Below are 254,018 nucleotides of genomic sequence, written 5' to 3' on the forward strand. Positions count from 1 at the left end.
AATAAGTAGAGACAATCCAAAACCTACATCTCAGAAATATTAATCTTAAATTTATATAAATGAAAAGTAAGCTTCCATAAATAAAATTCAACAATGTTTCTTAAAATTGGTAAAAGGGGTATAGTTATACCCCAACATGTTGACCATAGATGGACAAACAATTCACTTGCATTCGATTCGCATTTGAACTATGTGTTTGTTAATGTAAACCGTTTCAAATGTGAATTAAACTAATAATTCAAATTAGTTAATGTCAATCCAATTCAAATTAGGTGTGAACTCAGTATGATTGTCAGGTAGTTTCAAACTAAAAGATACTTTTAAGGGAAGGGAAAGAAACGGATAAAACCATGTGTGTTACAAACACTGTTTATTCAAGTCAGAATCCTGGATCTCAATAATACTTTCATAATGTCAAATAAAAAACATGAATATGATAGTTACATACATGTATTTATTACGTATTTAATGACATTTATTTTAGTGATTGGTAATTAGGAAAAATCTGAAATTCAGGTGTAAATTGAGACAAACAATATCACTGAATGCAGTTTCTAGTCAAGTGACCAGCAAACATGGAAATCTACCTTTTGAATGAAAGGAGAACTCTTACATTGAAAATGAATGATGTAAATCTACATTCTAATAATAGCCGAAGGGAGCTCACATTCACAACAGTTAAAGCATTCTGAATTAGTGACCAAAGCATTTTTCTCATTAACTTGAAAATCCACCTATTAGAATGGAAAATACCCGAATTTTAAGACATAAATTATAAAATTCCTGATAAAAAGCGGTGCTGAGTATGCTTGAAACATATTTAAAGAATAAAGTTTTATAACTTCCTAATGTCATTTCCAAAATTTATCAAAACCGAAAGCGGAGTTATCTTACTGTGGATTCCTATATTTTTCGTGGATGTCAATTCTCATGGATTGTTGAATACTTGCATATTCATCGATATTTGATTTTGTGGTTTTAACAATCCAGACAAATAGCAATAAGGTGTTTAGGAAAACATGACCTAAAACCTCCTTCATATAAGACAAAAATACATGGGAACTCATACTGAATGGTCAAAAATTATTACACCAGGGTTTTCGATATCACAAACTGGTCAAAACATTTACTAAATTTTATCACCGGTATAAGGAAATAATTCGTAAATATAACTCAACATGCAGACATCTTATACGTTCAGGTATTTCACATCCAAAATTTTATGGAAATATTCTTTATAAAGCACAAAAATGTCAGTATTCTCCTCAGAAACTAACAAAACCTTTAAATAGACTTATTAAAAGGGGATATAGTTACGATACTGTTGTCAGGTCATTAAAGATTGCATATTTTGGCTTTAACATTGATTCACTGATAGGGTCTTTGCATCGGAACTAAACACATTTATTTCTAAAAAAACAGTTGTTGGCATGACACGGGTTATGTTCTTCTCATATATTTTATGATAGTATGATACTAAACCCCTAACGGGAGGGATTGTACCTGATATTCATATGATGAAGACATAATCTTTCAATCAGTTTAATTGAGGTCTGGAGCTGGCATGTCAGTTAACTGCTAGTAGTCTGATGTTATTTATGTATTATTGTCATTTTATTTATTTTCTTTTGTTACATCTTTTGACATCAGACTTGGACTTCTCTTGAACTGAATTTTAATGTGCGTATTGTTATTCTTTTACTTTTCTACATTGGCTAGAGGTATAGGGGGAGGGTTGAGATCTCATAAACATGTTTAACCCCGCCGCAATTTTGCGCCTGTCCCAAGTCAGGAGCCTCTGGCCTTTGTTAGTCTTGTATGATTTTAAATTTTAGTTTCTTGTGTATAATTCGGAGTTTAGTATGACGTCCATTATCACTGTACTATTATGCATATTTTAGGGGCCAGCTGAAGGACACCTACGGGTGCGGGAATTCTCGCTACATTGAAGACCCATTGGTTGCCTTCGGCTGTTGTTTGCTCTATGGTCGGGTGGTTGTCTCTTTGACATATTCACCATTTCCTTTCTCAATTTTATTATCAATATGAAAATTGCAGTTAAGACAAATCAGCCGTTACTGTAAATGGACTAAAAGTATGACTTTTAAGCAAATTTAAAGGGAAATGACAGGGAAGGGGCCAAATAGTGTTCAAGGGGAGCAAATGCCCTTTAATTTGGTATTCAAGTTTAAAAAATAGAGGGACAATTAGAGGGAAAGTTGAGTCATCTTTTTAGACTTCAGTTAAATAATGACTTAAATGAAGTTATGAAGAATTACCTTCTAATTCTAAAAAATACCAATTTACCCGTATACTTCACTAAGAATTACATTTGAGCGCAAGGAGATCTTTATTTGTGAATTGGTTTATTACTGAACCACGGTTGAACTCAGGATCGAAGTTCAACATGTTTATATTAACGGAATTTTTTGCGTTGCTTTTAAATCATTGAGACCATCTATTTTTATTACGGGTTTCCACATCTTTAAATCAGAATTATAGAAAAAATGGAATGTTGTTAGCAGAATCAAAACAGAAATGATGAACACTGTAACATTTTCATCAAAACATAAATAGAATGGAGGATCTGTGTATTCACATTATTTGTAAAACTGTCCTTATTCCTGTGAAGCGTGTGCTTTATATCGAGGCTTGCTATGCTTATCATCGACGTCACAGTACTTCAACCAATCAGAAAATGTTTATTTGGGGCATTCGACCTATTTTAACTCAGATTTTGGATTTTTTTAATCGAAATTATAGAAAAATGGAATGTTGTTAGTACATATAAAATAGAAAATGATGAATATTTTTAGCTAAAGAAAATTTGGAGGGCGTTCTGTGTATTTACATTATTTGCACAACTCTCCTTACTGATGCCATATTTTGGAATTTCCGTGACCTAAATGGTTCGCGAAAATTAATCTTTTTATATATAGTATAGTAATAACTAGACGTCAGCGTGTTCCCCCTCTACTATAGAGTGTGTTTATCTATTTTTTTATTACTTGATTATTGTTGTTAACTAAACGTCAAGTGACCAAAAAGCATCGTATAATTTGGACGTATTGTAGTAGTTTTAGCTAAGACAGGGCTATGAATCAATCAAATTAAGGTCATCACTCAAGAAATTTTACGATCAACATCATGAGCTGACTGGCCATTTTGACAAAAGTGTGTCAGAAATCATAACTTATATTCTTCCTCAGTCATAATAACCTTCCATCAATACCGGACTGAACAAAGAAATAACACGACGGGTGCCGTATACGCGGTGCAGGAAATGCTTACCCTTCCGGAGCACCTGATTTCACTCCCGGTTTATAGTGGAGTTCGTGTTGTTTCTTATTTATTATCTGTTAACTGTTGATGTAAATTTCTTTTGGTGTTATGAAAATCTTAGAACACTCATATGCATTTGTTGAAATCATATTATCTAAATAATTGTATGCAGTTTGACTTTGGTACTTATGCTTTAAAATGTGATTTGATCAGCTTCTCAGTTTATGTTATTGGAGATTTTACTTCTGAATACATATCTAAAGGGATTGAAACAATTGTGTCTTCTTTTTAATCAAAGATAAGAAAAGTCATCTGTCCATTAAATTATAAGAAACTTCGAATGAAAACTATGCTCTAAATATGGATACATAATTAATTATTATCCTTTAGATCAAATATTTGTATTTTTAGTAGTACTAGTGTTATTATGTTGAATTTTAGAAGTTATTAAAAAACGTCACACGTAAATAAATAACCATATTATAACAATCAAGACAGCTAACATATTATATATACACAATAGTCCAAATATAACGCATAAGGGAACGTGCCTTTGCTGTTTGTCCATTAAAGTGACGTAATTGTTTCGGTTGTTTCTCTAAAACGTAATCTGCTGCCGGAATTACTTCCGATGGAAACTGGATTGTCTTCGGTTTGAATTTTTGTTTTTTGATGAGATTTTTGTAGAACGCACGACTTAAAGTACCGACTGCACCACTTAATTTATCATTAACGGGTTCATCAAAATCTGATGCGGAATTCTCACGGCGTAATGTTCTCTTAAGATTATCACCTGTCGTTTGTTTTTCTATGCCTCTTACTTTGTGTTTGAGGTCTCGATCATTCTGAATTTCGTTTATAAAATCTTTGAAAATTGGTTTAGTTGATCCAAACTTTTTTGCTTGTTCCCAATCAGTCCTTGATCTTGATGGATTATTTTTTCGGTATCTCAATACGTTGCCCTTTTGAGGTGGTTTCGTCCCTTCGTCATATTTTCGCTTGGAAATAGCTATCATATTTCGTGCTGTCTGTCTAAAATTAGGGCTTGACAGAGTACTTCTTAAATTATTAGAAATACTATCCCTGCCTATGACCATTGTTTCTCTGAACGACATTCCTAGTCCAGTTGTTCGTGTTCCTCCGATGTTCCCCTTTACACCTCTGACAGCGTTGTTTCGAATTGTATTAGAGAGTTCTTGTTCTACTTTATCGTCTTCTTCTTCTTCATCCTCATCATCTTCATCACTCGAATAGTCTGGCATTGGTTCGCCAACTACTTCTGCACAAAACCGTACCAATGTTTTTGCATCAATCTTATCTGGACCTTCTTCTCCAATATTTTCATGACTTTGGTTTTTGCCACATTTGAATGGATTTGGTATCTCTGTGATGGCTATAAGATGCATTAGCGTTCCCCATCTATGAATAACCATTCCAATAAACTGGAGCAGGAGAATGAGAACAAAAAATATAATAAACATTAAACCAAGTGCGTCGATCTTTATCACATCGTCATCTACATTCTCTGCACCTGGCTGAAATTTAAAAAAAAGAAGTCAACTATCTTAAATGTTTTGGAAGTATTGCAATACTGTAGTGTATCCGTCTGTTTCGTCTTTTTTTAATAGATTTATTATTGGTGTACACCTTTACCAACTGTTATACTGTATACAAACATGGTTCATGAGGTACATGTCTTTGTCTTTCCTCTAGTTTTCCGGATCATTTGTTGTATCCGAAATTTTAAACAATGGCAAGATTGGTTCCGTCATTAGTTTATTAATTTATTAATATTTGAAAAAAATAAAACCTAACAATAGATATATAACGTTATGAATATAAGTTCTAATTGTTTCCGAATCCCTGTATGTCTATTGTATAATTGTAAATTGTGCACTTTTAAAATATAATATTGTTTAAACTAAACTTATTATCTTCATTCTCAAACCTAACACAATTGTTTTAGGGCTGATCAAAAAGAAACTAAAAATACAGCCAAAATAAATCGGTGGGGTTGGGTTTTTTTTGTTGTTGTTGTTGCTCGGTACTAATATAATAAGTTCACCAATTTTTACTGAGTTCTTCGATATGTTCTTTTGTGTGCTGTTTAATCCTAACTCGGGTTTAGGTAGTGTTGATTAATAAAAAAAAACATGTTTAACCCTGCAATATTTTATATGAGCATGTCAAAATTCACGAGAACAATATTCAGTGGTTACCGTTTATCCATGTCTGTCAATTTTATTTTTTGTAAACTGTACTGTTAGTGTTCTCGTTCGAATGGTTATACAAATTTAAAGCTGATTATACGGTATGTGGTTTTCTTATTACTGAGAATTGTGCGGTGATTGTTCAATTGTATTCTGGTGAGTAGTTTTCTAATTAGAAATAAGACAATAACTTCCTACTTTTACATATAAATTTATGAACAACTTGTACTGATCATAAAAAATTAGCACAATAAGTTGTTACACTTTTTATAAACAGAAGCTCACATGTATTTCGTATGTCTTACAAAATAGAGATAAGGAGATGTGGTTTAAATGTAAATTGAGAAACATATCCATCAGTACAAACTAAGTCGAAGTAAGCAAATGTGGTCAACCGTCTTTAACAATGATACAATTCCTTTTAACTAAGAAAGGAATATATTATAATCATATCTTAAAATACATACTGCTTTCGGAAATTCAATAATTGCAGGTTTTCTTAGTTGAAACATAAAGTTGATAGATATCCATATAAGGTTGATAAACGCAAAGCCTGCCACAACTTCATTACGTAATTGTGCAAGAGCCTTTTTCATTCTTTTTTGTTCCTTTTTGTCAGCATCTAAAGGTTGTAAATACCTGTAAAATGACGATTCAATTGTTGTCTTTATAAGCTTCATGTTCATCTTACTTACAATAATTAAAAGAATTGACAAACCAGGTGCATTTAAAACACTAACCTTAAACACGGATGACGTGCTTTGAGGATTGGGCAAGGCAAACGACAAACGTGATTAGAAAAAAAAAAACCACACTGCTATATGGGTCGATATCGCTACCTGAACTGTTAGTGATCATAAGCTCAGAGTCGGTGCCTTTTTATTACCATGATTTATGCAATACTTTTTAAAAATGTGAAAGATGAAGAAGCAAGGGGGAGGATCAATTATCAGAATCAAATCACAAATATGAATTTCAAAACGTAGTACTTTGACTAGTCTTGTAACATACAGCTTCAAAGACCTAAAGGTTGTCGAAAACCGTTCTGTTTCCTAAAAATATGCTATTGACGCGAAGAAAGAATCACAGATAACCTTGTTTTTGTGCTTTTAAAATGAAATTGACCATACCATTAGAACCCAACATATGAGTCAATATCCGTAATGCGCCTCAAAATGATGAACTCAAGTATAAATTAATAGATAAAGTGATGCCATCGCACTCAATTCTGAGGTAACTGCATTGTAACAAAGTCAATGTAGGAAATTAGTTTCTATATTATTTTGTCTTGGAGACAATAATGACGCCCTAACAAAATTGAGCTTTAACGTATATAGGTTATATTCACTTTATGATGAGTTATCCGGAGAATATCTGTGAATGTTTTTAATCTAACTCTGTACCATGAATATTTAACGATATCAATATACCGTACTGAAATGCATTGCGCATGTAGATCCGTTTACTCCCTCGACAATCATATATATATATAGAAAGATGTAGTGTGAGTGCCAATGAGACAAACTCTCCATCCAAATAACAATTGATAAAAGTAAACCATTATAAGTCAAATTACGGCCTTCAACACGGAGCCTTGGCTCACACCGAACAATAAGCTATAAAGGGCCCCACAATTACTAGTGTAAAACCATTGCAACGGGAAAACCAACGGTCTAATCTATGTCTATGTTATGTTTTTTTTTAATTTAACCTAAAAATGATGAAATATATTATTTCATAAATGTTCTTTTTACGTAACTACGCTACATTTTTTTACTGATGTTTCTGTGTAGCGTTTTGTGTGCTGTTGGTTTTTTTTTACCCCTTGATATCTTTTCCCAATTTATGTACTTTTACAACAACTGATAGATCGGTTATGATAAGAATACAATTATCAACTTTTATAAAAAGTATAATTATAAAAATCCTGAATTCCGAGGGAAATTCAAAACGGAAAGTCCTTAACCAAATGGCAAAATCAAAAGGAATGGATACAAACCGTTATATTCCTGACTTGGTACAGGAATTTTCTTATGTAGAAAATGGTGGATTGAACTTAATTTATAGCTAGCTAGACATCATTAAGCATTGATTGCATTGGGAGTATAATGCAAACTACTTACCTTTTGATAAATTCTTCCCAAAAAACTGTTTCCTCTGGTGTCATAGACATAACTTTGCCGTTTTTAAAGTCGTTATCTTCCGTCCATTTTGGCTTGTGTAGAAAATCAAAAGGTTTATCCGTCGTTGGTGTTATAATAGTTTTGTCGTGAATTGTTTCTTCTGGTGTTTTGTCAACCCAACTGACCATTTTCTTTTTATTCGTTTCGACAACAACTTCATTTAAATCTTCAGTTTGTATACCTCTGTTCTCTTTTGTTTTTGTTTCCTTTTTTGAGAGCTCTAATATACTTCTTAAATCTTTGAGCTGATTAACTGGCATTAAACGGCTGAACCAGCTTTTTGCATTTTTCCTTTCTTCCTTTTCGATTTTCTTTCTACCATCTTCATCCTTTTCTTTTTGTGTTTTTTTCTTAGCAACTTCACGTGTCCCCCAAGATACAGAGTTCATATTACACAGGGAATAAATTATCAATAATAAAAATCCACTAGGAATAGACACAAAGTACAGTATTCCGTAAAAAATGCAATGGAATTCCCATGGGTGAATAACGGCAGCAAAAACGAAAATAAAGACCATTGAGCCAAGGAAAATCACACTTGGGTGATAGGGACTCTGCTGAACGGCTGTAATGAGACACCCAACTAATACGACCATCATGATAAATGAATAAATGGCGCTGAATATTTCTGCAATCATAATCTGATATTTAGGCTTTACAGTAAAGCATATGATCATGTACAAAATAGCTGGCGCGAGAGCTATTGCATAAGATGTAAGAAGATTTAGTTGGAAAACCGTTAAATATGCTCCTGCTATCATCATGACTACTGTGGAAGGTCCAATCAAGGTCGACAACATCAAAGCTCCTACAAAAGACAGGTTGATCAATTATATATTATATTTATATATAAATATACTAAATAAATAAATGATTTGGAAAATACATTGAAGGTATAAAAAGTCATGAGAATTCCGAATGCAATTAGGTTATATCCGGGCACTCTGGTTCTAAACCTTGGTTCCGTCTGGGTTTTCTGGTTCTGAACCTTGGTTCTTTGGTTCGAAACTATGGTAACTGGTTCAACATCCGGGTTGTTTGGTTAAGGCAACCCAACTTCTTGGTTCTATCTGGGTTCTATTCTAGATCATACTTATGTTCCCGTTGAACATAACAGAAGATAACCGCAAGTCTCCGAATACAAAGGTAAAGTAGGTCAAAGACGCTAAAATTATTTTATAACATTACACATTTTAGCATCGACGGTAAAGGAAGCTATAAGGTATTTATCTTCTCATTTTAATTATTTTGATAAGGAAACTAGATAAAAATAAAGCATCGTATAGATTTTTAAAACAAACCGAAGTATACAGTACATCGAACATCTTTTCATTAAATTCAGTCATGCTGTTTTCTTTTTTTTCCTTTACTCATCCCTTATTTACGTAAATATGTCTAGACAGTGGCGGATCCAGAACTTTTCTTAATGGAGGCCCGCTCCAGTCATGCTTCAATGATTCCCTATATAATCAACCAAGATTTTCCCACGAAAGGGGCAAGGCAGCCCTCCCCCTGGTCCGCCTTTGCTAGAAGTTTTAAAACTTTGATTTGAAAGAAATACATGTGAAGTATATGTAACAAATCTTTTTGTTCAAAACAGAATGTTAAAAGACATATAAAGGAAAGTGATGATCAATAAGTTGGTTAAGCTTTAATTAGTTGGAAAAATAGTTATAAAATATAATAAAATGTATAATTATGTACAATAAATTTGTCAAATTTGATACTCATTCAGTCATTGTGAAGGGCATGCATATAATCATTCGGCCAAAAATAAAGAAATCAAAATTAAGATTAATTATTTTTATAATAAAATTATGTGTACATGTGTTAATGACAGTGCTAGTGGGATGTGTATCACCAGCACAATAGTCAGAACTTCTGTGTTGGCGCCATGATTTAGGGGCATACAGAGTTACACTAGTCCGTATGTCCCGAACGTCCCATAAAAACGGGTTCCGCTCTCCTAACTTTAGTTTGCCTCAACCAAATACTACAAAACTTATACACACTATATAAAAGAAGCTTGTGCATGAGTGCCAATGAGAACTCTCCACAAGAGACTAAATGGCACAGAAATTAACAATTATACAATGTAGCCTAGGTCACCACACGGTCTTCAACAATGAGCAAGGTTCATACCGCAAAGTCAGCTATTAAAGGCCCCGACATGACAATGTAAAACAATTCAAACGAAAAAACAAACGGTCTAATTTATGTACAAAAAATAAACGAAAAACAAATTAGGCACGTGCATTTAAAAAATGGCGGGGTTAAACATGTTAGCGGGATCCCAACCCTCCCCCTTATGTGGCATGAGTCCCAATGAGAATCTCCACAAAAGACCAGATGACACAAACACAACAACTATAGGTCATATACAGCTTTCAACAATGAGCAAAGTCAATACCGCATATAGTCAGCAATAAAAGGCACTGAAATGACATTGTAAAACAATATTAAAACGAGAAAATAAACGAACAAATTTATGTAAAAAAAATGAACGAAAAACAAGTATGTAACAAATAAATAACGACATTCATTGAATTACAGGCTCCTGACTTACCAGGCACATACATACCGAATAAGGCGGGGTTGAACATGTTAGCGGGATCCCCACATCAAAACAAAATCAAATTTTAAATTTTTATAAGTGTCACTTTTACCGTTCAAGAGTTATCATGTCCCTTTAAAAACATAAGAAGTGCTGACTCTTTCGAATCCTTTCTCTTAAATAAGTCTGACTCAATCAAATGTTAGGAACCTTATACGCGATTCACATTACCCCATAACACAGATCTATTAAGTTCGATATTGGGTCCCGATGGCGTCACTGTTCATGAGTTTTTAGATGTAAAAAGTTGTGGTACGAGTACCAATGATACAAATGTCAACCCGGAGCCTTGAGTTAGGAAAACTGCTAAATCTATTGTTTCCGTCCTTTAGCTTTAATTTGCCTCAACCAAATGTTTTGAAACTTATTCACAATGCTTATGATCACAAACGGTCAAAATTACGCGAATCCTGCATCTATATGTGGAAGTTTACTCATTTTTTTTTACAAGCAGGGGCATCTGTGGTTAATAGACATATTCTACATTTATTTCAGTAATCAACTTATTTACTTCCATTAGATTCTTCTTTAAATAGACTTAACTTGCACATTTTTTTTTCAGGATCTCGGTGCAGTTTGGTAACAGCAGGTGATATTTCAAGTTAAATGTGACCAACTTAACATTAGATTGAGCTCTCTGTCTAAGTGTACTTTATATGTTCTTAGCATTGAGTTCAGTTTATTGATATGCGTATACCTTCTGTGTGAATTTTTATGATGTAAAAGCAGACTATCCATACTTTCATGTCCATGAAATGAAATCTAAGGTAAAATGATTGAAACATTTTGCATTATGTATCACAACTGGCAGCACACGATGCTACTGAATCAGTAAATTTTCTTACTTGATATTCACGGAAATTAAAGGATTTCGTTTCATCTGAACCAAACATTCTTAAAAATTGAGAATGGAAATGTGGAATGTGTAAAAGAGACAGTAACCATGACAAAAGAGCAGAAAGCAGTCAAGGGCCACTAATGGGTCCTCATAGCTGACTATGCGGTATGGACTTTGCTCATTTTTGAAGGCCGTACGGTGACCTATAGTTGTCAATGTCTGTGTCATTTTGGTCTTTTGTGGATAGTTGTCTCATTGGCATTCATACCACATCTTCTTTTTTTTTATATCTTCAACAAAGCAAGAAAATCCCTCACCCAGAGGCGGGCTTCAGATGGCCCTTAACAAAATGTGTACCAGTTCAAACTCCAAATCATAAAATAAACTTACAATTAAAAACATACAAGACTAACAAAACCAGATACTCCTGACTTGACGTCAAGGTAATCATACCAAGAGGTCAAGAGTCAAAAAGTCATAGTTTGTTAAAAAAACACACAAAGTGGATTTTGAGAAAAGGGTAATTGTGGTACACAAAACTAACAATATATCTATAATATATCTAATATATCTAAGAAGATGTGGTACGAGTGCCAATCATACAGTTCTCCATTTAATTCAAACAAAAATACAAGTTTTACCTTAAGGGCAAAGGTCAAGCTCACATGACGTTTCTCGTGCCAATAGACTCATCATCTTATGACAATACATCTACATGCCACATATTCAGAAGCAAGGTCAATTGAAAATTATATTTTAAGGTGAAGGAAATATACTGAGGAACACACTGCAACATGATGACACACCCAACGTGCATACATGTAGGTCAGCAGTGAAAAAGTCAAAGTCTGATCAAATGTTCCATGTTAAAAAATACACACAGCAGTCTTGCACGAAAGCTCATCATGGTACACGTAACAATGTCTTATGTCATGATGCACTACACATGCAAAATATAGAAAACCTAGGGCTGAGACAGAAACACAAGACATATAACTAAACTCAATTGTTGCAGGTCACTACAATTGCCTTCAACAAATAATATATACTCTCTCAACAATGCAAAGTTAAACCCGTCTTTCACTAAAGTTTGAGCAGGATTCTTTGCAACGATTATCTTACCACATATAATTGAGAATCGAGTCGTGCGGTTATGTCAATAAATTAAAACGGTAATATTAGACATTAAAACATTACTATTAATTTTTAACCCAACCATATGATAGTACTATGGTAAACTTATGGAAACACATGATACAGTCATGAAATTGAATATTTGAAATAGTACGACCAGAACAATACTAGACAGAGTTGTAAACAAAAGAAAGTAATGATACATATCGAATTTTTAATCCCAATGCACAAATTAGGAACCGTAGTTTTCATTCAATTTATTTATCTAAAATGTACGCCTTGGTTAAACAATGGAAATTAACACTGCATATTTATATAAACAATCAATCTTGTAATTAATAAATAAATATTAATTTATAATCGTGTGTACTTTGAAACTTAAGTATCTCTTGTACGGAATCCAAAAATAACAGTTCTGAAATGTATTTGAACAATATAAACCTTGTTTAATAATCTAATATATGAAACTATATTCTTAATACGAAACGTCTAAACTTCATTGTCCCGTTTTCTATATGTTTTGTTTACTCTTAAACACTAAATTTAAGAAAGACAAAATTCGACAAATACATAAAAAAAAAATCATGAAAAACGAAACGTCAAACAACACAAAGTACTGATGACTGATGGTTTTACAAAATAGTGACTAATCTTCATATAAATGAAAAACATGCTTCCATACTTCTTTGAGTTTAATAAAATGTTGCATATTCATATCGCCGCAACTTTGCGAAAATCTGAATCAGGCCATAATAATGATGATGACTGGAATACGTCAAAGTGCAGTCATTAAAACAACGGTACAGGCAGACGATATTCATTAATGACCACCAAAGAACAGACCAACAAGTTGTTATTAAGCTACGTCAGAAAACTTCATTACACAACGACATTTGGGAACAAGTTATATAGCTGCAACGTCAGCTGCTAACCATGTCATCGTATGTCAAGCCATAATTGTTTCCCATATACTGGAATGCCAAAGAGTCGATTACATTGTAATGCCTACAGTTTAATATGCATAATTGCTAAACAAACACACTGTAATGAGTGAGCGAGAGACCAAATCAGAAGGGAAAACACACATGATTTGAACATGAAAGAAAAGGTAATCAATTCATCTTTAGATCTGCAAACGTTTTCTAGACAATGCTAAAGTGGATGCAAGTTGTGTTTACATATTTAGTTTTAATATATTCCATATTTGAAGATAAAAATTAAGAGAATAATCTATTTGGTATTTGCTCCAGTCTAAACTTTTGATCGTACTTGAAAAAACGGAATCTATATGAAAAAAAATACCTTGATAAATCATATATAGCCAACTTATATTGTTATTTATAGACACAGTGTTCCTTGCATCTGTTAATAAATCCATAACATTAGCAATTGTTGACGGCATCCAACGTCTTCTTTGATTAAAGAATTCTCCAAATCCTTCGGGTGCATAAGTATAGGCATCTGAGGCAGCAGCATAATCTACTCTATATCCTTGCTGAAGGAGTAATGTGCACAACCAGCGATCCTCACCTTTTCAAATCACAAAAATAAAATAAAAGCATCATTCAAATAATAGCGACAATCCATTATACAATAGTTATCAAAGGTACTAGGATTATAATTAAGTATGCCAGACGTATGTTTCGTCTACATAAGACTCATCAGTGACGCTCATATCAAAATATACTAATACAATTCATACTAGGAATTCATTAACTCCCATTATTTGATATTGTTTTTTTCACAATGCAATTCTTGAAAGCGAACTTTGCCGTCAGATATTTCTTAATATTACCTTGGTCATACATAAGATGATGTGAGGCTTCCGTGGGTTTGATGGTATACTTTCTCATGACATTGTCGTCCATTAAAGCTGACCCACGAAAAAGACTAAAACATCCCGGGCTGCATAATACACATCCAAGGACATGTTCTGTCGATTTCTGTAACCAGTGGGCCACGGCGTACTCAAATTTTTGATACCATACCATTGGACCTTTGAAAATTGAACACAATCTTTTTTTTTTTCGAAATCGAAAATTTTCAATCGAAATTTTAATGATGTTAGTACTAAGAAATAATACATTATGTAAGCCATATATGCCTCATTGAATATTGTATCGGTCATCGAGTTATGTAACTATTAGCAAGACAACCAGCTCTAAAATGCAATTCCTTGAAACATATATTAAATTGGATGCACATGTAGCATTTTTAGATGAATTTTACTATGACTGCCATTTAATGATGAGAGCATTTTTAAAATAAGTTGAGAAGTAAACCTGTCAAATTATTCATTTGCATAAGGTCGATTTTTATCCGACGCAGCTCACTTGTTAATCATTACTTCTCATATACATCATCTTGTAATTTTTTCATTTACTACATGAATGTTTAAAAAATGTTACGATTAAAATTAATAAATTGTTGGTTTTTTTTTCATTTTTAAAACATGTCCGATATGTAATATTGCAAAAAAAAAGTCAATAATAACAATACGTCTGTCTCATAAGTAACAATATTCATACAGCAGTAATAATGATTAAAAAACAAACTCTTTATAAGACATTTTAAATTTTGAAAAAAGCGCGAAAGGAATCAATAAAATAAGCAATCTCAAAGTCCATAACGACCATTAAGCAACTTTGAATCAATCAATCAATCAATTGACAACGACTAACATTGACATGACAAAAAACAAAATACTTGTCGTCGTAGCTTTTTACTAGAAGAGTACAGCTATATACTAGTATACACTGTTTGTTATGTGTACTATGTTTACTACCTTTTACGCATTCATTCATTAATTCATCCATTCATTCATTCATTGACGGACAGTTAGAAAGAGACTTTATGTTCTACTCTGCACGAATTTATAATTCATGCAACACCGCCACTTTTCTAGTGCTATGTATACGGTGTATTCTTACTAATGCGAGTTTCACACCTTAGCATGCACGAGCTACATAAGGGACATAATATCTTTTCCCCTATTTTCAGGTAAGCACATTTACTTGTTAGGCCTTATAATTCCGGAAAGGTAATGATATCCTGCTCCATATTTGGCACTCATCATGTTACTCATTGTAATACAAGCCCAGTGATTAGTCTTATTCGATATTTGAGGAAAAAATGGACGCAAGTGTGGAAAAATAGGGGCGAAAGATACTAGAGGAACAGTCAAAACATGGAAACATATCCGTCATCGCTAAAACAGCAATTCAATATAAGACGCAGACTTAACTGTATCTGCTTGGTGCGATACATGCGTTAACATGGTTACCGAACTGTTAATTATTTAATGAGAGGACATTATTCATACAGCGGAGTGTGAAGTAAAAAAAATAATCTAGCTTCTTTTTATTCTTTTCACTTGAACAAGTTCCTGTATGAAGTCTGTACCATATGAATAAAGTCGGCAATAAGGTGAATATATGGTTCCCATGAGAAAGCCGATTGTTTATTGAAAAACACGTCCTCCAAACATAAAAAAATAGGTTGTCAATCAAAATATCAAGAATCTTGATGATGTTAGTTTCAGAGAATTATTTTACAAAGAAAGAATTATCTGTCACTAGGATCTATGTTAACCAGTATTATTCTATGAAACAAAACAGGACCAATTCTTTTAATGTCTTTTAGTTTGAAATGTGAATACTTTCGTCAAAGGTTAGAGAAGTCAAATGTTTGTAATACTTATATCAGGGGACAGAGACGTCAATGTGTTCTTTGACAGCTTATGACGTTCTTTCACTAAACAATTCAAAATTTGGATATTATGTGGAACGCATCTATCCCATCGAATTGGAGATAAAGGATACTACAGATACAGTTAAGTCGGCTTCATATCTTGACTTACATCTAGAAATTGACAATGAGGGTCGGTTGAAAACAAAACTTTACGACAAAAGAGATGATTTCAGCTTTCCAATTGTGAACTTTCCATTTCTAAGTAGCAACATTCCAGCAGCACCTGCATACGGGGTATATATCTCCCAATTGATACGATATTTCCGTGCTTGCATTTCCTATCATGATTTTCTTGATAGAGGGTTACTGCTCACAAGGAAGCTATTAAACCAAGAGTTCCAAATGGTGAAGTTGAAATCATCCCTTCGTAAATTTTACGGACGCCATCACGAGTTGGTTGACCGTTATGGAATAACCGTTTCACAAATGATATCGGATATGTTCCTTACGTCGTAACTACAATCCCCTTCCCTTTCATGAATGTGACCTACCGAATTAGACTATTTACCGGATTTGTAATCACATAAGCAACACGACGGGTGCCACATGTGGAGCAGGATCTGCTTACCCTTCCGGAGCACCTGAGATCACCCCTAGTTTTTGGTGGGGTTCGTGTTGTTTATTCTTTAGTTTTCTATGTTGTGTCGTGTGTGCTATTGTTTTTCTGTTTGTCTTTTTCATTTTTAGTCATGGCGTTGTCAGTTTGTTTTAGATTTATGAGTTTGACTGTCCCTTTGGTATCTTTCGTCCCTCTTTTAACGATTGTAAGGTATCAATTGTAATCATTCACTAGTTACAAACTTAATAATAAATCAAAAGATACAGGATAAAATATATGTTTCTAAATCTCATTCAAAAGTGAATTAGGATATTTTGTAAAAAACAAACAATGTAACTAAAATTCAGTGTGCTTCATATATACCCACCTTTACCAATAGGATGTATACGTCCACATGCAGCACCTAACTCTTCATTCTTAACCATTCTATCAATAAGCAATCTAACAGCTTTCGGAGTAAAATCCACATCTCCATCTAAAGCTAATATGAACGTATTTTCAGCCTTCAAAATAAAAGTAGTTATTTCTATTTGAAGTTTTAAATACATTGTGATAACAATTTTTATATTTTTATACACAGAAAACCGTTTATTAGAGATATGAGATATATATATGTTGTATTCCAGACTACACACAATACAGACATTGTCATTGAAGGGAGAGTAGATATTTTTAAAGGCGTAGAATTGGTTAGAGTCATAAATCTTTCAAATGAATTATCAATTTATTGCAGAATAATAAGTGTACATAAAAATAAACAGAATGATAAAAGTTATTTCAAGAAATGTCCTTTCAAAGAACAAACTCGAACAGAAAATATTGTCTAATGAATAATTTTACTTTTTTCAGAAGCTTCATCTTACACCCTTTAGAATACTGCATGTATGAAGAACATGAAAAAACCGAGAATTTTATAATCTTTTACGTGTTATGTTATTTCCATAGGATAAGCTCACCCTATACAAGACTTCATCATCCAGAAAATTAAATATCTGGCTTTTTCCGAATTTTCCATCTTTCTTTTCAGTATCCCATGTGATGTGGTCATCAAATTTATCTTCTTTCAAGTAAAGCTTTATTCTTTCCTTACATTCATTTCCTAAGCGATAGCCAAGTAGGTAGTACATGTACATTACCTGAAGTATATCAAACATATGAAAATGCTTTATGCTTTCTTTCTATTCAGTAAATGTACGAAAACATATATTGTAGTAAATTGTTAACTACCTAATTTTAACAGGTGATTGTTTTAAATTAAGTGAGCACACTGCAAATACCGGTTGAGTTATATTTAATCCAATTACATTTAAAAAAAATGATATGAGACAGATGGATAAAATACTAATTTTCCACAAATGATAGTGGATACATTTTTACATGTTAAAATACCATATCATTATGTGTTTTTTGATTTGTGGAATCAGTTATAAACATCAACGGTAATTAAGGCGTGATTGACTTATAAATCTGCACAAATCATAAAAATTGCAGTAAATCATGCAAATTCAAATGAAGTTAAATTCTATTTGGTTTACAACTGTAGGGCAATATAACCATCTGGTGTAATAAAGATCATGTCATAACAGATGACCGAAAATAGTGATATAATCTATACATTATAGTTTACTGAAATTTGGAACATATCATACATAAGTAAAATGTCTTTGTAAAAAACTACAGATTATATTTTCCTGTTTGGACGACTCTTTTTTTCTGGGCAAACGAGAGATATATAATTAAGTTATGGTATGATTGCAAATGATAAAGCTCTCCACAATAAACCTGATGACATAGATTTTACAACTATATGTCACCATATGGCCTTCAACAATGACCAAAGCCCAAACCGCAAAGACAGCTATATTAGATACAGGTAACATTAGTTGCATACTGTTTAAAAGTCATGAATAAATTGAGCGACAAAGAATACAGGTCAATAAACTCAATCAAAGGAAACACACAAACTATAAGACGAAAATAACGAAACTACAGAAACACTGAGCTGCCACAAAGACAAACGCCAATAAACACAAATACGGACATGAAGACGGCAACTGCCATGATCATGACTTTGCCCATGATATTTCAAGAAAACAATGGTGGGTTGAATCTGGTTTTATGTTTTTGTTGCACTTCAATGTTCTGTTGTTTCCCTCGGTTTTAGTTTGTAATCTGATTTTGATTTTTGGCGTTCATTATAGTTTGTCTTTGATTACACTTCAGTATTCTGTTGTTTCGTTGTTTTCCTCTTATAGTTGATGTGTTTCTTAAGGTTTAAGTTTGTAACCCCAATTTGTTTTCTCTCGATTGATTATGACTTTTGAACAGCGGTGTACTACTGTTGCCCTTATTTATTAAGCCCGACAATGACATAATATGTAAACAATTCAAAGGAAAAAATAAAATTCCTCATTTATGAACAAAAAAATAAAAAAACAATTTTTGATATATAGCAACAAACGACTACTACTGTATTACTGACTTCTGACTTGGGACAGGCACATACATAATGTGGTGGGGTAAACTTATTTGAAAGCGCCAATCCTCCAGATACCTTGGACAGATTTGTGAAAATGCAACATAAAACTATAAAAAAAAATCATTGTAATTATAACATTAAAAGATATCCTTATAAACCTTTGTCCGATAACTACCCTTAACCTGCCGTATATCCTCAACTGATATGTTACTTTTTTAAGTGTTTGATTAATAATAATATTTGCTGTAATTATCATACCTGGGACCACCTTTTCCTGTGTCGTATTTTATTCTTGTCTTTTAAATGAACATACATTAGGTTGTTTCCAGGAAGAAGAAACACTAACTGTGCTCCATAGGGAGATGGAATTATTCTCGGCTTTCTGAGCTCTACGTTTTTCTTATGGATAGCACTACAGCATAAGTTTATAATATGTTATGGTAAATATAATTGCAAACTACTATGCATGTTGAGTATCTAAATATTTTCTTTTTTCAAATATCTTTAGTTGTCTTTCTTTTGTATTATTTGACAGAAGGTTATTTCTGTACTTGGATAAATAAAGATATAAACAAGATCTTCCCAATTTAGCTGTATTCTATTCATATTTACAAAAATGTTTAAAATTGCTGCCTTTGTAATTAGTATGTTTTGAAAATAGTCTTTTGAAAAATGCTTTTATCAAGACAGGAATATGACAGTTGTTATCTATTCGTTTGATGTGTTTGAGCTTTTGATTTTGCCATTTGATTAGGGACTTTCCTTTTTGATTTTTTCTCGGAGTTCAGTATTTTTGGATTTTACTTTTTAATACAAACTAATACAATCTAATATACAAATAAAAAGTTTGCAATTAATTTTTAACATACTTTGCAGCTTCCTGCATGACATCTGTAAACAGTCTCACAAATTTGTTAGGCACCATTTCTTCTTCATTATCGTCCAATTCATAAGCATCATCAAATAGGATGTGAGCTGTAAAACAGATATCACAGATCCAGTATATAGACAAATATACAAATTACAAATCTTTTTTTATTTTTAGAAAATCAAGTATAAATGTATAACTACTGTTTTGAGAAATATTTTAAAAAGTGCATTCCTATGGATATACATTGTTTCATTCCATAAAATAGGTTAACCATTTCTATTGGTTTGCTATTTTGGGGTCAGTTTTGTATATGAAAAGATGCCATGGTCAGTTTTGAACATGAAGAGAGGCTGAAGATATCAAAGTGATATTCAAACTCAAAAGTCAAAGACCAACTGACAGTGTCGAAAAACAACGCAAAGACACATAATGTCTACATTCGTTTCATGTGTTTCGATTTTTTTTTTAATTGGAATACCTCAATTAACAAGGAATTTTACTTCAGTAACAAGAAAATGGAAATGGAGAATATGTCAAAGAGACAACAACCCGACCACATTTCAACTAAAGTCGAGTAAAACGATTATGTTCAAAGAAATTGGAAGGTCTACATTGGTATAATCATAGAATATATTTATGATGAAAACAAATGGAATAAAGGCCAATATGTATATCTATATCTTGAAATAAATGCCAAGACTTGCACATACACATTAAATGATCTTATTACCTTCAAATTCATAGTACTCAAATTCTCCTGTTATCACTTCTGCACCTTCATTCTGTAAAATATATGTTTCCACAGCCTTCTGTCTTACAAACTGGTCTGTGTCAAGTCTGCAAAAATATATATTAATTGCATTTTTCTATTGTCTACATTTTATATTCATTGTAAATATCAAATATGCTTTACGTTTCTCTCTTAATAATCTTGGTCAGACTTAAAGAGGAAAGATACCAAAGTGATATTCAAACTCATAAGTTGAAGGCCAACGAGCTACGCCATGGCTAGAAAAAAGTAACGAAAAGACATGTACAAAACACAAAATAGGTGATCTCTGGTGCTAAAGAAGTTGTTTACAAATCCTGCTGTGTATTATGCACCAGTAAAAAATTCGGAGATAATCCTCTTTCGGTGAAATAACATTCGAGAAAAGGAAAAATCAATTATTATTAGTTCTTAATGTTTTATAGGTTCCTCGGAGTTCCATATTTTTTGTTAATTATTTTTTAGAACACGTCTATTGTTAACTGAATATCATATATACAATAACGGTAAATAAGGTTGTGATAGTCTCCATACACTTTTTCCAAGGGATGACTCTACTTAACCACTTGCTTCCATGTTAGCATCAACCCTCTATCAAAGAAATCGTGATAGGCAACGCAAGATCTGGATTATCGTTTCAACTGAAAGTTAAATACCCAGTCGCCTGCGATGCTGGGTTGTTGCTACATAGAAGTAGAAAGTTCCCAACTGGTTACCTAAAATCATCTTATGTCGGACAAAATGCTCTCATAGTCAATTTATAATTTTTTAAAGTCAAGATTTGAAGCAGACTAAACTGTATGTGTGATATTTTTTTTCAAACAGACAAATCGTGTAGATAACACATAGATATAGGAAGATGTGGTATGAGTGCTAATAAGACAAATCTTCTTCCAAGTCACAATTTATAAAAGTAAACCACTATAGGACAAGACAAGGTCTTCAACACGGAGCTTGGGCTCACACCGAACAGCAAGCTATAAAAGGACCCAACAAATTACTATTATAAAACCATTCAAAGCGAAAACCAACGGTCTAATCTATATGAAAAACGAGAAATGAGAAACACTTATGAACCACATCAACAAATCACTACTACTGAACATCAGATTTCTAAATTAGGACAGGTGCAAACAATTGCAGCGGGACTAAACGTTCAAATGGTACCAAACCTTCTCCCTTATCTGAAACAATAGTGTAACATCACAACATAGAATGACACACTATATAATATTCACTGGAATGGCTTAACTCATTCAAAATACGTAGTAACATAAATGAACATACACTGACGAATAAACTTGATCTATGATACAATGTAAATAAAAAGTTAATAAAAATAAGGGACGAATAATTAAAGTAAAAATATTCTGCCGCTGTGAAATGCTATACAATTTCAAAAAACATCAACTTATTAAAAATTTACGTCATCTTATACACAGGTAAAAGAAAGTAATTTTGTTGTTAAGTATATTTCTTCTTCTGTATAAGCTTTCGTTTTGGAATACCAAGAATGTTTTTGTATATGTTGGGTGAAACCCTGTTTAACACTGTTAGAAAATCGAACAGTCAATAGTCATTACGCGGCTTGATACGTTATGCTCGTGCATGTTCACTTACATACAGGAGTATGAGCCTTACGTAGAAGCTGCTTCCACAGAAAGATTCAAACTGACACTCAGTAAATTCTGAGGGATACCATTAAAAAGTGCTTGATTTCTGATATGTGTCTGTGTCTGAACTAACTGATGACATTTTTCCACATCTTAGATTTTGGTTTATTGAGTTTGTTAGCGCTGGTTGTCAATTACGTAATGTTGTCTTTTTTATTGATTTTTTTAACATTGTCATAAAGAAGGAGGTGGGGCTAGTCATAAAACCAGTTTCAACACGTATTTTTTCTTAAGATGACCTGTATCAAGTCAGGAGTATGGCAGTTGTTATCACATATTTTGTTCCTATTTATGTTGGCGTTTGGTTTTGTTATACTTCAGTGTTCCTGTTGTTCCTTGTCTCAATTTTAGTTTGTAACCTGGATTTGTTTTCTCTCAATCGATTTATGACTTTTGTACACCGGTATACTACTGTTGCCCTAATTATTCTGATACACGTGCAAGGTTGTCTTGAGTGAGCGAAGGATTATCAAGCATCCAACTAGAATAAACATATCATATATTTTCCATACACCTTAATGATCCTTATTGATTTCAAATTGTAACTTAGAATTTTAACACCTGTTAAATCTCCTGCGGTTTAAAATACAGTTGGTTTTTGTTTAATTTCTTTAAGGTGCTTATGCTATTTTACTGATAAAGTTTAAAAGAGGGTTTAAAATGGAAATCAAATAGTTGAAATGAGCCAAACAAACATGCCCCCGTCATAAAACAATAAAAATGACAGCGATTTTTTTTTATTGATTTCTAAATTCTTTTGGACAATTTTGTGGTCATGGTGAATATTTGAAAGTCTCTGTTCAGTGACTCAGAATTATACATATTTCTAAAAACTTGTCTACTATTAAAGACAGCATTGTGATCTTTAAATGTTTTTTGAATATAATTGGATGTTGACTTCTCATCTCCTTATACATTTGTGTACAAAAAACTGAACCGTAGTTGTAAAGAATGAACAAAAATGTGCTTACGCTCTTTTTTTACAGAGACCAATACTGTTGCCTACCTGTATAATGACTTTAATATCTGTACCATTTCCTGTCGATTTTCATGCCACATGGTTGCACAAGCATATATCATTGGAGGTATCTTTTTAAAAGATGTTTTATTATCATCAACAGCAATCCTAGAAATAAAATATAGTACATGTTATGTTCATCTCATTGTTGACGACAAGATATGTTTGTGTTTGAATAATGTTCAAATACTTATACAGCACAAATTATTTTAGATTTTTTATTAAATCAAAAAAGAACCTTACAACTCAAGTTTCAATTGTAAGAAGTTCTAATACAGAACCTGAATATAATGGTGTGATTTATGTGACGTACATTTGGTGATTGTTTCCAATATATCTTCAAGTGTAAACAAATAATCAGAAGAGGGAAGAATATCAAGATTGTCAAATTTTATACTCTAAACAAAAGTTATGTATTCAAAGAACAAGAAAGCTGTAATACATTTATGTAAATCTATAAGAATTATAACAAAGCGAGTGCGTTCTCTTGATATCAAATCATTCTAACCACTTCGTTCATAACACATGTTTGCTACAACAAAAATCACTTAAGAACATACTATGAATATAACACATTATCCGTATTTTCATGTCTTTACAAAGCATACTAGTTACAGGCTTGGTTATTGTCAGTTTGTTTTAGATTTATGAGTTTGACTGTCCCTTTGGTATCGTTCGTCCCTCTTTTATAAGGTTGGGGGCATAGAGTCCTCTAGCAGAGGTACCGACCTTTCAGTATCAAAATGTGAGTGACAATAGGTTACCGTACACCTATAATTTTTGTGTAAAACTTTTATTGTATAGTAGCTATGAAGATGTACTTTGTTATCAATGTCAACTAAACAAAAATATTTACAAACAATAGTGTATACTTCCTTTGATTTGTACTATTGTATCTTTTCAATTCTCCTGACGAAACTGTAATCCAAATTATTTGAGGGAAACTATGTTTCGTGTTTATTCATCTCCAGCATACTGATGACGATATATTTATGCATTTTGTTTTTATTGTTATGAAAAAAGTTAGACATAGACACAACTTGTCCATTCGTGATATTATTTTTGTGCAAAAGTCGAATAAATAATGCATTATGATACCTAGTTTGTTTACAATATTGATATAAGGACATCCTTTGTTTGTCTAACTAAGAAATAAGAAAATAATAACCTTACCTAAATACTTCAGCCCCGTTAACAAAATCTTTTCTGATCCGTTTGATTTGTCTTCGTCTGTTCATCAGTAAATGCTGTTCTGAGAGAATGCTACAGTATAAAGGACTCAAAAACAGTCTACAAAGAATAAAAGAAAAATTCAATAATTTAATATATATTAAAAAAGTTGCTGTCGAATTGACAACAATCGTGTAAAGATATGTAATGTTAATTTCAGTATATTTATAAACATTGAAATATTCTTATTACTAATCGACAAGAAGGGTATATGCATCAGTTTTTTTTCGGATTGGATGATTACATGGATTGCTATCAGATTGACCTTTACCACATATCTCAGTTAACTCAACAAGTAAGTGCAAAAATAAAATTATGGCATACTTTAATATCTAACTTACTTTTCCACCTTTGCTAGTCTCTCTTGATTTGGACTCCATATGTGCCTAGCAATCCAGTATATTGAAACGAACCATATAAAACCCCAAATAAAATACATGTACGAATCGATCGAACCTTCTTCCTGACAATTTAAACTGTCTTTACTGAATGTTGATAAAAAGTTGTATTCACAGTCAGTCATTGCAATTGCAACAGCAGCAGGCGTTGACAAGAAGCAAGCAAATGAAAAAGAAAACACTTGCAATTTCAACCTGCATGCAGTATATGCCATGTAGTAAGCAACAAATGAACTCGTTGTTATAAGAATTATTGGTGTGAATTTGAATATGTCATCTATCGTCAGACCCTCCCATGCAGTGACTAAATTGAGATCTGGTTCTGGTAACAGGACACCAATTGAAATTGTGACCCCAATTTTGAACAAAGACGATATTGCTGTAATGAATGGCCGACTTTCTTGTAAGTCGAATTTTATGCTTAAAATGAATTGCTCAACATTTTTGTTGTTTGCTGTGTTTTTCTTCGTCGTTCCGTCAGGTATAAAATTCTCCCACCATGACAAAGAACAAAGAAGAAAGCTACTTATAATATAAATGATTTCTTCTGTTGAGACATCCGTTTTATACATATCGAAGTAAATAACCAGAGGAATAACTGATATTTGCGCCAGGCATGCCAGTATGTCCATGCTAGTGTCAGTGAATCTCTTGCAACTCTTCCGACTTTTCTTTTCGAAATTGCCATCTGATGATTTTCTTGTAGTGAAAAGATGGAAAAAGCTAGGTACAAAACAAGTTGTATTTAATACCATAATACCATGTGCTACATGCAGGTCTCCCAAAACTTTGAAAACAAGGAATCCTAACCCAACGGAATGCATGCACTCAATGGTAAGTACCTGAAAATAAAAAGTTAAGGTTAAATAGAAAGCATATTCTTTGACATATTCTACGTTTATAATTTCGTAAAGTTCCAACTCAAGAAATGCCCCTTAAAATTAAAACAGTTTAGATTGTTAGTCACAAATAAAATTAAAATGCCTAACCAAGTCAGGTGCCTATAAATCAGTGAATGTCGTTTGTTGCTGTATATCATTTTTGTTTTTGTGTCCTTGGTTTGTACATAAATCAGTCCATTTGAATTGAACTACATATTTTAATGCTTATTTTGCGGTATGGGTTTTACTCATTGTTTAATGCAATACAGTGACCTTGAGTCGTTAATGTCTTTGTTTTTTTAAGTGGACTTAAGCAATTACCGGTAAATGTGCGTCCTTCGCTATAGAGAAAAGAATATCCGTAAAGTCGTTCAGACCCAGACATAAAAATGTGAAATAATGGTATTGAGAAAAGGTGACGGTCAATTTTATAACAAAAACGATTGACCAAAAACAAAAATGACAGAAAAGAGTCAAAGAGTCAAAGAGAAACGTAGTTCATTACTTGGAAGAAGCACATAAGGAATATGGCTTGGTTATACATGTGTGTCAGCGCTCAGTCCTCCAGTAACTTTCATGTAGGAAAGTGGTGTTACAGCATAACACAAGTATACACTTTGAATTCGGTTGCAAGTGGCTTAACTCCGACGATTGTCATGAGGCACAAAAACAATCGACATAACAGTATGCCGCAGCTAATGCAAGCTAGTTGAAAAAATAGGAAAGTTCTACCAGACTAAAATATAAATCATTACATATGCAACTGATTTACTGTAGTGCCAATAAACATGTATATACAATATAAGAAACGCGTGACCATGTGCAATGCCAACATGTAAGTAAACAGTATCGACATGATGTAGGACCACCAGTTCTCATAACAGTACAAATGTTCATATGATGCGATATATATTGAGTTATCATTTAATTTTTCTAACACAAAAAAAAGTTCTCTTCAAAAAGGTGTTAAAAAAAAGTAAAATAAGAAATAAACTGCACTCCGAGGAAAATTCAAAACAGAAATCTTTAATCAAATGGCAAAATCAAAAGCTCAAATACATCAACTAGCTAAACCTCTCATTATCTCACAGTCGCAACAAATTCCATTATATTGACTACGATATTGGAAACAAAACAAACAGACATGATATGTAAAAATATAAAAAATTAGGGAATAGCAGTCAATATTGTTTTAATCTTAATCCCTATAAAACAAACAAATATGTAACATAGAGACATAAAAAGGCATATAGACAAAGCACATTAGAACGAAAAAGACAAGAATACAAACTTATCAAAGGTACCAGGATTATAATTTAGCACGTCAGACGCGCGTTTCGTCTACATAAGACTCATCAGTGACGCTCAAATCAAAATATTTATAAAGCCAAACAAGTACAAAGTTGAAGAGCATTGAGGATCCAAAATTCCGAAACGTTGTGCCAAATACGGCTAAGGTAATCTATTCCTGGGATAAGAAAATCCTTAGTTTTTCGAAAAATTCAAAGTTTTGTAAACAGGAAATTTATAAAAATGACCACATTATTGATATTCATGTCAACATCGAAGTGTTGACTACTGGGCTGGTGATACCCTCGGGGACGAAACGTCCACCAGCAGTGGCATCAACCCAGTGGTGTAAAAAGTTATCAAAGGTACCAGGATTATAATTTAGTACGCCATACGCGCGTTTCGTCTACATAAGACTCATCAGTGACGCTCATTTATAAAGCCAAACAAAACTTACAATAGCACAATAACACAATGACGGGATGTATAAATACAGAGCCACGTTATTTGTATCAAAGAAACACAACAAGGCATATAGACAGAGCACATAAGCAAAAAAGAAAGATATAATATTTATCAACAAGGTATTGGTACCTTTCTATGAACTTTTTTAGAAATAAAAGATACGTTTCTTTGACATAAACCTGGTTCATCAACTTTCTGCCCCGACACTGGTGATGTTTTATAAAGTCTAAGTAGGAGTTGTAAGCTCTTGAATACCGAATAAGTTGGGAGATGTAAATCCTATGTGCAGTTGAAATTGGTATATTGCTACTTAATTGATCATTTCAAAATTAAAATCATCTCGTATGTCATCGATTCTGGTATAGAGATAATTGTGTATTTTGAATTCGAGGTATAAGTATAAGGCGGAAAAAAACGTGTCTGTTCTACAATTTCTAGTTCAGGGAGATATATTAATGGAAACCAATCGAAAAGTTCGTATTGTTAATAGAAATAACATTATTAATATATCTGAATGTAAAATTAAATAACCTGACTTCTTTGATCTTTCTTTTATTTGACACGTGTATGAAGGAACTCTGATTCATATGAAAATAAGAAGAGGTCGGTAATGAGAGCGCAAAGTTCGTTCCCATAAGAATGCCGACAATTTGTTGAAAACATTTACCTCCAACTACAACATAGTTATGTTAAACTATCTCCAACAGACGTCCTGTTTCCAAATGTTTTAATTTGAAAGCTACTGATGAGTCTTATGATTGGCGTTTCAATTCATAATCCTTGTTTCTTTAATGGGTTAACACAAACATTTTCGAATAGGACTTTCTATAGTTTTTTTTTAAATCATGACCATATTTATAAACTCACAAGGATTGAACAAAAAGTAAATAGCAGTTTCTTATGTCTAATGAGGTCTTGAATTGTTCGGATATACAACACTGAGATTCTTATTTAAACAAAACATATAATTGTATATATTAACAATATTGATGTTTGTTACGGGAATTTTTCAAACTACAAAAGATAGAATAAAATGCTGTTTGAAATTTAATATCTTCGGAATTCTTACGAAATTAATATTTTGTCCACTAAACATTTAGTTTTTTTCAATACCGAGGGAAAAAACGTTTGATAATATTTAATTCTCTCAGTTTAGACGACTTTCAAAACATGACTGTTTAATGATTGTGTTTCCATGTCTCTTGTACGCTGTGTTATTAAAATTTATTATAATCTTGGTACCGTTGATAATTATTATTTCCAAATAGTACTGAGATTCCAAAAAAGATTGCATTAGAACAATATTGTAGTAATAAAATATATATATATATACATTACCACAAGCATTGTTTTCTTGGTAGGGGACTTTATGTTTCCAAATAATACTCTAAGAAATCCAACAACCACTGTCAGTACATAAGGTATACATATTGCAACGACCAAAAGAAAATATCTAGCATGCAGGAAATCAGAGTCTTCCTCCTACAAAAGACACATCCCAAATCAAACCAGTTTTGAACAATCTTTAACAGATTCATTTGTAATTACATACTTAGACAATCATTTTTTTTTCTTCATTTTTTTTATATATATAGTTTAGACCGTTGTTTTTCCCGTTTGAATGGTTTTACACTTGTTATTTTTTGGGCCCTTTATAGCTTGTTGTTCGATGTGAGTCAAGGCTCCGTGTTGAAGACCGTACCTTGACCAATAATTATTTACTTTTATAAATTGTGACTTGGATGGAGAGTTCTCTTATTTGCATTCATGCCACATCTTTATTTATCTAATGAAAGATGTTATCAGGACAACACACTTTTTTAAATCAATCATTTATTATTTTATAGAGTTGCTACCATTTCGTCGTACATTTTTGTCTTTAGATGTCTAAAACACAATTCAGGAATTTGTAAGCTATAAGAATTTTCTCACAACACAATAGTAACACTAAAATTCAATAATGAAATGCCTGAAAACGGTAGTTATGCATTAATTATAAAAAATATCCCTTACCATTACAAAAATTCTTGACTAAACCAATCAAAACGTTAGAGCCTTGAACACAATATAATTTTCTAAGTTAAAAAACTTTGTACGAGATGATGAAATGACTTTCATTATCTTACTACAACTTGGATTTTAATATGGTTTTACCAAAAACCCTTCTTTTATGTGGAATAATGCAAAACAAATATTACATGCTTTAACGTAAATACCTTTTTGGTAACTGTTTCATTTAGAGAACTGTTGTTACTCTCTTCTTTCTCGTAGTTCACAAGCAGCATCAAACTTATCTTCTGGACCACAAGAGAACAAAACACAAGAAGAAACAAAAGTCCATAAATTACCAATTTTATGCCTCTGAGGCTACTTCTCTCATGAACATCTTTAGTCTTTTTCTCTCTCGGTATATTGTTGAATATATCCCAAAATCTAAAGAAATCATATCATAAAAATAAACTCTTTCTCTTTTTCTATCAACAGTATTCCACAAATTTTGAACAGATAATTGCATTATTGTAATTTTCTTCAATTAAGATATTTGTATCCCTTGAATTATTTGATACTTCTAATAAGTTTACATAGCTGCTAATCCTTCCGGAAAACCTAAGATCAACCCAATATTTTGCTCCGATAGCAGTCTTAAGTTTTCTGTTTGTCAAGTTTTTTCAAGTTTTTGTCTTTGCCTCGTTTTATGCATATAACAATGCCGTTGTAAATTTGTAATCGACTTATAAGGTGAGATATCCCTTTGGTAACTTACGTCTCTATTGAAAAATAAAAACTCACATAGTAAAATGCAACCGAATTTTTTTTTTTAATTGTTATTATTTTTTTATATGTTATTTCATTTCCCTTGTCTCCAAACACGTAATGATATATTATTCTTTTAATGAACCTGAGAAATGTATGTAAAGGTATACACATCACATTGTTATTTAATATTCATGATGTTACCAGAATAAGTATGATTTAAAGTCAAGTTATAGCAATTGGGCTAGTATGCATGTATCACAGAATTTCTTAAAATTTTGTATACAATGTTATTAAACAATTTTTGCTCGGTGACCCTAAGATTGTTTTATATCATTGAAACGACAATTTTTGTACCAACAACGTATAGAGTCTTAAATCTATGTATCAAAAAATGGATATTCGATGATTAAAAAAATATGGAAAGCATGCAATCAGTTACATTTCAGAGAATTAATTGGCATTATATTTTTTTTCGATTTCAAATATAAGTAAACGGGCCAAATTTGCATGCAAAATTTTACCAAAATAAGTGACATAGTCCATTTACTTTTCCTTGACCTTAAATGACGTTTTTAGTAATGGCAATGTAAAAGAATATAAAAGTATTGTCTGCGAATGAAAGAAGTCTTTTCATATTCATATTAAGACGTACGGTTTTTCTTTACTTCTAGATTCCTTTTTCCTCTGCTCATCTGTATTACCAGTATTAAGATCGTAATGGTGGTCAGGAATAGCGGATCCTGTACCAATGTCTTGTTGTTTAATTATGGAAGGGAGTTTCTTTTCTTCAGTTGTACGTTTGCGTAATTGTGGGGAGTCAGGTTTACTGTGACAGCTCATTTGATCAGACACAGAATTGTGCCACATTCCCTTTGCTGCCAATTCATTTTTATAAGTTAAGGTGTGAGAGGGTGTGTCTTCCAATCTTATCAGTGTTACCTAATCAATGTACAACAATGATTGTTACAAAATGAAAATACAGATAAATGTTTTTCAATGAAATCACGACTCTTAAATCTTTCTTTTTATGGGTTAAATCATAGTTAGTTATGTAATCTATTTGTTCAAAACAAAATCTTATGAACGTTGATGAGATCGAAGATATCATATAGCTAGTAATAGAGATTTACGGAAAGTCTCGGATCCGACTGTTGACTCCGATTCTGACAGCAAAAATTACAGGGGTCGTCTCAGAAGAAAAGATTTACAAAAAAGAGAAAACATATCCTGCTTTCTGGTGTAAACATTTTCCTGTTTCACAGATACAAAAATAAATGGAACCTTAAGGTTAGGGAGTAATCTTTAAGATAGATATCGATGTGTGTGTGTGTTGCTTTTTTTTTGGGGGGGGAGGGATCTACCAAGTTTTGTTCTTTGCATCAGATGTGGATAAATATTATCAAAATAACGGAAATGTTTTGCAAAATTTTTATCACCCCTTTTTTTTTAAGAGCACGTAGCATGGTCCGCCCTGAGTCACAATATTGTGTTCTGGATGGTTGACATGTTTTACTACGCAGCAGACAATTACCTTTTGAAATGTTAAGCTAAGAATCGTTGTGTTTTTCCGTCGCAAAAAAATGACGGAAAAAACTGCAGATGCCAAAGGACTCATTTACACAATATACTGGGAGACCCCACACACTATCACAGAAGAATCGGGTCATGTTGTACATTGTGTGGCTTCGGACGTATCCATCATACCATGTTTTTGCGTTGATTTTTCATGTAAGTGTTGCCACAGTTAAAGCAGAAATTCATGCGTGCTAGCCAATATTTCAAAGAGCCTTGGAGTCGTTTGTGCAGTGGCCGGCTTTGAACGAATGGAGAGGAAAACGAGGTTTTTGGCCTAAACTCCCTGCTGCCGTAGGTACAATCGACGGCTCTTCTATAAAGATATACAGGCCACAAATCGAGCCGCAAGAACTATATCATTCCGGTCATCGTCACTACAACTCCATACATACTCAAGTGATAGTTGACAACGAGGGAAGCATTTGCTATGTTGAAAGCGGATTTTTAGACCACCAAAATGATGCTCAGCAGTATATGATGATGAGACAAATTTGAGCCAATGCACCGCTAAATTTTCCAGAAGAATGTGTGCTGTTGGGAGATAAAATCTATACAAATCGACATCCCGTAATTACGCCATTTACGCGACAACAAATTACTAGAAAACCAGATCCCCAGAAACGCAAGAGTAGAAAATTTAACAGAGTTATTGCAGAATATTGAATTCTTGTTGAACATGCCATGGGTGACCTTAAAAATTATAAAGTGATGGGTACGTTGTGGATGCATCCAATACAAAAACTCAGACTGATTGTGGAGACTTGTGCAGGATTTGTTGACAGAAGACAACCCTTATTTCATTACTTTAATCTTTGTGTAAAATCTTGTTAAATTGTTACTTGCAAAATTTTTCTTGAAAAACTAATTATTTCGTATTTGTGTCTATTTTGAGATGACCCCCTTCAGTTTACCTGTCAGAGTCGGTGTCAACAGTCGGCTCCGAGACTTTCCGTAAATCTCTATTATTAATGATATGTTTAGGCGTCCACTCGGATAACAAATACTAGTTGTTTTATTCGCTGTATCTCGGTCTGGTCCTATTTTTCATAATTTAAACCTTCATTTTTTAAAGGACGCACAACAGGACAAACTAAAATACAGAGGCTCTGTTTACTGCTCATACCTATTTTCCTTATTTTATCTTCCTTTCGGCAATGAAAACCGCAATTTTTGAAACCGACGGAATGAATAATTATGAGCTCGAACATTGCATTAATTTGAATATTATCACGACATGTTTACCTTCAGCATGGCAGGATAATTGATATGTAAAATACACCCAAAGATATGGTCCGATATGGAAGTTAAAGTGAAATTAGCTGTCAAATTTGAGTTCACCGGTGTGACTCGATATTTGAATAATAACATATCAAAACTTTTATCCAAACTACAAAAAGTTCAATAGAAATTATTAACAATGCATGAACACGTTATACTATATCCTTTTTTTTGTTCGTACTTTAAATAAGACATCATCTAAAATTATCTCTAGATGAACACAGAAGACTGTAGATGGACATATAAACCGAAATAAACTCGTTCAATAATTTTCTCTGTATTAAATGAAAATAAAGATATCCACAATATTACAAAGTGACATTTCAGGCCAACCCTTTTGTTACCGAAATATAAAGTGAACTAGTTACTAAATAATCTGTTATGTCTTTTGATTTTTGGTAAATAAACATGTTGATACATGTTATAGCTATGCTATATATGTTTTTTCATTGCGATTGATTTCTTGTAGATAGTCATCGATTTGCTTATTCATCATTCAGCACATGATTACTGTTTCTATCCTTTTTAATTAGACTGCGCTAATTCATCTTATTTTTCATTTTTTGTACATTTTGCTTATCTGCATAATGGATAATAAATTATGTTGCCAATATTGCAGTTTGATCTGGTATTTGAAGCATATAATAATATTTGATTATCCTATACTTACCATGCCTTTCGTCTCGTCATTGCATTTTTTTCCTTCAACCTCAACTTTTCTTTTCATTTTTTGAGACTCTGCTTTGCTTTTCATTTCTTTAAATAATGTTCTTGCTTTCATACCTAACCACATTGTGTGAACAATCCTGGACAATCTTTCGCGATGGTATAACTGCTTTTCTAGAAATAAGTGAACTGTTTCTCTCATGAAAACCTGCAATATCATAATTATAGACAAAACTTGTGTGTTTAATGATGCATTTAGTTTCCACTTAGTTAATACAATTGCTTCAAAAGAAAAACTCTTCTGGGAAGATATATACTATTCTTTGTTAACATACTGGTTCCCAGAGATGATATCTGTTTTTCATTTCATAGAGACAATTGAGACTTGTAAGTTCTACCAGTATAAATACACACGGATAGCGGCGAAATGAAGTTTTTAGGAACTGAAGGAAGTGGTAGTACAGGATTCAGTATAAGTTAAAAGTCTTAGAAGTTTGAAGCATATAAATGTTGAAAATATATCGCACAGCCCTATATTTTGACCTTTGAAAAAAAATGTGCATAATTCTGAACTTTCTCTTCTGGGATATAAATTTCTTACGAAACTTCATAACGAGTGGTCACAGTTTTAGCTGTCAAAGGAATTTCTATGTGAAATTGCATTGTCTTCTAGTATATTTACAGAATTGCAACCTGAAGAAGGACTTAATAGTGGGTGGTCATTAATAGAATCAAAAAATAACTTTTGAAGTTTATAATGAAATATTCTTGGTCAAATGACTTACTTGATGTTTTCCAATTCTACACCACTTTTTCAGATCATCTGGTATAATTTTGTCTATTAACCGTTTGGTAACCTGGCCAGGATTTTGCTGTAATGCCTTAGAAAACTCCGAATGAAGGACAAAATATCTGAAATGTATACTTTATTCATAATGAATTCGTAGCAATACAAGCAGTTTACATCGTATCATTGATAGTTGAACTACTTTTTAATAAACTAAGAAGTAAATACGAGTACAGTGTATGTGTAATACAATCAATGGCAATCGTGCTGTACAGAATTTCTTTTAAAAACTTCCATAGCTCCCATTTGACATTATAATAAGAGTGTTATGACCACAATTCTACTCGACGACGGCGCATCAAAATTCATTTATTTTTCAAGGCTAAGTAACAAAACTACAAATCAAAACCAAATGATATAGGAAGTATGCACAATTTAACTTGTTTTGAAACAGAGGTGATGGATGCAACCTGGAGAAAGCGACAAATGACTATTTTCATCTGTTATATTTTATTTATAAGTACTGTTATTTTGATTCTGGTATCTCCTTAAACACACTGAAATTCAAAAAGTTAATTAACAACATTATCATAGTTTAAATTTTTGTAACAAAACAAAATAAATACTGAAAGATAGAATTTACCTCTCATAAAAGTCAGTGTGCCGTTTTCTGATCGGATAGCCATTTTTCCTAATTTTAGCTATTTCAGTTATACCATTATATAAGAGTTGTTCTTTTACATACTGGGCATTGAAATTATCCTTTTGCTTCTGTTTGTTTGGTTTGATACACCTATGAATTAAACGAGTAAATAGGTACACACGTATATCCAAAATTGGAATACATTGACACATTTCCTCGTAACAATATGACAAAATTCAAAATTGAACAATCGATCATAAAAATAACAAAATCAATTTCAAACGCTCGACTATGTTAACCACTTAAAATATTACTAGTAACATATTCGTGATTAAATCTAACAAAGACGCCTACAAGCGACAGTTATTGTCGGAATGCAAATCAGTTGCATTTTAAAAAAAATAGTCAATGGTCTTGTTATCGGACAACGTTCACTTCATAATTTAGATGTGTCCAATATTTCCTTCTGATGGGACCACAAACTACCTTTTTACCAATAGAAATTACAAAAACCTAAATAGCAATACGAAAATAATGTCATTATACTTTTTGGTGGAGTCATTATGTTTTTTTTAAGTACCTAACAAAATGCGCCTCTGCTCGTTTCATTTTCAGCAACAGTTTGTCCATTGATTCCTGTAAAAAAATAATACAAACAACTATTTTACAGTTATCAACATAAATGTTTTACGAATTGTGTAGTTTACTTGTGTTATACACCTTCACGTCTACACTGTATCTGTCTTCGATTAATACATTATAAATGCCTTTAGGTCATGTGACAGGCAATGAGCTATATTGAATAATTATAAGGTCATCATTAAAAGTGGTGTTTCACCTTTTATCGTTCAATTGTAAGTTACAATCCAACGTGCCGAAGTTGTATGTGCAATTTTTCCGATTGTGACAAAAGCCCATTTGCACTAACAAATTAAGACACATATATGAACAGCAAATACAATATGTACACGTGTTAGGATTTACGTCGTAGAAAATAAAGAAAATTAGACTATGAGAGGCACCAGAGGCTCTAGTAGGTATTCATATTCAGTTTCAATATACTTCATTCAACATGTTAACGGCTAAGAAGCCAAAGCTGTTCACTAGTCACGTAAAGGTACAAATTGAGCTTAAGGATGTACTTAGGTGAGGTTAGGTGAAAATTAATAAATTAAGAAGTTAAAATTGAGACTGTAAGCTGGTAGAGCATCAATTAAGGATAAAAATAAGCTAAAAATATTGATAGGTCATGGAACTCCTTTTCGAAATATTTGAGATTTAAAATATGGCGGGAAAAGGCTGACTCGGACTTTTACCTTATATTTACATTGGTATAATTAGGTCTCAAAACAAAAGAAAGAAAATTAAGAATCTTCTAAAATTTTGGTAAATGACCTTTCATGAGCTATTAAGAGTTATATGAAAAAATAAATGGGTGTTATGGGGCAAAATATTTTTATATAGTATTGTATGGAAAAACACCAAGGAGTCCGAACATTTGACACAAATTCCAAAACCTCACCTAAGAACATCCTTAAGGAACAAAAGTGAAATTTTCGTGATGTCACCTGACGTTCGTCATACTCTGTTAGAATGTAAACACGTTTTTAGGTGATACATTTATTGAACCGTTAATAGACCAATGTTTGTGTTTTATCTAGAAGGTTTCTATAAAAATCTGAAAATCTTTAAGCATGCAAAACATTCCTTTCGTATCTATGGATATAAGTATTTCAGGATATCAAGCAGACTCTAACGTACATTCGTGTACTCAATCATGTGTAGTTATTATATAATTGTATTGATTATCAAATTTGAGATAAAATAGAGAATAGAAATGGGGAATGTGCCAAAGAGAGTAAAAACAGCCGAAGGGCACCAATGACAATATGAAGTGATATACCGGCAAAGTATTATGAAGTGTTGGTTTCCTCATTGTGTCCAATAATTTTATAAAATTATTCACTATTCATCAGAATATTGCACATTGACCTACCCTAAAATATGAAATGACGGTTTTATGTTTATTTGCGTTGTATCTGCGTGTTTCTGGACCTCTTAGGTTAAATCTGAAATGAAAATAATTTTTAGCATTGATACCAAAAAAAAAGAAAGCAGGCCATAACTACTTATTAGGGAATGTTTTTGTGACAAAAAAAAGTATTCAGGTTTAATAATATCTGAGAACCCAAATATGTTCAGTTGAAAGCCATCATGATACTTATCTACACAAAACTGTTAGTTTAAACATCAGATTTCATGATATGTGCCAGCTCATACGATTGCGTATCATTCTTGATTGATTTCAACATTCATATATTTTTTCTATTCATAAAATTTAAGGAACATTATTTAGTTGAATAAAACCTTTGATGAATATTTCGAAATTTCAAACATACAATAAAACCTGTGAAGTGCACCAATAACAGGATGACATTTACTTACCAATGGATTAAAAACGATAAATAAGTTTTAAACCAGGTAAAAATATCTTCTGTATTACTATAAAAAGCCTTCTAACTTACTACATCTGTTATTTGGAATATTGCCGCTCGATACTAAAATAAGACGTACTAGTGAGAGGCCAGTATGATTTATAATCCATAAAATCATCGGACCTTCTATTATAACTGAGGTAGCGTGTCTATATGTCGCATGTAGTCCTTAGCGTGGACTGTTTTAACAGTTTAAACATACCAATTTTAAGTATTTTTTCTTAAGTCATAACAATAAGCAAGCTTTTAGACCGTACCTGATATCAAATATTATATTTAATGTACAGATGAGATGTTTAACCGACTGTTTAAAATGTATTCAAAAGTTAATTGTGTCTGTTACTCTGTAACAGTAGCTTTCATGCCAGCATATTCATATCTTATAAATCCCCAAACCATTTTTTGACATTGTATTGAAAATTGTATTTTTGACTGCATATATGTTTAAAAATTATGTCAAGTTGTTTTTATTGTCTTTTGTAGTTTTTACCTTTTGACATCAAATTCCGATGTGTTTGGGGAAATTTGTGCTTTTTTCACTGCATGTTGGATTCAACCGGTTGAACCAACTGTCACTCCCTGGACTGGACTAGTTTGATGTGTTTGAGCATTTGATTTTGCCATTTGATTAAGGACTTTTCTGTTTTTAGTATTATTGTGATTTTACTTTTAGTACCTGTTAACTACAAAAATAATGTTTACCTGAAACTACCTTTTTCTGGATAATAAGTGTTTTGTTTTAAAAACAAAAACAAGAACAAAAAACCCAACATCTTTCAGATTATTTTGTTTGCATTCTAGGAATAGATATTTTATGATATGTAGGCATAGCAGGAAGCACCATCACTTTATACTACCTGTCAGAAATGTCATATATTCACCATTACCTAGCATGACTGGTAGTTCAGATGCTGCTGAACATAAAGTTTGTTTGGTTATTTAAAAAAAAAGTGTAAACACAAAACATGTCATAAAGAGTCCTAAAGATGTAAATAATATTTACTTTTTCAAAGATTTTCCTAGTTCTGTTGACAGTTGCATAGCATTATTAGACCTGTGCTCTCTCTGAACTTTCTTTGACTGTCGTAAATGGAATTGTGTTCTAATACAAGAATAAAGAAAGTGATATAAGTGAAACATATTTCTCTCGCAGATAAATCATCAGTCAGCAAAATTGATGATAAAAAAAATCTCGGTTTGTTTGTTGTTCCTTAATATTACTATAATCTTGTATATATGAATGCAATAATAATCAAACAAATAGAAACAGACAATAGACAATCCCAAAAATCCTGGTATCCTGTTTTCAAAACGTGCATGTATGTATTTTGCCATTATTTTCTCTAGAAAAAAAAGGTAGTAAAATACCAAAAACAAAAAATGGGATACACGAAAAAATAAACAAGTTCACAAAACACTACAAAGAAACTTTATACTAAGCAAAGAATACCTCACCAAAACTGGGGACATGGTGAGGTCAATTGTTGAAGAATGATAAGTTAATCACTTCTACTGTTATTCGTCGTGTTGCTCATGGTAAGTGCTAATTCAGTGATGGGTTTATTCGGTGATGTCATAGTATAAACAAAGAACAGGATTGTAGTTTCGGCAATTGGAACATACCCATGGTAATCTGTGACACATATAGCACATATGAAATAATTATATGCAATAAACGTTTTTATATCCTACATTTTGTAATCATTCGTGTAGACAAAAAAAATATTTCTCAGAACATAACAGATATCCGATGTTTTACTTAATAATATTTACTCTGATATTGTGCCGGTTGGTCCCTTTTTGATAGTAAAAAGATCACGAATAAAGTCATTTGTACTGTCCTTCATACAGTCAAACAAATCGTCGTTCAGAGTGTCCTTGTTCTTATCCAGAAATCCATGGCAGTCGTACCATACCTAAAAAGTAACAGCTCGAATGTGTAGTTTTGATATATTTTGTTATTAAAAGATATAAGAAGGCCTATTTCTGACAACGTGAGACATCGAATTTAACTCTTATTTAATGCATGAATAGTTTAAACTATGAATATGACAGTTTTAATTATTTCAAACCATAGCAGTCGAGTTTGTTTACACTAGACATTATTTCGCTATAGAGTCAAATTAAGTGTTCATTCTTTCAAATTTGTGGTAAATAAATTTGCATAAATGATGTACCTTTCCGGCAAAATGGAATACTCCAAATTCTGGATCGTCACTTCGTTTTTTTACAATTATGTCTGATTTAGCATGGTTTGCTGTAACCTTTCTCACAAAACTTTCATCTGAGCCTTGCTTGAACTGAGTTTCTTCATTCAATAGATTAAGAATCCCAATTTGTTTCTAAATAAATAAATAAATAGTGGAGGAAAAGTCACACATTGTATTCTATTAAAACTCATACTTTCAAACATTCGTGCAATTAAAATATTTATATTGTAAAATTTCAAATTTTTAATGTCATTATCAATAGCTACATGTTTCCGAAGCAACAACAGGAGTTATATTGAAGAAAAGGAGAATAAAAAACTATGCAAAGCTAATAATGTGGGTTTTTTCCCTGATACCATATCGACATTGTATGAGCAATGCCTTGGAATAATTTATTTGAAACATAATTTAAGAAGGAGGATATCGAAAAGACTTTGCAACAGACACAGCCTCTTAATGTACAATACCTTAATGAATGTATCGATAATGCCTTCATTGTTTTTGAAATCTATATCGTCACATGGAATGCCTTCGTCTCGGAATAACGCTTTTTCTTTCGTAAACACATGGTCGTTCATAAAATTTTGAAGACGCTCATTAACGAAATTGATGCACAACTGTTCAAAACTGTTGACGTGAAGATTCTCAAACCCAGCAATATCGAGAATCCCTATAGATGCAGTAACCCTCTTCCTGTAAAATTGATATACAAAACTAATAAATGAATATTTGTAACAGTAGTATACCGCTGTCCAATATTCATACTACAGTTAAGCAAAAACAAATCCGGGTAACAAACTAAAATCGAGGGGAACACATCAACAATAAGAGAAAAACAAAGTAACAACAGGAAGACTGAAGTCCAACAAAAAACAAACGCCAACATACATAGAAACGGACTGTAGATAACAACTACCATTTAACTGGCTGGGTACAGAATAATTTAAGAAAAAAATGTAAGAAGATCTTGGTTTTATGGCTAGACAAATCTGTCGCTTATATGGCAATGTTAAAAATACCACTTAAAGTCTTAAAAAGAAGCAGACCTTACAGTATCTGTACTTTCTACATTTGAAAATGCCTGTACCGAGTCAGGAATATGACATTTCTTGTCCATTCGTTTTTGATGTGTTTTTTTATTTGAATTTGCCATGTGATTATGACTTTCCGAATTGATTTTCCTCTGGGTTCGGTATTTTTGTGATTTTACTTTTTATTTGAAAATAAATTAAATAGATCAACAGAAGTGTAATTATTCTGATAGTATGAACACATCATCTATTTAATTATATTAGAATACGGAATTTAACACACTTTTTCAACTAATCTAGAGGTGTTTACTGAAGGTAGCCAAAATTTAAAATACGAGGGAAACTGTGAAGTCTGTATACAGGACACAATACCTCAGTTTGTTTTACCTTTGTTTTGTGGGGTTCAAATCCTCATTGATCCGTCTAATCACCCATCCAAACATTCGCTCATAGATAGCTTTAGCCAAAGCATCACAACTATCTCGTGCCTGTTCAATATTTTTCAAACAGTAAATCTGCTCACCTGAAAAAGCAATAAATCAATACGCACCAATGCTTAACAAATGGTAAAACCAAACAACAAATAATAATCACAATCACGTGGTTTTCTTTATCTTTTTAAATTATTATTATGTATTACAAATCACTACAATGGTATACCGTTTGTGGAAAAATAATATTCGATGTCCCGTCACTGTCTTTTAATCATCTGGAGTAATGATTTAACTACAAAGCATTACAAGAAAAATTAAATATAGCATCATACCAAAGCCGATTTTGAACTGAACTTTTGCGTAAGCGTTAACAACTCATAGAGTTGATTGTGCTGGAAGAAATTAGCAATTTTTGTTAACTTTTCCAATGACTTTGCGTCAAGTAATACATATCTTATTGAAACAAATGCTTACCTCCTATACCTACAAAGTCAATCATTCAATGAAGTCAATATAAAATTACAAGAAGGTTAAGGTATAACAAAAAATAAAATCAAATGTAATTATAAAGACAAACATAAATACATCCACACTCAAGTGTATACTTAAAAGTATCTCAATTATTTCCTTAAAATAGCTTCGAAAGATTTGCATGGCTTATGCACATTTGCATTTGTTTTTAATCGAATGTTATGTTACATACCTGCAATAATATAATATACTATAAAAGAATATAAAACCGACTGCATATTCATGAAATTATTTGGAACCTATGCGAAATACTTTTGATATAAACTTATAAAGTTTTGTATTTGCATTAATGTAAAAGGTCTTATTTAAAAATAACTAGTTGGTGCGTTAACGGCCTTGTTCAATTCAATGACAACGTTAAATAATGTTCTAGGTCTGTCATCTTCGTCGCATGAGCGGATTGAAACTTTTGGACAGTGTAAAACAATGTGAGCGACATCTGATGCCACACGTTTTATTGACAATTAATTGCGCGCATCAACAATGTCTTTAAATTGTTTAGATTTTAGAGTTATTAGTGGTCTTATGTATAATCGTCTGGTCAAATTATCAACTGTTTATCTCTTGTCTTAACATTATATTTATGCTACCACTATAACATACCTCCATATTCTGTCTTGGATTTGATAAGTGCTAAACAAAGTTCTACTGGATCTACATTCAGTAGCTGTGCAGCTTTCATTATACAATAAATATAAGATAAATTCAGTTAATTCCCAATAATGTTGAAATATTTCGATAGTTTTCTGATAATGCAATCAATCCAATGTTAGAAAAGTAAGCAACGATATTTTTAATCAGATATAAATAAGTTATATCCAGGTCTTCAAGCTCTGATACAAAGTGCCTGGTCTAGGTTATATAGGCCTTCCTATGTTCTCATATCGGTAGTTCTATTTAAGAGAAGATCCCATACATCATTGGCGTAAGCATAGCAGAAAAACATGACCCTGTGCAATGCTTACAGTCAATTCATTGATATAGATATGAGTTTCAAGTACATGTATGTTGAAGCTTTTATCATAAAATAAATTATTCAAATTTACTAGTGTATTTTGGTCGGGAAAAGTGTTGTGTCACTAATAAATCAAATACGAAATAAGTGTATAGCGCTGTATTTTTTTATGTTGGAAATTTTTCTAAAGTGTCTTTATCGTTTAACAATACAATCCATATTTTCCTTGAAATTTTATGTAAAACAGGAACTACCTTGATCAACCTGGTCAGTGTTCACTATTTCTAGTGGCTCATTTACTTTTCTCGCCTCTCGAAACTTTACTTCAGTCAAATGGATAATCGCACCTAACATGGAATGCAAAATAATCATGTCCTGAAAATATATTATGATAAACATGTAACAGATTGTCTTCCATAATTAATAAATGTTTTATTATCTTATCCTCAGCAAATATTCCCTACAATGTACAATATACTTGATGTTGCATGGTTATCCATTCTTGAAACTTCCTAAATCTAATGGTAAATACAAACATACTTAGTGTTTTTGAAATGAAGTTTGGTTCCCTGAATATAGCACTTAATATTTTATCATTGCGTTCCTGGAGAATAACATATGTGCTTAATTTCAGAGATGAGTTTAAAAGTCGGTACACAAACCCAAAATTTAATTCTAGCAAGAAATGAATGACAGGAAATTTCTAGATTATTCATTCAGCACCTTTTCAATTGTATGGTTCTAAATTTTAAGATAAGATATATGAGTGAATGGATGGACGGATGGATCTTCAGACCAAACTTCTGATTCAGAACATTAAACATATTATGTCTTTTATAGAAAACAAGGTATTTGATATTCCTTCAGTATATGTACAGCAAAAAACACAAAAGCAAAGGAATTGCGCTTTTATTGCTTTTCTTCGACTTAATGTGACCATGCTTCTTACTAATTCAAAATTATATATATATAAAATTATTATTATGTCCCAGGAATAGATTACCTTAGCCGCATTTGGCACAACTTTTTGGAATTTTGGATCCTCTATGCTCTTCAACTTTGTATTGTTTGGCTTTATAACTATTTTGATATGAGCGTCACTGATGAGTCTTATGTAGACGAAACGCGCGTCCGGCGTACTAAATTATAATCCTGGTACTTTTGATAACCATTATTAATTTTACATCAATATAATTTGACAGAAAAGACATTTGCTTATTTAATTTTTATGTGTAAACATTCTTGGAATACAATTTGTCAAAGAAGCATTTTGATGTCGTGTTCTAAATTTAACCTTATATTTGCATTGGTATTATTTGGGTCTTAAATCGAGGGAAAAGAAATCTAAATGTTCAGATTTAGATAAATGACCTGTTTTGAGCTACTGTGATATGAAAAGAAAAAAAAGTGTTATAGGCCAATATATTTTGCCCTGTATCATTAAGGAAAACAACAAAGAGGCCAAACATTTGACAAAAATTCCAAATTTTAACCTAAGTAAAACCATTATTCATGGTTTTTGTAGCAATCATGTGGTCAACAATAAGTAGGTTAACTAATTACAAAGCCTCAACGGAATTATTTTAATAATATGACAAAAGTAAAACAACTAAGTGAATATTGTCATTCAAAATAAAGAAAATGTCATTAAATACAAACATCTTCATCAAAGCCTATCCTTTTCAATGCATCCATTTGTTGTGTGTATATTTCTCTGTATTTTGTCTTTCCATCTAACAAGTTAAGACACCCACTCTTCATGATCCTAAAAAACACATAATATTCCTATACTTTGAACATTTATTTTTAAAATCAAATGATTAGCATTGCAGTCAAAACAATGAATGCAAACTCTTTAAAGTAAAAAAAACACCTTTCAGTGTAAAACATGTTACTATATTTCCCGCTCTCAAAAACGTTTGTTATTATATGTAGATTTTGATTTATCTTACATAATAAAGTGCAATAACAAGTAACAGATAGTGGTTTTATTCCGTTACAACAGTTTTCAGTCGGACGAAATTACAACCCTTTACTGTAAATTATTTATGGTTCAGATTACTATTTTGGTTTTTTTTCCGTTGCCTTAAAATTCTTTATTTTTTCAAATACTCGTGTGTCTGGACAACTTTAAATAACTAAAAGGTTTGCTTGTTTTACAAGGTTTTTCATTATACGTTTATTCTTAACATGATATAAAAGGTTTAAAAAATTAAGAAATACATCCCTTTCTTGATTGCACTTACATATGATTTATAGATATAAAAGGTATGGTATGAGTGCCAATGCGACAACTCTACATCCAAGTAATAATTTATAAAAGTAAACCATTATAGGTCAATGTACGGCCATCAACACGGAGCATTGGTTCACAACGAACCGGTGCATTACCTTTGCGCGCATTACCATTACATTTGCGCGCAAAAATCATTACGTTTTCGCGCAGCTTTTGATTACAATTGCGCGCATTTTTTGACAGGTAAACTCAAGTAAAATACAGGTATTAATACTTATAGGTTTCATAACGAGTGAGAATTAGATATCGATTGATATTAACTCGAGTTATTTAATTTCAATAATAATAAACGAGCCTATGGCGAGTTTATTATTATTGAAATCAAATAACGAGAGTTGATATCAAGCGATATATAATTCTCACAAGTTGTTAAACCTATTTCTCTTATGGCAAAAAGTTGTATGTGCGTGGCCTATTTGTTGCGAGTTGTGTTGCTACGGCCGTTTTTCTTTGCAACGCGTACTGATCTTTCTTTTTATCAAATTTTATTACATTCTGAAGCGGCAGAGAAGCCAGAAAATGCCCGGTGTTTATGTATGACACCGGAAGCATACCTATGACGCCAGGTAGTGTAGGGACCAAAGAAGATAACATCTTTTCGCGGAATTTTCTTTAATGAAGATTTTACACTGAAATTGTGATTGAAATTTAATTATGAACTTGTTTTGCATTAGAATAGAGATCACTGTATTGTATTTGAAGCGTTGCGGACGTCTATCGGTAGTTTTACTGTCGCATACAGAGGGAAATTGAAATTGCGGGAAGTTGTGCCAGTTATAATGCCCTTTGCTCCGTTACATAACCGTACACAGGTTCCTTTCTTTATTTCTTCGTCCATGATAAGATTTATATTAGATAAATGCAGACGATAGAACAGACGAAAATCGCGAAAACCGGAAGTAAACAATCAGTTGTCAAAAAAAAAAGTAGTCCCGTCATGACCTTTTCCAGTGAATAATGACCTGATCAACGGCCAATGAAAATATTGGAAATTTACGAGATAAGCCAATAAAATTAACGTATTTTTGATATCACTTTTTCATATCACACTCCGTACGGTGTGATACGAAAAATATCTATTCACGTGGGAGTCAGATAACAGGCCCCAACCATAAGAGAATTATTTATTTATAACTTGTTCAATTATTTACAAGAATAAGTATTCATTCCGTTAGTCTTAGTCCCCTGCTCACCAACGATGAGGTGTTAGTGGGATTTCGAGCAAGATAAGTCCGCTGTATTATGCACAAGCACTAAATTCTAGAAATGTATACAGATGAAAATGTTAAAATATTAAAACATAGCTAATCTTTAATAAAGGTACAAGTATTGATAAATTCATTACTTTACACGTCGGTGCGTGCCGAAACACTATGTTTGTACCTTGGTGTAACTTTACAAACTAATTTAAATTATTTACTAATTTTAATAACGAACACTATTTTTTGAAACACTTTTCATCCTAAAATATTCACAATGAAGTTACATGTATGCCTTAAGCTATACTACGGAGTTTATAATGATCACTTTATAATTGGTTTTAGAATTCAATATGAACAATATATAATTTGAATTTAGAAATATTTTCAAAATTAATAATTGATAGTCATATTTATTATGAAAATAAAAATAATATATAGTCAATTACAAATTGATTTAATCTTTATTTATATTTTTACCTGTAAAATGAATGTGCGCAAATGTAATCGAAAGTTGCGCGCAAACGTAAAACATTTTAATCCCCAAATGCGCGCAAACGTAGTGCGCCCCAACGAACAGCAAGCTATAAAGGGCCCCACAAATTACTGGTGTGAAACCATTCAAACGGGAATACCTACGATCTAATCTATATAAAAACGAGAAACGAGAAACTTTTATGAACTACATAAGAAAGGACAACTACTGTTTGACTACGTTTAATGAGTAACAGTTTTATCAATTATGCTGTTATTAAGTATTGATTCGGTCGGGTAGGAATGTTATACCTACATATCGCCGCTTGTCTTCTAAAATTTCGTATATGACTTTTTTGGCTAAAAATACTTTTTGACACCAATGGTCTGGGCGGGAGGAAATCTTTGGTATTACAAAATAGCATACAGTTAGACCAATCAGAATGTGTGAAATAAGACATATTACAAAATTGCCAATGTCAGTTGTTTGTAAAGTATGCTTCCAAAATGTTGTATGAGAATTTGAAAATCGTTGTAGAATGGCTTTGGGGAAAGAATAATTGTACATTTCTTTTATTTCTGTGAAAAAATTTAAGTTCTTGGATAATCCAGAAATGTCAAAGTTTTTATTTCACTGCTATTTACAAAAATGTTCAAGTTCACATACGACATTTTGGAAGCATGCATTTTGCCAAAATTATCAAAGCCTGTTTGTGAGATATTTTTTTCTTGAAAAATTGGTAATTTACAACATTTTAGAAGCCCAGCGACGATATCTATTTCTTCTTATTTATGGGTTTTCTATTTACTGTTTTACTAGATCATGTGACTATACAGACCTATAATTTTTGCCTTCCGACAAATTAAGGTCGATCAGTTGTTGTTTACTGGTTCCCGCGAACAAGGAGTAGAAAATGTGAAAATTTCCCTCATCTTTATTGGAGGTAACAACTCTCGACTTTTCTAACATGTAGTCACGAATTGCAGCTGAAAACAAATATATAATATAAAGTTTTACAATAGTATTGTAACGAAAAGTGTAAGGTTTAGCAGTTATAAAAAAAAATTAAATGGTATTCAAGCTGAAAAGCGAGATATGATATAAAGTGTTATCAATGGGGGTGTAACAAAACCCCAATATATGATGCAAAGTTTATATAAAACGAAGGTATTGCATAATGCATTGTTAAAATGTGTATGGAAAATGTGTTGGGTTTTTTCTCATTATTTACCCCAAAAAAAATGGTTTTATCGTAAGGAGAATATATTTTGTATACTGTGGTTGTGATAAAAGAAAGGGTGAAAGATACCAAAGGAGCACCCAAACATTATTATAATGCCCGCGTTTTAGTAAATCTTAAAGATGTAAATAGCAACGTACAAAGTGATAACTTGAAGACGTATTAAAGACTTCTTTATCATTATTTTACTGTTTGACTTTTTTTTTATCTTTCTTTACATATCTCTGTTTCTTTGTGCAGCTTTTTTTATAATTTTGTTTCACATCCCTCATTTTTTAATTGATTTTAATTTCACCTTTCTTTAATTTCATACATGTTGTGTTCATCGCCTCGCGACACCCTTTTTTCTGATCGGGCGTTTATTTCAAACGATCAATAAATAGTATATTTGCTATTGTTACAGTGCCGTTTTATTCAAGCGAAATTTATATTACAAATCATGTTAAAATACAAGGGAAACAATGAGTAAATTTGCGGTGAATAGACATCACATAAAAACCAATAACATGCAACTGAATATTTGATAATTTATAACTATGTTGAAGATTTTTATTCTGCAAACCAGTTTTAAAAGTTCAGGGTTGTTAATCGTTAAAATTGCCAGGTTTGTTCCCCATTCATTCCGTTTATCGATATACAATGTAGTTTTATTTTATTTTATGGCCTTCCCCCTTTTTAGCCTAAAGGGCCAAGTGAGCTTTTTCCATCACTTTGCGTCCGTCGTCCGTCGTCCGTCGTCGTCTGTCGTCCGTCGTCGTTTACTTTTACAAAAATCTTCTCCTCTGAAACTACTGGGCCAAATTAAACCAAATTGGCAACAATTATCATTGGGGTATCTAGTTTAAAAGATGTGTCCGGCGACCTGGCCAACCAACCAAGATGGCCGCCATGGCTAAAAATAGAACATAGGGGTAAAATGCAGTTTTTGGCTTATAACTAAAAAACCAAAGCATTTAGAGCAAATCTGACATGGGTTAAATTGTTTACCAGGTCAAAATCTATCTGCCCTGAAATTTTCAGATGAATCGGACAACCTGTTGTTGGGTTGCTGCCCCTAAATTAGTAATTTTAAGGAAATTTTACTGTTTTGGGTTATTATCTTGAATACTATTATAGATAGAGATAAACTGTATACAGCAATAATGTTCAGCAAAGTAAGATGTACAAATAAGTCAACATGACTGAAATGGTCAGTTGATCCCTTTATCAGTTATTGCCCTTATAATAGTCAATTTTTTAACCATTTTTCGTAAATCTTAGTAATCTTTTACAAAAATCTTCTCCTCTGAAACTACTGGGCCACATTCATCCAAACTTGGCCACAATTATCTTTGTGGTATCTAGTTTGAAAAATATGTCCCGTGACCCAGCCATCTAACCAAGATGGCCGCCACGGCTAAAAATAGAACATAGGGGTAAAATGCAGTTTTTGGCTTATAACTTAAAAACCAAAGCATTTAGAGCAAATCTGACATGGGTAAAATTGTTTACCAGGTCAAAATCTATCTGCCCTGAAATTTTCAGATGAATCGGACAACCTGTTGTTGGGTTGCTGCCCCTAAATTAGTAATTTTAAGGAAATTTTACTGTTTTGGGTTATTATCTTGAATACTATTATAGATAGAGATAAACTGTATACAGCAATAATGTTCAGCAAAGTAAGATGTACAAATAAGTCAACATGACTGAAATGGTCAGTTGATCCCTTTAGCAGTTATTGCCCTTATAATAGTCAATTTTTAACCATTTTTCGTAAATCTTAGTAATCTTTTACAAAAATCTTCTCCTCTGAAACTACTGGGCCACATTCATCCAAACTTGGCCACAATTATCTTTGTGGTATCTAGTTTGAAAAATGTGTCCCGTGACCCAGCCATCTAACCAAGATGGCCGCCACGGCTAAAAATAGAACATAGGGGTAAAATGCAGTTTTTGGCTTATAACTTAAAAACCAAAGCATTTAGAACAAATCTGACATGGGTAAAATTGTTTATCAGGTCAACATCTATTTGCCCTGAAATTTTCAGATGAATCGGAAAACCCTTTGTTGGGTTGCTGCCCCTGAATTGGTAATTTTAAGGAAATTTTGCTGTTTTTGGTTATTATCTTGAATATTATTATAGATAAAGATAAACTGTAAACAGCAATAATGTTCAGCATAGTAAGATTTACAAATAAGTCAACATGAACGAAATGGTCAATCGACCACCTAAGGAGTTATTGTCCTTAATAGTCAATTTTTAACAATTTTTATAAAATTTGTAAATTTTTATTAAAATTTTCCACTGAAACTACTAGGCCAAGTTCATTGTAGATAGAGATAATTGTAAGCTGCAAGAATGTTCAGTAAAGTAAGATGTACAAACACATTACCATCATCAAAACACAGTTTTGTCATGAATTCTACTGTTTCCTTTGTTTAATATTCACATAGACCAAGGTGAGCGACACAGGCTCTTTAGAGCCTCTAGTTTAATATACCTTGGAGTTTGGTAAAAAAAATGTATAATCTTTACAATGCACATGTTGAGTGAAAAAATGAACTATGCACATTATATGAGAAGGGACACTCCTAAAGCTGAAACAATAAATGTCGATATTTTTTAATAATCATAAATCCTTTTCGCACTTTTTATTAATCCTGTTACCCATTGAAGTAGTTAACATGAATTGCTATAAATACCTCCGAGAACCTGTCCACTCTCGTCAAAGCTGAGTTCTAAAAATTTAGCGAATCGACTGGAATTATCGTTCATTATTGTCTGGGCATTTCCAAAGGCCTCTAAAAGAGGATTAACCTGAAACAAAAATATTCTTTACAAAAATGTCAAAATATCATACGAAAATGACAGAGAGCAATATACTAGTAGAAACTCTTAAGGACGCCAATAACTTGATAACTTTAAACCTTTTTTTAATGCAGCATTTTTCTTTAGAAATTATTCTCAACAAAAGGGATTCGGCATTACAAACATTTTACCTGTACAATTTTGTTGTGCAAGTCGTCGCTTCCATTAGGGCACATGTAAACCAAGTGCTTGACCATAAGTTTTGTACTTTCTGTTTTTCCGGCTCCGGATTCTCCACTGACAAGTATGACTTGATCAGTCTTTGCTTCTCGTATTCTTTGGTATGCACGAGCCGCAACATTGAACACATGCGGTGGTATCTTTGCTTCAAATCTTTTCCAATCGTATTTTCCATGATTCTTAAATATATAAATACAACATTTTATATTTTTTACAAATTGTGACTTTGATCAAATGTCTCAATGACACTCATACAACATCTTATATTTATATATTTTAACATCGTCAGATGGGTTTTAAACTTAAATCTTATAAAGTGTACTGCAGAACCAAAGTACAATCAACATTAAATATCAAATAGAACAAACTATTTCAATGAAAACAAAATCCTTCATTGGTATAAACTGTCTTATGTAAATGAACTTGATGAATATGTAGAGATAAAATTGAGAATGGAAATGGGGAATGTGTCAAAGAGACAACAACCCGATCAAATGAAAAACAACAGCAGAGGGTCACCAACAGGTCTTTACAAATATATTCCAAAATTCTTTATATATTGAGACACTTTTTAAAATTCACCAAATATTTCTCAAGAAAAACTGCATTCATCAGGCGTGCAGTTCTTTTTGGTTAACTTCGGGGGCAAATTAAAATGCGTAATATTTTTTTATCAAACAAGATTATTTTGGTGCTCATAATAGTATATGTTTCAAGATTTATTCTTAAGACTATAAGTGCAGTTTATTCAAAATAATGTTACAATTGTTTCCAAATTTTCCCTCTCTAGTTTAATTGTGGTTGTACAGCTTTCAAACTATTCAAGTACTTGTATTTCAGTGGCCTTTATTATTGTGAGTATTATCGTTTCAAATTGTCATTTTCATTTACTTATACATTTTGTGTATAAAAGAATTCAATGACTGACAATGAGACAACTATTTACAAGAAACCATTGGACGTCAATGTACGAGTTTCATAAATGACCAAAACCCATTCAACATTAAACTACAAAAAATCTTGCATGACAAAATGTGACAAAACTAGAAAACCAAGGGTCTGATTAAAGTTTAAACGAATGTGCGAAAATAAATATGACAGACTGCATCCAAAACAAATCACTGAGCTTCAGAATTTAAAACAGCTTAGTGTAAAATGTAACGGAGTAAAACATATACATCAAGTTAAATATGATTAATGAAATCAAATCTTGAATTTTTACATTTCAAATTTATGTTCTTCCCTCTACGACATTTCAATACAGGATGGTGAGACGACAAAGACAACACTTCCACCTAATTGCCAAACGGCTTAGATAAGTCAATCAACAAGTGTTATTGGAATAGCGAGTTATTAATCATCAAACGCTGGTGTCCATCGTCGTTTTAGAGAATGAAGATACCTGAATGTAATGTAATAATTTTTCTTTTATTGAATATATATGTGCTTATTCAATTTTAAGCTATTTTATATTAATATATAATGTACTTTATTTTGCTTGTATCTTTTTCATTTTTGTATTAATATTTTTTTGAGAATTCAGGGAAGATTTATATGATATTGTTAAATAAAGAATTTCATTTTTTTTCTTATATATGTCAGTTGAATTGAAATATATATGTGATGCAGTACATTTAGTAAAGTAGCTTTGATATTATATATCTATGCAGTTCAAAATCACAATTTAACACAAATGTGTTTGTCATCTACGTCATTATTGTATAATACTCACTTCATCATCAAATATTGGCAACGTCTTGTATGGGTTTACAGCCAACAAAATCTCACAACAATTTGTCTGAAATGTAAAAGGAATAAGATACTGGTATAAAATTCAGTCTTAGGTTTCATAGTTAGATTGTTTTAAATTATGTCAAACATCGACATGTCAGAAAGTTTACGATATAAAGTTATGTAAATCATTAGTCACTCAGAAATCGTTTTTGTTTTATAGTTAAGCTACTTACATACATGTTGTGCTTGCCTTTCGGTTTGATAAAAATTCATCAAAAAATAAAAAACTATTAATGTTGATAACTTATGGTCAAATTTTTAAAAAGTTATGTTGATGAGGTAATTGATAGGGATGTGTGAATACATTCATCAAAGAAACCAGGATTGAAAATTGGTATTTGCGCCAGACGCTCGTTTTGTCTACAAAACACTCATCAGTAACGCTTGAATTAAAAAAAAAGTTAAAAAGGCCAAGTTAAAGAGCACATTGAAGACCAGAAATTCCTAAATGATTTTTTCTTCAATAAGGTTTAAGAATATAAAGTTCGTTAACTAAGTATGACGGACTGATTTCTTCTCTATTGTTTTGCTGATAATGGGTTGATAAAATATATTTTTTATATTGGACAGTTGATGTAAATTTTTTTCTAATACAGAAAATTAAAACTAAATTCCACGTCACCTAAAAGTTCTCAACCGTCCATTCTCTCTCTTTTGAATGAATGCTCGAATCTGTAAACTATGAAGAAAATCAAGCTCTTTCTAATAAGATCATTCAAGCCTCTGTGGTAACGTTATATACTATTTCTACGTCATACATTTTAAATAATGCTACATAATTTTCTTGTTAGACAAAATAGTAAATACACAATAAACTCTTTAATATGTGCATGAATGAGGGATTGTACTAAAGTTAGAAAGGATTAGTATTGCATAGCCTGCTTTAAAAATGTTGTCTTACTTTAGTAATTATACATGATGTTTTTGAATCAGGCAAAATAGGAAGGTGTTAATGCGTTCCCATATATCATAGGATTCCCACACTTCATATTAGTTATAAACATAATCTATCCGTCTAAGTTGACCAGACCCCTTACTGAATAACACTAGATGGTAGCTAGGATCAACCAATCAGTCACATATTGCCATGTTATGGTCTTCCAATAGCCCATTTTCAACAACAACAAAAAAGAAGGAAAATCAAATAATTCCAACAAAACAAAATGTAAGACTCTAGACTGATCACACTCTACAAATATTGAGAGACAAAACAAGGCAGAAAAAAGACGAATATATAATTCAACTACATACAAGAAAATAAAGATTGAGAAACAAAACAAAACACCAAAAACCGAGGATTAATTTTCTTTACATCGATTAGTTTATACGGATAGATGGGTGAATTCCTGGTAATCATATATGAAAACTACAGGCAAAACTCTTGTAGTTGAGGTATTTTAAAGGTTTTGATACTTAGATATATCCCATATACAGCTACATTTGGAATTCGGATTGATTACATGTTTGCAAATAATGGGCCTTTTCTTTGTTTGATTTTAGTTGGGTTTTTTCTAGCAAAGTTTAAGCATTAATTGTGTTTAAACAACATCAATTGTGTTTGCTATAATCTATGGGTAGTCAAATAGTATCGTTATTATTTCAACTGTCACTGTCACTTTGTTCTGCTAAATTTCTGTCACCGCAATAGGTTTTCCCCTATTATCCTTTTTTTGCAACATGTCTTCAACCTGTTTTAATCGTTTTAATTTCATTCGTTTCGTTTGGATTTTTTTTTTACCACCTTTTGGTATACTTAAGAATAGGACCGAGGGATATATGTTCTCTCATCGTGATACTCTTAATTCTAAAAGCATTTTTTATTAATGAAGAATATATATTATAATAAGAAAGGGATAAGTTGCAAAAACCTGTTTCTTAATCCACTATAAATTAATATGTTTAGATTAAAACCTGACTATTAAAATTGCCAATGAAAATTCAGATGAGCAAGAAGTTTAAAGAATACTTTTATAATACTTCATATGTCAATGTACCCTATTCTGTTTGTGTGTTTGCATTATTAACCTATTTCCTTTCTTATATGCTCTACTTACCAATATTCTACTTGAATGCACATATACAGTAACACGATGAACGGAATGTGACATAGAACCTTACACAACGTATTAATGCATATATAAATTTCACGATTACTTTTTTATATTATTATAAACTTTAAAAAACGTGCAAATGTAATTTTAGTACAATCATTTAAGCATAAACAAATTCATTCATGTGAGAGCATCTTAACAATTTTGAAATTTGATGATGCATTGAACGAAGTTTAGATCGAATCAATGGCATTCATTGTTTACATGTAAATATTTTGCGTACCATTTATATTAATTGTCTATTATACTAAATATTTCATTAAATAAGATCCTTATCTCCAAACTTTCAATAACTCATCATTTCTTAATACAATCAATTCATTGTTTTTGGTAAGTTTTATGTTCCTTAGTCTTGAGTTTCAGTGAGTAGTTTTGTGGCTTGTTAGTGCTTTTTGTTCATTGTTGTATCTCTCTTTTTTCAACATATTGGTTTTCGCATCCTTGTTCCGAAAAATTCTAAAAGTAGCCTATGCAATAATACCTTTCTTTCAAAACTTCAATATAATTCCTTAGCAGCATAGACAGTTTTTATCTATTTTCCTACCCCCAAGAAATCCTTAATAATGTCTTTCATTATGTTTTATTATAACACAATTTCAAATGTAAATAACGTCACCGTAGGGGTTTTCATTCTTTGATTTTTGTATGATAATGTATTTGTTCTACGATATTAGTAATAATCTTATTTCTAATTTGCACCGTCTGAGATACAAATTTTTTATCAAAATGTGTTCTTCAAATCTTAAGAAATACATCTTACAACATACGAGGTTTTAAAAACAAATCGATACATTTGTAAAACTTGTAAAACGGGAATCGGGTGCGTTTCAAATTTCAAAAAACTATCCATCGAATGGAAAATAACGACTTTATGTCACTGTATGGACAATTAGTAAAACAAATTAGTGGCCTGATTTAAACTTGTTCATTCTCTTGTATTCTTTTTATTGTATATTTCTAGTTCTTTCCGTCGGGCTTTTTTGGCAATGGTGTTCCCTTGGATTTTTCTTTCTTTTTTTAATCATACTATTAAAACACTTTATTTGGAAATGCATTTAAGTGGCTAGAAATGAAAAAAACAAACAGACAAACAATAGTACACATAACCAACATAGAAAACCAAAGAATAAGCAACACGAAGTGTCTGATCATAAATTAAAAATTAAAAAAAAAATATGAGTTCAACTCCCTTAGCCCGAGTTTACCTTAAATGGGTTTGGCTAGTATATTTATATCTTTTTTGGTCATAAAGCTCTTCAAATGGTTCGATTTGGTTCGTTTACATCCTTGATTTTGAAGTATTCGACTTTAGGCGTTCCTGATAAAGTTAAATCCAGAACAGCGATTCGGACGCATAAAAATTTAAAGTGTTTCCCTTTTTTTTTTGTTACATAATACTGACAAATGTTCACTTGTTGGAAACATCCTGTAACATATATAGAAAACACCCTGTTACAAAAACTGTAAGCATTGATACTTATAACATATAAAATGATATAAGGGAAAAACCCATATTTTTTATTAAAATTTTTGTAATATAAACTTGCAACATAAACTGAAGAATATAAATATGAAAAAAAGTAAACAAACAACACCAGTAAGTATGATTGTCTATCACTGACCTCGTTTTGGGGGGTTTCATCATTCATATATATGAACGAGGCATGTATGTAAGAGTTAAAAACAATTTACTTTCTCAGACCTATGTTTCTGACCCATATATTCTGAATGCAAAAGTCTCACAGACACTTCTTTGGCAAGTACGTGTACCAAGTCAAAATATGGCATTTTTTTTTCTCATGTTCCATTTATTGATAGCCTCTGCCATTTGTTAGTCTTGAATGATTTTTTTTTATATATTTTTTGGAGTTTAGTATGACATCCATAATCAATGAACTAGTACACATTTTTGTTTAGGAGCCAGCTGAAGCGTGCCTCCGGGTTCAGGATTTTCTCGCTGTATTTAGGACTCAATGCAGCCTTAACTTCAGCGGTTTCCTGCTCTTTGGTCGGATTGTTGGCTCTTTGACACATTCCCTATTTTCATTCTCAATGTTATTTGTTTTTTTCAGTTTGTGTGTAATTCCTCTTTTTGAATCATACTTTGGAGTTCGGTATTATTTTACACTTGTTTATACTGCTAAAAAATAATAACGTTGGAAAAATGGGGAAAAGTACCAAATGAAACTTCAAACTCATTAGTCGAAAGTAAACTGACATCATCTTCAAGAATATACTCAATAAATTGAAAGAAACTAAAATGTCAAAACCCAGAACATGTTTTCAAGGTTACAGAGTTAACTATTTGGGAGATATTGTTTGTCATATTTATTTATCAATAAAATTATGAGAAAGATTTGGGTTTTGTTTTTAGTTGATTTTTTTTTTTGGGGGGGGGGGTGTGAAATCATCAAAATGATGATTTACATTAAGATTGCTTTTGTAAAAAACACTGTTTTTTGGAGTTTTGTTTGTTATCAGTTATTTTTATTTTCAATGGATTCGAAACTTTACAAAAAAGTTCCAATATTTTTTCAACACTGCCCTTAACGGTAATATAAATGCGTTAAATGTCATATTAGTTTTAAATATACATGGAATGTCATACAAGTGAGAGGTTTAGTTTGCTATATAACAATGCTTAATCCACAATTTTCTACATAATAAAATGCCTGTACCATGTCAGGAATATGACAGTTGTTGTCCATTCGTTTGATGTGTTTGAGTTTTTTATTTTGCCATTTGATAAGGAATTTTCCACGGAGTTTAGTATTTTGGGGATTTTATTTTTTGCTCCCTCACCATTCAAGTGTCTTTTACTTTTAAAAAAAAATCACAATATCTTTTTCGCGCATTTCGATCTCTAGAGTGAATTACATTTTGGATAAATCGGTCAAACCTCTTAATTATTTAAACAAAAAACAACGGCATTAAAAATTTTAAAAACTTTAAAAAGCATAACTGATAGAAAAGAAAACAATATAAGATTGTTCAAAATTGATAGAATCCACCTTTCATATACTGTCGGATTGATTATCTACAAGTTTTATAATGAATTTGTTTATTTTGTCATAGGTTTTCTTAATAACAATGAACGACAATAGTACTGTTAACAAACATTTTGACTCTGTCGTACAGAATTTTAAACCTGGTATATATGATGTTGTTTTTTTATAATGAGTATTTCGAATACAGTTTCAGTAAATTACTTAACTTTGCAAAACATTTTCTTGATACGATCATCAAATACTTACATAAATCTTATCTTTTGCATATCTTGATCTCAAAACTTCAAGAACAGAGTCTTCGTCGAAATTCTCAAGGCATGATAAATCGTCTCTTTTAACAGCCATATTAGCACACCTCTTCCAAATTAATTAAAATCTTATGTATCCATTATCAGTGAAATTAAGTCTACATTACATCATTTTTAAGATAGGACGTTTGACCGTTCTTGTGGAAGATGTAGAAGATATTTAAAAACTAATAATAGCATTCAGAATTAAATACTTTTAGATTCATTTCAAATCGCTGATCCATATATGACCCTGCATTTTGTTTTGTTACTTAATAACTCTTCATAGTCAAAAATAGGTGTTTTAAATTGCCGGTAAATTCCGATACAACACATTGTCGTTTTGTGATTGAAATTATGTCTATAAAAATCTTTACACCATCGGTTTCATTAACTCTAAGCATATAATTTTTACACGCGCTTGGTATATCATTTCTGTTACAAAATATTAGAAGTTATTATAAATTAAGGAATGTATCTCCCTCGTGCAAAGCTCTGATTCCTTTCACGTATTTAGCTATACTTTTTGGACCTTTTGGATTATAGCTCTTCATCTTTTATATACGCTTTGGATATCAAATGTTTTGGCCACGAGCATCACTGAAGAGACATGTATTGTCGAAATGCGCATATGGTGCAAGAAAATTGGTACCGTTAATTTTATTCATCCCTTTTGTGAAAACATTTTTCGTCCCGAATCAATCAAATAAACTCACAAGCACTTCTTCTATTGATGACTGATCTTTTGAAAAAATGTTCATACTTTTTGAATTTGATATCTGACAAGACAATTACTGGCTGAGGATAAGTTGATATTTTTCTTACTGTGTGACCCGATCAGCAATACATTTGTTTAATTTAAATAATAATAGTATTAAAACATTTGACTTTTCTACAATTTACACAAGTATTCCACACTTCAAACTAAAGGACAAATTGAAAGAATTGGTATTGCTTTGCTTCATTAAAAAGAATGTCCAACGTAGATGCAAGTATCTTGTCTTAGGGAGGGGTAAATCCTACTTAGTAAAGGATCACTCTGATTCAACCAAAACAATCTCTGAAACTGACATTATCAAGATGCTTGATTTTTTTTATTGACAACCTATTTATTACTTTCGGAGGACGTGTTTTACAACAAACTGTTAGCATTCCAATGGGAAACAATTATGTCCTTCTCCTTGCCGACTTTTTTCTTTAGGTGTAATACCACCATTGAATTTCCCCTATTAGTCTTTGTTAAATTTGCACTTTTCCAAAAAATCTGCAAAATGTATCTTTGTTTCAAATACAAGAGTACTTGGCATGAGTACAGTTTTATCCTGTCCAGTACTATAGAAAAAAAATCACATAACATTTCATTGCATATAAGAAAATAACCATCACTGGAAGTTAACCAATAAAATTTCTCCCCTTATTTTATCTGTGTACAAGGTTTAGTCACCATGTAACCTCAAGATTACAAAATATTCTATAGAAATTCCAAATAAAAAAACAATGGTGCTTTGAAATACCCAAGACATATGTTCATGACACAGAAATCTGTTACTGCAATAAAATGTAGGATTAATTACCTACAACTGTCAAATTCAAGGGAATATTTTTTTTCGACCTATTTGGTGGTATTACACCTTTATTATTATGAGGCTGAGTTCATACAGGAACTTCTTACCAAGAAAGATAAGAAGCTTGCAATATCCTTTAACTCTACCTTCCGGTATAAAGATGATGTTCTTTCACTAAATAATTCAAATTTGGTGACTATGTCGAACGCATCTTTCCAATCGACTTACATATCATGACTTCGTCTAGAAAGTGACAATGAGGGTCGGTTGACAAACAAAACTTTACGACAAAAGAGATGATTTCAGCTTTCCAATTTTGAACTTTTCATTTCTAAGTAGCAACATTCCAGCAGCACCTGCATACGGGCTATATATCTCCCAATTGATACGATATTCCCGTGTCTGCATTTCCTAGCATGATTTTCTTGATAGAGGGTTGCTGCTCACAAGGAAGCTATTAAACCAAGAGTTTCCAAATGGTTAAGTTGAAATCATCCCTCGTAAATTTAACGGACGCCATCACGAGTTGGTTGACCGTTATGGAATAACCGTTTCACAAATAATATCGGATATGTTCCTTACGTCGTAACTACAATCCCCTTCCCTTTCATGAATGTGACCTACCGAATTAGACTTTTTACCAGATTTGTTATCACATAAGCAACACGAAGGCTGCCACATGTGGAGAAGGATCTGCTTACCTTCCGGAGCCCCTAAGATCACCCCTAGGTTTTGGTGGGGTTCGTGTTGTTTATTCTTTAGTTTTCTATGTTGTGTCATGTGTACTATTGTTTGTCTTTCTCATTGTTAGCCAGGGTGTTGTCAGTTTATTTTAGATTTAAAAGTTTGACTGTCCCTTTGGTATCTTTCGTCCCTTTTTCAATGTAAAACCTTAATAACTAAATCTAGAAAAGGACGATATTGGCGTTCAAATTCAATTAATTTAAAGTAAGTTCCTTTGGGTAAATTTCGGCAGTATATTGAGAAAATTCTTGATTATTGAATGTACCAATTACATGCAGTTAAGACGGGTCTTTACTGAGTTTTGTCATAAACTGTGATTCATAACAGTATAAAAACAAGTCTGTTATTAAAGGGGCGCAATTAGTGCCCACAGGAATACCTATAACCTTTGTATGCGTTTGGTCTGTTGTAGAGGTATGTTTGTAAGTGTGATAATCCTTATTCTGAAGAACACGTTTCCTACATCACTGGCATAGGTGTCATATGTTTGTTTGATCTGATTCTTAAATGCTGTGGTTTCTGTTTCAAAAACAAGAAACCATAAAATTGAGAATGGAAATGGGGAATGTGCCAAAGAGACAACAACCCGACCTTAGAAAAAAACAACAGCAGAAGGTCACCAACAGGTCTTCAATGTAGCGAAAACCTTCTTGCAGCCGCATCATGATTAATTCCGTGTCCGTGAATAGAGTCGTCATCTCTTAACAGATCATTTATTTGATTTATTTCATAACTGGTTCTCTTTCTGTATATGTTTTGTTTTACCACTAAAGGCTTTTAACAAAGCAACAACCTACAGTTTAATCAAACAACCTGTCTATTTTATTTTTGACGACTGATGAGCAACAATCCGCTGGACAGTGTGTTCAGAGGAAGAAAATCTGCTTTTAAAAAAAATTCTTAATGTATAAAAAAGACCACGACAGGAAAACTTTAAGGCATTTTTTTTTAACCAAGCTACTCCACTTTGCAAACATTCACTTGTACCGTTAGCCTCCTATGATATAATATGTCTATTACATATTTGTTTAAGACATCAAGGAACGAAGAATGGTTAAAATTATGTCGGTCAATATAAAAAAAATCTCATGTGTATATAAAACACTTCGAGAGTTCATCTGAGCCTTTCTTCTACTAGAAAATTTCTTGCAAAAAATTCTGTTGGTGACCTTCTGCTGTTGTCTGTTCTATGGTCGGGTTGTTGTCTCTTTGACACATTCCCCATTTTCATTCTCAATTTTACTCTATATCAATTATGAATTCATTGAATTAAAAGATACATGATACATAGTGTAAATATTTCTTTTTTATTCACAAAAAAAAGGAGTATTCTTTATTTTTGAAATCTAGTATATTTTTTATCTTATTGTACTAAATAATTTGGGGGTTTTCCCCGATCCTCGCAAACTATTATTATAATGATTTATAATATAAGGTGTATACTTCCTCATTGTTTATGTATTTGTAAATACCTTCTTATTTTTAAATTAAAAAAGTATAAAACTGAACAATTCTTATATCTGTAATATAAGTAGAGTCAGTAAATCATGCATGTCATTTACTGAATTTCACGTCGGAAAGTGATATTAATAATGATAAAGGATTTTCTCATAATACTATACATTGCCTGAGTATAGGGGACAATTATCTAATGTCAAATGTTTCATTAAACATATATTTAGTTATAGAATAAAACAAAGCAACATAAATGAAAATGATATTTAAAAGTAAAATAATAAAACAAACTCTAAGGAAATTTCAAAACGGAAAATTCCTGATACAAATGATAAAATTTAAAGCCCAATTACAAAACTTCTACAGATGGTTCTCTTTTTGTACTGGATTTTTATTCTATTGTATTGATGGGCTACTGTCATATTGACAATTTTCCAAAATATGCTTTTTATTCAATCAAAATATTGATGTACTCGTGGAAAACAGTGAAATTTCTCATCAACAAATAAAAGATTATTTAAACTTAATCATGGCTGATCGCTGTATCATTGGAAATTATACTATAACCCCTTAATTTCATATCTTCGCTTTTTCTTTAGTATCTTAATAATCCAGCAAAAACACTGCATGCCACGATACAAATCTCCACATATTCAGACAAACCACAAAAACAGTAAACAAATACGACATTAATTTTGCATTTTCAGATGACACAGCGAAAATCACTAACGAAATACACAAATCCTGTCTTTGTAACTTCTTATAATATTGGTTAAAAAGAGGGAAAAAAGATACCAGAGGAACCGTCAAACTCATTATTCGAAAATAAACTGACAACGCCATGGCAAAAAATGAAAAAGACAAACAGACAAACAATAGTACACATGGCACAACATAGAAAACTAAGTATTATTTGTGAAGTTGATACGGAATATTTATCAACAAGTTCTTGGTACCTTTCGATGATCTTTTTTAGAAAAAGGACGAGACGTTCTTTGACATACCCCTGGTTCATCAACTTTCTGCTCAGACACTGGTGACGTTTTACAAAGCCTGAGTGAGTAGGAGCTGCAAGCTCTTGAATACCAAATAAGTTTGGAAATGTATATTCCATATGCAGGTGAAGTTGGTATATTGCTACTAAGATGGGGGAAATTGATAATTTCAAAATTAAAATCGTCTCGTTGGTACTGAGATGACTGTGTATGTCAAGTTCGAGGTATAAGTAAAAAAATGAGGCAGAGGAAACCGTGTCTGTTGTCTCTCTAATTTCTAGTTCTAGTGGATATATTAATGGATATAAATTATTAAGCCAAAAATTTCGTTACCAAATTATTCAAAACCTTTCCTAAATTCTGCCATAGATATAAAGATTTGACGGTTTTGAAGTTTGGTTGTTCATGTTAAATAAATATTTCAAACGGGATAGCACATCTTCATATTGACGGAAATGTTGTTAAGGTGTCAGACCACCAATTAAAAGTCCCTATCTGTTCAACCCCTTTTTGCAATTTTCACAGCTTTCTAAATATTTTACCTTAAGTTTCATAGAAACCAGGTATGTCCTGAATTGTACATGTATCAGCTTTCTTCATGCCAATTTTCAACATACATTTAAAATAGGGATACCACTAAAAATAATACCTTGTTTTCATGAAATCATAAATAAGTATACTATGGAGTGCAGTAATCCTCAATGTTGAATGCAAACTCATAACTCATACAAGTAAATCTTGGCTCAATGGTCTGAATATATTTCTCTTTCACCAAAAGTTTCATTTCTGCCAACTTGTTGTTTAGTTTAAGTAAACAATGACTTCAAACGCACTATGTTTTGACCGAGTAGGCTTACTTTCACATACGTTCTAAATTGGAGAGAGTAATTGGTGGTCTTACACCTTTACCGTGCACAGAAATTTAGAAACAATCCTGGTAAACTCAAAGGCTATCAATTCAACACTGTAATACGTTTTTATTGGTATTAATATTGACTTTGTTATCAGTTAATTAAAAGCAAACTAAATATTATTGTTATATAGATATACACATTTATTAATCTACAATCTGTCGAAACCTGTATCTTGGCATTTCACATGGTCGTGCTTTTCTCTGATTGTTAATGACGTCTTTACACTTAATCCATTGGATGTTGGATGTGTACTGATTGATAATTAGGTCTAAGATGCATGATTTTTTTTATAAGTTGTTAGTGGATTTGAAATAGCTGTCAGTAATTGCTAGTACTCTCAGATCTGTACTTAGTGTCTTTTTGTTGTTGGGATGTACAAGTACCCAGCCTGTCTTTTTTTGTATTTGTGACTTACTTGACTTACATCACTTCCCGATGTTAGAGCGAAGGTTGAGATTCCACTAGCATGTTTAACCCCGCCACATTCTGTATGTATGTGCCTGTCCCAAATCAGGAACCTGTAATTCAGTGGTTGTCGTTTGTTTATGTGTTACATATTTGTTTTTCGTTCAATTTTTGTACATAAATTAGGCCGTTGGTTTTCTTGTTTTAATTGTTTTAATTGTCATTTCGGGGCCTTTTATAACTGACTATGCGGTATGGGCTTTGTTCATTGTTGAAGGGCGTACGATGACCTATAGTTGTTATTTTCTGGTCATTTGGTATAGGGTGGAGAGTTGTCTCTTTTGCCATCGTACCACATCTTCTTTATATATATATATATATATATATATATATTATAAACTCTCCATAAAAGTCTTTCAAATAAACTGATCATAGATACCAGGATTTAATTGTGTATTCAGGGCAGACGAGCGTCTACAAAAGACTCTCAGAAAAGCTCTAATAAAAAAAAGGCCAAATAAAGTACGAAGTTGAAGAGGATTGAACTGATATTCAGTTTGTGTGTCTATTCTTATAAAGAAAAAACACTAATCAGTCAGTCAGCGTCAAATAAATTTGATAATTTTGATGTAGTCTGATTACCAATGATACCGCATGTTAGGCTCTAAAACCTTCAAGTCTAGATTTACTGTCTAATAACATCATATATAACCAAAGATTTGTTATCAACACCTAGTACTTAAGTGAATCTTGATTTCGGACACGCACATAATAAAGCGACAATATTCAATTAGATAATCTGTACTTCCTTCCCTTCTTACCGCGACCCCTGAAAAAAACATATAGAAGAAGAGCAAATATAATCAATTCTTAAAAAGCAATTAACTGATACGACCAGAAAAGGGGAATTAATATAACTCGTTGTCGGACACTGTTTTTCAATATAATTTTTATTCAGCAACTTCAAAAATGTGTGATCACGAAGGTGAATCTTTTCAAATTAGGATAAAGTAACAAAATTATTCATTGGGACAATAAAACATTGACTTTAAATAGTTATATAAATGGCCTTACAACTTTATTGTAAACTATCCTTAAGTTCAAATGTTATTAAATTTATTGTTAAAGTAACACTTTATCTCTGATATGATACGATAGGAGTATCATATAAAAGGTATAGGGTTTTAAGGTTGCATTTCTGTAAATATTGACAATGTTATTTCCCATAGGAACTCCTTTTACGGCTAAAGCTTCACCATTTTTACTATGAAGTTTTGATAAATATCTTGTCATAGAATTGAAAGTTCATATGCACCACAATTTTTTGCAAAGTTAAAAAAATAGGGCTGTGTTGATCTATTCACAAATTGATACAAATTATGATTTTTTTTTTAAATCTGTTTGTTAAATATCGTTCGGGCTTATCTCTTAAAATTAATTAAAAAAAAACTGGATGAAATATAGAATTACTGTCTCTTTTACAAATACAATGGCAAAATATTACTTTGATCAATAGCAGAATTTTAGGAACGATAAATGGCTGATCCGTGTCAAGAAGGAGTCATGAATCTTTCTATTATTGAAGTATCTAGATATATTCTTCTGCTGTCTCGTTGGAGTATACTTTAACTCTTAATTCATAATTACGAAACATCGATTGTTATTAACTTTAAAGACAGTGACAGTTGCAGATCCAGCCAAATTAAAAAAGGGGGTTCTCAACACAATATAAAGGGGGGATTCCAACTATATTTAAATTACTTAATCAGATTTCTACAATGATGACTGTTGATGCTCCGGACAGTGCAGGCATAATATCACCTTGACTTTGTCTGGCCGTTCGAAAGACCTTGGGTAAAATGCTCCTTTGCTTCTAAAAAAAATTACATTTTGTGTCAAGCTTCAGACTATAAAGTTGTAGTCTGTAATAAATTCTCATTGTACATTAAAAAGTTCATCAAATTTGCATAAAAAGTCCATTAAAAGTGACAAAATCAAGCGTTAAGAGTTTATCAACCAATGGAACAAACAGGAATCATTTGTCATATTCTTGACTTGGTACAAGCGTTTTCCGAAGAAACTGATAGGGTTACCCCTAGTTTCATAGTTGGTTGAACCTTTGATTTGGTTAACATTTGTTTACATTTTCGTTGAAAGATCCTTTATGCTTCAGTATTCATTATACATCAATTATTGCATCAAGCAAAGCAGATCTCTACCGAGTATTTGACTTCTTTTGTATTTAGCAGTAAAAGGGTCCTTTTCATTTCAGATTAGTCTTCAATTAGTCACGATTATTCATATAAGCTTTTAAAAAATGTGTATCATCTATTGATTATTCCTACTCAGTAACCTTGATATTTTTATTCAAATCTATGCACGTTATTATCTTGTATTATATTTGATGGATTAAACAGATTATGTTTTCGTCTAATCCAAAATGTTGATAAAAGGAGAATGAAAATAAAAAAGTTTTGAAAAAAATTCAAAGATTCAATCATCACTTCTTTCAATACCTTAATGAACATCATTACAAATTATCCCGATCTTTTTATAACAAAAGATAGAATTAATAGTATTTTATATGAGCAAAATCGATTAAACAAACTGAATATATATTATATATGTGCCTGTCTCGAGTCAGGACTCAGGAGCCTGAAGTTCAATAGTAGTCGTTGGTTTATGTGTGCATATTTATTCTTATAAAACAATTTGTTGGAAGTTATGGTGGGAAGTTGTCCCATAGGCAATCATACCATATCTCCTTATTCATTTTAGGAATGAAAGATACCAGAGGGACATTAAAACTTATAAATCGAAAATAAACTGACAACGCCATGGATGACATGCTTTGTTTACCAATTTTATTTAATATTCAAACCAATATTAACCGTGTCCTTTGTGTATACCAAGACACATATAAAGCATCATGTTCTACAGACACATGATTCATGGAAGACAAATACAACTCATTCAAATTTCGCATTTCGACAATACATTTCTCTTCTGTGATGCTCGTGGCATAAGGGAGTAATTGCTCTTTTTGAACATATAAACAAGAAAACTATATAAAATATCCGGTCTAAAAGGAAATTCAAAACGGAAAGTCCATAATCAAGTGGCAATATCAAAAGCTCAAAATACATCAAACTAATAGGTAACACCTGTTATATTCCTGACTTGGTCTTATGAAGAAAATGGTGGATTAAACCTGGTTTAATAACTAGCTAAGCCATTACTAAAGTCACTAAAAAGAAGTTTAGACGATTGATAGAATAAAACATAATGTTGTATAATTGTATTTCAAGAAATTTATACATATTATTATAATATATACATATATACCAGCAGCTGATTGCTAACCTAGGCAATCGGTGGAATATAACAGGATGCATAAAGAAAAGCTTGGTTTCTTGGTGTAACAATGTAACAAGCATATTTGATGAATAGATATATAATGTTGTTAAAAAAATTTTTTAAAAAAAGTAGCTAAGCGTCTCACTTGTATGAGAGTCGCAGAAAATTCCATATATTGACAACAATGGGTGAGCAAAACAAACAGACATAAAATGTCGAAAATAGGGATACAGCAGTCATCATTGTGTTATATTCTAAAATCTTTAAAAACAAACAAGTATGCCAACAAAGAGAAACAAAAAGACATATAAACAAAGCACATAATCAAGAACTTAAGGTAAGAATACAAAATCAACGAAAGCACAAAAACACAATGATGGCAATGTAATAACCGATCCACGTCAAATGGATATCACCAAAAATAGACAACAGAGTAAATGCAATAATTTTCAAAGACTATTTAAAAAAAATACTAATGCCCTCTTAAATAAGAATGATAAAGAAATCAGTACCTGGAATCTAGAAGACAATCGTGTATTATTTGTGATGTTTATAAAAATTTTCATCTACAAGTAAAAAATGAGAATTGAAATAGGGAATGGTATCTTCCGTGGAACTTTTTTGGGGGGGAAAGGACGAGACGTTCTTTGACATTACACTTGTTCCTAAACTTTCTTTATCAGTCACTGGTGACATTTTACAAAACCTACGTAGCAGCTGCAAGCATTTGAGTACCGAATGAGTTTGGAAATGTATATCTCATTTGCTGGTGAGGTTGTTATATTGCAACTAAGGTGGTAAACATTGAAAACTTCAAAATTAAAATCAAATCGTTTGTCTTAGATTCTGGTAATGAGATGACCGTTTATGTCAAATTCGAGTTATAAATCTAAATATGAGGCAGAAGAAGCTGTGTCTGTTGTTTCTTTCATTTCAAGTTCGGTTGATATATTTATGAAACTTCATCAGAAATGTTTGGATTATCAAAAGACAGAACAGCATCTATATTTCTAAATGACTTTTTTTATCTATATGTTATACCTTCATACCTGTGTACTTTATTTTCCCTTTTTAACTTTTTTTTATTTCGAGCGTCTTTTGTAGACGAAACGCGCGTCTGGCGTAAATACAAAATTTAATCATGGTATACATGATGAGTTTATCTACAGGCCCCTGAATTGGGACAGACATATAAAGCATATGGCGGAATTAACATGATTGTGAGCGCTCAACACTCCACCAAACTTGGAACAGTAGTGTTACAGCACAACACAAAAACAACTTATGAAATTAAGTTGAAAAAGGCATTTCATAAGATCGATACAAACATCAAACAAAAAGACGGACACCACTTATTACCTATGCAATATGTGTTTAGGTATCTATTTCAGAACAAATACCAAATATTTGCTAATATCTTTCAAAAATTGCAGTTTTACACGAGGAAAAAACTATATTTTTACGCAATGGCATTATGACCAAAAGTTCGAAAGGCCTTTAAAACGTGTATATTTGATGTGACAGTAAAACAAATGTATGATTAAAATTATTAAATGCGCACAACACTACCTAACAGTAGTCATGCTTGCACGCAATAATCATTTTACGAATTGAAAATAATATAAATGTTTGATTGTCTCTACATCTTTTGGATCTTAACCCTTTTCTGCTTAAATTATTACTTCCTTTCTGTGAATAGTTATCAAAGTTATCAGACTTATAATTTGATACGCAAGACGCGCGTTTCGTCTACATAAGACTCATCAGTGACGCTCAGATCAAAATATTATTAAGCCAAACAAGTACAAAGTTGAAGAGCATTGAGAACCCAAAATTCCAAAACGTTGTGCCAAATACGGTTAAGATACGCTATACCGGGGATAAGAAAATCCTTAGTATTTAGAAAATTCATACTTTTGTATGTAGATTCTTTTATCTATATGTTTTCTTTTGAAATACTTTTGTATGTAGAAATACTTTTGTATGTAGAAATACTTTTGTATGTAGATTCAAAACAAACCAAACAAATAGATAATATAGTTAATTGCTATTAATAAGTATTGCAATGTTCATTGTGTTTAAATGTAATATCAGTATTTAGTTCTATTATAATCTTAAATCAATCCTAATTCTATCTTATTTTTGAGATATAGTTTTTCAAATGTGAAATCATTTTTGTGCTTTTTCAGAAATTCAAATGTGACGTACTTTTTGTGCCTTTTCACCACTTCGTATGTGACGTCATTTTTATGACTTTTTGCGTAGAGGCTCTGACTAAGTCGGGTGTGTCTATTTTCTGTGTTGGTTCTTTGTATTATGTATTCGGGTTTTGTTTTCTGTAATTAGTTAAGACTTCAGTTTTATCATGTATATCTTTGATATTCATTTGTAAAATTTACTGTTTGCAATAGCATAAATTGTTCTAAATAATAAGGATGTTCTTATCACAAGCAGAAAACCCTAGCCGTATTTGGCACAACCTTTTTCAACTTTTGATCCTCAGTGCTGTACAACATTGTACTTTTTTGACTTTCGAACTTTTATATATTGGCGTCATTGGTAAGTCTTGTGTGGACGAGGCGCGTTTTTGGCGTATTGAATTTTAAACCTGAGGCCTTTTGTTATCTATTATTCATGTGTTTTTTTGGATAATACGTTCTCCTATTTATTTGTATTGTAGTCCTGTAATACTATGTTGTCATTTTAATGTTATATTTAACATCGCCATTAAAGTGCGAGGTTTGGCATGCAACAACACCAGGTTCAACCCACCATTTTTTCCTTTAAAAATGTCCTGTACCAAGTCAGGAATATGGCCATTGTTATATTATAGTTCGTTTCTGTGTGTGTTACATTTTAACGTTGTGTTTCCGTTGTTTCGTTTGCTTTCTCTTATTTTTTAGTGTGAATTCACATTACTTTAAGACGTGTCACGGTACTTATCTTTCCCAAATTCATGTATTTGGTTTTGATGTTATATTTGTTATTCTCATAGGAATTTGTCAAATGCTTATGCTTAGTCCGTTTCTGTGTGTGTTACATTTTAATGTTGTGTCGTTGTTCTCCTCCTATATTTAACGCGTTTCCCTCAGTTTTAGTTTGTTACCCCGATTTAGTTTTTTGTCCATGGATTTTTTAGTTTTGAACAGCGGTATACTACTGTTGTCTTTATTTGTAAACAGGAAATTTATAAAAATTACCTTAAAAATTTGCAATTAAATTTAAATTCAGCCGAGGTCACTTTAATGAATTGACCATTAACCAAAATCAAAACTGTGAAATTCAAAATAAAAAAGCAATAAGATTGGCCCTTTACTTTTGCCTTTAATAATAATGTAACTAAGTGTTAAATTTGGTTTAACTATCATTTCAATCTAATTTACTGGTGTTATCTGTAGATACAGCTCTGAGGTAAAGTGAATCATAAATTAACTGCAATCCATCAATCATACAGATTTCTTAGTATTTGTGTCACTCAGGTGGAATTCAACCACATGCACTGTTGGAATGAAAAGAAAACTGAAAACGAAATGCAAGTCATATCAAATAATTACTAATATTCAATAAATGTTACTTTCAAACATATTCAACGTTGCATTTCGTTTAACGGATTAGAAGTAAATACAACACTGCTTCGCTTCAAGCCATATAATTCATTAAAAATTTAAATTTCATCAACAAAATAATAAAAGAGATTAATAAAAAATGATTTCGTGATGACTTCCATTATATAAATGCTATAACTATAATAAAAAATAAAGTTTACGGTACCAATTTTCTTGCACCAGATGCGCATTTCGACAATACATGTCTCTTCAGTGATGCTCGTGGCCAAAATATTAGAAATCCAAAGCTTATATAAATGATGAAGAGCTATAATCCAAAAGGTCCAAAAAGTAAAGCCAAATCCGTGAAAGGAATCAGAGCTTTGCATGAGGGAGATACATTCCTTAGTTTATAATAATTTCTTAAATTTCGTAACAGCAAATTTAAATAACACAAAAAATCCGTATGTTCATGCCAGTACCGAAGTACTGGCTACTGGGCTGGTGATACCCTCGGGGACTAATAGTCCACCAGCAGAGGCATCGACCCAGTGATAGTAATAAAGTTTACGGTACCAATTTTCTTGCACCAGATGCGCATTTCGACAATACATGTCTCTTCAGTGATGCTCGTGGCCAAAATATTAGAAATCCAAAGCTTATATAAATGATGAAGAGCTATAATCCAAAAGGTCCAAAAAGTAAAGCCAAATCCGTGAAAGGAATCAGAGCTTTGCATGAGGGAGATACATTCCTTAGTTTATAATAATTTCTTAAATTTCGTAACAGCAAATTTAAATAACACAAAAAATCCGTATGTTCATGCCAGTACCGAAGTACTGGCTACTGGGCTGGTGATACCCTCGGGGACTAATAGTCCACCAGCAGAGGCATCGACCCAGTGATAGTAATAAAGTTTACGGTACCAATTTTCTTGCACCAGATGCGCATTTCGACAATACATGTCTCTTCAGTGATGCTCGTGGCCAAAATATTAGAAATCCAAAGCTTATATAAATGATGAAGAGCTATAATCCAAAAGGTCCAAAAAGCAAAGCCAAATCCGTGAAAGGAATCAGAGCTTTGCATGAGGGAGATACATTCCTTAGTTTATAATAATTTCTTAAATTTCGTAACAGCAAATTTAAATAACACAAAAAATCCGTATGTTCATGCCAGTACCGAAGTACTGGCTACTGGGCTGGTGATACCCTCGGGGACTAATAGTCCACCAGCAGAGGCATCGACCCAGTGATAGTAATAAAGTTTACGGTACCAATTTTCTTGCACCAGATGCGCATTTCGACAATACATGTCTCTTCGGTTTTCCATATTTAAAACGAAATATCTATAAACTTTATCATTTTTTTCTGTTTAAAACTAAAAATTATGTGTCTGGTGTATTAATTGTAAAATTGTTTAGAATACTTAAAATTTCAAGTGGGCATATTTTCCAAACAGTTAATAAAACCATTCTGTTTCCGCGTGATTATATTCCAAGGAAACATTATTACTACTACATCTATAATCTAAAGCAGTCTGCATACAGTCAATTTCAATCATAGCAGTCTCATTGTTTTATGTCGGAATTTGATTGGCTCCGAGTCTAGATAAAAACACTTTGAAAAGAAGCATAGATTAATGTATGTACTATTGTTAACGGGGATTAAAACTTGATATTCTAAGGATTTATAGCTTTCCCGGAAAAAAATCGAAAAAAGTATTAAAGCTTATTAGTGACTTGAGTATGATATCAAAGCTTCGGAAAATATTTGTTCATAGAATAATCTTGTGGAAGGAAGTATAGGATTTATAGGCATCTATTGGAAAACACTGGTAACTATCTTTTTTGCTTTTTTGAAATTTTAGTTATAATGAGATTTTCCTTTCATATGATTTATTTCATTTACAATTGTAGTATTTTTAAGTATAAAAGTAAAAGAAAAAGAACAAGTACGTGTAAGGCACAAACCTTGACGATTTGAATTTTAAAAAATCATCACAAAGAACAATAAGAAAGAATTCGAATAAGCAGCATAACTATAAACTTTTTTTCCTTTCCATTTACCGAAATGTAATAGTTATCAAAAGTACCAGGATTATAATTTTATACGCCAGACGCGCGTTTCGTCTACATAAGACTCACCAGTGACGCTCAGATTAAAATAGTTAAAAAGCCAAATAAATACAAAGTTGAAGAGCATTGAGGATCCAAAATTCCAAAAAGTTGTGCCAAATACATTTATACATTATACAAATACATTTATACATAATAGCCTTTTTTAACAAAAATATAACACAATATCACTGCTCAAAAGTGTGTTTCTTTCTAGAAAAAAAATCAGATATGCTGTATAATTTATTTTTATGTAGTATATGGGTGATAAAGAATTTGACATATTGTTAAGCTATATTCATTTAGTGTTTCAAAGACCATATGTTTAACCTTAAATGTGAGTTGTTTACCTATGTATTGTTGCTGTTGCCTTAGTAATTTTATTTTAGTCAGGCGATGTTCGTTTGTGCCTCTCTTGCTGTTTGATATATCCATACTCTTTTGTTACACACGGGTTGGTAGTGATGTGTACTTTGTTGATGCAATGTTGAACTGGTGGGTCATTATTTTAACGGTTTCCTTAACAAAAGTTACTTAAAAGTTTTACTAAATTTTTTCCAAGATACGACGATTCGGCATTGGCACATTTCAATTCCATAGTATGATGATGATATATAATTTTTCGCTTTTCATTGCTTATTATAATGTGTACTCAAGTTATTTTTATATGCATCTGTTTCTTCATCAAGTTTTGTGTGAATAGAACTTATTTTGAGAGAATTCAGTACTGCTGAAGAGTTATACATCTTATCTAGAAGCAATGTAAAAACATCAAATGAAATAACCGTAGTTCAATATTTCAGATTTGATTTGCATAAAAGTCAATTCAAAATGAAAAAAAAAAATTCTGCGGTAATATTTAAGAAAAACTCTATGTTCTCCTTAGTAGAAAAGTTTACCATTATCAAAGATGACCAAGCTTGTGGTCGATGATTAAGATTGTATAGAGAAATTCCGATGAAATGTTTCTTCTTGATAAAATACGATTCCTGCTGTGGCCACATGAGTTTTTGAATATATCTTATTTTATTTTTTATTTTAAGTATAAGAAACGTTTGCAGTCTTTTCTCGCAAATAATATGGATGAGTATCACAAAAAAACCAAGAAGACACGTAAGTCAAATAAACAATACCATGACAAAAGGAATGATCTCCGGTATATTAGTGGAATAGACAATTCCACATATGGCACCATTGGTCTTGAGGCACCATTGGCCTTGATTATTGCAACTGCAAATTCGGTGGTGTCACGATAGAAGATATTTCATCACGATTACTGAGATCGTGCTACTTGGAGGTGGAACGATCTCAACCAACTTTTATTGTCGATTTTTAAAAATCAAGATATGAAGCAGACTTACATTTAACTGTATCTGATTTCGAGTTCGGTAGGATTGATACTTTCAACATTGAATTATAAGTTACATTATCTATTCAGCGGAACGTACAGTTAAAAGATAATTATATCTTATCTTCGTCCTGAGAAGATCCTGCATTAACACAACCTAACGATAAAGTCAAACGTCGGAAAAGGAAAACGGTTACATAGGATTGTCAGTTGTTTGGCATAAACACGTCCTGAAAACATAACACATGTGTTGTCAATCAAAACATCAAAGTGTCAGTTTCAAACACTTTTTTTTTTAAATATGATTTACCCTGTCATAAATTTAATTAATTATGTCTACGGTGGTCTAATTTTTTTTTGGTGAATTAATGTTGGTATTTTTGAAAAAATTTGGAATATTTCAATTTGTACATCTGATTCACATCGCCATACGTATGTTGTATAACAGTAACTTCTGGTGTTGTCTAGAATTGATTGGTGATAAAAGAGGGGCCAAAGATACCCGAGGGACAGTCAAACTCATAGAAAAAATAGAATTTACAAATTTGGGAGTTGAATTTTTTCAGCATTTAACATGCCCATCAATATAAACTTTTTTTATTTGTATATTCTGCACGACTTAACGTCTTAGGAAATCTTTTTGTTGTCAAAGGTTTCATATTGGAATCAAATCAACACCAGCAAATTCAATCGGAACTTTAACGTGTGTTGGACTATGTACACTGAGAAAAGAGAGAGTTAAATGATAGATATATTAAATTGAAAATAATCAGTGTTTCGTCTAAGTTGGAGTAAGGAAGAAAAGTGGAAACCAAGAACACCTTGTTCGTCCCTTTAAAAAGGCACTTACAGTCTCTATATAAAATATAAAATTTTATAATTTTTATCTACTAGTATCATGTATTAGTTAGCCTTTGCTTATAAATTTATTTATTTTTTTATCTATCATCTATTAGTTAGCCTTTGCTTATAAAATTTTATAATTTTTATCTATCATTTAATAGTTAGCCTTTGATTATAAAATCATAATTTTTTTCTATCATTTATTAGTTAGCCTTTGCTTATAAAAGTTTATAAATTTTATCTAACATTTATTAGTTAGCCTTATTATCATGATTTTTTTTTATGATTAAAGAAATGATAAAATAGTATATTAGAACTGTTTTTCATTTGCTATAGACTCAGTAGTCAACAAACCTTTTATGAGTTAGGCAAATACATTGGAAGGAGTCTCCAAGGCAAGCCGTAAAATAAGTTTTGTTTTGTTTGTTGGATTGTGTGCCTTGTGTTAATCTTATGATTCGACCCCTTTCCGTATTTGAATTAACAACATATGTGAGTGCCATAATGACGCAGAATAAATTCTGAAGAAAGGACATACATTTGATGCTTGAAGAATAACCGCAGATTTGAGTCTTGTTACGTCACAGGACTCAGATCTAATGAATTGAGAGATATTTTAGACATGACATAGATTCACAATTACATATATACAAAATAATAATTTTCCCCTGTGACCTTTGATAACTACTATATAATAAATAGGGCATAAATACAGACTTTATTTTGACATTTTTTGTACATAAATAAGGCCGTTGGTTTTCTCGTTTGTATTGTTTTACATTGTCATTTCGGAGCCTTTTATAGCTGACTATGCGGTATGAGCTTTGCTCATTGTTGAAGGCCGTACAACCTATAGTTGTTAATTTCTGTGTCATTTTGGTCTTTTGTGAAGAGTTGTCTTATTGACAATCATACCACATCTTCTTTTTCTATATCTATGTTTATGATAAAATACATTGCAGTGTGATTGTAGGTAAATACCGAGTGTCAGGCTCAACCTAAGGATTAGTTTACGCAACTTTTGAATTCCTAACATTCTGAAGCATATACAACTTGTAGTCAGGAAACTTATTAGAAGCTAGTGTCGTAATATTTCATGTTGAGAATTGCAAAGTAGGTTTAACGACCCATTGCTTAAATGAAATTGTAGATTAATTGGAATTACAACCTATTCCTTAATGAACCTTAAATCAATAATAAATTTCATATTAGAATGGTTATAATTTCAAGTTTATTACCAGTCTCTATTCACATACGTGACACATTCGATTGCTTAGAGGATGATCTGCGTTGTTATTTCAGAAATCAATACTGCTATTTGATAACATTTATTGTTATGTATGTTGTAGTTGTCAATCTTTCGTTTGTTTATATAGATGGCTTTTCTTTTTTACACGTTTCCTGTTGTATATGATGAAATTATCATCGTATTAAGGTATCTTATTAGTCCGTTGATGAACTTAAATATTGACAACCCCAATAAAAAGACTTGTTCTTCACCAAAGTCATTTGCGAAGTACAATAAAAATATTTCAGATGTTGATAAAAAAAAATTATATGAGCAACAATTCGATTCATAATAATCCAGCAAAAATAATTAAGATTGTCAAAAAAACAGCTACATTTTCACATCCGCAAAAATGAATATAAAAACCTCCGGAAAAAAATGTCGCTGATTGCTCGTAAAAATTTACTTTATAAATATTTTGATATGAGCGTCACTGATGAGTCTTTATGTAGACGAAACGCGCGTCTGGCGTACTGAATTATAATCCTGGTACCTTTAATAACTATTCCAAATGACAAGTTATGTAGATTTGGTGTGTGTCATGCAGAAGATATTTCTATTTGTTCTATATGAATTGTCGAACTTGGTGATGACTTTGTTATCGTTTTCCGAACGTCATAGAATAATTTTCTTCTAACATATGAGCGAACTGTTTTCTATTTTTTCATAAAGACAAGACCATGACTACTTCTTTTTATACATTTATTTTTTTAATTAAGATTGAGGCCGGTAGACACCAATAAAAACCTAATCGGATATTTTTCGGCCAAAAATAAATTTTTAAAAGTGGTCAAATCCTTTAAGTAGCATTACAAAATAAAAAAGTTTTTGTTGCAACTTTTTCGAATATCAGGGTCTTCCAAGTGCTTCACGAAACTTCTTTTTTATTATTATTTACATCAATTTCATCAGCAGTCAAGGTCGGTATTCAAATTTATTGTCATAGGCTGTTCATATTCCATAGATGGCGTTTATCAGATGTTGAAACTAAAAAACTCTAAAGACGTTTTAGATATCATACTTTCATCTTGCATTATTATTAAAACATTTGACTTATCCACACTTTACACAAGTATTCCCCATTCAAAAACAAAAGGCAAATTGAAAGAGCTGGTATTGCTTTTTTTCATAAGCATAGACTTCCAAACGCTGAAACAAGTATCTTGTCTTACGGAGGAATAAATCCTACTTTTTAAAAAAATTACTCTGATTGAAGCAAAATATTCTTTGAAATTGACATTCTTAAAATACTTGCTTTCCTGACTGACAACATATGTATTTCGTTTTGAGGACGGTTTCTTCCAACAACCAATCGGCATTCTTATTGAAACCAACTGTGCCCCTCTACTTGTCGACTTGTTCCTTTATTGCTTCGCATCACGGTGCGGAACTATTAGTTTCAGTAGACATACACGCAATCTTGAAATAATTACTGGTCACTGATTGGTTACTTTATGATGCGGCTGAGAATCAGCAACAGCCATTGGTTTAAGTGAGATAAAGAGTTACAGACTTTTCTCGTTCATGGATAAGTCATTAAAAGCCGGAAAATTAACTATGTGTATATCAGTTCCGATCAACTATCATTAATTCATGTTCGTTTTATTATGAATATATTGCACACTGAAATTCAATATTGAAATATCAATTATCAATACACGCTTAAAGTAAATCCATTTTATATCAATCAACTATCTAACAATACCACATGCACACATATTACATTAAATTAGGATAGAGCGGAGCAGTCAACAGCTTTTAAGAAAGCTAAAACTTGTTCTTATTAGATTGAATTCAAAAGGCTCTTCTTACGAACATGGGAAAAAGTAACCAGTATCCTTGAACTTTCCATTCCGCTATATAGATGATGTTTTCTCACTAAATAGTTCAAACTTTGATGACTACGTTGAATGCGTCTATCCCTCGAACTTGAGATAAAGGATACAACAGATACAGTTAAGTCTGCCTCATATCTTGACGTACATCGAGAAATTGACAATGAAGGTCGGTTGTAAAATAAACTTTACGACGAAAGAGATGATCTCATCTTCCCAATTGTGATGTTTCCTTATCAATGTAGTATCATTCCAGCAGCTACTGAATACAAAGTATATATCTCCCTATTGATACGATATCTCCGGGCTTGTATGTCCTATCATGATTTCCTTGAAAGAGTGTTGCTGCTCATATTGAAGCTATTAAACCAACAGTTTGAAATGGTGAAGTTGAAATCATCCAATTGTAATTTTTACGGACGCTTTCACGAGTTGGTTGACAGTTCTAAAGATGATAGCGGATACCCTCCTCATGTCGTAAATGCAACCCCGTCCTCTTTTTACGAATATGACCTACCTAATTATACCTGTCACCGAGTTCGTACTAACTTAACCAACAAAAAGGAAGCCACATGAGGTGCAGGATTCGCTTACCATTCCGTCACCTGAGATCACCCATAGTTTTGATGGGGTTTGTGTTGGTTTGTTTTCAGTTGTCTATCTTGTGTTTTGTATACTTTGTGTTTTTCGTGTAAAAAGGTAAAATCACAAAACTACTGAACTCCGAGGAATATTCAAAATGGAAAGTCCCTAATCAAATGTCAAAATGAAAAGCATAAGCACATCAAACGGATGGATAACAACTGTTGTATTCCTGACTGGGTACAGGCATACTTTTTTATGTCTGTTTGTCTTTGATTTTTTTTTTTGCCATGGCTTTGTTAGTTTATTTTCGACTTATGAGTTTGAATATCCCTCTGATATCTTTCACCCCTATTTTGGCATAGTAACCTATGTTTTATTTTATGATTTTACATACTTCTCATCTTTTTACTTAAATTTAAAGTATCAATCAAAGGAAGTATTTTGATATATAATGTAAACATTAATTTTTGAAATTCACATCTAGTGCAGTTAAATGGGTACAGTATTGTTGTTACGTGGTAATTATGAACATACGGATACAATTTATAAGTTTTAATGATTTCCTTTTTAATCTAAAAATTGACATTTTTAGTTTAGGTCATGTTAAGTATGTTATGGATAATTACATATAATTGTTTGACAGATTTTACAATAGTGCATGGATCGAATAACAAAAATTAACGTAAATAATCAATAATCTACGTAGCTGCTACGATATTGAACACGACTCTTGACTCCCTCTAACTTGTCACGGTTACAAAAATCTTCTCTGAAATATGTGCTTAATGACAGCGAAGTATAAAAAGATGCAAATGTCAGTGACAACACACCTAAGTCATGAAATTGCAGTAAAACCGAATACACTTATGGCCCAAGTTCAAAATACAAATATAGATTTTACGTTTTCAAGCCATTTTTCCACTTCTTAACTATCTATTCTACTTACTTATATACTTGGTACCATTAAAACCTTGTAATACATTGTTCAAAAAGGGCCTATGAAAATAGTGGAATTAATTCTTTTGAAGTTTCGAAAATTTGTTAGAAGTACTTGATAAATTGCATTCTTATATTGGTGATATCGAATCTGTTCAAAGTTTTGTTTTTTTCTATAGATGTAAGGAGATGCGGTATGAGTGCAAATGAGACAACTCTCCTTCCAAGTCACAATTTATAAAAGTTAACCATTATAGGTCAAGATACGGTCTTCAATACGAAGCCTTGGCTCACACAGATAATTAGTTATCATAGGTACAAGGATTATAATTTAATACGCCAGACGCGTATTTCGTCTTTAAAGGGCCCCTAAAAGTTATTGTGTAAAACCATTCAAACGGGAAAACCAACGGACTAATCTATATAAAAAAATGAGAAACGAGACACACTTATTTATCGACAAACGACAACAACTGAACATCAGATTCCTGACTTAGGAAAAGTGCAAACAAATGCAGCGTATTTAAACGTTGTTATGGTACCAAACCTTTACCCTTATGTGAAATAATAGTGTAACATCACAACATAGAAAGACACAAAATTAAATATCAATTGGAATGGCTTAACTCAATCAAAAGACGTAGTAACACAAATGATCATATCCTGAACGAGTACATTTGATCTATCATACAATGTTAATACAAAGTTAATAAAATAAGGGATGAATAATTAAAATAAAAGTATTATACCGCAGTGAAATGCTAAACAATTTCAGCAAAACATCAACTTTGAAAAAATACGCCATTTGCAATATCAAAATTATACACAGATAAATGTAAATAATTGTGTTCTTAAGTCTAGTTCTTCTTTTGTCTGTATAACCTTCCGTTGAGGAACACCAAGAAATCTTGTATATCAGTAAAACTAATCTTAAACTTGGTACATGTGGGGTGAATATCAACAATAAAATTATAAAAATTGGTGCTTGATAAAACTTCGTGTTCTACCTTATATACAACTTTGCCTCATAATCTTATAAAAAAAATCACACAACTCATGAAATGGGCTTTAAAAAGTCAGAATGTAAATATATATGTTCAAGCTCTTTTGTGTCATTTTTTAGTAACAACGAACAAAAGAACTATGTCAATTGGACCTGGACTTCTTTTAAACTAGGTTTAACTGTGTGTATTGCTGTTTGTTTCTATGTTGTACATTAGCTAGAGGTACAGGGAAGGGTTAATATATTACAAATCATGTTGATGAACCCCGCCGCATTTTTGCGCCCGTCCCAAGTCAGGAGCGTCTGGCCTTTGTTAGTCTTGTATGTTTTAGAATTTTAGTTCATATTTATGCTATTGAGTTTAGTATGCCGTCCATTTTCACTGATCATGAACTTCATATTTTTATTTACGGGCCAGCTGAGGCCCAACTCCGGATGGAGGATTTTCTCGCTGCGTTGAAACACATTGTTGGTCTTCTGCTATTATCTTCTCTTTTGTCGGGTTGTTGTCCCTTTAACGTATTCCCTATTTTCGTTCTCAATTTTAATATATCAAATTGTTGAACAATGATGTTCATATGTTTATAAAAAATAACATTCATTTCGGTTTTTATTAAATGATAAAAAAAAAAGCATCATGTATTCCAATAAAACAATATTCAAAGATCTTTTAAGCAGTATTGGATTGGTAATTTTAAGAATGGGTGTATCTAACGGATTTATCAAATCGACCAGTCTGCTAATCAGGGGCGCAATTAGTGCCCATAGAAATACTTAACTCCTGCCGATAAACTTTTAAATGCCAAACCACCATTTGTTAAGTTAAGAAACCTTTACAACTCAGCCATATGTGACATGAATCATTTTCAAACTATCCAATTCATTCATTCCTCCACTCCCTGCCAAACGATGTTTACAATCTACACATTTGAAATGTTTTCTAAACCGGGACATATTTGCTTTTAATAAACGAAACCCATAGTTATTTTTTTAACAGAAAATAACCTAGGGCTCTTTTCAATTAACGGTTATCATATTTAATCTTAGGTTACAAATGTTACAAAACGATAAACAACCGAGTCCAGATGTATTGAGAGACCTTAAACACAAACATAAAACTGAAAACTGTTTTGTCAACAGATGAAATGGTAATGTGGCGATTAAAGGTGCAGTAGAGTAGAGAACAAACTGTTAATGATGTAAACTTACCCTTTAATGTGACTTATTCAATGAGACATTAGTTTATAGTTTCTATGTTGTATTCTGTGTACTATTGTTTGACTGTCTTTTTTTATGCTTCGTACAGTCTATTTGTTTTCGATTTATGAGTTTGACTGTCCCTCTGGTATCCATGGTCCCATATTTCCAGTCCTCAATTATTAATTAACGCTTTTTTAACAGAGACTTTTTAGTAGATGTTGGACTTTCATGTCAGCTACACCATTTAATTAAAACCGAGTTTGGAGATAAGTTATTAAGTTATTTCGAAATGTTTTACCGATCAAGAAGCTTTAATGTATTTATCAGTGTTCACCATATCAAACCAAGGTTTCAGTTAAAAAAAAATATAGTCGTTGGTGACAGTCTTATTGAAAGTATACTATTTCCCTTTTCTCCTGAACACTAAAAAATTCTCGAAATGAGGGTATAATCAAAATAAATGACAAGAAGAGATCGAAAGTTTTATTATTGACTGATGATAGTAGAAAATGAAACCTATTTTTTATTTGAAACTTGTTTTAGCGCATAATCGTATTCTGTCAAACGCTATAACGACAAGTTAATTGCAAGGATTGTTTTATGAGCTACCCAATGCAGAGTATTGAAATGAATACCTGTTTCTGTTTGTTATGAGTTTTATGAATATATAAATATTAAAGTGTTGATTATATTTGGTTGGTTTTTTTTTTTAAATTGGCATTTTAATCCCCTTAAAATGCCAATTTAAAAAAAAAAAATAATAATCAACACTTTAATATTTATATATTCATATACATTGGTTCTTTCAAATGAAAATGCACATTAAATATCTGCATTCCTGTATCAAATTTTGCTAACTTGATAGAAAATGTGGACCTTAGGTTCTCTGTTTTTTACAATCCAAGATATCGGAAGATACTAATACCATCTTAAGGAGAAAAGGGAAATAGTCTACTTTCAATTAGACCTTCATCAACGACGTCAGTTTTAAAACTTTGAAACCTTTGTTTATATGTGAACACTAATAAAGACATTTAAGCTTGTATATTTGTTAATTTTTGAGGTGAATGTCGACATTTGTGAGCTTTGTAAAGAATATTACCATAAAATATTGAATGTGAAATACCTGAACGTATAAGATGTCTGCATGCTGATTTATATTCACAAAGGATGTAATTGTACCAATGATAAAATTTAGTAAATGTTTTTACTAGTTGGTGATTTCGAAAACCCTGGTGTAGAAATTTTTCAGTTATATAAAGATTCCTTTCGTTAACATCAAATACGTTTTTACACCCACGAGTTAATGGAACAAATTCAGATATATAAATATAAAATGGTGAAAAGGGAACGTCAACATCTAAAATGGATAATTAACAATAGAAAATGAATAATTAACTCTAAAACGGTGAATATTTCTGAAGGATTCTACATGGAATTTTCCTATTTTTTGTTCTAGCCGGAAAAAAACGTTCGATGACCTTATCTTTTCTTTTGATATTCCCAAAGCATTGTCTGAAAGCTATCTTTTCCTAATTTATTACACAATTCTATCATTTTGTTTAGTATGTAATCACCAAATGGTTTTTTTTCCTGTATAATCCATACAAAATGTGTCATTTTATCACAACCTGTAGCTTAAGAAAATGCGCGGTGATCTATCATTGTTATTATATATTTTTGAACATATATCAATAGATACTACGTTTTGGCAAAGTATGAATAAATTCTATCATTTTTATTTTAGACTCCCATACCACCTTAATACTGAGACTTCTCTATATGAGGATATATTCAAATTATAGCATTAAAAGTAGAGATCGAAAGTTTTATTATTGGCTTGTAATAGTAGAACATGAAACACATTTTATATTTGAAACTTGATTTAAATGCGCTAATTCGTATTCTGTCAACCGATGCAAAAATGACAAGTTAATGACAAGGATTGTTCAATGAGCTTCCAAATGCAAATTATTGAAATAATAAAAAAAAAGTTCAATCGATAATCGTTGTTTCAGACTTTCAGAACGACGAAACCGTTAACCAACTAATGACTACGATTACAATTTTTTTCAAAGGTGTTATGTTTGTGTTTATTCAGGTATAAAACTTTATGGTGGGGAAATTCGCTGATTAACTTACCTATTCGTATATGCATTTGAATGCTTTTGTTTTGAAGTCGTGCTTAATGTTAGTTGGCTTCCATGAATGGAAATGTTAGACCCAAGACGCATTTTATTTAAATAATTAAATTGTACTTGATGGCATTTATGTTATATAACTTTTACAAAATTAAATAAACACGAATTAAATGATTTTACATCCGTTCCTTGTTTTCGAAACAAAACAATATTCAGATTCAAACATAACTATGAATGCTTGATTTCTTGTAAATTCAATGCTGCAACATGAGAAGCTAAATTAATCTATAATAACGTCTCGACCTTATTTGTAAAACAAATTTCATGTTCCTTGTTGATAAATATTCAGCATCAACTTATAATACAGGATGGTCTCCAGAAGTATAGATTCTAGGCACTGACGTTGTTCATCATTTTAATAACGTGTTGTAGTATTCTTTCCTTTGTCTATTACTTTTACTGTTAAGTCTATTTTTAGTGTTACATATTTATCCATTTGATATGGCTCGGTACTTATGCATCTCGTCATTTTTTTTTTATTGTTCTATGGTAAACTTTTGTATTTTTGTCTTTCGTTTTTGCTAATGTACTTATTCTATATGCCTTTGTGTTTTTTGTTGTCGGTATATTTAGTTGTTTATTGTGATTCAGATTACACAATATTGACTAATGTACACCTATTTATTACATTTTTATCTATTATGTTTGTTAGTTTTGTTTACACAAACGCTGTTTGTTTCCTTGTCAATATGGTGGAATTTTATGCGGCTGACATAAAAATGAAAGGTTCAGCTAGCTATAAATTCAGGTTTAATTCACCATTTTCTACATAAGAAAATGCATGTTCCAAGACAGACATATGACAGTTATTATCCATCTGTATGATGCGTTTCCGCTTTTGATTTTGCCATGTGATAAGGGAATAATTTGCGTTTTGAATTTTCCGCGGAGTTCGGTCTTTTTATCCTTTGACTTTCTTTTACTGGGGTAGGAAATAAGTTTTGTGGACAGGTAATTAACGATTAAGAAAGATCAATCTGAGAATATTCTTTTTTTAAATAAGTTGATAGCATCCCTATCATTAGACTATTTACCGAGTTTGTAATAACACGAGCAACACGCATACGATGAGTGCCTCATTGTGGAGCAAGGTATGCTAATTTTTTGAGATACTAAGGCTTTTCTACCTCAGGCATTGATTACCTTAGCTGTATTTGGCAAAAATTTTAGGAATTTTGGATCTCAATGCTCTTCAACTTCGTACTTTATTGGGCTTTTTTAAAACTTTTTTGAATTCGAGCGTCACTTATGAGTCTTTTGTAGACGAAACGCGCGTCTGGCGTATATATAAAATTTAGTCCTGGTATCTATGATGAGTGTATTTACCCTTCCGGAGCACCTGAGATCACCCCCAGTTTTTGGTGGGGTTCGTGTTGCTTAGTATTTTTTTTTCTATGTTGTGTCTTCTGTACTAGTATTTGTCTATTTCGTCTTTTTTTTTAGACATGGCGTTCTCAGTTCATTTTCTATCTATGAGTTTGACTGTCCCTCTTGTATCTTTCTTCCAGCTCTTTAGTCTTTAAGATAAGCTTTTAACCAGCCCATATTGTCGAAGTACAGATGGCTTTATTTCAATTGCAATCCAATAAATAAAGTCACCTAACTGAACTTTTATTATGTGACCGTCACCATCTTCAAATCGCAACGTGATGTGTCAATAATAATGCTTCCTTTTTAATACCTTTTTTGTAAGTCCTTGTATGAAGTATGTCCGATGCAAGGAAGACAAGTTGGCTCCTAGTCATAAGAACTGTAAATTGTATTTTGATAATCATGTCCTGTAAAGATAACAAAAAAGTTGTCCATAAAACAAAATCTACCAGATATTGATTCCGGTTTCGGAAAACGCTTTTATTGGTAAAGAAATGTTTTAAAATTATAATTTATTTCTTCTTAATACTTAGGGGTCTTTTTTTATGTTAGTCCAATTCTTTTATTAAAATATTGACTAATTATTTCAATGATTATTAACATCGGAATAATACCTCCCCTTAAGTAGGGAGTTTTATAAGCCCCGTTTTGAATACATCAACGTTAATTATTGCGGAACATATTTCGTAGTGCATTTGACAGACTCGGTAATATGACCATTCTTTTGTACGACATTTGTGTACATAAAGGATTTACCCTATTGTAAGTGTCATATTATAATTGTTTCCAAGTCCTATTCCTAATACCTGGTTTTCTTTCTCAATGACTCAAACAAATAAGGTACGACCACGTCTGGTGATATTTTCCCAATGATATCTTTAAGCTATTTTCTTTATCAAGTTACAGTCCCTGTAACGTAAAAGTTAACACTTTTTTCGTTCGGGAATCGTACGTACAGCGTTCGTTAATCGTTCGTATAGAGATCGGTCATCGTCCGTACATCGTTCGTATAGCGTCCGTACAACGTTTGGTCAGCGTTCGTTCATCGTTCGTTCATCGTATGGTAAATGTCACCGTTGAGGGTTTTGTATAACGTATGCTTCATGATATCGTTAATCGTTTTATTTGTCGTATGGTTTATGGTATCGTTTAGCGTTTAGCGTTTCGTTTATCGTATGGTATGTAATATCGTTTAGCGTTTCATCAATCGTATGGTATATCGTTTTGTTAAGCGTCTGTTATACAAGCATGTTAGGGTTTTATTTCAGAAAGTTATTTCATTATTATAGTTTTGAGTTAAAATGGTTTAATATTAAAAGATGCAAGATAAAAAAAAACAATTATTAGTTTGGATTGAATTAAATCTCTAACTAATATCATTATGGAATATATATAAAACGAAGGGGAAACGTTTCCTCCCATTACATTTTGACATGAACAACAAGAAACCAAATACCGCGATTTAAGTCTATATGTCTCTCTCTCTCCTCCGCCAAATATTTCTCTGATCCAAATATTTCTTAGACACAATAAATTATATATAATGTTATATAAATGAGGATTTATATGAAATAAACGTTTTATATCTAAATGTATTAGAAAAAAAGACAACACATCCATGGTATTTGTTCTCCTCAATGTCAGAGTCTGATATATACCGAAAACTGCCAGGGATATATAAAAATTCGTTGAAGATATCTATGGAACCAGCGTCGCTTGTGATTCCTGCTGTCGGTGTTAAAACTGGTTTTTTTTTTACTGTTAAAAGTGCTTAAGTCCATGTATAAGTAAAATACAGAATTAAAAAATAACTCTACCTTTTTTATATTTCTTTATCATAGAGGTAAGCTTCTGGCCAAGTTTCACTTAATCTGTCGCAAATCACTTACCTTAAATAACCAATCAATTGTATTCTAAAAGAAGTTGATTTGTTCTTTGTACGAAAACATGAAATATTTGTCACTGGGCGTTATGTTTGCAATCGATGATCAAATACAAATCTACAGTATTTACATGAAAGAGACTAAACATCATATTTTTTTTATTATTTTTTACACATATTTGAAGGATCGAAATAATCAGTTCTACAAACGGATGTTATTTAAAGACTTGAAATTTTACAATTATCACATGCATCTATGAAATTTTTTATCGACGCACCAAACTTTTCCCTTTCATCGTGCATAGCTCATTTTCCGATTCGCTTAAGGTTTCTAACGATCTTCTTACTTGTTCATTACATTCTAAAATTGAAATCCTACACAAATTGCAAAAACTTTTATTCTCCGGCTAGATTGCGTAAAAGATGAATACTGTTTTGTTTGTGTACACACAATGTTTTGAAGGTGACGTCATGCAAACATAATGGCTGCTTAAAAATTCGCTCATCTGATTCGGATAGAAGTTTACCAAATTTGGAAGCATATTCATGAATCAAAGTTTTTCAACTATCTTCATACAGAACAAAAACCAATTGCAAGACTTTAGTTCAATTTCAGGAACTTTCCAAAAGTGTATTTAAACTTTATTCAAAGCGAATATCAACCGAATCAACGTTTACCGTCACGGAAATACAGATCTGGACATATCAGACAAATTTACAAGTTGTAAAACTGGATACAAAGTTAACGGTATGAACATTAATACTAATTCAAACATTAATTAAAACTAAAACATAATTATAACTATGAAATTCTTTATTTGTTTTTCATAACAATGTCCTACTCGTCATAGTGCAAAATTCCGCGAAAAAGACGTCAACGTTTTCGCAACCTATAGGTCTATAAACATTGAAAAATGGATGTATACATTGACGGTGCATGTAAAAATAACGGAAAGCCGTCAGCAAAGGCAAGCTTTGGAATATTCTGGGAGAAAAATAGTACAAGAAATAGTTCTGGTCTAGTTCCAGAAACATACAAGCAAACCAATAATACTGGAGAATTATTTGCTGCAGTTAAATGCCTGCAACAAGTTCATCAACTTAATATAGTTAATATTCAAATAAAAACTGATAGCGAATATTTGGTAAGGGGGATCACCAGCGATATTACATACTGGAAAAACAACAACTGGAAGCTCAAGTCCTCCGGAAAGGATGTAAAAAACAAAGAATTATGGTCAGAGATTGACAATTTGTCAACAAATTTAAATGTATCTTGGGTACATGTTCCGCGAGATTCTGAAAGTGAACAAATCGAGGCCGACAAACTTGCAAAAAATGCACTAAATATTAAAACATCATCCACAAACATAATGCAAAGTCAACAACAAATCACAATTCATACAATTGATGAAAGTGAATGTAGTGATAATGATGATCAAACAATTCCGATGAAACTAGTTACCCCACGCCGGAGTACTACAATTCAAAAAGCAAAGAAAATTAGCAACAAAACCAGCTCGCCATCATTTGGTGTTATTTCCGCATTAAGAAGAATTGAAGGTTTACTTCTATCTACATCTGAAGATGTCTCAAATTTAAACGACACTGTAAACTGTCACATTGACACTTCAAATAAACAATTTCAAGATATCAATGATAAATTTGTTTCCTTGGCAAACACAGTAAAAGTGCAAACTAGTTCAACATCAGCCTCTGTTGAAGAAGTGTTAGAACAAACCCAGATCATAAAAGCGGACATTAACTCTAATAACAAAACGTTCGTTGACAAATCTAAGAGTTTATGGGATAAACTTAACTCAGTATTCCAAGAAGTTAAATCATTAAAGGCATCAAACGAAAATATAGCTATGCAAGAACAAGTTGCCCAAATACATACCAGTACCCCAAACAGCAAAAGAGAAAAAAATAATTTAACCTCAACAAAAATGACACCTGGAACATACAGTAATGCAGTAAAAAGTGGATTACAGTATAGAACAAGCCAATCAACTACTCCAAACACACCAGAACCGTTTTTGAGACAAAGGGGTGAACGAATACCAAACGTTCAGTATCATGTGACAGAATTGGAACGTCCCAAATATCCATTATTTGAGAAAAACAGTAACAAGAAAAACTTATTTCTAATAGGAAGTTCTACACTAAAACGAATGTCGGCCAGAAAAATGACAACAAATAGCATCACAACAAAAGTAAAGACTATCCGTGGAGGAAGAATAAGGGATATTGAGAATTGCCTTATAGAGCATATATCTGATGGCAAACTCGACTGTGTTGATGTCATAGCTGTGCATGTTGGAACCAACAATGTGTCTGATAGAGATACTGTTCGTACTATAATAAATGATTATAAAAATCTTATTCACACGGTAAAACAGAGCTTACCGGAAACGCAAATAATTATTTCATCAATTCTACCAAGGCCTTCAGATTACAAGTCAAACCATATTATTTCTGAAGTAAACCAGCAGTTACTAACAGTTGAAGATAATCAAGTGAAAATACTAGATAACACGTTAGACTTTTTGTACGGCAATCGTCCTAATCAATTGCTTTTTCAGGACCATGTACATACCAACGTAGACGGTGCTAAAGTTCTAAGCCATAACATTATTTCTTGTGTTAACACAATGCTTAGATTGTACGATTCAAATTCACAATTTGAACAAAATTTTTATTCGGAGAGGATAACAGGGAGGAGATATGCGCCATTAGAGACAACCAATCAAGATTATCAACATCCACATTCATTTCGTCCAAACGTCTGGAATTAGAAGAAACTTTTGAATTCTGCTCAAGTCAAGCACACGATTGTATTTTATATCATTCTATAGTTATTCTCATTGTATATGTTTGTATTGCTATTTTTCTTCTTGAGCAAAATTCAGAATGCTCCAAGTATACCCAGATCAATCCTTTTATATTCCCGCACAAATCCCTTAACATTTGTCACTTAAATATAAACCATGTTTTACCAAAATTTGCCGAAATACAATACTTAATTTCGGATTCAAAATCAAACACGCATATTTTATGTTTGAGTGAAACATTTTTGTCAAGTAGTGTCAAAAATAAAGAGATCAATATTCTAGGGTACAATTTACATAGAAAAGACAGAATTGATAAATCTGGGGGTGGGCTTTTACTTTATACTTCAAAACAAATAAATACGCTTAGAAGGATCGATTTGGAAATGCAAGAAATTGAGTCAATGTGGATAGAAGTTATTAATATTCATCAAAAGCCTATTTTACTAGGTTATGTATATAGACCACCTAACAGTAATGCTGACTGGGTTACTAAGTTTGAAACCATGATGTTAAAAGTTGACACTGAAGAAAAGGAAACTATTATTATGGGAGATTTTAATATTGATATAATGTCAAGTAAAAAACATGCTAAGTGGTCACACATCAAAAATATTTTCAACATGAGTCAAATGGTTACAGAACCTACCAGAGTAACTAAAACTTCATCTACTTTAATTGACCATGTGTATTGTAATCTGCCAGAAAATATTAATTATATTGCAGTTCCAAAATATTCAATTAGTGATCACTATCCAGTATGTATTTCTCATAAAAGAGGGTTCAAAACGAAAAAGCAAATTCATGATTATATAACTTATAAATCTACAAAATATTTTAACGAGACTGATTTTATTCACCATTTATCTCAGTGTCCCTTTGACAGTATACTAGAAATTGATGATCCTGATGAAGCGCTACTAAGTTTTATAAATATTTTTACTGAAGTGTTAAATCATCATGCTCCTCTCATTAAAAAGCGAGTTAAACATGTTTATCAAAATCAGTGGATAAATGATGAAATTAAGGAGGGCATGAAAAAACGTGATTATTATCATAAGAAAAAAGACAAATATAACTATAAATTTTGGAGAAATAAGGTTAAATACCTCATAGAAAATTCAAAACAAAATTTTTATACTGAAGTATTAGAACAAGAAAAAGGAAATAGTAGCAAATTATGGAAACACTTGCATAATGTAAATGGTAGTGAAAATCATCATAACCATGCAATCTTAAATGACTGTAGTAATAAACCAATTACAGACCCTAAAAGCATTGCTGATACTTTCAATAATTATTTTACAAATATTACTGAAAATGTTAATCTTAATTCAAACTCAAGCACCAGTTGTTCTGGAAAACTTGATAATTATATTTCATGTCGTGTACCAGAAAATGTCTTTTTTACCATACCACAAATAACTAATGAATTTGTTCTCCATCAATTAATCACACTTGATGAGAAAAAAGCAACAGGTCTTGATAATATCAGTGCAAAGTTTTTAAAAATGTCATCACACCTAATTTCAGTTCCATTATGCCACATTTTTAATTTAAGCATAAGAAAATCAGTGTACCCATCGTTATTCAAACTGGCTAAAGTTCTACCAGTTTTTAAAAATAAAGGTTCAAAAAATGATGTTTTTAATTACAGACCTATTGCAATTTTACCATTACTATCTAAGATCCTTGAGCGACACGTAAAAACTCATTTCATGAATTTTCTAAACAAATATAATCTATTGTATGTCATGCAATCAGGCTTTCGTGCAAACCATTCCTGTCAAACTGCTATGACTTCTTTGTTAGATAAATGGTTAAAAGCCGTTGATGAAGGAAATTTAGTAGGGGCAGTATTTTTAGATCTATGTAAAGCTTTTGATCTTCTAAATCACAAACTGCTCCTTCAAAAATTACAAAAATATAAATGTTCTTATAATTCAATTCATTGGTTTACTTCGTATTTAGCTGATAGACATCAAGTCGTATCAATTTCAAATACTTTTTCAGATGTATCTACATTAAAAGCAGGTGTACCTCAAGGGTCCGTTTTAGGTCCTATATTATTTTTAATATTTATTAATGATTTGCCTTTGTGTAATCCTAATCATAATCTTGATCTTTTTGCTGATGATAGCACTATTTCTGTAATTGGAAAAGACAAAAGGTATATAAGTCAGACACTCAATGTTGTATTAGAAAATATTTGTCAATGGGTTGATGAAAACAAAATGTTAGTTAATGTGTCAAAAACTAAGACAATGTGTATAGGTTCAAAACAAAAACTGTCTGTAATGTGTAATGACACATTAAATGTATCCATTAATGGCCAAAAGATTAATGAAAGTCACTGTGAAAAAGTCCTGGGTATTTTTGTTGACAAAACTCTTTCTTGGTATGATCAAATTGATCATATAATCAAAAAAGTTAATTCTTCATTAGCTTTATTAAAAAGAATCAAGAAATACTTGAATCACAATGCACGAATTCTATTTTACAATGCGTATATTCTTCCACATTTGGATTACTGTTGTTCAGTATGGGGAAACTGTAACAAGTTTTTAGTTGACAGTCTACTAAAATTGCAAAAAAGGGCAGCTAGAATTATTTTAAACGAACACGATATTCGAAAACCATCTATTGAACTATTTAAGAAATCTGGAATCATTCCTGTTACTAAGAGAATATTTTACCACAAATCATTATTAATGTATAAATCAAAACACCAACTGGCACCAAAATATTTATCCAATCTTATTGTGCCTACAAGTAGTAAACAATCGTACAATACTCGACTTTCATCATCGGATAATTTTATCGTCCCTAAATCAAATACAGAATTATACAAATCAAGTTTTTCTTTTAGTGGTCCAAAAGTGTGGAATTCACTGTCCAGTGAAATTAAAAAATCAAAAAGTATATCTGCATTCAAAAACTCTTACAAGTCATTTTATTTTTAAAAGTGTTGAATTTATAAGTTAAGTCACAATGTATACCATAGTTGTTTTTGTTGTTGTTGTTATATTACTTTATATACGTCTATTGTTTACATGTGTGTAACAGTAGATTAATTATTTTTTATTCATATTGTTAACATTGTATGCATGTAGAGAGCCTTATTGAAAATTGGTTTAATCCAAATGAGTCACTCTCTTTAAATAAAGATATTATTATTATTATTATTATTATTATAAGGTCGATATCCAGTTTCGCTAAAAAAGAATTAATTTGCGCCACAACTTAATTACGCCAATTCTTTTTTTGCATCACTTTATTGTAAAAACAATCATTTAATTGCGCAAATATTATAGACTTATTTTCAAATTTTTGTTCTTAGTGCATCAAGGAGGTCTTTTCCGGTTTTTTAAAGGTACAAGAAGAAATACCGTAAATCGCCTCCTTAGTGCATGCACTTAGAACAAAATAGTGCATTAAGGACCTGATGATATGATAGAATTGACACAAAAAACATGGCATACAGAAGGAGACTTTCTTAAAGTACATAATTTCAAATTTTAGTAATTTTAGTAATTATAAAGTTATTTAACAGTTGAAGTCCGTATTCTAATGTTACATGAAGGTGTAAATAGGTTAATCGTTTCGAGGTTATTATAACACAATTAATAAAATAGAGAATGGAAATGGGGAATGTGTCAAATTCCATTTATTGGCGCAATTCATATTATAAAAAAGAAGAGACGAGCGCGATTCAAACCTTTACAATATGACAAATTACACTTAAACGTTTTGACACACCTGTAAATTCTTCGTCCGGGGATATATACACCTGACATTAATCTTACTTCAGTAACTTTACAATACCCAGCCGTGTCATTTCCGTATATTGTACATGTAGATGTAGCACGTGTGATACATGTATATGCACCAGAAATACCCATTCAAATGATTTTTATTTTTAGAAGAACTCCATATCGGGTAACATTAAATATACATAAACATAAAATTACAATTGAAAAAAAATGGTAATAATAAGTTCAAATGTTGTTTTATTAAATGCTACTAGGTACATATGTATATGTAAACTTATGTTATTACGTTATTTCATGTACCTTTTTTTTTTGCTTCAATTGTTTTTTTTTTATCTTATTGACTTGTTCGTAAATCGAAAAACGCACAAATCTGAATAGAATTGTCACACATTATTTTGGTACTAAATTTTATATTTCAAACTATTTATTTATATTGATTTCTATGATGTACATTTCGTATACAGCATGCATATTTTATTTATTCAATACTAAGGATGATCTCGAAAGTCGCTTTGAATTTACATGTCCGAAATATTTGCTTACATCTGAAACATGTAAGATTATAAATTTCTGTTTGTCAATAACTTTTTAAACTTTAAGCTAATGCAAACATGTTACAAGTTCGTTATGCAACTTTTATATACGGTCATATCAAATACATGTATACACATAATTTAATTCACCGATAGATTGATCACCTATCGTAATTCTCTTTGATAAACGTAATCAGTCTATAATTATATAATTTCTGTTGACGAAATGACCATTACAAACTTTGTTATTAGCAATGCTATTTGGTATTTAAGGAAAGATAAATTTATATACTAGGACTCCGTTTGGATATGCCAACGAGAGCACATGAACTGCGTTCGGATTTTTCATCGCATTCATATACATTGTTTTTGATTTAAAATAACTAAGTTGTAACACTATTATTTCATATTTGGACTTTATTAAATGAATTGGGATTTTACCAATTTGTTTATGTTTACTGTATTGAACTGCCGACTTGTGTGTGAACAAAGAGCTAGTACCCCGCATTGTGGATCGTTCCCAAAGACGGAATCCCACCCGAAGCCGTTCTGGCAATATTCATTTAGAAAGACACAAAAACTTTCTTCATAATTTGGTGGAGTATCAAACCGATCAAAGGAACCTCTTGCAATGCAACAAGCGAGTAGCATAGTAGGTTCGGGCGCCTACTCATTGCAATAATGGATAATTCATATCAAATATTAAGACCAATATGTTCACATCGCATGCACACGTCGGCATGCAACTGGATGCATATTCCATTGCAACAACACTACCAGGGAATTCACAACCGAATACCTTCGGAATACAGTGTAAATCATATCATTCAAGTTACATTGAACCGTTTAGCTAGAGTAAGGAGACACAATCTCAAAAACGATTACACTCCGGAAAAAGACATATTTACTATACGCAAACGACGGAAACGACAACTTAAATCGAGTTCTACAAAACGGAGAGACATGCAACGACTGCATTGCTTTAAAGAGAGAAAACATTTTGTGTCAGTTTTACCTTTCAACGAAATTAGTAACAATGAGCTTAGAAACGTTTATCCCTCAAAATTTTACCAGACCTTGGAAATTCAAAGGATCAAACAAGAAAATATCAACTTAAAACAACTGATTAAAGACAAGAAAAAGGATTCAGACTTGCAAGACTTGGAAGTAAAACGAATTACGAATGAGCTGCAGCAGCATAAAGATATCGTAAATCAATACAATGTTTATGCTTCGGACATGGACAAATTTACTTCCAGCTTACAGGATCAAAATCAAGAAATATGTTTATTTTCGGAACATTCTCCATACCAAAATCATCAGATTCAAAATGAACTAGAGACTTTAAAAATTGAACCTGATGATTCAAATCGTATGAAAAAGTATTGGGAAGATCAAACACACATAAATTTTAGAGAATGCAATGAAAAGTACGCTGAAATAGATGGATTAGAACAACAAATCAAACAATTACAGAGTGATAATTTTGGATTGATCAATACTATAAGGGAAATTGAAAACAACCAAAACCAGATGGTATTACAACAGCAAAGACGCACCAATCACAGAACGTTTTACACAAGAAACAGACATTCTCGGCGATATTGAACAATTATTATTAATTGTTGTTTGAACTTCAATTCAATGCTGTTGTGTCTTTTTTAAATTCGGGACGAATTTTTCTTAAAAAGGGAATAGTTGTCACACATTATTTTGGTACTAAATTTTATATTTCAAACTATTTATTTATATTGATTTCTATGATGTACATTTCGTATACAGCATGCATATTTTATTTATTCAATACTAAGGATGATCTCGAAAGTCGCTTTGAATTTACATGTCCGAAATATTTGCTTACATCTGAAACATGTAAGATTATAAATTTCTGTTTGTCAATAACTTTTTAAACTTTAAGCTAATGCAAACATGTTACAAGTTCGTTATGCAACTTTTATATACGGTCATATCAAATACATGTATACACATAATTTAATTCACCGATAGATTGATCACCTATCGTAATTCTCTTTGATAAACGTAATCAGTCTATAATTATATAATTTCTGTTGACGAAATGACCATTACAAACTTTGTTATTAGCAATGCTATTTGGTATTTAAGGAAAGATAAATTTATATACTAGGACTCCGTTTGGATATGCCAACGAGAGCACATGAACTGCGTTCGGATTTTTCATCGCATTCATATACATTGTTTTTGATTTAAAATAACTAAGTTGTAACACTATTATTTCATATTTGGACTTTATTAAATGAATTGGGATTTTACCAATTTGTTTATGTTTACTGTATTGAACTGCCGACTTGTGTGTGAACAAAGAGCTAGTACCCCGCATTGTGGATCGTTCCCAAAGACGGAATCCCACCCGAAGCCGTTCTGGCAATATTCATTTAGAAAGACACAAAAACTTTCTTCATAGAATCATATGGCATTGAATGATTTCTCTAACTCCAAACTTGTTATACATGTACATGTAGATGCCTCTTAAATTTTATTTTTTCTCGTTGGGTTGCTTGTCCATTAATTGACGTTTACGCTATATTCTTTTGTTCGGTAGTTGTAACAAAAAAAACCGCTCATCTTTCAATTTCACAAGAAATATAATACTCGTAAGTCATGAACATTGACACAAACATAAAATAAAATGAAACACTTTAAACCTGTTTAAAGTATGCAGTGCATTTTGAAAATATAGTTTTGAAAAACCGGTTATTTTTGTTAAATACTTTTTCTGTCCCTTTTCTTAAAAATTAGGACACGTGTCACTGGTTAATATAGAACTAGTCAACCATGAATAATCCAAAACAACAAATTTGTGATTCACATTTGGTTTGTCACACTTGCTTATATTATCAATATTACGTATTATTTTCGGCTGAGACTACTACATCTGTCTGTGCTATCGCTCTGTGTGGGTTAATTATTTTAAGCAGAACGTTTATAAATCGATATCTGAATCAAATTATACATAAAAAAATATATCATGAGAATTAAGTCAAAGTAAAGATTAAACTTATGCATGGCGGAAAAGAAATATATGAAAACGATAGTTCAATGTACATGCAGCCTTGCAAATGATATTTTAAAAAAATATATTTGCTTTATAAAACTTAGGATTTTAATCTAAGTATTGTTGGTGGGATGTTGAAGTTTTCAGAACATAGAAAATACACAAGAACATCTATCAGTACACTATTCTATCAAAATGTGTTTGGTGTCCATTTAACAATATATTGTTTAAGAGTTTAGTGTTTTCTTATTCATTCTGACATCTGTGTCCATGAACCTGAACAAGAAATTGCGAAGACGTTATGCTTATCTGTTTACCTTTAATTTTAAAAATGATTTTTCAACAGAATATTATTTATATAAAACTGTTTAATTTTTGTTTTTCTTTGCGAAAACAAAATGGCCCTTAAGCTAAATGTCATCGTCAGCATGTATAATGGAAGGCGATAAACACTTTAGTTATGCTGTCAGTGATCATTATCCTGTTTGCGTAACAAGAAAACTTAACCCAAAAATATCAAAAATGGAGCATTTGTCCATAGAATATAGATCATTCAAACAATTTGATAAAAATAAATTTATTGAAAATTTAACAAATACTCCTTTTTATCTCATTGAATCGATTGGAGATGTTGATGAAGCAGCTAATTATTGGTATAATTTATTTCTCAGCACCCTAGACAAACATGCTCCTAAGAAAATTAAAAGGGTAAAAAACACCCAACAACCAGAGTGGTGGACTTCTGATATAAATAGCGCTAGACACCAAAGAGATTATTTTCAAAGAATTGGTGATATATATAATTATAAAATTTGGCGTAATAAGGTTACATTTTTAGTAGAACAGGCAAAGAAAAAATATTTCCAAAATGCTATTTCAAATTGTAAAGATAGTAAAACTATTTGGAAGTATGTAAAAAGTCTAAATCCTAAAAAAGCACATAATAATATCACGCATTTAGAATATAAAAATAGTGTAATTCAAAATGATGTTGATATAGCAAATACATTTAATGTGCATTTCACAAATATTGCTGAAGGTATAGTTGATAACAAATTATGTAATAATGATGATGGTGCCAGTTTTGATGCACTCAATAAATTTGTAAAATCAAAGTTACAAACGGGTAGTGAAAAATTCATTATACCAGAAATGAGTATTTTAGATGTAAACATGTATTTAAAAAAAACTTGACAAGTCTAAAGCAACTGGTTTAGATGATGTCGGACCAAATATTTTGAGTATGTGCAGCGATGTCATTGCACCAGCCTTGACATATATATTTAATCTAAGCATCAAAAGTGGTAAATTTCCAAGTATTTTTAAAACTGCAAGAGTTTGCCCAATTTTTAAAAGTGGCGATGCCTGTAATCCTGATAATTATAGACCAATAGCAGTTTTGCCTTGTCTCTCAAAAATTATAGAACGACATATAGCTAATAGTTTGTATATATTTTTAAATAGTAATGACCTTCTTAATACTACACAGTCAGGTTTCAGACCTAAACATTCGTGTACTACTGCTCTTACTAAATTAGTAGATGAATGGTTAGCGAATATAGATAATGGAGAGATAAACGGAGTTATATTTTTAGATTTAAAGAAAGCTTTTGATCTGGTTAATCACATAATTTTATTGAAAAAACTTGAATACTATAATGTTTCAAATTGTACACTAGACTGGTTTAAGTCATACTTGTTTGAACGAAGCCAACAAGTTAAGGTCAATAACGTCATGTCTAATACTAAATGCATAAAAACTGGGGTACCACAAGGTTCTATCTTGGGCCCTCTGTTATTTATTTTATATATCAATGATTTACCACTTAATATAGAACATTCATTAATAGATTTATATGCAGATGATTCTACATTACATTGTAAAGGTAATAATTTACTTCAGTTAACTTCTAACCTTCAAAATGATATTCATGTAATTGAAAACTGGTGTTCGCAAAATTGTATGAAATTAAATGCCAAAAAGTGTAAATCAATGATTATTGGTTCAAAACAAAGGCTTTGTTCAACTGGAAACAGTTTAGATATCAATATTTCAAATGAACAAATAGAAAATGTAGATTGTGAAAAACTTCTTGGTTTATATATTGACAAAAACCTAAGTTGGAATCAGCAGATAGATAAAATGTCATGTACTATATCAAACAGAATCAATTTATTACAAAAGATAAGAAAATATTTACCTATGCATATACGTATTATCTATTTTAATGCTTATATTCTGCCATTATTTGATTATTGTTGCAATATATGGGGAAGCTGTTGTGAAAGTGGAATAAATAAACTTAATAAGTTATTAAAGAAATCTGCTAGGGTTATAGTAGAAGCTGACATAATGACATCATCCAGTTTATTGTTTAATAGTTTACACTGGTTAAATATGGAAAAACGCATTCAATACCAAAAGGCAATACTTGTATTTAAATCATTAAATGGTATGGTTCCTAACTATTTACAAGAAAATTTTCATTTTACTGATAATCAAAATTATAACTTACGTTCAGCTGATGAAAAACTATTAAATCTTCCAAAACCAAAAACAAATTTTTTAAAGAAAACATTTACATATTCAGGTTCTCAAATATGGAACAGTTTACCAAATGAAATAAAAATGAGTAATACACTTGTATCTTTTAAAACAAAATGTTACAAATTTTTCATCAATTGTGCAAATTAATATGCTTTTTCATTATTATTTAAATACAATTGTATATTGTGTATAATATAACTTTATAATACTCTATGTACTTATAAATATGTTATTATTATTTTGAGGACTCTCAGGAAGATTAGTTTTAACTAATGGGATCATCCTCTTGAAATAAAGATTATTTATTTATTTATTTATTTAGAATATACACCACCGCTGGATCTTTTTACCTGGGCAAATATCTTATTACGTAACAAGTATAAATTTATGTAAAATTCTCGATATGGTATATTCAGGCGAATATACATGGTATCTCTGGACTGGGGAATTTAAGATATTTTGATCTCATAATGTAACATGTAAATTTATTTGTGCTTTATGTAAAAAAAAAATGTAGTTAGCCATTTTATTTTCAAAACTTCTTTAAAATGAGTTGACTTTGAGCATATGTTTATTTTCAAAACCAGGGACAAATCACTGATTTCTCAATTTTAGACCAATCTCATTATTTTCAGCAGTGGGCAAAGTATTTGAAAAGAAATTGTATTTAAAAATGTATTTAATCACTTAATTAGTTATATTTCAAATATACAAAATGCGTTTCTGTTTCATATTTGCCTTTTGAGAATATTAATGTAGGAGTTCCACAAGGCTCTGTATTAGGTTCCCTATTATTCCTTATTCATGTATATGACATAGCTGGTAATTTGATAAGTCTAACTCGATTGTGTGCTGATGAAACATCCCTTTCTTATTCAAGAACTAGTCCTAACACAATAGCGAATGTCTTAAATAGCGATTTAGAACACATTTTAGCATGGTTTTAGGATTGGTTTATTGATTTTAATCGGAACAAGACAATTACTATGCTATTCTCTTGTAATTCTTCTCCAGATGATATTAAAATAAGAATTTCAAAATCAAGTAGTATAATTGGGGTCCGTAGAAATACTGCAAAGGACCTGCCTAGTGCACTAAGAACAAACAATGTGCATTAAGGACCTCATGGAATGATACAACTGTCACAAGGGACATGGCATCAAGAAATAGACTTTGTAAAAATTTCATAATTATATCTTTTTTTATTAGAGAGTTATTCAAGGTTTTCTCGACACGTGCCTCAATCAGTTGATTGTCACCTGTGTAATCGATAGAAGTTCATGTTCGCCCAACCTTGACCCGTTTATAATCCGCTTGTATACTGATTAAACATGTATATGGTTTTTTTCCCCCGTTTGTTTGTTCCTGCCGTGTTTATTCTGTATTTCTGTCTTTTATATTTTTTTACTTCTAATGTAATGGCGTATTTTCAACTCATATATTTTTTATATCCTTTTAATTTTAAAAAGACAAATTATTGTGAACTCTTCACGGAAAGGTGAGGATGATATTTGGTTGCTTAAGGTCCAGTGGCCAATATTTCATTCATTTTTCTGATGTCAACCAAACCTCACAGCAAGGATTTTAAAAGGATAGAATACTGGCAAATGCAAAATGATTATTTTGACTATCTTTGCTGCCTTGGTCTCTATATGATGATTTATTATGTTTTAAGGGAGACTAAACTCATGTTCTACAAAAACAATTATATTCAGTTTTAATGAGGTTTTAGTCTAATCTAATTTCTGATGTGATTTACTGAGAATGTATCATTTCTGTTGATAAAAGGCAGCACCAAAACATGTTTATCTTTAACATGTTGTCAGGTTAAATACATATACGGTTAAACATGTTTAAATTTAAACACTTTCCTTCACGTGTTTAGGAGAGGAACATATTGAGGATAAGAACTTATTTACAAATGCATTACAAGTAAAAATATGTATATAGCTTGATGTTTAGGCCCTAAACACATTTTAAGAGTGTAAATATGACTTATTTATTTCCATCTACTTCATTTGAACTTTTGTGGAAAACCATACCACATCTCCTTTCGCTTATTTTTGTTGTATACATTCATATATTCATACACCACTTTCATTTATTTCCAAATCTTAAAATCATTTATTTCCACAGTTGTCCAGTTCTTTAGCGTCTCTTAAATTAATAATCATGGCAGAACGGGCTCTAGAGTCATATGATTAAGTTAACTAAATTATTAAGTTCTCCCACATTGTGCATTATATTTCTTACATCACTATGCTTATTACATTATAAATGAAAATGGTATTCATCTTCAATTGTTAAAATAAAGATGAAATTTTTTTTTATTCAGTAATAAATTTATCGTTCATAGAAAACACTTATGATTTATATTCTCTTTTTAAAACATAAAATAGTATTTACCGCTTGAAGTTTTAAAATTTCTATAAATACTTTTGTAATCGGGTTTTGAAGAACCCTACGGACGCCACATACTTTCATATATCTTTCAAGGTATAATGAAAGTATGTTTGGAAATGAAAGCTCAGAAGCATTTTTTTTCTCAATTTGTATCTCAAAATTGGCTTCTTTAAAAAAAAAAAGAAGCTTACATATTCAGTTTCCTTAAAAACAAGTTTAACAAAGGCAAAGTAAACACAAAATTCAATATTTAATTTTTCTTTCGTCAACTTGAAATTATACCATGCTAAACCGTTAGGTGCATTCAACAACCATTAATTAATCAATTAGTAACGATCAAAAGACAATTTTTTATTGGATAAGGTTGATTGAACATGATGTTTGGTGGGTGGCAAGACAATTGTTTATTGGATAAGGTTAACTTTATTGAACATGATGATTGCCGAGTTGCACGCGCCGATTAAAAAGCATTTTACTTCAAAATTACAATATCTTTTGATACCAAACTTTATAAATATGAGTTACATACTCATATCCTCTTATATCCATGTTCTTTGGGGTCTCAACACATTGTTTTAATGTCCTTAGTGCAAAAGCTTTCTTCTTTGTGCACTAATAAGTCCTTTGCGGTATTTCTACACACCGGTAAAATTGTCTCCTGTCATAAACATTTAAGTATTACTTTTGATTCCAATGGTAAATTCTATACAATATAGAAAACGTTTTAAAGTGTGCAAGCACAAGATTAAATTTAAAAAAAAAATTGAAATATGTATTGACTAGAAATTATCTTATTCGCATACACTTATAAGATCAATTATGTAATATGCACGTGAGTTATGGAATGACTGTACTAAACAAGATTCCAACAATCTGGAACATGTCGTTCAGTTGGAAGCAGGAAGATTAGTAACTGTGTTGCCTGTGTTTGCTAGTCCGGAAGTTATATATATAATCAGTGGTACAGGCAGACATTTGCTAGTGGACAAAGAAAATCCAAAAAAGCTCAATATGTTCTATTCTTCACATAAAGTGGGACTGCCTCTACGATTTAATGCCATTTTTTTCAGTTAAAGATAGAATATCAGAAAATCCTTTTTTTTTTTTCATATACTACTATTGAATTAGCCTAAACCCTGACATATGTACGTCCAGAAATATGAATATATTTATCTAACTTGACACAGAAACAATTGCACGTCAATCTTTATTATTAAGGACAGTTGATTGGATTAAAGTTATGGATTGCCACGCCTATATTAAAAATGAGATCCTATGAACAGACTTCAGATAGCTCCCAGTATTCGAATTTGATAAAAAAAAATAAAAATTTATATCTTGTATTGTTTCAATATTAAAAGTGTTGGGTAACGTAGTTGAATTTTAGATTAAATTTGGGAAGTCGTGTTTACATGTATCCCCATTTGTTAGGTTATTCAACATGATGAATAAAAAATTATCAGCTGGTTTTAAGTGTTGCAAATATTAACAAATTAAATTGATGATACAGAATTATTTTTTAATTTGTGTTCCTCAACAGTGTTTGCTAAATTTGTTTTCCTCGAATCCCGAAAAATGAAGAGTTATTCATACGTGTATATCCAGAATTCACACAAACGCCGTTCATGAATGGTCTGTTCAAGAGTTTAGTTTCACTTTTCAAAATATTTCAGACACGTAAATAATATAGGTTATTAGTGCTAGCTTTACAAAGAAAATATCCACTGACATGCATAATATCTAATGCCATGGGTCACGCATGGACTGTCTTATTTTATAGGGATGCCCATGTGGCACATCAAAGTTAAGATTGATTTAACCATTGTACTTTAGAATTGCAACAAATCTTTAATTCACTTGAATACATTAACCTGTTATCTTGTCGACTTTACAGCTAATTTCCTAATGCTTGTAGAGTAAAACTTTGGTAGGCTTGCTTGCTCTGTTTGTATAAACATGAATTCAAGCTTTGTAAATAACATTGACATCTTCAAACAATATAGAGGCATATTTTAATCTGTATATATTATATTTAAATTTGATTGTAAATGATACAAACTAAGCAATCAAGCTAACCAAAGTCTCGCTTTACGTGCCTTAGGAAATTAGCTGTAAAGCCAACATAAAGATAGCCGCGTTATCCTGAGAAGAGACCACGATGAAATTTGAAAGTTAAACAAATCTTAGTTTTCACGGGAACGAATATTTTGTTAAAACGTTGTAGTGATCAGATCATCAATGACGTAATTTAAAAAATAAGACGGCAAGGTCGGAAATAGTTCTAGAGGTCTAATAGCAAGAAAGTCTTCTCACTCAGCTTGTGGTTATGTGTTGGTGGTGGATAGAGTCACACCGACTTACAATTGACTATTTCTCTGCGGTTACAATTAAAGATCGTAGTCGAAATCAACACTAGGGAGATACCATTAAATTTTTACAGGGTAGGGGTTGGGGAGTTGTGGCTAGGATGAAAAATGTTGTCCTGCATTTTTCTTTCAATGTAATCTCAATGTAAATGTAGTCCTGTTTTTTTTTTTATTTTACATTCTATTCTGTCCTGCCTTTCTTAGTTATTAATGTATCCTGACTTGTTTTTCATAAGTTCATCATGACTTTTCTTTTTGGCAAGATGGCCATACTGCCTTTTTTCTCTTAACTCCTGTCATGCCTTTTTTTCTTTTCAATTTTCATACGTCAGACAAACTTCTTCGTGCATGTGACTTCATATATATATATATTTCAAAAGGGATAATAAATGTCTTAATTGATAAGTTCTACATTGCATTTAAAACATCCATTGAAAGAACATTGTATAATTAGAAATCATTGTCCGCTGTTGGAAGTTCAGTTTCGCCATTTTTCGTGCTTGTCATAAGACGAAATTTCCGGGGTTTCGATTGTTAAACTCGTTAAATCAAATAACGAACATATTCCATCTCAACCTGAGAAAGAGTGGCTCATTTACATTAATTTTATCAATGATTATCGTTTTTGAGCTGTTGTACTTTCAATGCTATTTATAAACGCCGAGTAAAATTTTAAATGTTTGGTATACAAATTTTTAATTATTCATCTTTAAAAAGGACAATGGGACATATCGAAGAATCTTTGAGTTCTGACGAAAATTATAGTGTTTTTCTATCTTTCCACAAAGTATATAAAAGTATGAAGCGTTTTTCTCAACTTTGACAACCTTATTCTGTAACAGATCTTGGCAGTATTTTCCAACGGCAATTTTCAAAGTGCTTAGACAATTCCAGTGCACCGTTACGATTCAAATATGATGTAATGGTATAGAAAAATCTTGCAGTTTTGTAACTGTTGACAAAAACATGCTACATTTTAGAAAAGATTTTACCTATATCTGCCGTCGCCATATTGGGATAGTCGTAATTCCAGTTACGGTTATCAGTTTAATACCAGTGCAGTTGAGAAATATGGTGCAGTTATTCAAATGCGGATGTAAACCTTATCAATATTAAACCCAATCCCGCAAGCAGCTGTGGTCATTCTGTTGAGGATAGTATTCACTATTTGTAAGTGCCCTTTTATCAACGAAGCAAGAGAAATATTGTTTTCAAAATTAGAAAGATCTACTATATCCATTTTGCTTTTATTGGCTGGTGACGGTGACCTTTCATTTCAGCAAAACAAAGACATTTTTGAGTCTGTACAATTATATAATAGAAATACACTAAGATTTAGAACATTCAATTAAAATTCGGAATTTCTACTTCCCAACTCTCTACTCTAGTTCAGTTTTATATATTACTCTTATACGTTTTGTTTTTGAAACAAGGCTATAGTTTGTCCAAAGACAAGCACAATAACTCCAAAGCGAATTGCGAGAAGTGGTTTCGTATTTCGTTTTGGTTAAAGAAAAAAAAATACTAATAGTTTATGTAAAATAACGACTCTCGTACGGTGTCGCGTTTATATCTTTTTAATGCATTGGTGCAATTAGATGCAAACAATAATGACCATAAAATGTCAGGTTTGCGAGATCAGACAGTAACCTAACAACTAAACAATTGAAAATCTAGATATCAATGTTTAACATTCGCCAGCAATGAGCAATTTTCATAAATAAAACATGATTGAGGTGAATACTTTGCGAGTAAAGAAAAAGACACTATCATAGATTTGTTATTAACCCCAGATGCTTGATGGGTTCAAATCAGTATTCAGGAATTACCACTTTTCATTACACCACATTACAACAGAAATTAGAAAATACATGTAGAGCCTCGAAGTATTTCTCAGACATTGTTATGTTCCTGTTGGCTTTATAAATATTTTGATTTGAGCGTCATTTATGAGCCTTATGTAGACGAAACGCGCGCCTGGCGTACTTAATTATAATCCTGGTACCTTTTGATAACTACTATGTAGCTTTCTTTCTGGCAAACACGGTTTTATAAATGCTGACAGACAACGACCATTGAAAAACAATCGATCTGTTTAAAATAAGAAATGTAAACAATTGGTTTTTTTTATGGCAAATAAGAAAAATGACCGTTTGAAAATTGTTTAAAATTATTTAGAATAGATTGAAATAGATGGAAATAACGTATTTTAATTTGAAAAGGCTAGACTTTATTTTTTGCCGTAGGGATGTGACTGAGTGTTTTTTTTTACAATTATTTCCCATTATTTCCCTAGTGAAAATCTGCTATAATTATTGTATCATCATGTTGTTTGATTTTCACATTATAACAAAACTGAGAATATAACGGATGAATTTATAGTTAGCTGTTTAATGTCCAGTGGCAACTATTAGATGTATCATTAGGAGGACATTTACAATGTTAATATAATAAAATTAGATGACTGTATGTTTCATTATAATACGTTATTCTGATTGGCTACACTGCAATATTGCCTTATTCCTTAATCAATTTCATTACACAATAAAATCTACCATTTATGATGACACGAGGTCCCACAATATAGTGCAGAGGTAAATAAAAACTTGGTAGAAATCGTGTTTTCATGATCCTAGCTAAACAATGTATTTATAAGTATTGAATGCTTCTTTTTGTTACTTCATAGGGTTGTAAAAGCGTTGACCGTGCGCAATTTTTTAGAATGAAGCGCTTCCGCGCTTCATACAAAATGTACTTCGGTCAACGCGTTTACACCCCAATGAAGTTACAAAGAGAAGCATTCAATAAATAAATATAAACAAGGACATCCTGTGTTAAGCAAACATGTGTATCACGGCACAAGAGATCACCTATAGACCGTGTATATCATATGTATATTTAGGATGGGTTGCTCCGAATAAAGGAGATATAGATACAGGCAAATAAAGAAAAAAAAAAAAAAATTTAGAATAGTGTATAACGGGCAAAATAAAGATCAGAGGAAAATGGTATAAGAAAATTAAAGAATAGAGGGAGTGGTCTAGTTTTTTGCCGGACAAATGTTGATGATTATTTAAAGTCAAGTGCATTTATAGGATAAATAATACACAATCGTTTGTACATTGGTAGGGATTTATGTTAAGTGTTGATGCGAAATTGTTTTTATTTGAAATTTTTCGAATAATTGTTTTTTTTTCTCGTCTGATTTTAAACTGAATAAAAAATATCTTTAATCTAAAAACATATGGTTTAATTACGACATATATATAAAACTGCTATTCAGTCGATTCAGACCCCGAATATACTTTTGTAAGAACATTAGATTAATTCCGAATTCCATCTAAAATACATTGTTCATTTAAAGAAAAAAAAATGGTGATTCCTTAGGATATTTTCAAAACAAAAATGACTGAATTCTCTGCAGACTGCACTTTACTCGCACATTCATCAAGTACGTATTTCTACGGCTAAAACAAATCATAATTGTATCTTTTAATTTGTTTAAATTTTTTTCAGTGTTTATTTTTCAAACTTTTTATGTAAATAATGTTGGATCAAGATCGAGTTGACTCAGATTAAATTATTATCTATTAAATTATTAATTAAAAACTAAAACATGTATCCAATCTAAATTTTACACATATTATCACCTATATCAAAGGATTAAAAAGAACACAATTTTTGTTTTATATTTAAAAAAAAACATGTACGCTAAACTATGCACGCCAAGAAACGATGTACACTTAAACGATACGATATACGCTAAACGAAACGATGTACGCTAAACGATACGATATACGCTAAATGAAACGATGTACGCAAAATCATACGATGTACGATAGAAGGGCGCTTATGTTATCGTTTATGGTATGGTTTATGGTACATGGTTTCGTTCGTACATCATTCGTTCAGCGTCCGTACAACGTTCGGTCAGCGTTTCGTTTGCATTCGTACATCGTTCGGGAAGCGTACGTACAACGTTCGGGCATCGTCCGTACATGGTTCGGGCATCGTTCGTATTGTTAACTTTTACGTTACACGGACTGTAATTAACAGGTCCAATGTCCAACCGGTGCTTGAAATTCAAGGAAAAAGTGCATACAATATTTTTTTACAAATGATTCATATGTGCAAAAACTTTTGATAAAAATACAAATATTGTTAATTTTAACCTTTTAATACAAACTATATCCTTTAATCATAACATTGTTATAGTAGTTTTCTTTTTAGAATTTTTACATTGACAAATATGGCAGATATCATATTTCAGAGAGACGTTCAGTCATGTTAATAGTGTAAACTTATTGTTTTAGCTGAGAGAGTTACAATAGATTACCACACGAAAAGAAACTTTCTTCTAATTTTCATGTTTTGCTACGCTGATAATTAAGAAGTAGACACATAGATAATTCCCACATCTTTATGTCTCTTTGGAACATTTGAAAGCCAGTATGTATTTGCTACCAAAACTACATACATGATGGTTCAATCTCGGTTTCTTAGGAGTGTTCAATGATGGCTTTATCTAAAATTTATCTTTTTGTGATTATTCCCCTTACTAAAATCGTAGAAAGCGTCTTCTTTTTTTGTATTAGCGCATATTAAAATAATCCAGTTAATTAATTTGAGAGTTTTTCAGCTTCACTCGCGTGAAGGATGTTGATGAAGTGATAAACTTTTTATACTGAGTCTGTTTGGAGAAAGAATTAATTGCATCGTGTTGATTCATAATAAACATTTATAGAGTGTTGATAAGACATTAACAATTTATGACTGACATTTAAATTTCGTGTCTAAATTCTAGACAGACCTCGCATCTTATATTAAAAAAAACAGAAGAGTTAAAGATTTCGATACCGCTAATTCCTAAAAACCTTTTCTTTATACTAAATTAGCTATACTGTAATGAACTTTTTTGGTTTGGTCTTGCATCTTGTTGATACTTTTGCATTGAAAACGTTTGTGCTTTTCTCGGACTGTTTATGACGTCTTTATATTAATCAAATTGAAATTTATGCCTGGGAAAACATGGATATTTATCGTTGGATTTGTTTTTTAAAAAGCTTTCAGTAACCACCATTACTCTTACATCAGTATTTTCTGTTTCTCGTTTGTCTGGAATATTTTTGGATATAGGGCCGTTCTGATGTGGCAATTCTTTTCACACAGATTTAAAAAGTGTTTTCTTATGTCGTGTCGTTTAATGAAAATGAAAGGGTAAGAAATATGCCTATTTCTAGCATTAAAAATGAACTTCAAGTTCTTATAGACCGTTTTGTATGAAGTTTCTCCAACCAAACAGTCAACTATGTGGTAGAGGAGTGATGGTAATTCTATAGAAATTAATTTTTAAATTCTTCTACAGTGGTAGCTTTTGAGGGTTTACGTTTTTACTATAAAAAAATAAATCCTTAGAAAAAATGTCAAAAATTAAGAAATTTTAATACTTTTGGTTGCTTTGCTTTGAACTTCATTGTTACATACTTTTATTTTCGTTACATATGAGCAAATTTAAACATAACTTAATTTGTATTCTTTTCAAATGTTTGGTTTTTTTATTTATTTATTTTTTTATTTTATTTTTGGGGGGGAGTGGGTAAGGGTTATAAATACACTTCCGAGTGTCTTTTCTATAAAGAGATTACTCTATCTATGCATTACATAATACACATTTATTAAAATATTAACTTCCTACTATACTACTGCCTTTCGATGCTTTCTTTTTGGCATTGCACAAGTCATGTTTTCTTTGGCTTTGCATGACGTTTAAATACTAAATCCCTTGGATGTATATTAGTTGATTTTAATCTTTGATGTATGATTTTTTATTATTTCTAATTGTTTTTAGCTTTAAACTAGCTATGTGAGTACTCTCAATTCGTACTTTCGTGTTAACTTGACCTGTGGATACAATTTTTAATTTTTTTTTGTTATTTGATGTTTACTTGTCTAATGTTTTATCTCGTCTCTCTATTTTTAAAATATGTTAGCTTTGATAGGTGTTTGGTATAACTATAAATTTTCTCTTCTGCATATTACTGTATACTTTATAAAAAATATATTTTCATTTACCTATGTACATTATTTTATTTGTTGGCATTTTGTCCAAGGTTATAAGGTTATGGCTGTCTTTATGATAGTGTTAGACATCTCACACCTTATTTTTTTTTATTTCGTATTTACATTGTGTCATATATCATATATCAAATTTATTCGTTCAGTATTTGTTCACTTGTTTGCGTCTTTTGATTGAGTTTAGCCACTTCAATAGATATTTGTATAGACTGTCTTTATGTTGTGATGTTACACTATTGTTTCATGTAAGGATGAAAGATGATACCTAATAAAACGTTTAAACCCGCTGCATTTGTTTGCACCTGTCCAAAGTCAGGAACATGATGTTCAGTGATTGTCGTTTGTTGACTTGGTTCATAAGAGTTAATCGTTCTTGGTTTTTCTGTTTGAATGGTTTTACAATAGTCATTTTGGGGGCTCTTTATGGCTTACTGTTCTATGCGAGCCAAGACTCCTTGTGGATATCCGTACTTTGAGCTATAATGGTTTACATTAACAAATTGTGATTTGGATGCAGAGTTGTCGCATTGGCATTCATACCACATCTTCTTGTATTTATATTCAAAATCTACTATTTTTTAGCATTTATTATGTTGTATATATTTTGAGAATATTTTAATGTCAAACGTTTGGCATTTCGTCGATAGCAAGGGTTTATTTTAAAAACAAAACACATCTCCTTGATCTTTTGTTGTGGCAATATAAATTCACAACTGGTTTGCAAAAAAGGGGTGGAAAAATACATAGGCATTTTTAAACTCATATGTCGAAAACGAACTGACAATATCATGGCAGAAAACGAAAAACAACGAAATGACAAACAACACAACATAAAAAACTAAGACTGAGCAACACGAATCCCAATGAAACCGGAGGAGGGATTTCGTGTGGTCCGGAAGGGTATGAAAATATTCGAATTAAGATGATAAAATACAATATCTCATTAACCTACCTTTTTTATTTCAGTTGGCATTAACACAAAACATCATGACGGAAGGTGAGTAACATTTCATATATTTATTTTGGTACTTTGAACGGATTATTATTAATATCTTCATTATAACCGCCGAATGAGCCCTGGTTTCAGTCAGAATCTATAAGTCTACTAATGAAAGATGTGTACGAATGTATGGTGTCTACAACAAGATCTGAGGCAAGAAAAAAAGACAGAAGATTCCTAAGAACAATTGAAAACAGTCGTAGAACAAATATAGTACATTGCCAAAAAAACTCGACGAAAAGACAATCATTGTCTACAAAACACTACATATGAACTAAAGACGGTTTCGATAGCCGTACCCTTCGATTCTGTTTCGATAGCCGTACCCTTCGTGTTGCTCATGACTAAGGATGATACTTAATCGGTGGTAATACTGAAGATTTTTATTTTAAATATGATTTTAAAGTTGTTATTCATTCAAATGATTCCGGTTTATTTTATACCAGAATACCTTTCAAACAAGAGAGAATTACCAATTAAAAAGTAGGTGCATATTTAATGATTTACCTGATAATTTCTCGATACATAATACGTCCCAGAGCAACAGCACAATTCAATGTATTGTATTTCAGTTAAACTAAATCAATTTCTCATATTTCCATATTTTTATAATGATTGAAAAGGCTTAAGCTTTATTTGTTTTTAAACGTTTACAGGTTTATATGGAAGTAATTATTTCCATAGCCGATGATGATAGCTTTTAGGGTTTTGAGTTTTACTATAAAACAACAATAAAAATCAAAAATTGAAATTCGGAATATTCAACAACTATTGATTCTGAATAAATCCGGAAAACACATATGGTGCCGCAGCTTTATTTTGGTATTCTACCTTTCGTAAACGTAAAATAATATTAAAGAAGGACATTGCTTACTTTATTTTGCTCATCACCAAGAGTATCCTCCGAATTTCTCGCTATTTCTACACCAATGGCCGACATTCACTTCTTACTGTTTCAATTTTCTTTTCCATTTTAACAAGGCATGAGAAAATGAATTTACTTCTAGCAATTAACTTGGATTTTAAAACTAATCTAACAGTAGAATGTACTCAAAGATAGACAACTCTAATGGTACCTATTATTTTCGAAAAAAAAACAACTTCTTAATCCAATATATAGGTGTTGCAGGCATAGCAGGAAACGCATGCCCTGTCGACGCACCAGTTTTGGGTCTAACGAAGTTCATGCGTTTCTCTCAGTTTTTGCTTGTAACCTTGTTTCGACTTTTTAACGTATTCAATAGATTTGAACATCGGTAAACTAGTGTAGGTCCACAGGTATTTACCACTGTATCAAAAACAAGTCAATTGCTAATTAAACTTTTGTATAGTTTCGTTACAGACACATGCAAAACTTTTGGTCTTAATCATTGAAACTTCGAAAAGTGTCTGCTAAGTTCATGTCAGAAATACATTTGTAATCTATTTTATTGCAAAATGAGGTGGATTTTTAAGAATCTTTGTTGAAGGGGTGCTAGCTTTGCATTTATATCTCAATGATAATGTATTCTAATTTTAAATGTAAAATATGGCATTATTTATATGCGCTCAAGGCACACTAAATCGTGTAAGGAAGTTTATTTGTATAATCAAGTTTTTTTTTTTTTAAATAACCATTTTTATCAAATTTTATGATTTAGTCCAAAAAAAGGAATTTAGGGCTTTATATTTGTCTAATATGAAAAATAAATCATCGGTGATTTGTTCATGATGACAATTGACACAAATTATCTTTATACATAATCAAGCCAAATGTCAGTTTTAAAAAGAGTGTTCTTTGAACATTTTTTCAATGTAATTTTGAATGATCAACATCAGTCAAAAAATGCATCTTTTTGTCGATATGTCACCGTTTGACGTCTTTAAAAATTGCAGTTTACGTTGACGACGCCAGAACCTGCCCTATTACTGTATCGTATGCCCTTAAATAAACTCATCATAGATACCAGGACTAAATTTAGTATATACGCCAGACGCGCCTTCGTCTACAAAAGACTCATCAGTGACGCTCGAATCCAAAAAAGTTAAAAAGGCCGAATAAAGTACGAAGTTGAAGAGCATTGAGGCCACACCAATTTGATTCCTTGTTCGACGGACCCGCCCGCACCTATTTATTTCAAAACAGAATTTTTTTATTTTTTTTATATTCCCGCTTCCCGCATCCGGAAATGTAATCATGTCCATTTCCCGCACCGTTTTTTTTGTAAACATTATAAAAAGATATCAACATTTGTTTTTAAAATCACAGTCTAACCTGTATATAACGATTTTAAACATAAAAGCACCCCAGCACACTTTGTAAATATCTGTGAGAATATTTGTTTCAGCATGAAACCTACTTATCCAAAGCGGGAGTGCTCCGATCAAGGATTTGTATCTCCGATATAAATCTATATCAGCGGAAATACCGGAGTAAAGAACAAAAAATTGGTTACTTTCCCCCTTACTTATATTCCCTATCAAAACATGTCGTTGTTAGAATAAAGTACAAAGAACTTCTGAAGGATTTGCCTTCAACTGCAATTATATTGTATGTTGGCGAAACAAAACTATCCATAGCCTCTGCATGTTTATGCACCTGTCCTGATTGATTGAGGGGCCTGTCGTTCAGCAGTTATCGTTTGGTAAGGGAGCTACCATTTGATTTTTATGGGGGGGCCAGGATGAAAAATTTTGTCCTGGTTTTTTTTTAGTTGTAATCTCTGTCCTGCCTTTTTATTTTTTACTCTATTCGGTCCTGCCTTTTTTTTACTAGTTTATCCTGACTTTTTTTACACAAATTGTCATCCTGCCTTTTTTTTTAACAAGTTTCTCATCCTGCCTTTTTTTTTTACTCAAAACTCCTGTCCTGCCTATATTTTTCAAATTTCATCCTAGCCCCCCCCCCCCCCCCCCCCCCCCCATAAAAATCAAATGGTAGCTCCCTAATGTTGTTCATTGGTATAATTTTTCCCGTTTGGATGTACATGATATATAAATTAGATCGTTGGTTTTCCTGTTCGAATTGTGTACGCTAATAATTTTGGGTCCTTTATAGCCTGCTGTTTGGTCTGTATCAAAGCCCTGCGTAAAAGGCCGTACTTTGACCTGTGTTTGTTATTTATATCAGGTTGAGAACAACCCTCCCTCAGACAACATGGACAAGGGGTCATTTTACTGATGTAGAAAAGAAAATAGAAATACCAAGGATTTGTATAGTTCTTCTATACAAAACCTTTGAAAACTTAGAATTTTGTACCCAAAAAGAGGAGAGTTACATCATATTTTAAACAACTTTTTCTAAAAGAGTGGTCCACTTATTTTGAATAATATTAAACTGTTAAAGTAAATGTGTTAACATGGTTAAAGTCCAGGAATATTACAAAATTCTTGGACATGTTTTGACCATTTAATACCAGATAGATATATAGTTCTTTGAGAAAATATGAGCCCTTTTGTACAAACAAATATATTATAACTTATATTGATCCCTCATAAAACATGTAAAAGGGATATTTATAACATTAAGGGGTTCTCCCCAAACTGATTATGACTTGGATGGAGAATTGTCTCATTGTCAGTCACACATACATGTCATACATAGACCAGATTTAATTATTTCTTGGTGAACAGGGAAAAAATACTTCAGAAATTAAAGAAATGTCAAAGTACAAGTGATAAATCAAGCTTTAATATTGTCAAAACCTACTATTTTATGTTTACAAAAAAAAATTATAATCGCTCGCCTCTACTTTTCAAGCTTCGCCTCAAAAATTTGCAAATTAAATATTTTTTTATTTAAATTTTCAAATCGCTCGCTCGCCCCAAATTTTGAAGTCCAAAAATCCTTAGAACAAGAAATTAAATTGGTGTGGCCTGAGGACCAAAATTCCCAAAAAGTTTTGACAAATACAGCTAAGGTAATCTATGCCTGAGGTAGATAAGCAGTGTGATGCTAAAACACATTAACTTTATGATTTTTTCCTCGGATTTCAGTATTTTTGTGATTTTACTTTTTGAAACGATTTGGTTTATTGAAAAAGGACAGTTATTGTCTGTGAAAAATATACCTTCTAACACAAAAAGAACTCTTAAAGGACACAGTCAAATGTTTGCATGCCACCTTTCGCTACTTTCTTTTAAAACATTAAACAAGATATATATTATCTGTGTCCTTGTTTAAGGTGAACTAGTATTGCTTTCTACAATTAGACTTTATTTTTTTTTCTCACTTTTGTAGTATAATAAGAAGGAGATGTAGTATAAATAATGGTTTGGTATATATATTGTTCAGTCTCATATTAATCAATTCTGACTGCAGCCAGTGATATCCAAACAGGATAAAGATATTTAATATAACATTATTAAGTCAGGTTTCGTTACAGATAATCACTCCAATGAACGTCCAGTGTACCAACAAAAATCGATATATGATACTTCTAAAACACAATTAAATTTACATGGATACAGTTTCATTAATATCATTTTAATTATTCAACATTTATCATCGATATCGACCTAAATCTTTTGTAACTTGACTATTTTAATTATAGGTTAGTTAATGTAGTTACCATAATCAAACTTTTAAAAAATTTAACATTTTTTTACAATATCAAATAATTAATTTTACATTATGAAACTTTTGTTTTAAATTTTAACATAAAATTGAGAATGGAAATGGGTAATATGTCAATGAAATAACTATCCGACCAAAGAGCAGTTATATAAAAAAAAAAGCACTAGAAAAAAATAAAGGTGATTTCCCATTTCAAAGTAGCATACGATCCTGCTCGCTCAGTCCTGTTCCACCATTATTTAGATTTTTGTGTTGAAATATTTTGTCGGTCTCTTTTTGGGATATTTTGCACCTGTGGCATGTGATATGGATGATTTTTAATGTCGACCAAAATAAAAATTCTAAAAGAATGACAAATAATTAATTCAACATTTTGAAAATACAAATCTAGTCTTGGTAAATAAAATATTCATATTCCCATTGGTTGGTACATTTGTCTTCTCATCTGATGCTCATATACTGAAATAGGTTTTTATCAGTATTGATTAAGAAGGTGACGGTTGACACACAACGACCTACCTAAATATGACAATCATACACACAAAAGCCTAGGGTTTCAAGTTTGTTCAAAAATAATTCACTGAAAGCAATAAACAAAATAGTTTAACTAATCTTTATATGAATTACTCGGTTCTATACCAGAATCTTGATAGTCATTTGGGAAATTGGTTGTTGTGGCAGATCTGACTTTGTTCCTGTTAAACTTTTAACCCTTTATACAGATGATCTAGAGCTTGACATAAACTACAAACACTTATCTAATGTTGAATACTGTAAATTTAGATAACACTAGAGTACCAATTTCCATATCTCATAAATCGGTTTAAGAAGATTCAAATAAAGGTAACCAAGAAAGGCGTGGAAATCCCTAGAATTAATTGTATATAAATTGCATTTTGTTGTTCCCGCTGTTGCTGTCTTGTTGATGTTCACCCATGTCTCCATTTATTCACAAACAATATTCCGTTTTCAAGTATACGTTGATGATATATATTGTAAAGGTATTTAAGACTATTATTGAATAATCCTGGATGCCATAGAGATATGTGAATTGTTTCAAAATATACCTATGAAAAATCGTTTCTTTCGTTTGATTTTCAAACACCGTAAATGATGTTGGAATCAATGGCATTTATTTTAAATGGCCATTGAAGCAAACAACTAAATGGTTATATGAATACCAGAAACAGTAAAATTACCTTATAGTTGTATTGATTTAACGCTGTTTTTCTGACATCGATTTGAGGTGTTACTGAAACGTCCCAATGAGTTTAAATATGATGTTTGAGAAGAGACGTCCCGAAGGGACAAACAGGTGCGAAATCAATATAATCAATTAGTATAATATAAAACAAAAATAATGAAGTTGCACAATTTATTAATAAGTTGGAGAGTGTAAATAATGTGTTCCCTTTGAAGATTCAGGTATGTAGATTATTTTTGAAATTGTTGATTAGATGTAAAATTTCACTTTGATTATATTATTTAAAGAGAGGAAAACCACAGCGATATTTCTTTTGAGTTTACAAAGATAGAAATTCTTAAAAATATCAAATAATTATCAATTGTGTGCAAGGGTTTTTAATCTTCTTATACAAGACATGTCCAATGCTTCTACATATAATGCTACGCGCTCAAATATATTTACGCACATTTTTTTCTCTTTGAACTATTTTATCTTTCTCTAGTCTCCTCATATCATATCTATGCATTCTTTTTCAGTCTAAATATATTTATGTTTTTATAGACATGAGACGTGAAGCCTTTGCTTGCTTTAAAAATACATATATTAAATTTAAACAAGACAACAAAACGTAATTTATTACTGTTTATGATTCATAAATCTTAACGATATTGATAATCTGTTCATAAGGCGAGATTATAAGGTAAGGCATCTTGTGCTTAGTAAGAAATGTCATTCTTCATGCTACGATCCATAACAATAACATCAATAATAATTATGGCTATTTTAAATACAGACTTAAATACTGCAGCCAACATGTGGTTGGGTTTTGTATCTGTTTATTTTGTTTTAAGGAATGCAGTCCTAGACATCGATCTTAGCATTAAGAGTAGTTTCTCAAAATTTGTAATATTTTTCACAAAAAACGGCGGTTTTTATGCACAACCCTACCTCCACACTCACATTTTTAAACAACTTATGACAATAGATATACATTAATAGTCAGTTATTCATTCTAGATAACTTTTTGAATTGATATCAATTGCAAAAAGTATTTTTCTCGAATTTGTGGGTTTGGTTGTTTTTTTTGGCAAAAACAACTAAATTTTTCCAATTGGTTTTGAAGACATTTTCACCCAAAAAAATAATTTTAACATTTTATGGACGTCCTATCCATACTTTATGAGTTTTGCATTCACAAAGACTTTTGTCCGTCAACAGAAGGACTGACTAATGGGTTGGTGATACCTTGTAAAATTGGTACCGTCGAAGATAAAACTATATCTTGTATTTTCATTTGAGTATTCAATTAACATGCATACGGATTGGTTTTTAATATAAAGAAGTTCAAGAAAGAAAAAAAAAAGAAAATATTGTTTGAGAGCCTAGGTTTATGAATATGCAGTTAAGGTCTTCTTATTAGTTTTATCAATAATGTATTCAAAAAGAATTCCCATAATTCTAAAGATTGATTTCAAATGTAACATTGCTGTAAGAAAAAAAGAGGGAAGTGGAGTTGCCATTTCCATAAAAGAAAATTCACAAAAATACTAAACTCCGAATAAATATAACTGTGTTCTGCCCTTTGGTCGAGTTGTTGTCTCTTTGACAAAAAAAAGAGGAAATAATAGGGATTGAATACCGATTTGACGTTATTTTGTATTCCACAGAATTTCATGAGTGAACTGAAAAAGGAAAATCACAAAAATACTGAACTCAGAGGAAAATCAAATCTGAAAGTCCCTAATCATGACAAAATCAAATGACAAAACACATCAAAAACGAACGAACAACAACTGTCATATTCCATCACGAAAATACTTCGAAATTGCAGTGACTTAAAACAAAAACTGAAGTAAGCATTGTATTTAAATATGTTAAGTTGGTCACTGTAAATATATTTTAACTGAATTATAGATAAATGTATGTGGTACAACATAAAAACATACCAGATTTATTTAATGTTTGAACTGGAGTTGCCATTTTCAGAAAAGTAAAATCGCAAACAAAATGAACTTCGATGAAAATGTAACTGTTTTTTGTCCTTTAGTCGAGTGCTTGTCTCTTTGACATATTCCACATTTTCCATTATCAATTTAAAGTGTTCACATTAACAGACTAATTTTAAATGGTTACATTATTCTTCACTATATCCATATATTTCAGAAATGACATAATGTGCCTATTTCGGAATAAGACAGTTATTATACATTCGTTTGAAGTGTTTGAGCTTTTAATTTTGCCACTTGATAAGGGACTTTCCGTTTTGAATTCTCCTTGGAAATTCAAAACATAAACGTATATCAATAAAAAAAATAGAAAGGGACAACATCTTGCAGAATTACACATATATTCATTTAAATATGAAAAAAGAAGAAAAGATACTAGCAAGTGAATATTTTTCTTTAGTTGCAATCTTATATTATTTGCATCACTTGGAGACGCTTGGTAATTTGTGTCATTTAATAAAAAGGGACTGTTTTCTGCAATCGACCTGATAGTGAAAACATAATGACCTTAACTTTGAGACGAAATATTCATAAATGATGGTGTTAGTCCTGTATAACCACTGGTTATACGATGCTGAATGTTTGTTATAAAGTTTTCACATGTTTAGACAAAATAGATATAAATTATGATTTTTATCCTGTTTAACCACGTGTTATTCAAAGGAAAATATCTTATGTAAAGTTGTCACAAATATAGTTTACGCTTGAAAATTGTACGTAGCAACATCAAAATCAAATAACGGGAATCGTAAAGACAATTATTTAATCCATAGTTCGGACGACAGATATCCTTCATCAATACTTGTAAAATAAATCATTCTCAAACTGGTTTTACCAAAATCAATCTTCAACCATGTCAGCGAAATAAAACTTTCAAAGGTAAAATTACAAATAAAATACTAAACTCCGAGGAAAAGTCGAAGCGGAAGGTCCCTAGTTCAAACACATCAAACGAATGGTCAACAACTGTCATATTCCTGATTTGGTACAGGCGTTTTCTTATGTAGAAAATGGGGGTTAACCCTGGTTTTATAGCTAGCTAAACCTTTCACTTGCACGACAGTTGCACAAAATTCCATTGTATTGATAATGATGTGTGAACAAAACAAACAGTCATAATAGGTTAAAATGACAAAAATGGGGTTACAGCCATCAACATTACGTTTTTATTCTAATCATTATAAAAAACAAACAAATATGCAAACATTTACCATGGCACAATCACTGGGGTAAAGCAGATGACCGTAACTGCATTCACGGTCATCCCAAGATGTCGGATGAAAAAATAGGTCAGTATCTGTATTGTCTGTTACAGTGTTTCTATATCATTTTCTTTACAAAGGAGACATTGATACGATGTAAATTTATAAAAGATTCACACGAAAATCACAAATTACTTCCGAGAAATGTGCATGAAACAGGAAATTCGATTTAAAAAAATCGCTAAGATGACCGTAAATCACAATTGAGATGACCGTAACAGAATCAGCAATTCATAACAAGGGAGGCCGTAATTGGTTAAAAGATGACCGTAATTTGTAAAGGATGACCGTAATTTCTAAATGATGACCGTAACTTTTAAAGGATGATCGCGGTCAATTCTAAGAAATATCCGTATTTTTTTGTATCAAATGATTAATGTGTTGATATAAAACGTATTTATATGAGAGTATTATCCTATAGGTAGGAGAAAATAAGACGTGCTTTAAATACAAAGTTCACCATATATATCTTTTTTTACGGTAGAGGGTATAATTTTTAAAATGAACATACAACAAGACATGCACATGAAAACGTGGGGAAAACATGCAATACAAGCGCGATTAAATGACACCTTAATACAAGTATAATAAAAAAAAAATAGTGTGCTGCACAGCCTCCAACTAAAAGCCAAAAGATTTTCTTTATTTCTGGAATTCCTTGTAATGACATATAATAAATGCACTTTTTTAAAAATGCCAATGGATGTACACCCATTGATATTATATCGTCTTTGATTTGTCTTCTATTTTGTCTTGTAAGTAAATATCAGAACCTGTTTTTAAAATACTACGACCAAACTAGTGAAGGCGGGCTCCAGCAAAATAGATCATTAAAATAGTCTTGTGCGTATAGCGTATCACAAGGGGCAGGGGCGGATTAAGCCATTTTCAAAAAAGGGGAGTCCCAACCAAGGGTAAAGGGGGTTCAAACTATGTGTCCCCATTCAAATGCACTGATCGGTAAATAAAAAGGGTATTCCAACCCCCGGACCCCCCCCCCCCTTGGATCCACCACTGAGGGGAACCTTGTCAATTTGTATATACAGCAATGTTATTCATATATAAAGACAAACTAAGATTTTAATCTGCTTCCTCTGGAACCATACACACAGGCTCGATTACCGGATATTCATATGTTTGATTAGTGGTTTTTTTGCGCCATTTATGGGCATTATGTTTTCTGGTCTGTGCGACAGCGTCCGTTCGTTTGTTCGTCCGTACACATGTTTTCTATGATATGATCTTTGTAATCATAATGCCAAATTACATTTTTTTTCCCATTTTAACGGTGCACTGAACATGGAAAATTATAGTGTAGATGAGGCATGTACTAGAGACACCTCAGAGGGACACATTTTTGTTTCTTCAACTTTTCGTCGTATCTCTGTCAATTTATATTAAAATTTTAAAGTCGTTATCAATAAATATTTCATTGTTTACGAGAAATTTGCAATTTACTATCATTGTCATGAACTCAAAATACGGCAAATAGTTAAAAATAAATTGATGAAACATGTTTATATCCGCTAATTAAGCTCCTATTGAGACAAACACAACAAAAAGCTATGAATACAAATACGGATATTCTTAGAATTGAGGGTCATCATTTAAAAGTTACGATCATCCTATATAAATTACAGTCATTCTTTACAAATTACGGTCATATTTTACAAGTTACGGTCATCTGTTTAACAATCACGGTCATTCTTGTTTTATGTTACGGTCATTTTGAAAATATTTTGATAATGATTTACGGACATCTTAGCGATTTTTTCAAATTGAATTTCGCGTTTCCTGAACATTTTTCGGTAGTAATTTGTGATTTCTGTGTGAATCTTTTATAAATTTACATCGTATCAATGTAAACTTAAACTTTAAGAGAGGAATTCGCAAAAAAGAGTTTATTCGCTTGTTTTCCAATTCTAAACATCATTCTTAATGATTGTGTAGTTATTTTTATAATGAAATATTGATTACACAATTTGAGCCATGTTTTATATATTTTAAATCATTTGTTGACTTTAATTTTTCGTATGACCCCTTAAAACAAAATTTCAAGGCTTAAATGAAAAAATAGAAATTTAATTTCTTTGCAGGTTCCTTCGTACGGCCATTTAGGACATGATCATAAAATTGTAACGTCACTTAATTTATCAATTTTTTTTTTTTAATTTTTATTATTTTCAAGAATTACAACAAATACAAACATCAAACAAACATACAGTAACATTAGCTTTACATTGACTATCTATTTATTTATAACAATAAATATAGTTGTAAATTCATTTTTATGTATATATGAAAAGAGAAAATTACGGAAAGAAAATAAAATTAGAGTTAAATGTGTATGTAGTACTATGTACCACATGAGAAGGGTAAATTATTTTATCATATTAATGGTGAATGGAAATAGTAAAGATCTTTACTACCGTTTTACAGTTTTTTCTTATTACTTGTTTATCTATTTGTATTTTGTGTGTGTGGGGAGGGGGGGTGCATTTTGCCATTATTTTGGTCTGCTTGTTTCTGTACATTATGACGTACTTGTTACTTTATCCAGTTAATGACTATTTTGAGTTAATTCATTCTAGTTGATCGAAAGTGTTAACGATAACACCAGATTACAATTTAGTTACTGTGTACACAGTCCGCCTTTTTTTGTCCATAACGCTCTTCAACTTCGTACTTTATTTGGACTTTTTAACTTTTTTGGATTCGAGCGTCACTGATGAGTCTTTTGTAGACGAAACGCGCGTCTGGCGTATATACAAAATTTAGTCCTGGTATCTATGATGAGTTTTTTTACCATTCAATCTTCTAAGATCACTCGTTTTGCACTCAATATGTGTTATTCCATTATTATTAATATAACTCCATTGTTAATTAAGAAAAGGTGAATGAGGGTAAAGCACTAAACAGTCACATCCTATACTAGTATCAGTCTTTCACGAGACAGAAGTTCAGTAGTTGTAACTTTCAGTTTGGTTTTCTCTCTCGTTTTTTTCTATTGTAATATAACTTTTATAGATAACTATACTGTATGGGTTTTGCTCATTTTTGAACTCTTTAAACGGTGAAGAGTTTTCCGAAAGAGTTCTATTATATTTTGAAAGTAAAATTTCTTGGTTTTCAAATTACCAACATTTGTTGTTTCATTGAAATATATATAAAAGTTATTTGACTCATGTAAATATCTTGAAATAAGCACATAATTTTAAAGATTAGAATACATAATTACAATGAAAATGTAAAGTTGCTTCAAAGCTTACTGGTGTGCAAATATTGTCTCGCAAGTTTGAATAATTAATCACTCCAATTTCACATTGTACTGCAAATTTGATGTTATTCACTTAGCCCGTGGTGGTGTTTGATAGTTTTGTTGCAAATATGATTTACAATTACACTTCACATCAAAGAATATAGCTACAGCAACAATGTTTATAATTGTAATTTCATTGATCAACTAACTAAAAATGCATATTGCTAAGGATATTTGAACCATATGATAAGTTATGGTTGAGAAAGAAAAAAAATTGTCATTAATTTCTGTCTAAATCAATACAAATATAGTCGAAAGTCTCTTGATTGATATTAAACAGTAGTCCTAGGGAAAGACGAAAAATCTGGTTATATATAACACATAGAGAAGTGTGTCAATCTTGTATGTCCCTTCACATACACGAATTTTTCTAACTAGTCCTTACAGGTTGACAACTCGGAGTTCATCGCAAGCATCGGTAAATAGCTAGCTTGTATCCACACAACTCGCAACTACTCGAAAAATGTTCTAAAACATCCGGGAAAGGAGATGCGCATTATTTGAAATATCAAAAATCTTCTGACGATTATCCACGGAATTTTCTGAAAATAACTCGTTACAATCCGTAAGTATTGTAAACCGCTCACAATAACACGGAACTATCCGTAAACTACGATTTGTTACAGTAAGTTAACGATTTGTTTAAGAATTATTTCGAGTGTTTATGTCTTGTTAACGATGCCTTTCGGGCTGTGTTACGATGGCTTAATGGATGTTTACGAGTTAAAACGTGTGTTTTATGTGTAGATACGTATAATTTTCAAAATTTTTAAAATTAAGTTAATAACTCTTTGATTGGTCTTTAAAACACCCAAATCATATCGGTCGAAATATTAATGCAATCCGTTAGAACTCGTAAGATAAATGTATATTGATGGTTTTCCAATCTTTTATACCATCTAATAAAATTGAGAATGGAAATGGGGAATGTGCCAAAGAGACCCATGTGTCTGTTAGGGTTAGGATGCAGTCCCAGTACTTAAAATCTTTCAATTCCTTTATAGGTGGAATTAACATATATAATTAAAATCGTATGATAAAAAAAGCAAAATGAGGTTGTTTATTTTGATGTTTGCCTTGTTGTGCTTCTTTGTTACGTTTGTTTGTTTTATAGTGATTAGGATGATAAATCAAGTTGACAACTGTACGCCTATTTTGACATTTTTACCAATAGTGTCTGTTTAATTTGTTCACGCATCGCTGTCAATATAATGGAATTTGATGCGACTGTCATACAAGTGAGCGGTTAAGCTAGCTACAAAACCAGGTTCAATCCACCCTTTTCTACATAAAAAAATGTCTATATCAAGTCACGAATATGGCAGTGGTTAATTATTCGTTTGATGTGTTTGAGCTTTTGATTTCGCCATTCGATTAGGACTTTCTTTTTTTGAATTTTCACCAGAGTTCAGTATTTTTGTGATGTAATTTTTTTTTTATACGTTTGAAAAACATTACGAGGTTTCGCTTCTTTTGGTAAGTTAAGCAATTATTGTTATAAATCGTGTTAGAATAACAATTAACTGAAAGGACATCGTTCATTTTACCTTGATGTTCCTTACTGTCTTTTCACAAAGGGATTTAGATAAACTAAAATCCAGCATATTCAAAACAAAGTGGACAGTCAGCTTTTATTAATATATGGAGTTTAAATGAAGCATATAAATGTTTTGACGTTTCTGTCACTATTCGTTGGATATTTCTATGTGTTGAATGCTTAGCATTGTTTCGTATAGACATATAATTTTACTTTTCATAAGGTTTTTTTATGTTAATCCTTACATTTTTTTGCAAACATTGCATTAAAAGATTGTAATCTTAGAGTCACCGTTGATTCGATAAAAAAAAACAACATCTGTCTACCAACTCAGCATAGGAAAGAAAAATTTTAAGCTTATTTTTCACCTTCGTAGGTAAGAAATTCATTTAAAAACGTGCCTTCAAATACGAATTATATCAGCCATACATAACACTATAAGCCATCGCTTCAAAGAGTTGAGTTACGTTGAGGTCGATCCTCATTAACCAACAATTTGAGTGTTAAATTGGTGCTCTTGATGTCTTTTATGATTCATTTTGCGACAATACAACGTTTTTATAAAAGCAATACCTTTGAGAAATATCAATTTGTGGTATAAATTTTTCAGTATATGTGTAATGTCTTACGACTGAACGCTCAATGCTCTTATAATTTATTGATAAAGACTTAATTGACATTTACTTCCATTTTGAAATCGTATAAGATTTGTTCGTTCTTAGATTATATTAAAGACTTATAAAATGCAAACTATGTCATATTCTGCTTACTTCAACACATATAGATATAGTTGTATCCTATCAGAAAATCTTCAATATATGAATAAAATGGTAAACTTCAAGTCGGTACTTTTGAAGACGGAATAAAACATTTAATATGATTTGATTTTAATCCATTTTCGGTTAAACATTTACTTACTTCGTCATTATTTGGAACCCCTCCCCCTTCTATTATTTTGGACGAGCAATGCATTTGAATGGAGACATATAGATGGATCCCCTTTTCTTCTGGGTTGGAATGGTGGTATGCCTGGATCCGCTCTAGGTTGGTCCCCTCCGTAAAACATTCAGTATGCCTTCGGAATGTACAAAGGTCTTCGCGTTGTTGACATGTTTTGAGGATCACTGCTTCTCAAATTGCTACAGTGTACGCCTTTTTGAGCTCCCTGCCCCAGGGCAATGAAGTTTCACATAATAAAAACACAACTTGTACAAATCTTTCTTCGAAAAAATAGGGAAAATTACTTTCTTTTATCTTCAATACCCACAAAAAACGAGCAGCATGTTTATCTTCCACTAAGACAGCTTGCAAAATTGCTTTTTTTTTTTTTTTTGCTCAAGTTGTGAGTTTGACACAAAAAGAAAGGCATATCGGCCACCTCAAAAGGTTGTCATTTGTTGGCCATTACCTATCGTCCAAAAAATTATACCACACGAATCGGGTGAGTTTCGGCTATCTTACTTTCAATAATGGGCAACTTGAAAGTTACTCCACGCACCTGTATCGTGGCTTTCTGTGACACACTACCATCTTCGAAGCGGCAAAGAGGAACAACAATTCGTAACTGCGCATGCTCGAGATCGTTCATTTCATAAATTAAAATTAGCCCATACCGGACGGTATTGTCAAGAATTTCAATAACGGCCTAGAAACAGACTAGATCCTCTGTTGACCGTATTGAAACTGTACCAATGACTGTGATTGTTCTGTTTTAATTGTTATTTTTGTTTTATGTTGTCTTTTTATACTTATATAGCCAAAGAGGATATAACTAAGTTGAAGAAGAATTTTATGCAAGTTTATGGTATGGACTATGTAAATGCAAGCCGTATACTTAAAACTAAGTACCAGCGCAGCAAGAACAAAGATGGACTCACATTAGCAGAGAGAATTAAAATGGGTCGTTATGGCAGTGGAGTAAGTTTTAACAGATAATGTTTATAAAGTACAATAAAAAACTAGGGAATCGTTTGACCAAAACCAATCCCGCATAATAAGTTATAAAAGGCCCTGAATAACAAATGCAAAAAAAATCATAGATGAAAACTAACGGCGGTGAAGTTATTGAAAGCTATTTTTAAGGCTAGAAAAATCTAATGACAATTTATCTACGTAAATACATGCATCCACAAATTGAAGCCCCATAAATGTAAATAATATGTATAACAATATTATGCAGTTCGGTTTTAATTCATTGATAGCTATTTCAATACTTATAACGATAAAACAATATCTAAAAATATAATTACAGTGTTACTGACGCACAATCTTATCAAACAGACCGTTTCTAAAGTAATGCAAATTCGTTCGAATAATATGGTTGCAATTTTTTTGGCAACGAATTATACAGAGCCTTCTGTTTAATATGCTAGTCAGGAGCCCGCCGTTCAGTGGTATTCGTTCATCTTGTTCATATCTGTAATGTTTTTTGCTCGTTAATTGGTGTGATAAATGTCTGGTCGTGGGTTTTCTTGTTTGATTTTTTCAGTCTTTTCAGGTTTTTTGTTGTTGACTATACGGTATTAAAAATTGTGTCCTGTTATTGGTCTATATCTACGTTATTGGATCTTCTTGTGACGTGTCTATTTGAAAATCATACGGTAACCACATCTCCTTATTCACATATTGATGTTCATTCTAGAATCGTGATAAAATGATTTGAGCTTTTTAATCTTCTTTTTGACAACATTTATGTGACTTTCATCAATACGATTATTAAAAAAGTTTCATATGGGCAAAAATAACGCCCCTTTAAAAGACTTGTTCTCATATTGGTATGCATCATCGTTTATGGTTAAAACCATGGAAGTATTATATTGACTCTCATATTTACTTCCATGGTTAAGCTCAGTAAAGATCCGTATAAACTTCAGTAACTATAAAAAAAAATAATAACACTTATATGATTTGTTTGCGTTACAAACATTATCAATAAGTTGACATTTACAAGCCATTATCTCTGCAATTGTGGACCAAATTGCATCGGATTTTTCGCATTTTTTAACAATTATTTTCAACTATTAGATAAGAATTTTTGTTCTGTGTGTTTTAGAATTCTTTAATGACCAGTGTTAAGAGTCACAAAGATATGTCTGTACGTTTATTTCCTGTTCAGCGGGTGTTGCTAAGTTGTTGTAATTAATGTTTACCGTGGAATTTCCTTCTTTGTGGGGTTAAAAAATGAAACGATAAAGAAGCTTTTTATTAACTTTAAAAAGAAAATGAGGAATATTAAAAAAAATCTTTCTTTTTTTCGTAAGTATTGTGTATAGAATGTTTTTAAGAATCAAATAGATTATTTAGTTGGAGGAAAGTATCAATATACAGTAAACTTTTGCTCATAGATTTCTATAATTCAATATTTGTATCTAAGACAGTTAGTTCATGTTGTATTATATGTTTACGTATATACATCATTAATACATACTAACAAATCAAATAAGGGTTCTTGGCATATTTCGTATATTCCGTTCTTATGAAATAATCTTCTTGAAAAGTCTGAAGTTGTTATAAAAATACTTGACTAGACTATAAAACTCAGTAAGCGTCTTTCAACAAGAATGATGCCTAATTTTTCAAATTAATGTATCGATATTTCTCTGTCGTATAGTTCTTGAACCTATCAGCTTATACTATGGTGCAAAATAATTCAAAGATACACATGTGTATTCTTCAAAAATCTTGGTTTCATATTAATCTTTCCTATTACAAGCATTTTTAGAATTTATTCCTTGAAAATTTCATTAATCAAGGTCGGGGTGGAGGTGGAAAGGGGTGGTCAACTGATTCACCTTCGGAAAAGTTATAAATTGACGTAAAGAAAAAAGTAAAAACACAAAAATACTGAACTCAGAGGAAAATTCAAAAAGGAAAGTCCCAAATCAAATGTCAAAATCAAATGTTCAAACACATCAAACGAATGGATAACAACTGTCATATTCCTGACTTGGTACAGGCATTTTCTTATGTAGAAAATGGTGGATTGAACCTGGTTTTATAGCTAGCTAAACCTGTACTGATTCTAAAATTTCTACAATTCCACTGATTTTTTATAGTGCAGGAATGTAAACCTTTTAAATTTTTCATCAAGCAGTCCCATTACCATGGGGTTTATTCTGATTCTTCCTTGAGTAGTTCCGTTAACAGTTGGGTTTTTTTTTAGTCATTGTTAACGAAACAGGTCACTTGCGAAAGAGTTTATTATGATGCGTATTTCTCTCGGTTTTTGGTTTATGACCCGGATTTGTTTTCGTTTCGCTTAATTTTTTTATGATTACTGAAATTGACAACGTCGGCATAAGTAAAACAGCGATAAACAAATTATCATTGGTCTCTCAACTCGGTTGATTTTCTCGCTTTGGCCGTCCCGGCTCTAGCGAGAAAATCTATCTTGTTGAGATGATCAACGATAATCTTAACTTACAATTTTACATATCAAATCATATAGGCTTTAGATGTACAATCAAATTGAAAGACTTTGAGAGAGAAAAAAATATAACCTTTACCTAAGCCTTTTATAGTTAATTTGTTCAATTATTAATAAGTTCGTCTAGTTCGCATGTATTTACACTTGACCTTTCACGCAATGTGATATGGCCTGCATATTTACGTCTGCATATTTCAGTAGTAGAATCTGTAAGCTGATGAATGTAATCTCGAATTCAAACAAAAATGTGTTTCCAGAAAAATCATATCATTATTTAATGCTGTCCTGGTAGATGAAATATCAACTATCTAGTTTAAGAACTAAAGTCATGTGTTTCGATTTCTGTTCAGTATATTTTTATCACAAATCATCGTTTCCACTTAATCATTATACCAGGTATGAAATTCTAAGTTTTAATCCTGGCATTAATGACAAGGTTTTATTCTTTTGATGTCAAACGTCTGTATAACAAAGAAATATCAATAACAATTACCATCTACTGTTTATCTGTATTGATTGTATAAACAAAGGTTCCGTGTGCTCGTTGCCATATATACAAGTGGTATGGAAATCGTTGACGAACGTGGTATATATGACTATAATTTCTTTGTTAAATATGAAATGGCAAACTCATGTATTGTTAGCTTTTAAAATGCTGATACATTGCTCAAACTTTGTACCTAACGTGGTATATATAACTTTAATTTCTTTGTTAAATATGGAATGATGAATTCATTTATTGTAACTTTTAAAATGCTGATGTATTGCTCAAACTTTATACCAAACTATTATGTCGTCATCCCTATAATAAATGAATTTACCAAATTTTTTTTCTGAATGTAGTTTGTATTCAGATTAGATAGTGAACAACCCTCGGGATGGTGTTCTAGATGATCTGTAATCTTTCGGAGGGTGCTTGTTATAAATAATTACAATCGCTAGTGGCGTGTATACAAACATAGGTGTTGTCTAGTAGATGGTGTACCAACATCAGTTGTTTTCCATTCGTTAGATGTGTTTGAGCTTTTAATTTTGCCATTTGATAAAGGACTCTCCGTTTTATAATTATCCTCGATGTTCGGTTTTTGTTATGTTTCTTTTAACCTGTAGCATATTTTTACTATCGTCAGTAGCTTGTAATATATAATATATAGCAGACTCAGTTATATACTCACTTTTTCAGAGGATTTTGTCCATATAAATGTTATATATGTGAGTGATTGGAGATCATACATGTGTTTCATTTGTATTGACTAATTATGGTTGGAACACTTTAGGAAATAAGTCTGAACTGTTTTTGGAACAGTTATCACCTGACCCTGTCGACACTCCTTTGATACGGCGAACGATTTTATTGAAAAGTGGGTTACATACGAGTTAGTAGGGTTTATCTAACTCTGCATTTATTGTTCCATTATTATTTTTTTTTTTAAATCTACAAAAACCTGTAAGGATCATTCGATATCCGGTTTTATTCCTTAGCATTCTTCCTCTTTCGTGCAGGATCATTGAAACATAACCACAATAATATTAAAATAAGGGGATGTGTTATGATTTCCGATGAGACATAGTTCAAATGAAGTGAATGTAATCAATTATCGGCAACCGTATTGCTTTCAACAATATGAAAATACCGTATAGTCGCTTATAAAAGGCTCCGCGTAAAAAATCTCAATTTATTTACTTGAGAAAAACTAACAGCATAATTTATACCAAAACCGTGTACGAAAACAATTACACTAAACTGCAGGCTCCTATGTTAGGGTTAAACAAGTTTGTGAGTGCCCAACCCTCCCCATAACCAAGAACAGAGGTGTTACAGCACAAAATAAGAACACACAGTACACATCAGTAGCAACTGGCTTAATTCAGAAGGTTGGTACGAGGCATTAAATCAACTAGCTTTAAAACAATGGAAAAAAAGCAACTAAATAAAAATAATAGAAGTTACTGACCGCTAGTCAAATGAGACAGTTTCAGAGAATGTTGATAATTTTTTGTATTGTCAAATGTCTAACAACTTATCACTAACACAGAAATGTATGGTTATTTTAAACCAACTACTCTGTGATTACTTCGGCTAAAGTGTAACGAGTACATGTAGTATCATGAAGTCGATATAAACATTGAAAATAACGCGTCTTATACTTAATATTGAAAATGCAATTTTTTCATAAGTGATTATTGTTAATGATGAAACCTTAGAAGCAAATATAACGTTGTTTTTAGGACAGTACATTTAAATTTACTAAGGTTTAAATTGGAAAGTTTGGAATTAGATCATTTTTATTGCAATCGAAGTAACATTTTAATAAAATACTAATAAATCAAACCCTCTACTGTAAATTGAATGCCATCGAATCAATTAAAATATTCTGTATTTACATTTTACAGCATCCATTTATAAAGTAAGAAATCAATCTGAGTTTCCGTTATCCAACTGTAACAATTTTAAATAAATTAATACCTTTCTCAAATGCATGTTTTGTGTAATGATTATTCTAAATCCTTCAAGATGGCCGCCCTAACGGAACGTGAAAACTGGTAAGGGTTACAGTTGAAGTTAAATTTATCGTTGGGTTAATTAAAAAGGTTTGAGTAAGAAGTAAGACGGAAAGATTGTTTTTTACTACGTTTTGTTCCAATAAAACGTAAAAATATCTATATAGATAAAGAAACAGAGATCATGTTTATAGGAAGTTCGGTTGAATAAGCTACACATCAAAACCAGTTTAGATAATTTATATCATAACGATTGATAAGATGAAGTCATTTATTGATAAATACCATACAATTATTTATACATATATCTACTCATTAAATTGAAATTCAGAGTCCCAAGGTGCAACAGCCTAATAATGGGAGCACAGTGAGTCAATTTCAAACATATAGGTCAAACAATTCTGATTGCTTTTAATGTTATAGTTGTTCACTGAGTTTTACATCATTCATAACTTTTCCGAGGTTTACATTACAGAAAAGATGGACTTTAAATACACTATAATATAAAGGCTAATTAATATGTAAGATGGTATCTTGAAAACAAAATTTAGGTTTTCATCCATAAAATTCTTTTTTGGTTCAGATGGTTCTATTATAATCTTATAAAATACAAATTTGCTTTTTTCTCCAAAATTGTAGTTCTCAGCAAATTTCAGGCATAACAATATGATAATTTATTCTGAAATGCTATAAATTGTTGTTAATAAAGACAATAGTAGTTTACCGCTGTTCAATAGTCATACATCGATTTAACTGAAACAAATCCGGCTCAAAAAAACAAACTAAGGGAAGCGCATCAACTATATAAGGAAACAAAACGGAACAACAGGAACATTGAACTTCTACAAAACAAAACGCAAACATTCATAGAAACGGACTATTAAATAACAACTGCCATAGTCCTGACTTGGTGCAGGACATTTGAAAACAATTGTTGGTTGAACCTCCAACTTATATGGCAATGTTTAAAACATCGTTAAAATGACAATAATATGTGACTGGAATATAACATAAAATTAAAACATTCAGGACATATAATACATTAAAAAATAATATAATAGTATATTTCAACATGTAAACCACATACTAACAACGAACACCTAAAATTTATTTACGACAGCACATAGATACAGCCCAAAAGAATAATGAGCTGTGCGTCAAACGTAAAGCTTTAAAAACAAAACAAAAAAACACAAGCAAAAGCGAACAATAGATAATAAATAAAATATACAATAGGCGGTGCAACTGCGAATGTTATCTCTCTTATACCAAAATATTATTAGTTACATAGTTTGCTAGTGATCTAATACGGTATATATACCGTATTACGTCACTCGTCACTAGCACACTATGTAACGAATTTATCTTACCGACTATCTTAACGTGAAAAATTTAGACTTGTGATCTATCAAAATGAGAAAGCCAGTCTTCAATACAGTTAGAATTAAGAAATTATTCCATTGATACTATAAGAACAATAGCCATAGATAACAACTTAGGTTTAAATGTGTTTAATGAATTTATTTCAATCTTAATCATCAATTTCTTCGTCTGTTGAAACCTTTAAATTTTTTCTCAGTTCCGTTTTGTTTTTATAAAGGGACGTAACACCACTACTAACCGTGTATTAAATAAGCCCCGCCTCCCTACTACCTAATATGGAATATAAAGGGACGTAACTCCACTACTTAACGTGTATACATGAAATAAGCCCCGCCTCCCTACTAACCTAATATCAAATATACACGGTCTTCACGCGGACGCTTTTAACCAATCATATTCCTAGAAATGTATAGGAGGTAAGATAATAAATCATATACGCCTTTTGTGGTTCTGATATACTGATACAAATTATAAATGATATTCTTACGATCTCCTTGCAAAACAAATTGAGTACTCCGTTATGCCTACTCTAAAACTGCAGACACAAATCACTATCTCAGACATGAAATAATTTAGTTAGATTTAAGTCAAACTAATATGAATGAGTAAGTAGTTTCGGATGTCTTTGCAGCTTTATTTCGATGACATCCAATTTTGAATATAATATTTTTTTTAATAATATGATAACATCAAAATATTCGAGACATTTAATCAAACTTCAGTAAATTATTAATATGTTGATATGGAAATTACTACTCAATGGTTTCTGCTTTAAATAATTCATTTTAATTTGTATTTTTAATTTTATTCAAAATCCTGTTTGTTAATAAAAAGCGTTAAATCTTATCATTGAAGCATTTACATTACATCTTTATCTGAATTGACGGTAGTTTATTTGACAAAAGAAGAAAAATTAACAATGATATAAACTGTTTAAAAAGGACCATGTGATGAATACCGATAAAAGTGTGAAATAAAATAATTCTATGTTAGAATTTTGACTAATTGGAGTATAATGCAATCTATCGAAACAAGGTGAGCGTCTTTAATTGCTTACACATGTTGTTTCCATTCATAAATTAATGTATCAAATGTCATTATAAAGTTTTGCAAGGAGAAAAATATCGGTGAATAGAACTGTCGTATCAAGTAGTGAAATATCTGACATTTGGAATGTATACCAAACCAGAATTTGAATATTTAGTGAATATAGTAGTGCATGTAGTTCAAATTTACAATTTCCTTTTCAGCAAGGTCAGTATGAAATGGAAAGAAATGACAGTGCTTTTGAAAGTGTTGACATAGATTATGGTGAACTAGACGACGAAAAGAGAACACCAACACCGGAACCTACACGATCTCCGCCTAAGGTAAAAAAGAAAGAAATGAATTTAAAAAAAATATATTTAATAAACCATAACTCAGGGCATAAGTTATTTTCAATCAATAAAAAAGTAATTGCTATCTTTCAATATTTTTCGTTTTGACAATAAGTGTTCAAGAAGAGAAAAGTTATTCTTGTCCGTTATACTTTTAGGATGTTTATTTATATGCTTTTCATCAAATACATCTTCAAATTGTCTTTCTTTTCTTAGGAACAGGCCATGGATCAAACACCAAGGGGAAGTCGTGTAAGTATAACTAACAATAAGTCTGGTGAATTAAAAATATAAAATTGCCTGGTACCGTTGATAACTGTTTACACCACTGGCTCGATGCCACTGCTGGTGGACGTTTCGTCCACGGGGATATCACCAGCCAAGTCGTCAGCACTTCTGTGTTGACAGGCATATCAATTATGTTGTCAATTTTATAATTTTCTTGTTAACTAAACTTGGAATTTTTCGGGAAACTAAGGATTTTCTTATTCCAGGCATATATTACCTGAGCCGTATTTGGCACAACTTTTTGGAACTTTGGATCCTCATTGCTCTTCAACTTTGTACTTGTTTAGCTTTTTATATATTTTGATATGAGCGTCACTGATGAGTCTTGTGTAGACGAAACGCGCGTCTGGCGTACCTTTGATAACTGTTGTCAACAATCGATTTCATTCAAGGATTTCAAATTGTATCAGAAACAAACTACTAACATTTAAGGTAGCACAATACAAAGATTATTCACTTCCAATCAGACAACTTTAAACTGATATTATTCATTTCATCCGTCTTTGAATTTTATAAATGAAGTACCAAAAAAAAGAGGAAAGATCAATCTTTCAAATTGTGATAATTTCATTATGACTTAATTATTACATAATTAATTGTTATGTTATTAGTTGGTATATTGTGATGTCCACGCTTGAATGAATTTAGCTTCTTTGTTATTCGTAGCATTTCAAAATATTTTATAGATTCTTGTACAACACAGCTTGACCTCCAAAACCGTGTCTCAGATTTCCTAAAACACCAATAGAACAAATTTTATGCCCAATTAAATTTAGTGATCTCTTGTGAATTGATGTTGCAAACTTCATTTGAGGTTTATGAGAGAATGAAATACAATAGGAAAAATTTGAGACAACTGTGTTGTACAAGAATTTATAAACTATTTTGAGGTGCTATGAAAAACAACGAAGCTAAATTCATTCAAGCGTGGACATCACAATATATCAACTAATTACGTAACAATTAATTATGTAATACTTATGTCATAATGAAATTATCACAATTTGAAAGATTGATCTTTCCCCTTTCTTATAAAATTCGAAAAGGATGAAATGAATTATATCAGTTTAAAGTTGTCTGATTGGAAGTGAAAACATTTTTTGTATTGTGCTACCGTAATAAACGATGTTATATATAAAAATGGTTATCTCACTGAGATAAAAACTATGTTATTACCAAAAAAAATGTTTTGACGGTTTTTTAAGACTTTCAACAGTTCGAAAACTAAGGGTGTTCTACCCCAGGAATACATAATTTTAGCTGTATTTGAAGAAACCTTTCGGTTTTTTTAGTCCTCAATGTTTTTCATTTTTTTTTTCTGTATACAGTATAAGGTGAATGTTCAATATGTGGTTCAATAGCAACACAAAAGCCATGGACTAAATTATACATTTGTGATGAAAAACGTCATGTAAAAAAATGTGATATTAAAACATGAACGGAAACTTTCATCGACGTGCAGTATATGTGATAAAATACTGCCATATAAGTCAAATGCGCACTACGTTATTAGAAGGACAATTGTAACAAATAAAGTCATTCATTAAGATAGTTTACTATAACAATAACAATAACGACGAAAATGATGGAGAAATACAAATCGGCAAATCCCGACCGAAGCAGGTGTTAATTTTAGGCATTATCACCCGTTGCTAATGTAAGCATATGTTGTTAATGATTGGCGAGGCTTATTAAATATTAGTGAAAATTTACAATTTACAACGTATGATAAATCAAATTATACACCTGTATGTGGATTATACAAAAGGATTCCGAATTATATTTAAATGATAATAAGTGTTTATAGAAATATTACAAAATATAAATATGTAAAAATACAAAATATCAACAAAATCAATATATCAACCAACCAAAAACGTAAAAAAATGATAAACAATACCGGATAAAAAGAGACACAACGTGAAGCTCGCCTTCAGGTGAGGTATTTTCTCGCTGTGTTGAAGAAACATTAGTAGTCTTCGGCTTTTCTGTTCTGTGGTCGGGTTGATGTCTCTTTCACACTTTCTCCATTTCCATTTTCAATTTTATTACAAACGTTACGAAACTCCAGAAAGAGAAGGAATGGTTAGGTATTTGTCATACCTTATTGACAAAAAAAGACTTAAAAAAGCAAATGTTACGGTTAATGAATGTATCATTTTACATACTAGAAAATGAATACAATTCATGATTGAAATTTATAGTGTTATAATTCAGCTTTTTCATGGGTTGAATTGCATGATAAAACTCTTAAAATATTAGATGATCTTTTGTTTCAGCAACGTCCTGTTAGAGGTGATTCAAGACGGTCACTGTCAGAAACTCCTCCACTGCCTCCCATAAAACAAAATCCTGACACTCCCAGATTAGAGAGGAAGAATAATCCAAATCAAGGTTCACCTGGAAGGTCCAGCAGTCAGGTAAAACAACGACAAGTTCTGCCTCCGATAAAGGGAAATGGAGGTTCATCTGGTAGTTATTCTGTCGAGGATGATCCGTCTCGTGATAATGTCACACGCCCAAGAGATGATCGACAATTTGATCCGGATATCGGCGTTGGGGTCATGGTAATAGGAACACAAAACTCAAGGCCAAGGTCTCAAGAACGAAGTTCAATGAAACGTTCGAGGTCTAGATCGCCTAAAAATATTATTATACATAATCATACATCTAGACAAAGATCTCATGAGAGATCTAGATCACGATCACGCGAGCGAAGACGATCTCGATCCCGATCACCTGAAATCAATGTTAACGTAATTAACACGCGTTCTAGATCAAGTTCAAGAAATCGTCGCAGATCCAGAAGTTCGTCTTCAAGACGACGGCGTAAATCACGGTCGCGCACAAGTTCAAGAGATAAGCGTCATATTGTTATTGTTAATAGATCTAATAGTAGGGATAGACATAGCAGACGCCACTCAAGAAGTCGAAGTAAAAGTCGTTCAACTTCTCGACGACGAAGAACACGTAGTCGAAGTAGTTCTGTTGATGTCAAAATAGTACACGCATCAAGACGTCGCAAATCCCGATCAAGGTCATCATCTAGGGGACGAAGGAGATCACGATCAAGGTCATCGTCAAGAGGAAGAAGGAAAACAAGATCACATTCTCAAGAAAAGAAAATAATTGTTCATAAAGGGCGTTCCCGTTCACCTTCAAGAGGTAGAAAGAGAAGAAGTTCGAGTCCTAGAAAACGATCATCGTCTCGTGGGAGATCTCATGAAAGGAGACATTCATCCAGATCTAGAAGCCGATCTCTTAGCTTCGATATAAATAGTAAAAGTGGTAGACACCGCAATAATTCTGGTCCAGATCGAACGCATTCGAGAGATAAAGGAAAGCAACCTCTTAAGAAGAAAGAATTGAACAGGAAGCATTCAACTAGCAGGTCGCCAACTCCAGATCGACGACGCAGAAGCCCATCACCAATTAGAGCGGTTGCAGCCGCAGCGAGACCAAGAGAAGCTGCACGAGCAGAGACTAGCGAAAAAGCACGATCGGGCAATCCACAATCGTCTTCACATAAATCGAATGACCAACGACTGCCATCGTCTTTAGCAAAAGAATTAAATTCTCCGTCGAGACGATCAGCGCCATCTGACACAAAATATCCATCGAACAATAAACCTTCTAGTAGTTCAAAACAAGGAAAAAATGACGACGAAATGAAAGGAATAATAGAGCAGTTAGATCAGTTAGCAGATTATAACCTTAACTCTATCATGGGTAAATCAAAGGATTCTTCGAAGCCTAAAGTAGATGAAAAAGTTATCAAAGAATATTTAGGAGATAACTACCAGAAAAAAATGGACAAATTTTTACATAGTTAGTTTAAATAACTACTTAGAATGTTAAAACCTTGACATGTTAGCAGGGCATATATTTTATGAACAGGAATGACGGCAAATATTGTATCTGATGCTAAACACCTCACAAATTACTGTCATACGCAGATGTAAGCAACACAAAATCTAAATGGATTCTTTCGACCAAATATATAGTGAAACGAAGGACTTGTGCAATTTCAATGTACAAAGGTTATAATGGGATCTAATTGTCGGAGACTGTCATTACTGCTATAGCCATAAAATGTGGTTGTAAATTTTAATTTCTGTTTAATTAATTGAAACGTATTTCTTGTTCGTAGGGAAAATAATTATAAATAATGTAGACTCATATTTTTGTTTTGAGATTTTGTTTCTTTGCAGAGAAATTGTCTTGTCCATACTGTTACGAGAATGATTCTATCAAACAAAACGTATTTTGAGAGTAATTTTATAGTAGAAATAAAAAAGTATAACGAAACATTTCCGAAAAATATACCAAGTACATCAATACCATAATTTGATTAATACAAAATGTGATCTTCAAATAACATTGACTCTTGTTGCTTTCATTTGTCTCCTTTGCATTAACAGAGACATGCAGTTGATTTTATATTATGTTTTAGTAATTGACAATAAGTTGATATTTTAAAAAAAAATGCTACAAATTTACTCAACACATATATCAAACATTTATTCTGAAATGCACAGCTGAGGATATTTGCTACTATTGTGTTGAAATTGTAAAATTATGATATTTATGAATTTCCTTTATTGAATTTTTTATAAGTTCTTGACCTTCGATCGTTTTGTAATTATTTACAATAAGTTGTTCATTGATTGTAATGTAATTTAAAACTCAAGGTATTTGTCCAAGGTACTTGATATATTCATGTTGGTTAGTAAATGTTTGTCTTTGTCGACATACTGAATATAAGTTTCAAAGGACAGAATATAACATCTAATATTTAAAGAAAGCACAGTTCTCACACCGTGTGTGTTTTATAAGTTTTGCTCTATTTATTTTTTGTCAATAATGTACTTTTATTTTTGAGTTGCACCTCCCAAATGCTGTATCCTTGTGTGTTTTATAAGTTTTGCTCTATTGATTTTTTGTCAATAATGTACTTTTATTTTTGGGTTGCACCTCCCAAATGCTGTATCCTTTCCAAGCAAACACTGAAGCAAACGTAGCTTTATTTTTTTAAATGTTGTATAAGTATTTTTACTGTTAGATTGTATAATATAGTTATTAATGTCAGTGATATTTGTGATTTTTTTAAACTTGTAATATACCAATGAAAATTTGTCGATTGTTTTGCGTTAAAATTTTTAGTTCCATTTTTAGGATGCCTTGAGTCGTTAAAAAGCTAAGAACTACATTAAACTCGCTTGTTCTGGGCCAATTGTAAGATAAAAAAAGATATAAGAGTTTGTAACTTGCAGATTGGAAGAGTGGGAATAAATTATCAAAATAAGTATAAATGTTGATGGCCAGAATACATTACAGTCACAATTATCTATATGTTTTTCATTATTTATAGTATATAGTTTTCATTGGTAAAAACGAAATTGAAATAGTACATTGTTATACTAATGAGTGATTGTTACTGCAATTGCATTTCCTTACTGGCCCAATACAGTGGCATGACCTAAATCCAACCGATTTCGATTGTAACAGAGTGAAATGATAATACTTGGTCACTAACGAAGACTGTTTGAATGTGAATCAAGAAGCATAGTAAGGACATATGTTACTTTTTTTGGTATACACCCGTCCATTTTATATGTAGCTATACAATGTAAGTACCTATATTTTTTTTAACCAATGATGTGATATTTTATAACAGTCTGTGATAAATATGTATTAACTTGTTGTTGTTGCTGATGTTATTATTGTTAAATGTTTAATATTTCCATTTTAAAATGATTGGCTTGTGCAATAAAGCATTAGTATTCAAAATCTTATATTTATCACATGGTCATTGACCTTCAAGCAAACAAGGATATTATAAAACCGACTACATTTTGTAATCTGAAATATTACACTTATTACTACTGATTTGCCTCAATATTAGGATGATTTAGTTACGACATATAAACCGATTTGGAGAGATAAGTCCCAAGTTTCCTGAATAACTTTCTTCGAGAACGCTGAGCCATGATAAAATGTTTGAAGAGCCAAATATATATATAAAAAAAAAAATGCAAGCATCAAAATTACGTTGAACTCAATAATACAGTCATAAATGTATTAGATCAACTTGTCCAATTGCGTTTAGGACAATAACATATTCATATGCAGAAGGTTAAGTTAAATTGTAGCATTTAACAAACATGTTTTTGTTCCAGCAGATAGAGCACCGGGCAACCTCGCGTGTAAAACAAATTACAAAAACTGCTTGATAAATGAATCAATTATTGATTTCAAATGCAAACTTATCATATAATCCGACGACACTTGTCAAAGAGAAATCCTCGACAATCACAGGTCTGTATAACTGCAAAACTAGATATCAAATGAGTTCGTACAAACACCGTTCCAAGTGCTCAAAGAAACATTTTTCTAAATTATTAACACCCATTTTATCTAGAATTCAAACCGGGCTTCAACGTTAATGTGAATACTAATCAGATGCGGATACTAAAACATTCCAAAACTATTGTTAAGAGCACATACAATCTAAAACTCTTTTATCTTGTAGTTAAACCTTTAACTTTTCTTTTTTGGTAGGATTCGTGTTGATAAGTCTTTAGTTTTCTTTGTTGTCTTCAAGTTTGTACTGTTTGTTTTTTTGTCTGTTTTCATTTTATGCCCTGGCGTTCTTAATATATTTTCTACTCTGAGTATGAATTTTCATGTTAAATCATATCAAGATAAAAGTAATGGCAACTAGGTGAATACTACACTCGTGAATCGTGCAGTAAGTAGCCGTTCTGATATTTGGTATTGATAAATACGTATGATGCCTATTTTGACTTGACGCATGTACAAATATTTGCAAACAATTAAGTCTATCAATAACTGGTGTGACCTTGACCTTTGACCCATTCATCCGAAAAAATAAATAAGGAACTTCCCCATCTCGTGGCACATTCCAACCAAATTGGAATAGAGTTTCCATGGATTTTATCCGAAAACAAAAATTATGCGAACACTCCAATCTATTTATAACTGATGTTAACTTCACTTTTGACATGGATCAAAATGTGTTTTCTTTGAATCGAACGAACTAAGTTCAGCAACAAATGGGTCATATGAAAACATCCAGAAACTATTTGTTTGCCCAAATTTTAGTCTATCAATGACTGCTGTTAACTTGATTTTTGACCCCCCCCCCCTAACTCAAAATAGATAGGGGATTTTACAGACCAATGAAAACTATCAAATTAAGATGGGAGAAATTTTCAATATAGCACAAACGATTTGGACTGTAAATTACAATTTTAAACGTCAAACTTATGCTCCAAGATGTGATTATTATATACAGGGTTTAGCCCACCATCTTTTTCGGAAAATGTCTGTACCAAGTCAGTTATATGACAGTAATATTCCACTTGTCTTATTGGTTGATAACATTTTATTTTGTTACTTTTGATGGACTTTCTCAATTTAAATAAATTATTCAATATTCACTCAGAGCATGTTTAATAAAAATATTTATATATCTATTAACAACCCATCGACGGCTCATGGTGCAAATATGTAAAAATTACAATTGCGTTTTTAACACCCTCTTTTTATAATGAAATAATTCCATTCCTCCTATTGTCTTGATAAGACTTTCTGTTGATCGTACTTATCGCTACCATCATCACTCCGTAAATTATGATCAACTTGTAAATTTGGTTGTTCTTTCAACTGTAACGAACAAAATCCAGTAGTGTGATCACACATATGGCATAATTTAAAAATATTGTTATATTACAATAGAAAATGAATAACGAACTCGCCTACTCCAATCTACCTTCACTTGATATATTATAAGTAGCGTTGCCGCCATATTAGAATATTGTTTCGTAATCATAGAATATAGAGTCATTATAATTGCTTTTGTAAACGACATATTTTTCCTTAGCATCCAGTTCACTGCGTCATTCTGTGTATACTTTGGACATATTTCTTTCTTTATTCTAGACCTTAAATGAATTCTTGAATAGTCAAAGTGCGATTCATTTAAAACCGGGACGGTTAACTTCATTACTGTGTGTATTTACATAATGTGATTATTGGTAGTCGTAGTTATGGATAAGTAAAGCGGGGAGATTTCCATTCTAAATGTCAACACACTGTCGTCACAGGGAAGTAGACATAACATCAACATGGTCAATGCTGTTGAAAGAATCTGATTTGAATTCCTTATTTATATCTGCAGATTAATACTTCACTTGCATCCAAAAACGAGAGAGATTGCCTTAGGATAATTATAGACTGACCGTAAAAACTTCCATATTTAATTCCTTCTGTTAACACCTTTAATGTTTCTTTTCTTGATTCTTCGATGATAATTGAGCAACGATATTTTATAATCCCACGGAGCACTGCGACAAAGATACATACGCGTTGCAATGTTCATCCGAAATCCAACCCCAGGGTTGATAATTTGCCTTTGCTTCGTCAGTGAATATTGATATCTAAATTCAGGTCTGCTACTAGTTGATTGTCAAATGCAGTATCTTCTATTTGTTTTGAATAAATGTTATGGTTCAATATTTGTAACGGATTGAACTCTTTTCATAACCAAACAACTTTAATGAGTGTATGAACTTTTTCTAGCTCCACGTGAATGGGTCATAATCAAAATTAACAGATTGACATTCATGAGGAAGTTTCTTTGATGTCTGGATCTTTGACGTTCGAGTAACAATAATTAAGGAATGATATATGAAAGTTGAAAAAGAAGTCCAAACACGACGTCATGTTATTTGAAAATAATGTTTTCGTAAATCTAAATAAGAAATGCTGCGTTACATCTTTATTTAAAATCATGTTGATTGTTACAGACAAAATGACATTCTAAACTACCAAGAAACAAAAACTAGCTACACACACAAAAAATCATTATTTTCCATCAGTTTTGCAAATCTCAGTTCTCGTCATGTGTAACGAACAGTCAAGAGAGTCGCAATTGGAAACAAGAAATTTTTAACATAAGTATTCAGCGCCAAATATTTTGTAAGCTACAGTGACACATTGATTGAAAACAAGTATTGGGAATTTCTGCCTGGTGATTTGTTGTGTATCATCAAAACAGACGATCTTGTCAAAGGCAGCAACATTGATACATTGTTTTTATTGTACAAAGTCGATTTATGCTTGATGTAAATTTCTTCTAATTTTGGAAAGGTGTTATACGAGTCGGAGCAAATAGGCGAAATCTTAAACGAAGTGTCAATATACAACGTATATTGAACCTTGAAACCACAAACAGTGTCTTCAATTAGCTTCTTACGATTTATTCTTCTATCTTGTAATCCTATAATTAAGATTAGCAGTTTTGGCTTAGCTGAGAGAAAGTCTGGTTTTATTTTTGTTTGTTTCCTTCCGAATTGGTCTATGCAGAGTAAAGAATATAAAGGTGTTTGTTTATCGTCGTTTTGTTTGGTAAATATGTTAGTCAGATTTTCTGTAGCCATCAAACTGGACAATATCGTACAGCTTGGGTTGATTGTCAAAAGATGCCCAAGGGACGAGCCGTTTGGACAATATACGTCGCTTTTAAATTTAAAATAATCCGTATAAAAAATATCATATATGTTTAAATCACGCATGGTTTTAATTCTTCTCTTTACATCAGTAGGTTTACACCTGAAGTTTGTTTTTGCACCGCTCAATAGTAATTTTCTAAGAAATATGGGTTGATTAAAAACAACAGACCTTGCAAAAGGCGTTAACCCTTGAAAATCAGTACATTCAAGCGTGGCAGTATTATAGTCTAAAATAATATTAGCTGCAATAACGTCTCTTGTTCTAACTGCAAAGTGCAGAGCACTTTCGCATGTTAGTTCAATAACCAAATTAATGGACTCTAATGTTATAAAATTATACGGTTCTCGATCAACTGATATTTTTGCTTCATTCACAGAGACGGATGTGTTATATTTTTCAAAATATATCTTATTGTCTGGTTTCCAAACTACATTCTTTTTGGAACATTGTACGCAATGGTCTTTGATTCCATTTTCAAAAAGATACATTAAAATTTCATATGCTTGGAAAAAGCATGACAAAATTAGAAGATTTTGTTCATTCTCAATTTTCAAATGTTTTGCGCATAATTTAAATATTGCAACGTTTTTCTTTGTAATTGCTAATTGTAATGCACTAAGTCCACTTCTTGTCCTATAGTTTAATGCTGAACCATCATTCTTAATCATATGTTTAACAACATCAATATTTGCATGCGATATTGCAAAATGGAGCACCGTAAATGCATCTTTTTCTATATATCTGTCAGTCTGTTGGTCAAATATAAGATTTGCCATATCAAACATTTCAAGTTGACATGAATAGTCAATCATTCCATGTTCAACTATAGCTCTAACATTTTCGGTATTGTTTGCAATAACTGCATTTAGAGCTGCTAATGTTAAATTTTTACTTTTAGATATGGATAATAATAACTTCATTATTGTGTATGAGTTAATACATTTTGCATTAACTTCAAGTGACGAAAGACAAGTTGTACGATTCATTTGTTCAAAGCATGTTTTTCGATCAACAATGTATGGAGGTATTAATTTTATCTTGTTTGTTAGATCTTTAGCATTTGCCTCATTGATGTGAAATAGAAGGTCGGTAATGAAATCTATAGAAACGTCTGGTTCATGGTTGTCTAAAATTTCATCCAGTAAATTTCCAGCAATCGCTTTATGTCCATTCACTATGTTCACATAATATGGACGACCTTTTCGTTCTTTAGAAGTAAGCCATTCTTTAAATAAAAAAGTGTTAAAGGTTATTTGCGAGCTGGCCGAAATATATATAACATGAGGAGACATTTTATGAATAAGTTCATCAAAAAGGTATTCATCATTCAAAGACGCATCAGCTGCTTGAGCTATATGAAATATCTTCTGTTGTTCTAATGGTTCATTGCTTGCAGCTATTATTTCGAAAATAATCCTTGAATTTTTAAACCGTTTTGAATAACTGTTATTGTATAAGAAGTCCATTTCCAATTCAAAGGCAGTTTGAAAAGAACCAGGTAAATTATTGATGTTAAGATTATTTTCTTTCGGTTTGATCGTTAACAGACTCCTTGCAAGCTGCAGCATGACAAAGTCATACTCGGTTTCAGAAGCTAAACGTTTAGCTATGTTATTCTGTACTGAAAAGAGTTTCTGAATATGGCGAACGAAATCTTTTTTGTGTTCTTCTGAATTTTTAGATAGATGCCATTTTTTCAAATTTCCAAAGCTGCTGGCTATTTCAAAGTCATTGCGCGTGGTGAAGAGAAACTTCACCCATTCAGGAAATAAAGAATAAATTTGCTTTAAGGATGACAAAATTGATTGTTTATTTTCTATCACACATTTGTCTAGTGCATCAACTAAGATGAGTAATTTCCTTTTTGGATGCGGTTGAATGCGAAACAGTGGACCTATCAATAACAAATGAGAACAATATATTGGGTCAAATGTACACATACTTGTTACATTTTTCACATTATTTTTTTGCAAATACTTGCTCGCGTCTTTATCCATTTTATATGCTGGATACATATGTTTAAGTTGGTGTACTATGTTCAATACAAAGGCACTTACGTCTCTAAATGTTATTGTATCAGCTCTGCATAAATGATACAATATATCATACCCTGTGAAGTTGTGTCTTTTTGAAATAATTTCAACCATTGCTGCTGTTTTCCCAAACCCAGGGTCAGCTATAATCAAAAGTCCTTTAGTGTTTGAGTCATCGATTCTTTCTTTTATTCCTTTAAACAACCACTGTCTCCCAGTAAAATTAACATGCTCTTGGATATAAGAATCAAATTGTAAACGAAATCCGAAATCTGGAAATAAAAATGTAAAATAACAAAAATAACAAACTCAATGGAAAAATTCAAAACGAAAATGGTCAAATCAAAAGCTCGAACACACCAAACGAATGGAAAACAGCTGTCATATTTCTGACTTGGTACAAACATTTCCTGATGTAGAAAATGGTGGATTAACCCTGGTTTTATCCCTAGCTAAACCTCTCACTTGTATGACAGTCGCACATGCAATTCCATCAAATTGGCAACAATAAGTGAGCAAAACAAACAAACATTAAACTTGCGTTTTAAAGACCGATACAACTTAATAATAAATCAAGCTCTCTCAATTTCAAGAAAGTTCACACATCTGTTTCAAAATATCAACCTTTTTAAAAGACATATATATTGATGGTATATAAATAACGGACATTATAAAAGCAGAAAAAATGACAGTTCATTGTCCTTGGTTGTTGGTTGTTTTAGTGGTTTTTTTTTTTTTTTTTTTAGATATAATCAATTCAAAATTTGGCGGAGAATGATTCTCTTTTGATTTTTTCAACAGTTAACATTGGCTTCCAAAAATAACAAGGATGTTATAAGATTTTTCAAAGATGACTGTTTATACCAAATGTAATGAATTTATGAAAAGAAAAATAGGGGTTATCGGGTAAAAATGTTCTTGTCTTACTTAACTTGTAATTGACTGTTGTTTGCTGTACCATTAAGTTTGGAACAGGGAGATGACCAAGATTTCCAAGAGGTGAAGTTTAAGTCATCCCTTCGTAAGCTTTACAGACGCCATCACGAGTTTACCATTATGTAATATCCGTTTCACAGACGGTCACGGATATGTTCTTAATATCGAAACTACAATCCCATATCCTTTGTGACCTATCGAATTATACTTATTACCGGCTTTGAAATAACATGAGCAACACGGCGAGTGTCAAATGTGAGGCAGGATCTTCTTACACTTCCGAAGCACATGAAATTTATAACGTGTTGTTTTCGTTTTTTAAAGCACTTGGTAGATACCTTCTTTTTTTCAGTCCCCGGGGTATATATCATAAGTTCAGAATCAAGTATTTGAATGCTGACACGCTTTATAACAATTTTTTTCTAAATATGTCCGTTTAAAGATTTTGAAATAATAAATAAACTAGGTCTTTTTAGCTCCCTCAGGCAAAGTTGACCTAAGATGGATTTGGCTATTTTAGGTCTTTTTCGAGTATATAGCTCTTCAACTGTTAAACTCTTATACAACCGAGGCTTTCAAATTTTGATGTTCCTGATTAAGGTAAATCCAAAAAAGAGCCTCGGATGCAAGACATTTTTATTTGTTGTTTTCATTTTTTACAGCCCTGGATCGAAATATCTGCTTGTAGAATATAAATTTCCGATGGTATCATAAGCACAGTAGTCACTCAGTACTTCATTATTGACATGATTTATAACCAACTTTTTATAAACTGATCATTTAAAACGTTTGGAAATATAGAGAATCTAACGTTACATCTCCCTCAGAAAAGTTGACGTTGTATGGATTGCCTATTTGTTCAGGTCCTTTTTCGTCATATAATGCTTAACCTATTTTGATTCTAATACTTGCTTTGCTTTCAAATATTGGTTTTGAGCGTTCCTGATGCAAGTCAATCCAGAAAAACTCTCTGGACGCATGAAACTTAAAACATGTTGTTTTCATTTTTTATTTCAATCCTTCTTTCTTAGCGAGTTAAAATTGTCGTCTTTGCAAATAACACACATCAATTCAATTTCAATGTATATACAAAATAAATGGATCCATTATTGACAGCATAAACCTCGAAAACAGAATGTTGCAAAGCTAAGTTGTGCAACTCTTTATCAGAGGTGACAACTAATAGTGTCTTGCAAAAGGTGTTTTATCATTATAATGCAGAAATATAGTTATACCAAACTTGATATCGATACGCTATAATAAACACAGTGTCATAATGAAGCACCCGTCTCTGCTCTGAATAATAATGAAATTTAATAAGAAAAAAAATCATATATAATAAATTGTTGTTGAACAAGCTCTCATACTTAAATCCACATGATAACTAAAACATGGATGTAGAAAACAAAGAAGGGGGAATGTAGTTCAGGGCGTTATCAATAAGGTACACATTTAGGTAGAAATAGGGTCAAAATGAGGTTTAATTGTCTATGTATGAAGTTTAAAATTAACGAGTTTTGTTAAGGTTCATTTTTTGGGGAGGAGAAGGATTATTGAACATTTATTTGAGTGTCTGTTTGTCCTCTTGTTGTTAGCGTTGTCAGTTTATTTTCGATTTATGAGTTTCCCTCTGGTACCTTTCGTCCCTCTTTTAGTTCAAATAGCCAAATGAAGAACTAAGCTAAATGTCAGACGATTTGACAGGACTATAGTTTCATATGCGGTCTATTTAAAAGAATGTTCAAAAGTAGCAACCTTACCCTCATCTTGTACACACCATAAAGAAAGACACACAGCCGTCAATACGATGAAAACACTGCAAGGTACAATTTTCTTACAACATCGTTTTACACGTTCAGTGATTGGCTTTTTTCCAAAAAGTTTAAATTCAAGTTCAAGTAAGATTTGTTCTTTAATCAATCTTTGTTCGAAAATGTCCTTTAAATATGTCTGCTGCAGTGCAGTAATAGAAGTCACAGCATCTTGTGACTGTTGATACAGAATAATATCAGGTGTTTGTAGAACATTCAACAGTGTTTGACAATATCTCGTTTTGTCTTTGTCACTTACTGTTGAGTTATGAGAAACTTCATTTCTTATCTTGCGTACTTTGTCCATGTTTTTGTTGAACTCTGTACAGTTGATCATACATCCAACAAGAACAGATACGTCAACGAGGTTAGGGATAGTTCTTGTCGTAAAACACCAATCCGGGAAAAAGCATTTCTGAACTTCACGAGGATCAGATGGCCACTTTGCTGAATCCATACGAGTCCAGATAAACTTTTGTTTTGTTAAAACATTTCGATTCTTATGGTGATTGAGTATTGCAGTTTTCCATTGTAAGCATATGTGACACCAGTTATTAAGCTCTGGTTCATTTATACTACAAGAGCGAGCACATCTTTGTGTAATAAAATGAAGTTGGTTGTTAAGAGTGCGATGGAGAACGTCGATTTTATCGTTTACATACCTTTCAATTCCGTTTGCAAACAAAGTAAGGGAATATAGAACACATATCCAATTTTGTTTTTCACTGTTTTCTAAAACGGCATCAGCCATTCCAAATTGAAATGGTGTTTGAATGCTCTCAAGAGCTAAAGAATGTATTTAATATATATCATTTCCTTTTAGTTGATATAAAATGAATTTATATAATCAAGCACAGATGTGTCTCCGATACCTGCACATTGTAAAAAAAGGATAACTTATAATTAACAATTTTCTACATAGTTCTATTCACTCATTCAATTGAATGTCATGGCTGATTTCAAATGAACAAAACACTTTGACAAAACCGTATGACGATTTAAAAGACATATATACTAACTTATAGGTAATCTAGTGTATATTTCAATACATAAATATATACAAGAAGATCGCCATATCTCGTTTGGTTAACCATCAAATAAGGACGTCGTTTGTTTTATGGAGGACTCGTGACTCCGTATGTCGATGTTTGCATGGATTTACATAGAAGACAGTCCTTTGATTGAGTAGGTTACTGACTCCGTTTGGAGTAATTTGTACAATTTTGTTCCAAATTTTGCAGAATATATTTATTAATTCGTATTTATATAGTTTGAGGATCTCGCAAATTGGTTAAGCATTAAAGATTGGTTTAAAATGGTATGCTCTGAAAAAAAGCTAAATGGAGACAAAATAATCCTTCAAATCTGCATAATCTAATAAATTACAATAAAATTGTAAAATTGAAGCAGAAGAAATTTCATTAAAACTTGACATAAGATACTTATAATGTGATATATGTAAAAAAGTAAAATAGCAAAAATTTAGAACATCAAGTAAAATCAAACAGAAAGTCCTTTAACAAATGGCAAAATCAAACAAATGAAAAACAACTGTCATATTCCTGACTTGGTATAGCTATTTTCGTATGTGTAAAATGCAGGATTAAAAATCTGTTTTTATATCAAGTAAACCGCTCCCTTGTATGACGGGCATATACCTAATTTTTTCTCGGTAAAGAATACAAAATACAATATCCTATTACAGAATTACAAATAAATCATCCTTGTATGAGTAATGCACCTTTTACCTAGTTCGTTGATTAATTGTTACCAACAAACGTTTGTAAATTGAAACTTTTGTCTTTTATTTCGAAAAACATTATATACGGTGACCTATAGTTGTTAATGTCTGTGTCATTTTGGTCTCTTGTGGACAGTTGTCTCATTGGCAATCATACCATATCTTCTTTTTTATATTATATAGAAAATCGAAAATGGACAAAACTGTTCAGAATAATGAGCTTTACCCATTTTTTCATTGACGTCAAAATTGTCAGACTATTATTTTTGCTTGAATTATTGACCTTTAAGGACAAATTTTACCTTTTTTTTTTTTTATCTTGCAAACTATAATAGATAGAGAAAACCTTAATGTGCAAAGATAAGTTCTGCAAATAAGTCTAAAAGGTCAAAATCAGACTCCTAATAAGAGTTATAAACCTTGAATGACGATTTTTACCATTTTTTTTTTTTAGATTTTGACTAATATCTTAAAACTTATAATAGAAAAAAAGAAATTTAAATGTGAAAAAATGATTTGTTAGGTAAGACTTACAAATAAGACAAAATAGAGGTAATCACCCCACAACTCCTTATCGGAGTTATTGCCTTATTGATGACTTATTTTGCCATTTTTTCTGTGTTTTGCCTTACATGAAGAAAATAATTACAGATAAATTAACACTTTAAATAAAAACAAATATCAACAAGGCAAGATCTATTAACAAGTAAATTCTGCTGATATAGTAAATAGACTGTCGCTCTTTATAGGAGTGATTGTCCTTAAATGGGGATTTTTGTTACAAACTTTTGTGTTTTGATCAAAAACAGACAAAATGATCAACAATAAAAGTTCACTATAACAGATTTTTGTCGTGAATTCTAGTCTTCTCTACAATGTTGGAAAGTATCCTATGTTTATATGCACATTGATCAAGGTGAGCTACACAGGCTCTTAAGAGCCTCTAGTTATATAACTTATAGAATCACTAGAACCCATACCCATATCTATTTTCTCATTGTTTGAACCCTCATATAATTTTTTTAAATATATTTTTCGACAAAAAAAATAGAAATCCTATTTTCCAGTTACATATTGATAGCCTGAAACCTCTGGATTAGATTAACACGAAGGCACTGGCTGGGATTACCCACAAAAAGTAACAATAAGTAATAATTGTAGTTACTTCTGAAACTAATTGACAATATGAATTGCAAGAAAGAACCGAATTTCAAACAGAAATCGTTATAACAATAATATTGTTTAACATTGTGTCTGTTTTATGCGAAGCATCTCGATACTTTTAGTGTTTATATATATATATGCATATCTATACCGCGCACTAAACAGTTCATATCAGCTTTTATCTTTTTTTTACAAGAACTTCTTCTATATAACTACACAAAACTTACATCATGAAACTGTTTATTGACATGAACTTTTTAATGAAAATAAATTGGACATTTTGATAGATCCCCTTTGGCCGTCATAATGTTTGTTTATAGTGATTAAGATTATAACAGTGTTGACCACTGTATCCAAATTTTGAGCATTTTTACCTATTATGTCTCTTCATTGTGCTCACACATTGTTTTCAATATAATGGAATTATATGCAACTGTTATACAAATGAAAGTATAGCTAGCTATAGACCATTTTCTACATAAGGAAATGCTTGTACCAGTCAGGAATATAACAATTGTTTTCCATTTAATTAATGTGTTTGAGCTTTTGATTTTGCCATTTGTTATTATAGGGACTTTCTGTTTTGGATTTGTTTTTCTGTTATTTTACTTTTCTTTGTCAATGCATCTAAAAGTTTAATCATATAATTGTTTAAATCTCTTTCATATGATTGTTCGTAAATCAAAACCATTTTTTATCAGTGATTGTCTGTATATTTTTAGCAATTTCTGTAATTTCAGGTACCTGTTGGAAAATACCTTTTGCCAATTAGTCTGGGAAGTAACAATATTTTTTTCCTATTGTTACTTACTTTTTGCAGGTAATCATAGCCAGTGCACAACACAAAGCATACCTAGATATATATGTATCTGATGGAGTGTACAAAATTTGACATGTCAATTGTGGTTCTCCTTTACCAAAATGAATTTCAGTATCAAAAGTTTCAAAAGGTTACCTGATTGGAAAAACACCATTTGGAGTACATACTTATTTACTCGAAATTGTTTTAGCAATAGAACACAGCAGAATTGCTACATTGACCTCATGATTAATATAGATATTGCTCCATACAGATTGGCTGTATTTGACAAGGGATATAACAAAACATGGGAATTCTGAGAAGAGAACAAACAGATAAGAGATATTCAATCTGCTAATTTGATTTATTCTTAAATACCATAGGAGCATATTTTTTATCTTTTTTCTCTGATTATACAGATATTGGCATATGGCATATGTATTGTTTGGGATTTATATCACCATAACATGTATTTTAACCATTAGAGGGGACAAAACTTTCTTTAAATTGTATTTGTACCATTCTGACCCAAATAGCTTCCATCATCCTGAGAAAGTAACTGGCAAGTTGGGAGAGGAATTGTTCAACATTTAACAAGAAAAACAGTGTTTTCAAGGAGATAACTCTTATAAAGTGTTTGGTCAGTATTTGAAACAGAACTGGTAATATCTGTATAAAACATTTTAACTGTTTACAACCTTTTCCAAAGTCCTATTTAAAATCAAAAGCTATAATAACCTAATAATCCTCAATGCTAGTTTTGCACTTTGTGAAACTACCAAGAAAAAAGTGTTTGGTCCTCAGACATTATTCCTACAACATCCATATCAATCAACTAATTTTACTTCCGTAGTTCCATTAATGGACTTACATAACAGTATTATTAACTGAAGAATCTTCTAAGTCATATGATATACACAAAGAATCAGCCTTTTTTTTTATTATACACTGAATTCACCATGATATAATACTTTTATTTTGAATTGGAAAATAAATTATTATTAACACACTATAACATATGTCCATTGATCTGGTTACTCTTTATTATCAGGATTTCAATCCATGAGTATTTTCCACTTGATAATCTTCAAAACTTCAATGATGAAAAGACTTCTGGATATTTCTCAAAGAATCCCTATAAAATTGAAAGCATTTAATGAAACAATGAATTTAAACTATTTTTTTCTTTACTGACTTTTAAAAATTAAAAAGTTTTACTATCCAATCACCTAAATATTAGTATAGTATTTTAAGTTTTGGGAAAAAAACTCAAGATAAAATTCCCACAAAACACATCGATATATCTGTTGAAGAGTTAATCAAAACCACACCAACCTACATCTGCAATGGTCTCTCTATTCACCGTGTTATGATTGATTGAGAAATAAGCATCTCTGCCTTAGCTGTTTATGGCAATGGCTACATTATAGGCAGAGCTGCCACCTCATAGAACCATTGGTTCAAATTACTGTTGATGGAAGAAAATTTGCTACGGCAAATCTGCAGATCTAACAACTATCCAATTTAAGATGAAGACATTATCACATGATAATAGATGAAGGCATGAAAGTGATATTCAACTGTGCAATACAAAATATGAAATGTGAAATGTATTCAATACATTGTTATTCATTTTTATACAATTAAATACAAATCTTCTTACTTACCTTGTATAAACAAATAGCCTGAGATACACTAGAAGTACAGCACATCTCTCTTATAGAGTGCATACTTAGTTGTGGGGCACCAATGTCTATTGTTGGTATTCCTAGTTTAGCTGACATGATTGGTCCAATTGTAGATCCACATGGCGAGTCATTTCTTACAACAAAATCCTGTAAAAGATATAATTGTACAATGCCATTATAGAACAATGACAAAAAAGAAATATAATTTGTTTCTTTTAACAAATTATAATAACTCAGATTTCAGAAAGATTAATTTATAGTTTATGTTATCTTTGTATCTTTGTATGTGTGTACGCATAGTTTTTAAAAGTGAGCAATTCATCAGCATCTAAAGACTAGCTAATTTAGTATACTATTACTGAGGTATTACAGTTTTTCCCTTGCACTTGCACTGGGAGGTTGTCAAAGTTTCATTCTCTAATTTTTGTGCTATTTTCACATTTCCTGACTGGTGTGAGAAAAATATTTCTCCTCACTAGTGAAAACTCTGTTCTCGGCAAATGATTAGTCGAAGTTTGATTATGCGTCTAAATGTTTTGTTTTCTTCTGAATTTTCCTATTGTGACGTCATGAAAAAAGGCGACCATGCCTGATGACGTCGCATATAAAGAACACAAGTTTCTGAAAATCTTTGAAAAAGAAGGATAAAAATCATTAGAGAAACAGATTCCTACACTATAACTCATGTATTACGATATTTCTCCACTCTCTACAGTTAAATTTTAGTTATTTAAAGAGGACGGCAAGCCTCGCGCTTTAAATAATAAAATTTAACTGTCTCGAGTGGAGAAATATCGTAATACACTTGTTGCAGTGTAGGAATCTATATTTTTAGCATAGAAAACATATTCAAGATTTTGTTTTTTTTTTTAATTTGAAATGTCATGACTTTCAATAGTCAAGCAATCATTACTTATGCTATTAACCACTTATTCTGGCCTTGGCAAAAAGAACATACAAGAAAGTACAACATAATAATCCATAGCTGTTACTTTGTAAATAAGTAAAATTTTGGAATCAAATGATTACTTTAGAACCCTTGTTAAAGTTTCTTTTAAATAATGAAAAAATATTCTTGAGTTTGAAGGTGGGAATATTTTGCCTTCTTTGTACTATTAACCATAACTTTTTTTTCATTGCATGTTTTCCAGATTTTAGTTTACAAGTCTACTACAGAATTTTAATATTTTCCAATAGCACATACCTGTAATGGACATCCAGATTTTAATGCTATCTCTCTAAGTATAGTAGTAGTTATAGCTGTTGTAGCATACCTCTGGTTGGAATTAAATTTTAATACTATTCCCTATAATAATGAAAACGATCAAAGCAAATGGTTCAGCAATAGTGAATAACATAGATTTTAATACTATTCCCTGTAACATACCTGCTAACCCTCTTCACTTGTTTTGAGTGGGTTTTCGGTGCAAACAATGAAATTTCAAAAATCTACCACTTTTTGATCCAAACACACCCAGGAGTATAGAAATTGACGCTTTTAATATTTTCACCTGGAATGACCAGCGTTTGTAAACTTTTGAAAAATTTGAGTGATTTCTGTAATTTACTTCTTATTTTATTTCGATATAACCTTTTTTTCTCCTATTAGTTCAACAGAAAAAAAGTAACTTTACAAAAATGTATGCTGCTTTCGAAGGTAGATTGTGAGGGTAAATGAATGGTGACTCCATCTTTTTATTTTATATTTCTGTTAAGTATAGATAAAGTTCATTTGTAGAAAAATATAGCAAAATCCTATATTAAAATTAAAAAAAAATTATACCGGTGAGCCACCTTAAATGAAAGATTCACAATTTTTACGACAAATTTCACTTGGTATTAAATAAATCTTATTGCACATCAAGTTAAATCAACTTTTTGGTTTCTTCTGGCAGTCTGTACAATGTTTGAAGGCATGCTTAGTGTGAAACAACCAAATCAAAATATGAACATGAAAATTTACCCTTTTGCAGAAATGAAAAGTTCATGTTTTAATAATCCCAATGTGAAGAAAGAACAATATTTTGCTTTGTGCAAATACGAAGTAAGAGGTGCACTACAAGAAGTATGGGACTACTCTGCCAAGTTTCGTTATATTTAAATGCAGGAGATTCGTAATCGTCAGAAAACCAGGCTTATAGATAAATATGAAGACAAGTAATGTTAATATACAGGAAAATAAGGATACAGTAAATTCAGAAATTATTGTCTGTATTTATTATTACAATTAATGATAAAAGGACAAAAAGAGAGATTATTAATTGTGATTTTAGAAACAGCTTCATACATACATATGCATCAGATATCAGAATGCATTTTCTAATTATTGTGATACTCACCCAGCTGAAATATTCACAATAATCAAAACCTTGCAATAATTTCTGAATTCACAATACATAATTCTAAGCTTTTATACCAACCTTGTGAAGAGCTGCTTGGTGATTAGTTTCGTGTTTATCGCTGTAAAAAAAAAAGAGAATTTCAACTTAGCTTCACAATAGGCCAAAAAAATAATCAGATTTCTCAATGACAGACTAAGGACACAATAAGGTTGAAACTATTTTGTCAAGTATCAGGTACATATTATAATTAAAAACATTAAGCAGAGATTTGAATGAGGTTGCATTTTATTGCTGAGTAAATTAAATTTTTTATAGAGATTCAGTTGGTATCTGGAATAAAAAAAAATCTTCAATTAATAGTTTGCACAAACAAACCAATTTTTATGTGAATGCAATGTATAGATCAGAAATTTATTCCTGTCCTTTAGTGAATAAAAAAAAATTGATTGAAATAAACAGTATTTTGATATGTTTTGAATAAACTAACGAGTAATTAGGATGAACAGCGTGAGCCTGATCAGCACTAATCATATAGGACTTTGGAATGGCTTCTTCAAAAGCTGTCTGACTGCCACCACTACTCAGACGACGTAATACAAGTTCCTGTAAAGTTGATGCTGCACCCTGGGCACTCTGTGATCCAACCTGTTAAAAAAATTGGATTACCCCTTAAAATTTATTTAGCAATAATACATATCAAATGATAACAACTGTTTGTTTCAGTTCTCTTATGTCTATGATATAGCTGAATTAGTCCTTGAAGATATTAACATAGTGCTATGAAATAAGAATACTTTTTTAAGGCTTTGAAAAAGATCTAATGTGCTAGTCACAATATAAATGATAAATGGTAATACAAGGCGGCAAGAATAGCAGAGTAGGCTCTGTTAGGCCAAATATACTAACCTCTTCATTATCAAACAAACATATCAGTCTGATGTTAGGGTCTGACTTCAAACTACCATCAGTTTCTATCAATGCCTGAAATGAACAAAGAATATCTTAAATTTGACTGTTAGGTATAAATGACAGAATTGTTTCTTTTTATCTAACTTTATAGGGTTTATGTTATTCACTCTGTGATTAAAACCTTGAAAAACTGATGATAAGAAAAACAACAATCAAAGAAACAGTTTCATCAGTAGTCTTTTCTATAAATCACAAGAGCTTAAAAAATAATATTGGATGCAATTTTAATCATAGGAGTACAATGCCAGTTTCATTTATCAGAATGACTGCAAAAAGAAAGATTGATTTAATCAAACTGGGATAAATGAAATATTGTAAACATGTGCTTTCATTTGAATTTTAGTTCAATTTGATAAAAAATAAATAACAACTACCTAGTCAGGCTTTTACTTTGTCACCTTAAACTTAAACAAATATGTGTGAAAAAAAACCTAAAATTTACCAGGTTTTAATAAAAAATGATACTTAACACATGTGTATTGCCATGTATTTCTAATTCGATAAAAATCACAAACCTCTACAGCTGTGTATGCATTCAGAAGATTGTCAAGACGTGGAGCAAATATAAATTCATCCAATGCACCACCTATAGCCTGCAACATAGAAAGTACATTATAAAGAAGAAAAATAACAGTGACAAAGAGAGACTGAAAATTCCATAAGTATAAGCAATATTTTTTGCTTTTTGTAACAATAAGTGCAAAATGACAATTTAAAAGATCAGGCCTTGTGGTCATAAAAAATATGAGCATGATTATTGTATTCTGACTCAGAATTCAACCACTCAAAATACTAGATTTGGTGTTTTAATCACAAAATGTTTACTCTGTGTACTGACCCAGATCCATGATCATAATGAAATGGCTAAAACCATTTCCATAAAAAGAAATTTTCGCAACCTAAATTCCAATCTACCATTTCGGTCATGGACTTGAAGATAAAGTCATGTCTGGCAAGTATGATCACTTCCCCACCCTTGGCGTGGTTTGTTTAACAATTAGAACCTATATCATCTGTAAAACCATATTCAATTCACCAAGGACATAGAAAAACCACTCAATAACTTGTATAAGTAAGTAAGTGAGTAGATCATTTAGTAGTCACATGTGTAGCATGAATAATATTACATAATCAAAATACAATAGTTAATTTAAATTACACTTGGCCCTTTGGAACTATAAGTCACTTTAAACTTTTAAATAAGCAATCAACAACAAATGTTTGATCTGACAAGTAGCCTATTCACAAGTGTTTTAAAGACTTCTGATAGGAACAGGCGAACTAATTTCCAACAATTTACTTGAACAAAAATTAACAATGTGAAATCAAGACTAGTTTTATTATTCCAAATAACCCTCTAAGATTAGCTAATATCTTACTTTTCTGGCACTATTACTAAGATATTGTTTATTTGAACATCACTTTCATTGGTTGGAAATAAAATGCAAGACTCATTTATTTTGGAACAATAATATGTTATTTGCAATTATACATGAGGTGGAAAGTTTTGAGGCTCAAAGTTTCTGTTAATAATGATAGATAAATTGGCCTTCCTGTATGTATTATCCGTTTGAATAACCCTTTCCTGTACTTACAGCTGGCTGAGTATCTGCTACACAAAGTTCAAAGTCCATCATTTGGTCAGGTGAAATTTTCAGTTCATCACATATTAGCTTTACTAAGGCAGGCTGGTGTTTATCACACTGAAATAATTAAAAAAAGATATATGGGAAATAAAATAAAATTCTGCGAAAGGAAACTTTAAAAAACTAAAAAATGGTTGTGGATTCATGACTTGGATGCAAAGATTTAGTTCCTAATTTCAAATGCAATGTTAATGGTATGACACAAGTATTAAAATTCTTTAGGAAGCATCTTTTTGAAAGTTAGTACCGGTAAATACCTTCAATCAATCGAGCAAGGTAAAGAAAATTTGTTGTTTTACCATTTGGAAAATCTGAAATTATTCTTGAAATGTAAACACAATTTAAAGGGAAATCAAACATTTTACAAAAAGTAAAAAGCTGAAGATTGCCTGAATCTATAGAAGAAATTGACTGCATAAAATAGCTATGTTCAGTCAATAATATTGCTGAAAACTGATTTTTAAACCTAAAAAAATTCTTAATTTTCTTAAATGTGTCCACATAGTGAAGTGCACATTTTCAACACACACATATATAGGCTTAAGTTTAAAACCTATAGAGTATAATAGAAGGAAATTAATTGGACCCAACAATCATGATACTAAAACCTGCATATGCATCTTATGTAAACTATAGCAAGAAAGGAAACAACATAAGATAATCCATTTGGTAAGAGTACATACAAGTAAAACAAGAATGTGTCCATTACATGGATGCCCCATCGGCACTATCCTTTTCTATGGTCAGTGGACCATGACATGGGGTAAAAACTCTAATTTGGCATTTAAATTAGAAAGATCATATCATAGAGAACATGTGTACTAAGTTTCAAGTTGATTGAACTTCAACTTCATCAAAGACTACTTCAACCAAAAACTTTAACCTGAATCCATAATAATGAATCGATTTACAATCAAAAGATAGTACAAAAGATCAGATATTTAGTCAATGAAGAGGTATGTACAGGTATCACAATTCAAGACTGTACTCTATGACTATGAGACCTTACAACCATACAGAATATTGTTACATAACATATATAATTATCTACCTGTTTTTCCTGCCCTTCAGGTTTCTTATTATCTTCCTGTTTGTCCCCTTGTAACTCTAACTGTACAGAAGTAGCTAGTACTGGACATCTACAGAGAATTAGAAATAATAAAATGTCACAGTACAATAAAAACTTACAAAAATAGATGAGGTATTAAAACAATCATCATCTTGTTTGTTTGTGTCATTGGGTTACGGATACATTAACATGTACCAAACATATCTTTGCATTCAGTATAGATAAAACAATTGCTTACATAACAAAAGGTACAAAGTCTCAAATGACCAAGATGCAATAAATATGGATTGTTTTTGAAAAGCTACATAAATGATGATGATACTAATATTTGATATGGTAGTAAGGATATATACTGATTTCTGCAAATAAGAAAACCTAAACAAAACAGTCGCTTATGGCTAAACTAGAAATACTAAAAAATCTTTAAATGTATACATAAAGTGAGATGTACATCTTCAATATGCATATAAACATGTCTGTGGCCTTTTATAGTTGACAAAACAGTATGGGTTTTTCTCATTGTTGATGGCTGTATGGTGGCCTAAAATTGCTTACTATCACTTCATATTTACTCTGATGGATAGTTGTCTCAATGGCAATCATACCACATCTCCTTATCTTTATATTACATGAAAAAATGTGCCCAATACATTAATGATTTAAACATACACTTGTGACTCTTTGTTTGGTCCAAACTTTTCATTATGGTCTCTCATCAAATGGATAGCTATATGTGGTACCCTAAGTATAGGTTTCTGTATATGAACCAAACGATGTTCTATACTTCCATTGTTCTGAAGAGAGAAAACAAATATTGGTAGAATAAAACACAACTGAAATAGGTTGACCTTTAAAGTTATGTAGACAGTGCTCTTTAGTAAACATCTTATCAAATTCATTTATTTTTTAATGAATTGAAAATATTTGGTACAAATTTGTATTTTCAAGCTTATATTTAAACAGATCAATGCACTAAATTATGAATTCAGAATGCAAATCACTTGATAAAAAGTTCTGTTAAACAGATAAAATGTTGCTAATTTGAGAATAAAGAAATGAATCAGTCTTTAAGTTTTGATACATATTTAATCCTGCTTAACTTAACTTAAAACAGATAATTACACTCCCTTATATTTTTAAAATACGTATCATAGGTCAAAATAAAGAAATTCTATCCATACCTTAACTAGAACTCTACCTCCAACAGTCAAGTCTCTATCAAACCATGTATGCCAAATACCACCTCCATAACATTCCACACCGACCATGGCATAACCAGATTTGTTGGTCTTAGATTTAGGTTTTACCTATCAGTTTAAAAAAAAAACTCTATATGTTAAAGATAAAACTTTTAAATATCTGATGATGTAATCATAATGACATAAGTTCTGCATTCCTTGTTTAAAGGTAAGAATCATGTTGAAAATTCTTACTTATTTTTAAGTAAAAACTACACAATTATTAATTCATACATAAAAAAAGCATAAAGAGAGAAGAACTTTGTATATATATGCTAAATGATTCATGCCAATCATGTCAGTCTCATATACATGTAACACAAATAATTTTATCACAAAACATGCTACTGCTCACTCATGATACCCCTGTCCAAATACTTGCCAGTAAACAGAAAGTGGTCGAGTGATTTATCAGAAAACGTATCACACGGTATAAATGAGTCATATAAACACTGAAACCAAATTTCAGAAATCCTTGTAATGTAGTTCCTGAGAAAAATGTGCAGAAAATTTTCAACTTGAATGTCATGTGTAAAATGATGTAAGTGTTCGGTAAAGAGGGAGGAGTTGTTGAGTAATGAATCTGAAAATTGTGACGAAAAATATTCATGTGTCAGATGGACAGACAAAGGTGAATCAGTATACACCCACTTTTGAATTTTCAAAATTGGGGTATATTAAATTAGGAAACACTTCTGCTATCATAATTTCATGCTCAAGACATACAGTAAAAGGACAGAAAGTCACAGCACAAAAAGTCACGGACACCATGAAGCCATTTTTAGTTCTAAGCCACTTTGACAAATTGTTTACCAATCAATTATTGGATCATTATTGGGGGGTTTTGTTTACGAAATATATTTTGTTAACCAAGTTGCTAAATATATATTAAAGTTCTAAGAAAAATATAAAAATGTTTTAAAAAATAAGTCTTGTCCTTTTTACAGAAAAATAATCTTGAAAACTGAATTGTGATTTTGTTTTGTCCTGTGACTTTCAGCTCTTACTTTTAGTCCTGTTTTTTTTCTGTCCTACACATAGAGAATTACAACACACTCATCATAATATCAAGTTTAAGTAAAGCAGACAGTTTTTAAAAGAAATAACACACCCAACTCACTATCACACACAAAATGTGTGCAGCAAAACTAAAATTTCTTAACATAAATGTATGATAAACTAGTTGTAACATTTATCTGTACAAGTTCTTTTACTACATTAAAATCTAATTTATACAAACCTTCAGACAAGGACTATCTGTATGAGCACCAACAATACTAAACCCATTTCCTGGTTTGAAATTTCCTCCAACAGCAAAGGCAATTATGGTGGATTGATTTCTTGTCAGGAAATACTGAAATTTATTTATTTTTTTAAAAAATCAAGTTTTGCTTTATTGAAATTTACAAATAAAATGTCATACCGTAATTTTATTGACATGGAAATTTGGTATGGACTGCAACTCTGTGATGTTTTCTGTTAAAGGAGTAGGTTCAGTAAGACCCCTTTTTGGCCCCAAAATAAGCAGTTTTACAAAATTGTTAAAATGTAAACCTTTAGTTATTTATTGGGCAGTAGAATGCTTCTGCTACATAAATATGGGCTGTTTTTGACAATACAATGCACATATATCCTGTACTAGTACCATTAAGTCATGCTAAATTACTGAAAACCTCATAATTCTAGCATTTTAGTTAAATTTTAGACGGTTTTCGTGTAAAACGAAAGTGGCCGCATTCGTGTTCATCCTTAATATTGAAATGTAAGTTGTATTTTATGATAATACATAACATATATAAAGGTTGAGGATGAACACGGATGCGGCCACTTTCATTTTTACCAAAAACCATCTGAAAAGTGACATTTTTCGGCATATGAGGTAGATTTTTCATATTTGAGCTTGAATCGGATCGTTTTTAATGGCTAAATCTGTTAAAATCTTTCACATAAACTAATTAATTCAAATAAAATAGACACTTAAGTGTTTAAAAAGTGGTCAAAATCTTTTGTCAGATGAACCTGAAATTTGAGGCCAAAATCGGTCCTTACCGGACCTACTCCTTTATTTATTGTATAGACACCTGTCTATTAATAAATAAGATGTGGTATGACTGCCAATCATGAGTGAATGAGACAACTCATACAATTATAATTTCTTAAAGAAAAGCGATTTGGATCAAATTAGGTACAAAACAAGAATGTGTCCATAGTAAATGGATGCTCCACTAGCACTATCATTTTCTATGTTCAGTGGACCTTGAAATTGGGGTCAAATTCTTATTTGGCATTAAAATTAGAAAGATCATATCAAGGGGAACATGTGCACTAGTTTTAATCTGAATAGACAAACTACCTTGACCAAAAACTTCAACTTGAAGTGGGACAGACTGACAGACAAACAGATAAATGAATGAACAAACAACAAATGAACGAACAAACAGATGCACAGAATGGAAATCATAATGCCCTATATGGGGCATTTAGTAATGTTAAATTTATGCTGCCTGGCACTTCTTTTTAACTTGGAAAATACCGGTACAATTTTAATATAGTTAATATTTCTCCAGTGTTTCAGAAAGTTTTTACAAACAACTGTGTTTGTTATACTATAAAATAATTTTGGTTTGTTATAAACCTTATCTAGAACTGTGTTTATTATACAATAAAAAAATGTTGGTTTGGTATTACCTTATCTAGAGGTTGTATTGCCCATGTTGTTTGTTATACTATAAAGTAATGTTGGTTTTGGTATATACCTTATCTAGAGGTTGTATTGCCCATGGTGTTTGTTATACTATAAAGAAATGTTGGTTTTGGTATATACCTTATCTAGAGGTTGTATTGCCCATGGTGTTTGTTATACTATAAAGAAATGTTGGTTTTGGTATATACCTTATCTAGAGGTTGTATTGCCCATGGTGTTTGTTATACTATAAAGAAATGTTGGTTTTGGTATATACCTTATCTAGAGGTTGTATTGCCCATGGTGTTTGTTATACTATAAAGTAATATTGGTTTTGTTATATACCTTATCTAGAGGTTGTATTGCCCATGGTGTTTGTTATACTATAAAGTAATGTTGGTTTTGGTATATACCTTATCTAGAGGTTGTATTGCCCATGGTGTTTGTTATACTATAAAGAAATGTTGGTTTTGGTATATACCTTATCTAGAGGTTGTATTGCCCATGGTGTTTGTTATACTATAAAGAAATGTTGGTTTTGGTATATACCTTATCTAGAGGTTGTATTGCCCATGGTGTTTGTTATACTATAAAGAAAAGTTGGTTTTGGTATATACCTTATCTAGAGGTTGTATTGCCCATGGTGTTTGTTATACTATAAAGTAATATTGGTTTTGGTATATACCTTATCTAGAGGTTGTATTGCCCATGGTGTTTGTTATACTATAAAGAAATGTTGGTTTTGGTATATACCTTATCTAGAGGTTGTATTGCCCATGGTGTTTGTTATACTATAAAGAAATGTTGGTTTTGGTATATACCTTATCTAGTGGTTGTATTGCCCATGGTGTTTGTTATACTATAAAGAAATGTTGGTTTTGGTATATACCTTATCTAGAGGTTGTATTGCCCATGGTGTTTGTTATACTATAAAGAAATGTTGGTTTTGGTATATACCTTATCTAGAGGTTGTATTGCCCATGGTGTTTGTTATACTATAAAGAAATGTTGGTTTTGGTATATACCTTATCTAGAGGTTGTATTGCCCATGGTGTTTGTTATACTATAAAGAAATGTTGGTTTTGGTATATACCTTATCTAGAGGTTGTATTGCCCATGGTGTTTGTTATACTATAAAGAAATGTTGGTTTTGGTATATACCTTATCTAGAGGTTGTATTGCCCATGGTGTTTGTTATACTATAAAGAAATGTTGGTTTTGGTATATACCTTATCTAGTGGTTGTATTGCCCATGGCTCTGTCTCCCTCAGTTCCTTGTAACCAGCAGCTACCAAAAGTTTCTTTGTCTCATCAACAACTGTTAAAAGATGTGTAACATTATTACTCAAATTCTCAAATGGATATGAGGTAACCATTCATGACACAAAGTCAGTACATGCAGAGCAAAAAAACACACAAAAAGTAAAAGAGCTGCATTTTTATTGCTGATCTTCACCTCAAAGTCACAGTCCATCATTAAGATTCATATATAATGTTGTATTTGATGATGTAGGTTTGTAACGTAAAGTTAATTCCTGTTTCTTCTTTTTTCTTCTTGTTTTCAGTGTTTTTTTTCTCCTCTTCTTGTTTTTGATGTATTTGTTTTTAGTAAACTTTATTGAAAATTTCGACTTAAGAAAAATTCTGAAAATTAGCAACTGCAAAAGCACATGAAATACATATGTATATATGTAGTATAAAACAGGGAGCAGTTTTAACAGTATCTTGAGCAAATACTAGAAATATACAGAAGGATAAAAAGTCATATAATAAAGCAATTGTTGACTTTTGATATCAGTTGATACACCAAATACAAAAAATGTATGCCATTCACCCTTGCCCGTTGGCCTCAGTGAATATCTTATCCTTGGGATTTATAAAGCATTGTATCAACCTCATCAAAAGTCAATAATTGTATAATGTTAACCAGACACCTTGATATGCTAGAACAACTTACCATGAAATGGTGATGGGCACTTGTTAACAAAGGAAATAAACTGTTTGGCTGCTCCCAATACCTTGTCAGTGGCTGCCTGATGATTAAAGAAGTAGAAAAAATAATTGTAATTAATGACTAGCAAAGATTGTATTAGTTCAACATGTATATTTATTGACAGATTTTCATAAACTTAATCTGGATTTTTAATAGAAGTATTTCATCATGTCAAGTTCATTGGTGTAAAGATAAGAACAGGACAAAAAAATTTCTTCTGTTTTTGCATCTTAGTTGTACATGTTGTAATATTTTGAGTAGTTGCATGACATATGTACATGCTTCCTATTGTCTATAATTTGAATATCAGTATACATGCATGACAAGTAGACACAGTTTCTAACAAAAATTTAAGTGAAAAAAAAATAATCGATTTAATATTTTAATGCAAGTGTGCCACATTGTCATTTCTAAATTGGTTGATTTTAGGTTACATGAATCTGGTGGCATTGAAAAGACAATGTTATGGAAAAGCCCAATGTGTCGATTATAGTTTGTTGAGAGATTTCATTTGCTTTCAGCAGTTTATTCCTCTATTAAACCAGGTGATTTGACTTGTGCTGTTTAGTTTCAATTGCTGAATAGTGGGACAAGAGTGAAAAGAAAACCTGTAAATCAACCATAAAACATTTATGGCCAACTATTAAGAGTTGAATCAGCAAAATATTTGGTAGCAAACATACACCATTTATAATCTTAACAGCATATATGGCAACACACATAGACTAAGTGGTGAGGAAAACCAACAACACAAGGATTTTCTTGCAGAGAAATATCTTCTAGTGCTAAGCAAGATCAAGGAACTCTGCTATAAGATCCTTGTCAGAACCTAGATGGAGTTATCATATCTGAGTAGATGAACTCTTTGAGAGATTTTAATTATAAATCTTAGTGTTTTTCTTAAATTGCACTTTAAAAATTGTTTGATTGCACCAAGCATAAGTTTGATAATAGGTCAGATAGTTGACTGAATTGTTTAAGGAAAAAGAGAAAAAGAGTTGACTTTACAACCTTAGAACTGTTTATCTGTACTTTATGTGAAATTACTTTTCTACATCTACATAATACTTCTTAACTTCAATATGTTGAAGATTACAAGAAGGTACATACTACAATGTACTAGGGGGGGGATTTGAAATCTGAACACATTTACAAAAATTAAAATTTGTTAATTTTTTCAAATTTTGTTTTTGTATATATACATGTACCGTTAGATATGTTGATCTAGCAATGTATATGTGGTTTAGCACCAGACTTAATAATTTCAGATTAGTGTGTTGTTGATTTAAATGATTTTAGTTCACAAATATGTGATATGGTTTAGGTGTGGTAAATACTGAGTGAAACTAATTATTTTGTGCTTCAGCCTGATCTTGAGGGTTTGTTTTTGTTATACATCATTGTACATGTATATAAATACCATTTACATTTTTAGTGGTGATACACCTACATGTATGTTTTCACTTTTCTGGTTTTTTTTTAAAATGACAAAATTTTCTTTCTAACATTAGCATCTTTCAGTTCACTGTCTTCAATTAAAATATTTTCTATATAGTTCCAGTATGATGTTCTTAGCTTTTGTTTCACGTGATGTTTTGATGATTTGTTTTTTGATAATATCTGATTTATTCTCTGTTTTTTGTTGACTTAATTTTCGTATACAGTCCGTCTCCTTTTCTTCATAGTCTATTTATTTCTTTTTTTAACTAGCCAACGAATATTTTGTTTTAGATTCAATATTTTGGATGGAATATTTTTGTCTGTTATTTGGTGTATTTTGATTTTGATCAGCAGCCACTTTTCTTCTGTGGTGAAACTGTTGTAGGTGTCAGACCACCAATTACTCCCTCCAATTTAGAACGTATGTAAAAGTAGCCCTACTCTGACACAAAATAGTGCTTTTGATGTCCTTGTTTACTTAAACTAACCAACAAATTTGCAGAAATGAAACTTTTGGTGAAAGAGAAATATATCTAGACCATTTTGAGCCAAAATTTACTTGTCTATGAGTTTGCATTAAAAATTGAGGATTAATGCGCTTCATAGTATACTAATTTAAGATTTCCAGAAAACCAGGGTTTATTTTTGGAGTACCTCTGTTTTAAGGTCAGTTGTTTTGGTAGAAGGCTTAAAAGGTATGCTGAAAATTGGCATGTAGAAAGCTGATACATGTACAATTCAGGATATACCTGGTTTCTATGAAGTTAAACTTAAGGTAAAATTTTTAGAGAGCTGTGAAAATTTCAAAATTTGGTTGAACAGACATGACAGATAGGGATTTTTAATTGGTGGTTTGACACCTGTAGGTTAGTTTCAGAGAAAAGTATTCATCTTTGAAATTTTTCACTTCTGTGCCTAATTTTCCCAATCAACTTTTTTGTATTGACTTATTTTTCTTTGTCACAATTGTGTCTTAATTTTTCTACCCGTTGTTATGTTCATTTTTTGAAAAATAATGTCATGATCTGATGTGTTAACACTAAGTTAAGTGTTTCTGTTTTGTACTTGTAAGTGCAGGCTGCTTTCGATAAACAGACCTATTGTGTTTTCCTGTCTTGTTGGTATACATGGTATATTTTATGTACAACCTGTTCAAGATTATGGTCATTCATGACATAAAAAAAGTTAGCAGTAATTTTGGTGCATGACGATAACATGTACTACCCTCATATTAAGGTTCCTCATAACCTATGACTGTAGATATAATTTATTATTGGGACGAAGTCCCCTATAACAGTAGAAAATTCAATAAAAAAAAAAAAAAATCAGGGAAATCTGAAATTTTCATTGTACTATATAATGAACTCAAAATCTTTTAATTTTTTTATGTCATGTTTTGAATTCCCGCATCTGCGCAGCAATCTACAATTTACTTCCATTTTCCGGTCTCGTTTGTACATGTTGTATGAACATGATGAAACTTTGACTAAAATATATATATTTATCAGTCTAGTATAAAATAGGAAGGAACGCAATACCAATTTCATTTTTAATAATTCCTTGATATGAAAAAACGTTACCAACTTACCTGATGATAGGGTTTCTTTGTTTACATTGCATATGACATCATATCTTAAATAACGTCACAACTAAAATCCCTAACAGAACCAAATTAGAAACGTTAAGGTATTTCCGCTTCATTTTTTAACAAATATTTAAGTTACAAAAAAAATAATTCATACAGACTTCGTCCCCATTGACAGGTAATGCCTGCCTCATATTAATATGGATAGTCGACCTTCCAATGGATAGAAACGAGTGCCTGTGGAAAAACCAGATATAATCAAGGATTTGTATAGTAATCCTTGATATAATTTACTGTGTGTGTTTCCAAATTCTAGTTACTTTTAACTGAGACACTATATCAAGTCCCAAATTCAATAAATCTTTATTTTTTTGGTTGACTTCAAGAATAAATGAATGGAATTTGGTGTCTTTTGGTTTACATTTTTAAAATGAAATATTTGTAAACTCACCATGGTCTACTTTCTGTTTGTTTTAACCGTTTATGGTTTTGTTTTTATAATTTAAAATTAAAGCGCTCAGAAGATAAAGATTAAAGCATTTTTGTGTTTTTTGTTCCCATGCATTTTTGAAAATTCTGGAAATGGAACTTTCCCATTATTCTCTGTTATTTTACGGATTATTATCAGTTGTGACAACATCAAAAGACTGTTTCCCACCAGAATGTACGACAATCATACATTCAACACATTTATTGTCATTTACTAAATCTTCCTCTAGTTTCAGTTTTAATGATTTTGCAAATTTTATACAAAATGAAATATTTCAGTGACTATAGTATAATACAATATACATGTAACAAAACTACAATTTTATATAAGCAGTCATAAATTTTTAAGAACAATTTCCGCTTGGAATACACTACCAGACAATCATGTATGTGTCAAGTCAATAGAGTCTAGAGAGCTTAAAACTTTGGTTACTCTGAACACAGGGGCGCGTATCATACATTTTTCTTTGACATTAATGCCTTATACTGTCCCTGCAACATATTATATATGATATATGTGCATATTCCGATTCAGATCAGAAACAAAAATAAGCTTTACCCATAAAACTCTGTTTTATATTGTATTACTAAAGATCATGACTCCTCCAGGACTCGAAACGGAACCCTGGACCTCTGTTATAAGGTATTTCTCTAATTGGCTGAGCTAAAGAATTACCTCTTTAACTCAAAGCCTTACAGCTGGTTATAAAGTATCTACTACATGAACTAAAGGAAGCAATAACTTCACAATTTTATAATAATGCAAATTAACCTCTGAGCTAGCTAGTCCTGAGACTACTATAACACTATGTGTTAAAGTAGTCTCAGGCTAGCCTAAATAATTATGACGTCTTGAAAAGCTTTTATACTTTTTTGCTTTGACGCCTTTAATACAGCGATGTTACGTGTCAAAGCAACTAAATATAATAGCCTTTTAAGACATCTCAATTATTTGGACTTCCTCTGTCATGTCTGAGCAAAGTTAAAACTGCGTAAGTACAAAAAATGTAATAATATGAAATAAAGTCAAACACTCAAAGTCAATCCTACATTGTACATTTAGACTCTACATGATTTACATTGATTTAAGGATGTTCGCTGCTCAGTTTCAAAATAAATAACTTTTCATAAAACTAGTATGTACTGATAGGGAATAAATTGAGGAATCAAAAAAGAAAAAAAAATATAGGGGTCAATGTGCTTGTTTTTGAGATATTAGCCATTGTAATTTTGGCGGGAAAATGTTCTCTCTTGATTTTTCATAGCTTTATCATTGACCAGTTAAAGTTCTCAAATACTATTAAAAAATAAATAAAGTTTTATAAGACTTTTACAAATGACTTATAATTATACATGTAAAAGAATTATAAAAAGAAAAATGGGGGTTCATGGGGAAATTTTGTTAAGGCATTCAAATGGATAAAACTAGAGGATTCCGAAAATCTGACAAAAATTCAAAACATGACAAGCAGACATCCTTAAGGATTAGGTAATTAATAATATCAATAAAATTGAGAATGGAAATTAAAAATATCTCAAAGAGACAACAACCTGACCATAGAGCAGACAACAGCTGAAGGCCACCAAGCTAATGGGTCTTCAACACAGCGAGAAAATCTCACACCTGAAGGTGGGCCTCAGCTAGCCTTAATAAAACATATTATTTGTCAAACAGTAAAATATTTGTTATTTTATAATAATTTTGTTTCCATTTAGTGATTAATTGTAATGCTGGCATCTCTTTCCCACCTCTTAGAATAAAACTAACAAGACTAAGGTATTTGTAATTGAGTGTTACATTTTGTACATGTACATTTAGAAAGCTTTCCTTGTCTGTCTAAAGAAGCCCTGGCCTTATGAAGGACACATATATACAATGATCATGATGATATACATGTACCTTTAGCACAGTCTACAGCCACTTGACATTTATGTCCTTATTTAAGTTGGTAAAGAGTTAAACAAATCTTTAGGACTGGACCAATCTTGAATGGATAATTATAACTACATGTAAACAACCTGTATGTGTTATAAGTGTTAAGCACAGTAAAGCTTAAAGGGGCACTAGCTACAAGACAAAAAAATTAAAATAGGATTGTTTTGGTTCAATCATCAATAAAAGTGAAATAGTGAAATAATATTTAGTTTTAGCAGCAAGTACAGTACACACAGAGAGGACATAATCTCATACTCCCAGCACAGATTCTGGTGTACCACAGTGTCACATTGTGAAACACAGATTTCTCTCCCAAAAAACACCAAGTAATTACTCCCATCTGGGAGGGTTTTATGACCTGTTGATTGCAGGTAAAAGTAATAATAGTCAACAAAGCATGACTATGGTCTGACACTGACAGGTAAAAAATGTATGTTTCAATTTTGACAAAATAGGAGAGCTAAGAAACAATGAAGATTAATTATTCACTTGCAAATGAATAATTGGACCTCATTGAATTCGTAGTTATGTGAAATACAATTTAATCCCTTAGCTAGAGATGGATAACACATGAATCATGCATGGTCATTCTTTTAATGGAAAAGAATGTCGAACATGGAAAGTAAAACTAAGGGTAATCATTTTATTGACTGATTCGATCTACAAAAAATAATTTTTATGCATGTAAAAACAATGATTAACATATTTTTAATCTATAAATTATAGTCTAGTCTAGTATTATTATAAGGCATGTAAGGATATGAAATTAAATAGACCTAGACAAATCCCAATGTGGCATGAATTTGCTTAATCTATGTATATCTATATTGATGTTTTTATATATATATACCTTATATGGTTATCAGAGGTTTTATGAGGTCAACACAAAAGTTTATTAGATGGCGACTAGACTAAAATACACATAAAAAGAAGCTACATATTATCCCATGCTCTGTAAATTGTTTATTTCAGACTTACAATAATTTGAATAATTGTTTTACATTGTTATTCATCAAATATGTGAATTTGAGTCACATCGGAACACATGAATTTGACAGCTAGTGCACCTTTAAAGAATATATCACTTGCAAATCGAATCAATTGAAATAGACTCTGAAGTGTTTAAAAAGTGTCCAAAATCTTTCGTTAGATGAACCTGAAATTTGAGGCCAAAATCGGCCCTTACTGGACTTACTCCTTTATGATTTTAAAAAGACTAACCTGCATGCTTAATTTATGTACATTGTATCTGGAACAGCCATTTACAGACAATGTATAAATGATGACGCTTTTCAATATAATAAGTTAACATACTATTTACAAAGATATTCTATCATGTCTATACATCATTATTTTTTCAGGCTTTATCATAAGTAAAGATGCACAAACAAGTACCATCTCAGTGAAAAATTCATCCTGGACAGTATTTTGTTATGAGGGAAAACCAGAAAGCCCTTTCTTGCTATGGTCTAATCCTGTGGTAATTATATATGTTAGACTATTATTTTTCATGTCTGCAACAGTCAGGGTCATACTCATACAAGTGTCGAGTCGACTCGTTTATTTACTAATCTATGACAGGTCAATATATTTTGTTCACTTACAATGTACCATGCTTACTGTAAATTCACAAATTATTGCTTGCATTTATTATTGCATTTTTGTCATTTTGTTCACATTATTCGTAAATATATATTAATATCATGACTTAAAAAAACACCACTCCACTCCTCTTAACATATCTTTAAAAAACAAAGATTGAACAACATAGCCCATGTATGAACTCAAGGGGTGTTTCAGAACGATTGTTTTTTTTTATAATACCTACTGACACCTTCCTTTGATAAATTTCATTTCATAATCTTGGTTTGACTTTTGTAGTTAAAATTATCTACAAGCAATGGAACTGCAGAATCTTTCCAGTTTATATGTGCTGAAAGTCCTGACCAGGTGGAGGAAAAGAAAGAAAGCGCTATGCAGTTACCCCAAATCTTACAGAACCTTAGGTTTATGTTCAACGTGGAACTGAAGGACATGTCATTTTCACCTTTCAACCAGAGCTGTATTGGTATCCATAGCAATCAACAATACACTGCTGATTTTAAGTATAAAAGTAGGTTTTTGGGAATTCCATTTGGATATAGGTTTATTGTGACATTCTTCTTTGATTTTGCGGAGAGGACATACTCACCATTTAAATACAACTGTATTGGTATTCATGGTAAACAACAATATGATGTGTTCTTTGTAAATAAGAGTAAGTGAAATTTATGTTGTAATAATTGAGTCTCACAAATTTTCCTTAGAAGCTGGTAGCTGAGTAAATGACCTTGTTCTTCCCAAAAGACAATGTTCACTTTAGGCAAAATACGGCCATGATTTATCAACTTTATCATAACATTTCAAAATGGATGTAATTTAGTTCTTAAAAGGATATATATAGTTCTTTTTTTGCTCCAAAATCAGCACATTTTGGATATAAATAATTTTCAAAATACGATGATTTTGTGCATTTTTTGGACTTATAGCTTGGGGAAATCCTTGGCCACAAACCAGGATCCAAAAAGTTCTGTAACTAAGACTTGCCAATGATAATATTGAATTCGTTGACACAAACACTTTCTGGATCTTGGGTGGCAGCCAAAGTTAATTATGCTAAAATCTTAAAAATAATTTTAAAATTTGACAATATTACAACTCAAATAAATCCTAAATTAAAATATTGTTTGTTTGCCCTTTTCCGACCCTATGTTTTGAAACAGGGTAGGTAGGTAGGTAAAATATTTTATTTTTCTTTCCCAAAAAATAACTTAGCTCGGTACATTTTTGTCATGGATAGGCAGGTAGGTATAATATTTTATTTTATAGATACAAAATCTGCATGATGTCATTTTTGTCTGTATTGCTTTTGTTTAAGTAGGCTTTTGCTAATAAGGACTATTAGTATAATGAAATTAACTGTACCAATTTTCTTGCACCAGATGCGCATTTCGACAATACATGTCTCTTCAGTGATGCTCGTGACCAAAATCCTTCTATGACTATTAGTATAATAGTCCCAAGTTTTGAAGAAGAAAAAAATCATGTAGAATGTAAAGTTAATTCATATGCACTACAATTTTTTTTCAAATATCAAAATATAGGGCTATGGGGCATATTTTAAACGTTTGCATACCTGGAATTTTTAAGAGTTTTTACTTGTACTAATATTCTGTACTATGTACCTTGTACGCTTACCTATAGACCTAAAGTTTCTCTGTAAGAGATAACTTTGTCCTGGTAAAATATGTCCGGGCAGATATACATTGTACATTACAAGTAGAAAAAGTCGCTAGAGTGTTTAAATTTTCGTGTGTGCCTGTGTTTTCAATAAAAATGCTACAAGACTTGAAACTCAATTGACTTTGTCACATATTTTATATCGCATTTATAAATGATCTGTATGGAAAAACTTGGCGATTTTACTGCCAAATATTCTCTCCTTTACAGACCTTTGGTTCATGTCAGATATAAATCAGAATATAACAATGCTGGTCTAAGGCATCGTTAACATAATCATCATAATCTATGGACCACCAAAGGCCATCCCTAAATGGGATACAAAGTCTGTGTACAAAATATTTTGTAAAAACGTTGATAATTTAGTATTGGACGAACTTTTTTTTTAATGAACCCTGCTCTTCAAGTATAAAGATACAGAGTAACGTTCATTAAATCATGATTTCAAAGCTTTCAACATCGATTTCAAACAAATGCTTTGAAACTCCAAATGCAAGTGTTCATTTATGTCAAACGCTCACGTGATACCAAACGGACTAGCCCTTATACGGGAAAGATAAAACCCGAGAAATTGGTAAAAATGTTTTGAGCGGGAAATACAAAGATAAGAATTTTGGTAGGAACAAAAAATAAAATAAAATAAAATCTTGCTTGTAAACACAAATAAAAGATTTTCAGGCGGAACGAATTTATAGGGTCGATTGGTAAAGGGCAAACAAACAATATTTTAATTTAAGCCTAAAGCATACTTAAAACATGCTTAAAATGCCAATAATTCATAATTTTAACATGAGGTGCCAAAATGATGTCATTTTGTATTGTAATATCATAATAATTTATATGTAAAACTAGTAGTATTATGACCAAAAAAAACAATCAAAATCATGGGGCCAATTTTAACCCTTCTTTAACAAACACCTTTGTCTACTTTTTGTGGCTTATAAAAATTATTCATGAAAACTTTGCATCTAAAGTACACTTCTATTTTTTCTGCTCATTTGTTATTGTTTGCACAATGATATTGAAAAAAAAACGAAGATGATATTTCTACCAATCAACGAGAGTTAATTTGAGAATCATATGAAGCAATTAATAACCATATATCTTGAATGTTCAGGAAAACACTAAAATGTTACATTTATTTTGAATATTGGTTAATTATTTGATAATCCTAGGGATAAATTATTTCCTGAATTTAAATTAGCTTCTATAAAATATGTGAAGATCACTTTAGGAAACAATATTCTAAAAATAATATTGTAAATATATGATTTAAGTAAATATAAAAAAACCTGCTTTGGAAACTGTTCAAATAAAAGTAAAATTATTTTTCATTTTCATACCAGGAATAGAGTTATGGTATGTGGCTTACCTGTTTCTTGGATTGTTAATCTTTTTGTATGCCAGACACCTTAGCCAGTAAGTATGTAAAAAAAATAAGAAGATGAGGTAGCATTACCAATTCATAATGAGACAACTCTCCACGAGAGTCAAAATGACATAGAATGTGATATCGACAGGTCATTTCTCCCGGCTTTCAACAATGAGCAAAACCCATACCACATAGTCATCTATAAAAGGCCTGGAAATGACAGATGTGTATAATTTAAAATGATAAAATTAATGGCTTGATTTATGTACAAAAAAATGAACAAAAAACAAATATGATTTACAGCAACAAAAGACAATCACTGTATTACAGGCTTATGACTTGGGACCAACACGTACAGAATGTTGCAAGGTTATACAAGTTTATGGATGCCAAACCCTCCCACAAAGTGGAACAGCAGTTTTACAGCACAACATATGAACATATATAAAAGTCAATTGAAAAGGTCTTAAAAATCTTAAAATTGAGAATGGAAATGGGGCATGTGTCAAAGAGACAACTACCTGACCATCTAACAGACAACAGCAGAAGGTCACCAATAGGTCTTCAATGCAGCGAGAAATTCCAACACCCAGAGGCGTCCTTCAGCTGGCCCCTAAATAAATATATATACTTGTTCAGTGATAATGAACGCCATACTAAACTCCAAATTATACACAAGAAACTAAAGTTAAAAATAATACAAGACTTACAAAGGCCAGAGGCTCCTGACTTTAGTATATTAATTATTTTGTTCATAAGCATTTATTGTAATTTAATCATCAATTGAACATGAATATATTCTGTTTTTTTCACACTTTTAATTTCACTTCTAGCATGTCTAGATTATTATATAAAATTACTATCTAGTCAGCCCCAAAAGGCCACTGTGTGCTATTTGCTATTTATAGCACTGGTATCTTGATTATCACAGCATATTCAATGTAACAGTTAGATTGATTTGAGTACTGAAATATGGTTTTCTGCACGTGTCCAGCTAAATAAAAGACTTAATCTTAGGTCCAGGGGTAGTCTATCAGATAGATTTTATAAACTTTACATAACTACATTATGTGTAATCTCCTGTGCTTTATATTAGACCCTTATCACCAATTTTCAAAACATATTTTAGGCACTGCCTTTAACTTAGTTTTATTTTGAAAGAGGGACGAAAGATACCAAAGGGACAGTCAAACTCATAAATTTAAAACAAACTGACAACGCCATGGCTAAAAATGAAAAAAGACAAACAAACAACAGCACACATGACACAACATAGAAAACTAAAGAATAAACAACACGAACCCCACCAAAAAACTAAGGGTGATCTCAGGTGCTCTGGAAGGGTAAGCAGATCCTGCTCCACATGTGGCACCCGTCGTGTTGCTTATGTGATAACAAATCTGGTAAATAGTCTAATTCGGTAGGTCACATTCATGAAAGGGAAGGGGATTGTAGTTACGACGTAAGGAACATATCCGATATCATTTGTGAAACGGTTATTCCATAACGGTCAACCAACTCGTGATGGCGTCCGTAAAATTTACGAAGGGATGATTTCAACTTCACCATTTTGAAGCTATCCAAACATGAAAAGTACAGATTTGAAGAAGAAAAAAAACTTTTTTCTCTCAATTATAATTTGCTCCGTTTGCTATAGGAAACATCTTGATTGTTTGTTATGACAACTATTGATCCTTGATGTTTATTTTGAAAAGACTGATTATGTTTTCATATTATCATGATTATTATTTCAGGAATGTTAATTTACAATACGGATCTGGTGTATCACTTGGTATTATAGCATCTTTACTCATTCTGATGATAATTCTCCACAGAGTTTTTCCACAGGTAATGATTTCTCTATTGATGTTATTTGACAGTTGTACATAGACCAGTCTAGACAGAGTAAGTTTGGAAGCCTGTCATTGTATGCATACAACATATTGGGTGCGGGATTTTCTCGCTACATTGAAGACCCATTGGTGGCTTTCGGCTGTTGACTGCTCTATGGTCGGGTTGTTGTCTCTTTGACACATTCCCGATTTCCTTTCTCAATTTTATAAGCTAATAATTTTGTCTTATTGTAAATATTATATGTGTCATAAAAATACTGACCTGAATATGAATGTAATATTTGTTTCTTTGTATTGAACATTCTGGATCAATGTATAACAGCTAGAAAAACTGTAAGCAAAGTTGACAGAACCTTAGGCCTTTCTTCTCCAACTTGAATAGCTTTTGCAATGTCCATGTTTGCAATGGGATACCCAAAAGCAGTCTGTGCCAAACTGTTTTAGAGTTTGTCTGACCGATTGATTTTTTTGTCTGACATTTTGTCGGTCAGACAGAGTTTTGGGATACACTGCAAAAGTGATTCCAAACCCTTACCATGCAGGGACCGTAATATTAAAATCTCACAGATAATTCTGTTATTTAGCTCTAATGACTCTCCAAACATTTAGACTCTAATAATGGAGATGATAATGGAATCAATTAAAATTAAAAACCAATTGTTCAGAGAACAATTGAAGGTCTTTCCACCAGTTAATATCTATTTTGATATTAAAATATAAAAAATCAGTCTAAAATGTCAGTTCATTTGGCTTTATGATGTTTAGATATGAATTTAAAGCAAAGGTCAAAATCTAGAACGTCAAATTAACCTATGACCTTGACCTCAATTTCAAGTTCACAAACTGAGGATCTCAAATCAAAAGATCCTAGGTCTCTAATATGTATGGTTAATAAGTTATATCACTTTACACATAATTATGATAGGGGCGAAAACTCCCATTCATTGTTTACGCACCCTTTCAACTAAAATTATTTAGTTACCACATGTCGCAACTAACAATTTATACAAAATAATTTGTCAATATCTTATAAGGTTAATGAAAATGAGTGAAAATAAGACAAATTCAAAAATTAGAATATGACCTTGACCTTTGACCTTGACCTAATTTTCATTTTTTTGGACCAAGGACCTCAAATCAAAAGATCCTAGGTCTCTATCACTTATGGTTTTCCAGTTTAAAATACATTTCAAAATTTCAAATACAAAAGGGGAAATAACTCTCATATGGAGCGTTCATATTGCTTTGGTCGAAATTGGACAAATATTTATCGCAAGAAAAAATTTAGGCGGAAGAAAAAAAAAATAATCAGAAGAAAAACAATAGGTCTTTCCACAGAAAAGTGGAAAGACCTAATTATCTAGGTATTAAAATTAAAAGCTTAATAATAAAATGTAACTTACTTTCATTTGTGATAATATATATATATATCGTCAATGGCAGTCAGCAGGGTTTAAGAACCTCAGTTGTTCGTCCTGTTAGTCAAATGCGTTTTGTTAAAATGTATTTTTTCACATTTTTGGTCTTTTGGAAAATGTTGTTTGTGCTGTAATTTGTTACATGCACACATATAAAATTTGTGGTTTTTATTCAACGCAATCAGAGGTTTGAACGTTGTTTTCAATTTAGACTTGTATATATATATATATGTATAAAAGTCTATAAAAACGACCAACCAGCAAATTTACTATGTACCGGATCGTCTAGAATAGGCGATACTATGCAGATAAGGAAAAAATTATATCAGTCTAAAGATTTGCACAACGGTACTGATATAAGATGTTATAATACGAAAATGTTGTTATTAAATCGTGGTCAATCGACCAAAACTTACCTGTATTATTACTGATCTATTTTTACACCTTATACATTATGTATCAGTATTGTTAAAACTTGTGACACTTGAAGAAGGCCATTTGTTGAGCCGAAATATTCGTCAGCACGATTTAATAACAACATTTTCGTATTATAACATCTTATATCAGTACCGTTGTGCAAATCTTTAGACTGATATATATATATATATATATATATATATATATATATATATATATATATATGTACATGTACATAAAAAGGCAGGTCTTTTTCTATTTGATAGAATATAACCAACATGACAGTTGTAAGTAAATGTAACATTTCTTCAAAAACACGAAAGGTGAATCAATATAATATCGTGCACTTACAAGAGCACTGTCAAAAAATCCTTGGGAGAACACTGTAAAGAGGTCAACTATACAACATTAAATAAATGTTGTGCAGCCTCGCCACAATCAGATGTACATTTTGTGTTTCAGATGAAGTCAAAAATGAATATCACATCAGGAAAAAACCCTTTTAATATTTTGGTACAGAAATGGTTCAAATTATGAAAAATAGCTGTCATAAGGCTAACACTTGAAGCATCTATATAATTACATGCAGTTTTTAGAAGAAATATTAATTTTTTTATTAGAAAAAAAACAGTGTAATTTTCTTCAATGGTTACCTTCAAGACATGGACAGCAGTTTCAGATTTTGGGCCAATGACAAAGACAACAAAATATGTTTAGAATTATTAAATATTAAACATTTTAATTGGGAAAAAGATGACAAAAACATGTTTAACTCACAATTATTTCAAACAACAGTTGCTGTCTTTATTCATTACTCTGATCTGATTAAACTATATCTAAACTTATCTATGAATAACAAAACTTCAAAAAAAAAAAAAATAAATAAACACTTTCTTTTGGTGTATAGAACATTAAAATTACTTGATGCATATTCTTACAATAACATGAATAAACATTCAAACTTAGCAATACAATTTTTATGTTTTGTTTAACAATCAAACTATGATTAAAACTTAATTTTGACATAGTTGAATGCATTTGACCAAAATATAATAAAATTGATATATAGCAGTTTGACAAATACTTATTTTGATATAACAATACAATGTGATTAAAATATTTAGCTGATTTTACAGAGTTATCTCCCTGTAGTGTTAGGTACCACCTTCAGTGCATTAAAAAAAAATTGTTTAACTTCAGATTAAAAGTTAACCATTAAATTTTAAGCTATGTTTTTGAATTATTGGAAAATATTAAAATGTACCTATGATTCGTTACATATCTCAAAATTTTATTGATTAAACAAAAATGAAAACACATTCTTTCAACTGAAATTCATAAATCTGACTGTTTAACAATTAAACTATCATTAAAACTTAATTTTGACATAATTGAATGTGTTCTCTTGAAAAAAAGAACATACATTTTATCTATCAAATGAAGCTGAACTCAAGGAAATTGGAAACAAATACTATGTGGTAATGTCTACGGACAAGACAAATATGAATAATCAAAAGAAATAATTGTGATTATATTTATGTTGATATTACTGAGTTTTAATTTGTACAAAGAGCTTTCATCACCTATAATCTAGATTTAAGTTCAAAAGTAGACTAATAATTGAATTTAATACTTGTCATTTACAAGTGTCTTATCTGTAGACACTTCCTCATCTGCTGGTAATCCTGAAACTTCACTTTGCCTTATATCCAACTTGGATGGCATATGTCTCAAGGTAGGGTACTGCAATATTAATATATGTAGTTGTTGGTAATTTATATACAAGAAGAGAAAACAAAACACATAATAGCATAAATGTCATTTATTTTTCACTTTTATCACTACAATGAACAAGATGAAAACAAAAATACAAAACTGCATAACGAACCCATAATATTCCACTTTTTATCATAACTTTGTAAACCCTGAAGATTATTCATTGCAACAACCTGCAAAAGAAAGATGAATAAATTATCTATAACAGTGAACCAATAATGTACGTTGGTACAAATTAGGTTCACTTTATATTAATTATCAATTGATAAAAACTGTCATTTTAAATGAAACAAGTGACATGAAATTTTCTCCATTTTTATCGTGTATTTTAGTGGGTTTTTTTTTTCAGACAGTCACACAAATAAATGATATTTGATATGCATTGTGTCAATCTCTATATTCTCTTCTTCAGTTCAAAAATGCAGTGTAACCTGCCTATTTTATGTCAATAAATACGTTACCATCATAAATTCTGAGTGCATCCATCTGCGCATGTCTGACAGGCGGAAAACCCCAAAATAAAAATATCATCCAATGAGAAGAGGGATGACCAGTGCCCGTATAACCATGCCTTTATATCATCCATTTAATTTCCGCCTGCGCATCAAGACACACATATTTTTGTATTAGTACATAACTTACAGAGAAGACTGAAGTTTTTTGTTTTTTCTATATTGAATATTGTAGGTATCCCCATACCATTATTTATTTGACATTTTTTGTTATTATATTGTTGTTATAAGTGTTTAACTTCATACTTATTTAATTATGGAGTTTAATGCTCCCAGTCCTTACGAGGCCATTACAGGTAATGATGTTTTCTTAGACGGTTCATTACCCTTTCCTGCGACCGTAACAGCGGTAGGGCAGGGAACCCCTCCTATTAGTAGTCAACTAACCGACGTTTTTACTTCGGTGACTACTAAGACCGGTCAACAGACCCTGCATGCAGGTTCTGTCGGTTATGATGGAGGTGTCCCTACCACTGCTACGGTTACACACACTTTTTCTAGGCCAGTTGACACCACAGGGTCCTTTTCATCTTACCCTGGTATCTCTATGGGTTTGAACTTACCTGGTTCTAGAGCACCAGCGTCCTATTGTGGCTTAACTTTACCGGCTTCGGCTAGTAATGCCATGTCATGGTCTAGACCTCCTTGGTCTCAGGGTTATCCTTATTCAGGCTTTTCTGGTCAGGGTTTTCATGGTCAAGGGTTTCCTGGTCAAGGTTTTCCTAATCAGGTTTTTCCTAGTCAGCCCTTTCCAGGTTTCTGGCCTTATTGTGGACCAACACCAGTTATTGTTCCACAGAGTACTACTCCTAATCTATCAGTTCCTGCTCCTCCTGTAGCAGTGTCTAGTAGGGGTAGTAGTATATCTGTACCTGCTGCTCTGCCTACCTCTTCTGTTGGGCATCAGTCTAATCAGGTAGCTAACTCTGGCCCCTCCTTAGATGGGTTCAAGAGTATTTTGGATGATTTTCGTCAATCTATTTCTTCGGAATTGACTTCCTTCTCCAATCGCCTGTGTACACTAGAGAACATTGCCAATAAGTCAAGTTCTCCAGTGATTTCACTCCGTCCAGATCATGACATTGGAAGTGACCTGGAAGACAGTGATGAGGAGGAACGTTTTTCAGTTGCCCCAGGCAGCCAAGAAGAAGGGTTTACTTCGGATGAAGATGACAACTCAGTTCAGGTTTCTCAGATTGTTTCGCAACCTTCTGTTCCTGTCTTTATCTTCATCTGTAATTGGTCAGTCTTCTACCAATTCTGGTAAAGAACCAGAGACTGAAGATGCCCCTTCCTCCTTGAAGGATCTCAGAGATTCTGTTTATACTATCATGAGAGATGTCAACAAGGTGCCTTTTCAGTCACCTCCCAGACCCAAGAAACTAACCTCCACTTTTGAGGCTTCATGTGGTCTGCCTGTAGATGATAATAAATCTCATAGTAGTTTTCCACAGTCTAATCATATGTCCAACTCTTTGCAGATCATTAATGATGGGATTGTGTCTAATGAGTCCCAATTTTCCCAGGTTAGTGGTTTCGGTCTGGCCTCATTCTCTGAGCAGTTCCGCTCTAAGGATTATGAAATTTTTGACTCTACTTTGGGCAAACTAGTACCCAAATGTGACAAAGTGTTATCAACTTCTATTTCTTCTAAACCCGCCGATGGACTGCGTCTTACTCAGTCTGTTTGGTCTAAAACAGAGAATCTTCTTAGAAACGCTTCTCATGTTCTAGGCACTGCTGAACATTTCTTATCAGCAGTTGCCCCAGTTCTTAAAGACTCTTCTCTTCCACCAGAGTTCAAACCTTTCCTATTACAGGTAGACAAGGCTTTGGGTGCCTCTCAATTGCTGATTATGGGTTCCATCGCCAACTGCACCTTATCCAAAAGATCTGAAATTTTGGAGAAGGCAAAGGTGTCAGATAATCTTAAGGATGCTTTAATCAAGTCTCCTTTGGATGAGAAGATATTTGGGTTACCACTTGATGAGGTACAGAAACATCTCAATCAAACTCCAGTCCCAGTGAAGGTAAATGTATCTGTTTCGGGAAATAATTCTAAGCGAGGTAGTTATTCCTTTGCTGGAGGCTCATCTTATAATTCTCAGGAGAAGAGGAGGAAAATCACTAATGATGGAGGTAATAAACCTAAGAAATCTTCAATCCCTAGGTCTAAACCTAACAGTTTTAAGAGAGGTGGCAAGAGGGCCAATCCCTCTTCCTAGGAAGTTGCCCCCTCGTACGTTACTGTCAGAACCCAATCCAGAGATGTACTACAAAACTCCTCTTTCTCAATTACCAGTAGGGGGGAGGTTAACTCATTTTCTAAAAAAATGGATAAGTATTACCTCAGATTGTTGGGTTCTGTCAGTAATTCGAGGGGGATTGACTCTTCAATTCAAAGAACAACCACCTCTTTCACCTGTTCCTATCCCACTGTCCAGTACTCAAGATCCACAGAAATTTCTTCTTCTGTCAACAGAAGTAGAGACTCTTTTGACAAAGAGGGCAGTGGAGGAAGTCCCTGTATCTTCAATAGATCCAGGTTTCTATTCTCGTCTCTTCCTTGTATCGAAGAAGACCGGAGGAATGAGACCGGTCATCGACTTGTCTATCCTCAACTCTTATATGATTATTCCCCATTTCAAAATGGAGACCAATCGTTCAATAAGAGCTTCTATTCTTCCAGGTATGTGGACAACATCCCTGGACCTGACGGACGCCTATTTTCATGTCCCAGTTTGCCATTCATACCGCAAATTCCTTCGGTTTGTTTGGAACAAAAGGGTTTACCAGTTCAGGGCTCTCCCTTTTGGTCTGTCAACTGCACCACTAGCTTTCACCAAACTTATGCAGGTAGCAATTGCTCACCTTCATTCACAGGCTATTCAGATTCATTCTTACCTGGACGACTCACTGATCAAGGAACTTTCTCCCGAGAAACTCTATCTCAATACAGATGTAGTCATCAGATTGCTGCTCTCTCTGGGGTTTCTCATTTCTTGGAAAAAGTCGGACCTCATTCCGTCTCAGGACTTTATTTTCCTAGGCGAACATTACCTTACTCATCAGTGCATAGTTCGACCTCCTCAGGAAAAGTTTCAGAATCTTTGTTCAAAAATTCATCTGTTTCTGTCTCAAAAAACAGTCACTGCTCGCCAGTTTTCACAACTGCTAGGTCTCTTAAATTCTCTAGCCGATGTTGTTCCACTTGGTCGCCTTCACATTCGACCTCTTCAATTTTATCTACACCAACATTGGCTCCCAGCTACACAGAATTGGGAGTTTCCAGTTCCAATCATTCATCAGGAATTGTGTCCTCATTTGGTTTGGTGGACTTCTCAAGCAAACGTTTTGAGAGGCCAACTTCTGTCCTCTCCAGTCCCAAATCAGACTCTGTTCACAGATGCCTCCAACCTCGGTTGGGGAGCTTATATGGAAGGTCTTTCAGTGTCAGGAGTGTGGACTCCAGATCTTTTGAAGGAACACATCAACATACTAGAAATGAAGGCAGTGCTTCTTGCCCTGTCTCATTTTCAGTCCCTACTGCAGAACAAATCTCTGGTTCTAGCAACGGACAACACCACTGTGGTGGCTTATTTGCGAAACCAAGGGGGAACTCATTGTTACGAGCTGTATCTTTTAGCAAGAGAAATCCTTCTTCTTTGCAATCAACTTCATCTACAGATTGTAGTTCGTCATGTCCCAGGGAAACTCAATGTGTTAGCAGATGCTCTGTCAAGAACACTTACTCCAGTCAATACAGAGTGGGAACTTCTACAATCAGTATTTCAGGCAATAACACTTCAGTGGGGGTCTCCCCATGTAGACCTGTTTGCAACGAGCCTCAATTACAAAATTCAAGTGTTCATGTCTCCTGTACCAGATCCGAAAGCTTACGCAGTGGACTGCATGAGTGTTCCTTGGGACGGGATGTTCGCTTATGCTTTCCCACCGTTCAGATTTCTGTCACAAGTTCTTCGGAAGATCTCAGCAGAGCAAGGGTTGATCATTCTTATTGCTCCAGCTTGGCCCAAACAAGCCTGGTTTCCAGATCTTCTTCATCTATCCTGTGCTCGTCCACTGGTTCTACCAGTACGACACAATCTTTTGTCCCAGTTCAAGGGCAAGATACTTCATCCCAATCCAGAGAAGCTACATCTGTTCGCGTGGCTTCTCTCAGGGATAGCTTCAAGGAGAGAGGTTTTTCTGAATGCGCAGCCAGACATCTCTCCAGGGCAGTCAGAGATTCCACTAACATCGTCTATGATGCCAAGTGGACTATCTTCAGTAGTTGGTGTAGTGGGAAGGAAATTGATCCTTTCCAAATTTCTGTACAACAACTAGCAGACTTTCTGATCCACCTTTTTGAAGAGAAAGGATTATCTCCCTCTACTATTAAAGGCTATAGATCAGCTATTTCTAGGACGATTCTACTGTCTGGAGGTCCAGACTTTGGTAATGATGAATTCATTTCTCTTTTAGTTAAGAATTTCACTCTTGAACGCCCTAGACAGAGAGTTTTAATCCCGTCTTTGAATTTGAGTCTTGTTTTATCAGCTTTAAAAAACCATCCTTTTGAACCTGCGGAAAAGGTTGAAATCAAGTTTTTGTCGTATAAGTGTTGTTTCCTTCTTGCCTTAGCTTCTGGTAGAAGAAGAAGTGAAATTCATGCTTTTTCCACTGCTGACTACTGCCTTCGTTTTAATAGGGATAAGTCATCTGTTACCCTATTAACGGATCCAGCTTTTTTAGCCAAAAATCAAATTCCTGGTAGAGGTTCAGAACCGATAGTGATTCCAGCCCTTCCTGTTGATTCAAGTTCTAAAGTACTTTGTCCTATCCGAGTCTTACTTTTATATCTTCAGAGAACTCAAAGTCTCCGCACCTCCTCAAATTCCAGGTTATTTATTCCTATTAACAAAGGAAAACAAGATTTGTCTGTTAAAACCATTTCATCTTGGATCTGTAAAACTATTCAATTAGCTTACAGTTTTTCTAATGAAGAACTTCTGAATAGTATGCATATTAAAGCCCATGATGTTAGAGCTATTTCTACCTCCTGGGCTCTGTTTAATAATGCTTCTTTAGAGGAAGTCTTATCTGCAGGTTTCTGGAGAACTGAAAATTCTTTCATTTCTCATTATCTGCAGTCTTTAGCTACTCAAGCTCAGAGTTTGTACTCCTTAGGACCTTTAGTTTCCGCACAAAGAGTTGTTTTTCCTCCTGCATCTTCTGGTTCAGGGGATTCAGCTTTGTGTTAGATTCTATATTTCACTCAGAATTTATGATGGTAACGTATTTATTGACATAAAATTGTACATTTTTAAAGTAAAATGAGATTTTATTAAATAAATACTTACCATCATAAATTAAAGGTCCCTCCCAACCTCCCCTTCATCCCCTGTTTTTTTCCTATGGCTTCATGCTTATGTTGGAAAATTAAATGGATGATATAAAGGCATGGTTATACGGGCACTGGTCATCCCTCTTCTCATTGGATGATATTTTTATTTTGGGGTTTTCCGCCTGTCAGACTTGCGCAGATGGATGCACTCAGAATTTATGATGGTAAGTATTTATTTAATAAAATCTCATTTTACTTTAAAAATGTACAAATCAGACACCTGAGTATTCCAACATTCTGCTTTAATCAACACATTATCATAGTCTCAATATATGCCTATCCTTGCAGAAAAAACATGAGTATTCAGACACCCTGCTTCATCTGAAATATTTTGTTGGATAACACAGGTTACACTGTAATATTTAAATTAAGTCCATCTTCATGTCTATAACATAGACCTAATATGAAATGTACATCTGATTGTGGCTAGACCTGATGTTTATACATGTTGCATCAACCTTAAGCTATTTATTGTCATGTTTCTCAGGTTTAGTGTTCATTTTTAGCTCCTATATGAGCTCCAAAAATTAATCAGATAAAACTGTTTTTTTTTGGAGGGGTCGGCTTCCTTTTGATGTCTGACACAAGCAGTTCAGAAGCCTGAAACTTCCATACTGTCATCTGGGGGCAGAAACTGATCTTGCTATTATTGAAATATGCCTAGGAAATTACTACTTCCAGCTGCATGTCTAGTTTAAGTCAAAAATAGGAAAAATTGGGAAATTTCCGCCGTAGTGGGGGGGGGGGGGGGGGGGGGGAGGGGGTGTCATTAAGTTTACCCTTGTCCATTTGTAGGTACCAGTCTTGTATTACAACTCCAGTTTCTGGTGCATGTCAAAACATGAATGGAAATAAAATAGTCCCTTTTTTCTGGACTAAATTTTTTCTGTTTGATTAAAAGTTTATGCTGAATTGAAACATATATATATATATTCGTTCATTGTTTAATCATACGTTTTTTGATTGAGTTAAGTCTGCCAATTGATATTTTATCGTATGTTTTTCTTTGTTGTGATGTTATGCTATTGTTTCAGAAAAGGGGAGAAGGTTTGGATCCATTAAAACTTTTAATCCCGCTGCAAATGTTTGCACCTGTCCTAAGTCAGGAATCTGATGTACAGTAGTTGTCGTTTGTTTATGTAATATATACGTGTTTCTCGTTTCTCGTTTTGTTTATATAGATTAGACCGTTGGTTTTCCCGTTTGAATGGTTTTACACTAGTAATTTTGGGGCCCTTTATAGCTTGTTGTTTGGTGTGAGCCAAAGCTCCGTGTTGAAGACCGTACTTTAACCTATAATGGTTTACTTTTTAAATTGTTATTTGTATGGAGAGTTGTCTCATTGGCACTCACACCACATCTTCCTATATCTATTTATATATTTTAAAAAAATCTTGCATCTTTTCGGGGATATCAATCCTGGAAAGTGGAAGGATAACATGTTTATTGGAAGTGGTGCTGCCTAGTAAAAACAGCAAACAGAAAGTATAAAAAAAATAGTTTTGACTTCAGGGTTACGTTACATTTTATTCTTCTTGGCATTACCCTCTTTTCCACTGATTAAATCACAATTTCACATGTATGAACATATTTTTTTCGAGTCTGCAACTTTTGTTGCAGAAAGCTCGACATAGGGATAGTGATCTGGTGGCGGCGGCTACGGCGGCGGCGTTAGCTCACTTCTTAAAAGCTTTATATTTTAGAAGGTGGAAGACCTGGATGATTCTTAAGTGTACATGTCTAGCAGGCAGATGTCATGTGACCTTGACCTCATTTTCATGGTTCAGTGGTCAAAGTTAAGTTTTTGAGTTTTGGTCTTTTTATCTAATGTTATATGCCATAGGCCAACTATATTTGGTGTATGGAAATATTTTATGATCTTTATGTCAGTCGAGCAGGTTTTATTTAACCGTGACCTCATTTTCACGGTTCATTGCACAGTGTTAAGTTTTTATGTTTTGGTCTATTTTTCTTAAACTATTAGTAATGTGTCAACTATATATGTTGTATAGAAGCATTGTTAGCTGTACCTGTCTGCCTGGCATGGTTCATCTGACCTGGACCTCTTTTTCAAGGTTCATTGGTCTTTGTTTAGTTATCTTGGTTAATGTTAAGTTTATGTGACAGTTGTAATAAAGCTTAGCTTTATACTTAGGACTATCAACATAATATCAAGGATTACTATAGAAGGCAAGACATTTCAGCGTGTGCACTCTTGTTTTTCTATGTAGCATTTTTTATTTGTTTATTTTCAAAGACCAGCTGTTTTGCATGTAAGTCTATAGAAAAGTCAATTACATAACTGCAACCTGTATGTCCGTACATCCCAAAGATAGTTTCCGTTCCCTTACTTTAGATTATCTCCATCAAATGTTATGAAAATTATACACAATTCTTTATACCACAAAATACAGATCAAGTTTGAAATTTGGTGGTGTCACTTTAACCGTTCTAGAGTTATGCTTCTTTACAAATGAAACCAGATGCTCCGCAGGGCACAGCTTTATATGACTGCAGAGGTCGATCCCTAAACAGTTGGGTCAAGTATGGACACAACATTCAAGCTGGATACAGATCTGAATTTGGATTGTGATTAAATAGTTGACACAGCATAAGTTTCTGACACAGAATGAATGTGATCTAATGAACTTAATTTTTTTTTTTTTTTGCTTTTTCAAGAGCAATTCACAATGCTGTTGAATATTATCCTCTCAAAAAAAAAATATTTGAAGAAATTTTCTTTTTAATTTCTGAAATCTGAAACGAGAAAAAATGACCCCCCCCCCCCCCTCCCCCACAATTTTTTTCACCTCCTCCTCTCCCTTATTCCATAAATGATCTCAATTCAAATTTCTAATGGAGTTTGCAACAATAACTACTCATTTAAATACATCATAAAATATTAAAATATTAAATGTCATACAGTCATGGTTAAAATTAATATTAATTAATAGTTACTTTTAAAAACATAAATGTGGAATGTGTCCAAACGGACACAGATGCTATGGACACAGATGGTGCCTTCCCTAGCATATAACATTATAAAGGGACATGACTCAAGAACTGTAAAAGTGAAGCTGCCAAAAATTGAACTTCAACTGAGTTTAGGGGTAATAAGCATTATATACACATTTCATCAAATTTAGTTGAGACAAACTTAAGTTAAAGTCATAAGAAACCTCAAATTAAAAAAAATAATGCATATGTTTTTTTATAACTCAATGGATAGTTTTCATTATATAACTTATGTACATATACTTTTTCTCAAGAAAATTCTTTAATATGTTTATATTTAGAAGAAGTTTACTTTATTTTAATTGCTGGAAGCGATTCCCCGACATATTTTCCGTATGCAAAGTGACCTCAGTGTGACCCATCTCGTAAAAACCCGGTGTTCGCAATACACATGGCTGTCCTTAAAATAAACTATTATCTAATTGTACATGTTAAACACGTCTCAATAGCCATACCTTTTTGGGTTGTTTTTTTTACAAACAGGTGACAATCCTTAAACTTCTGCTGCAAAACACGAACTTTAATTACCTGCCATATTTTCACAACAACAGTGATCGATTGAAAAAAAAATTGACGATTATACAAAATTTAGTTCAAAAAAAATAATAAAATCGTGCACAGAAGACTTAGTTTATGATGTTTGTATGCATTGGTTCAAGAATAAGAATAGCATTATTTTTCACTGGTCACGCGTTTATTATAACTTTAAGAGAACAAAAAGGAAAAAAATTTCCACTTTTAAAGGGGCATAACTTTGAATGGTAATCAAAGTACTTGTAATCACTGAATGGTGAAGATTGGTTTAATTTATCAGTTGGTAGTTAAAGTGAATATTGCAATGTATATTGTATATAGTATTGATTTAAGTTGATTCAACTACTATTCTGGACAAAGAAAGATAACTCCAATTTTCAAAGAGGATTTCATCAAGCATTGGTTTTAGGTGATTCAACAACCATTCTGGACAAAGAAAGATAACTCAAATTTATTGTCTTGAAACAACAAAAATGCTTGTTTTTGGCCCTTTATTCCGAGACTGTTTGCCCCATAACCCTTAAAATATATCCCAACCTTCTACTTATGGTATTTAACACTGTGGTACAATTTCAGAACAATTAAAATACTTATACACAACTTATTGTCCTGACACTAGATAAATGCTTGTTTTGGGCCCCTTTAGGCCCCTAATTCCTAAACCGTAGGGATCATAACCCCCAAAATCAATCCCAAGCATCCTTTTGTGGTTATTAAAATTATGTTAAAATTTTATTGATTTCTTTTTACCTATCCTAAAGTTATTATCCAGAAACCATCCGTCTTCGGGTGACGCTGACAACGATGATGTGATACCAATATACGACCCTAAATTTTTTTGCGGCCGTATAAAAATTGCTGAGTTCATTGTTTTTGTTTCCATTCTCTTACTTAGTCTGCCTCTACCAAATGCTACGAAACATAATACACAATGCTCATAACCACAAAATTCACATCAACTCTGAATTTTGGGGTGTCACATTTATTGTTCTAGAGTTATGCCCCTTTACAAATGGAAAAATTGCAGATTTTTTGGTTTTTGTTCTCTAACTTCAGTTTGCCTCAACCAAATGCTATGTAACTTATACTCAATGATAATTACCACAAAATACAGATCATGTCAGAATTCTGGTAGTGTCACTTTAACAGTTCAAGAGTTATACTCCGTTACAAATGGAAAAATTGATGATTTTTTGTTAAAATTCTCTAACTAAAGTTATCCTCAACCAAATGTTATGAAATCTATAGACAATGCTTATTACTACTAAATACAGATCAAGTTTTTTAGGATGTCACTTTAACAGTTCCAGAGTTATGCTCTTTTGCAAATGGAATGAAATACTTCACTGAGTGCAGCCTGATAAGACCGCAGAGGTCAAACCCTGAACAATTGGTGCAAGTTTGTCATACAACTTGGGGAAAAAAGGGAGGGTTTTGTCCACGGACAAAGACAAACTTAGCATAATATAAATATTGTAATCTTTTATATTTCAGAGCCTAAAGAAACTTGGATATTTGATGGTTTTATCCAGCTGTTGTGCATCAATGTATTTTTGGCAACTTTTTGCCACCTCATTTTCTTCAACAATTATGTCATATTGGAAATGGATCTTAGGATACATTGCTGTGACTGGATTTCTAAGTTTTGGTGCATGTTATAAATATGGACCAATCACAGACAAGAAAAGCCTTAATATTTTACAGTGGTTAATTCAGGCTTTAGGTCTCTTAATGATTTATCAAGGGACTCAAATACCTAAGATTTCTGTAGCTATAATAATGGTGATATTGACTTTGTATAATTTACCTAAAGGATTATATAGTAATAAACTAACAAGATATTTCAGGTAAGAACTAACATTTGGTATATTAATAATTGTGTATAATGATGAATTTGCAATAAGTTTCTGTTTTAAAACATCAAACAATAAGGCTGCAGACAGGGGCATTTATTATTATACCCACACATCTAGTTTAAAAGGGATTTATATAAAATGTCTCAGATATATTGAAATTTACAGGAACATAAATCCTCAACATTTGGGCCTTCTTTGCTAACTTGTCAGTTATTATATCAATTTGTAACCATGTTATTTTGATTGATGAATGTTTGCTTGATTTCATAAGAACTTTGAATTTTTTTTTAAATATATTATACATGTATTACATGTATAAGGGATTGCAGAACAAACAGTGGCAACATTTTCCATTTCTTCAATTCTGGACCACCTTATTTTCATGATTTCTATAGTATGCCAGTAAATACTTGTACTGGAAGAAGGGAGTGTCTTATCTGAAGTCATACCTAAAACCCAGCTTTTTAAACAGATTTCCGAAGGAACTGTGAGCTGAACTATCACTAGGCGTCCGTCGTCATCCGTCTGGTGTAAACTATTTAAACATCTTCTCCTCTGAAACTACTGAACCAATTCCAACCAAACTTAAGCGGAATGATCCTTAGGGTATCTGGTTTGTGTTTTATTTTCTGTCAAAAAACATGGCCGCCATGACTAAAAATAGAACACAGGGGTAAAATGCAGTTTTTGGCTTATATTTCTAAAACCAAAGCAGTTAGAGCAAATCTAACAAGGGGGAAAGTGTTCATAAGGTCAAGTTCTATCAGCCCTGAAATTTTCAGATGAATCTAATAACCCATTGATGGGTTGCTGCCACTAAATTGGTAATTTTAAGGAAATTTTGCAGTTTTTTTATTATTATCTTGAATAGTATTAATGTAAACTGTAAACAGCAAATATGTTCGGCAAAGTAAGATCTACAAATAAGTTCATATGACCAAAATTGTCAATTACCTCTTAAAGACTTATTGCCCTTTAAGGACAATTTTACACAATTTGTTTATCATGTTTTCTAACACTTATTAATTTACATTAAACCCAAAAAACAAACTACTATGAAATTGGACACTTAATCTCTTAAACGAAAGATAAATGTCAAAAAATCAAGGTGAGCGATTCAGGCTCTTGAGAGCCTCTTGTTTAGTCATAAATACTACGCAGGTTTTTAACCTATATTTGCTGATTAGCTCATTTCTTTATGATAACTCTGATTGAGAGATTTTCTTTGATTTTTTAGATATAAATTATTCAAACCTAAAGTAAGTTTATTAACAGAAGAAGAATACCAAAAACAAGGGTATGAAGAAACAAAGAAGGCTTTGGAAGATTTACGAAAGTTTTGCAAGAGTCCTGAATGTAAACCATGGAAAGTTATCAGTAAACTCAAAAGTCCTGATAGGTAAACATTTTATTGTTGAATCAGGTATTTTTTTATACGACCACAAAAATTATAAAAAATTGTCGTATATTGGTATCACGTCGTTGTCTGCATCGTCGTCAGCTTCGTCCAAACACATGTTTTTTGGATAATAACTTTAGTATAAGCAAATAGAAATTAATAAAATTTTAGCACAAGGTTTATAACCACTGAAAAAAGGTTGGGATTTGGGATTGATTTTGGGGGTTTTGGTCCCAACAGTTAAGGGATTAGGGTCCAAAATTTCATCAAAAAATTTAATTACCGGTAATGGGGTTTTTTGATATGCCGATTCTAACTGTGTATTTATAGTCTTAATTTTTGGTCCCGTTTTCAAATTGGTCTACATTATGTACATGAAGGTTCAAAGGGTCCAAAATTAAACTTAGTTTGTTATTATCAAAAATTTAATTCTTGAGGTTCTTTGATATGCTGAATCTAAACTTGTACTTACATTTTTTATTATGGGCCCAGTTTTCAATTTGGTCCTAATTGGGGTCCAAAATTAAACTTTGTTTGATTTCAACAAAAAAGAATATATGGGGTTCTTTGATATACTGAATCTAACCATGTATTTAGATTTTGGATATTGGACCATAATATGTAAATGTCCAATTATATTTTTTTTTAGTTCTTAGACCACATTCATTCTGTGTCAGAAACCTATTTTCTGTCAACTGCTTAATCACAATCCAAATTCAGAGCTCTATCAAGCTTGAATGTTGTGTCCATATTTGCCCCAACTGTTCAGGGTTAGACCTCTGCAGTCGTATCAAGCTGTGCCCTGCGGATGATCTGGTTTGTCATCTATTCTCAAGTATTTCAGACACATGGTGTTTTTTAAGATACTTGATTGCATGATTTTCACAAATTCTGCAATGCAGTTTAACTTCTTCCAATGCCTTAATTTTGTCTTGTTTAAGCTACATTTGTAGATAACAATGGACAAGGAATTCATTTTTTCCTTAATAACTGGTTAAAAGGAAATGATACTTTTTTTTTTAGCAAACTCTATACATGTATAAATTATTGAAAACATAAAAAGGTTTGAAGTACACCTGTACCCACCAAATCAAAGTAAAGAATGTCACAAATAGTAATGTTTGAAACCCAACTAGAATATTAGAGGATAGTAGGTGAAGCTTAGCTATGGTACAATATGTAGAACCACATGAAAAACACTAATTTTAAAAGGATGAAATTGATAGCATTATAGGACTCGCCTATCTTCTCTTGGTTTTTTTTTCCCAAAAATATATTCTATTGTATTTTTTTTTAAACAGGTTTGCTAGTTTTATTGAAGGAGACTCTTGGCATGTTAATGATCAAGAACTATTAGAATATGACAGTTTTAATGATGAGGAATTACACACAGAAAATGAAGAAGATGAGGAAGAAAACATCATCTCAGAAGATGAAAACCCAGAATGATGGAGGAAGAATGTCAAATGGGTTTCAATCATATCAAAAAGATAGATTTTACAATCTGTAATAAAAACCTCCATGTTATGTGGTTTTTAACAGAAGATGACAGTGCTAGCATCGAAGTACTTTTTAACATCCTCACTGAATTAACAATTGACTGCTGTTTTCATTACCATCATTTACCTCTTTATCTAAAATAACAGTCAGTATTAAAGATAGTCTGTCTGTCATTCTGTGCTTGTTAAGTGTATGCCTGTCATAGATGTTTGTGTTTCTGTCCACACCTCAAACAACCTCAGAAGGAACAAACTTCATTAAACTTGTATGAAATGGTTTGTTGAACTGTTGATAGAAAGCTCCTTTTCCATTTCAAAAATTGTTCTGTTGGTCTTTCTAGGGTTATGAGACAGACCTTCAAATATTCAGCAATTTTCATGTGATACACTAGCTAGAGCAAGCTTGGATACGTTTATTTTAAAATGTAAGCTGTTGTTACTAGCACAAGTGTATAGTTCTTTTCATATGTTTATGAAATGCATAATATTAGAGGTTAACATTAGCAAAGTCTCAGATAAGTACCAAAATCAGCACTTTATTATTTTTACAGGAGTTATGTCCCATAGAAATGTTATTTCTAAAGATAATTGAAATACCTGACAAATTTTCGAATCTCCTTCGGGTATTTTAAGTGCAAGAAACATTATTTGCTCCTCTTATTTTGTCATAAGTGTTTATAATCTACTACATTGTAATACGTTGTTTGAATTGTGCTTTTATACTCTTTTAAGGTGGTACCTAACACTACAGGGAGATAACTCTGTAAAGTCAGCTAAACGTTTTAATTACGTTGTGTTGTAAAGGGAATATTAAGCTTCTCAATGATCAAAATTGGTGTTTGTCAAACTGCTATATAACCAGTGTAATTTTTCTGACAATACGGTTGGTTCAAAATTTTTGAAATTTTTATATTTTTGTTAAAGGGTCAAATTGAGTACTTTGACAAAATTTTATGAAAATTAAACGAGCCAAATTAATTTTAGTGCAAGTGTTGGGTACCACCTTAATTAAATCATTTGAATGTCTCTTTTGAGGTGTTCAGTTTATATAATTAAGAATTTCAACATTCAGGTTAACACCACTCATGGGGGATATCCCCTATAAATCAAGAAAGTTAGCAGGTTTGTACTTTGAAGTGCATTGTTAGTGCTGTCAAGTGTACAGTATTTGCCAGATAGTTATGGTTAACCTCAGCACTGTGTTGGATTAGTTTGAAATCAGAGCAGATCGATTATTTTTACAGAATTTTTGTCCTGTAGAAATGTATATTCTACCAGTATGCAAATGCACAGTGCACACTCTCAAGTGTAAAATTCTGGCCAGATATTTATGAAATTTAAATCAAAGTTTATTTTAGCAATGTCTCAGGAGTATGGGTGACCTCCACCATCTTAGATTGTAAAACAGAAAAACACAATAGGTCTATATATTTAATAAAGTCGGCAAATTTCGATACAGAAATGCAATTTACTATTAAGAATTTTCATTTAAATGAACAGATTTATGTGATCTTAAGTTATGATTACTCAAATGGTACTCATATCTTTACAAAAGTAGAATATTTTTGCTTGTTTTTAATATTTTAAACATTGCATGTTAAGTAAGGAGAGGTAACTTAGAAAAAAAGAATCTTTAGGAAATTTTTCTATTTTATGTTATAGCAGGGGGAAAACCTATGCCACGGAGACTCCACTTTTTCTTTTGATATTCTTAAAGAATTTTATAAGAGCTATTTTCTCATATTTTATTCCAATTATTTAGTTTACTTTCTTATCACATAATGTTTTTTCTCTGTATAGTCTATAATAAATGTGTAATATTTTCACAATCTGAAGCTGGGTGACCAATCATTTTATAAGATTTTTTAATATATTACAAATTTGCGACCTATATACTTTAAATTTGAACATAATCTTTGGAAATGCATAAAATCAAGAAATATAAACTTCTATGTTTGTGGAGAGTTGTCTCATTGGCAATCACACTGCATCTTTTTTTTAGATTTATTTATACACCACTTTTGAGTTTGTTATAATTCTGTCAAAAACTTTGGTTTTAGTGACCACCATTTTTATGTGTATAGGGATCGGCATTTCCTTCCTATGTTGAGCGAGCGATTAAAAAATATGATGCTGTATTGCAAGAATTTTAGGCAATTTTTTTCTAATATCTGTTCTAAAAATATCAAAGATGTTATTGTTAAAGTTATCTTTTAAATTCAGAGTTATGCTCCTTTGTCCTTTGTTTAATATATCAAGCAATAATAGATTTACTTGAAAACAACAAAAGTTTTCACAAATATTTCCTTTTAATACAAGCTAAGGCTGACCTGTTAATTGGTGGTTTATGGCTCTACTCATTTTTAACCGGATTTTTGTGACAAAAATGTCGGTATTGATTTGGGGATGTACGGCTGTCGGGCTGTCGGGCGGGCGGGCGGGCGGGCGGCAATCAAATGTTGTCCGTGCATTAACTCATGAACCGTTCAACCAAAGCTTTTAAAATTTTAATATGTTATTACTGACAACTATACGAAGGTCAAGTTCAACTAGAATTGCCATTGCAAGCAATAGCGGATGTCACCCTTCCCCCTACTGCCACTAAGCAGCCATTTCAAACTTGTTTAACAGTAAATGCACAAATATGCATGGCTATTCATCTTTTTGTACATTTTCAGTATATTCAGAGCATTTTAAAGTATTTCACATTTATACCTTTTCCATGGCAACGGCAGCCATTTTGAAAATTTCAAAGTCAAAAGTCTCATCTTAACTTGTCAGTTACCAATAATATCAAATTTCATTAAGTTAAAACCATTTTTAGAATTTTTGACATTTTTGCAGTTTCCATGGCAAGCGTGGCCATTTTGGAAATTCCAACTTCAAAAGTCATATCTAGACTTGACAGTTAACAATCATATCAAGTTTCATCAATTTTGAAGCATTCCGAAATTTTTGCTCCTGTATCCATGGTAACATAGTAGTTCCAATGATTATCAAAATCATTCAAAACCTGTATATAGTGGACAACTATATTGCATAAAAATTTGATGATTTTAAGTTCAAGTATACCAAAGTTATTCACCAAACCCGGAAGTTTTTGGAGCATTTTGACCTTTTTGCATTGTTTCCATGGAAACGGCGGACATTTTGGAAATTCCAACGCCAAATTCCACATCTACCAAAGTTGCTCATCGTTATGCTAAAGTTTCAAAAAAATTGGAGCATTTCCAAATTTTTGAAATTTTTGGTGTAGTTTCCATGGCAACATAGCAGTTCCAAAATGTGCCAAATTCTTCCAAAACCAGTATATAGTGGGCACCTACATTGTATTAAAATCTAAAGATTTTAAGCTTAAGCATTCTCAAATAATTCAAGGAACTCCAAAATTATATTTTTTCACCATTTTTCCGTTTCCACGGTGATGGCAGCCATTTTTTAGTTCCAAAGTTGCACAGACTCTGGGGAGTCAGGGTTCCTTGTTATAGTGCACCATCATTCGGATTGGTACTTTTGGCTCTGAGAAAGCGGGCAGACAAAATTAGGTGGAAGTATAATAATAATAATACAGAAAAAGAAACAGAGGAAAAGCAATATGTCACCCGACATTGTCGATCGGGTGACATAATAAATGCGATTTTGACTTTTACCGTTCAGGAGTTATGGTTCTTGAAAGATTGGAAAATGGAGTTGTCCGTGCATTTACGCATGAACTGTTCTACCAAAGCTTCCCAAATTTTAATATGTTGTTACTAATGAAAGAATGGAGGTCAAGTTCAATAATGACGATTTTGACTTTTACCGTTCAGGAGTTATGGTTCTTGAAAAATTGTAAATTGGCGTTTCCATTCACGTTGTTGCATTTACTCATGAACCATTCAATCTAAGCTTTTCAAATTTTAATATGTTGATACTGATGACAAAATAGAGGTCAAGTTCAATAATGACGATTTTGACTTTTACCGTTCAGATGTTATGGTTCTTGAAAGATTGAAAAATGGAGTTTCCCGTCGTGTCCGTGCATTTTCTCATGAACCATTCAACCAAAGCTTTTGAAATTTTAATATGTTGTTACTGATGACAAAATAGAGGTCAAGTTTAATAATGACGATTTTGACTTTTACCAATCTCCCATACAGACAGAGTTATCGTCCTTTCCTCCTCAAAGATTGAGGAGGAAAGGACGATAACTCTGTCTGTATGGGAGATTGGACTTTTACCGTTCAGGAGTTATGGTTCTTGAAAGATCGTAAAATGGCGTTTCCATTCAGGTTGTTGCATTTACTCATGAACCATTCAATCTAAGCTTTTCAAATTTTAATATGTTGATACTGATGACAAAATGGTGGTCAAATTTGATATTGACGATTTTCACTTTCACCATTCATCAGTAATGGTTCTTGTGATATAGCCAGGACACAAATAAATGTTAATAAATCCGGTTTGCTGTCGTTGTGACAGCCTCTTGTCTGATAATTAGTTGGCAATAACCAACAAATCTGTGTGTGGAAAAAATACATAATATCAAAAAGTTATTATTACAAAATGTACTAAATAAAAAGAAATAAATATCTTTTCCTGTTAAGGTTCTCTTATATCACAATAAAATGTTTTACTAACTCATGTTTTGTACATTTGCTAACTGAATTAAAAATAAAACAGTTTTTCAAAATGGTTTTTTTTGTATATTTTCTATCAATAAAAGATTTTAGTGTATTATATATGTTAACAAAAAACTCTAAAATTGTTAATTCATATGTTGCTGCCATTTTTTAGCCCAAATGACCAAGTGATCTTTTTTCATCACTTGTAGTCTGTCATCCCTTGTTGTTAACTTTTACAAAAATCTTCTCCTCTGAAACCAAACTTGGCCACAATCATCATTGGGGTTTCAAAAATGTGTCATATGACGAGGCCAACCAACCAAGATGGCCTTCATGGCTGAAAATATAACATAGGGGTAAAATGCAGTTTTTGGATTATATCTCTGTAACCAAAGCATTTAGAGCAAATCTGACAGAGTAAAAATGTTAAACAGGTTGAGATCTATCTGCCCTGAAATTTTCAGATGAATCAGACAACACATTCTTGGGTTGCTGCCCCTGAGTTAGCAATTCTCCTCTGAAACACCGGAGACAAAAAACAAATTTGGCTACAATCAGCATATTTAGTTTTAAATATGTGTCTGATGACCCGGCTGCGAACCAAGATGGCCCACTTGGTGTCAGACAGCGTCTGGCGTTGGCATTGGCGTCGTCTGTTAACTTTTACAAAAATCTTCTCCTCTGAAACTATTGAGGCAAATAAAACCAAACTTGGCCTAAATCATCCTTAGGGTATCTAGTTTAATCATGTATCCTATGACCCTGTTCTTAAACCAAGATGGCCCCCATGGCTAATAATAGAACATGGGGGTCAAATGCAGTTTTTGACTTATATCTCTAAAACTAAAGCATTAAGAGCAAATCTAACAGGGGTAAAAATGTTCATCAGGTGAAGATATATTGGTGCAAAAATTTTCAGATGCATCAGACAACCTGTTGTTGGGTTGCTGCCCCTGAATGAGTAAATTTTGCAGTTTTTATATATGCAAAAAAAAAAAATTATATAAAAAAGGGCCCAAATAAGTATTTTTAGCTCACCTGGCCTAAAAGGCCATGTGAGCATTTCTCATCACTTGGCGTCCGTCGTCGTCGTCGACGTCGTCGTCGTCGTCGTTAACAATTTTTCAAACATCTTCTCCTCTGAAACTACTGAATGGATTTGAATGAAACTTAACATGATTGTTCCTTAGTATATCCTGCACAAAATGTGCGCTTCGATTTTTGATCCGTCAAAAAACATGGCCGCCGTTACTTAAAATAGAACATAGGGGTCAAATGCAGTTTTTGGCTTATATCTCAAAAACGAAAGCATTTAGAGCAAATCTGACATGGGGTAAAATGTTCATTAGGTCAAGATCTATCAGCGCTGAAATTTTCAGATGAATCAAACAAACCATTGTTGGGTTGCTGCCACTTAATTGGTAATTTTAAGGAAATTTTGCAGTTTTTGGTCATTATCTTGAATATTATTATAGATAAAGATAAACTGTAAACAGCAAAAAAGATCAGCAAAGTAAGATCTACAAATAAGTTAATATGACCAAAATTGTCAATTGACCCCTTAAGGGGTTATTGTCCTTTAATGACAATTTTTCACAATTTGTTCATCATATTTGCTAACTTTAAAAAATCTTCTCCTCTGAAACTACTGAATGGATTTGGTTAAAACTTAGCATGGTTGTTTCTTAGATTATCCTGCACAAAGTGTGTGCTTTGATTTTTGATCCGTCAAAAAACATGGCCGCCGTTACTTAAAATAGAACATAGGGGTCAAATGCAGTTTTTGGCTTATATCTCAAAAACGAAAGCATTAAGAGCAAATCTGACATGGAGTAAAAATGTTCATTAGGTCAATATCTATCAGCCCTGAAATTTTCAGATGAATCAAACATCCAATTGTTGGGTTGCTGCCACTTAATTGGTAATTTTAAGGAAATTTTGCAGTTTTTGGTCATTATCTTGAATATTATTATAGATAAAGATAAACTGTAAACAGCAAATATGATCAGCAAAGTAAGATCTACAAATAAGAGATTTCAGAGTATCTAGTATAAATTTTATATTTCATTTCCTTGTATGTCAAGAAACATAGCTCCTATGGCTAAAATAGAACATAAGAGAAAATGATTTTTTTTTTGCTTTTGAAGAAAATAGGACGATTCAAAGAACATTTAAATAAATTGAAAAGCTCAAATAATCATTGATGAGAGATTAAACCAAAAAAATTCAGGTGAGCGATTCAGGCTCTTGAGAGCCTCTTGTTTAGTTTCCAGACAATAACCAGTGGAACGATGTATGAATCTCTCTGAAATTATACAACAAGTTTCCATACCACAAAGGGATGGTTAGGATTGACATTGGGAAGTTATGGCTCAAACCTAGGGTTTTCTGGCTAAAGGAAAATTAAAAATAATTTAAAAACAGTGCAAGGGAGGTAATCCAAACACATTAAAGTACAATGTTGTGTAAGTTTGGATTACCTCTCTTACACTGCTTTTAAATTATATATAAAGAAATGTTGTATTGCAGGTGATAAGCTGTCAATTGAATATACACTTCATGCCAGAAGAAGACCAAAGTTACCATATGATTATGCCCCAGACACCTTTAGGTGCTGTGACCTAAAAAGCTTAATTTAAAATAATATATACTTTGCTACTACTTCAAGATGAGGTGAGTTGTTGGATTTCAATGAGCTTTAATAGTTTCATTACACGAACTTTTCCATCAGCAAAATTGATATCATAAATTGGTCAAAACCTTTTGCTAGATTTGGTCACTAATAAAGAGGATTATTGGGGAAGTATAATTCCACAGACAGGAACTAATATAAATATAAACTATTTTGTAGTATACAGGAAGAATTGTAACTTTTTTTTCATAACCCAGTCAATCCTTTGTACTCAAGATGGGGTGTGTTGGAATATTAAAAGAACCCAATGGGAATGTAATATGTAACAGAGACATTTGTAGAGAATATCATATGGCTTTTTTCAATATCACATCTGTATCAACCAGAGATGCCAATATAATCCCAAGATCTCTGCTTGTGGGATTATATTGGTTGAGGGTTGATTTGATGTGTGATATTGAAAAACCCATATCATAGACACTTTAGTTTTTACCTCAAGAAGATGTGTTTTATGTGACGTTATACAGAGTAGGGGTTTGATAAAGCATTTGCAACAGTGACTGATATCGATGATGTGACACCATTCAGATTAAAGCTGTGGTAAAACCTTTGCAACCATGACTGATATTGAGGTCTATAATGCTAGGGGTTGAAGTGGTTTTGAACTCCCAAACTTCATGACACAACAATATGTTTATTGGCTATATTAACAGCTTCATCTATACAACTGCTTACTTTTTCTTAATTCAAAACTTTTTGTTAAAAAATAGATGGTGAGACGATTTTAGTGAAATAAGAAGTACATATAAACATAAGGACTGACTACAGGCTCTTCACTTGGGACCGGCACTGCCATAAAGAATGTGACAGGGTTAAACATGTTTTCAACACTCAACCCAGTGGCAGATCCAGAAATTTTCACAAGTGGGGGCCTACTGACTGCCTAAGAGGGGGCTCACTCCAGTCATGCTTCAGTGATTCCCTATATAATCTACCAAACTTTTCCAAGAAAAAGGGGGCAGGTATGGTAAGCCGTTTTACTATTTATTCTAACTTCAAGATATCTCATATAATATATAAGATATCTCATAAAATATATAAGATATCTCATATAATATATAAGATATCTAATATAATCCAGTTTTTATAAGATATCTTATATACTTTATAAGATATCTTATATACTTTATAAGATATCTTATAAACTTTAGAAGATATCTTATAAAGTATATAAGATATCTTCTAAAGTATATATGATATCTTATAAAGAAAATTATATGAGATATCTTATAAATTATATAAGATATCTTATAAACTTTATAAGATATCTTATATACTTTATAAGATATCTTATATAGTTTATAAGATATCTTATTTAGTTATAAGATATCTTATAAAGAAAAATATATGAGATATCTTATAAAGTATATAAGATATCTTATAAACTATATAAGATATCTTATAAAGTTTATTAAATATCTTGAAGTTAGAATAAATAGTAAAACGGCTTGCCATAGGCAGGGCTTCTGTGCCCCCCTCTAAATCTGCATTTGCAACCCTCCCACTAAGTTTGGACAAGGGGTGTGACAGTACAGTTGCAGACCAAGGGGTATTCCGAGGTTTAGAACCCCCCCCCCCCCCCCCTTCTTTTCAAGATAAATGCAATTGAATTAGGATATATGGTTTGAATCAAGTACAGTAACTCTGGAACTGTAAAAGTGGAAACGACCAGAATCGACTTTTAGTAGTAAAATATATTCCATTTTAAGTTACATTAGGGTTCTAAATTTTTCATCTGAAAACTACCAAAACTTTTAATTTGTCGAGCAGCGGCTATACATACAAACAAACAAAAGAATCATCAGTGGACTTGTCATTTTTATTTTGACATTTTATGTACAATGTTATTTTTGACAAATTTATGTCTTGAGGGGAGAATGCACTTTTGTTCTTCCTGGTCTTGACGATACAATGTACCAATAAATATTTACTAAGCGTTACATTTTACAAGGTTGTGGTTTTCAGCTTATGAGTCTGCAAGTCCCTTTGAAATCGTGTACCTAGCTTTTTCTTGAAAATCAAATCCTTTTTCTCATGAACTCGGTTAGCAGGTTAAAATTTTGATTATCAATGTTTTCCAATCTTTTTTCGTATTTCCGGTCTATTTGTATTACATCATCAATTTTTTAACGTTGGTAACATTTTTTTCCTAGCAATGTGCAGTTTACAATCCATATCCGTACACTGAAAAATAACAGTTAAAAAATATTGTTCATAGTATAATGCAACCAAGGATTTGTATAGTACTCTTATAACACTATTTTTTCGATTTTCTGTTCAAGCAGGAACATACATGTGTATATAAAGGTTCAAATTTATCATTTCGCAGCTGCCAGTATACTATTCAAAGTCCGGTGACTCGGAATATATCATGACTAGCTATCAACGTTACTCTATCCATGCAAATATTGGTGCAAGCCAAAATTGATAATTTTGAGAATAAATAGGCAATACGAAAAAACAAATTAAATTATTACTTCAATGATTAAACAAATAAATATCCGCTTACCCGATCTAGAGTCCCTTAAAATAAGAGAAGAGAACAGCAAATTGTAAAGAATGTCGAATACAAAAAAAGAAAAGTTGAAACATAGAAAAAGAAGAAGAAAACCCAATTATGAACACAAACAGAAAACGGGGCCCATGCCAAAAACCTTGTGTTTGGAAGTACTTTTAAATATATGTGCAATATCTCGAATGCCGAGAAGTGTTACTAACTTACATATATAAACAGATCGAGACATATTTCCACGATATCCGAGATAACGTTTCTATGTCTCTATTGGTATAAATGTTGTCCCTGATGTAACCAGATTTTTACGTATATGTAGTTCGGACAGGATTTTTTTTAGCCCTCCCCCTTTTTTTTCTAAATTCCGTTAAAAAAAAAAAAAATTATTTCAATTATCATCGTGTTTTTTTTCAATTTACCATTAATTCCTCGTTTAAACGCACGGTTGTATTGATACTATATACTAAAAGAAAATTTAAAAAAATAATGGAGTTTAAATAAAAGGGGGGCTAAAATAATAAAAGTCTACAATAAAGTGTAAACTGTACACAAGCACCTATAAAATACCTAATAACCAGACCTTGTTCCTAAACAAAACTTGATGATAAAAACAGACTTATAGAAAAAATACAATTTTATTTGTGATCTTTTATATCAGAAACCTATGGCGCGGAATCAGGGTCAAAAATACTTATTTACGTATAAACATAATTATTTCTGTATATACGGAATTCGATTTATGTATATACGTAAATCGAATTCCGTATATACGTTAATCGAATTCTGTATATACAGAAATAATTACGTATATACGTAAATTGAATTCTGTATATACATAAATCGAATTCCGTATATACAGAAATAATTCTGTATATACGTAAATATACAGAAATAATTATGTATATACGAAATTCGATTTACGTATATACGAAATTCAATTAACGTATATACAGAATTTGATTTACTTATATACGTAAATCGAATTCCGTATATACAGAAATACTATCTTTCTGTCTTTACATAAATATTTCTGTATATACGGAATTATTTCTGTATATACGGAATTATTTCTGTATATACGTAATTCGATTTCTGTATATACGTTATTCGATTTCTGTGTATACGGAATTAATTTTGTATATACGTAATTCTATTTCTGTGTATACGGAATTATTTCTGTATATACATAATTGGATTAACGTATATACGTAATTAGTTTTGTATATACGTAAATCGAATTATGTATATACACAAAGAAGTATTTTTGACCCTGATTCCGCGCCATAGAAACCAGAGACATATAATACAACTGTCTCTGATAAAAAAAAAACATGTCAATGAGGCAATATAATCCAAATGCAATTACACAATAGAGATGGATATTTTTATTAGTACATGTACAAGTACTTATTTAGATCGTGCTTATTACGATCAATACCTCGCAAGCACGTGGCGTGAAATTTTATCAATAAACATTATCACGTGACTGGTCAGTTATCGGTTTGGCGTAACGGACGAATTGACTTTTAGGACGGGTTTAAACTAAAGTTGTTTTCGCCTTTGCAAGTGAATGAGGTGATCGCTTTTGCAACATATTTTATTGAATCACAAAAAATGACAACATAGACTGTATCGATTCAAAGTTCACATGCACTTTTGATATATTTTTTGTCTCAAATATCATCGCCAAAAGTAACAATAGGAAATCGATAGCCCCATAGAAAAAAGTGGACTCGTCTGATTATGAAGGATGGACAAGGCCGAAGTTTGTAATGACGTAACTGTTCAATGTTTATAGAAAAAATATTGAAATTTTAAACCATGGCGGAAAGTGATTTTTGTGAATTTCCTCCTGGAATGGATCCGCATATAATGGCACAATTGCAGCATTTTTCACAGAGAACAGGCGCAGAAAACTTTGGTAAGCTAGGTCACGATAACCAGATGGGTCAGATTTTGTTGACCTTGGTCAGTACACATAGTGGCCATCTTGTAGAAATTTACACATCATTATGTAATGCCATATAAGACGTGTTAATACCCGCTAAACTGTTGTTACAGTTACACACAAATAATGATTAAAATATCCCAAAACGCGAAACCTTTTTAACGATACAAATTATTTTTATACATTTGTCAATATTTTTCCTTCTATAAAACTACGAATTTATTAAAAAAAAAGTATTTTTTTATTGATTCATGCATTATAAATACAATTTGATATGTTTGTCTAAACAAACTTCCACATATTATAATAGATTAAAACAACACTTATGATTACAAATATTCAGAAAAATGCATGGGATCTGTTGATTTATAATAACAATATGTGTATGTCAAGTTACTCTGTCAATTTGAGATTTTGTTTTTTTAAGAAATGGTTTATATTAAAAGTGTATTTACAATTTTTGACTAACTTTATATCACATAGTTTTATTTTGATGAGAGATTTTTACAATTTTTAGGGTTTCTTTTTCTTCAGAAACTTCATAATAAAAACCTTTATCATTTTTAAAACCTTTTGTATAAATTGACGCAGTGAAAGCAAATGCCATTCAATCATTCATATTTAAAAAAAGACTGCAAAAGGGGCTGCTTTGGTGATTCCCTATATAATCAAAAAAATTTCCAAGAAAAGGGGGAGGGCATGGTCCCCCTGTCCCCCCCTAAATTCGACTCTGGGCATGCCATCATATTTAACCTATTGTAAAGGATAATTATTTAACTACATAGTAACATGCGGTAAAATTATGTGTTTACTACATTGTATGCTTGTATTATTGATGGTGAGACATTAATAAATTATTAATGTATTTAACTGCCTCACTCTGGTTTTGTGTTTTTTCTCAAGCATCTATATGCAGACTTGAGAGAAGGGCGTTTCCAATGCAGGATAGTAACAATATGTCCCCATTCAGTGGCATTGACTGTCAAAAAGGGGGGTTCAAACCACCAGACCCCACCACCCCACCCATCATTAGTCTAGGATCACCTATCAAGTCTTGTCTAAGTTGAATACACAAATGTATAAGAACACAGTTACATACATGAAGTGCAGTGATATTAATAAAAAAAAATCAAGCTGTAAAGTCAGGTGTTTGTCAAATTGTGTAAAGTTATTAAAAAGTTATATTTTTTGCTGAAAATGTTTTGCATACATTGTAAATACAACCAACAATAATTGACAAAGGAAGATAACTCTAACTCAAATAATGACAAAATATGTTCTATAGATATAGGAAGATTTAGGTGCCAATGAGACAACTCTCCATCCAAATAACAGTTATGCGTATATAAAAGTAAACCATTATAGGTCAATGTATGGCCTTTAACATGGAACTTTGGCTCACACCAAACAACAAGCTATAAAGGGCCCCAAAATTACTAGTGTAAAACCATTCAAACGGGAAAACCAACTGTCTCTGCTTTTAAAATAAAATGCAGATTACAAAATGAACATTGCAAAATAAAAATCTCTGCAAGTTTTCTGCAGGTCATTTTACTGCCTGGAAAGTATGCTATCTTATATATACACCATATGCTCATATCATAATGTATCTATTGCTCTGGCAAAGCTGTATATTTAGGTTCTAAAGTTCTTTGTAGTTTGTATACATGAAGATACATAGGCACTTGTCTCAGAATTTTTTTTTACACTATATACATTGTACTTTAATATTACACAAGTTATTGATATTTTATGAAATTTTCCTTTGATCTTGCTGACTGATAATTTTCTTTCAGCGGAGTTTGAAAATTGAAAATTATCGCTAGAAACTAAGGACACATGTGCCCATGTGAATGTCCTTGTGAGACAATAGCCTGTGTATAGATACTAAAAAAAAAGTCGATTACTCAAAAGAATTATTTTTTTTATCAACCTTACACATGTTACATGTATATCATTGTATATATATAAATTTAAACAAGTCTCAATTGAAAGCTATGTTCAAACCTATGATGGCGTTGGATAAGAACCGCAATTTTTATATGTGTGCATGTAAAACAAATTCCTGTAGAAGGGTCTAACATTTTCCAAAAGACCAAAAAGTGAAAAAGTATATTTAAACAAAACGCATTTGACTAATATATATATAGAGCAGATATGAAAATTAGAGCTTAAAAAGGGATGCATTCTTAGATAATAATTTATTCATGTACACCTTTTGTTTGTTTCAGGAAATGATGGGAAAACTGCTGGATTTTACATGGACAGTTACAATACCGCTGATATTGGTAATTTACCTCACAACATGGCTGGTCATTCACAAGACAACAGTGTTTCCATGGGAACTACAGCAAGCACAGCGACTGCTGGGCTGTATGAACCACATCCTGTTAATTACGCAATGAAACAAGAAAAAAATTTACCTCCAACTCCACCAGGTATGGAGTTGACTACAAAAAATATTTCAAAAAATCCCTTAACACAGAATGAACCACACATGTTATTTTGATCTGAGCATCTCTGATGAATCTTATGAAGATGAAACTCACATCTGGCGTATCAAATTATAAGCCTGGTAGCTTAGATAATCATTTTTATAATTACAAAATGGAACAACTATGAACATATTCAAAATGGTTGATTTCAAAAGTATTGCTTGTGATTTTTAGCTGTAAATAATATAAGTTTGGTTTAAACATTCGAAATTTGTACTTTTGATTAACTGATATTGTCTCATTTACGATATTTAGGTAAAATTTACCTTCAGATGAATTTGGATAATGATCATAACCTTTTATGTTCTCTTGGTGTAATAGCTCCTACACATAATGCTGAAACATTATACATGTAACATATCCCAGCTGGCATTCAAATATTTGTGGTGGAAAGTTCCTGATAAAGGAAAATCTAGAAAAATTCTTCAGATGCACCAAGATTATATATAGTAACTACATGTACATGTGAATTAAAAGTGCTTTTTTTATTTACAGGCAGTCCAGACCGACCAAAACAAATGAGAAATCCTGCTGTTACAGTACACCATAGAAGTAACATGGATAACATTGAACCATCCTTACATCATGACATGTCATTACAAAACTACCTTGCCAAACCAGTTGCCATGAGACGATTGTCTGAAAAAAGTATTTCTCATGCTCGGTCATCATTAACTAGTCCAGATGCAGTATTAGAATCTATGTACAACCCAGGTCAGTATTTTGTCTTACCTTATTGATTATAAATGGACATATTTGTATGCCATTCAGCTGTGGCAGGGGTGACCTTACATCAGTATACATGTATATGGGACCACTTGAGTCAGGTGACCTGACTTCCCCAATCCCTATCTCAATGCTCCATGCCCTTAAACTGAATATATTGAAATGGCGGCAAATTCTATTTTGAAATTAATGCATTATTTTGGTTTCCAGAATTGTGCCCTGATTTGCATCTTATCTCTTCTTAAACCATAACAAGTGCAGAAATTAGCTAGCTGCAAAAGTGTATAGTGGGGGGGGGGGGGGGGGAGGGGCGGCACAGGTCCCCCTTTCGTTGGAAACATTTGGTTGAATATACATGTATAGGGTATTACCGAAGCATGACTGGAGCAGGCCCTCCTTATGGAAAGCCACTGGCAAATATTAAATGAATAAATAAAAACATGACTATTTGTTGTAAAAAAATAATTTAAGTAGCAAATCTATGCATGATCTTTGATTTGGCCATAGAAAATGGCATCTTAACAGTTTCTATGACGTCATGTTCTATAACCAAAGTTCGTACAAAGATTTGCTTCTTAAAATAATTGCATAAAGTTGTCAAACAGTTATGGAATTTTGACATAAGCTAATATTAAAGATCAAGAAATAGCTTCAAAAGAATGGAGATGTACTTATTTCATTCTGTATTATACTTAATTATGGACTCAATTTTTACAGTCAACATTACTAGGTCCGAGACCACAATTGTCGTCCCTTGATTTTCGTTGTTCACTAATATAGTCCCTAGTGTTGACAGTGGGTTACTTGCCATTAGTTTTTATACCCCTTCCAAATCTATTTCTCCATGTTTAATGCCTCAAATTGGAAGTAGGGGGTGAAATTACACTGTAAAAAAATTTGGGTCCAGAATTTTAAAGGAAAGTAGTGATTTGGTCCAGGTGAAAAAGGTTGAAAATTAGCACTTCAGAAGCTGTCAAAAGATTTCAAGACGCCCTAAACATAAAATTGTCCATATTTTGAGTTAGAGCCGATGAAGTTTTCTATAATTTTGATATAATTTGTCCCAAAAGTAGTACAACACACTGTAAAAGTTTCTTTGAGAAAGCGCAGGTGGGATTTTTTTTATTTTCATTTATGTTCTAAAAGAAATGCACTACGAAATAATTGTGTTCTCGGACCTACTATTTTACACTGAAAGCAGCAATGGCAGGTGAGACACTATAGGTTCAACTTTATTTGTTCTGTAAGGTCAGTTGTTGATAAAGAAATTTTTAAATGTTTTTCTGTTTTCTGTGCAAATTGCAAATTTTGACCTCAATCACGAAGAAATAACCAAATATTGCTTTATGGACCTACAATGTACATGTAGCAGATTCACTTTTTTTTTTAACATTTTCATTGAGTTTTAAACAGACAAATTTGTTCATAAAATCCACATGGTGTATGATAACATAACTTAGCCTTTTTGTACACATTGATTAAATAAAACAAGTCTGAGTTATACGCATTATTTTTTTTGGGGTCATCCTAAAAAGCGCCTTGGGAAAAGAAAAAGCGCCTGGGGAAAAGAAAAAGCGCCAGGCGGAAGGAAAAAAGCGCAGGGGAAAATATATAGAAATTGTATTGGCATGAGACAACTTTGTGTCAATGAAATAAGTTATGCACATTGCATATATAAAATAGCATTATTTTCTTCTGCCGGGCGCTTTATTTCTTCCCCGGCGCTATTTCTTTTCTCCAGGCGCTTTTTCTTTTCCCGGCGCTGTTTAGTAGGACCATTATTTGGGGGAGCATTAAGTTTTACCCTTGTCTGTCTGTCGACAGTATATCTGTTCATTCCAAAGTTGGTTTTAGTTAGTTTGCCTCATCCAAATGTTATGAAACTTATGCACAATCCTTTTTATCACAAAACACAGATCAAGTTTGAATTTTGGTTGCATCACTTTAACAGTTCTTGAGTTATATCCCTTTGCAAATGGTAAAAAAAGCTGAACTATTTGTTTCTGTTCTCTAACTTTAGTTTGCCTCAACTAATTGTTATGAAACTTACACATGCATAATTGCTTATAACCACAAAACTCCTCAGATCAAGTTTGAATTTGGTGGCCTCACTTTTACCGGTCTAGAGTTATGCCCTTTTACAAATGGAAACATTGCTGAATTTTTATTTTACTTCACTCGCTTAAATTTGCCTCTTTACCACAAAACTCAGATCAAGTATTAACTTGGGTAGTGTCACTTTACATTTCTTTAGTTATAATGTATGTCCCTTTATAACATAATATGCAAACGGGGGCAACATTTGTATCAAATCAATATCATGCAGTTCATTGATGATATTTTATTATTTGTTATTCAAGTTACAATATGATGTGTACACACGAATTACCATACTTGCGAAGAAAACATTTTTATTAAAAATTCACATGAGAAAACAATGATGTATGAATTTGTTGTATAATTGGTTCAACTACATATGTATAATCAAGAGCAAAGAAAGATAACTCTAACTCCAAAGTTTTAACTTGCCCAATAAATAAAATTCATGTTTTATTTTGAGATTCACAAAATTGCAAAATGAAAACAATCATTACCCTTCAGTGCACACAAGCACTTTGATTTTTTTGTTGTCATCTGCTTAAACATGATAAATTACCAAATTGAACATGTACATGATGATGATAAAAAAAGATTTATATTGGTGGTTTCCCAGCCTGATGAACTGGGACCCAATTTGAAATGGTTGAAATCAACCCTTGTGTGAATGCATTACTTATAGACCCAAGATTTTTCATATCAGATGGGGAAGGCTGATTGATAGATAATATGTTTGCTTAACTTCTAGATGCAAATATTTCTCACATAGAATCAAGTAGAATTCTAAATATTAAAATATATCTCCACTTCAAAATATTATAGTTAATATATAACATTACCTTTACCAATTACTTTACCAGATGCACATTTTAGCAGTAAATGTCTCCTCAATGCCAAAATAATTGGAAATCCAAAACTTATGGAAGAGCTTATAAAACCAAAAAGGACAAATATCATTCGGATGTTATTTTTAAAGTTTAGTTCCCAATGGATGTAAATTTTGGAAGATATCCGGAAATGCAATCAAAACCTTTTGGTACTGACCAGATATTTAAATCTTCCAAATATTATCATTACTTTTGAGATACACAAAATATAGGTCATTGATCATGACATTATATGCATCCTATCCATCACATTTCTAGCAATGTGTCAATGAAATAGATGCTCAGATATTTAAGTTACAAAATGATGTTATATGACATAACTTGTGCAAGGTGCAAGAAACTAATATCAGTTCTAAAAATATCAATGATATCATTCATATGCATTGTTAAGTAATATTTAGAATTGGATTTATCTCCCTTTGCCCATATTTGTAGTTGAATCAACTATAACCTATGGTTTATACAGTTAACTTCACACTGATAAGTTAAAGCTATCTTTACCCTTCAGTGCATATAAGTACTTTAATTACCCTTCAGTGCATATAAGTACTTTAATTACCCTTCAGTGCTTCAGAACTTTTGATTACCACATTGGATTTGAAATAGCTCTGTTCCCTATATACATAACACTTTATAAAAATGCATTATAAATTGTTCAGACAACTCTGTGGTAATAAATCTCTCTTTATACCAGTTTATAGCCTCTTCTGTTATTTCGATCTGCCATGTCAGGACTAGCTTGCATTGGTTCCTATTGAAATTTGATACATTGTACCTTTCATAAGTATACAAACTGAATGGTCTTTGATTTCAACATATAGAGGCTAGAGCATAAACATTTTGAGTAAGATTTTTCCACATTCAGGTTTACATTTTTCTAAATTGAACTGTAAAAGCTAAAGTTACTAATACTTCAAAATAATGTAATCTCAAAAAGACTTCTATTACAGTTATATCAATATGTTTAATTACCTAATAAAGAGTATTTTACTGTTTTATTAATATTTCTATATTATTTGCTATTTTTCTGCCATTTTTGGAAAATGACGCAGTCATTGTTCCATAACTGGCGACCTGAACTTCATTACATTTCTCTGCCTACCGCGCTTGGTTTCGTATTTACTATTTTCTATACAAACTGGAATCTGCTTGTGTTATCATTAATTATGCATGAGAGGTCATTGTGTAGTAATCAGCCAGGAACCAGTTTACAAACTAACTGGTTTCTGCTTGTATTCACTACACTCGGAACAAAGTGTTGTAGTTTGACGGGAACCAGTTTAGAATTTGTAAACTACAAAACGTAATCGGTTATTGTTCATTCCGTTTTGGTGTTTCATACCGACTTTTATGGTTTGAATAAGCTTAAGACCCTTCAAACATTAATGTGATAGGTATATTAAAGACTGTTTTACAAAAGGATGGAACTGTTTTGCTTTCAAAGTCGTAATATAGATATATCTGTTATGTACGGATTTCCACTCTCACCGGTTAATTTCTTTTTTTACACGTGCTTTTGAAACTTCCTGTTTAAACATCGCAAGTTTTAAATTGTTTTTTGAGTGAATTTAACTTATTTTAACAATCATGAAGCGTTCCAGAATCATTTTCAAGCAGTTTCTTCTTCTCTTTGATGATGGAAAATAGGTTTTTCTCAAGAAAATATCGCAAACGATCGCAGAGGAATTGAAACGTACAAGTCAAGTCGGCACCTGGTTAAATTGGCATCTAGTCAAATCGGCACCTATTTGACGTCAATTCGGCATCCAATAATATTTGTTATAATATTTTCTATTCAATTAATTAATAACTGTTACCAAGTACATAGTGAATATGTTGTTGTGTATTTAGGTAAACAACGAAACCAAAGTGAAATTATGTTGTTGTGTATAAAGGTAAACAACGAAGCCATTACCCAAGCTGTTGTTTTAACAATTAGACAATTATTAAAATGGAAAACTATGAGTCCCTTTCAATAAATCAAACATTCATGCCAAATAATAAGCAAATTTAAGGTGGTTTTTTTTCAGTAAAGTTTAAAAAGCATTAAACAAACAATCCTGTAAAATGCTCAACTGGTTTAAATAATGCATAAAAATATCCAATATCTCATGTATTAGTCCAAATAATTATGACGTCTGGCAAGGCTATTTTATTTTTTTTCTGTGACGTCTTCCTACGAAGTTCGTAGGAAAGCTTTCTTAGGAAGGCGTCCCAGAAAAAAATTAACATAGCCTTGCGGTCATAGAAAGGTGTCCCAGAATAAAATTTAAAAAGCCTTGCCAGACGTAATAATTATTTTGACTACTCATATATATATCATTAAAAATACACCAAAAATGTCATTTAGTTGAGAAAAATAAATATATACAAAATGTACAATGAACACCCAAAAATGTGAAAGTTAGTATTTAACTCTTTTTGCTTAAATACTGAAAAAAATTCTGGCAACCCCTTACTTATTTTTACACTTTGCTTAAAATACTGTTAAAATATATATTTAACATGGGTGACGAATTGACTATATCAGGTGTCGATTTAACCAGGTGCTGATTTGTCCAGGTGCCAATTTAACCAGGTGCTGGTTTGACTAGAATTCTTTGACAAATGTTTGAAATTACCTGAGTTTCATTAGACCTTTGATAACAGTAACAAAAAGATTATTTACTTAATATTTTGTGGTATCAGGTCTGTTCGCGCCCAATACACTTTCGCACCTTGCAGGTTCGCACCTCGCACGTTTGCACCCAAGGTCCGTTCGCACTCTACTCATTCGCGCTCAATTTTAATTCAAATTCAAGTTGAATAATTGGAAAATCATGATTGTTGTTTTAAATTGCTTTGGTGTAAATACTGAATGTATTTATAGCTTGGTATGAGTAAAACATTGAAGATTTTAAAGGAAAAACACAAAAGATAATTGTTTTTAACAGCTTGGTCCCTTTGATCTGAAACAACGAAACAATAAAATATAGGAACCAAAATATAGCAATCCACTATTATAACCAAAACATGATAAAATCTATTCAACACACAGAAAAAAACATAGTCAGAATCTCACTTCATTTTGAAAGAAGTCAATGAAACAAAGTTATAGCAATACACTAACCAAAACATGATTAAGAGTTATTCAACACAAAATAAAACGTTGACAAAATACCACTTTAATTAGAAAGGATTATTATTATTTTTAACAAATTAATACGCTATCCAAAACATGATTAAGATTTATTCAACACAAATAAAAATGCTGTCTCACTTTATTTTGAGACAATGACAACAATTATACTTATAAGAAAACACTTGCTTACAGAGTTATTTAACATAAAACCAATTAAGATTGGGTGCGAACATTTAGGGTGTGAAAGTGAAAGGGGGAGAACATGAGTGGGTGCGAACGGACCCGGATTCAGACTATGTACCAGTGAGAAATATACAAGCCTTTCTACGGTATTTATTTGTACAATTCAGTAGTCTTGACCTATTCATTTGTCTTAAAAAAACAGCCAGTTGTCACCTTCACTTCACACACACACATATATACGAATATCAATTATATGCTTACGAGACATGTTGCATTGTTAAACTAATTACGGTATGTGAAAATCAAGACTTGCATAAAAACTATCCCAATATTAGAGACAGTGGCGTCATTTTTCTTCAGAGCTTTCAGCTCTTTGATTTGTTCCATGGTCTATTGCACTGGAAATTATCGTTCTATTGCACTTGTGTGCAGTCTATTGAACTGACCTGTTATGACCTCTTACTCTGAAATCTGATTTGTTAAAAGAATTCATGTTGTCCAATCAAATTGTAACTGACTCAGTATGTATTAGGTAATAAAACAGATATTGAATGTGTAACAGTGCAATAGATTAAATTATATTGCCCAAGGTATGTAGATCAGCTCATACCTTGGGAAATATTTTGATCTATTGCATTGTTACATATTTTAAAAATAACTGTATACTATTACTCCTGAATGATGAAATATATTGCTTTCCGTCAGATAGATCTTGCAGGGTTCATCTGACCTTCACCTCATTTTCATGGCTCATTAATGAATGCTAAGTTTACATGGTTATGCTTGTTTCTGAAGTACTACATAAAGCAAAAAGCCAACTATATTTGGTTTATAGAATGATTGTAAGGTGTACATGTCTGTTGGGTATGGTCTCTCTAGGCCCCATTATCATGGATCCTAATTACAATTGGTTTTAAAGTAATGTTTTTGTGATACATGTACTTTGAAAGAATTACAATTATGATCAGTAAAGCAGGCGATACATTTTAGAATGTGTACTCATGGTTTTCCAATGTGATTTGCAAAGAAAATTGAAATTGATTATAAAACTGATGTTCTATTAGATTTGAGAAAAAAGATTGAAAACAAAATTCTTAGAAATTTTCTTGAGAAAAAAAATTAGAGTTATCTCCCATGACACCAAGGATCTAAAATTTAGAAACCTGGTTATCTCCCTTTATGTAGTTTTTCTGAGGTGTTTCTCTCATAATATGTCAACAGAAAGTCATGATATTTTGGTCTAAAAGATTATATAATTGTCTGAAAACATTTACCAGGGGAGGAATCATACTTGTTAGAAATAATGTAGTAAAAGTCCTTTAACCAGTGAATTCTAATTTGGATATGATTGAATGGTCACAAAGAACAATTAAAGCACTGCTCCTTGGATTTAATATTTGTAAATTGTGCATATGAATGCTTTGTCTAAAGAATTACTATATCATCATATTCCTTGTTATTCATTAGTCAGTCACCCAAACATCCCTTATAAATAATTTGTTTATATTGACAGAATGGAAAACATGGTACATGTAGTAAATTATAATTATGTTGTCAAATATTTTTTTTTAGTCTCTCTATTGTTAATAGTATGTCCTGTGGTCTTTTGGTCTGTCAGGACTGTGTACATCTATCCATGAATTTTTATGAGCAGTTGCACCAGCTCTCCCAAATATACTTTGGGATGCAGGGGCTCATTTGACAAAAACTATTGTAAGTTATGTCTATCATAGATATAAGAAGATGTGGTATGAGTGCCAATGAGATAACTCTCTTTCAAAGTCACAATTTGTAAAAGTTAACCATTATAGCCTTGACTGACACGGAACAGCAAGCTAGTTTATCATTAATAGATATGTTTGTCTTTTTCAATATTTTTGGATAAGAGACCATTTGTCCTTACAAATGATATATTTTAACCCCAAAATTACATATGATATATATTTTAACCCCAAAACTTAGAAAATGCCAGCTACTGATGAAATTTTAAGGCTGTTTCCCCAAGGATTGCCTGCATATCAGTTATCTAGTTGATTTGCTAAACAAGATTTTGTGAGTTAGCCAAATCTGGTTTCAAATGGACAGATGCTTTTATATTGTTTTAATTTAGAATTAACCAGCAAACTTTAACTGATTGATGCATTTGTGGAATTATAGTTTGTGATATGATTCAAAATACCTTCAAACACATTACCACCACTATACTTCACTAGAAATAAGATTGAAAATTCAATGGAAACTATTCAATGTCTTGTATCATTTAACTCCCTTGAGGCTGATCAAACCTGAGGGTACAATTCATTTTAGGTTTTGTAAAAGACCTTTCATAGTGCAAACTCTTTGAAGATCTGCAGCGCTACACTATAACTAACTTATAAATTAGAAAGTTAGAGAAAATAAGATGTACATAATTAGCGTGTGCACTTTTATGTATACATACAATGTATCATAAAATATTTAAGGACATTCAACCAGTAGTGCATTAACTGGAATGTGTATTGAAGTGACAGTCATAGTAATTAATATTGGGGTATTATGTGTATTAAGATGACATGTGGTGTAATTAATATACAGGTATTTTGTGTATTAGAATGACATGTAATCTTTTTATGTCATCAATGTTCTGTTTATAGTAATATGGAGTTGTTTACTTGGGGTTCTTTGTATTGTGCTGGGGAAATGGTTTGACCAAATATTAAAAAAACATTGACTGCCATTAAAACTGTTTTTTGGCAAAGGACAACTTATATTGATAAATAGTTTGTAAGATGCAATCTGATTAAACAATTAAATATAGGATCATTTATGGCACTAAATATCATAGGAGCATATTCAGTCATTTGGAAAAGAGGTTGATTTAACAAACAAACCCTGAACACTATGAAACTTCACATTTTCCTTTGTAATAAAACAGGAGGAGATTCCAACCTCCCAGACCCCCCCCCCCCCCCCCTCACCCTCCCTCCCCTTAAACCAGTCAATGTTTCTTAAACAGAAATTTGAATATCCCTGATTTCTGTGACTGCATTGAGCTAAACATATTACTAAATATTGTACCACTTCGCTAATTATAACCCGTCAGGTAAATTAAATAATTATCTAATCCATTATTAGTTCAAACAGGAGTTCTCTACCTTAATTTCAACTTCAATTCACACAAATTTACAGTTAAATGTTAAAAGGAAGTAAATAAAGATGATTGGCCCCACCTAGACTTTACATCCAAGATAATAGGTAGTAGTAAATTTATTTTCTGCTGCCCTAGTAATTAGAAATCAAAATTAAAATAGTGACCATTGGTGTAGAAAAAGCGAGAAATTTAGAGAAAACTCTCTTTGGCGAGAAACATTTTCTGTGCCAAATTTAGGAAGGGGTGTTCTTCTTTTGTACTATATCGAAAATTTAGGAACTGTTAGTACCCATAAAAAATGTCTTTTTTTTTTATCAAAAAATCTGCAGCACCATATGTGTTTTGCAGTTTCAATTACACCCAAAGGTGTTGATAATTCAGATTTTGACAGTTTTTGCAATGGAAATTTGTTAGGGTAAACGTAGGACAAAGTACAACAAATTCCTTTTTGAAAAGTTTACGGATTTTGGGGTGTAGACTTTTTTCTTTCAAATTTGTTGTAATTACAGAAATGACACTGAACTTATATTTGGCAATTACAGTTTAATTGGAAGCATGAGTCCTTATTCATGCATTTTACCAAAAAACAGATTATAAAAAAAGCTGTAGCTTAATGCTATATTTTCTTCATTTCTATATCCTGCCTTTCTGTTGTTTTTGATTGACTATATTATGGTGTACAGTGGCTAAAGCTACTCTTTCATGAGGCAAACACCATCAGGTGTGTAGGTCATACATATATTATATATACTTGTGTATTAGAGTTTGAAAATAAACATGCATCCCTATTTTGTCCCTCTATCTAAATACATGAATGATATGTAGATAGTGGTCACTTAATAAAACTTGGTCAGTAATGGCCAGAGGTATTAAACATCATAAATACAACAAGATGGATTATACCGTTTGTTGACCCACAACTGTTGTTGTTTCTTCATATTTCATTTGTATTTATTTTAAAAAGTTTTCTGGTAGCAAAATTTAAAATTTGTGAATTATATTAGTGTAAACGGACTAACGATATATTAGTGTAAACGGACTAACGAAACTTTGTTGTTAAAAGTGATGATGGAAGATATTTGTGATGATTCAGGCGTTGATGTCTTATCATGCTAAATTAAAATTGTTTTTTGCAAATATAAATGGTATTGGACTTTATTTATGCTGGTCGGTAATTTTCAGGTGAAAAATTTTTTTTTTTAATGAAGTTTATCCATTCAAGTTTTTTTTTCATAATAATAAAAAATGTGTTTTCTGTAATTGTTAAAACACAATGAGTAATAAGAATTAATTAATTGTTGATATTAGTTTTAATTCCCAGTAAGCTTTAGTTGACCTTTATGATTTATTATGTAAGAAAAGATTTGTCAGACCATGTGTGTATTGTGAATTATGTCTGAATGTTGAATAATATTACAAAATTACAGTTCATTGATTGGTCAACTTCTAAGATTTAAATTTGGCTGCTTTTAAGGGAGTAGAACATAAATTTAATTTATTGCAAAAAAACAAGAACAGAATAAAAAAACCACGGAATGATGAATGGGAAGTAAATTGATTCATCATCAATTTAAGTGGATTAATATTTACTGACCAGGAATTACATCCTAACTATAACTGACCAGGAGTTACAAAATAGCTATAACTGACCAGGAATTACATACAAGGATCTGATGAGGAAATTGTCAAAAGGATATTGTATCAATAGAATTTTGAAGGTCAACAGAGTGCGAACAATTTGCTGTGGAATCAATATTCAAAAGTTTTAAAGAAATTCCATTATTTAGATTATTGGACTTTTGAGCTAAAAAAAAAAAAGTATTTGATAATGTGTTAGCTCACGAGCAACATTTGTTTACAAAGACAAGGATTTCTTATATGCACATTCCAGCTAAAACACTTTTTCAATATTTGTGTATCTCATAGAGAATTTACGGAATAGGAAGTAGCTGTCAGTTGGCCAGTGGTCATTTTGAGGGTTTACATTAAGTTCATTTGGTTTGGTGTTGTATAACCGTGTACCATCTTGACACCTTGTTTATGGATTTAATACACTGAACATGATGAACGGACTCGGTGATTCTTACTTCCATGGTCTGAGTTCTCACTTGGAGCCAGCTTCCGGATCTTTTCCTCCAAGCTCCATGTCTATTGGATCGTCTTTCTCACCATATCATGGGGCACCATCGTTGTCACCCTCTCTGCCGTATCCATCAACAATGGGTAGCTTTCCTACATCGTCAAGTTATATGAATCCTTATCTACAGATGCATGGCTTAGGTAAGCTGGGTTTGAATTAACAAAAAAAATTTTTTTGGCATTTTATAATATTATTGTTTTGGCATTTTATAATATTATTGTGTCATCTTTAAAAAGTCTGCTTACAAGAGATTTTTTAGGTTTTGTGTGCTGTTGTCTTGGATCGAAAATTCATGTATGGATACTCTTTTATACTATTATAAAGAATAATAATTTAAAATAAACTTTCTAAACACCCTTTATATTTCATAAAATTTTTATTATCTAAGTTGTTTGCTCTATGGTCGGGTGGTTGTCGCTTTGACATATTCACCATTTCCTTTCTCAATTTTATTACAATGCATATACATAGATAACCGTGCAAGCAAGGTAAAAACCCTCTGTACCTTTAATGTTTTATTGTTTCGTCAATAAGACGTTTAGAAAATTAAATTTAGAGAATATTTTTTTTCAAATTGATAAACAGAAATTATTTTTAAATGAGGGCATTGTTGGTGTATGCAACATCTAATAAAAAAAAAAGGTCCTTCAATTTGTACTCAAAACAAATTTATATGAAGAAACTATTCTTTTCCTATGTTTTTTGTTTATTCTACATATATACATAATAACTACCCACTGTTAAAAGTTTTAAAAAAATCTGAAAATAGGGATGGTTCATACACACAGGTATTTTAATAGTTTTGAATTAATTTGTGAAGATTTTTTTTGTGTATCGGAAACTATAATGGCTTCAGTTGAACAAAAGTTATATTTGCCTCTTTTGAAGGGTTTATCTGGTAAACTTAATGGGTTTCAGATGATCCTTGCTTTTTCCTTGATTTTATCAAACATCTTATAATTGTTGAGTTCTGCACATGAAAAATAAAATCAACATTATTACTATTGATGAGTATTTAATGTGATAAAATACAGATCTTTTGTTTTCAACATGGTATATTTTACCACCGGAACATAAGTCTTTAAATAAGAAAATGGAATGAATTTCAACCAATGCATATACTTTGGAACACATTTGCAGCTAAAATGGACTCGCTATTATGAAATACTTCAATCTTATTTCGAGGAGTATCTCCTTTTAAAGGTGTGGTTATATATGTATAATGAATAGGGGGGATTTTGTGAACTTTCTAAGTGGTCCCCATTTCTTTCCTTTGAAAGAGTACAACTATGTCAAAACTTAAGCTTTAAGATTATCTCTATTGAGGAAATCTACACCTACTTAAATACATGTATGTCATTAAGACATACAAATTGATTATGTAGAAAGGGAAATACGTGAATTTAAAAATTAAAAAAACACAGAGTTACAGATATTGAATTCATTATCTTTGTTGAGGGATTTAGGAAGATTAAATATGTATGTGATATCTTTAATGTTTGTGGCTTTACTTATGGTACATGCATGTGCTAGGGATATGCAATCCTGAAATTGACTTGAAGGATATACATTATAATATTTTCTAGATAATTGATGAGGACATATTAAAGACATTTAGAATATATGGTTAAATATAAAAAAAATAAATCAAATAGGAATTTAGGATATATGGTTTACTTTAACAGCATGTAATATAGAAAATCAAATATTCAACTACGTCAAGATCTGTCATACATGATTAGTTTTATGTTGTAACACTGATTAAACTAATTTGGTGTAAATTTTGTGGCTGATATCCTCCAGGTACTAAAAGTCTTGGTTATATAATCTGTTATACCAACCTATTGTCCAATGTAGACCAAATGTGATATAACTGAACTATTGACCAACAATAGTCTGTCCGTATTGTAACTTATTTCACTTATTCTTACATAAAACTTATATAATAATATTATTGATTGAATAAATGTGTATTGCTCAGACTTTCATCGGGGTCTTAGAAGGGTTGCTATTAAACCCAAAAAAGGAAAACAGAAAAGTACTCATAATTAGATTTGGTAGTTACCCTTTGTTCTTTGGTACCCTTTAAATTAAATGAAATAAGGAGCGATAGATAAGAACTAAAAATAGAAAGTTCAAAAAGTAAAGCCATGCCTAGAGACCATAATCAATATTCAGGTTGTTACCAACAAGGAAAACATATTACAGGAAGGCATTATTTTATAAAACAAATGAAGGATTTTTAATCTGTTTGTTTTAAATAAATTTTATTATATTATATATATATGCTGTTTATTACAAAGGCTAAAGTGATTGTATGTTACTCTAGCCAGGAACTGATTTCCTTGTACTATGACTTAGAATTGATGAGTTTTGATATGGTTGAACTTCTCTCAAGTAAAATATTCTTTGAAAAGAGTGAAGTCTGTTCTAGGCTCAATAATCCAGAGCTGCAAGATTACTCTCACAAAGCCATTTTGTCACTGGCTTGATTTACCCTAACAGTGCAGTGAAACGACCATTCCTACCCTTGTCAAGCAATATATTAATGTTATATAATCAGATATTCAAGTTATAAATTCCATGTTTATTTGGTATTTTAATGTTTGAGCGGTTCATAACACTTTCCATACAATGTATTTTGTATAGATAGTGTTGTGCGCAGCACAGTACATTCTATTTATAATGTACTATCTTAAAGTACAGAATAAACATGGAATTTATTAAAAATTTCCAGCACAAGAAATTATCCAAATTCCATAATTAAAAATAATTCCAAGTTCAAATAATAGCCTGTTATATATAGATCCAATGGATAAATCTGTTGTAGAGCTTTCACTGCTTCAGACGTACTTATATATATATAGACATGTATATAATGTCTATATATACTGTGTGAAAAGATGGCATTCAAACATTCTGTCCTTTAAAATGAACATTTCTTTATGTATTTACTGATTTACTGGTTAGAAAAATTAGGATGTGGATTTCTAATGTTGAGGCTCTTAACATTATTGAAAAATGTTTGTATAGGGTAAAGATAGAATGATATGCAATCAACACCCTTTAGTACTGACTATTTTAGTTGAGGTTATCTTACTTTGTTCATGATAGTACATTTGTAGTTAAACCTATGGTACAAGAATACAAATACCTTTAGATGATTATTGTCATATCTTCTAAGAATCAATTGTAATATTATTATGGTATTCTAAGAAGTTACTTTTATACATTTGCAGTATACTGTAAGTTATTGTCAGACAACTGTAGTATACTATAAAGTTATTGTCATACATTTGTAGTATACTATGAAGTTATTGTCATACATTTTTTACTGTAAGTTATTTTCATACATATGTAGTATACTATGAAGTTATTGTCATACATTTGTATTATACTTTGAAGTTATTGTCATACATATGTAGTATACTATGAAGTTATTGTCATACATTTGTAGTATACTATGAAGTTATTGTCATACATTTTAAGTATACTTTGAAGTTATCATGGTTATTGTCATACATATGTAGTATACTATGAAGTTATTGTCATACATTTAAAGTATACTAAAAAGTTCCTTGTTTTATTTTTAGCAGCAGCAGCCAGTGCCTCTCCCACCTTAGCTAGAGCTTTAGCTGCAGTTCAGCAAACACAGAAACGACCAAGAAGTGAAAAGAAAGCTATACCAGATGAGCAGAAAGATGGCAAGTATTTCGAAAGAAGAAAAAGAAACAATAATGCTGCCAAAAAATCTAGAGATGCCAGAAAATCAAGAGAAGATGAAATTGCAATAAGAGCAAGCTTTTTGGAAAAGGAGAATGCCATTTTACGAGCTCAAGTGGGAACATTACGAGAAGAGGCATCATCATTAAAACATATGTTACTACAGAAACGTGGAAGAACATGACATAAGTATTAAAACATTCTATCTAAGAAGAATGTGTTCTGATATTCCGGTGTTCTTACTTATATATTATTGTATTTTTATTGATTTCAATATATTAGAATTTTTTTGTTATTATTTTTTGGTATATTAGCCAGACTAAGAATTACAAATTTTTAATTCAAAAATAGAAATGTATTTGGAAAAACAATATTTGTGTACCGGTAACCTGAAATATTTTCAGATAGTGTGTATAAACCAATGTTATTAAATATTTATGAATCAAAATAATATGCAATGGAAAGAAGGGAAGGTATTTCTATTCTTTATTTACTAAATTAACTACTGTCTTTGGACTATGAGTTGAAAACTTGATATATGTTTTAAGAAAAAACATTTTATGTCGGTTTTTAAATCTTCTTTTGTCAAATATAACAAAGAATTGGCATCTAACTGATGACATGGTAATCTATTTAAAGAGCTCCTCTCCATAACTTACCGCTCATTAATATTGAAACAACCAATTTACAAAAGATTTTTCTTCACAGGGGAAACATTTTTTTTTACATGAGGTTAAAAAAGACGAAAGATATACCATACAGTATAGGACTTTTAATTAAATTTTATTTTGTACATTTTGAACAGGGTATGTATATATCCTTTTAGGTCATATTGTCTGTGATGACATTACTTTACAACAAATAACCAATATAAAAAAATAATACAAAACCATTTTTTTTTAATTGAATAATTTACATTCAATATTTTAAAGAAATCTTGATTCAGACATTTAAAACTTATATAGCTCAAAAGATGTTATGCATGAACTTTAAATGTTAAAGTATCCTACAATACTAAAAGATTTATTGTCTTCCTATAACGATGTCCAAAATATTAATTGATGCTAAAATAAATTGAAAGATTGAGATGAAGTATTGTTTACCACTGGTTTTACTGTAGGTTTAATGCTGAGAGACAGTTTTCACATTGGATCTCACAATGGTATTCTTCAATTAAAAATTAAAAAAAGGGGTGTTTATAAACCACCCCAAAAAGAAGAACATTCTGAAACTTTGAAATAAATATATAATAAAAATCAAAATGGTGTTACTTAGTCTACTGTCTTATAAGTTTTATGCATGTATGTGATAAGTATTTAATCATGAAAAATTGAATTAAGCTATGCAACAATATTAAAACCAATCAAAATAAAAATGCACTCCATGCAAACTTATTTCCTAATACTATACGTTATCATTATCTGTTTTATAATGTTATAAAGTTAAAAACAAAAGCAATATTTGTCATGCATTAAATGAGTAATAAAAAATAGTCCTAGGTTTTATCAAATGTTTATTGTTTTGTTTTCGATCTCGGTGATATCATTTCATGTTTTGTTACAATTTAGTGATAGGAATTGTTAATATTTTACAGTTTGTTTTGTTATACTGTGTAAAGAAGTTTCCATGGTTACTACTTCTATTATACAATGTAAAATGGTTTCCATAGTTACTTGTTCTGTTATTCAGTTTTAAGCAGTTTCCATGGTTACTAGTTCTATTAAACAATGTAAAATCGTTTCCATTGTTACTTGTTCTGTAATTCAGTTCTAAGCAGTTTCCATGGTTACTAAATGCTATACTGTCTAAAGCAGATACTTTGGTGATTATTTGTGTCAAATTGTTTGAATCAATTCCCATAGTATCAGATTTATCACATAGTAAGGTTGTCACCTACTTTTTAAAATGAGGGTGATTGAAGGTTTTCTCTCCAATTATTCAGTTTGTTTGTTAATAAGATCACTTTTCCTGTCAGGGCTTGCAAGTGTGTTATTTTGGTCTTCTCTTAAAGAGGGTGAATTGTCATTAACCTTAAATTGCCCCATGCAGTCTTCTGGTGAAAAATTGAAAAAAAGGGTTTTGATAAACATTCAAGCACATCATAAGGAAAAAAAATATTAGCAATAATCTGATACTGTATGCAGTTTTGGTGAAAACAAAAACGTTGGCCTGAATGTTTATTCAGTAGATATGTTAAATTGTATATTTTTATGTAGATTTGTAGTTTGAAATAACTTAGTTATATATATTCTTTAGTAATTGTGTTAATTTACATTTATTGTACTTTGTTTTTGATATGTAGATTGTCCCTGCTGTTTGATTTTTCACCTATAAATTGACAGAAAAGATTTGATATGTTAACAGTATCTTCAAATAATCATTTTACATGTGCAATGATAATTTCCGGTGATTTTTATATCTTACAGGGCATTTGATATTATACGTATTAAGATAATGATTATTTTGAAAATAAGATAAGTAATACGGGTTATATTTTTTTGTTATATAGTGTCAATTTTGTAATGGGAATTTTTTTGGTTTAAATAATTGCTCAATTTACCATCAGGTCATATAAATATATAAATTCATAGTTGGGTTATGGTTGAAAAACCTATAACTGTAAATTCAAATTTTAAATTATAGTACATGGATAGCTTGTTTTGATCCTATAGACAGCATCTTTTTATAAATGTGTATTATAGTGTCCTTTATTATGTGTGCGGGATTTTTGGTCAGTGTTTTAGATTGAGATTGTGTTTTTCATGTTTGTTAAATGATTTTGTTAATACTGTTATATTTCAAGATTGAAATAATAGTGAATTGTTGATTTTATTGCATTTAGCTGTATAATGTAAAACCTTAGAGGTAAAAAGCCTCAAAATAACCGGTATAAGGTCATATACGTACATCAAAATTGTTAGCTGAACTGGCCCTTTTGACCAGTGTAAAATATTACCATTCAATTTTAATTTAAGTTGTCACATTGGAAAATTTAGAGTACTGGAAAGGCACAATAGTGCTGCTAAATATTTTGTGCTAATTCAAATTGTATGATATTTTAAATGTATTTATCAAAAATCAGAAACATGTTGGTTTTATCCTGAATGTACATATACTCTTTTTTGGAAATTAACATCTTTTTAATTTAAGTAAATTATTGTGGTATTAAAAATTGAGTTATATGGGGGGATGGACTTACAAATGCCTTATTACACTTGAATTCATATGTTTAAAGTATGTTTTATGCATATAGTTATAACTTAGACATAGTTTGTGATCTTGAAAATTTTATTTGAAGGGGAAATATTTTTACCTAAAGAAATGGACAAAATCTATCTTTCAGTAATAATAATGATGCAAGTAAGTAATTAGTGTTTATTGATATCTGAAAAGTGAATTTAAAGTCACATGTTTATTGAGCAGTAGACAATACAAAAATCAATCAACTGTTTTATTGATTTTAATATAACAATAAACCAGATCTGCATAAACCATTCATAAGTAAGAAATTTGTTTTTAATGGGAATTTCCGAATTTAACTATTTTCAAAGGAGATGGAATAAAATTTTATACAACTTTAGAATATATGCTTACTTTGCAAGTTTAATAATATTAAATTTATTTTTTGCTTTAAGATGTCTAAGTATTTAATGTTATACCAAGGGCACATATAATTTAGCCCACCCTTTTCTTTACCAATGTAGGAACATATCAGTTATTTTATCTTGAAGAATAGTGTTTCATCTTTTTTACTATAACCTCACAATATTCAGTGACAAAATTTTCAATATCACAAACTTCATATATTTCTTTTACGTAGGTGTTAAACATATATTTCATGATTATTCAAGATCATTAAAATCAAGTTCAGATTACGGGTAAAGATGTAAAATCCATAGGAGTGATTACATTTGTTGATTCCTGCCTTGTAAATATGTTAATGTTTTGTACAATAATGATATTTTTTATTATATATCGAATCAATGATCCATCAAGTTCTTATACAGCTTGAAGTACATCTTTTATACAGAAATTTTGAAAGAATTTAACAAGATAGAATGCATAAAGAACTATAATGTTCATTTAATTTCTATCAGAAAAAAATTGTGCTTTGCAACATTTAAAACTTTATATTAACAATATTACAGGAAAGTTTATGCAATTGTTTACTCATATTGCAGCGTAATAATAAAAATTAACTTTCTTTAATCCTTAGTATTAAAGGGAGATAATTCAAATTGTTTCCCTTTCTTCACATGGTTAAAATAAATAAATGACAATTATATCTTACAATTAATATTTCAAATATTTTATAATGGTAAATAGATTAGTACGTTTCATTTTTCCAAAATTTCTGTATAATAGATGTAAAAGGATTTATGATTCGTTGATTATACAAGTTCTACCTCAGGGATATGATGTATAAATTTCTACCTCAGTTTGACCATTTATGTGCATGTTGATAATAAACAAACTGCAGGTCAATGTTTTTGTTGTTATTATATTTTAATCTATCTGCAATGACCAAATATAAGATGCTTAGGAGAACAGTTACTAGAGGCTTTACAGAACATCAATTGCTCAACCGAATCTATACCCAATAGATACTATCAAACTCATTAAACTGAATCTATACCCAATAGACACTATCAAACTCATTAAACTGAATTTATACCCAATAGCCACTATCAAACTCATTAAACTGAATCTATACCCAATAGAGACTATCAAACTCATTAAAACAACTGAATCTATACCCAATAGACACTATCAAACTCATTAAAACAACTGAATCTATACCAAATAGCCACTATCAAACTCAGTGCTCAACTGAATCTATACCCAAAAGCCACTATCAAACTCATTAAAACAACTGAATCTATACCTAATAGCCACTATCAAACTCATTAAAACAACTGAATCTATACCCAATAGACACTATCAAACTCATTAAAACAACTGAATCTATACCCAATAGCCACTATCAAACTCAGTGCTCAACTGAATCTATACCCAATAGCCACTATCAAACTCATTAAAACAACTGAATCTATTCCCAATAGCCACTATCAAACTCATTAAAACAACTGAATCTATACCCAATAGCCACTATCAAACTCATTAAAACAACTGAATCTATTCCCAATAGCCACTATCAAACTCATTAAAACTCAAAATTTAGTAGAAACAAACATCTATAATACTAAAATAAAGAGGTCCAATTTGTCAGCGGTCATGGGGTAAAAACGACAAATCAAAGAATTTACTTTTATATATAGCTGATATAGGACAATTGTATAATTCCGACATCCATTATCACTGAACTAGTACATATTCTTTTAGGGGCCAGCTGAAGGACACCTCTTGTCCTAAAAAATTACACCACTCCAGACCCTTTTCTTTTCCATATAATTAATATTGCCAATAATTAACAAGTTCTCGGTGAATCCGATACCGATACCAATAGTATATTCACCTGTTACCTATTACCTTATCTGTACGTTTCTCATCTGACAAGCGCACCACCAAATGGTGTATTTAGGGTTTTGCTATAACACGGGTCATAATCACAGGGTTGACACTACTACATTCAATCATTGTCACATTGTTCCCTATTGTAGTACATGTATTTTAATTAAAGTATGACTTTCTAAGATGACCATACGAATACTAAAAATCTGGACTTGAAATAATGCGTATAGATACAGTTTTCAATTTGTTTGGCGGCATGACGTAAAACATCGAATCAAAGAATTCAACTTTATTTATATCTAATACAGGACAATGCTGTTGATTAAAAAATACTCCATTCCAGGCCCTTTTGTTTTCCAAATAATTTATATTACCAATATTTGATAAGTTCCAGGTTGAAGGGTTCAAACAGAAAGATTTTGAAAGAAGAGAAAATTGTACATCTTATAATCGGCATGACTTTATCAGATGTCAATACCAATACTAAAATAAGGCTTGCACATATTTATATACTTTAATTCAGTCACAGACCTGTGATATCACAGGTGTGTTCTAGTATCACTTATAAGTATAACAGAATAATATCTTGTTATAATAATTGTGAATTGTTTTTCTGCTGATTGGAATGAAAAGAGTATTATTGTAATAAGACAATGTGTTAGTCCTGTGAAGTTCTGTCAACACAATCCATAGGTTCAGAGAAAAAGATGAAAAAGTTATTAAATAAGAATAATCTGTCAGGCATAATTAGAACTCCCCATGGTTTTCTTTGCTTCAGAATAAAATGAATAAAATTATTCTGATTAACGACCTTTCATAGTCCATTTAATATTTCTGGTAGGATTGAATCTCAGATTGAATTGGTCATTAAGTTCAATGGAACCTTTGTGGCATCATTGCCTCCTTATATGCCTTCTGATAAATATAAAGTCGGGTTTCTATAGAGGATCTCGCAGACATCGTTGCCTCCATACATGCCTTCTGGTCAAAACAAAGTTGAGTTTCTATATAGAGGATCTCCAAGTCATCATTCACATGCAATTTAAAAAAATCAACCTATCATAATGAAGAATTTCCTAGTGTGAGAGAGGATGATCTTGTTTTTGTCCAATCATGGGATTGATACATATATATATATATGAATTACTTTCCATGCATTTATGATATAGATCTGATTGGTCATGTAGTAAATTGTTACCATAGGGTTCTGTAGAACTTATGTGGCACCAAAGCCATAATCTATGCCATCCAATCTGTATATTATTAAAAAAAGATGAATTAATTTAAAACATTAAAACACCATGGACAAAATGAGTCTTTGACTAAAAGAATAACAACAGCCAAGATAAACTACATGGAAACCTGACTGTTTGAGCAATAGAGACACACCGAAACACTAGTTATGAACTCAGGTTTTTAAGAGGTGAAGAGAAAATTGAAAAGAGAAAATATGTATTATGCATTTCAAAGTTTTAGTGTGTATTGCTGTATACCTTTAATGGAACAGACCAATAACTCTATTCCATTCATAGCAAAATAGGACAGAAACAGTTACCAGTCATAAAAAAGTGGTAGGGAAAGAATCAATCACAAGTTTCTGTGTTATATTACCAATGTCATTTCAACTGATCGGGCGGAGCTTACGTTTTAATTTGCATAAGGACAGCCTATTTGAAGATGTGTGTGATAAGGATGATAGCCGTTATAATTATTACTGATTTCTAATCACCTATCAGTGTCATCAAAGGAATTTAAAAAACAATGACTGGACACTTCATTGATGAGCTTATCCTAAAACACCTATCTATAGATGGACTGGTTTATTGTGAGCGAATCGGTTAAACTCCGCCCAGTCAAGTGAAATAAATTGAGTAATAGATGAATAGGACTAGGAAAATTGTTACCTTATATGGTATGGTGTATACTTAAACCTGACAGAAAATGATGAATTTTAAGTAACAAGTCAGAAACCTAGGTGGCTTGTTCAGTGACTGCTTGAATTTTTAGGTAAAGATTGCATGAAATGCAATCAAAACCTTATGGAACTGACTTGATATCTAAATGTTCCAAGGCTGATCACTACCTTTTTGATACACAAAATATAGTGCATTGATCATAACATTCTAAACATACTGTAAATGAACATTTCCAGAAATTAATTGATGTTATATATGCTCAGATATTCAAGGCACAAAATGAAGCTTCACTTGTCAAGAAAATTATTTTGCAAGGTGAAGGAATCTAATATCTGTTTTAAAAATATAAACTATGTCATTGTTATTACTCAATTTATTTCACTTGACAATAAACCAGTCCATCTATAGATAGGTGTTTTAGGATAAACTCACCAATGAAGTGTCCAGTCATTGTTTTTTAAATTCCTTTGATGACACTGATAGGTGATTAGAAATCAGTAATAATTATAACGGCTATCATCCTTATCACACACATCTTCAAATAGACTGTCCTTATGCAAATTAAAACGTAAGCTCCGCCCGATCAGTTGAAATGGCATTGGTAATAACCATGTTAAGGTTCATCATAAGGAATTGAAAAATATGGCCGTGTTTACACCTCCAAAATTACTATGAGTACAGACAAACTGGTACATCCAGGAAAGTTTTAAGGCATGGCAGGAACTAGATATATAAAAGTTATATGAAGTCTACGTTTCAGAAAATTAAAACCTTACCTGGATTTTGATGTTCATTTTTTTCCAGTCTGCAGAAGATAGCAAAATAAACAAACACCCGAGTTTCATTTGATACGGTCCACTCAGTTACACAGTTTTAACCTGTTAAATCACCTATTGTTTACAGGTGTCTATTGTCCATCTATTGTCCATTTAAATCAATACTACTCACAACATTGATTATATGAGGGGAGCTTCTCAATCGTTTTCACTACTTAGTTAATTTTTGCACCTTCTGCAGGAACGAAAAAAAATGAATAGCAAAATCTAGAAAAGTTTATAATTTTCTAAAACACAAAATGCATTTAAAATTTATATATCTAGTTCCTGCCATCCCTTAAAACTGTTGCAGGTGTATAGGTTAGTCTGTACTCAGAGTAAAATTTGGGGTGTAAATACGGCCATTTTAGCCAAAAGGTTATGATGAACCTTAACCACATCTTTAAAACTGAAGTTATTTTCCTTTGTCTAGAATCAACAACCCATGCAATATGTAATTTTACTTCCCATTGATAAATTGAAGTAATCTTTACCGTGTAGTGCTTTCAAGCACTTTGATTTTTATGGTGTGTGTCACATGAATTTCATACTTTATGAATAATAAAAGGATAAATGACTTTATTATTTATTTGTGATATGGGTTCCTAGCAAGGTTTGCATGTCTGTCAAGCATGGATCAGTGATCAGTTAGTTGTCAAAGTCCGTATCTCAGATATTGTAAGCAATAGGTCAATATGTTTGGCATATGGAATGATTATAAAGCGAACATGTCTATCTGGCAGGTTTTTTATAGCCCTGACTTAATTGTCACGGTGTCTTAAATTTTAAGGGTTTTGTAATTTTTAGATACATATTATAATAGATCCTCTATTTTTGGTATATGGCATGATTGTACATGTCACTGTAGCAGGGTTCATATGACCATGACCTCATTTTCATGGTTCATTGGACAATTTTACTTTTCTTGGTTTGGTCTCTTTCTCAAGAATTATAACTTATAAGCAATAGGCATATGACATGATTGTACATGTCACTCTAGCAGGGTTCATATGTCAATGACCTCATTTTCATGGTTCATTGGACAATGTTTAGTTTTCGTGGTTTGGTCTCTTGCTCGAGTATTATAAGCAATAGGATCACTATATTTTGTGTATGGACTGATTTTAAGGTGGACATGTCTGCCTACCATGGTTCATTTGACCTTGAACTCATTTTCATTGATCTTTAATAATGATTTGTGTATGTAATACTTGTAGTAGAACCTTCATATAACCAGACTTATAGTATTTTTTCATTCAAGAAAAGTAAAGCTGGGCGAGACATTTCAGAGTGTGAACCATTGTTTAAGAAATAATTGATGCCAGCTATACTTTATTGTAGTTTTAACATGGGTAGGCATTATATTCGTGATTATTTTTGCCAGAGCGATAGCGAGGGCTAAAATAACACGAATATAATGCCTACCCATGTTAAAACTAAAATAAAGTATAGCTGGCATCAATTATTTCGATTCTGATTAGGACAATTACGGTAATTTCTATGTTCGCTGTGTATAAGTGTACGATCTTCGTGTAGGCTCTTCCATCAACCTCGCTGTCGATTTTTATCCAACTAGTTCAAACCAGTTTAATTTCGCAAAGTTGTAGGTTTCTAAAATTCAAAATTGAAACAGAAATTAACAAATTAATTTATCAGCCTAACTAAAACAATATTTGAGTCACAATATAACAGAAAATTTATATTACAACAGTCTTTTCCTTTGAGGTCAATTTCTGACACGCACATTTTCAAGTCAGTTGTCAATGGCGGTGGACGCACAAGGAGAATCGGGTAGGTCTTTATTTTACTAAATTAATCGTAAATATTTCGCCGGTTAATAGTGTAGCATTGGTAAATATGTTTATAATTGATAGAGGATTCCTTGATAAAGTTGTGCTGACATTTGAGACTTGGAAGGAGGGGCCCTTTGACAGAGATCCATTTATACTTGCGGTGGCTACACCTTGTAAAGTTGATCAAAGGGCACGCCTTTGTGCATCTGACGATTTCAAATGCTGTATTACATGATGATTAAAATTAATACTGGGTGACAATCTTGTTGCATTTGTAAAATGGATTGGAAACCTTGGTGGTATATTGGTAATTACGCCTATTTTTTTTTATAGGAGAATGGGGTTCGATTCCCTGCTAGGGTCAATCCATTTTATCAGAAATATATGAAACAATTTTGTCATTTCAGTACAACAGTAATAATAACCTATACTTGATTTTATATTTTATCATCGGAACATATGTTTCAATGAAATTATTCTATACAATGACATGCCTTTTTAAAAGGAGAGATGAAACGTGTTTTTCAGAGGGAGGGGTTTTGAAATTAGAACAGCCAACATGAACGATGCGGTATCTAGGTCAAATATGTCAATTACGAATTGTAACACATTGTTGTCATTGTAAAAGTATAAGGAACAAAATGTGTATCATTTTAGTGTTTGAAAGTGGTTTAATTTAAGGAAATACATTAAATGCATATCAATTTGACGAAATTCATTTTTCTGCCGTAGTCAATATACGCATGTGCAAACTAATTTTATTGGATAATAAAGTATGGTTTCTTTACAAAGCTTAAGAAGCACGTCATATTAGAATTTCATATTAAAACCATGATTGCTTATGAATGTGTATTGGATCATTTTAAAAATCAACTTCTAGAAACTTTACATCTACGTAATTTGGTTAACTGTCACCTTGGCAATCATACAACATCTCCTTATTTTTTTAATACATGTTGTGCTGTCGAGCAAATTTATATATTCACAAAATAATTAAAAAAATCAATCATTTTCAATTCAATTCTGAATTAAATCATCAAATGGTGACAGCTAAGCAGGATATGTCATTGTATGTTTATACATGGTAGTTCACAACATAGGCGGATCCGGGGTGGGCCCCTTTTTGTTGGAAACATTTGGTTGGTTATATAGGTCAGTCATTGCCCCCATTATAAAATGTTCTGGATCCGCCACTGCACAAAACTAAAAGCTTTTACAAGTGTAAGCTGAATGGGAGTCATATTGAAAGTCATATTTCTGATGACCCTACTAAGGCTCTAGGGTGTTAGCAACTATAAAGAGTCACAATACGGCTTCAACAATAATTGTGATACTTGTAGTAAATCTTTATATTTAAGGCTATAAAAATAAAATCAATAATAGTAAAGCAGGCAAGACATTTCATCGTATGCACTCTTGTTCTTAAATTAATTACCAAAAACTCGGTGTATATTAATGACAGACCGTAACCAATCACAACTACTCCAATACAGGCTACTGATAAATAGATATATGAAAGAAGAAGTGGTATTGGTGCATTGGTGGTATAAAGTGAACCATTATACTTCAAACTACAATCTTCAACACGGAGTCTTGGCTCACAACGGACAGCAAGCTTATAAAGGGTCCAAAAAAATACAAGTGGAAAACCATTCAAACGGGAAAATCAACGGTCTAATCTACATAAAAAAAAAACGAGACGAATATGCAAATTTGGGGTTATCATTTGTTTTTGAGCGCAGAACCATCCAATAACATTGGACAGCTGTGGTTCGGAACAACATTAGATCAAACTGTAAAAATCAGGTAGAAAAGTGTTGACCCATTGGTACCTAGCACAAAAGCAACAAATAAATAGATGAAGGAGAAAGTACCTTATATATATATATATATATACTATAAAGCAGATGAATGAATAGATTTTTATTTAGAGTTGGTATGGTTGGTGTATTAAAAGTTAAGATTCATACAAAATTATAAGATAATATAATCTTGATTTATCTCAAAACTCAAAAGGGCAATACATAATATATAAATACACAACACGAATTTTTCTGTCTAAACAGGATAAAGGGTTCAAATATTTACATTATCAATAATAAACAAAAGGTATACATGAATGTTTTGATAAAAAACGGGGGTAATTTTTTTGTTTATTTTTTAAAATTGTGATTGCCGTTTTTTGCCGAGCCTTTAACTTATGGTACAGAAAGCTCGACATAGGGATAGTGATCCGGCGGTGGTGTAGGTGGTGTTATCTAACGTCTTAAAAGCTTTATATTTTAGAAGATGGAAGAATTGGATGCCTTATACTTTGTAAATAGATGCCGTATGTTACAAAGTATCCGTCTGTCACATGTCCGTTGTCCTTGACTTCATTTTCAGGGTTCAGTGACTACTTGATAAAAAGTTAAAAATTCTTGGTGATGTTAATTTCTCTCCCTTATTATGAGTAATCCCTGCAGGCACACTTTGTTGAATCAATGTTGAATCTTTGTTGATTTTAGGTTATACATTGATCAACAAATATTCAACATTGATTCAACGTTGACAATGCAACGTTGAAATTAGTACATTGCTTCAACGTTGAATTGACATTGTGTTGAAATACCAACACTGAATCAACGTTGGCTAAACAATATATAAAACCCAGTAGTTGTGGATACCAGAATTGTCAAAAAAGAAGTATTTGACACATCACAATTATTTTCAAATTGAAAACGATATTCACATTATATAAAATATTTAGTAGATTTATCAGTAATTGTTGTGGTGATTATAGAATAACACATAAAACAATCGCAGTGTATATATAAGCATTACTAATTAATCATGAACTTCGCACCCCAAATATTGAAATAATAGAAAATTCAAAAATTTCACCCCATCTCAAAACATAATAAAAGAACCAGCGTGTATACAGGATCACACAGTAAATATAAAATTAAATATTTGTGAATAACTCCTTCCCCTTAAAAGATCCCTCCACCTTTTTCCTTGACTTCTGATGTCAAATATCTTGTTTTCATTTCTTTTTTTTTTTCTATTCTTTTTATTAATTCAAAGAGAAAGACGTATATATATCAGTACATAAACAATGGTTGTTTTTTTTTTTTGACAACTTGAAATATAAACAACGGATAGATCTATTAAATAACGATTTAAATTTTCGCGGCATTGTAACATTTCTATTTTAAGACTTCAGGTATGCGCATGCGCAGTTTTTTTTGTTGCCAAAGTTTGAATATCCGCCAACGAGACCACAAGTGATTTGTGCAGAGTTGTTTATCAATATCTTTCCTCTATACAGCTTTTACATTTTTATCGTAAGTATTTATATTAATTGTTGTGATTACGTTATCGTATTTTAGAAATGTGAACATATCATGTTGTTATGAAACTGTACAGTACTGAAAAGTTGAAATTTTACACGTGAAAAAGGGGGATGTTTAGGACAATCTATGGATTGACCTTAGGATCAGGATCAGGATAGCATGTTACCATTCCCAAGATATCTTGCAACGTCTCATGAATTTTTATCATTGACTATTTGAAATCATATGATTGAATCAAAGTGAAAAGAAATTTTAATCGCATAAAAAGGGGGGCTTGTTTACAACTTTGGGATGGAAAGGTCAGAAGCTATATATGACTCACCAAGTTGAACCTTTAATTTTGCTGTCAAAATTGAGGTAGAGTTTGGACACCAAAAATTAAACAAAGGGTATATGAGGGTGGTAAAAAGTTATTTGCATTTATGGCCTTTTTATTTCACGTGTTTTAGCGTTTTATTTCTCGTAATTGGTTTCGACATGCATTATTTTTGTTTCCTCTTATTTATTTTCCGTGTTTCATCTGTGTACTCTTTAATTTCTCGTGCTAGTCCAACATTCAAGATAAAAAAAAAGTAAACCAGGACTAAATTCGAAGTCCAGTCGGGAGATTGTTTTAAATTATGTGTTCCCAGGATATTAATTGCGATCAAGTTATCTTTTCCACGATTTGGATGCAACAAGCGGAAGCGAAAAGGTGACTGCAGGGTCTTCGTGTTCATTATCATGACTGTGTGAACTCCAATAACGACTGAGTATTAACTTCTAGTACTTTCTTCCTTAATAATATTCATGATTTAATTTTTCGTGCTTCCTTTTATATCCAAATTTTTATTTTCAGTGCAGTGGGGTTTTTTTTATTTTTATTTCACGTGTTTCCGCGTTAACAACCCCCTTTTAATACCATCCTCGAATATGTCAATTAGTGAAATATCCATGCCGCAGCACAAGTAATACAGAAAAAGACAGAAGTGGATAAACCTTCAATTTGTTCAAATTAAAATTTAGTAGTTAGGATTTTCTTGCAGATTATACCTAAGTCCTTCTAGTCTATCTAAAAGGAAATGTAGTTAAGACTTCGAAGGACAACTGTTATTTACTTTAGTTTTCATCGGTTCTTATGCTTTTTATTTATACTTTAAAGTAATATCATTATGAAGTTAAAATAGTTAAATGTGTTGAACAGAATACAACTTTACAATGTTATAACTTTTGATTTTGTAGATGTCATCATGAAGACCTAGATGGAATCACGGAACAGCAATTCGAGTGTCTGAAAAAAACAATAAACTTTCTAAAACGGGCTCCAAAAAGACGAGGTGTGAGAAAAAAGAAGTTGAAGTTTCACTATTAATAAATAAAAAGTTTCAGTATTAATAAATGAATTTATTTTAATTTTATCGTATTGAATATTTCTCTAAGACTATAATCAATGGTTGGACATTAGAATACATAGGATAGGAAGTGTCCGAACAGCAAACTTTGTTGTATATTTTGACCACTCAGATATTTCAAATAGACATTGAGCAAAATTTGTGTATTAAGGGTTGTGCGCTTTCGAAATCAATAATTCTCTTGGATGATAATTTGTGTTGTTGTAAGCATGTTGTTAAATGTTAAAAAAATCTTGGTGGTTAAATTATGGTTCGTAGGATATCCCTCAACACCCATATTTGTTATTCAGTTGATTGGTTGTTATCATCATCATTGTCAAGCCAAGCTCTCATCACACGAATGTGGTCACTCAGTTTTATTGTTGAAAATTACTGATATTTTACAAGTAATTGGCAGTCAATGGCATCTACATTGTATTAAAAGTTTTGTGCACCCAAACACTTTTTATTGTTGTACCTATTGTTAACAAGACAACCATCAACCAAAGAACATTATTTATATATCTTTGCGTTACCATACAGTCTTCAACAATGAACTAAAGAACACACCATGTCAAATATAACCAGACAATGACTTTATTTAAAGATCATCAATTTTGTTTTGAGATTATTTTTCAAACTTGGGTCTAATGGAGCAGTTATTAGATCAGGTTTCCTGAGGCAGAATGTTGCTATGGCGTTTTGCATATTGAGCGCCTAGAGAAGACAATAGCTTGAACATTGCTACAGTATAAAATTATGGACTGCAAGACAAAGAAAATACAGGATGAATGAAACATATTAGTTTAGGTGGAAACACAGTTGAACACAATCACTAACCAATTTTGATTCCGTGTTGAATACTAGTATTGTATTCACCCTGAATTCAATCTGAATTCAAATTAAGCTATTGGTTGAAACAATGTTGAAGCAACTATTATTCTATATAGATTCAATGTTGAACATCAACGTTGATTCAACATAGGATTTCAACGTTGATACAAATTTGCAAAATCTAATAATAATTCAACATTGATTCAACATAGAAAATAAACATTGATTCAATGTTAAATCAACGTTGTGTGCCTGCTGGGATAGGATAACTATATTTGGTATGTGCGTACCTTGCAAGGTTCTCATTCACGTCACACAGTTTTCACTTGACCTCGACCTCATTTCATGGATCAGTGAACATGGTTAAGTTTGGTGGTCAAGTTCATTTTCAGATTCTATAAGCAATAGGTCTAGTATATTTGGTGTATGGAAGGATTGTAAGGCCCGGTGTACATGCCCAACTGGCAGGTGTCAGCTGACATTGACCTCATTTTCATGGTTCAGTGGTCAAAGCTGAGTTTTTAAGGTTTTGTCTTTTTTCTAATACGATATGCAATAGGTTAACTATATTCGGTGTATGGACATATTTTATGATGTACATGTCAGTCGCGCAGGTTTCATTTGACCTTGATCTCATTTTCACGATTCATTGCTCAATGTTAGGGGACGACATTTGATATTCTGGTGGGGGCCAGGAAGATTTGTTTTGGGTCGGTTATTTATTTTTGTAAACTGAGAGGATAGATTATTTATTTTCTGCACTGTTGAAGCAAGATTTTTCATTTTCATTAAAACAAGGTACTGACTGTTTATTTTCACAACTATATTTATAATATTTGAAAAAATACAATTTTTTAATAAAAAAATTTTTATAAATATAATGCATGTATAGTCAAGTCATTATGTACCATTTAATCAGAATTAATCCTCCTCCTCTACGGAAATACATTTTGTGCATTCCCAACTGCATATATACATGTATTGCATACATACATTGTATTCAAGTAAGGCAGTAACTGGCATCTTTTAAAAGCATTGCCAAAATAAATTCGCCGAGCGGAGCAAGACATTGCAAGTCAGGTTATATATTTTCAAACTACCACAGAACAAATAGATATTGGATTTTGGAGCCACTGAAGGCCCAAGAAGCTATAGAACAAATGATGCAAAATTATGCCTTCTGGTTCTTTTATACCCTTTTTTAATATGAAAATGCAAGTTCTGTTTTAATCATTTTTTTTACAATATTTTGGTCTCAAAGCCATATGTATAGATTCAGTGTGAGACTTATGTTTCTAGGGACAACATCAAAATACCAATATGTATAGGATAAAGCAAAAATGTAATTCACATAGTTAAGTATGGGGTTGCTGTTTTTATCTAAACTCAAGATCAAGTCAATAACAAAATCACTAAATTACAAAAGGAATGCAACCCTGGCAGAGTGCAGAAGGGCAATCAAAATTAAAGAACAAAAGACAAATAAATAAGAAACATTCATATAAAAAAAACCAGGAGCTACGTCCGAGAGAGAACAGAATTTCTTCTTGCAAGACACTCGCCGTGAACACAATTTGATATGAACATGATGAAGACAAGAGTTTTCTTCATGAGGCATTTGCCTCAAAGTTAAGTTACGGCCCTGTTAAATAAAAGTAAGTTAAGTGTTCCTGGGACAATATACCTCAAGTTAAATGAAACCCATTTTCAGATATTTCAAGTATATCTAAAAATTATTTGTACTTTTATTATTAAAAGATTTTGGAAGTTTTTCCCGATTTTTTTTTGGAAAAAAGATGAATTTATGAAGAATCTGGTGCCATCTCCTACTTTCGATTACACCTGCCGAGTAATTCATTTTCAATACATTGCAAGTCAGGTTATTTATTTTCAAACTACCACAGAACAAACCATTTATTTTTGTGATTGTCAAGGCTTTGTTATTCATTTTCAAAATCCTCCTGCCACCTCCCCACTCCAGAATATCAAATGATCGTCCCCTTAAGTGTATGGGTCTGTTTTTCTTATACTATAAGAGATAAGTCAACTCGATTTGTTGTATGGAAGGATTGTAAGCTGTACATGTCTGCCTGGCATGGTTCATCTGTCCTTAATCTCATTTTCATATTTCATTGGTCAATGTTTAGTTTTCTTGGTTAAGTCTGTTTCTTAGTAATAGTTTAACTATATTCAGTGTATCAAGTTGAATGATTATAAGGTGTACATGTATTTCTCGTTTGGTTTATATGACCTTGACCTCATTTTAGAATCATTTTACTGGATCATTTTAAGTTTATGCATACTAGAAGTTGTAGATAAGCTTTCTTTTTAGGACTATCAACACAAAAGAGGGACGAAAGATACCAAAGGGACAGTCAAACTCATAAATCTAAAACAAACTGACAACGCCATGGCTAAAAATGAAAAAGACAAATAGAAAAACAATAGTACACATGACACAAAATAGAAAACTAAAGAATAAACAACACGAACCCCATAACATTATGGGTATTAAAGGAGGCGAGACATTTTAGCGTTAACACTCTTGTTCCCTGTTTTTTATGGATCCTTAGTTTAATCAAATGATTCGGAATTTTCTATAAATCTATTGACTTTGTTTTCAGGAAACAAAGTCAGTCAATATGATCTTTTCAGCAAGACCGAGTTTGAAGATATTGACACCATGTGGACATCAATCAAACAGATCATAAAAGAATCCATGGAAAAATTTGTACCAACCAAAAGATCACTGGCTAGACAGAGCCACCCTTGGATGAACACCCACCTAAGACGAATGAGCAGACAGAAACAAAGAGCTTACTCCAAAGCAAAACTCACCGACTCTCCAAAGGACTGGAAACGCTATAAAAACATCAAAGCCGAACTTCAACGTGAATCTAGACGAGCACACACCAAATTTATGCAAGACATTGTTAGTGAAGACTTATACAAGAACCCCAAAAGATTTTGGTCGTACATAAAAAGTAGGAAACAGGAATCGTCAGGCATAACAACTCTGAAAAATAAAGATGGATACCTCCACAGTGACACACCAACAAAAGCTGCAATCTTGAACAACCAATTCCACTCAGTCTACACACAGGAAGACCTTAACAACATGCCAGATAAAGGTCCAAGCCCATACCCAACCATGAGACCAATAAAAATAAGCCAGAATGGAGTCACTAAACTCCTCAGAGGAATAAGACCTTTTAAGGCAACTGGGCCAGATGATATACCAGCCTTCATGCTAAAGAACACTGCTGAACACCTGTCACCTTACCTGACTAGACTGTACCAACTGTCAATGGATCAGGGGTCAGTACCAGAAGATTGGAGGACAGCCAACATTGTCCCAGTCTTTAAGAAAGGTGAAAAACACACAGCAGCAAACTACCGCCCAGTATCCCTCACATCAATCACGTGTAAACTACTAGAGCACATAGTCCACAGTACTATCATGGACCACTTTGACAGAAACTCCATATTGTGTGACGAACAACATGGGTTCAGAACCAAACGCTCATGCGAATCCCAGCTCCTCATAACCATACATGAAATAGCCAAGAACATGGAGGATGGCGATCAGACAGATATCATCCTGTTAGACTTCGCCAAGGCCTTTGATAAGGTACCACATAACAGACTGCTACACAAAATGGACTACTACGGAGTAAGAGGTGTCCAACTTGAATGGATAAGACAGTTCCTGTCCAACAGAACCCAGTCTGTGATCCTCGAAAATCACAAGTCTGACCCACTCGATGTGGTATCTGGAGTTCCACAGGGCACTGTGATGGGTCCCTTACTCTTTTTGGCATACATCAATGACCTCCCAGAAGCTACAACATCAAGCGCTAGACTGTTTGCCGATGACTGCCTACTCTACCGGCGCATCAGGAAACCAGAAGATGCAGACTTGCTGCAGAAAGATCTTTCCTCGCTGGAAGAGTGGGAAAAACAGTGGCAAATGTGCTTCCACCCAGAAAAATGCACAGTCATCCGTGTCTCTGGACGACGTCAACAACATCAGACATCCTACTCACTCCATGGACACAGATTAGAAACAATAGACAGTGGGAAATACCTTGGGCTCACCATCAGCAAAGATCTCACCTGGTCAAATCACATCAATCAGACCATAGGGAAAGCCTCCAAGACACTAGGATTCTTACGGAGGAATCTGGGTAGGTGTACTCCAGCAACAAAAGCTACAGCATACTGCACGTTAGTCAGACCAACCCTGGAATATGCTTCCCCGGTATGGGATCCCCACCAAATTACCATCATACGTGACATAGAGCAGGTACAGCGACGAGCAGCTCGATTTGTCTACAGTTGCTACCAGGACAACTCTCCAGGATGTGTCACAAAGCTTCTGGACCAACTTGAATGGGAATCTCTGCAGCACAGACGATGGAAACAGAGTCTTGTGCTGTGTTACAAGACTCAACACCAGATGATTGCCATTGATCCAGCCAAGTACTACCCACCAAACATAGAACATTTTAGAAACGTTTTTTAAAGGTTTCAAATAAGTTAGTGTCGAAAAAACGTTTTACAAATGTTTTTAAAGCGTTAAACTGAAACGTTTTTTGTAACTATGGGAGAAATGTTTCTGCAAACATTTTTTAAACGTAACAGAAACGTTTTTTAAAAATGTTTTTAATGAACATAAATAACACATTTTAAAACAACGTTTTAAATTTGTTTTTTAATAATGTTTCTAAAATGTTTTTTTATATAGAATAGAAAAACTTTTTATAACCGAACCGTGTTTCTCATATTGGCACAATAATTTTATGAATAATAACTTTCAATTTTTGATAAACAAAATGTCATCTTTGATCCTCAAAATGTTATTATTATCTAGGAACACTCAACAGTATATCCAATATATACGTTTAAAAAAAATTGGCGCCTTGAAACTGGTTTCTTTTCTATAGAACCGGAAACCAGTGTAACATATTAGATAGTTTCGTATTTTATTTCTATATTTTCCTTTATCGCACTTCTAAAGTATTATTATATTAGAAGATTGATATTTTATTTAAGAAAATGTATTATTTACGATAAAAAATGGTATAAAAGCAGAAATTATCACTAGATTTAATTTGTTCGAAACTTACGGAAACTCTCACCGCCTTTTTTAAACCTGGAAAACGACCACCATCAGCATACAGAATACCAAAGACAAAGTTTTTAGAATACTTTGCAGTCATACGATTGAGATTGTTGGCTTTAATTTAACGGAATTGAGTTCAGTCTAAGAGGTATTTATAGAATCATTTAAAAGTCCATGTATTTTGTAGAAATTGAGATTATTTATTGCATTATTTTTCTCGATCAATCATCCATGACATTTTGTGATAGAATTGCATGAGTCTGTTTACAGATTTAACCGTACAGGCTTACAATGACAATTTCACATTCACCACTGCTTCATATGTCATTTTGTCATGCCTCATGGGCTACTGCAGTGGCGGATCCTGCCATTTTAAAAATGGATAAAAGGGGGGTTCCAACCAAATGTCCACATTCATTTATACTGGAAACCCACGAGACGATGATATATTGATCGTCAAAGAAAGTGGTTATAACCCCCTGTAATATCTGCGATTATTCTGGGGAATGTCACTCTCAAACCTTTGGGAAATTTACTTACTTGTTACGTATAAATGTCGAATCCGGGTCCGTCCGCCCTGATTTCTGTTCGCCCTAGTTACTGTTTGCCCTAGTTCCGTTTCGCCCTGAGACCGTTCGCCCTGATTTTTATTTTTTATTATAGTCACGGTTGTGTTGTGTGTATTTAATTGAATACGTTGAAGTCAGTCTACAATTTCGCCGAATATTTACGAACTATTGAGAAGGTCCGAGAACACAATTAATTCGTAGTGCATTTCTTTTAGAACATAAATGAAAATTAAAAAATTCCCACCTGCGCTTTCTCAATGAAATTTTTACAGTGTGTTGTACTACTTTTGGGACAAATTATATCAAAATTATAGAAAACTTCATCGCCTCTAACTCAAAATATGGACAATTTTGTGTTTAGGGTGTCTTGAAATCTTTTGACAGCTTCCGAAGTGCTAATTTTTAACCTTTTTCAGCTGGACCAAATCACTACTTTTCTGTAAAATTCTGGACCCAAATTTTTTTACAGTGTAATTTCACCCCCCTACTTACAATTTGAGGCATTAAACATGGAGAAATAAATTTGGAAGAGGTATAAAAATTATTGGCAAGTAACCCACTGTTAACACTAGGGACTATATTCGTGAACAACGAAAATCAAGGGACGACAATTGTGGTCTCGGACCTAATAGGATAGAAAGAGTTGACAAATCTTAAAAAAACTTGGTATGACCAAAGCTTAATAAATTATAACACTACTTGCAAAGTTTCGTAACAATAGGATATATATTATAGACAATATGTTAAATTCTATACTCATCTTTGCGTGTTAAATTTTGACGTTAAAATTGAATAATTTCAACTATCAACATTTTGGGCTTTGAAAATTAAAATATTGCAAAAAAATACTTTTTAAATGCCCTAATATATCATTTATTATGTACTAAAAGCAATAGAGTACTCATTTGATTTATCAGAGTTAGCATCATTATTCAAAAGTCAAATTTATATCAGCCTGGGCCTAAAAATTGAGGTTTTTCAATGAAAGGGGGCCTTACATGAAGATGTAATATTTTCCAGCAATTTTAAATTTGTGAAGCTTTTTGGTTATAAATAATCCTTACATATGTATTGAATGTACTTTAAATGGAAAGAAAAGTCACAAATAACACATCATATTAGTTTAAAAGGGTCTTAAGCCAAGTAAGACTGGAAAAAAATAAGGGTCAATTTAGGCCGTGCCACATATTTACATTAAAAAATGCATATTGAGGCTATAAGAAATAAAAAATTGTGTCTTTTTTATCATTTCTATACTCATGTGATATGATACAACAAATCTGAGCACAAAAAGGCTCTTGCAATTAACTTTTCTTACAGACAGTATGGTCTGATACAAAGATTTTTGCCTTTTTAATGAAAAACTTGATTGTAATTTTAGTCTCAACAGGCTTATATTTAAACCACTTGCTATCCTACAGAAGAAAAGAGAGATATTATGTGAGATGGAACAGGTACAATAGACATTGTAAAGTGCTTTTGATACAAATTTAGTGAGGTCTTTATTGTGGACTTCAAATTTTATGTACCAAGAACCCCACTTTTGACTTCATCCAAACAGGGCGTTAGACAAGGGTCATTTATACAACACATTTTGTACATATTGTCTGAGATAATCTTCTTTTCTGTAGATTCTGAGTTCAAAAACAAGTAAAAGAACTAGATAAAGGCATAGAAACACAAGTATTGACACATGAAAGCCTGTCAGATAGAAAGTCAGGATGCCATGTATGCATCAGTATTGAAAAAGCCTTGAAATGCCTATTTTGACCATAAAATGCCAAAATTGGTCATTTTTGCAGATATTCTATTAAATAAAAGTTTAAATCCTTTAGTTTCATGCTATTTGACAAATTGACACCACCAAATCATTTAGGGAAGATGCCAAAGTACAGATTCTATATTTACAGACTTCACCTCTTAGGTCCGAGAACACAATTAATTCGTAGTGCATTTCTTTTAGAACATAAATGAAAATTAAAAAATTCCCACCTGCGCTTTCTCAATGAAATTTTTACAGTGTGTTGTACTACTTTTGGGACAAATTATATCAAAATTATAGAAAACTTCATCGCCTCTAACTCAAAATATGGACAATTTTGTGTTTAGGGTGTCTTGAAATCTTTTGACAGCTTCCGAAGTGCTAATTTTTAACCTTTTTCAGCTGGACCAAATCACTACTTTTCTGTAAAATTCTGGACCCAAATTTTTTTACAGTGTAATTTCACCCCCCTACTTACAATTTGAGGCATTAAACATGGAGAAATAAATTTGGAAGAGGTATAAAAATTATTGGCAAGTAACCCACTGTTAACACTAGGGACTATATTCGTGAACAACGAAAATCAAGGGACGACAATTGTGGTCTCGGACCAGAACTGAGTTAGTATCTGTATGTAATTACGTTACTAGGAAATCACTATCACACATCCTTTTACTTTACATTTCCACACATGATTTGATCAATAAAAATGATACATTAGGAGCACTAAAGTTATACATAAGAAAGTGTTCAAAGTTCAAAGTGTTAATTGAGTTAAAATTCTTTACTGCAGCAGCTGAACGTTGTCTAGTGGGTTGTCGGACGGCTTGTACAGTTTAAAAATTTGCAATAACTTTGTAAAAATTTTATTTGAGAAAAATGTTATTTTCATTATTAATCCATCAAAGACAATTCATATAAAAATCAGTGATATCAAAGATTTCAAATAATCAGCAATCAAAATTCAATCAACAGTAATTAAAAGTAATTATAAAATAAAGTGTAACAATGCATCCTAGAATTTTATTTCATTAATATTCTGTATTTAACTTTTAATAGATATACATAAATTTTAATATATATTTCTTTCATTAATGTAACGTATCCATTGTACATATCATATTAAAATGAAAATAGGGCGAACGAACCCAGGGCGAACGGATTACCAGGGCGAACAAACTCAGTGCGAACGAACCTAGGGCGAACATGTAATCAGGGCGAACGATCCCGATACCATAAATGTCGCTACGGCGATACCAGTGGTATATTTTGTAGCCATTGTTTATAAATTACTATCTGAACCATCAGTCTTGCTCTGATCTTTCAATGGCGACAAGGATACAAAACAAAGAAGGAAGCAGTATTTAGTGTAAATAAAGAACTTCTGGGATACGCAACTGTACTGCGTACTGGTTTGATTTCCACATGACTGAGTTAAATAAAAACAAATCTCCAAAAACACCATAATTAATTATGTTAACTACATGTAGCACAGCCAAATAATATAAATGACAATTTTTACAGCTTTCTGATGTGAATATCATGAATATAGAAATATGAACGCCTTTCTTTAAGCAACAGCAAAAATCTACTACATTTTTAAATTTAACATGTATCGAAGTGAAGTACTTGAACTCTTGCATGTGCCAAGTACACACGTCACTTGTCCATTGTCAGTAGTACTAGTTCAAACAGTTATGACGTCTTGAAAGGCTATTATATTTTTTGGTTGACGCTATCAATGTAAGGGGTAAAAAAAAAATGTGATCTATAGCCTTTCAAGACGTCATAATTATTTGTACTGCATTGTCAGTAAAATGCTCTAAGGACGAAGATTATACTGAGCATATTTTTAAGGATGACTAAAAGAAACTTTGCACGCATGCCATGTATTGTTGTTTTATAAATTTGAAAACCTCTGACCAATTTTTCTTAAACTTTTAATGATTATGAAGGATATTTAGATGTTCTAGGTTATAGGATTTTCTGTCTATTTATTCATTCATTGAAAAGTGGTTTCAACAAAACCGAAAATTAATCCTGCTTTAATTTGTGCCCAGTACATGTAGGTCTGTAATTATACATGACAAGAGGATTTTTTGTATGCGGGACATGTAAAATTACATAAAGTAATTAAAAATTAAAGTACAACTTTAGAAAAATATTGTTAAACAATGTACATTGTAGGTTACTACCCAGCACTGTTGACTTAGATCTGCCTTTTTAAAATTATTGATGAATGTTTCACTGCAATCAAAAATTAACACTTCAAACCAGCGCAGTCTATGTGAAATTTCATGTATATTTTTAACTAAATTTTGATGTTTAAAAGACTTTATGTGTTCAGGTTTAACTGATTTACAGGCATGACAGGTGCAATACTTTATGGAAGAAATATATCCGTGAACAATTCCAAAATGTATTCCTGATCTTAAGTCATTCTAAACTGACATCCTTTTTTGCTGGATGTTCTAAAAAATTTCACTTAGGCTGCCAAGGTTTCACAAATAACTTTGCTTGCATGTCTGATTATTTTTTTTTTTTATTTAACATGTTTAAATATCCAACAAAGATCTGTTACTGCTGGATATAAATGATGTTTTGAACCCCATTGACTGTTCATAAAAATGTTGTGTAACATATTTAAAGTGGTTATAAGTACAAAATTAATTTTTGAACAACCCCAAAAAAAATTTGCATTGTATTATGGTATGATGTTTTAGTCGTCGTCCCAAGACACATTTAGTTTTTTGAACAATAACTTAAGTTTAAGTGAATGGATCTCTATAAATTTTTAAGAGAAGGTTTCTATATACCTATATATAATTATCATTGAATTTGACCATTGTTGACACCATATCATTTAATAAGGGATAAATATATATACAAATGTA

The 254,018-nt window shown here is 31.8% G+C and overlaps 6 protein-coding genes across 13 annotated transcripts; 3 read left to right on the forward strand and 3 right to left on the reverse strand.

Moving 5' to 3' along the window:
* Positions 1 to 2,043: 2,043 nt before the first annotated feature.
* LOC139512879 (chitin synthase-like) lies at positions 2,044 to 58,628 on the reverse strand. Its single transcript, XM_071300820.1, has 34 exons — positions 58,405 to 58,628; positions 52,978 to 53,043; positions 51,197 to 51,424; positions 50,900 to 51,014; positions 47,815 to 47,962; positions 44,666 to 44,771; positions 43,261 to 43,381; positions 42,655 to 42,726; positions 41,474 to 41,609; positions 40,523 to 40,748; positions 40,023 to 40,187; positions 39,619 to 39,761; positions 38,849 to 38,947; positions 37,347 to 37,419; positions 35,931 to 35,986; positions 35,351 to 35,500; positions 34,706 to 34,832; positions 33,925 to 34,128; positions 31,054 to 31,340; positions 29,861 to 30,077; positions 28,983 to 29,126; positions 24,952 to 25,850; positions 24,554 to 24,670; positions 23,369 to 23,488; positions 20,651 to 20,757; positions 19,919 to 20,024; positions 19,308 to 19,461; positions 17,527 to 17,706; positions 16,938 to 17,073; positions 14,057 to 14,257; positions 13,564 to 13,791; positions 7,616 to 8,483; positions 5,960 to 6,131; positions 2,044 to 4,817 (listed from the first exon to the last, which is right to left on the reverse strand). Exons 1-34 carry the CDS (start codon positions 58,501 to 58,503, stop codon positions 3,789 to 3,791), a joined length of 7,299 nt encoding a protein of 2,432 aa, XP_071156921.1. The 5' UTR covers positions 58,504 to 58,628; the 3' UTR covers positions 2,044 to 3,788.
* Positions 58,629 to 72,970: 14,342 nt separating this feature from the next.
* LOC139512880 (serine/arginine-rich splicing factor 4-like) lies at positions 72,971 to 142,229 on the forward strand. 4 transcript variants are annotated; one of them, XM_071300821.1, is made up of 6 exons: positions 72,971 to 73,261; positions 112,563 to 112,593; positions 128,218 to 128,378; positions 136,023 to 136,142; positions 136,368 to 136,403; positions 138,719 to 142,229. In XM_071300821.1, exons 2-6 carry the CDS (start codon positions 112,584 to 112,586, stop codon positions 140,270 to 140,272), a joined length of 1,881 nt encoding a protein of 626 aa, XP_071156922.1. In that variant the 5' UTR covers positions 72,971 to 73,261; positions 112,563 to 112,583; the 3' UTR covers positions 140,273 to 142,229. The 4 variants fall into 4 exon arrangements, with proteins under 4 accessions (XP_071156922.1, XP_071156923.1, XP_071156924.1 ...); XM_071300822.1 differs by lacking the exons at positions 72,971 to 73,261; positions 112,563 to 112,593 and adding an exon at positions 118,065 to 118,576; XM_071300823.1 differs by lacking the exons at positions 72,971 to 73,261; positions 112,563 to 112,593; positions 128,218 to 128,378 and adding an exon at positions 133,375 to 133,431.
* Positions 142,230 to 143,898: 1,669 nt separating this feature from the next.
* LOC139512881 (uncharacterized) lies at positions 143,899 to 151,702 on the reverse strand. The gene is made up of 2 exons (XM_071300825.1): positions 150,706 to 151,702; positions 143,899 to 148,281 (listed from the first exon to the last, which is right to left on the reverse strand). Exons 1-2 carry the CDS (start codon positions 151,505 to 151,507, stop codon positions 145,448 to 145,450), a joined length of 3,636 nt encoding a protein of 1,211 aa, XP_071156926.1. The 5' UTR covers positions 151,508 to 151,702; the 3' UTR covers positions 143,899 to 145,447.
* A 2,547-nt stretch (positions 151,703 to 154,249) lies between these two features.
* On the reverse strand, positions 154,250 to 171,777 carry LOC139512884 (aspartyl aminopeptidase-like). 2 transcript variants are annotated; one of them, XR_011662356.1, is made up of 16 exons: positions 171,565 to 171,777; positions 168,053 to 168,128; positions 167,325 to 167,413; positions 164,653 to 164,766; positions 163,356 to 163,481; positions 162,844 to 162,968; positions 162,157 to 162,244; positions 161,055 to 161,162; positions 159,975 to 160,052; positions 159,397 to 159,471; positions 158,978 to 159,135; positions 158,569 to 158,608; positions 157,353 to 157,454; positions 156,128 to 156,295; positions 155,278 to 155,595; positions 154,250 to 155,235 (listed from the first exon to the last, which is right to left on the reverse strand). XR_011662356.1 is itself a non-coding variant. In XM_071300828.1 (15 exons), the coding sequence occupies exons 1-15, from the start codon at positions 171,565 to 171,567 to the stop codon at positions 155,548 to 155,550; spliced, it is 1,398 nt and encodes a 465-aa protein (XP_071156929.1). In that variant the 5' UTR covers positions 171,568 to 171,777; the 3' UTR covers positions 154,897 to 155,547. The 2 variants fall into 2 exon arrangements, 1 of the variants encoding a protein (XP_071156929.1); XM_071300828.1 differs by having other exon boundaries at positions 154,897 to 155,595.
* LOC139512882 (nuclear envelope integral membrane protein 1-like) lies at positions 171,629 to 198,044 on the forward strand. Of its 2 annotated transcripts, none has more exons than XM_071300826.1 (8): positions 171,629 to 171,777; positions 174,900 to 175,018; positions 175,420 to 175,795; positions 178,164 to 178,236; positions 179,944 to 180,037; positions 194,616 to 194,968; positions 196,215 to 196,376; positions 197,678 to 198,044. In XM_071300826.1, exons 1-8 carry the CDS (start codon positions 171,696 to 171,698, stop codon positions 197,823 to 197,825), a joined length of 1,407 nt encoding a protein of 468 aa, XP_071156927.1. In that variant the 5' UTR covers positions 171,629 to 171,695; the 3' UTR covers positions 197,826 to 198,044. The 2 variants fall into 2 exon arrangements, with proteins under 2 accessions (XP_071156927.1, XP_071156928.1); XM_071300827.1 differs by having other exon boundaries at positions 175,420 to 175,651.
* An 11,025-nt stretch (positions 198,045 to 209,069) lies between these two features.
* LOC139512862 (D site-binding protein-like) lies at positions 209,070 to 232,618 on the forward strand. Of its 3 annotated transcripts, none has more exons than XM_071300796.1 (4): positions 209,070 to 209,604; positions 211,863 to 212,069; positions 212,622 to 212,840; positions 228,007 to 232,618. In XM_071300796.1, the coding sequence occupies exons 1-4, from the start codon at positions 209,505 to 209,507 to the stop codon at positions 228,315 to 228,317; spliced, it is 837 nt and encodes a 278-aa protein (XP_071156897.1). In that variant the 5' UTR covers positions 209,070 to 209,504; the 3' UTR covers positions 228,318 to 232,618. The 3 variants fall into 3 exon arrangements, with proteins under 3 accessions (XP_071156897.1, XP_071156898.1, XP_071156896.1); XM_071300797.1 differs by having other exon boundaries at positions 209,074 to 209,604; positions 211,863 to 211,919; positions 228,004 to 232,618; XM_071300795.1 differs by having other exon boundaries at positions 209,080 to 209,604; positions 228,004 to 232,618.
* The last annotated feature ends 21,400 nt before the right edge of the window (positions 232,619 to 254,018 follow it).

This window comes from Mytilus edulis, chromosome 2 (assembly GCF_963676685.1).
Source record: "Mytilus edulis chromosome 2, xbMytEdul2.2, whole genome shotgun sequence".
In the NCBI taxonomy this organism is placed as follows: Eukaryota; Metazoa; Mollusca; class Bivalvia; order Mytilida; family Mytilidae; genus Mytilus; species Mytilus edulis.

Coding starts and splice junctions, on each gene's coding strand:
- LOC139512879 (XM_071300820.1), bottom strand. CDS start 58,503: ATGGCTGTTAAAAGAGACGATTTATCATGCCTTGAGAATTTCGACGAA. Junction 37,420..38,848: donor CTAGGAAAATCTTTGAAAAA/GTAAATATTATT, acceptor TTTTCATTTCAG/ATTTAACCTAAGAGGTCCAG. Junction 17,707..19,307: donor ACAGGAAAAGGTGGTCCCAG/GTATGATAATTA, acceptor GATATACTTCAG/GTAATGTACATGTACTACCT.
- LOC139512882 (XM_071300826.1), top strand. CDS start 171,696: ATGGAACTTTCCCATTATTCTCTGTTATTTTACGGATTATTATCAGTT. Junction 171,778..174,899: donor AGACTGTTTCCCACCAGAAT/GTACGACAATCA, acceptor TTATTTTTTCAG/GCTTTATCATAAGTAAAGAT. Junction 194,969..196,214: donor AAACTAACAAGATATTTCAG/GTAAGAACTAAC, acceptor TTGATTTTTTAG/ATATAAATTATTCAAACCTA.
- LOC139512881 (XM_071300825.1), bottom strand. CDS start 151,507: ATGGCTGATGCCGTTTTAGAAAACAGTGAAAAACAAAATTGGATATGT. Junction 148,282..150,705: donor ATGGTGTGTACAAGATGAGG/GTAAGGTTGCTA, acceptor TTTTATTTCCAG/ATTTCGGATTTCGTTTACAA.
- LOC139512880 (XM_071300821.1), top strand. Junction 128,379..136,022: donor TGGGTCGTTATGGCAGTGGA/GTAAGTTTTAAC, acceptor TTTCCTTTTCAG/CAAGGTCAGTATGAAATGGA. Junction 136,404..138,718: donor AAACACCAAGGGGAAGTCGT/GTAAGTATAACT, acceptor CTTTTGTTTCAG/CAACGTCCTGTTAGAGGTGA.
- LOC139512862 (XM_071300795.1), top strand. CDS start 209,505: ATGGCGGAAAGTGATTTTTGTGAATTTCCTCCTGGAATGGATCCGCAT. Junction 209,605..211,862: donor AACAGGCGCAGAAAACTTTG/GTAAGCTAGGTC, acceptor TGTTTGTTTCAG/GAAATGATGGGAAAACTGCT. Junction 212,070..212,621: donor TTTACCTCCAACTCCACCAG/GTATGGAGTTGA, acceptor TTTTATTTACAG/GCAGTCCAGACCGACCAAAA.
- LOC139512884 (XM_071300828.1), bottom strand. Junction 161,163..162,156: donor CTGAAGGGCAGGAAAAACAG/GTAGATAATTAT, acceptor TAATTATTTCAG/TGTGATAAACACCAGCCTGC. Junction 155,596..156,127: donor AGGCTATTTGTTTATACAAG/GTAAGTAAGAAG, acceptor TCAATTTTATAG/GGATTCTTTGAGAAATATCC.